Source organism: Sciurus carolinensis, chromosome 2 (genome assembly GCF_902686445.1).
Source record: "Sciurus carolinensis chromosome 2, mSciCar1.2, whole genome shotgun sequence".
Lineage (NCBI taxonomy): Eukaryota > Metazoa > Chordata > Mammalia > Rodentia > Sciuridae > Sciurus > Sciurus carolinensis.
The window spans coordinates 67,210,110-67,484,419 of NC_062214.1; the positions used below are offsets into that span (position 1 = coordinate 67,210,110).

General features: G+C 37.1%; 2 protein-coding genes across 13 annotated transcripts; one reads left to right on the top strand and one right to left on the bottom strand.

Annotated features, from left to right (window-relative positions):
• The first annotated feature begins 7,983 nt into the window (after window positions 1-7,983).
• Window positions 7,984-162,150, top strand: Mef2a (myocyte enhancer factor 2A). 9 transcript variants are annotated; one of them, XM_047542248.1, is made up of 12 exons: window positions 7,984-8,576; window positions 31,650-31,735; window positions 67,093-67,279; window positions 96,579-96,782; window positions 124,137-124,286; window positions 126,418-126,637; window positions 127,491-127,550; window positions 137,870-138,057; window positions 148,642-148,665; window positions 152,187-152,313; window positions 156,314-156,440; window positions 158,112-162,150. In XM_047542248.1, the coding sequence occupies exons 3-12, from the start codon at window positions 67,226-67,228 to the stop codon at window positions 158,464-158,466; spliced, it is 1,509 nt and encodes a 502-aa protein (XP_047398204.1). In that variant the 5' UTR covers window positions 7,984-8,576; window positions 31,650-31,735; window positions 67,093-67,225; the 3' UTR covers window positions 158,467-162,150. The 9 variants fall into 9 exon arrangements, with proteins under 9 accessions (XP_047398204.1, XP_047398212.1, XP_047398203.1 ...); XM_047542256.1 differs by lacking the exons at window positions 31,650-31,735; window positions 148,642-148,665 and adding an exon at window positions 123,940-124,071 and having other exon boundaries at window positions 124,137-124,274; XM_047542247.1 differs by lacking the exon at window positions 31,650-31,735.
• Window positions 162,151-168,324: 6,174 nt separating this feature from the next.
• On the bottom strand, window positions 168,325-176,605 carry Lysmd4 (LysM domain containing 4). Of its 4 annotated transcripts, none has more exons than XM_047541151.1 (3): window positions 176,552-176,605; window positions 175,066-175,352; window positions 168,325-172,965 (listed from the first exon to the last, which is right to left on the bottom strand). In XM_047541151.1, the coding sequence occupies exons 2-3, from the start codon at window positions 175,345-175,347 to the stop codon at window positions 172,435-172,437; spliced, it is 813 nt and encodes a 270-aa protein (XP_047397107.1). In that variant the 5' UTR covers window positions 175,348-175,352; window positions 176,552-176,605; the 3' UTR covers window positions 168,325-172,434. The 4 variants fall into 4 exon arrangements, with proteins under 4 accessions (XP_047397107.1, XP_047397106.1, XP_047397105.1 ...); XM_047541150.1 differs by lacking the exon at window positions 176,552-176,605 and adding an exon at window positions 176,418-176,531; XM_047541149.1 differs by lacking the exon at window positions 176,552-176,605 and adding an exon at window positions 176,362-176,529.
• Between the last annotated feature and the right edge of the window lie 97,705 nt (window positions 176,606-274,310).

The following is a 274,310-nucleotide window of genomic DNA, read 5'->3' on the forward strand; positions in this document are numbered from 1 at the left end:
CTGAATGAATGTTTTAAAACTGCCTAACACTGATGCTTTAAAAATAAATATAGAAAATATGCAATTTCCATCAGGGCGAAAGGTTATACTCAGTTTTCCAGTTTCCCTTCTAGGAGGTGGCTACTGTAGCTACTTATGAAAACTTGCAGAGATTTATCTAGGAGAAGGATTTCTCAACCTCAGCACTATCGACATTTTGCACTGGATAATTCTTTTCTGTCATTCAGGTGGGACACTTTAGGATATTTAGTAGCATCCCTGACCTCTACCCAGTTGGGAGTGAAATGCCTATAGCACCTCACTCCCAAGTTGTTTCCAGATGTTACTAGATGTCTCTCCTATTGAAAACCATTGGTTTAGGGACACACACATACACTCAACTGTCATATACAGAAGTCTCCCATCATCCAAGTTTTTGCCTTTTGTGGTTTTAGTTACCACTGGTCAACAATGGTCTGAAAATATAAATGGAAAATTGGATAATTAAGCAACTCATAAGTTTTAAATTCAGTGCCATTTTGAGAAGCATGATGAAAACTCTTGCAGTCCCACTCTGTCCTGCCCAGGATGTGAATAATTCCTTTGTCCAGCATATCCACACTGTATATGCTACCCACCTTGTTGTCACTTAGTGGATTTCTTGATTATCAGATTGACTGCCATGGTATCATGGTGCTTAGGTTCACATAATTCATACTTTACATAATAATGGCCCAAAGTGTGAGAGTAGTGAATCAAAGAAAGCACAGGACATAAAACATGGAAGGACAGATTGACTCTGAAAGTATGGCAATACTGCAGGGCATATGGAAAAAACAGTATATAAAGGATTAAATACTATTCATGATTTCTGACATCCAATGGGGTCTTAAAATGTATCCTTCCAGGATAAAAGTGGACCACTGTCTAATGGCTGAATGGTATCCTGTTGTATTAAAAATTGTTTTTTCAATCTTACTTTGATAAATATTTGTTTCCTTTTGAAGTATTTTGCTGCTATAAAAAATTATGCAAAGACTATAAGTAAGTATCTCTATAGAGTTAATTTTTAGGTGCAGAATGACTGGGTCAAGGGCATTTTAAAATTATAACAGATATTAACCAATTTGCCTTCCATCAAGCCTTTACCAATTTTTATTCTCTTTAACAATGTACAAGAATACCTGTTTCTAATGCCCTTGCCAACTCAGTGTGTTAAAAAATCCTTTTTATCTTTTTTAGTCTGAAAGTTGAAAAATGGAATCTTTCTATAAGCTCAGGTCTGCCACTGTGTTCAATTCTAGAACAGGTATTCTGAGGAGAAGTTGCTCAAAAATGCACCCTCTTATAGTTCCAAAGATCAGGACAGAGCACTCGGCTGAAGAATTTTGATGAAGTTCTTGAGTTTTAAAATTTTCTGCAGGCTGAATCCAACTTATCCAAGTTGCTGGAAAATGCAAATGATTTTCAAGGAGAGGACTCAGCCCCTTGAAATTGTGTGCTTAATTCACACAACATGCCAGAACATGATTTCCGGGAAGACTTTTTACATTCCTGTAGATCTGTATATGATAAATACTTTGTTATCATTTGCTGTGTGCTGAGAGGTGCTGTCTGTATTCATCTATGTGCTGAATTACAGATAGACATGATCAAATAAAGTCAAGACAAGGATCAAGCCTCATAAAAATCTTGCCTACAGCATGTACCATAAAAAGTCAATCATGCCAAGACTCTGCAGGCCAAGCAAAGTTAAGAGTTGTGCAATTACCCAGCAGAAGTTGAAATTTCTGACAAAAACAGGGACCTCATTGAAAATCTAGGCATAAAATGAAGCCTCTTTTAAAAGGGGGGCATTTTGATACTTTGCTAATGCCAACACTGAAACCATGGTCTTTGATCTCCAATATTTACTTCCTCCTTAGAGTCCAAGATGAAATAGATTTTCCATTCCTGGATTTTCTGGTCATTTGGGCTGTAACTTAAACCAAGTTTTTAACCACAGTAGAGTGTTCCATAGTTTGCCATTGCCTGAGTGAAGACCGTGTTCTGTTCTTTCACTCAGGGAACATTCATTGGAAGCCTACTGTGTGTCAGGTCCCCAGCTAGACTCTAGGGAAGGCATTGTTGCGTGGGAGACATCAAGGCTGCTGATCAGACCTCACATTAGAGAAAATGATCTGAGAAGAAAGACTGGAGCCAGTGAGTGCAGAGGCCCCAGGCCCCAGGCCCACTGGCAGAGGTCCCTGGTATTCAGAAGTGGTCTACCTTTATCTACAAAGGATATAACCCAAGATTCCCAGTGGATGCCTAAGACATGCAATAGTACCCAATCATAAATAAACTAAGTGTTTCCTATCCATACATAACTATGATAAAGTTTAATTTTCAAATTAGGTACATTAAAAAGATCAACAACCATTATATAATAGAACAATTATAACAATATACTTTAATAAAAGTTATGAATGGGATCTCTCATTCTCAATGTATCTTATTGTATTGTATTCATCCTTCTACTTATTGACTGCTGATCAAAAGTTAAAAAAAACAAAACTGTGGATAAAGGAGGGCAACTGTACCTTGAATACTTTCAGGTAAATAAGCATCTTTTAATCCTTCCTCTTTTAATTTTTGGCCTAAGTTGATTTGACTTAGGTTCATGTTATATGCATCCAAAAAAGAAAATGACCTAATGGGTTAATAGATGAATATACCAATCACTTGCCCCTTTTGTATAGGAAGGGATCAGTTACTACCAATCTTCTGGTGATTTAATCTATTGCTTCTTTCTAGTTATCCTACACAGGTAATGAAACTTAACAACCCATGAATGGCATAAAAAAGAATGCCCATCCCTCCAAACTTTGCTTAAGCTAGGCTTGCACTTGTTCTGTTCTTAGGCAGAACAATCTTGGTTCCAACTCAAGAATTTCTTTCTTCCCTCTGCTTGAAACACTCCAAGTTCTTCATCTTGCCAGCTCCTGTGGCCATTCATCTTCAATGCCATTCATTACCTCAGAGAAGCCTTCTATATATCCAAAGCCAAGGTCTCTGCTTGATTTCTCTATCTCACGATCTTATGTTATCTTATCACCATTTGATGTTTTCTTTTTAACATATTTTTTTATTTTCTGTCTACCCCAATGATTACAAGCTCCATGAGAACATAGATCTTCTCTTTATTCCCAATGCTAAGAATATTGCTGGCACATAGTAGGGGCTTAGTAGAAGTTTGTGGAATGCAAATGTTATTTACGTAGGTATGTGTTGCTGATGTAAGCACTTAATGTGAATGTCTCAATCCTCAAAATAACCTTGAGTAAGGGTTCCTATTATCTTACATGTGGGAAATTTAAGTTTGGAGAGATTGAGCAACTTGCCCAATGTTACACACCTGGAAAAGACAGAGGTGTGATTTAAAAAAATGAACCATTTGACTCCAAAATTTGTGGTCTCATCATTTCAGTAACTCCCAAATTTGTTTCAAATCTCAATATTCTAAAACTCTAGCAGATAAAAATCCTAGTTAGATTTTGAGTTCAATTTGGGAATGAGGCCATCAGAAAAAGAACTGACCATTCTCTCAGGGACAATAAGCCTCAGAATGGGTCTAAGAGGACATCTCAATAAACATGGCAGAGACTGGTCATACTTGGGATTCACTTTGAAAGAAATTGAGAGGGGAGTAAAGGGTGCTTGGTAGGATAGATTCATCCTTCAGGAGATATGTTTGTGACAAAAGTACACAGGCAAAGAGCACAGTAGAAAGAGATAATATCATGATGGTTTCATATGCAAGGGGTTGATGTGGGCCATGGGGGGATGTGTGAAGTACAGACCCTCTTTGAATGAATACAGAATCTGAAAAGAAAATAATCTCAAGGTTTGGAATTCCTGTAATCGAAATGTGAATATATTGTTGGTTGTTGGAGAGAATCACAAAGTATGAATAAACTCTGTACAGAAAAAATACAATATAACGAAATGACAACATATAATAGAAATTGAAAGTCTTATTTGAAGTTCGATTGAGTAAAACTTCGAGCTGTCAAAGATTCAATTTCTTGTATATTTAAAGTCTATTCAATCTTTATGTAGACTTTTGCACTTAAGCATATAAACTGAGCCAAGGAAAGCTCTTTCATTTCCTTCTATAAGGACCTGAATTCATCTTTTTCATCATTAGGCACTCAAGAACAAAAACCAAAGTGATATTAAAATAAGAAAAGTGAAAACTTTTAATGCCTGTAAAGGATGTGAAATATCCTTTTATATGTTAGAAGTTATATACGTGTATGTGTCAGTTTCTGATGTTTAGCGATAGCCATATGAAGACTTGAAATCTTACTGCTTTGTGTAGTAACTGAATATAGTTTGTTATTTTCTGTGTTTTTTCCTCCCTCAATTCAGAACATGGATCACCTCAAAATATTTATACTTTTAAACATTTTTACCAATGTTTTTAATGTTGTTCTAATTGAAGTTAAACTTACTATTTAAATTATTATAAAAATGCTTTAGATAACTGGTATACCAATTATATTAACTCTACATGGAGGTTATAAGTAAGGAGTTGAGTAAATTTTAAAATACTTATTACTAAGTATTGCTAATACTTGAAATGATTTTAGGCTTTCTAGGGGTTTAAAAAATGGTAGAGTTCATTAACTTCTTACGTGAAAGTTATCATCTTACATAAGGATAACATGATTATCAAAATAAGGAAATTAAAATGTTATATAATTGTGAACTACAGACCTTATTCCAATTCTCCACTTTTGTCTCCTTTACTAGAATCCAATCCAGAATCATACTTTGCTCTTAGTTGTCAGGTCTCCTTGGTTTCCTCCAATCTGTTGTGACTGCTTCTTTGTCTTGCTCCCTGAGAAATCCTTCTAAAATGCTAAATAGATCAATCTATTCACCTGCTTAATATGTTGATGGCTCTCCACTACTTTCAGAATAAAAGGCAAATGGCCTTGCCCATGACTGACCAACACACTAGGCTCTGTTTCATCTCCTAATCACTCTTCTAATCTTATTTCCCTCCACTTTTTGACACTCCATCCACACTCAGGGTACACTAAGCTAGTGGTGGGTTCTCTCTTTTTTTTTTTTTTTTTTTTTTTGCGGTGCTGGGGATCGAACTCAGGGCCTTGTGCTTGCAAGGCAAGCACTCTACCAGCTGAGCTATCTCCCCAGCCCTGGGTTCTCTCTTGAGCCACGCTCAAGAGGCCCCTATATGCAGCACTCCCTCTGCCAAAAGGCTATTTTAAAATATTTAGCAAACACTTATTTGATTGTACTCCACGCCAGGCTCCATGCTAGACACTGTAAATACAATATGAAGCACATCTCTTTAAGGATCTCTCTCTACAAGGGAGAAGACAGACACACCTAAAGACATGCTTACACCAAAGTACTCTCTTCAAGAAGGCCCTTTGATAAATGTCCTCTAAATGGAAGCTTGCTATAAAGGTGTTTGGCCTGGAGACAAGAGGAAACATGCTGATGTGCACAAAGAAGCTTCTCAGCATTTTGAATGAAGACAGTGAAGTGATGGACAGGAAGAGGTGAGGGAGACAGTGGCTGTGTCAGGGATGCCTGCTTCCTAAGGAGCTTCAGTTTTATTCTTCACACCAAGACCTAATAAGAGGAATCCTTTTGCATCCTACTAGGAGGGTTTTCTAGATGCACTATGAACATTGTCTCCTTTAAAAAGTCTTCCCCAATTCCCTTCCCTCCTTAGATACTAATAATCTGTGCTCTCTGGCACCTGAGGAAGACCCTCTCAAGGTGATTGTCAAGCTGGATTATGTTTTAAACTGTATCTTCCTCCATACCAGCCCCTTTGAAGGAATAAGGGTTGCTCTTCCTCTCCTCTGTATTCCAGTACCTAGTGCAATGTGGAGCTCTTGAGGTTCAGACACCAGAACCAGAGTACCTTTAAGGAGGTCAGACAGAGTGTAGGAAACTAATACGTGCTGCTCCTCAGAATTTCCTTCCAAGTCAATGGCGTACATAAGTGCTCAGCACATGATCAGTGCCAAGCTGAGCACTGGAATTAGCTGGATACAATGGACTTCTGGAACAGGTTTTTGAAATCTGAAAAGAGGATGCAATGACTTCCTAAAATTAGCTACTTTAACTATAAATGACTGTTGATTGGGCTCTGCTAATGTATTTTATACTATAATGTATTTTACAATGTGCTCCAGAACTGTTAAACTTATTCCTCCTTCCCTTCTTCCTCTCCTTCCTTCCTCCCTTTCTTTCTCTTTCCCATTTCCCTGGCAATTCTTAGACAAGGGCTTTATTATGTAGGAGGTGATGGGGAGAGAGGTTCTCCTTACGGCATACAAGCCTTGGCTGGACTCATGGCCGAGTTCCCTGTCGAGATTCTGGGGTGACCAATAGCATTGGCATAGGTAGTGGGTGGGCAGTCTGGGCTAAGTCTTCTGTGTCCCAGGAGGCTGTTTCTGGAAGGGTAGGACCCGGGGTGGAGCAATGAGAGGGTGTAATCTCTTTTGGAACAGTTTGTCCTCATTGCCCTTCTTTTTCTACCAGGGTGAAGGGCAGGCGGGAAAGGAGGGAATTATTCCCCATTGTCTCTCATCCCAGACCCTTGACTTTGAAGGAAAAGTATAACTCTTCCTATTTTCCTGGACCAAAGTTCTAAATGCAGTTGGCTTTGTAGCTTCTGGCAAGTTTAAAAAGCATGCATTTCCACATGACTTGTTGATTTACACCAAATTGTAATGTCTTTTAAAATCCTCCCTGCAATCCCTTTTGCTGGCTCTAGTGAACACCCTTGCAGGGCTCCCAACAGAGCTCCAGGCTTATTTTCCCGTATCTGGCTTGTGCTGCTTTTGTGTTGGGCTCTCCCCAGCACACTGCCTTGTAGTCCTTGAGGGAGGAAGCCAGTGAGCCATCAGCCTCCTTTGGAACTTCCCAGTTCCTCTACCCACAGCCTGTGCACATCTATTCACCCACACCAATCACTTTGTTTTCAAGTGCTGCACCCAGGATTGAATATCTTTCTTCAAATGAAAATAACTATTTGGCTTTGTGTCCATTCCACCAGCACCTTTGGGTGCAAATGCAGGCAAGGGTAGCCCTGAGAAACTCTTCAGAGGTGAGCAGCTTTCAGGGTGAGAGGCTCAACAAAGGCTTCTCTGCTAAAGATCTCTCTCGACAAAGTCAACAATCCCACAAAATGCAACAGCTCCCAAGCACATCTCCTTTGCCCCTCTCAGAAAAATCAGTATGGAGTGGTTAGATGTTCAAGACCTCAGTGACCTCCCCTTAAGTTCAGTGACCCTGCAGTTCACCTTGACTCTTCAGCTTCCCTTTCTTGATCTGTAAAGTGGGAACAGAAACTGAAATCCACTTCATGGGGATGTCGTAAGCACATCAGATATGCATGCAAAATGTTCATTATAGTTTAGCACTAAAGACATATTATTATTAATAGTCAAGATAAACAGGTTGCTTCTCTTTTGGGATGAGGGGAGCTTGGCTAGCCAGCCTCAAAATGTCCTTCGCCTTTAAGGCCCCTGTAAGTTCTATTACTTTGGGGCCCGGGTCCATTGTATTTGCAAAGTAAGAATGACCACGCGGCTGCTCCTGCACAAGCACAGGTGCGGCCCTGACCACAGTGAAGGCGTTGACGCTTGTGTACCGAGCGGATCTAAGAGAAGGCCAAGTGCGCCCTAAGGGCTGGGAGCTGGCCTTGACCCCAGCTCTGGCTGCGAGGTTGGGGGTTGGGGATGCTCTGAGCTGTTCGGAAGAACGTCGCGGGGGGAGTAGACTCGGAGAGAGCGGACCTACACTCCGGACCCGGACCCGCCCCCAGGAGCCCCGCCCCGCCCCCGGCACCCCGGGTTGGCTGGAGCCGCGGGCCAAGCGCGGCGATTCGCCACGCGTCGCGTCATTAGACTCGCTCCGGAGGCTCTTGCTAGCTGTTCAGGGAGGCTGCGGCGGGGGAGGTGGGGGCGGCCGGGCGCGACGCCGCCGGGCCGCCCCGCCCTGGGAGGCGCCCAGGCCCTCATCAAGTGACCAGTATCCCTTCCAGGAGAACACGGTCCTTCTGAGGGAAGCGAGCTCCAGCCCGTATCCCCGGCGCCAAACCGCCGTCATCTCCTTCCTGTGTCGGGTGATCCTTCTCCTCACCCACCCGGAAAAACATAGTCCGCCCCTCACGTCCTTGTGGAATAGCAGTCGTTCCCAAACCGTGTGGCGCTTTTTACCGCACCGCCGTCTTCCCCTTTTACGTACTCTACAACCCACTAAGAGGAGAGATTATCACATAAAAGAAACATTAAGGGAAGAACGAGAGCGAGCCGAAGGCAGTGAGGAAAAGGCCAGGCTGGCGGAGGGACACCGAGCCGGCAGGCGGTGTGCGCACGCGCGCGGCAAGGAACGAGTTCCGGTCTGGCCGAGGCCTGTCTCCTAAAAATAGCCCCGGTGTGGGGATCCGTGCGCCGATGTCCCGGCGAGTCCCGGGCTGAAGGAGGCGGCTCTGGGCGGCGCGGAGTGCCGTGGCGGGTCCGGGCTGCGGCGTGTGCACGCCCGCCAGCTGCGCTGGAGATACGGTGAGGGCCGCGGGCAGCGCAACCGGCAGGGCTGGAGGGGGGCGGTGTCTTGGTGAGGGGGCCAGGTATGTCTGGGGTGGGGGTTCTGGGGTGGGGGGCAGCACCGACGAGGAGCGGCGCCTTAGGGCTCCGGGGACTCCCTAGGACGAGGCTCTGGACAACCGGGAGGGGATCAGGGTCGCGGGTGCGCGGCAGCTGGGCAGGTAGGGTGCTGGGGGGGGAGGCGAGTGGTGTTTGGGTAGGGGTCCGTGAGGAGGGGCGAGGCGCCCGGGGGGGTGGGGTGGGGGCGGGGTGTCCCGAGGGCGGGCCCGGGGCGTCTGACGGGGCGCCGCGGGGCGGGCGCGGGGAGGCTCGGCCGCGCGGGTTCGACGTCTGCAGCTTCCCCGAGCGCGCACCGCCTTTGGGTCCGGGGGGCGGTCGTGAAGATACCCTCCTTGAAAGTTGAAGGAGTTCCTTTGGGGCCTCGGAACCTCTCAGTTCCTTTCTCTTGTTCTCAGAGGTCGAGGATCTCCTTGAAGGGATTGACCCTCTTGGTGCGGGGTGCGTTCTGCCCTGTTGTTGGACTTGGAAGAACTTCCCCCGCTTCTGCTTTGGGAGAACCTTGGTCTAACGGGGAGGAACATTTAGGTCTGAACTGTGCGTGCATGCGTGTGTGTGTGTGTGTGTCAGTGTCGGGGTCGGTATTTGGGGCGCGCCAGGGTTGGGGGCACCTGCGGGTGCGGAGTTTAACAGCGTAGGGAGACGTCTGGGGAACCGAGGGGGCTGCAGAGAACCGCTCGCTGCCCACTGCTGTCCAAGTATTTCCTAGCTCCCAGGGATCGTGGTGTGGGGTAGAAACTTTGCCTTTTGGTTCCGTATCATCTGTCTTTCAACAGTGAGGGTTAAAAATAGAGGATAGTGCAAATAAGTTTGGGAAAGGTGAGCATTTCTGAATTAGAAAAAAGGCTTTTTTCCTCCGTGTAAGTGCAACTATAATATTGTTGCTCAGACCTGAAATAAATTTCTGAGTGGGAACCGAGCCTCCTGTCATGATCCAGTGGGAACTGTGTGTAGACTGAATACATCATAGTTTTAACCTGCATTTTAGTTTACAGTGAGTTTGGGATTCAATGACTGCTTTTAGAAAGACCTGCTGTGATATGTTAACAGTGGTATATGTTTTTTTAAACAAATGTTGTCTAACGTTTTTCAAGTTTTTAGCACAGCATGTTTCCCTTGTGTCTTGTAATATCTGTTAGTATATAAAGCAGAGATTCTGTAAAGCTGTAATTAGGTGTATATTACACAAGAGTACTTTCTCTTTAAGAATCCAGCTGTGTTGTTTTGACAACTGCTAAGTACTCTAGTTGTCAGTTTTAAAATCTTTGTTACCTTGGCAGTACTTGAAAAGTCTGTGGAAAAGGTAAACAAAATAGTTTTCTTAAAACATACAAAAATGACATTTAGGAAGAGTAATGTGAATTTAGGAATTGATTAAAATAACTGTATTGTGCTATTATGGCTTTTGCACGTATGTTTTTTGTTTTGTTGTATATCTTCATTTCTTTTTCTGTAAAAGGCAACTTTTAGGGAGTAGAGTGATTTTACTACTGCAGATGCTTTATAGAGTTTAGAGTTTATATTAAAATTATGTTTATACAAATGTCATGTTTATAGGTTCGTGTCTGTATGTCACATGAAACAGTATTTGTTGTATATGATAATGCATTCATTGACACTGGAATCACCTTAATTTTCCTTAAACATTGTTGCAAAGTGGAGGTAATGGTGTTATAATGTTGAAAGTCTTCTGAAGAGGTACACCTGGCAATGTGAATGTGGACTCTTGATTAATAATTCTGTTTTAAGGGTGCTTCCAAGGGATATTTATTTACTAAAGCAGTCAACGCTTATGACATGTTAGTGAACCTCACGGAACACAATTATTTGCTTACCTATTTAATTCACACTATAGGTTACATGTAAAATTAGTCTTTTTCTTGTTAGAAAAAAGATGTTAAACAACTTTTCCTGTGAGTTTTTTAAAATTAAATTATTGGGGGTTGAAGAAAGGAAATAGTTTGTTGAGTCTCAAAAATAATAATTGTAATGTCACCATGTTGAATTAGTTCCAGAATAATTTTCATCTGCATAGAGGTTTTTTTGTTTGTTTTTGTTTTTGTTTTTTTTCCCCTGGTACTGGGAATTGAACTCAGAGGCCTTTAACCACTGAACCACATCCCTAACCCTTTTTAAATTTTTTGAGATAGGGTCTTGTCAAGTCGTTTAGGGCCTTACACTAACTGCATATCGTATTTCATGTGTCCATATGACTATGTGTGACAAAATTCTTTTGGGGGGAGGGTAAGTGTAATTGGAAATGTCTTAAAATTTTAAGTTGTTTCAAATGGCAGTGCTATATTTTTCAGATCAAGTTCATTATAGCTTTGTATTTTCCATTTATAATGCAGTGCAGTTAATATTGATTTTATTAATATTCAGGTGATAGCAGTTTCGCTCATTAATTATTTGACTACCAAAAAAGAAATATTGAACTATATTCTGAGGGTGGTTAAGTAATTACAAAAATGTCTATTAGAATATGATTTTGAAATTTGATGTAGTCTAGTCAAATTTTCTTGCTGGATTTTGTGTTTTGATTAGGAAGAAGAAACCATAAGCAAATTTGTTAGTGGAAAGTAACATGCTTGTCAGTAAGTTTTGGAAAGCCATTTTTCTTCTCCTTTTTCTGCTTTTAGTCTGGCAAGAGGAATTTAATGTATACAATGATGATGGCTATGGATCTTCCAGTTTCAAATAGTCTGTCTTATATTTAGATCATGTACCCCTTTTTTGGTTTGAAAGATGTACTCATAGTACATCTGAATGTTTCCAAAGTCTAGTGTAAGTTTTCTTTTATCAGTGAAGGGGCAAGGAGAATACAGCTTTGTGGTTTGAAAATGATCACCATTACTTTTTTTCTAGATTAAAAAGAAAATCTGAATGGTCTTGGTAAATTGAGAGGTGAATGCCTTCTCTTTTGTGATGTTTAAATAATAAGAGAAGTACAAATATGGAAATCAAATCAGTTTCAGTTAGATAACCTCATGTAAGAGAATTCTTCAATGTCATGCTGATTTACAAGCCCTCATAAAGGAAGACTGTTTGACTTTGTAGTCAGATCTTGATTCAGATACCAGCTTCACTACTGACAAAGTTATGAAATGTCTTCTGTAAAATGGGAAGACATTACACCACCTGCCCCATGGCGTTAGAATTTATATGAAATGAGTGTAAAAGTTTCTAGTTCCTAGCTCTGCCTGAGGCTCACTGTACAAAAATTCATGTTGCCTGATCTCCCTCCACTTTTCTTTTCTTTGCTTTCATCTCTTCCTTCCTATGAAGATTACACGTTTCCTGCATTCCCTGCCCAGTGTCCAGTATGGATTTGTTTAGTATTTTTGACAAAAGGACTTTATATATCAATACAAGAGAATGCTTATTTATTTCTTTTGGATAAAATATCTCAATGTCTTAAATTTCATGTTAGATAATGCAAAAATTGTTTAGTTTGTTCTATATTAGACTTTTGATCTACAATTGTAGTTTGCTTCTACAACCTCCATAAGCTCCCCCAATTTTTTAAAAAAAATTAGAGTTAAGGGACTGGGGCTCTAGCTCAGTGGCAGAGTGCTTGCCTACCATGTGTGAGGCACTGGGTTCAATCCTTTTTTTTTTTTTTTTGTGGTTCTGGGTATTGAACCCAGGGCCTTGTGTTTGCAGGGCAAGCACTCTGCCAACTGAGCTATCTCCTCAGCCCCCTGGGTTCGATCCTTAGTACTGCATAAAAATAAACAAATAAAATAAAGGTGTGTTATCCATCCACAACTACAAAAAAAGAAAAAAAAAGAAAAGAAATATGACTACCTGCAATATTCTTTGCCAGTCTGTAACCATGTCTTAAAAAAATTAAAAAAATTAAAGTTAAATATAAGTAGTTTGCCTACTTACTCTTTAGAAAATTATGTATCTTAGAAATTGAGAGTTGTCTTCAAAATGTGGTATTTAAAGTTTGAAATTAGAATAATATTTTTATAACCTACCTGGATTAAATACTTAAAAATAACTTTAGTATGTGATCTGTAATTTTTTTATACTTCATTTGGTCTTTGAAACTAAATGTTTTATCTGTGTATAACTTTATCTGGGTACCCTATAATAAATAGAATCTTTGTCCATTTTTTTATAATTAAGATGATACAGCCACTTTTTAATTAGTATTATGTGTAGAATAGGATATATGTTTGCTAAAGGTGTTTTATTATTTATAGATTATAATGATTACTAATTAATATTCACTGAATTTAATGTTATTTAATAATTGTGGTTTAGTAGTTACTCAAGATGAAATCGTAAACACTTGGGTTAAAAAATTAGCTTGGGTGTGAGGTAGACTACTGTATTTGGACATTGATATTTGATGATGGGTAATTTACTTCATCACTTTAATAACTAATGATGCAGAAAGCCAGAGGAATTGTTACCTTGGGTGAGAAACACACATTAATTAATCAAACCTCCAATAAGAGACCTTTTTTATGGGTCTTGAGTTAGTATTTTATTGTCTTACAAAAATAAAAACTACAGATTTAAAAAAAATGCATTATTAACAAAGGTACATGCTTTGAGAAATGTTTTCAATAGTGGGTGGTGAATTTGTAGTGCATGACTTGGACCTTTTTACTGGTTATTTTTGCTAACAGCAGCGTGCATATGCAGGTTGATTTGGATTCATTTGAGATATGATTTGTTTTCCTTGAAACAAAGAGCTGCTTCTTTTTTAACCTGGTAAGATAACATGTAACTTTGGGGCTGGAGTTGTGGCTCAGCCACTGGAGTGCTCGCCTAGCACTGGGTTTGATCCTCAGCACCATGTTAAAAAAATAAAATATGTGTCCAACTACAACTAAAAATATATACACATATATTTTAAAATATTTTTTAAGTTGTAGATGGATATAATACCTTTAATTTATTTATATGTGGTGCTGAGGATCGAACCCAGTGCCTCACATGTGCTAGGTGAGCACTGTACCATTGAGCCACAACCCTAGCCCCCTAAAAAAAAAAAATTAAAAATAAAAACAACATTAAGGTGCATTGAGTGTATTTGCCTATCTCACCTTTTACCTTCACTCACCAGCAGTCCATCTACTATATAAGAGATTGGAATTGTTATTTCTAAAATTGATGTCTACATTTCTTCTTTAAAAAAAACAAAAAACAGGACTGGGGAGATAGCTCAGCTGGTAGAGTGCTTGCCTCGCAAGCACAAGGCCCTGAGTTTGATCCCCAGTACCGCAAAAAAAAAAACCAAAAAACAAAAAACAAACTTTGAAGGCATGTGAGATCAATAGATCCTAAGGGAAGGGATAAGAGATTGACCTCTAAAAATCAAAATGTTAAGTGAAAATACCCACTCTGTTACTCTCAGTTCTTTGTCAAGTTCTTTGAGAATCAATATATAAAATAGTGATAACATTACCTAGTCCATAGAGTTGTTGAGAGAATTAAACAAGATATGTATTATAAACCCAGTGACTGCATATCTTGCAGTGGTTTCCCTACTCTTATTCCCTACTATCACAATTACAGCCATTGTAAATATTAGTTTATAACTCATGTCATAATAAGAATCCATCCTGTCTTTCCTCATTATGTGAATGTAAACTCCATGAAGGCAGAGTCCTTGTCTGTCTTGTTCACAGCTGTATCCCCAAGCATTAGCAGGACACTGTTGAAGACAGTAAATACTTGAATCTTCGCTTTTTTTTTTTTTTTTTTTGCCAATGATTGGAATGCTCTCTTGCTCATATATTTACTGAACTACTTAAACTTTAAGTCCTAGCTCAAATGTCATCCCATATGTGATTCTAGTTTTAGTCTCCTTAGACAAACTTATTCTCTCTTGGGTGCTTCCATACATACATTATTTGCAGAATAAATCCCATTTTAATGTATTTAGGGTATTATAATTGATGTTGCTAGGTTAAGCCCCTGTGCAGGGACTACCTTGCTGTTCCATATACTCAGTACACACCAGCCAATCATAGCGCTTGATACTAAGTGAAATCTCAGTGTTTTAGTCAGCTTTTTTGCTGCTGTGACTAAAGGACCTGGCCAGAATAACTGCAGAAGAGAAAAGATTTATTTGGGGGCTCATGAATTCAGAGGTCTCAATCCATAGACAGTAGACTCCATTCCTCGGGACTCATGGCAAGAGTGTGGCAGAGGGAACCAGCTCACATGATGATCAGCAAGTCTCCACTCTGGAAGTACAAAATGTATACCCCATAGCCACACCCCAATTCCCACCTCCTTCAGCCACACCCTACCACTTAAGTTATCACTCAGTTAATCCTTATCAGGGGATTAAATCACTGATTGGGTTAAGACTCTTAGAACCCAATCATTTCTCTTGTGAACAGTCTTTTATTGTCTCACATTTGAGCTTTTGGGGATACCTCATATCCAAACCATAACCTTCAGTAAATGTTGAAGTGAGTGGAAGTTACCAATCTGTTGAAACAACCAGTCACAGACTAGTTTTCCCAGATCAGACTTGAAAAATTATAAAGATTTTTCTAGATTATAGGTCCTGCCTTCTACATTTTCTATGTATTTTAACACCTTATCAGCATTATAAAGGAAGAAATCTGAGAGCTCTTGAGAATGAGTGGCGTTCCTTGAAATTTCATTTTGCTTTTTTGCTGGTCAGTGAGTAGCCATCCTGTCTGAGGACTGTATTTCCATTTGGAAATGTATATCCCTATTGTCTTCACACACCTGCCCCTAGTCCCTATTCCCTCCCTATAGTTTATCCATCCAATTTGACATGTTATTTCAGAAAGACTACAAGTCAGGGGAAACTTCGCATAATTTCATATAATTTAACAGTATGCATGAAATACGCTACTAATTCAGCTGTATTGCTAATGATGGTTTATTGAAGAACTTCTGTGGCCAGCATTAGGAACCTAACCATCATTTGTAATAGTAGAAAATCATTCTACGTTCAAAGAGTTGACTTACAAATAGACTTCTGGAACATATTCTATTTGTAAGTTTGGGACTACTTCAGCAAATTATTCTGATACTGAAAACCTTTTTGTTGATGCTGTTAAACCTAAGTTGATATGGATTGTGATGGGAAGGGGAGTTAAGGTTGGTTTGTGTTTTTTCCTTTCTGAAATGGCTTAATTTTTTCAAAGTAAAGCCTTAGTATTAGCAGAAGTTTTTTTTTTTTTTTTGAAGAAATTCAAACTTAGGGAAAAGTTACAAGAATAGTATAACAAACTCCTATATACTTGTTATCTAGATTCAGCAATTACTAACATTTACCACATTTGCTTTATCACTTTTTATATTTGCCGAGTGGCCTCAAAGTCTGGAGATAGATAATTTTATTTTGTTTAAAATTTGAAGCTCCCTGATTACATCTTCTGGAGTATGACCAGATGTACATTTATTCATTTAAAATCAGAGACACATTACCTAAGGAGAAATATCACAGAAGAATGTATAGTAATGATTGGAAATGCTGTATTGATGCACTGTTTATGTTGCTAACAAGGAAATTACATATTAAACATATAGTATCATTGACTGTATCATATAATGTCAAATCTACTGTATAGACCTCTTTTGTTCCTCCCCTTTTTTCTTCTTACTGTTGTAATTCTCTTTATTACATTTTATATTCTTATTTTCTTTATTATCTTATGGTATCTCATAAAAACAATGCCAATTATATAATCACAGTATGTGGATTCAAGAAACTTCATATTATTATTTTGTATAGTTTATATTGAAATTCCAGTTGTACCAGTAATGTTCTTTTAGTATTTTTTTCCATTCTAATATTATATTTTGCATTATCATTATCATAGCTCTTCTAGTCTTTAAATCTGAAACAGTTTGTCCAACCTTTTTTGGTCTTTCCTGACATTAAAAGTTTTGAAGAGTACAGGCCCTTTGTTTTGTAGACTTTTCCAGTTTGGATTTGTTCTTTGCTTCTTTATAATCACATTCACGTTATGCCTTTTTGGCAGAAATCCCACATAAGTAATGATATATCCTCAGTACATCACATCAGGAGGCAGTATGATGTCAGTTTAACCATATTGGTGGTGTTTATTTGGTTCAAAATTTTCCTTTCAGTTTTCTCCCTTATAATAGGTATTATCATCCCCTTTGTTGTTTGAGTAATCTGTGGGTGATACTTTGAGACTATGTAAATGTTTTTCTACCAAAAAGTAGTCACATAATGGTTTTAGCCTTCAATGTTGATTCTTGCTTGAATTGGTTATTACAGTGGTTGCAAAATGGTGTTTTTCTGTCATTCCTTCTGTATATTTAGTTGTCATTTTATTATGATGTAAAGAAGACTTCTCAGTTGCTTATTTTGATATTAATATGAATTTATAGATTCTTTTTAATAAGTAGGTTTTTCTCCACTACCTATCAGTATTCATTTTGATGTTCCAAATTAAAGTATGCTGTTGATACTGGAGTTGCATTGTTTTAGGGCCCTTTCAGTGTCTCAAGCTAAGAAATTTTATATTGATTCCTCAGATGATAAGTTGTAATTTATTTTTAAATTTCTAAAACTTGTTAGGAGAAAGTGTTTTCCTTTGAAAGTGTTATTAATCTTAATTAATTACTTTTACCTAATTCTGTTTAATTCTGCAGTCTTTGTATCTTGTTTTCCAAAACATTCAAGTTTCTGGGGATTAGAAATCTTATTTTATAGTTATTTACAGACTTAGTTCCTTAGTGCCTTGAATATGGTTAATAGTATGTTATTTATAATGTATAATTATAATAATGACTTAATGTCATCTTTATTGCTCTTGTACCATAGTTAAGTATTCTTATGTTTGTTACAACATTTTATCTAATTTTGTGGAAACCTCTCTTTAAAATGAATCGGTAGTTCCTATACTGATTTTAATAACTTTGTTATCTTAAAAGAAATTTAAAAACTTTAAAGTTTTTCACTTTTAAAATTTAAATAACCTCATTCCTGAGATTACAGTATGTAATTGAAGAACATCAAAATGTATAATCTTGTCATTGCTGTTTTATAGTGTTTGTTTTTTTGCAAAGAATAAGCTTCCTGGGCATCACTTTAATTATAAAATGAGATGATATCTAGATCCTTCTAAATTTTTTGTTACCTTCTTCATACCTAATTATCATTAATTTTTAAAGTGAAAGTAAAATTGAGTATCACAGTGTATAGTAGAAAGAATATTTGCTTCTGAATCAAAAACGACTGGATTTGAATTGTTTGTAACCATTGTGTTACTTTATTTATTTTGTTTTGCTCTTTATTACCTTATTGATTGGGTTCACTGGGCAGGGGAGTACATGTGAACAAGGCTTGACTTTCAATCAGATTGAGAGTATTGGACGTATATGTTTATAATCCATTTTGATTTGGTTACTTGATTTTGATGTGTGCTTAATGTGCAGCATGCTATAAGGAGAACACAGAAGGGGTAATTAACCCAGTTTCAAGGATCCTGGGAAAATTGATCCCAGAGGAAATGATACCTAAAATGGAAGCCTGCAGAGTGGATAGGATTTAGCCTGGCGAAGAGGGAGAAAAGAGTTTACCAAATCTGTGTTAAGGACAAGAGCTTAGGTTGCTTTGGGGAAACTCAGGAGAAAATGGTTTGACTGAATCAGGACATACAAGAGATGGTAGACACCCAAGAGTAGTGAAAGTTAAGGCTGAAGAGGTGAATGGGGGCCAGATTATGAATAGCCCTTAAGCTGTGTTAAGGAATTTGCACTTTATCCTAGGGAAAATTGAAGCATCTTTAACCTGGGAGAAAATTAGTTGAAAAGATAATGCTGGCTGGACTGAGGTTAGTGGTAGAGTACTTACCTGCTGTGTGTGAGACTCTGGATTCAGTCCTTAGCACCATAGAAAGAAAAGAAATATGCTGTTTGCATTGTGAAGAGGAGAATTATTTGGAGAGAGTTTAGACTGGTAGTCAGGGAGAATGATTAGGAGAGTGTTAAATTATTTGAAAAGGGTTAGTGCCTTGAACTATGTTAGTGAGAAGAGAACTGAAGAGATGGATGGGTTTGAGAGAGAGATAGGAAGAACTAAAGAACTTAATGATGGAGGGCATGTGAGTAATGGTTATAGGATAATGATTAAGTTTATGGCTCATACAGTTGGGGAATGAGCAGGCTATTTACTGAAATAAGAAGCATGGAAGGAGAAGCAGATTTGAGAGATGACATAAAGTTTACTTGGGAGAAGAGAGTGCCCTGGAATGATGGAGTTAAGAGTAGGATATATGAATTTACTAGTAAAAGAACAACAGATCCTGATAATGAAATGGCTTAGGAATTTGGCTATGGAAGTGGCATTTGAAGAAGGGTAGGAGTGAAGATATGAGGTGGTGAGGGAACTGAGAGGACTTATAAAAAAAAAATCTCAAGGACATGTCTGTCCTAAGGCAGGGGATCCTGTTTTAGATGACCTCAAGGTATTCAGTGTTTGGACTTAGAAAATAGAAATGAAAAATTTCAGATATTTTATTCTCAATTAGATTGTCTTAAACTAAAAAGTTAAGTTTGTTAAAAAGAGACAAAAAAAAAAAATCTCAATGTAAGGAATACTTTTTCCCTAAGTAAAACAGGAGACTATTGCCCCACATATTAAAAATGTTCTTTAGTAGTGGCTACAAATGATGAAACATATCAGGCATACAAAAATGAGAGTGAATGATGTTGATGAAAATGAACAGGAAGAATGCAGTGAACATCTTAGTCTCACTGTCCTTTTTCCTTCTTCAAAGTTAATCATATTTTAAGTTTGGATTTACCCTTTCTCATTCATTCATTTTTTTTTTTTTTTTTTTTTTGGGTGCTGGGGATCGAACCCAGGACCCTTGTGCTTACAAGGCAAGCACTCTACCGACTGACCTATCTCCTCAGCCCCTCATTCATTCATTTTTAAATAACATATATTACTGAACAGTGTGTAGTGTTTCACTTATTTTGAAACTATAAAATGGTACTGAACTCTGTAAGACCTTCTGTAATTTATGTCTCAACAAACAATCATACTGTAAATACTTAATCAGTTCTTTTTATTATAATAAGTTGGATATTACCATTGGAACAAAATGATGGGATTATATGTCCTTGATGAAACATTTCAAATTGTCATAATTTACTTTTTGTGTAAACTATACTAATATTATGGGTATCCTGTTTTTAAATAGTCCCCTCAGTAAAAGACAATATTACATTTTTTTTAAATTGTGGAATAATGTTAGACTTAGAGAAAAGTTGGAAAAATAGTGTAGTGTTTGTGTATATTCTTCACCCAGCTTCTTCTAATGTTAGACAGCTTACATAATCATACTGTAATTATCAAAACCAGGAAAATATTGGTATGGTACCATTAGCAAAACTTAAGTCCTTATTTGAATTTCATCAGTTTTTCTCTTAGTAGCATTTTCTGTTCTAGAATCTAATCCATGTTAGAGGTTTTCATTGTGTCCTTTTATTCTCCTCAAATTTATGATCTTACCTTTTTTTTTCCTTGTCTTTTATGACCTTGATGCTTTTGAGGAGTACTAGTCATTATTTTCTAGATTGTCAATTTGGATTTCTCTGATGCTTTTTTTAATAAATTATGCTTTTTTTGCAGTAATTCCACTGAAGGAATTTTATTATATCAGAAGATATGTTTTATGTTAAGGGTGCATGATGTCAGTGTCTTAATTACTGTTACTCTTGATCTTGTTAACTTAATTAAGGTGGTGTCTACTGGTTTCTCCCCTGTAAAGTCCCAGTTTTTTGGTAATTGATAAGTATCTTGGAGGTACTTTAAAGCTATGCTATTTTCCAATTTCTTTAAGGCTGTGCTAATACTCTTCACACTTAGACCCATTCTTTCTAGCATCCATTGGTAGAACTTATCTATAGTATTAGTACTGTAATTATTTACCTAATGGTGGTTTTGTAATTTCCTGTTCCTTTCTTATTTATCAATTGAAATTCTTCTGTAATGAAAAGATATTCCTTCAGATACTTATTTTATTTTTGTAGGTTATAATTTGGTGCTATCATTTATTTTATTGCTCAAATTGTTCTCGTTTGGCCTATAAAAGAGCTCCTTTCTGTTGCTTCTTGGGTCCTTTTGATATGCCTCCATCCTTTTGTAGACATTTTGTTATTTTCTGGTACTACAAGGAATTTCAGGCTTATTGTTTACCTGCTCAAACCCTGGAATCATTCTCTTTTCTAAGGGGCCCTGGCTTCTTTTTGTAGAGGATGGCATTTAGAAACCAATATCTGGATACTAAGAGGGTTCGTAGAATGGAGTCATTGTCCCCCCAGTCATTCATTACAGCAGTTAGAGCTAAGAAATGTATATGTGTGCTTACTGACCCACACATCTAAACTCAGTTCTGTAACATAGCGTATCTGTTACTGAAGATTGCTGTGCTGTACAGAATCCTGCAGCGAAAAACATATAGTTCATAGAATCAATGATGTTAGAGAAATAGCACTCAGAAACTTTGTCAGTGACACATTAAAAGAAAGGATAAGAACCTAATAAACCTCAATAAAAGAGTAGCATGGTTTTAGACATGTTAAATTAAGTAATACATAGGTACGAGGTAAATATGACACTCTACCATGAAAAAGATGTGAAGTTTTTTTGTGAGTGTCCCAAGTATTGTGCCTTGTGAGTTATTGTGAAATGGTGGAATGAGTTATCAGAAATCAGATGAAACATAACACCAGATGTGGATGGATGTGGCTCTTAACACACGTGTAGTGGAATGTGGTAGCTCATCAGAGTCAGTTCCCCTTGGATACTTTGCAATTTATCCTTCATTTTTATGATAATTTTGTATTCCCTCCTCCATTTCTTATCTGAACACAGCTTCTTTAATTTTTCTTTGTATTTTTTCCATTTCTGTTTTTAGCTTTCTGATTCAAGGTTGTATTTTTTTAATTAAATATTTTTAGTTGTAGATGCACACAGTACTTTATTTTTATGCGGTGCTGAGGATCAAACTAAGTGCCTCATGCAAGTGTTCTGCCACTCAGTCACACCCCTAGCCCCTCAAGGTTGGTTTGATATCCTCAAGTGCTTGTTTGCATATATTTAATTCTGTTTGGAGTATTGGCTTATAGTTTTCTCCTGCTTTGAGGTTTTTTTTTTTTTTTTTGTGTGTGTGTGTGTGTGTGTGTGTGTGTGTGTGTGTATGTGAATTCCCCACTTGATGTATGTCAAATTCTGTTTCCTGATTTTCTAGTTTTCACTTTTCTTTGGCTCTGGTTGATGTCTTGAGGGTATTTTTACAGTGTTGCTAGATTAACAGTTTCCTCTTCTACTTTTAGTATAGACAGTCCTCTTCCATGGTTTTTGTCTGTTCTAATGGTTGAGGATGGATTGTGAGAATTCCAATCTTATGATTCTCTCTTGTCTTGTATGACCTTAAATCTTCCCTTTTCTTTTTTCGTTTACCATTCAATTGCCAAAGGATATTTTTCTTTTCCTTTTAACCTTTGGTGTCATATTGTCACGAATTGTGTGTTTCAAAGAGTATCCCTTTATATGGTGCCTAGCATTTTAAATTATGCCTTGTCCTTTAAAAATCACCAGAATTTTGGAATTCTTTCCCTGTAGTCTTTGTTCTGGTCTGCCCATTTTTCCAGCATTTTCAGATTTAGGGTGACTCTAAGAATTTTTATGGTCTTTCAGAATGACTCTTAGACCCCTTTACTAGCCTCTTTGCCACAAAGCCTTATGATAGAGTGAGAGAGGGTGACAGTTTGAGAGAACACTTAAGTGCTGGGGTTAGGTTTTTCTGTTATTGCTCAGAGTGTTTTGCAGTACAGCATTCTTTGTCTTCAAGCAATGCTGAGAGTATGGTTTTGTGCATAATTTCCTTTTCCTTCCTCCCACTCCTCCAAGATTTAGGATTTTTTTTTTTTTTTTTTAGAGTGATTTAGATATGCTATTACTATTGCCCTCACTTTCTGAAATCTCTACTTTCTGGGGAAGGAGGGGTCAGGAAGAATCCATTGACTTAGAGTCTCAGGGCAGTAAAACTTTTAGTTAGATTTAGGCAATCAGCTTCCACTGATGAACTAGAGATTCTGAAAAGTATTTGGGACTTGGAGAAATAAGGTAATTAAATTTAAATGCTCTTCATTTTCATAGCATGCAAATGCTAGTTCTGGGTTATTGTTAGAGTCTTAATGCCTTTTTTCCTGAAAAGTGAGGTTATTAATTTAATAATTTGGGTCTGCTATATAAATTGGAAATGGGTGCTTTTATTAATGTGAAATTTTCTAAAGCGGTAACTTCTAAACTATGAATTGTTTTTTTGTTACCTTCTTTGGAAATCAAATTACATTATCACTTTCCATTCTTCTTTCTGCTCTTTTTTGGTTTTCTCAGTTTTATTTTATGATCTTGACAAGTGTCCATTTCTTTCAAGAAATGATAGGTGTGATGCTGTTTTTTAACTATATTCATTGTGTTTAATGTCTCTAAATCTGTTTATGGTAGCTAAAGTTAGTTTTGTCTTTTATGCTTTTTTTCCTGTTTTTTTTTTAACTTGAGGAATTATGCCTAGAAGTTCTTTATGCTTGGTGTTTAGAATCTAGTTACATAAAATATTCATTACCTTTGAACTTCTCTTTCCCTAGATTTAACAAGGTTTTCTTCACTGTTTCTATGTTGGAGTGGAAATTGACTTGTTTCATAAGTCATTATACATTTCTTTTTGAAAATATATCAACAAAAATTATAGGACATATTGACTTTAAATATCAATTCTTTTGTGATATAAATTAAAACCTTTTGCTTCTAATGGCATGCCTTTGGAATTATCCACATGGCTTTTAAATGGTGTTCAAATTCAGTCAGTTTCTATTTCCATTTGTCTGTCATTGGAGTCTTACTTATGGACTTTCATTTCTTTTGCATAGTTTATACAAGTCTTAAATAATGACAGACTTTTTAGACTTTCATTTTCTCATTTTAATAAACATGATGAATTGGGGAGTTCATGGAAGGAAGAGTTCAGAAGTGAATAGGGATGCTCCTTGGAAGAATTTCATATTTGAGCTCAGATGTCAGATATGGAAAAGATACTACACTAGAACAGTTTGAGAAAAATAGCCAAAATAGGAAAATCAAATGTGTGTATAGGCCATGGTTTGACTAGATTGGATGTTTTTTGGAAATAGAGATTGGTAAAGTGAGCAAGAGAGCTTGAGACCAGATTATAGGTTGTCTTGAATATTGAGCAGTTTGTACTTTGTTCTTCAGGTGAAGAAGAGCCATCGAAAGTTAAGCTGGAAGTGGCCAGCGCTGTCTTTAATATGTCCACATAAGATGATGATGATAATAGTAATAATAATAATAATAATGTATGTCCTTTTTTAAATTAACAGATCTTGGTTCCCTAAAGAATAGTGCCTAGGGCCACTTTTCACTAGCACGTGCTGTTTGTTCTTTAATTTGATTGTTTGAAGGGAATGGATGAGACTATATATGGATAAAGATATTAAGATTGCCCTTTTTTCATTCTTCCTATATCCCAGTTTCTTCTTGATCTCCTTTCACAGACCAGACCAAACACTATTGTCGAAGGTTTTTCTATTTTAAAATCCTATAGTATTTTGTTTTCTGTCTTACTGTATTCATCATGTTTGACCTTTAACTAAAGCAATAGATGTATATTACATACTGCACTTACAAAGTATCTTATTTCTTGGATTTTTTTTTCATGTAGTAAATTTATAGTAATTGAATCAAATTGCTAATTTATAAATGACCCTGAATTTTGCATTTTGTAAAGTTGTTACTGATCTAGGATTTGGACTCAGCTAAGATTGTGAAATGATGACTTTTTATGTCATCTCTGTTGCTCTACTGATATAGATCAGTAGTTTTCAAACACTTTTTTTCCCTAATGTGAGATTCTCTAAGGTGAAATGTTAATGATACACAAGATATATTCCAGTGAACTTTTATAGTAGGGAAGTAAAGCAGTAGAGTAATTTATAGTTACCACAACTGTGCTGGGACATGTTGTAGATGTAACAGGTAGTAAATAATGTATTATTCTGTGGACAAGTACCTATAAATCTCAGTTCTCTTCCACTGAAGAAAGCATATCAAAATGTAAGCAAAGGGGATCCTATGAAGATAATCTTCACAGCCACATCAGCGTGTATAGCAACTCAATTCACAATAACTAAGCCATGGAGCCAAGTGCCCTTCCAACAGGGGAATGGATAAAGAAATATACACAATGGAGTATTACTTAGCCATTAAGAAGAATGACTTTATGATATTTGCAAGTAAATGGATGGGCTGAAGACTATCATGCTCATTGAAATAAGCCAGTTTCTAAAGGCCAAAGGTTGCATGTTTTCGCTGATATGTGGAAGCTAATCTACAATAAGGGGTGAGAGGGGAAGAATAAATATTCAGTAGATTAGACAAAGGGAAATGAAGGGTAGGTAGGGGGAATAGGAATAGGAAAGACAGTGGAATGAATCTGAAATAATTTTTCTGTGTACAGATATGAATTTACCAGTGAATTCCACCATCATGTACACCAACAAGAATAGGGTTCTCATTAGAATAAGATATAGTCCATGCTTGTATAATTATATCAAAATGGATTCTACTGTCATGTGTAACTAAAAAGAACCAATAAAATTAAAAAAAGATAATCTGAAGTCACTTTCTTTTAAGATTCAAATCTGTAACTTTAGAGCTACCTGATTTCTTGAGAACTCCCAAGTTGTTATGAGGTACATCTTTCAGATAGCTTTAAGAACTTTCACAATTGTTATTTTCCACTAGTTAGGTGTTTTGTTGTTTGTTTGTTTTCAGTAGGTAATAGGTAGTTTAGATTTTACTCCTGGTCTGAGATTTCTTCCAGTTGTAAACTTTAGGAAGTTGGTGAATGTTATGAATAGGTAGCCAGACTTTTTCTAGATTCTGGCTAAAAGCCACATTAACATGGAAGTAAGTCTGACAGACTTTGACAGTTTACCATATGATTTAACTTAAGTGATGGGTATTTAGCCCTTGTGTTAAGTCCACAGTGTTACATTTTAAGGTGTACTGATTTTTAAACTGTGTGTTTGGAGTGGGGGTGGAGGGAGTTTGAAACAGTAAATGTCATAGAGTCCTCTAATGTTAGCCCAGAAGATTGTACCTGCAAGGTTGCTTTGAGGGACAGAGCAAATGGAATTTTAGTGCTACATATCTTCCACTTAAAGGATTATAGCATCATCAACATGCAATAAATTTGTGAAAACTTTCAGTATGGTTGCTGATTATAGATTTGGGGTAGGGGTGATAAATTATTTGGGAGAATAAAATAAGTATTAGTAATTTGCCTAAAGTGCCTAGTTAACCTGTGGCATAACACCAGACACAAGTATCACTAGAGGGAGGGTGTTAGGTGCCATAGGAAGGGTTATAATAGAAAATAAAATCCGAATACTTTTGGAAGTTTTAATTTAGATAGAAGCTAGAAATGAACACATCTACAAAAACTTGTGTACCAGTTTTTTATAGTAGGCAAAAAGTGGAAATAATCCAGATGTCCATCAGTTGCTGAAGGAATAAATAAAATGTGTTATTCTCATACAATGGAATATAATGTGACAATGCAAGGAAGTACAGTATGGATACATTTGCAACATGGATGAATCTTGAAAAGCTGATGTTGAGTGAAAGAAGCCAGACACAAAAGACCACTATTGTATAATTCCACTTATATGAAATGCTGGGAATAGACAAATTTATACAGAAGGAAAGTGCCCCACTGCATGGGGCTGGGGAGTGAGGACCAATAGGGTAGAGGTAGGATATGAAGAGTGACTGCTAATGAGTACTTGAGTTTCTTTTTAGGAGTGATGGAAATGTGCTGGAATTAGATGATGAGGATGGTTGCATAGTTTGAGAATATGCAAAAATCACATTTAAGTATATACTTTGGGTGAATTGTGTGGCATATGAATTATATCTTTTACTTTGGTGGGAGCTCTTGGATAGTTTGGGTAGTGTAGATGGAAGTGGAAGGGCATGGGGGAAAATGGGCATTTCTTGGCTTTAGTATATTATCCTATTATGACATAAATGCTATTCTACTGTCTACTAGCTAAGAATATAATAGGTTTTGTTTTAGTGGGGATTTTATAAGGACCCATCTTTTATCTGATCTGCCACCAGACATTATTCTAGTTGGTTGAATTAACCTTGCTGTTCTCTTAACCTTTGTATTTTTTGTTTTAAATTAAAATGTTTTCCTGTTCCCAAGGTTATGCACAATTTTGTTTTGTCCATCTGTCCATCCCGTATCCTGCTCTGCTTTTTGCTCACACCTATTGAAGTTTGTATTGTCTGCCTTTTTTACTTCCTACATTGGAACATTTCCTAATTTGTGTCCAATCACTTGTTTCTTAAATGCTTGCTTCTGTGAAATTTTGCTGACTTAGAGACACTGCTTTTTATGAATTAGTTTATATTTATATCTTTATAAATATCCTTTTAAGATATTAAAAGGATATCTTTTTGGTGTTATATTTTTTATTTCTACTATCAGATATTTAATAATTCTAAATATATTCTAAAACTTGTAATTTGGCTTTTGTTTGTTATATTTGTCTTTCTGATATTGTAAACAAAATGATGACTTTTTATAGGAATACAGTTAAGAAATTGACTTCCAGTGGCATTCTACATCTGTTTATTTGTCCCATTTTCTGTTTACTTATGGGAGCGCCTATACTTCCATAAGTAAGTAGAATGATAACTATGATTAAAAAAACAGTCGCAATGATTAGCAGACACTTAAAGAGTTTTTACCATATGCCAGTCACTATACTAAACACATTACATCCTTATTTAATCCTCACAACTAAACTAATGTGTTATAGAAACTATTACTCTACTACTTTATAGATGAGAAAACAGACTCAAAAGGTAGTGCTGGTTGTTCTTGGTCTTTGTGAGATCAGAAAAACCCTTTAATTAGACACAGTTTTTCAGCAAAATGTTACCACAATTTATTGATGTTTATGTCCATAAGTAATTTACTGTTGACTTGTGTTCCATATGTGTTTATTTTGTGTTTTCTCTGTTCACTTTCTTTCATGGATATTTTGATTATGTTAGTTTGAAGCTGTTATGAATAAAATTCTATGAACATTTGAGTACAAACCTTTGTGTGGACATATATTCTCATTTTTCTTGGATAAATACCAAATAGTAATATTTCTGGGCCAAATGGTATGTGTGTTTTACTTTGAAACAAACAGTATAATTGTTTTCCAAAGTAGTTGTATGATTTTACTGTCCCACCAGCAATGAATGAGAGTTTTGGTTTCTCCATAACTTTGCCAACACTTTGTATTGTCAGCTTTTTCAGTTTAACCATTTTACTGGGCATATAGTTGCATCTTATTGTAGTTTGAATTTGCAGTTCTTTGATGAGTAATGATATTAAACATTTTTCATTTAATTATTTGTACACATGTTGTATACTTTTAATCTTACTTGATAATCTCTGCCTTCTAATTGAGATGTTTAGACCATGTATATTTATAGTAATTATTGATACAGGTGAATTTAAGTACTACCACTATTGTTTTCTGTAGGTTCTACCTATTTTGTGTTTCCTTTTCTTGTTTTTTTATCTTAAAATTTTTGCATTCCACTTTGTTTTTCTTTATGGTTTGTCTTTTTAGTGGTTGCTACAGCCTTTTATAGCATACATCTTGAATTTGTCACGTTTTACACCCCCCACAACTGTCTCCTATCAGTAACATCTTACAGTGACTGGTACATTGGTAACAATTGATTAATATTGTTACTAACTTCTACTTTAGGGCTCAATCTGTATTATACAGTTCTGCTATTTTTTTTTTTCTTTTCTTCCTGAGGAACTTCCATCCATGTTTCCTGTATAGTACAGGCCTGCTGGTGATAGTTTTGTCTCTGCTTTTATCTGTCTGAAATATTCTTATTTCCCCTTCATCTGTAAAGGATATATTTGCTTTTTATAGATTTTAGCTGACAGGTTTTTTTCTTTCTAGCACTTTACCAATGTTACTCCTTTGTTTAAACTTGTTGGCATTACTTTTGACAAGAAGTCTGTGATGATTCTTAACTGTGTTCTAGGTATAATGTATTCTCCCACCACCTGTTAACTGCTTTAAAAATTTTCTCCATACTGATTTCATCAGTTTATTATGTGCCTTGATGTAGTTTCTTTGTGCTCAACCGTTTTTATGTTTTTTGAGTTTCTTGAATATGTGAGTTCAGTTTTCCTCAGATTCAGAAATTCTTTTTTTTTGGGGGGGGGTGGTACAGGGGATCAAACTCAGGGGCACACTACCACTGAGCCACGTCCCAGCCCTATTTTGTTTTTTATTTAGAGACCGGGTCTCACTGAGTTGCTTATTAGCACCTCACTTTTGCTGAGACTGGCTTTGAACTCATGATCCTCCTGCCTTAGCTTCCCGAGGTGCTGGGATTATAGGCATGTGCCTCCATGCCTGGAGGGTCATTATTTCTTCAGATATTATTTTTTGTCTCTCCTTCCTTTTGGGACTACAGTTACACCTTTTTTTTTTTTTTTTTTTTTAATCTGCTCTTGGTAATTTTCAGTTTTTTGCTTTTTCTTCTTCTCTCTCTTTGCTTTCTATTTTAAAATCTTCAATTAGTGATCTTTTTTCCCCCTGTATTGTTTAATACGTTGTTAAATCCATCTAGTTTATTTTAAAATTTGAGATGCTGCCTTTTTCATCTTTAGAAAATTCATTTCACCCTTTTCAAAATCATGTCCATCTTTTTATTCCTGTTTGTTTTTAAATTCTTTAATATACTTGTGATATTTTCAGGTTTCTGTCTTTAAAGACATCAGTTCTCTTCTTTCTGAATTTCTTGTCAGATATTTATCTAGGTCTGAGTTACACATTTCTTCATTATGCTCAGTAAGTTTTGATTAACTTCTAGACATTCACCACATATTGATTTTGTCTTAAGAGATTTTAATTTTGTTTTCACAGACTGTTGAATTTCAAATGTTGAACCATTTGAGACTTGTTTTCAAATGTTGTTCTGTCAGGTCTAGTGTAGCATTTACCATAGGACTAGTAAGTCATCCTACTAAGGAGTGATTTTGCTTCACTTTGCATTCAGTTTCAGTGAGAACTTTCTCCCTACTGGTCAGAACTTCACATCCCCCGTTCTTAATGTGATCTTTGAGAGTATTTGAGCCTGCTGCTCTTTGGTCAGTGTTCTTTGCTTAGTCTTGTAGAGTTTCATTTATTGATGCATAGCTTCACATCCAATGAAAAACTGTAAAGCTGTGTTGTTAGGTATGGTAGCCATTAGGTACATATGACTTAAGTGCTTGAATTACAATAACTCTGGATTTAAATGTTATTTAAGTATAAAGTACAATTTCAGTTTCAGGGACTTAGTATAGGAAAAAGATTTAAAGTATCTCAGTTTTTTTAAACATCAGTTATATCTGAAATGATGTTATTATTAGTATGTTATATTAAAGTTAATTTCACCTGCTGTGTTTTACTTTTAAAATGTGGTTCCTAGAACATTTCAGATTACATTTTAGGCTTACTTTATTTAGTTTTTGGGCAGTTTTACTCCTTTGCAGATTTCAGGAGCACTTTATATCTCCTGAGCTCTAGCTTCTTTGTTATTCTGCCCTACATGTTCCCATTATGTCAGCATCCCCAAATTTTGATCTCTGTCTCTTCTACGCCAGGAACCCTCCATATTCTCCCTGGCTTCTGTTCCCTGTACTGCCATCCTGATTGAGTATCCAAGCATTTGTAGGGGATGCTTTTTATCCCCTCGGGTATTACAGTACTGAGCTGGTTGTGTTCATTGTTTAAAATTATAATTTTATATGTGACTCAGTTTTCTAGTTGAGTTCAGTGAGAGAATATGTCTGGTACCAGTTAGTACATCATGACTGATAAAGTTTTTTTAAGACAGGAGTTAGTTGGATACCCATATGAACTGATCCTCATTTGAATAAAAAAATACTATTGCTGTTAAGCATTTTTTGATTACAAATAAAATTCATTATTGAGCAAATATATTTTTTGAAATATTGTGTATGAATTATTCATGTATTTTACCAGTTTTTTTTATTAATTTGGGTTGAATTTTGGATTGTTTTAATTTGAATTGACTTTTCTACATGTTTTCATCCAGAAACTGGTTTTCTTTGGCATTGCTTTATTTTTAGACAGTGATAATCCGATGAGATTTTGCTAATTACCCACTGTGAGATAGTTTCAAGAGTTTATAGTACCATAGGCTGATGTGGTAATTTTACTTCATTCTTATTAATATGAACAATTGGAAGCTAACTTGTACAACAGTATAAAACATCGAACTATTTTTGCAGTGATAATGCATTCAGAGGTCTCATTTCTTTCAGAGTATCTTCCACTTAAACACATTTTAAGTGACTTTTTGTTTGAGATAGAAAAAAAAAAAAGCCCACCAAATTTTGTTTTTCTTGCTCTTATATACACTTCAACACTCACCATACAGTACTTCCGTCTCTGGTCACCAAAATGTATGTGAAAATTTATTTCCCCCAACACCATGCAAATCTCTAGTGGTAGGCTGTACAACACAGTACAGGTAATATGACATAGAGGATAGGAGTATGGGAACTAAGGAACTAATTTTTGAATATTGCAATACAAATAATATTACTGAACATTTGAGTATTATTTCCCTAAAAATGGATTAGTGACATTAGAAGCAGTCAGTTGACTGACATTTTATTATATTAGCCAAATAATACAAATGACTTTTACCAATTTAACTTTTATCATTCAGCACATATTTGTGGAACTATCTGCCAGGAGTGTTGTTGAGTGCTAGAATTCTGTAATAATAAAGCATTTATTTAATTCTTTTTTAGAGTCAAGAGTAAAACTCCATCTCTCTGTTTTTTTAAGGAATTGCATTTTATAAAAAAGGAACAAAGAAGAATTTTCTGCTAGGATCATATCTAAGAGGACCTTTTGCTGATACTTCATTTCTAGTAAGACAGTTTACCTTTTTCTGTGTTATGAAATAAACACAATGGTTGCTTTTTTAAAAAAAAAATCAGCCTGTTTTAATGGTGAGGTTGAGTGGAGGTCATTTTAGAGGTTATTTTGGGGATTAATATAGATCACTTAAGGAAATTTGTAAAGTCCAGTGGAAATGTATAATATCTTTGCATAGTGACAGTTTCTCTTATGCCTTGTCTGACACAGCTAATCCCAAACTTTTAAAAATATTTTACACTTCCATATTCTATATTAATCTTTATTTGAAAAAACAGTAAGAAAATCTAAAGTAGGTCATCCATATTTACTATGACAATAAATAGAAGGAAGGGAGTATTAGAGAATGAGTTCCATAGTCTAAGTAAAGATTATCAAGTAAAAGACGAAGTGGACAACACAACCTTATCTCAGAAGAGTTGGGAGGAAAGGTTAAAGTTGAAAGCACGTTTTAGGGACTCTTTTGAAAATGTGGACATTTTACATAATTTTGAATTTGTTACCTTAAATCATGACCCATATTTACAAAGCTCTGGAGTAGATTATTTTGGTTAAAAAAGACTATGTTGACCTAGGTTAATGTTCACAATATTTCCATAAGATGGGTTGTTCTCCAGAGTTTTCTGAATGAAATCTCATCTGAATTTGGCCTTTTATTTAAAGTGGAAAAGAAATGAATTATATTACTACTAGATTATTTTAAAATAGGTAATTTCGAAACTTATTAGGGGGATATTCTTCAACGTGTTAAGATACATTAGCATTAACATTCTACAATATTAGGTTTCATTGATAGAACCTAATGATTATGTCAGTAAAAAACTTGGGACAGGTATCATCAGACTTTTTCACTTCAAGATGCTTTCGCTATTTAATGGCCTTGTGTTTTTTCTCAAATAGTTAAATGGTAGAAAGAAACAATAAAATGAGTTATTTAAAATATCATAATCTGATAATATAATCAGTTTCATATGCCTGTATTTTTTTTTTTTTTTTTATAACTTGACTAATGAACAGCCCATTTAAGTTATCCTTTAAATTTAGGAAACTAGGAAAAAAACATTTTTTTTTCCAATTGTAGCAAAGTATTTTTCAATCTAAAACTTGTACAAGTGAGATGGGAATAATGAAGCTTAATTCTCATTTTGAAATATAAATCTTAGTCTTCTGTAAATTTTTTATTTTTTAAAAGATTTTTCTCATCATCATTTATATTTCTCATGTGTTTTGTTCATTAACTCCTTAAAATAGTGATTTTAATTAAAGAACCGTAGGAATTTAGTCAGTCTTATGCCCATAGCTTGAAACTCTACCTTCTCTGAATCCCAGTGATGGCTGTGGCCATAACCTCAGCATTTATATTTTGAGTCACATTTAGATTTTAGGGATTCTCTGTCACTTCCTTTACTAAGCTCTCAGGACATAGACAGTGTCTTATTCTTCATACTTGAATTAATAAGTACTTGCTTAGGAGCTGCTCTAGTATTTCTTGGATGGAAAATGCTCATTACTTTGAAAGAAATTCATATGTTAACTAGAGAGCTGCAGATTAGGGAAGTTCCCTATAATTCTTTACTAATTCGGAGTAGAAAATTGGAGGTTTGTCACAGGGATTGGACAACATTTTTCTTAGTTTTCTTTCCCTCTGTTGTATCTATTATATTTAGATCTATTGGACTATTTCTTTGGACTGTGTTTAAGTTTATAATGCATTTTTAGTTACTTTTTGAATATAGTGTAAGGTAAAGGTTGATTTTTTTTTTTTTTTTTTTTTTTTGAATATGGGTATCAGATGGTTCCAGCACCTTTCTTTAAAGGACTGTACTTTCCTGTTTCCTTTGCCACCTTTTTGAAAATCAATTGGCCATTATATGTGGATCTATTTCTGGACTCTGTTCTTCTGGTAGAATGTAAGAATGTTTCCTTATGATAACCCAACTCTTTCTTGCTTACCGTAGTTTTGTAGTAAATCTTGTTTATTTATTGGTTTTATAGTAAATCTTAAAATTAGGTGATGTAAATAATCCAGCTTTATTCTTCATTTTCAAAGTTGTTTTGTCTGTGATCCTTTACAGTTTTCTTTTATGTAATTTTAGAATTAATTAGCTCGTCAATTTCTATAAAATTGTTCTTCTATAAAGTTCTATAATAGAATTTTGATTGTGAATGCTTTTATACCCTATGGATCAATGTTGTTGAATTGACTTCTTAAGGATATTGAATCTTCCAGTGCAGGAACTTGTTATTTCTTTCATTTGAATCTCCTTTACTTTTTCTTATTAGTATTCTCTGGTTTACAGTGTTAAAGGTCTTAATACCTGTTTCTTTAAATTCATCTCTTGTTTTATATTTTGTTATTATAAATGGTAATTTAAAAATATTAGTTTCTGATCATTTTTTGCTAGTATACAGAAAGATAATTGATTCTTGTTTAGATCTTTGTAATTTGTGATCCTGCTAAATCATTATTAATGCTAGTGGTCTTTTTGTAGATTTCTTCATATATTCTGTGGAGATGATCTCTGCTATGAATAAAGACTATTTCACTTCCTCCTTTTTAATTTATATGTCTTTTGTTTCTTTTGCTTCCTTTATTACGCTGGCTAGTATTCTTGGTGCAGTGTTGAATAGAAGTGGTAAGAGGGCATGTCCTTTCCTTAATCCTGGTTGTATGTGGAAAACTTTATTTTTCTAAAAATTAGTTCTTGCTGAGGTCTTTTTCCTTTTTTGTGAACAGGCATTGGATTTTTGTAAAATATATTTTTTTCTGCATCTATTGAGATGGTCATGTGTTTTATTTATCTGTCTGTTAATGTGGTCCATTACATTGATTGATTGATTTTGGAATGTTGAGCCAACTAATCATTTCTGAGAGAATTACCAATTGTGATGAATTCCCTTGCTAAAATTTGGTTGACTTTTTTTATTTGTGTTTATCAAAGAAATTGACATTAATTTACAGTTTTGTGATGGTTGTGTATAGTTTTTATATTGACATTGTTGATCTTAAGTGATTTGGAAGGACTTTTTTTTTTTTTTTTTTCAGAAATATTCTCAATGGAACTCTGTTTAAGTATTTGGTAGAATTCACCACTGGAGACTTCTGGTCCTGGAGTTTATTTGTTGGGAAGTTTTAAACTATGAGTTCATTTTCCTTAATTGATAGAGACCATTCAGATATATATTATTTTTTCTTGAATAAGCTTTTGTTGTTTGTCTTTTGAGGAATTCGTCCATTTTATGTCAGTTGTTTAATTTATTGGCACAGAGTTGTATATTATAATCCCTGGTCTTTTAATGTTGAAAAGATCTGTGCTTATAACCCCTTTTTCTTTCCTGACATTTAGGAACAAATAAATGCTTTTTCTAAAGGAGGACTTAGTTTTGAATCTTCCTCTCTCTGTATCCTATTTGTTATATGTTCATTTACATGGAGTTAAAAAGAGTTTTAAAATTTTCATTGTGAATTTTTTATTTGTTCTATTTAATTTCCAAATATTTGATTTATTTTCTAGATGTATTTATTTTACAAGTTTCTAATTTAATTCTGTTGTGGCTCAGTAACATACTTTGTATGATATAAATTCTTGTCAACTTGTAATTTATTAGATAGCATAGAACATGGTTTGTTTTAGAGAATGTTTTATGTGCCCTTAAGAATGTATTGAGTGGTGATTTCTAAAAATTTAATTAAGTCAAATTGATAGTATTCTTTTAAAACTTCTACATGTCTTCTGATTTTCTGGTTGTTTCCAGTAATTGCTGAGAAGTGTTGAAATTTTTAACATTAATTAAAGATAAGTCTGTTTCTCTGGTTCATGTATTTTGAAGCTCCATTATTAGGTGCTTGCATATTTAGTGCTTTTATGTTTTGATGAATTGGGTCCTCTATCATGAAATGTCTTTATCTCTAGTATGTTGAGAAATAGTTTCTGAAATAATTTACATAGTTTCTGACAGAAAATCTGCTGATAATTTTTGTTACATAAATGTAAGTTTTCTGTTTTCTCTGGTTGCTCTTAATACTTTTTATATTATTGAGTTTTAGCCATTTGATTTGACATAATGCTGCTTAGATTATTTTTTTGTTTCCATTTTTTAAATTAAATTTGGAAATGTGTTGGCCACTGTTTCTTAAATATTCCACTTACCCTTTGTGTTTGTTTTATTTTCCCTATAATTCCAGATGTTAATACATTTCTTATTGTACATACTGATACTCCATCTTCTCTGCCTCTTCTTTTTTTGTATGCTTTATTTAGATTATTAATAATACTGCCATGACTCCAAGATCGCTGGTGTTTTCTTCTGCAATATATGATCTGTTTAAATCCCATCTGTGGTGTTTTTAAAAAAATTATTACTGAAAATCATTTTTCATCTTTGTAGGTTTTATTTCTTCCATTTCTCTGATGTTCTTTTTTTCTTTTACCTTCTCAATCTTACTAAATTTCTTCATAATTTAAAAAAATTTTTTAGATTTTTTAAAATTTTTTGTGGTGTTAGGGATTGAACCCAGGGCCTTGTGCTTGCAAGGCAAGCACTCTACCAACTGAGCTATCTCCCTAGCCCTAAAATATAGTTTTAGTTGTAGGTAGACACAATACCTTTATTTTTATGTGGTGCTGAGGATCAGACACAGGGCCTCATGAGTGCTAGGCATGCACTGTACCACTGAGCCACACATAATTTTTGTTTTAATGGCCTCATTAACTCCACTAAATTTTTGTTATTTCTGCGTCTTATATTGATTGACTTGTTATTGTGGGTCACATTATTGTGGGTCACATTTTCTTGCTTCTTTTCATTTCCTGTATTTTTTATTTGGATGCTGGACATTGTGGTTTGACATTGTGAAGGATTTGTGTGTGTATGGGGGTGGTGTGTTGAACTTTTGTTTTTGTACAAATATATTATGTGGTATCAGCTGACTCATTTTGAGGTATTTTTTTTAAAGTAATGATTAATTCCACAAAATGATGCCACAAGGATGAACAAAAGGAAAAATGCTTGGAAAAGGGTCCATGTGGACAGTAACACTTGTTATGACAAAAATTGTGCTTTAGGGTATTGGGGAAAGAATTATTCAATAAATGAAACCGGTGATTATCTTTTAATTATCTATTATGATTATCTATTATGGAAATACATGATTTGTGTTCTATACCATATGCAAAAATCAATGAAAGACTGATTTGTACATTTCAACATGAAAGGCAAAACTATAGAATTGTTACAAGTAGTATATGAGAACATGTTCATGATCTTTGCACAAAAATTGTTTTTACATTTTTTTTATTTGTTCCTTTTAGTTATTATACATGCCAGTGGGTTCAATTTTGACCTATTTATACAAATATGTAGTATATCTTATTCTAATTAGGATCCCAGTCTTGTGGATGTACACAATGTGGAGGGTGTTCATATTATGTATGTAGGAAAGTTATGTCAGATCCATTCCACTCTCTTATTCCTGTCTCCCTTCATTCCCCTTTGTCTAATCTACTGAACATCTGCTCTCCCTTCCATCCCCGTTGTGTGTTAGCATTCCCATATCAGAACATTCAGCCTTTTGTTCTTTGGCATTGGCTTATTTCATTTAGTGTAATATTCTCCAACTCCATCCATTTACTGGCAAATGCCATAATTTCATTTTTCTTTATGGCTGAGTAATATTCCATAGTGTATCTATGCCGTATATACCACATTTTCTTTTTTCTTTTTTGGGGAGGGTACCTGGGATTGAATTCAGGGGCACTCAGCCCCTGAGCCACATCCCACCCTATTTTGTATGTTATTTAGAGACAGAATCTCACTGAGTTGCTTAACACCTTGCCATTGCTGAGGCTAGCTTCGAACTTGAGATCCTCCCGTCTCAGCCTCGGAGCTGATGGGATTACTGGCATGCACCACCATGTCGGACTACATACCACGTTTTCTTTATTAATTCATCTGTTGAAGGGCACCTAGGTTGGTTCCATAGTTTATAGCACTGTGAGTTGAGCTTCTGTAAACATTGATGTGGCTGCATTACTGTAGTATGCTGATTTTAAGTCCTTGGGGTATAAACCGAGGAGTGGGATGATAACTGGGTCAAATGGTGGGTCCAAGTTTTCTGAGGAATCTCCATAGAGCTTTTCATTATGGTTGCACCAATTTGCAGTCCCACCAGCAATGTATGAATGTAACCTTTCCCCCATACCATTGCCAACATATATTGTTACTTGTATCCTTGATTGTTGCCATTCTGACTGGAATGGGATGAAATCTCAGTGTAGTTTAATTTGCATTTATCTAATTGCTAGAGATGTTTCTGAGCATTTTTTCATATTGGCTGACTGTATTTCTTATTTTGAGAAGTGTTTGTGAAGTTTCTGTGCCCATTTATTGGTTGGGTTATTTTTATTTATTTATTTATTTTTTTGGTGTTAATCTTTCTGAGTTCTTTGTATATTCTGGGAATTAATACCTTATCTGAGGTGTGGGTGGCAAAGATTTTCTCCCATTCTCTAGGCTCTCTCTCCATGCTCTTGTCTCCTTAAGCATGATATCTTAAGAAATCAAATTATTAATATCAAATACCATAAATTTCTTGCAAAGTCATTATTAAGAATAAGGCAAACCAGAGTAAAGATATTTTCAGTTCATTTAATGGACAAGAAGAATGTATCAAAAGACTCAGGACTTCTAAAAATCTAACAAAAACAAATAATCCAGTAGAAGAGTGAGAGACATGAAAAAAGGTGCTTCATAAAAGAAATCTGAATATTTAAGAGACATGAAAAAAGATGCTTTACTAGTAATCTGAGAAATAAAACTACAGAGAGGCTCCATCAGAAGCCCAGAAGTGGCTAAAATTTAGATGTAATTGGAAGTACAAGTTTCGGAAAGGACATTAAGTTATGGGAACTTGGTAAACACTGTTGGAATGTGTATTATTTTAGCCACTTTAGGTAATAATTTGACATTTACATACCTTCTGACCAGTAATTTCTTTCCGTGGGTGTACATATATTAAGAGATGTGTTAATATTGGTAACAGCACTGTTTTTCTAATAGCATCAAACTCAGTACAGTGTTCATCAGAAGTTGATTGCATAAATAAAATTGTAATATATTCATTTATTAGAATATATTATAGCCACAAAATGGACAAGCTATAACTACATACACAACAGATGAATGCCACAAATGCGTTTCTTAAAGGGTTCAATCCCCAGCACCACAAATAACCAAAACAAAACAAAACAAAAAAACCAAACCCCTGCAAAAAAAAAGAAAAAACAGAAATGCAAGAATTTATGTGTGATTCCACTGATGTAAAGTAAAAATAAAACACAAAAATGTGATAGGCAAAATAAGCTGTAATGTTTACGGATCTGTGCTTTTGTCAAGAAACAAAACACCAAAATGCCAGAGTTACTACTATAATCATCAGGAAAATAGTCATCTCTTGAATGAGGTAGAGGAGGGCTTAATTATTGTGAATAGTACTGGGTGACTCAGGAGCGCTGATCTGAATTGTAGAAAACAGAGTTTGTAATACATCCTTGAACTGTGCACTTTTGCGTTTTGTATCTGTCTTTGTTATAATTCGTGATGAAGAAAATGAAAATGCATCACACTCTTAAATCTGTTTATAGTCATTATATGTTAAGTACTAAATAACCCATTCCAAATTCCATTGCATATCCACCTACATTACTATGCTTCTTTCCATATTTATTTAGATGCCTTTTGATTCCGAGTATAATGGTATACAATATCATGTTTATCTGAACAAATACAGATAAGGTTACACCTAGAGCAACACTTATGTACAGATTTGATTCAAATGATATGAACAAGTTAAAAAGTTCTAATATATTTAACATTTGAGTCACACTGTAGAGAAGTATTTTTAGTAATGATTTGTCTTTATGTAAAATTTATTCGTTTGTAAAATATTTTTTCCAGTAATTATTATGATATCATGAAAAGTATTTGGGATAAGCATACATATGTACATTTTACAAGTAAGGAAATAATTTTAATTTTCTAAGCAGATTGTTGATGGTAGAAGACTTCATTTCCACCTCTTGCCTGAGTGTACTTTATTTCTTTTGTGTGTCTTATGCAAAGGCAGGACCTTGTTCTTTATGTAGGTATAATTAATCTGGAAATGAAAGGCCATGTGTGGATGGGCTTTAGTCTTATCAGTGGCAGTTTACAAAGTTTCCTTTCTAATGACTTTAATAATATTATGTCTCTCTCTAAGGAGCTCAAGGTTCCTGGTGGTTATATTCTCAATTCTTATAATTTCCGGTAGGAATTTGAGCTATATTCTTGCTCTACTTTGTAGAAATGAAATGAGGGCGTAAAAAAAGTGAGTCACTGAAAATCACATGACAGTTCATTGGTTTATCTAGAAATATAAATTTTATAGATAAGTTATTATAATAAAAATTTGGGAACTGGTGATGTGACTTGGTGGTAGAGTCCTTGACTGACTTTTGTGAGACCCTGGGTTTGATCCTCAGCAGTAGATAAAACATTTTTTTTTGAAGTGATATCTTTTTAGTTAGTAGTGTGGTTGGCTTACCATGACTAATAATAATAATTCACATAGTTTTAAAATAATTTTATGTCTCAGATTAAGGAAACAATTGAAAAAAATCTTTGAGCCCAGTGTGGTGGCACATGCCTGTAATCTCAATTACTCCAGCAACTGAGGCAGGAGGATTGCAAATTTGAGGTCAACCTGGGCAACTTAGTGAAACCTTGTTTAAAAATTAAAAATAAAAAGGACTGGTGATTTGGCTCAGTGGAAAAGCACCTGGGTTCAATTCCTAGTACTTTGAACTCCCTTGAAAGGGAGTGATTATTAACATTATAAGAAGTTACTTTCAACTTCCATCAAATACACTTTAATTTCTCTAATGAATTTAAGATGTTTTCTGGCCAATACTTTTGATTAGCACATAATTTTTCAAACTGTATCTGTTATCTATTGTGTAAAACATGGTGTGTATTTCTTTAATGGTAGAATCTAATAATAATAGGCTCTTAACATTTTACCCTTATACCTTTCTAATCAGGATTCAACTTCACATATCTCTAGCCTAAAAACACAATTTTTATGCTAACAAAAATATGTAACCTGTTATTAATCAAATAAATCCAAACTTAAATAGAAAGATACTATATTTCAAACTACTTTTTAGATTTTTAGATGATTTTGCCCCTTCCTCCCAACCTGTTTTTGTTTTGGCATATTGACTGTTTTACCTAAAATGTAATATGTACATTATAAGAAGCAACATTTTTGTGTTTTGATTTCAGGCAAAGGTACTGATAGTCAGAATTTCAGTTGTCCTAACTTTTCTAACATGTAGCTAATTTGGGATTGTCACAGCTAGGTCATAGCTGGTTAGAAGAAGACTTTTTCACTGATTTAGGTGAATGCTGACCTCTGGTAGGGTTTAGGACTTAGATGGTAAGAGGACAAGTTGGATTTCAGTCCCCACTTGCTCCTTCTTGGCCCCATTTCTATGTACAAGGTACCTCCACTGTTGTTTTTTGGGTTTTTTTTGTTTTTGTTTTTGTTTTGTGTGTGTTTTTGTTGTTTGTTTTGTTTTGGTATGAGGAGGGGCTTGAAACCAGGGACACTTACCTACAGAGGTACATCCTCTGTCCTTTTTATTTTTTATTTTGGTACAGGTTCTTGCTGTTGCTTAGGGCCTCACTAAATTGCTGAAGCTAGCTTTGAACTTGGGATCCTCCTGCCTCAGCCTCCTGAGCCACTGGGATTATAGGCATGCACCACCATGCCTGACTCTACCATTGTTTGTACAATCCTGAGTCATAATAATTTCTTATCTTTCTTTGAATAGTTTTCTGGTATTTGAATTGTTTAGCAGGCAGAATATCTACATGAGACCCACTAGAATCACTACTAACTAGAAAATTTTTCTTAACTGTATATTTTTGTATTTTTTTGTATTTATTGAAATAGTAGTTAATATTTTTGGATTTTATATCTTATAATATATAGTAACCCAATTTAAGTAATGAAATTAAATGCTAAATGTTTGTAGGACATGTTCTGCCTCTTTGAAAGTTATATACAACCAAACTACATTTTCAAGTAATGGCCATTATGTTTGAGCTTTATATTCAAAGTATGGTTTATGTTTTTCTTATTGAATCATTTCTGACTGATAGTTGACTTGTTCACTCAAATGTATCATTGTATTTTAAAATGGGTTGTTACACACATTTCATAATATAATTCAGAATAAATGGAATGCTTTAATTATTATTATAATAAATAATAGCTTATGATAGTCCTAAATTAATTTAGAGCTTAAATTTCTGCCTGGATTTAATGGTAAACATTAATGAAAACATCCTATTTTAGAGGAAACAAAAAATATTCTTATTAAAATTAATTGGAGAATAATTTTATAGGGTAAAGAACCTCTGGTAGTAATATAGATTACAGTAGGATAATTAAGTTTGTTGGACAAAGAGTATATAGTATTAGGGAATTTTTCTTTATTTTGTAAGAGAATTAGGGCATCATTTTTGTTTGACACGTAGTGGAGTAGTGTGGTCTTGTATTGAAATTCGGATTGAGTACTTGCCTTGCACTTGTGAGACACTGGGTTTGCTCCTCAGCACCACATAAAATGAATAAATAAAATAAAGGTATTGTGTCCATTAAAAAATTTAAAAAATAAAAAAAATTGGAATTGAACTTATTTGGCATTATTTGATTCTCATTTTTTAAGATCTCTTAGCAGAGTGGTTAACCACTATGGTTTCTTACTTGTTTAGACCACTGCTCTTCCATACTATGAGAAAATACAGATGGACCCCAGTTTGTGATGGTTCAATTTAAAAGCGTTTGACTTTACAGATGGTGTGAAAGCAAACCCATATAACCATTTTATTTCTCACTTTCTGTGCAGTAGTCAGTAAATTGTATAAGATATTCAGCACTTTATTTTAAAATGGGTTTTGGGTTGTGATATTGTCCAGTTGCAGGCTGATGTAAGTGTTCTGAGCACACCTAAGCTAGGTTAGGCCAGGCTGTGCTGTGATGTTTAGTAGGTTAAATGTATTATATACATTTTTGACTTAGAGGTATTTTCAATTTATGATGGATTTATTAGGACTTAATCCTGCTGCAAGTCAAGGAACATCTGTAGAGGACCCCAGTGTATTCATACTTAAATGCAATATAATTTCTAATTGTTCTTTTTTTATATTATGGAAAGTTTTTGAAGTCAAGAATCATATAGGACAATTGTAGTGAATAGTCCAAAAATGGAATTAAGAAAATTGCATTTATAATAGCATGAAAATAATGCAGTACTTAATACATTTAACAAATTAAGTGGAACTCTGGTATACTGCAAACTATAAAACATCATTGAAAGAAATTGAAAACCTAAGTAAACACAAAGATGTACTATATTTATGAGTTGTCAGATTTAATGTTAAGATTGTAGTATTCTCAAATTGATCAACAGTTTTAGCCCAACCCATATAAAAATTCCAGCTGGACTTTTTTTTTTTTTTTTTTTTTTTCCCAGAACTTGACAAGCTGATGCTAAAATTTATATGGAAATTAAAGTTTCTCAGAATAGCCAAAACAATCTTATATAAAGTTGGAAGTTTCCTACTTCCCAATATGAGAACTTACTACAAACTGCAGTAACCAATATAAGGTGGCATTGGCATAAGGATAAACATAGGATAGCTCAGGGAAATAAAATTGAGAATCCAGGTGTTTCTACATTTATGATCAGTTGATTTTTGGTAATGGCGTCAAGGTGATTCATTGGGGAAAAATAGCCCTTTTTAGCAAATTGTACTGGGACACCTAAATATCTACATGCAAAATAATAAAATTGAATTCTTACCTTACTATATAAAAAAATTGGCTCAAAATGGATCAAAGACTTTAAATGTTAGAACTCAAACATGTAGGCTAAATTTTCATGATTTTGAATTTTGCAGTGGTTTCTTAGATTTAATGCTGAGAAAACAAGCAACCAAAGAAGAAATAGATAAATTGGAGTTCATCAAATTTAAAAACTTATTCTTGCAGAGACATTATCAAGAAGTGAATAAAAAAAAAGTGAATAAATTTAAATGGGAGAAAATAATTCACAAATTAGGTATTTGTTTAGTATACAGAATATATAAAGAACTCTTGGAACTCAACAATGAAAAGACAATTTAGTTTTAAAAAGGAGTGAATAGATGGTTCTCCAGAGAAGGTAAACAAATGGCAAATGGGTATATGAAAATATGCTGAATTTTAGTAATCATTAAGGAAATGGAAGTTAAAACCACCAGATACCACTTCTCACTCATTATGATTGCTGTATTAAAAAAGATACTATGCCAGGTGTGGTGGTGCTTGCCAGTAATCTCAGTGGCTTGGGAGACTGAGGTAGGCAGATCTCAAGGTCAAAGCCAGCCTCAGCAAAAGCAAGGCTCTAAGCAACTCATCGACACCCTGTTTGTAAATAAAATACAAAATAGGACTGAGGGTATAACTCAGTGGTTGAGTGCCCCTGAGTTCAATCCTGGGTACACCCCACACCAAGGGGGGGCGGGGGAGAGATACTAGCAGGTGTTAACAAGAATGTGAAGAAATTGGTGCCCTCATACATTACTGATAGGAATGTGAAATGGTTCAGATGCCTTGGAGTTTGGCAGTTCCTCAAAAAGTAAACATAGTTAAAATATGATCCAACAGTTCTAGGACCCAGCCATATGTTTTTAGTTATATATTCAAGAGAATTGAGAATTTATGTCCACACAAAATTTATGCACCATCATTCATAGCTGCGTTCTTCATAATAGTCAAAAAGTGGAAAGAACCCAAATGTCTATTGACAGATGGATGGATAAAATAAAATGTGGTATATCCAAGAAAGGATGAAGTACTGCTCTATGTTGTAACACAGATAGACATTGAAAACATCATGGCATGTGAAGGAAGCCAGCCACCAAAAGCTATGTATTGTTTAATTGTTTGTGTGAAGTGTCTAGAATGGGCAAATTCCAGGGAGACAAAATGAATTAGTACTTAAAGGTTGGTGAGAAGAGAGAGGTGGGTATGATTGCTAATGGTATTGAGTTTATTTTTGGAATGATGAAATGCTCTGAAATTACATAATGGTAATGGTTTTACTACCTTGTGAAAACAATAATAACCCATTGAAAGTTTTAGTGGTATTTGAACTTTAAAAAAGCAAGATTTAATGGTATGGAAGTTATAACAACAAAAAAATAATACGGAAATGAAAATAATGACATTTAACCTAATTTATTATCAAAGCAGGATATTTTCGAGAGTGTTTTCTCGCTTAGTAATTATGCTTACATGATGGACATAACCTGGGGTTTATTCAAATCAGAACGTATATCCTCAGTGCTTATTTATTTATTTTTGGTACTGAGGATTGAACCCAGGGGTGCTTTACTACTGAACCAAATCCCCAGCCCTTTTTTTTTTTTTTTTTTTTGAGACAGGTTTCACTAATTTGCTGAGACTGGTCTCAGACTTGTAATTCTCTTGCCTCAGCCTCCTAAGTCCGTGGGATTATAGGTGTGCACCACCACACCTGTCTCTCCCTGCTGCTGCTTTTTCTTCTTCATTTTTTTCTTTTCTTTTTTAAACTTTATTTATTTATTTATTTGTATGTGGTACTGAGGATTGACCCTAATGCCTCTCATGTGCTAGGATAGGCAAGTGCTCTATGACTGAGCCACAACCCCAGCCCATCTTCCCTGCTTCTTGATATGTCAAAAATATCTTTTCTTTGTGGTAGAAATATGAGGGACACAAAATTCTTCTTGTATTCTTTTTTGTCAAGTGTGGGGAAAATGGAAAAGACCAAGAAAGCCATGTAATTCAGTGAAATGAGATAGAAGGTATTTCTTTATGGAGATGAAGAATGCAAATGTATATAAAGTACAGTGTGTCGATATAATATAGTCAGGACTTTACTCATTTGTATGATTTTGCCACTTTGCTCTTGCAACACAGCCAATTGATGTCTGAATAAATAGGGAGTTTGATCTTTGTAATATGGCAAAACAATGCCTCTGAACATAATCTGTGAAACTTTTAAACATACTCTTGCCCTGGGCATTAGTCTCAATTATGATTTATTTGATAGTTTTCTTGTGGGTCTAGGGCAAGTTCATGCATGCAGAATATATGTTTTAGTTCCACAATTGAATCTGGTATCCTTTTACATCGAGAACTATTGTAATTAAATCAGAATTTTATTGAATTTTATTACTGTTCTGAACAAAAGTAGTAAACAGCAATAGGGATGGGGAAAACCTCAACCTCACTGTACTCTCTTAACAGTTTTTTCACTTAGTTTTTATTTGCCCTGTTGATAGTTCAGCCATTGTATTTCTTCTAATTCTTACAAGAATTGGTATTGAGAGGATTTTTTTTTTTTTAAGTTACCTTGAGGCAAGAGTAGTGGTGATAAATAGAAGCTCAAGTTCTTTTGCAAATGCTTGCAGGGCAGGAAATGGTGTCAGTATTGCTGTGCAGATTAGGAGGGAATGGGAGATAGAGGTTGGAACTCTTTTTAAGATATCTGGTCAATTCCAATGGCTTTTGTATTTTGACAACCCATTTTTGTGGCATCATAAATTGCTTACCAAAATTGAAGCTGGGGAAGAACATAGTATAATGTTGTGGTCCTATTTATGGCTCTTAATGTCTCTTGTGCACATCTTAGTAGGAATTACCTTAATACTTTGCTACTGAAAAGTAGCATAAACTCACAAAAATGGAGTTAGATTGCTCCTTGAAGATTTTTGTAGTGCAGTCTGTTTAGTGCTGGCTCATACCAGTGACATTTTTGACTGATAGCTTTTCTTCAGCCTCTGATTGAATATTCCAGTGGTGTGATACTGTACTGTTAAGAAACAGATATGATGGGTAGAATAAAAATTTCAGCTCTGCCTCCCTGTGTGACTTTGCATGAGAATTAATAATTTTAGTTTTCAGATGCTTCATTCAGAAAATGGAACAAATAGTATCTTAACTCACAGGATTATTTTGACTATTAAACAAAATAACATGTTAAGGTCTGGCACAGCTATTGGTAGATATTTGCCAACTGTTAAATTGCCTTCTCTCTGCATTTCGGTGAAGAATAACTTCTGGGTCCAAAAGTTTGGTTTTTAGAGAGTTTTCAAAGCCTGAATCTTAATGAAAGTCTTGCTTTCATTTATTAAACAGCTGTTTATTGATTGTCTGTTATGTGCTAGGCACTGTAGTAGATGCTAGGATCATAGGAGCAAGTACAGCAGACTTGATCCTCTTCCTCACAGTTTGGCAGAGGAAAAAAAGAAATTAAATATTTAATTATATAAGTAATTAATTACAGTTTTGAGGAAAGCTAAGACAAAAGTATAGTGTTTAAAAAGTGTATAGAAATCCTAACATAGTTTGGAGGTAGAAAACATTTCCCTGAGGAAGTAATGGTAATGCTGAGACATAAAGAATGAATAAGACTATTGGTAAGAAGTACTGGGAATGAGACATAGCAAGAGCTAGCAGGATGGTAGTATGTGCAAAGGCCCTGAAACAGAAAGGAATTAGGAGCTAAGTGTAGAAGGACCTGGGCCTGGAAGTTTGCTTGTCAAGAGGAATAGTGGCAAGGAATGAGGATGGAGCAGAGGAGGGGTAAGATTAGGCACAGCCCCTGGACCACATTAAAGGCTTGGATTTTAAGAATAATGACTAATGACATGATTATATTTGTATTTTAAAAGATTATACTAATGAAAATAAGGAAATTGAATTGGAGGGAAATAAAAATGCCTGCTGAGACCAGTTAGGGGCTTTTGCAAAGCCTAGGGAAAGGTGGCAGTGGCTGTTAGAGAAAAGGAATAGACTGGATATGTTTGGTTTGTAGAATTGTTGAGTCTTGACAAACCTGTGGAAAACCTAAGTTGAATAGATGAGAATATGGTTGAAAACAGAGGACTAATTTTAGGTTAGTGATGTAGATCTGGTGTTCTCTCAGTGTAATGTTGGTGGCCAAGGCCTTAACCCAGGTTCCAGGTATTTGTCTTTTGTAGTCATTTCACAACAATTTGAGTACATATGTTGTAATTTTCATAGTGTTTGCAAATTTATTTTACTGTCACAAAAGCTCTTCAGGAACTTTTAAAAATGTACTGTTTTCATTGTTTTTATATCTTAAGTAATAGTAATAATAACCAACATTAAGCTTACGTGTGCAGGGTATTAGGCTGAATATTCTCTCTTAATCTTTACAAGTTTATGAGCATTGTTATTATTTATTGTTCCAGTATTTTAAAGATTTGCCACTTAAGGTTTAGAGAAGTTGAATAACTTCCTCAGGCTGTACCTGTAGTAAATGGCAGAGCTAAGGTTTAAAATCTGACACACTTGGTGTAGAACTTGTCCTCTTAACCACTAACATATATATGCCTTACCTTTGTGATATTTGAACCAACCAAACAAAACAGAATAACTGATTGAGAGGCCTTTTTTTGAATATTTATGGAAGACTTGTGTGTACTATAATATACCGTGTTTTAATATACTTTCTCATTTACATGACTGGAGAGAAATATGGTATCTGCTTTATTTTGATGAAGAAGAAACAGTGACTGAGAGATTAAATAACTTGGTCAGGATCACTAATAGCTAGTTAGTGACAGATCTAGAATTTAAAGCTGGTTTATTTGACTCCAAGGGAAATATCTTTTCTTTTATTCTATTTAAAAATAAGAACTTTGTTGTCTCAAATAAGAAATTTTGGAAACTTTACTAGATTTAATGATTAACTCATACCAATCTACAGTCTATTTCTTTAAAAAATTTTTTTATTAGAGCTTTATAGTTATATGTACTTATACATGCATGGAAATCTATTTCACTTCATGAAAACCCCCCACACTTTTACTTTCTTTTCTCTTCCCTCTGCCATTCTCCTTCATCTACTCTACTAGACTTCTTTTTGAGCATCTGTTAATTTATTTTTGATTGTTTCTTTCTGTTATCCTCTCCTTCCCTCTACCTTTCCTTTATTTTACTTTAGTTTTCACATATGGGAGAAAACATTCAATCTTTTAGTTTCTGAGTTTGGCTTGTTTCACTTAGCGTGATATATTCTCCCTTTCCATCCATTTACTGGCTAATGCCATAATTTCATTCTTTTTTTTATGGCCAAGTATAACTTCATTGTGTGTGTGTATCATAATTTCTTAATTCATTTGTCTATTGATGGGCATCTGGGTTGATTCCATAATTTAGCTGTTGTGAATTGTGCTACTGTAAACATTGAGGTAGCTGTAAAATCAGCTGATGTACGCTGATTTTAGATCTTTTGGGAAAATACCAAGGAGTGGTATAACTGGGTCATATGGTGGTTCCATTCCTAGTTTTTTGAGGAATCTCCATACTGCTTTCCAGAATGGTTGTATTCGTTTGCAGCGGTCTCACCAACAATGTACAAGTGTTCTTTTCTTCCCACATTTATTGTTGTTCATATTCTTGATTATTGCCATTCAGACTGGAGTGAGATGAAATCTTATGTGTAGTTTTGATTTACATTTCCCTGATTGCTAAAGATGTTAAACATTTTTGCATATTTTTATAGGTCATTTTTGTTTCTGCTTTTTTTTTTTTAAGAGAGAAATACTTTATTTAAAAATTCTTTTTATTTGTTTTTGTGGTGCTAGGAATTGAACCCAGGGCCTTGTGCATGCTAGGCAAGAGTTCTACCACTGAGCTGGGTTCACAGCCTGTGTATCTTCTTTTGAGAAGTTTCTGTTTAGTTCTTCTGCCCACTTATTTACTTATTTATTTATTTGGTGTTAAGTATTTTGAATTCTTTGTATATTCTGAATATTAATCCCCTATTGGAGGAGTAACTGACCAAGATTTTCTTTCATTCTGTAGGCTCTCTCTTCATGCCCTTTAATCATTTCCTTTGGTCTGCAGAAACTTTTAGTTTGATGGTATCCTATTTATTGATTCTTTGTTTTTATTTCTTGTAATTTTGGGGTCTTGTTAAGAAGGCAATGCCAGCACCTATCTGATAGAATGCTGACCCTATGTTTTCTTCTAGCAGTTGTAAATTTTTGGTCTAATTTCTAAGTGTTCGATCCATTTTGATTAGAGTTTTGTGCAGGGTGAGAGATAGGGCTCTAGTTTCATTTTTCTACATATAGCTATCCAGTTTTCCCAGCACCATTTGTTTAAAAGGCTGTCTTTTCTCCAAAATACATTTTTGGCACCTTTGTGAAATATCAGACAGCTATAGATATGTGAATTTGCCTCTGTGTATTCTATTCTGTTCCATTGGTCTTCATGTCTATTTTGATGCCAATACCATGCTGTTTTTAGTATAATTTCAGATCTAGTATTATGATGCCTCCTGCTTTTCTTTTCTTGCTTAATATTGCTTTGGCTAGTCTGGGTATCTTATTCTTCAAATTAATTTAATAATTGCTTTTTAATTCTGTGGAGAATGTCATTTGTATTTTGATGGGGGATTGCATTGAATCTCCTGTCTAGTTCTTAAAAATAAAATCCAGATCTTAATATATAGGTCGAACTTAGAGGACAAACAGCTGAGAAAATTGAAATACTTTAGTAGATAACTTTTGCATATATGTGAAGTAAATATTTCTGTATTAAAATTATTTTTAGAAGAGAGATAAAATAGGAAAATATTTTCTAATATATTTATGTCCATTTCATAATCTCTGAAGATATTAGACACAGTTGCAATATTGACATCTTGTCCAGATTTTTATAATTAGTAGTCAGTTATTAGTATTTGTATAGGATTATATCTTCTTTTTTTTTCGGTGCTGGGGATTGAACCCAGGGCCTTGTGCTTGCAAGGCAAGCACTCTACCAACTGAGCTATATCCCCAGCCCATAGGATTATATCTTGATCTTGCTCAATTCAGTCTTGTTCAATTAGAAAAGAAAGTAACATTTCTTTTCTAATGTTCTTCCTTAGTTTTGAGAAGACAAATGAAAATTAAGGTAATGAGATCAGACAGTGTAATGCATCTTAAGTACTGGTTTCTGTTAGCACCAGAGTTAAAGGCTTTTATCTTACCAGTACTTCCTTACTAAAAAACAGAGAAAATTCAGCTTTTTATTAACAGGTCAACTCCTTCTTCAGAATATGGCTTTTAAATAATCTTTTTCAGTAACTCCTTTGCAGAGAGACTTAATCTGAGGCATGTAGTTTAAAAACAAAAACCAAATGCTGATCTTCTGTCTTCACTTTAACGATGTCAATAGTTGTTGTGAGATATATTTTGAGTGCTGGATGCCAGTAAATTAAACCTATTAGTTGACTTCCTTTTGGTTGAGGGCTGTGACCATAGGGCTTCTTATTTCACTAAGAAAAAGACCGTCTCACTATGCTAGCAGAACCTTTCCAAAACAGATACTGGATTTTGATTGAATGATTAGAAGTGAGAGAATTTTGAAGCAGTTTTGTAAGGTACTTTTGATTTTAGGAAGAAATAAGTAGCAGCAAGATTACTGCAAGTGCAACAAGGTTACTGTTCCACTGTCTCCTCTTTTGTCTTTGTTAAAGTCATTTTATTAGTCATTTTTTTTGGGTATATGATTATGATCTGTGTATATATAGAAATTGTTTTTTGAACTTTAGCTCCTATCACCCAACACTGTTGCTATTGCTGTTCAACAGTTTTTAATTGAGTACTTAAATTGAGTACCTGTAGGATATTAGAAATAGTCAAATTTCTTTAGAACTGCATAGGAAACTGATTTTTAAGGCAGTATATGTGTTCATTATATGGTCTTCGCTTTCTATTTCTAGCTTTATATATCATCTGATATTTCGACCTAGAAGATTCTGATCTTATCAGCACTTTGAGCATATTATTAATGTAGCATTTTTATGGGTAAAAATTATAAGTGACAGATCAGGAAAAGATTATTTATGATTTGATATGAAAATGACCTATCAGAAACATTTTTGAATTAACTTTTTTTTTGTAGTTTTAGGAACAAATTATAATCAACTCTTGAATTGTCTACATACGTGTATCAGGCTGCTTTCTGCTATAGGTAACAAAGAGGCTAATAAAACAGTAAAGATTTTATCATTTCATGTAATGAGAGGTATAGTTAGGATGATTCCGAGATTGGCTAACTCTGGTCACCTCTTCTATCTTTTCTTTGTTACTTTCATGTTCTACTGTTTCATTCTAACTTTCTTTGTTGAGTTGCCCTTTACTGCCAGCATAGTCCTTAAGCAATGTGTGGTTGACCTAGACTGTATATATGCCCATGGGGCATAAAAAAATTATTTATAGGTTTCTTTGCTCTGAATTGCCTCTAAAGATCCTAGTGTATTTTCCATTTCATCTTTTATTATCATAGTTGAAACCAAAGAAATATGAATTTTCTTCTAAGTATTTAACAATGCTCATTTTTAAATTACATGTATAAATTAAATGGAACAAACATTAAGAAAAATATAGACTCTTTTTCCTCTGTCAGAAGCCTCTGAGACAGTGAAGAATCCTGTCACTAAATTCAGTCTACTTGTTCTGGCTTCTTTGGAATCGCAATACGGATTAATCTTTGTTTAACAGGAATTGTAATCTTCAAATGATATGTGTTACATTTTAGAATGCTTTAAATGTTAGAATTATGGAACATTAGAGATAAAATACTAACATTTATGAAGCACTTTATACGTTGTATTCAGTTTAATATGCATCAGTGTATAATGCGAATGATGTATGTTTATTTCCTTATTTTACAATTAGTCATATGAAATCAAATGACATTTCCAAGGTCACAATAGTAAAGCCAGAATAAAACTAATAATGACTTTCCAAACTCACATTTAAATTAAAGTCTGTGTCTTTTGGAATCTGATGCCTGAATTTAAAAAAAAAATTTTTTTGGAAACTTTCCTGTTTTATTTTTTTCAGTTTTAGTTGTAGATGGGCCCAATACCTTTATTTTATTTATTTATTTTTATATGGTGCTGAGGATTTAACCAGTGCCTCACACATGTTAGGCAAGCGCTCTACCACAGAGCCACAACCCCAGCCCTGACCCCTGCTTTTTTTTTTTTTTCCTCCAATTTTTCTACAAATTCTGGACCCCAGCTAATGTAACTCGTGGGGTTTTATGTAAATTCCATATCCTGTTCTTTCATGCCATATGTTCTCTATTCCAATAAACATTAATAAACTTGAAATCAAACAAAAAATAAAACAAAATCCTTCATACTTTATTATATTTGTAAATTTTGTACCTGACCCTGAATGCAGTACTATATTAACATTTATTCACATTAACTCTTGAAAGTACTAAGATTTTTTTTTTAGAAATACATCTTAGTTTTGTTAGTATTTACAATAGCGTCTAATAATTAATATTTCTGTATATAGTGGACTGAACTTTATAAAAGCTCTGAGACTTCTGAATCTCAGATTTCTTGTCTGTAAAATGCGAATTATTTGGATTAGAATCTCTGCTCTTCTTTTCTCTTTTAAAATTCAGTGAGTTTTATTGGGTGTATAAAATAAAACCACACCAAGGTTTTAAGTCTTCTTTCATAGTATTTTTGTTAATATATAGGAAAGTTCATAGTGAAGTTAAGTGAAGAAAAAACAAAGACAATCTCTGTGAACTCAAAGGAGAAAAAAGTAAAATTGCAGCAGAATAAATATAGTATGTTACTTTTGTCTAAGAATAAAGGCTAAATAAGAAACATTTGTGTGTGTGTGAATGCAAACAGAAATGAACCCCAACTTTATTGCAAGTGAATAACCATACCACTTTTAAGAAAGTGGGGTGTAGATGGGGGTGTACAAAGGAACTAATTGATCAAAATAACATTTTTTTTCTTTCTTTCTTGGTACCAGGTGTTCAACCCCTAAGTCACATCCCCAGTACTTTTTATTTTTCATTTTGAGGCATGGTCTCACTAAGTTGCCTAGGACCTCACTAAGTTGTTGAGGCTGGCTGAGGTGATCCTCCTGCCTCAGCCTCCCAAGCTGCTGGGATTATAGGTGTGTGCCACCATGCCTGGCTTCAAGTAACTTAGCATTTTGACTGTATTTCCTGAGTTTGTAGAAAGAACAAACTGCAAATAACATAGAACTTTTTGTATGGTTTATTTTTTGTTTATTTATATACTTTTTGGTAAGAGTGTAAGTGAGGTGATTCTGAAACTGTTTGATAAGTATAATAGGCAGTGCTTCTCAACCAGGGACAATTTTCACCCCCCCCCCCCGGGAATATTTGGCAATATCTGGAAATATTTTTGGTTATCATGACCGGAGGAGGTTGCTACTAGTTTCTCTTGGGTAGGGGTCAGGGTATGCTATAAACATCCTGTAATACACAGGAACCTCCATCACCATTTAACCCAGTGGATAAATGTGTTGGATGAATGCCTTATTCTAGGGACGATTCAGGAAAGTACCAAGTCAACCTAGAACATCTTGCTGGAGCAGAAAGTAAGGAAATATCCAGAAAAATGATGGGTGCATGTTGGAAAAAACCACACAGGACCCAGCTTGGGTGGGGCACTGAGCAAATCAGAGATAATTTGAGCATTAAAATTAGTAAGGAGAGAGTGGATTATAGTCCTTTGAATAAAAGAGGGATTCTCAAATCTATATTGATAACAAATAGCTAAATAGAGGAAAGGGGTGAACTCTTAGAGCTAATAAATGTAGAGGGAGTAATGGGATTGGAAAATTATCATTTTGTAATTATTTTGGTGTAGAATGCTTCAGGGAAAAAAATCACAAAAAGGTTCTAAATCCAAGGGAAAAACCTTTAGAAGTATGTTATTTATATGGTTTAAATCTGTCTTCCCACAGATTGCTTACTATTTGTGAGGGGAAAATGGTTCTATACAGTAGATAAAACAGATGACACCTTGGTCAAATGATGAAAATAAATATCACTAAGAGGTCCATGAACATCAGTTGCCTGTAGATAATATGGTATACTAAGGATATAAGATCACTTATATAGTATTTTGGCTGAAACAGTCCTAAACTGAGAAATGTTCTACAGGAAAAACTGACTTACAATCTTTAAAATGTCAGTGTCATGAAAGGAAAAGGCCAGGGGATAACAGGAGATCACAGATACTGACAATTATATGTAATATGTGATCTTAGATCTTGTTATAAAGGGGGGGAAATACCCTAAAGAATATTATTAGAACAATTAACAAAAATGAAATTATGACTTAGATTTAAAAGTATTGCAGCAGTGTTATATTTTCTGAATTTGATTACTGTGGTTTTGTAAAAGAATATTCTTGTTCTTACCAAATTCACACTTTTAAGTATTAAGGTATAAAAAGCATACTATATGCAACTTACCCTCAAGTGGTTCAGAATAATAAATTTTATCTATATGAAGATATGTAGCACATACACACAGACAGACATCCTTCATGAGGAAGAGGAGAGAAAGAATTAAAAAATACTTATGGCAGAATGTTAAAAATCATTCAATCTGGGTGGTAGTAATGCAGGAATTCTATATACTTTTCTTGGAAGTTTTCAGTATAGTATTATATACTTGCTAAAAACCTGCTTTTTATTTTCTTTTAAGGTGAGTAAATTTCAAATTGTCAAAGCACAGATATTCTCAAACAAGGAAGATCTATATTCCAAAGTGTGGGCAAATAGGAGAAAGCTACAGCTGCAGCTTAAAGGGTTGTGGTGCTCCTGGCATAGCCAATGAGAAGGGAAGGAACCAGGCTATGGAAGTGGTGGTGGGATTCCTTTATATGAGTGGTGTTGGTAATCTTTGACTCCTTCCTTCTCTACCACAGTGTTCTTTTGCTGGTAGCAAGATTAAAGGACTACAGTGGCCAGACTATTGACCAAGGGTATCCCTGGATCTAGGGTCCCTGGCCAAGGTTGGTGCTGGGCACCCAAAACTAACCTGTCTGGGAAAATATGCAGACTGTTAGCTTTTCATCCTCCTTTATGAAAACAGCTCTGTATAACTATTAGCAGACTTTCCTGGGTTTAGTCTTGACTCCTGTTTTTAGTGTTTCTGATTTGGGGGACAGTTTTCTTATATGTAAATGGAAATAATAATGCCTATCTCATAAGGAGATTGTAAGTATTTTAAAAGTAATTATGCAAAGTACATATTGTTGGTATTATACACCAGGGTTCTTGAAATATATCATTTCTCCATTCATTCAGTACTTAAGAGAAAACTTACTGTTTGTCTGAGTCATCTGGTTATGAATTATCTGATGATGGCTGTGAGCCTATGTGAAAACACACTTAAAAAAAAAAAAACTTTCATCAGGACTTTTAAGTTTTTAAAAAAATCAACTGAATGGCAGAAATGAATGGAAATAATACCTATTTCCCATCAGTATTTGAAAATTGTAAAGCACATTTTCACATTTAGGAAAAATGCTTCAGAAGTCATCTTGAGATGAAAGTTTATTGAGCAAAAGCTACTCTTTATAAGAAATTGATTTTCAGAGTGAGGAGGAGAGAGTGAAAATGGAGGGGGAGCTATTCGTAAGCAGTGGAATTCCAAGGGCTAGCAGGGACCAATAATAGAGAAGAATACTTGACAGTTGATGGATGAACCAATAGCTAGCTAGGGTGTTCACAGACTGACAAACTAGGTTGTAAGTTGGGAGGCAGGGAAATGACTGCAGTGTAAAGGGCAGGGGGAGCAGCTTTATATTATATTATAGTGATGATGAATGGTAATGATGATGTGTGCATCTGTAAAAGGGGGGAGATATTTTATTCTGTACTAGTAACCTGTCCACAATTTGTTCTGTACTTTGCTTTTTGTCACTTAAGATCTCTTGGCCATTGTTCCATATCAGTGGAACAATGAGAGCTTCCTCATTCTTTTTTTTGCAACTGTAATTTAGAGTTATGCCATATTATATTTAGCCATTCTTTACTGTTGTCTTTTCCCATTTGTTTTCCCATTTTGAGCACATAATAACTCAACCTGATAGGACATGGAAAAGATTTTATTTACTGTTAAGAGCTCTGTGCTTCCATAGCTTGCTCAATTGTTTTACACCCCCACCCCATATCAAACAAGTATACTCCATGATTCTCTCACAAAAAAAAAATTGATTTTCAGTATTCTAACCCTATTAAGAAGGTTGCCTGAACTGTTTCCTTTTCTGATTAAGTACACATGTGAGATAGAAGTCTTTCATCTGGCTTATATTAAAATTGAAAATTGGAGTGGTCTTACTTCAGTCATGGAATATATACAATCGTGGAAATCAAATAATAACACCATGATAGCATGCATACATAAATTACACTTAATAAATTCCTTCCATTTTTTCTTTATATTTAATTATGTTTTTAAGGCTAATGTCCAATGTGGCAAGTTTGCTAGATTTTCTTTAATAGCAGTAATAGTTTTATACTTAAATACATTTCTCAAAGTAATAAAGGGAATTGATTTAAAGACTGAAATAGGTAAATACTAGTGCACCGAGTGGTATGTAATTTAGGCAGAAATTGAGAGGTTTTTATACAATTGACAAAAGTTCAGGAACAATTACTATGTTGTAGTAGAAAAGTTCATGAGAGTTTTAACTAAGACTGGACAATTCACTTATCCTCCTTAATTTCAATTTTTTTGCTTAGGACTATGAACATGTTATGAAAATATACTTGAAAGGCCTGCTGAAAGATTTTTTTAAAAGATCTTTTACCAAATTGAATAGCAGATGATTTCTAAGGTGGTTTGAAAATTATAGGGTACTTCTTTACACAGCTTGATTGACATTTCATAAAGAAAAGTGTTCCGATTAAAATGGGTCCTGGAACACTTTTGACTTGGCAGCACCCCCCCCCCCCTTTTCTCTTTCTTTTCATTTTAATAAACTACTGTAAACGGGGGAAAAAAAATCACATGGAAACACCTGCTATACTTTTTGGAAAAAATAATTTTTAAAATACATTACTAATTTTATTTCATATTTAGTTTGTTTTTTGTGAATTGGATAACCTTAGATAAATTTAATAACCACCTATTGGAAATTAATTATGAGTTTTCCATTTGATCTTCTCATATCCATCTTGCATGCATGAAGTATCAATGTGTGAAGGAAAATATTGTATGAAATAGGCAACCTTTTATCACATCACAGTTTTTTTCACATCATAAATATTAATAACATACTGTGCTTTGAAATACACTTCTTAGAAGTAATACTGTATCTTTGGACTACTTTCCCTCAAATATTTGCAAATATAAAATGTTTTTTCTTGCCTCCTCTGGTGTACATATAATTTAAATGTTCACATTATAAAACATTTTACTTAAAAATCATTAGTTACCAAAAGTTATCCAACTAGTGTAGTGATATTTTGGGGGCTAGGATCCAAGTTTTCTTAGTCAGATAATGCTTTGAAATTCTAAGCATGTTGTGAAGAAAGAGTAACTGGAAAATTGCACAAGATGCCAAAGTAGAAGAAACATTTCAATAATGTTTACAATTTATTCTTGAATGCTTTCTGGCTTTTTATGACTTTTTCTTCTCAGTTTTAAAAGCAAGTTTAAAGTAAGTAAGTTTTTGTTGTTGGTAATAACCTTTTTTAACCACAACAATGGTATTTTTTTTTAATAAATTTTTTGTTGTAGGTGGACATAATACCTTTATTTTTATGTGGTGCTGAGGATTGAACCCAGGGCCTCACGAATGCAAGGCAAGCATGCTACCACTGAGCCACAACTCTAGCACACAACAATGGTATTGTTATAGAAAAAAATGAAATAGTGAAAAAATTACCCAAAAGTTCATTACTTTCAATAACATGAATATCCATTAGTCTTATATCTATACACAAAATATTTAAAAAATTTTAAAAGCAAAATTGAAATTGTATATTTTCTGCCTATAACAATATGATGTAAATGTTGTAATGGCTATAGTATTTTATTATGTGGACAGGGCATTCTTGTATTCTTGCCTATCCCCCTTCCCCGTGTACTCACTATTTTGATTGCAAAGGGATGAATATCCTTGTACATATATCTTTGTCATTGTCTTCTTACTGCCTTAAAGTAAATTCTTGAAAATAGAATGGAGTTTTCAGGGGAAGTTGAAAGTCAATTTATTTTTTCTTTTTGAAATGTTTAAGTTTTAAATGTTGGCCAAATTGTCAACAAACCTCATGGTTACAGGATTGGTTGAGGACATGTATTTGCAACCGAAATAAATGATTTGTTACCTGATGGTGGTCTTTGTTCATTTTACACTTTTGTCCCGTTAATATTGTCTGTATTCTGAAGACTCCCAGATACATATTTTTAGCCATGAAGTATGAGTCTTATTTTACAGAGTGTCCCATTTGACATTTCCACTTGTCCATGACCGTCTCAAGTAATGTGTCCAAAATTAAATCATCATATTCCTCTCTTTTAAAGAAGTAATGAATCATTACTTGATGTATTTTCTCTGGATAGATACCTGCTTTTTTTTTTTTTTTTTTTTTTTTAACAAAGGTTCAGTTCTTTTATTGTACTTAGTTTTGTATTAGTAACTTTTGAAAATTTTAATGTGTGATTGATTCACCAGAATTATGAAAGTAGGAAGTTCTGATAAGTAAAGTTTACCCTCTGTTTAAAGTCCATGCTCCTAAAATATTTGTTTACTTAATCAACAAGTCAAAACACTAAACAATTGATTTTAAATGATGATGAATAATCCATTGTCAGTATCAGCTGCAGGATTGTTAGGAATCTGAATGCTAGTTTCCATGGTACTGCTTACATTAAGGGAGTTGAGTTCACACTGAAATCCTTTCAGAAATCTAACTTCTGAGTTTTAAAACATACAGAAAATTTCAGCTGAAAATTCAGTTTAAGGTATTTTTTCCCCTGTGTTAATGTTGTCTGAATACAGATATAGGCCTTGGAATTTAATTAGAGAGATTCCTCTCTCTTCCCCTTACTCAGGAAAAGATATACTAATTGCTTGACATTCAAAACACCCATCTGCGTTTTCTGGAAGCAAGTTTTAATAGACTTTCGGTAAAACTCCATTAGCTTTAACTTGTTAAAAAAAAAAATCAGTGCTTATGTGATCTAAATAGTAAGCTAAAATTAATGAAGTTTTACTCCTGCAGTTATTTTGTAGGCATGCACATACTATTTTGTTTTAGTATTAGTATTTTTTGAAATTGTGGTAAAATGTACATAACAGAATTTACCATTTTTAAGTATATGGTGGTGGCATTAAGCACATTCACATTTTTGTATATCCATTACCACCACCCATCTTCAGAACATTTTCATCATCCCATACTGTAACTCTGTACCCACTTAATAATACCCCATTTCTTCCTCCCCTTCAGTGTCTGGTAACTACAATTCTACTCTTTCTATGAATGTGATACTCTAGAATATCTCATATAAATAGAATCATAATAATGCACTGCTAAAAATGTGGGAAAAGAAAAAATTAAGTAGAATCTTAACAATATTTGTTCTTTTGTGACTGACTTATTTCATGTAACCTAAAGTTTTTAAAGTTCCTGTATGTTATGGCATGAGATGGGGTGATGTCCTTTTCTTTTTTCCTTTCTTGGTAGTAGGCGGGCTATTTATTTATTTATTTATTTATTGGTACCAGAGGTGATGTACTACTGAGCTACATCTCCAGCACTTTTAATTTTTTATTTTGAGCCAGGATCTCCCTAAATTGCTGAGGCTTGCCTCAAACTTGCAGCCCTCCTAACCTCTGCCTCCTGAGTTGCTGGGATTACAGTATGTGTTACTGCACCTAGTTGATGTCCTTTTTAAAAAGGTTCTGAAAGTTCAGTTGTAATTATATACCACAGTTTATCCATTTGATTACTGGACATTTGGATTGTTTTCTTCTACCTTTTGATTATTGCGAATAAATTTCCTGGGAGCATTGGTGCATAAATATCTGTTTGAGTCCTTGCTTTTAGTTCTTTTATTTATACATCCAGAACTGGAATTGTTGGATAAAATGGTAATTCTTTGTTTAATTTTTTAAGCAACTACCATACGGTTTTCCACAGCAAAATATATTTCCAAAAGCAGTGCACAAATTTCTAGTTGTTTCATACCCATGCTACTACTTCTTGTTTTCTGTTTTTGTCTCTTCCTCCTCTTTTTCTTTTTAACTAATAATCATCTGAATTGAAGTGACCTAGTATCTCATTATAATTTTTATTTGTATTTGCCTCATGATTAGTGATGTTGGTTGTGAGCATCTTTTCATGTTCTTATTGACCACTTGTTATTTTCTTTGGATAAATGTCTCTTTATGTCCTTTGCCCATCTTTTAATTTTTTTTTTTTGCTATTGAGTTTATGTATTCCAGATGTTATTTCCATATCATATAAGTGATTTGCAGTTCTTTTCTTCCATTTGGTATGTTGCTGTTTTATTCTATTGATAGTATCCTTTGATACATAATAGTTCTTAATTTTTTGACACAATACCTTTATTTTTATTTTATTTATTTTTATGTGGTACTGTTGATTGAACCCAGTGCCTCACATGTGCTGTACCACTGAGCTGCAACCCCAGCCCTAGTTTTTAATTTTGATGAAGTTGAGCTTATTTTTCTTCTGTTGAATGGAAGCTTTTCCTCTGTTTTCTTGTAACAGTTTTATAATATTAGCAAGTAGATTAAGATCTTTGATCCACTTCTAGTTAATTTTTATGTATGATGCTAGTAAGCTTCCAGCTTCTTTCTTTCCATGTGGATTTCTGGTTTTCCCAGGATCATTTATAGAAAAGACTGTTCTTTTCTGTTGTATAGTCCTGTTGAAGCTACTTCAAAGCTAAAAATTTCCCTCATGTATGTGTGGCTTTAATTGTATTTCATTTTTTATATATTTTGATAGAAAGTGTTTTTGATAGCATTCCATTTAAAAATATTTTCTGATTTCCATTGTGATCTCTTTTTGGCATGTGGATTATTGAGAAGTATATTACTTAGTTTTCTCATATATAAGAATTTCCAACTTAAATTTTTATTACTATTTTCTAGCTTAGTTCCTCTGAGATAGGAGATGTCTATCCTTTTAAATTTGTTAAGACTTAATTTATGGACCTCTATGTATTTGCTTTTATAGACATTTTGTAATATAGTTATAAAGTATTTTCTCCAGCTTTTAGGTGTAGTGTTCTGTATGTCAGTGAGGTTGTTATCTGTCAAATCTTTTTGTTTATTTTGATCTGCTTGTTCTCTTATTCTGATTTGCTTATTTCATCAGGTACTGAGAAAACTTTGTTAAAGTCAACTTACTTTAATTGTGGATTAGAGATAATTCTTTTGGGATTGACTTTGTGTACAGGCATACCCTTGTTTCTTAGCTGAAGTTTATTTAGGTAAAGAATACTTTTACACCTGCAAAATTCAGTACAGTATTTTAAACAAACTGATGTATGGGAAAAGTCACAAATTACATCCCAAATGCAGAATGTAGAATGTTAGAATCACATGTAGACTTTTAGAAACAGTGTACTGAGTGCCAAAAAAGGGAATGTGCAAGATGTGCTGGCAATAAGATCATTACCACATTAAAATTTGAACTGTTGTCTGCCATGTGTGTTTGTCTTGAGCATATTTCTAATTGTCTTTCATATTAAGCTATTATTTTTGCTTAAATTTGTGGAATGCACAAAAAGGTTGGAGAAGTGTTAAATTGTGGAAAAAGAGAAATCCAGTGCGAAAGTTACTGCCTGTGAAGTCATGTAGTAAGCATTTTACATCCTAAGCGTGGTAATTTACTACTATAAATAGACATTTTCTGTGTTTTAAACTTTAAAAGAGAAATGAATGGAATTATGAGTTAATGTATAACATTATAATTTTTCCTACTTAAAATATAGTAAATAGTGTTCTGGCTAAGGTTTTTGCACAGAATATCTGATTTTCAGAAACAGATTTCATGTTACATGTGTTATTGGTACACTCAATTTTAGAATTGTATCTTCCTGGTGAGTTGAACTTTTATTGTTGTAAAGCATTCTTCTGTGTCTGTATTCATATACACGCATCTATCTTGTGCATTAAAGTTTAGTATGATAAAGCGTAGTTATACAGCTTTCCTTTGGTTTGTATTTTACCTGGTGTAATTTTCTCCCTACATTTACTTTCAGTCTTTCTGTATTCCTATATCTAAGATAATATCCTCTCTAATTATACCTCAATTGGATTTTTGTTTTTTTAAACAATTCTAAATTATCTTTTAAAAATTGGGTGGTTTAACTTAATTGGGTTTATTATAAATAACCATATATTTGGATTAAATCTTTTATCCTCTTTCCTTTTTATTTGCCTCTCATTCTGTGCCTTCTTTATTGGTTCATCCATTTTTCTCTTTTCTGGATGTTATACTTTCATTGTTCTTGTAGTGGTTCACGTAGAGGTTGCTAACGCATCCTTGACTTATTAGTAAATGAGCATTCTTTCCATTTTCTAATTAATTAAAGATTTTAGAGCCCTTTAACTTCATTTGGTACCCTCCTCAATTTTGTACTATTATTGTTGTGTATTACAAGATTTTAAGCCCTGCAAAGTATTATTATTAGTGTTTTATTTAGTTAACCTTCATTTAGAGTTACTCATTAATATTTGTTTGCTGAATCTCAGTTTTTTATGCATATTTATGCTGTATCTGGTATCTTTTTTCCTTCTAAAGAAACATTGAAGAGGTCCTGTCAGTGTTTCCTGGTGACAAATTCTGTTTCTGTTTGCCTAAAAATGTCTTTGGTTTGCCTTCATTATGAAGGATATTTATTCTCAAATATGGAGTTCTAGTTTGGCATTCTCCCCCTTACCCTCAGCACTTTGAAGATATCATTTCATTGTCTTCTGACTTCATTGTTTATGTGAAGAAGTCAGTTCAGCTGTGAATCTTAATTATTGTTTCTTGAAGTGAATATTTTTAAACAGTTTTCTGGCTGCTTGTTAAGATCCTTCCATCTGTGGGGGAACATACCTCCTCCCATTTCTCTTTTGATATGCCCAAGTGTGTGTATTGCATTTATTTTACTTGAGGGGTCTGTAGAGCTTCTGGAATCTGTGGGTTGAGTTTCATTAGTTTTGAAAATTCTTAGCTATTATGTTTTCAAATATTTCTTTACCACCATATGTTTTTTCCCTCCTTTATGGAACTCCATTTACTTGTATTTTTGGATAATTTCTCAATGTTCTATTTCATATTCTTTTCCGTATTTCTTATTGTCGTGTCTTTTTGTATTTCAGCATCTTCTTTCCTGTTTTCTGGGTTGTTAATTATATTTTCAGCCGCATTTAACCAATTATTAAATCAATCCATAAATTAATTTGTTTTCAATGTTGTATTTTTTGTTGTTTATCCTCTTTTTTATTATTGCCTGTTAAATTTTTTTATATTTGTTGTTAAATTCTTTGAGCATATTAATTAATTACTTAGTTGGTCTATTTCTATGGCCATCCTTAAATCTTGGTTTTCAGTCATATTTTCACTGGATACTTTATTTTTGTGCATCTTATATGAAAAAAGGCAAAATAATTAGAATTTCTGGATGATGTTATCTCTGCTGAGAAGATTCACTTTTGCTACCAGCATGCAGCTAGGCTAATGATCCTCACTAGACCAGATTGCCTCAATCTAACCAGGGATTATGAAGATCTGAAGCTATATTTCCCTTCCTATTTAACCTATTTTGTTTCTGATTTTCCTTTCTGCCTGGGGTATAGTTCTTTGGAGTCTCTCCAGATGGCTGGGGTATTCATTAGTGATATTCCTCTTTTGGCAGGCCCTGTATCTAATTTTTGCACTCTAAGTTCTGTTCTCAGTCTCCCAGCCAGTGGTTTTGGAATCTGCAGGCAAAAAAGTCCAAAGACAGGTTTCACCTGTTTCTTCTATATCTCACCCTTGCAAATTATCACTATCTTGAATGTTCTGCACTGTTTTAAAACAAATTACCTTTGCTTTACTTTTCTAGTTGATCTCAGAAGATTGGTTTGAAACAACCAACTTCACAGTTGTCAACAGCAAAGTGTCCAGATATGTTCTAGAATCCATATTTTTCAAATTATAGAAGATAATACAGTATAAATGTCTTATAGCAGATCTTGCATACTTGAGCAATATCTCTGCAGTGAAATGTATGACTATTAATACAGTGCAAGTTTTTATAGTGAAAATTAGAGTGTGATCTGTTAGGGAATATGATTTGGAGTAAGTGAATGTCTGTTGTTTATAATGCAGTCTGTTGCAGAAACAGATATTCTATAGCACAGCTGCTTGTTTGATTGGGTCCCACCATCTTTCAGTTCCTTTAATGTTTTCTATTCTTTTTTGTCATGGGGCATTTGTGCTTGCTATTTTCTCTGCCTGGTACTTACACCCTCATTTTCACATTTAAGTATGAGGTACATCTTCAGGTAAGCATTTCCTGATCCACAAATCAGGTCAGGTAAACAAATGTTTTAGTTTTGAATTATACAAATTAATTTGATGATTTGAGAGATTTGAGAACTATATCTTTTTTTTTTTCCTTGACGATTTTATTCTCTGTGCCTAGTTTAGAGTTTGGAAGTACATTTATTATAAGTAGGAGGTCATTAATGGGTTATCAGTTGTTTAATAGGTGATCAATTAATGTATGAAGAAGTAAAATGAGGGAATAAATAAATGAAGCAATGGTAATGCTGGTAGTGATAAGTGAAAGACCCATTGCTTCTGAGCAAAAGCCAGATTTAACACTGGACTAGTGCAGTATGGTTGAAATTATAGATATACATGTACAGTATTTTAAAAACTTTGATAAAATTCCCTTGGAAGTTTATTATTTTCAGTGTATAAGCATTTCACATTACTTTACAAATATTTATTTTTATTTTGTAAGTTTTGAAATCACTAGGTTTTTTAAGTGACAAAAACCATCATTGAGAGCATTCCAACCTATATCACTACTACAGAGAAATGGAACACAAAAGCCTGCAGGATTTTTAAAATCTTAAAGATTGACGTATCAAAGAAAAGCTTACTTGGAATTTACCTATGCACACACACACTCATGCTCACCCTCTCGCCGAGGAGAGGTGTTGTAGTTTATTTGGCCAAGAGAAATTGGTGTTGGCTTCTTTAGGGAGGTCGCATTTGAACTAAATCTTTTTTTAAAAATTTATTTATTTTTAAATTATTTTTAATTTTTTACAGACTGCATTTTGATTGATTGTACACAAATGAGGTACATCATTACATTTTTGTGGTTGTACATGCTGTAGATTGATACCATTCATGTAATCATACATGTACATAGGGTAATGATGTCTGTCTCATTCCACCATTTTTCATACCCTATCTCCCCCTTATTTCCTTCTACATAATCTAAAGTTCCTCTATTCTTCTCTCACTCCCCACACCCCCAATCCCCATTATATATTATCATCCACTTATCAGGGAAAACATTCAGCCTTTGGTTTTTTGGGATTGACTCATTTCACTTAGCATGATATTCTCCAATTCCATCCAACTAAATCTTGACTGATAAAGAGGTGTTCATTAAGTGTCTAAAGAAATATTATTTCATTTAAATGTATATCATTATGAAAGTTATAAAGTTGTATTCTAGTGTCTTTGTGGATTGACAGATAGTAATTTGGCTGGAGGCTAGGGTGATTTGCCTGGAGAATTTTTATAAAGGCAGATTGGGACCATCTTATATTAGTTATCCTTTGGCAGGAAGACCATCAGACTTTTATGGATATTCTGTAATGTTTAAGAGGGTAAATCCTGGAACCAGATCACTGAATTCATATCCGAAACTCTGCCCTTTACTGTGTGACTTTGAGCACGTGACTTAATATTTCTTTTTCTCAGTATCCTTATGTATAAAATGAAGATGATAATTATAACTAACTTAGTAGGTCATAGTTACAATTGAACAAGTTGAAACTCATCCATACTTAGAAAAATGTCCACTCATAGAAAACGTGCCCACTTGTAGAAAATGTGCCCACTCTCAGTAAATGTTGCTCTTTTGCTATTATTATAGGCATTGAGAAAACCTCAAACATTATAATTGTATTAGTTTGACCAGAGCCAGAGGCTCAGAGATTCAAGAGATATTTTAGGGCCAGAATCAGTAAGACTTCAACTTAATTAATATTTTTATGTAATCAAATTTCATCTAATAATGTTATGTGCATCATAAAAGCAGATTTGAAATTTGTATAACTTATGATTTACAAATGTATAGAACTTAAGTCTTCTAATTTGTGACTTTATTTATTTATTTATTTTTTAGATCCTGTCAAAAATTTCAGCTATAGCCCTTGGACTAGAAACTGAAATAATAGAAGCTGTGTACGATGCATTAGGGTATCGAAGAAAATTAATTTTCAATTAAATATTTGGAATATAAGAAAAGGTGTCTGAAAATGGGGCGGAAGAAAATACAAATCACACGTATAATGGATGAAAGGAACCGACAGGTAAGTGAAAATTTTAATTTAATTCAACTATGTGATTTGATTAAAATTTTAATTTGTTTAATTGATATATATATACTTATTATATATATATATATATATGTACTTTAAAAGAACACAATAGGATAGAATGGACAAAATTTTCTTAGTATTTTTAGTTCCAGACTAAATGAAATTTTCTAAAATCAAAATGATCTTTTCATACACATTAAAGGAAATCTTTATTACAGAAATTCTATATGTTATAGATAACAGAAGTGCAGAAAGAAAAGTAAAGTCACTTCAATCTCATTACTATCCATTGTATAGATTTTCTTTTTGGTGGGGCGTGGTGCTGGGGATTGAACTCAGGGACACTCAACCACAGAGCCGTATCCCTATCCCTATCCCTATTTTTTTGTATTTTATTTAGAGACAGGGTCTCACTGAGTTGCTTAGTGCTTCGCTGTTGCTAAAGCTGACTTTGAATTCTGTTCTGTCTCAGCCTCCTAAGCCACTGGGATTATAGGTGTGTGCCACCACAGCCAGCTTCATTGTATAGATTTTTTTTTTTTCTTCAGGTACTGGGGATTGAACTCAGGGCCACTTGGCCACTGAGCCCCATCCCCAGCTCTATTTTGTATTATATTTAGAGACAGGGTCTCACTGAGTTGGCTTAGTGCCTTGCTTTTGCTGAGGCTGGCTTTGAACCGGTGATCCTCCTGTCTCACCCTTATGAGCTGCTGGGATTACAGGTGCGAGTCATTGTGTCCAGCCATTGTATAGATTTTTGAAAGATATTTAATCTTTAATACATTGATTGTATGTTTGGTTGATAGTCTTCTAATTATTTTTCAAATTATCACCTGTTTTCATAATTGGGCAATATATAAGATAACTGCAATTGGTCAGTTAATTTTCTGGTTTAACAATAATGAGAATAATTTTACCCTCATTAACCACAAGTATTTCTGAAATATTTATGTGTAATACCTCAGCTTTAATTGATAAATTTATAGTACCAGTGTCAGTAAACTCTTACAAACTCAGAATAATTATAATAATACTGATACATGAAGAAACCAAAATTTGTGTTTACAGCTGATTAGCAAACTGTGGTCCATAGGCTAGCTGCTTATTTTTCTGCATAAAGCTTTATTAGAATACTGCCTTGTCCATTCACTTTTGATTGTCTGTGGCTGCTTTCACATTAACACAGATTTGATTTGTTAGTGTGCATTAATGTAAATAGATGCCTCAGAAATGGTATAGCCCATAGGCCTAAAAAAAATCACTGCTTTCTGACTCTTTAAGAAGTTTGCAAACTCCTTGGTTTATATTACAGAGGAAAAAATAGTTTCATAGAATATTGTAAATTAACCACTATTCAAATCATATTTATGAGGGAGAGGTGTGCTGATTCTGGGAGGGTTATCTATCAGAAATTTCAAGAACAGTTTCTTGAACAGTGTAGATTTATTCTGCAAAGTCATAGTTTACCTGAATATAGATATAATTGAAGTCAAAACTCAACCCAGCAGCTATGGGGGAAGTTGGTGAGAGGGATTAGGGTTGCCCATAGACTAAACTGAAGTGGACCCTTGTTTCATTTCGTGAAGACTGCTTAGAAAAGATGGAAGGCCCACATAGTATGATGCATTAGTGAAGGCTGATAAACTAGGGAAGGTTGATAATTCCATCAGTCCAAAAGAATGATTCCAAGTAAGGCTATAAGTAAACTTCCCTTTATAGATCTGAAGGTTATGATAGGTAGAGGAAGGAGGACCTGCAGTATGAATGTTAAATAGGGTTTATTATAAAATACTGTGTAAGCAGAGAAGTAGCAGAGCTCATAAAGTGCCTGAACTCTCATAGCCATGTTTAAATTGGGCATAGTTACACTGAACCTACCTATGAAACAGACTATATATGTTTAGAGAAAAAGAGGAGCTGGGAATATGTAGGTAACTGTGTAATGGAACTTCCTAGTTGAGGAAATGACACTGTTAAAAAGATGGAACCAGCAGCTATAGCTTAGCAACTAGAGAGTTAGCCAGTTCCTCCTTTGGATTTATTTGTTGTTAGCTTTTTGCTAAACTGCCAGGTGGGACAAAGGCTGTCTGAATTGCTCTCTGAAAATTTCACTAAAGAATGAAGGAAAAAACATAGAAGATGTAATTGGGAAATTTATTTTTCAAATTAGATAAGGCATGAACACAGTTTGTCACAAACTAAAATTGTATCTTAATTTTATTGATTTTTGAATTTATAGATTGAGTTAAAATTTTTCTTGCATAAAGGGGGAAATGATTTCCTACCATTTATTTATCCAAATTCTTATATGTACTATATCCAAGGGACTGTTTTAAGTCCTGGAACTCATCATATGTAGCCTACCTAGGACATTTAAGTATATGGCAAATAGAAGTAAGCTCAAGTACTGGGAATGTTTATGGAAGAAACCACTAACTTCTGATGGGGTAGTTCAGGGAGCAGTTACTGGAGGAGGTAATAACAAATAGAGTTTTGAATTAGAAGTATGAGCTAGCCACCTGAAAATCACACTTTTACATCATTGGAACAGTGCATGAAAATTCTGAAAGGCAATAGTATAATGCCCTTAAGGGGCTGCTGTGCTTTATTTCCACTTGGTAGGTTTTGGGGAAACTTCATATTAAACTCTAACATAGGAAAAGTTCACAGATTTTAAGTGTGTGGTTCAGTGAATTTGGGGAAAAAGAGCTTGGCTGTGTAGCTAATATCCCAGTATACCACCCCAGAAGTACTGTCCTATCCCACAGTCATTGTATCTCCTTGCCCTAAGGAAAGTCACTAATCTGTTTTTGAGTTTATATGAACTTTCTTTTATCCAGTATTATTTTTTTGAAACTCACCAGTATTGGTGCATATATGTGTACATTTTAATTGGTGTATAATTTTCCCTTGTGAATAGAAAATGATGTATACTTTTTCTGTTGTAAATAGACATTTGGATTGTTTCTGTTTTGATATTATTATGAAGAGTGCTGTTTTGAACATTCTTATTTTGTACACATGAATACTTTGGTAGATACCTAAGAGTACAGTTCACTGAGTTATAGGTATACATGTGAACGGCTTTAGTAACCGTTGACAAAAGTTTTCCCAAGTGGTTGTACTTAATTCACACTCTTCTAGCAGAATGTGAGAGTTATATCTGTTCCATATTTTCATCAGTATTGTCCTTTTTATTTTAGCCATTCTGGTAGGTGAGCAATAATAACATTTCTAATCTTAAATTTCCACGATGTCTGATGAAGTTTTTCCCCTTTTCATATTTTTACTGGCTGTCTAAGTACCTTTTTTGGTGTGTTTACCTCTTATCCTACTTTTTTTCTAATGGGTGGCCTTTTTCTTATTAATTAGTATGCTTGCTCTTTATGTACTGAAGAGTGTTTTGTCTGTTATATGCCCTACAAGTGTTTTTTCACACACAATTTTCCTTTTCACTTTAACTTTTATGTTTTATAAATAACATTTTAATGTTGTGCAGTTTGTTTACTTTTTGAGGTGGTGGTGGTGATGTGTGTGTGTGTGTCTTGCTGTGTTGCCCAGACTGGTTTTGAACTTATGGGCTCAAGTGATCCTCTCAGTTAGACCCCCCAAGTAACGGTCATGTACTGGCTCATTTTAGCTTTTTGCACTTTCTTTTATTGCTAATGCTTTTTGTGTCATAATTAAGAAATCTTTACTTACTGCTGGACTGTGAAGATAATTCTTCTATGCTTCTTGAAGTTTTTTTGATTTCCTCTTTTGTTTTAGATGTTATCTATTTGGAATTTACTTTCGAGTATTGTGTGAAGTATAGGGGTCAGGTTTTGTTATTTTTTAAATGAATATTCATTTGACCCAGTCCGGTTTGTTGTCAAAAACATCCTATCCCCACTGCATTTGTCATGAGTCAAATAATAATACATGTGTGGGACTGTTTTTGGACTCTCTGTATTGTTCCATTAATCTGTATGCATAACCTTACTCAATTCTGCACTAATATAATTACTGTAGTTTGATATCTGATAATATAGTTCTCTACCATTATATTTCTGCAGAACTGGCTGACTCTTCTTAACCTTTTCTGTTTATAAATGAAATCATGGCGGTGTTTATCAAAGAACAACCAATCAGAATTCTTACTGGGATTTGATTTTTTTCCACTGAATATATGGATTTAGGGAGAATTGAAATCTTTACAATATTAATCTTATAGTCTTTTTTATTTGGTTTTCTTTAATTCTTTCCCTAATGTTTGACCGTTTTCAGCTTACAGGTCTTACACATATTGTACTATGTTTATTCCTAGGTATTCGATTTGTTAGCATCAATACATTTTTCTCTAAATTATTTTCTTTGTATTTGTTGCTGTGTATTACATATTAAAATATTGTTCTTTTTTACAGTGATCTGGTACCCAACAACCCTTGCTTTAATTTATTTATTGTTTCTAATATTTTATTTGTACATTCATGTACAAGTATTTGTGTAAATATTTTTTCATTTTTCTCTGCTATATACCTAGATGCGGAATTGTTGGATTGTAAGGTAACTCTTAAGTTTGACTAGTTTTGAGGAACTGCCAGACTATTTGCCAGAGTAGCTATACCAGTTTACATTCCACTAACAAAGTATAAGGGTCCCAGTTTTTCCATGTCCTAGCTAATACTTGATACTGTTTGTCTTTTTGATTATTGTAGTTATTCTAACAAGCTGAACCGGTGTCTTGTAATTTTTAGTTTGTGTTTCCTTGATGGCTGATGATGGTCAACATATTTTCATGTGTTTAATTGGACTTTTTTTTTTGCGGTGCTGGAGATTGAACCAGGGCCTGGTACTTGCAAGGCAAGCACTCTACCAACTGAGCTATATCCCCAGCCCTTAATTGGACATTTTTAATCTCTGGAAAAAAGTCTGTTCCAATCCTTTGCCTAATTTTAAATTAATTTCTTGGTTATATCTTCATTTTGAAAGCTATTTTTATTGATTCTAGAATTCTAGATTGGTAGTTATATTCTCTTAGTACTTTGAAGCAGTTGTTTTCTAAGTTCCATGATTCTGTGGAAGGCACTTTTTAATCTCCTTTAAAAACATATAATCTACCCTTTTTAGATTGAACCTAAGAGTGCTTAATCATTGAGCTACACCCCCTAGCCCTTTTTTAAAAAAATGTTCTTTTATTTTGAGACAGAGTCTGACTAAGTCACTAGTGCCTCTCTCAGTTGCTGAGGCTGGCTTTGAATTTGCCATCCTTCTGCCTCAGCCTCCCAAGTCATTGGGATTACAGGTGTGTACTGCTGCCCCTATCAAGACTTCTTTTTCTTTGTTAGCCTATTTCTCCCTGTGATGTGACTACTAGGGATGTGTATCTTCAAATATTGTGCATGCCTTATTTTTTTCCTCCTCACATTTCAATTATGTGGAACCTATTAGACCTTATTCATGTTTCATCTATTTCTTATGCTTTTTGGTAACCTATGTCCTAGTAATCCATATTGTCCTTTTTTAGTAATCTTTCTTCTGCTTTTTAAAATTAGGCTTTAAAACAATCTTATAAGTTCTTAATTTCTGGTATTACCTTTTGAATTCTAGAACTTTTAGACTTTTCTTTCTTTATTTTAGTTTTATTAAAATATTTTTTATTTTTACAGACACATTTTGATTCATTGTACAGAAATGGGGTACAGCATTTCATTTCTATCATATACAATGTATATTCATGCCTTTCATGTAATCATACATATATATAGGGTAATACTATCTGTTTCATTCTACTGTTTTTCCATCCCCACCCCCTCCCACCCCTTTCTCCTCTATATCCTCCAGAGTTCCTTCTTTCTTCTCTTCCCCCCACAACCCCCCATCGTTATATATTGTCTTGCACTTATCAGGGAAAACATTCGACCTTTGGTTTTTTGGGCTTGGCCTATTTGACTTAGCATGATATTTTCCAACTCCCTCCATTTACCAGCAAATGCCATAATTTTATTCTTCTTTATGGCTAATATTCCATTGTGTTTATATACCACAGTTTCTTTATCCATTCATCAATTGAAGGGCATCTAGGTTGGTTCCACAATCTAGCTATTGTGAATTGAGTGCTATGAACATTGATGTGGCTGCATCACTGTAATATGCTGATTTTAAGTCCTTTGGATATAAACCCAGTAGTGGAATAACTGGGTCAAATGGTGGGTCCATTCCAAGCTTTCTGAGGAATCTCCATACTGCTTTCCAGAGTGGCTGTACCAATTTGCAACTCCACCAGCAATGTATGAGTGTGCCTTTTCCCCCACATCCATGCCAACACTTACCGTTGCTTGTGTTCTTGATAATAGCCATTCTAGTTGGAGTTAGATGAAATCTTAGGGTGGTTTTAATTTGCATTTCTCTAATTACTAGGGATGATGAGCACTTTTTTATATATTTGTTGATCACAGAAGAAGTTCTGTGAAGTGTCTGCCCATTTCCTTAGCCCATTTATTGATTGGGTTCTTTGTATTTTGGGTGTATAGTTTTTTAAGTTCTTTATAAACTTTGGAGATGAGTGCTCTGTCTGAAGGGAGTGTGGAAAAGATATTCTCCCACTCTGAAGGCTCTCTTCACAGTTGATTGTTTCCTGTGCTGAGAAAAAACTTTTTAGTTTGAATCTATCCTATTTATTGATTCTTGCTTTTATTTCTTGCACTAAGGGGGTCTTGTTAAGGAAACCTGGTCCTAAGCCAACATGATGGAGATTTGGGCCTACTTTTTCTGTTTGGTGAAGGGTCTCAGGTCTAATTCCTAGATCCTTGATCCATTTTGAGTTGAGTTTTGTACAGGGTGAGAGATAGGGGTTTAGTTTCATTTTACTGCATATGGATTTCCAGTTTTCCCAGCACCATTTGTTGAAGAGCCTATCTTTTCTCCATTATAAGTTTTTGGCACCCTTGTCTAGTATGAGGTTACTGTACTTATGTGGGTATGTCTCCGTGTCTTCTATCCTGTACCATTGATCTATCTGTCTATTTTGATGCCAGTACCATGCTGTTTTTGTTACTATTGCCCTATAGTAGAGTTTAAGGTCTAGTATAGTGATACCTTCTGCATCACTCTTCCTGCCCAGGATTGCTTTGGCTTGTCTGGGTCTTTTGTTCTTCCAGATGAATTTCATGATTGCTTTTTCTGTTTCTGTGAGAAATGTCATAGGGATTTTAATTGGAATTGCATTAAATCTGAATAGCACCTTTGGAAGTATGGCCATTTTGATAATATTAATTCTGCCTATCCAAGAACATGGGAGATCTTTCCATCTTCTAAGGTCTTCCTCAATTTCTTTTTTCAGTATTTTGTAGTTTTCATTTGGTTAGATTGATTCTCAAGTATTTTATTTTATTTTATTTTATTTTATTTTATTGAGGCTATTGGAAATGGGGTTGTTTTCCTCATTTCCCTCTCAGATGTTTCATCGCTTGTGTATAAAAAGGCTTTATATTTATGTGTGTTGATTTTATAGCCTGCTATTTTGCTGAATTCATTGATGAGGTCTAGAAGTTTTCTGGAGGAGTTTTTTGGATCCTCTAAATAGAGAATTATGTTATCAGCAAATAGTTACAGCTTAAGTTCCTCTTTTCCTATTCATATCCCTTTAATTTCTTTGGTCTGTCTAATTGCTCTGGCTAGTATTTCAAGTACAATGTTGAATAAAAGTGGTGAAAGAGGGCATCCCTGTCTTGTTCGTGTTTTTAAAGGGAATGCTTTCAGTTTTTCTCCATTAAGAATGATATTGACGGGCTGGGGAGATAGCTCAGCTGGTAGAGTGCTTGCCTTGCAAGCACAAGGCCCTGAGTTCGATCCCCAGTACTGCAAAAAAAAAAAAAAAAAAAAAAAGATTGATTTCTCTTGTGGGGCTGGGGAGATAGCTCAGTCGGTAGAGTACTTGCCTTGCAAGCACAAGCCCTGGGGGTTCAATCCCCACCACCGCAAAAAAAAAAAAAAGAATGATATTGGCCATGGGCTTAGCATAAATAGCCTTTACAATGTTCAGGTATGTTCCTGCTATCCTTATTTTTTCTAGTGTTTTGAGCATGAAGGGGTATTGTATTTTGTCGAAAGCTTTTTCTGCATCAATTGAAATAACCATATGATTCTTATCCTTAAGTCTGTTGACATGATGGATTACATTTATTGATTTATGGATGTTAAACCATCCTTGCATTCCAGGAATGAACCCCACTTGATCGTGGTGCACGATTTTCTTAATATGTTTTTGGATACGGTTTGCCAGTATTTTGTTAAGGATCTTTGCATCTATATTCATCAAGGATATTGGTCTGAAATTTTTTTTCCTTGATGTGTCTTTGCCTGGTTTAGGTATCAGGGTGATATTGACTTCATAGAATGAGTTTGGGAGGGTTCCCTCCTTTTCTATTTCATGAAATACTTTGAGAAATATTGGAATGAGCTCTTCTTTAAAGGTTTGGTAGAACTTGGCTGAGAATCCATATGGTCTTGGATTTTTCTTGGATGGTAGGCTTTCGATGGCTTCTTCTATTTCATTGCTTGATATTGATCTGTTTAAATTGCATATGTCCTCCTGGTTCAGTTTGGGAGAAGCATATGTCTCTAGAAATTTGTTGATGTCTTTGGTATTTTCTATTTTGTTGGAATATAGATTTTCAAATTAGTTTCTCATTATGTATTTCAGTGGTGTCTGTCATGATATTTCCTTTTTCATCACAAATTTTAGTAATTTGAGTTTTCTCTCTCCTTCTCTTTGTTAATGTGGCTAAGGGTTTGTCTATGTTGTTTACTTTTTCAAAAAACCAAGTTTTTGTTTTGTCAATTTTTTGAATTGTTTCTTTTGTTTCAATTTCGTTGATTTCAGCTCTGATTTTAATTACTTCCTGTCTTTTACTACTTTTGCTATTATTCTCTTCTTCTTTTTCTAGGGCTTTGAGCTGTAATGTTAGGTTATTTAGTTGTTGATTTTTTATTCTTTTCTTGAATGCACTCCATGCAATGAATTTTGCTCTTAATACTGCTTTCATAGTGTCCCAGAGATTTTGATATGTTGTATTGTTATTCTCATTTACCTCTAAGAATTTTTTTTATCTCCTCCCTGATGTTTTCTGTTATCCATGTTTCGTTCAATAGCATATTATTTAGTCTCCACTTGTTGGAGTAATTTCAGCTTTTTATTTTGTCATTGATTTCTAATTTCATTCCATTATTATCTGATAGAACACAAGGCAGTATCAATATTTTTTTGCATTTCCTAAGGGCTGCTTTGTGGCATAACATATGGTCTGTTTTTGAGAAGGTTACATGGGCTGCTGAGAAGAAAGTATTTGCTCGTTGATGGATGGAATATTCTGTATGTGTCTGTTAAGTTTAGGTTATTGATTGTGTTATTGAGTTCTATGGTTTCTTTGTTTAGTTTTTGTTTGGAAGATCTGTCCAGTGGTGTCAGCGGTGTGTTAAAATCACCCAGAATTATTGTGTTGTGGTCCATTTGATTCCTGGATTTGAGAAGGATTTGTTTGATATACATGGAGGCACAGTTGTTTGGGGCATATATATTTATGATCGTTATGTCTTCCTGATTCATGGTTCCCTTAAGCAGTATGAAATGTCCTTCTTTATCCCTTCTGACTAACTTTGACTTGAAATCCACTTTATCTGAAATAAGGATGGAGACCCCAGCTTTTTTACAAAGTCTGTGTGCATGGTAGGTTTTCCCCCATCCTTTCACCTTTAGTCTGTGGATGTCTTTTTCTTTGAGATGAGTCTCTTGAAGGTAGCATATTGTTGGGTCTGTCTTTTTAATCCATTCTGCCAGTCTGTCTTTTGATTGATGAGTTTAGGCCATTAACGTTCAGGTTTATTATTGAGATATGATTTGTATTCCCAGCCATTTGGGCTTATTTTTGGTTTTTAACTTGGCTTGGTTTCTCCTTTGAATGGATTTTCCTTTAAGGTAGTTCCTCCCTTTGCTGACCTACATTGTTGTTTTTCATTTCCTCCTCATGGAATATTTTGTTGAGAATATTCTATAGTGTAGGCTTTCTATTTGTAAATTCTTTTAACTTTTGTTTATCATGGAAGGATTTTATTTCAAGTTCAAATCTGAAGGTTAGTTTTGCTGGGTATAGGATTCTTGGTTGGCAACCATGTTCTTTCAGAGCTTGAAATATGTTGTTCCACGGGCTTCTAGTTTTTAGAGTCTGGGCTGAGAAATCTGCTGATATCCATATAGGTTCCCCCTATATGTAATCCGATGCTTTTCTCTCGCAGCCTTCAAAGTTCTATCTTTATTTTGTATGGTAGGCATCTTCATTATACTGTGCCTTGCTGTGCATCTGTTGTGATTTTGTGCATTTGGTGTTCTGTAAGCCTCTTGTATTTGATTTTTCCATTTCATTCTTCAGGTTTGGGAAATTTTCTGATATTATTTTATTGAATAGGTTGTTCATTCCTTTGGTTTGTATCTCTGTGCCTTCCTCAATCCCGATAATTCTTAAATTTGGTCTTTTCATGATGTCCCATAGTTCTTGGAGATTCTGTTCATGATTTCTTACCATCTTCTCTGTTTGGGCAACTTTGTTTTCAATATCAAATATTTTGTCTTCATTATCTGAGGTTCTGGCTTCCAAGTGGTCTAATCTGTTGGTGATGCTTTCCACTGAGTTTTTTTATTTTATTTTTATTTTTTATTTTCTTTTTTCTATTTTTTTATTGTAAAAAAATGGGATACATGTTGTTTCTCTGTTTATACATGGAGTAAAGGTATACCATTTGTGTAATCATAAATTTACATAGGGTAATGTTGTTTGATTCATTGTTATTTTTTTCCCTTCCCGCCCACCCCTCCCACCCCTCCCACCCCTGCCACCCCTCTTTTCCCTCTATACAGTTCTTCCTTCCTCCATTCTTACCACCCTCCTTAACCCTAACCCTAACCCTAACGCTAACCCCTCCCACCCCCCATTATGTGTCCTCATCTGCTTATCAGCGAGATCATTTGTCCTTTAGTTTTTTGAGATTGGCTTATCTCACTTAGCATGATATTCTCCAATTTCATCCATTTGCCTGCATATGCCATAATTTTATTCTTCTTTTTGGCTGAGTAATATTCCATTGTATATGTATGCCACAGTTTCTTTATCCATTCATCAGTTGAAGAACATCTACGTTGGTTCCACAATCTGGCTATGGTGAATTGAGCAGCAGTGAACATTGATGTGGCTGTATCTCTGTAGTATGCTGATTTTAAGTCCTTTGGGTATATAGGCCAAGGAGTAGGATAGCTGGGTCAAATGGTGGTTCCATTCCAAGCTTTCTGAGGACTCTCCATACTGTTTTCCAGAGTGGCTGCACTAATTTGCAACCCCACAAGCTATGTATGAGTGTACCTTTTTCCCCACATCCTCACCAACAACTATTGTTGCTTGTGTTCTTGATAATCGCCATTCTAATTGGGGTGAGATGGAATCTTAGGGTAGTTTTGATTTGCATTTCTCTTATTACTAGAGATGTTGAACATTTATTCATATATCTGTTGATTGCTTGTACATCTTCTTCTGTGAAGTGTCTGTTCATTTCCTTAGCCCATTTGTTGATTGGATTATTCGTATTTTTGGTGTAGAGTTTTTTGAGTTCTTTTATCTATTCTGGAAATTAGCACTCTATCTGAAGTATGAGTGGCAAAGATATTCTCCCACTCTGTAGGCTCTCTCTTCACATTACTGATAGTTTCCTTTGCTGAGAGAAAGCTTTTTAGTTTGAATCTATCCCAGTTGTTGATTCTTGCTTTTATTTCTTGTGCTATGGGAGTCCTGTTAAGGAAGTCTGATCCTAAGCCAACAAGTTGAAGATTTGGACCTACTTTTTCTTCTATAAGATGCAGGGTCTGTGGTCTGATTCCGAGGTCCTTGATCCATTTTGAGTTGAGTTTTGTGCAGGGTAAGAGATAGGGGTTTAATTTCATTCTATTGCATATGGTTTTCCAGTTTTCCCAGCACCATTTGTTGAAGAGGCTATCTTTTCTCTATTGCATATTTTTGGCACCTTTGTCTAATATGAGAAAATTGTATTTATTTGGGTTTGTGTCCATGTCCTCTATTCTGTACCATTGATCTACTTGTCTATTTTGGTACCAATACCATGCCGTTTTTGTTACTATTGCTTTGTAATAGAGTTGAAGATCTGGTATTGCAATACCCCCTGCTTCGCTCTTCCTACTGAGGATTGCTTTAGCTATTTTGGGTTTCTTATTCTTCCAGATGAATTTCATAATTGCTTGCTCTATTTCTGTAAGGTACATCATTGGGATTTTAATTGGAATTGCATTGAATCTGTATAGTACTTTTGGTAGTATGACCATTTTGACAATATGAATTCTGTCTATTCAAGAACATGGGAGTTCTTTCCATCTTCTAAGGTTTTCTTTAATTTCTTTCTTTAGTGTTCTGTAGTTCTCATTGTAGAGGTCTTTCACCTCTTTTGTGAGATTGATTCCCAAGTATTTTATTTTTTTCGATGCTATTGTGAATGGGGTAATTTTCCTAATTTCTCTTTCTGAAGATTCATCACTTATGTATAAAATTGCATTGGCTTCATGAGCCAATGATCTTGTAACCTGCTACCTTACTGAATTCACTTATGAGTTCTAAAAGTTTTCTGGTGGAATTGCCAGGTTCCTCTAAATATATAATCATGTCATCAGCAAACAGGAATATTTTGAGTTCTTCTTTTCCAATTTGTATCCCTTTAATTTCTTTAGTTTGTCTAATTGCACTGGCTAGAGTTTCAAGTATGATGTTGAATAGAAGTGGTGAAAGAGGGCATCCCTGCCTTGTTACAGTTTTTAGGGGGAATGCTTTCAGTTTTTCACCATTTAGAATGATTTTGGCCATGGGCTTAGCGTAGATGGCCTTTACAATGTTAAGGAATGTTCCCACTACCCCAATTTTTTCTAGTGTTTTGAGCATGAAGGGATGCTGTATTTTATCGAATGCTTTTTCTGCATCTATCAAAATAATCAGGTGATTCTTAACTTTAAGTCTGTTGATATGGTGAATGACATTTATTGATTTCTGGATGTTGAACCAACCTTGCATCCCAGGGATAAAACCCACTTGATTGTGGTGCACTATCTTTTTAATATATTTTTGTATGCGATTTGCTAAAATTTTGTTGAGAATTTTTGCTTCGATGTTCATTAAGGATATTGGTCTGAAATTTTCTTTCCTTGATGTGTCTCTGTCTGGTTTAGGTATCAGGGTGATATTGGCTTCATAGAATGAGTTTGGGAGGGTTCCCTCCTCTTCTATTTCATGGAATAGTTTGAGGAGTATTGGAATGAGCTCTTCTTTAAAGGTTTTGTAGAACTCGGCTGAGAACCCATCTGGTCCCGGACTTTTCTTTGTTGGTAGGCTTTTGATGACCTCTTCTATTTCATTGCTTGAAATTGATTTATTTAAATTGTGTATGTCCTCCTCGTTCAGTTTAGGTAATTCATATGTCTCTAGAAACTTGTTGATGTCTTCGAGGTTTTCTGTTTTGTTGGAGTATAGATTTTCAAAATAGCTTCTAATTATGTTTTGTATTTCACTTGTGTCTGTTGTGATATTTCCTTGTTCACCAAATTTTAGTAATTTGAGTTTTCTCCCTCTTTTTCTTTGTTAGTGTGGCTAAGGGTTTATCAATTTTGTTTATTTTTTCAAAGAACCAACTATTTATTTTGTTAATTTTTCTGATTGTTTCTTTTGTTTCCATTTCGTTGATTTCAGCTCTAACTTTAACTATTTCCTGTCTTCTACTACTTTTGGTGTTGGTTTGCTCTTCTTTTTCTAGGGCTTTGAGCTGTAGTGTTAAGTCGTTTAGTTGTTGATTTCTACTTCTTTTGTTGAATGTGCCCCATGAAATAAATCTTCCTCTAAGTACTGCTTTCATAATGTCCCAGAGATTTTGATATGATGTGTCTTTGTTCTCGTTTAGTTCTAAGAATTTTTTTATTTCCCTCCTGATGTCTTCTGTTATCCATTCATCATATAATAGCGTATTATTTAATCTCCAGGTATTGGAGAAGTTTCTGTTTTTCTGTCATTTATTTGTAATTTCAATCCATTATGATCTGATAGAATACAAGGTAGTATCTCTATCTTCTTGTATTTGCTAACAGTAGCTTTGTGGCATAAAATATGGTCTATTTTAGAGAAGGATCCATGTGCTGCTGAGAAGAAAGTGTATTCGTTCTTTGTTGGATGGTATATTCTATGTATGTTCGTTAAGTCTAAATTGTTGATTGTGTTATTGAGACCTATGGTTTCTTTATTCAATTTTTGTTTGGAGGATCTATCCAGTGGTGAGAGAGGTGTGTTAAAATCACCTAGTATTATTGTGTTTTGGTCTATTTGATTTCTGGAATTAAGAAGGATTGGTTTGATGTACATGGATGAGCCAATGTTCGGGGCATAGATATTTATGATTGTTATGTCTTGCTGATTTAAGCTTCACTTAAGCGGTATGTAATGTCCTTCTTTATCCCTTCTGACTAGTTTTGACTTGAAGTCCACATTATCTGAAATGAGGATGGATACTCCAGCTTTTTTGCTGTGTCCATGTGCATGGTATGTTTTTTCCCATCCTTTCACCTTTAGTCTATGGGTATCTCTTTCTATGAGATGAGTCTCTTACAGGCAGCATATTGTTGGATTTTTTTCTTTTTAATCCAATCTGCCAGTCTATGTCTTTTGATTGATGAGTTCAGGCTATTAACATTCAGGGATATTATTGTGATATGATTTGTATTCCCAGTCATTTGACTCATTTTTGTCTTTTGACATGATTTGGTTTCTCCTTTATTTGGCTATTCCTTTAGGCTAGTTCCTCCCGTTGCTGATTTGCATCATTGTTTTTCATCTCTTCCTCAGGGAATATTTTGCTGAGAATGTTCTCTAATGCTGGCTTTCTTTTTGTAAATTCCTTTAGCTTTTGTTTATCATGGAAGGATCTTATTTCATTGTCAAATCTGAAAGTAAGTTTTGTTGGGTGTAAGATTCTTGGTTGGCATCCGTTTTCTTTCAGGGCTTGGTAAATGTTGTTCCAGGCCCTTCCAGCTTTTAGGGTCTGGATTGAAAAATCTGCTGATATTCTTATTGGTTTCCCCCTGAATTTAATTTATTTCTTTTCTCTTGCGGCCTTTAAAATTCTGCCTTTATTTTGTATGTTAAGTATTTTCATAATAATGTGCCTTGGTGTGGGTCTGTTGTAATTTTGTGTATTTGGAGTCCTATAAACCTCTTGTACTTGGTTTTCCATTTCATTCTTCAGATTTGGGAAATTTTCTGATATTATTTCATTGAATAGATTGTTCATTCCTTTGGTTTGTTTCTCTAAGCCTTCCTTAGTCCCAATAATTCTTAAATTTGGCCTTTTCATGATATCCCATAATTCTTGTAGATTCTGTTCATGATTTCTTACCATCTTCTCTGTTTGGTCAACTTTGTTTTCAAGATTAAATATTTTTTCTTCAGTGTCTGAGGTTCTGTCTTCCAGGTGTTCTCTCCTATTGGTTATGCTTTCTATGGAGTTTTTAACTTGGTTTATTGTTTCCTTCATTTCAAGGATTTCTGTTTGTTTGTTTTTTTTCAGTATCTCTAACACTTTATTGAAATGATCTCTTGCTTCCCATATTTGCTCTTTTAACTGTTGATTCGTGCGATCATTTAATGCCTGCATTTGCTCTTTCATCTCCTCCTTCAATGCCTGCATTTGCTCTTTCATCTCCTCGTTTGCTTCCCTGATTGTTTTAATTATGTACATTCTGAACTCCCTTTCTGACATTTCTTCTGCTGTGCTGTCATTGGGTTTTATTGATGTAGTACCTAGGTTTGTTTGGGACATTTTCTTCCCTTGTTTTCTCATATTGGTCAGATGCCAGTGGGACTCTGAGATATTGCAGATTTCCTCTATTGACTTACAGTGTCCCTCTAGATTTCCAGTATATCACCTCCCCACCTTCAGTAGCCTGAAATCTTGGAGGAACTTGATAATGCAGTGCTTCTGAAGAAAGCTGCTTCTAGCCCGCTACTGGTTCCAGGGCTTGGAGCTGGCTCTGTGCGGAGAGGCTCTCACTGGCGGTCTGCTCCAAGAAGCTGGCCGTGAAAGGCACCTGCCACCGGAAAGAGCAGGGCTACCTGGGGGAGACTAGCTGCCCTGCCCTGCTCCGAGAAGCCACCCCTATCCGGGCCTGCCGCTCGCGCCGAGCTTCACCCGGTGGGGGAGACTCACCCCATGGTTTTATTTTAGTCCGAGTCTCTCAATGCCTCCCCTTCTTGAATCCTGGGTTCTGGAGCGACTGGAGATGCAGTCACCCTCTAGTCCGCCATCTTGGATCGCCTCCATTGATTTTTTTATTTGGTTTATTATTTCTTTCATTTCAAGGATTTCCATTTGTTTTTTCTTTTTTTTTGTTTATTTTTTGAGAATCTCTTATCACTTTGTTGATATGATCTTTTGCTTCCTGCAGTTGCTCTTTCAATTGCTTATTTATATGATCATTCATTGCCTGCATTTGCTTTCTTATCTCATCCTTTGCTTCATCAATCTTCTTAATCATGTATAATCTGAAGTTCTTTTCTGACATTTCTTCTACCATACTGTCAATGGATTCTATTAATATAGAATCTAGATTTGTTTGGATCATTTTCTTCCCTTGTTTTTTCATATTGTTCATGTATGTTCCCCTCTAGCAGTACAGATCTGGGGTATTGCAGTTTCTCCCCATAGGATTACAGTGATGCTGTAGGTTTCCAAAACCTTTGCTTTAAAGGGGAGATCAATATTAGCAGTGCCCAGTTCAGACAGTATGCAGCCCTAGACCAAATAGCCCGTATGAGGACATTAACAATATTGTCATAATAAACAGAATGAGTTCAATTATTATCTTCAGTATAACAGATTTGCAATAAGGTCTGTAGTTTCTAATGGAGGACAAAGAGGATGCAGAGTGGTGTAGGCTGTAGCTGTTAATGGGATAAGAAAAGAATATATAGAAGTTCTAGATAATAGAAAGAGTGAGAGTGGAATCAAAAGAAGTTGGTTGTTAGTATGTGAAAAGGGAGAAAGAGACTCTGAGGGAACAGGTAAACAAGAGGAAAACAGAGCAAGAAAAGTAAAGAAGTAAAAACTTAAAATTTTTCAAGAAGGAGAAAAAAGAAAATCTATACTATAACAGTCATATAGTATTTAAACCTACCAGTCTTCTGTAGCCTGATGTATGAGAGGTACCTGACAGTGAGCTTCAAGTCTCCAGCAGGAGTTTCAGGATGGGATTTGCCTTACCTAAAGATCAGAGCTGCGGCTTCCAGGATTATCCAAGATGGCCGCTCTGGCTTCCAAATGTGTTGGCAAATGGGGAGCTGCAGTTCGGGGTGTGGGCCAGGTAGGCTGGAGGTCTTGGAGGCGGAGTGTGGTTGGTCAGGCAGGGGTCCTGGAGGTGGGGTTTGTTTGGTCTGGTTGTGGGATCCTTGAGGTGGGGTGCAGTCAGTGGGTCTGGAGATCCTGGTGATAGGGCACACACAGTCAGTCTCTCTGGGGTTCCTGGTGGCGGGGAGCAGTCAGTCTGTGTGAGGGCCTCAGAGGCAGGGAGTGATTGGTCGGGCTCAGGGATCCTGGAGATGGGGCTCAGTCAGTCCGGCCAGAGGTCCTATGGGGCCTGGCTGTTGTCTCAAAATGGTGTCAGCTATGTGTAACCAAACCTGCAGGTATTGTGACAGTGAACTTCCAGGTAACAGCAGGCAGCTGACATTCCACTAGCTGTCTGTGGTCAGTTTGCTGATTGCTGTCAGATGATTGGGAGGGGAACCTCAGGCGGTGTGTGATAGATAGGTGAAAGGCAGGTGATGGACAGGCAAGAGGCAGGCAAAATCTAGACTTTTCTTTCGACTTATTGACTCCTCTCCCAGGCACCGGGGATTTGAACCCGGGTTCACGCACATGCTGGGCAAGCACTCTACAGGATGAGCTATTTGCCCACTTTAGATTTTCTTTCTTTGTAGATTTTAGTTCTTTGGTGAAATGTTCCACCTTTTCACATATTTTCTTCATGTATTCCACTACTTTTTTAGAAAATATTAACCATAGATGTTTTCAAGTCTTTGGTAGATTTGTGGGTCTATATATGGTTCCCATTTCTCTTTGCTTTTGATTACATGGTTTTGTCTTTTGATATATCTTGGGTTTGTGTGTCAGATGTATTTCTTCTGTGGAGTGTCTATTTAGTTCCTTAGCCCATTTATAGATTAGGTTATATATATATTTTTGGTGAATTTTTTGAGTTTATAGATACTGGAGATTAATGCTCTATTTGAAGTGTATGTGATAAAGATTTTCTCCCATTCTGTAGAACTTCTCTTTATGTTATTGTTCCTTTACTGAGAATAAGCTTTTTAGTTTGAATCTATCCCATTTATTGATTCTTGATTTTACTTCTTGCTTTTTAGGAGTCTTGTTAAGGAAGTCAGATCTAGCTGACAGGGTAAAGATTTGGGCCCACTTTTTCTTCTAATAGGCACAGGGCCTCTGTTCTAATGCCTAAGTCTTTGATACACTTTGAGTTGAATTTCATGCAGGGTGAGAGATAGAGGTTTAATTTCATTTTGTTACATGTGGATTTTCAGTTTTCTCAGCAACATTTGCCCAAGTGGCCATCTTTTTCTCCAGTGAATGTTTTTGGTACCTTTGTCTAGTATGAGATAACTGTATTTATGTGGATTTTCTCTGTGTCTTCTATTCTGTACTTTTAGGCTTTGTGTCTGTTTTGGTACCAATACCATACTGCTTTTGTTACTATTGCTTTGTAGTGTAGTTTAAAGTTTGGAGTTGTGATGCCTCCTGCTTCACTTTTCTTGCTAAGGATTGCTTTGGCTATTCTGGGTCTCTTATTTTGCCAGATGAATTTCATGATTGCTTTTTCTAGTTCTATGAAGAATGTCATTGGGATTTAAATAGGAGTTGCATTAAATCTGTTTAACACTTTTGGTAGTGTGGCCATTTTGACTATATTAATTCTGCCTAGCCATGAGCATAGGAGATCTTTCCGTCTTCTAAAACCTTCTTCAATTTCTTTCTTTAGCATTCTGTAGTTTTCATTGTAGATGTCTTCCACCTGTTTTAGCATTCTATAGTTTTCATTGTAGAGGTCTTTTACCTCTTTTGTTAGATTGATTCCCAAGTATTTTATTCTTTTGAGACTGTTGTGAATGGGGTAGTTTTCCAATTCATCACTGATATATAAGAACATGTTTGATTTATGGATATTGTTTTTATATACTGGTATTATGAGTTCTAGAATTTATTTGAGTTCTAGAAGTTTTCTGGTGGGAATTTTTTGGATCTTCTAAATATAGAATCATTTCATCAGCAAATAGTGATAGTTTGAGTTCTTCTTTTCCTATTTGTATCCCTTTAATTTCTTTCGCCTGTCTGATTGGTCTGGCTAGAGTTTCAAGGATGATGTTGAATAGAAGTGGTTAAAGCGGGCATCTCTGTCTTGTTCCAGTTTTTAAAGGGAATGTTTTCAATTTTTCTCCATTTAGAATGATGTTGGCCTTCGACTTAGCATAGATAATTTTTACAATGTTGAGGTATGTTCCTACCATCCCTAGTTTTTCTAGTGTTTTGAACATGAAGAGGTGCTGTAGTTTGTCAAATACTTTTTCTGCATCTATTGAGATGATCATATGATTCTTGTTTTTAAGTCTATTGATGTGATGAATTACATTTATTGGTTTCCATACATTGAACCTACCTTATGTCCCTGGGAAGAACCCACTTGATCATGGTGCACTCTGTTTTTAATATGTTTTTGTATGCAGTTTGCTAAAGTTTTATTGAGAATTTTTGCATCTATATTCACCAGAGATATTGATCTGAAGTCTTCTTTGCTTGATGTGTCTGGTTTTGGATTTTCTTGAGGAATTTTGCAATACACATTGTTCCTCTGTCCTCAGGCATGTTTGTCTTAAACCTACTCTGCCCACTTTTAGCTACACCTTTCTTCTGGTTAGTTTTTTGAGAGGTTTAGTTCTCTACATGTATCTTTCAAGTATACTGTATCCTTATGTTTTAGGAATATCTTTTATAAATAGCATCTGGCAGCATTTGTTGTTGTTATTTCAGTCTTGTAATATGTCTTAACTTGCCAGTTTAGTTGATTTTTCTTCTTTGTGATCTTTTATATATTTTATATGTATTTTATATACATCCCAGTTGATCTTCTCAATTTTTTACAAGGTCCAAGTGTAAAAAACAAAAATAAGTTAATCATATCATTCCTCATATCCTCAAAGAACTTGTATTGTAGCTGCACACTGAGTGGTTAGGAAATTGCCATTTTTTTTTATTCCGCCACATGCCCACTTCTGTGCTGAGCTAGTTGGTTTTGTTCTGGAGGACTTCTGCATTAGCACTGCTGCCAGCCCCTTTTGTGAGGTGGCAGATATTGAGTGTCCCAGGAAGTGGAGGTAAGAAATGTGAGTTGAACCCCAACTGCTGTTTCAAAAATATATCTTCTAGTAGCTCCACTGGCTGTTTACTTTTCCAGGCTATCAGCCTCCACCTGCCTCCCTTACTCTCATACATATGCAAGCATAAGATCTGAGGTTTGTCACACCATTTTACCGTAGTCCTTAGGATTCATAATACCTGTAGTTCCCCATAGATTAATTCTGGGGTAAGTAGATCTACATTCTGTGTCAATTTAGCATTTTGTCAGGAACCCAAATGTGCTAATGTTTTAATATTGTTGAAATGAGTCCCTTCTGTTTTATGATCATAATTTCCACTTACATAATTGCAATTCTAAATTTAAAGGATTCTTCATTACCAGTCCTTCACTTTGGTTTGTGTTTTTTTTTGTTTGTTTTGTTGTTGTTTTAATTCTTTTCCTGGCTTATGAATTCAGCAAACTTTTTCACGTCTACTGAGTGTCATGCAGTGTTTTAGTTGCTGAGGATGCAGCATGGAACAACATAGAAAAAACTCCCAGCCTTCTTCACTTTATATATTTAGATGTCTGAATTTGTTTAGCAAGTGTTTGTTGTGGCATGCTCCCCCCTAGGAATGGGTGGTAGGTGCTGTATTCCTTCTGAGTCTTATGTTTGAAAATGTTTATTACCTTTATAATTGAATCATAATCTCAATAATTCTAACACTCTAGAACTTCATTTCTTTTTCCCAGAACATGTTACAGATTTGTCTTCTGGCTTTGAAAGTTGTCAGAATTCTAGCACCAGACTGAAATTTTTTTCCCCCCATTTCTAAAACAGAGTTACTTTACTTGCTTGGGTGTCCATAGTATTATTTCTTTAACCTTGACATTCTGTATCATAGCCACAATTTATCACGAATTTGATTATTATTTATCGTTTTTTTCAAGAGAAGGGTATGATCTTTCAGTAATCACTTTCTAACAATTGTTTTCCAAGTACTCTTTTAGTATCTTCATTATTTGCCAACTATACCCAAAAACTATTCATTTTAGCTTATTTTCTGTTTTCAATTTTGTTATTGTGGCTGTAATCTCTGTTACAACGTGATTTCTTTTTTTCTTTTGTGATTGTTTCCAGAGCTATACCAGCTCATGTTTTAATTCTTCCTGTTATTTCATATCTTTGACAATGATATTAGGTGTAAACTAACAAAAATAACTTTTCTATAAAATTCTCTTCCTCACCATTCTTCCTACCTTCGTTTCTTCTGCCTCCTACTTCTCTCATCCTTCCTAGAACTATTAAATCCCCATTTTTGTGAAGAATTCCATGCAAATTCTCTGAATCTACCTTCATTTGCATGTAAATTTCATCAAATATGGCATATGAAAATTCATGGTTTGGAATTTTGACTTTTTCCTAGAAGAATACTCTTGAGCTATGGTCAGAATCCTTTGATTCCTTTTGTGGCTTGCCTCATTGTATTCCGTTTTCTTTTTGATCGTTCCAAACGTGTTTGTAAAAACAAGTACTTCAACAGATATTGGAATTTTTACTTGTGTTCTATATTTAAAATATTAGGGGTTGGATATATAACTCAGTAGTAGAACATTTCCCATGAACATGTGTGAGGTTATGAGTTCCATCCCAGAACCACAAAACAAAAGCAAAACAACAACTGCAACAATTAAAAAAAAAAAAAAAAGCCCCCCCCCCAAATTAAAGTATCAGGTATAAGCCAATAATTCAAAGATACTTCTTTAAAGGTGATTTGAGTGTGTGACACAATTTCTGTATAAATATATTCCATAAACAGTGTTCATTACCTCCGCCAATTTTCTCATTGAAGTTTAAATAAAAACTTTTCTTAGGCTTTACTTAAATCTTAACAAACTGTATATTTGGTCATGTATGGAGTATTGTGCTTCATGTACTTGAGACAAAAACAAGGTTGGGAATATCAAGATTTTTGCGAAATAAAGAAAATAAAATGATTAAATGCTAAGATGTATAGATATTAAATGCATTTAGTGCTAACAAAAGGAAGAAAACAGACATGCTGCCACAATTAAGTGAAAATGATTAATCTGCTAATACTACCTGTTTGATCTTTGTCATGCTACATAAGAAACAGATTGAAGAAACAGAAACATCTTAAAATTGTACATGTGAAGTGCATTTTCTTTGTTGCTTGTCTTTTGTGTGCACATAGTACATCTGTAAGAGGGTATATGCATTAATTTTCTGCCTTTGAAAAGCAATTGTAGTGGAAATAATTACCCTCTGTACTAGAAATCCTCTCCTTCTTGTAGAGGATTTGCAATGATTATAGCTTTTGTAATGATTGATTTTAACTCTAGACCAACACTGAGACAATGATCATAGGAAGAAAAGCATATGGTAGATTTTGATGGAGAAAGACATTGCTGAACTTTGTTCTACAATTTAAAGATTATTCAAAAATTTATTCTTAAGGACTTTAAAAAAATTATTTTAAAATATTTTTAGAACAGTTGTAGGGTCACAGCAAAATTAAGCAGAAAATACAGAGTACAATATACTTTTTCCTTCCCATCCAGTCTCCCCCACTGCCTACATCCTGCATCAGAAAGGTGCTGTTGTTAAAATGAAGGAACCTGCATTGACACATCATCAGCATTCAAAGTCCATAGGATTCACTTTTGGTGTTGTATAATGAATCTGTGGGTTTTGAAGAATATAATATGGTAGTGTCATGCAGAATAGTTTTACTGCTCTGAAAATCCTGTGTTCTCTGTCTGTTCATCCCTCTTTCATTCCCCCAACTCCTATTCTTTCTGTCTCCATAGTTTTCCAGAATGCCATGCGATTGGAATCATATAGTACATTCTTTTCAGATTGTCGTCTTTCACTTAGTAATCTGAAAGTTTCTACATGATTTCATGGTTTGAGGCTTCATTTCTTTTTAAGCACTGAATAATATTCCATTGTTTAAATGGACCAGTTTATCTACTCACCTACTCAGGGCATCTTGTTTACTTCCAACTTCAGGCAGTTGTGAATAAAGTTGATAATAAGCATGCATGTGCATGTTTGAGTGAACCTAAGTTTTCATCTCCTTTGGGTAAATAGCAAGTACTACAATCATTGGATGATATGGTAAGAGTAGACTTACTTTTGTTTTTGTAAGGAAATGCTGAACTTCTTTCAAAGTGACTAACATTTTGCATTTCCACCAGCAGTGAATGAGAGTTCCTCTTTCCCATAGCCTCAGGAGCATTTGTCGTCAGTGTTTTAGGTTTCTACCATTCTAATAAGTATGTAGTGCTATCTCAGTGTTGTTTTAGTTTACAATTCTCTAAGGACATATGTTGTGGAAAACATGTCTTTTATCTTATTGGTACATTATAGTTATATGTAATAGTTGGCTTCATTTAGACATAATCATGCATGCATGGAGTTTAATTTACTCCATTTCACTCCCTAGTGCCCCTCTTTTTTCCTTCCTCCCTCTCTCTGTTCCTCTTCCACTACTGGGCTCTCTTTTCTTTTCCATGTATCTTCATGTTCTTCCAATATTACACTTCCTTGACTACTGTAGCTTTATAAAAAGTAAGCTTTGCAGTCCTCCCATTTTGCTCTTTTCCTTCTGTGTTCTGTTTTGGAGTTTATAACTTTCAGACATATCTGCACTGAGCCTCCAGCAATTCATCAGTCACAGTTCTTAGTGCCTTTGGGACTTTCTTATAACACCAAACCTACTCTTTTTCTAAATATATATATATTTTTTAGATGTAGATAAACACAGTACTTTTATTTTTGTTTATTTTTTATATGGTGCTCAGGATCAAACCAGCGCCTCATGTACTAGACAAGTGCTCTACCATTGAGCTACAACCCCAGCCCCGCTAAACCTACTCTTAACATGTAATCCAGCAAGTGTATTCCTTGGTATTTAACCAAAAGAGTTGAAAACTTATGTCCACTCAAAACCTGCACATAGATGTTTATATCAACCTTATTTGTAATTCTTAAGAGTTGGAAATCACCAAGGTGTCCTACAGCATGTGAGTGGATAAATACACTGTGGTACATACAGACAGTGGAATTATTCAGGAGTTTTAGGGCAATGAAAATGTTCTGTGTGATACTGTAATTGTATCATACATGTCATACGTTTGTCCAGACTTGGAGAATACACAGCAGCAAGTAAACCCTGACATAAACCATGGGCTTTGCTTGATGATGTTGTATCAATATAGATTCATTAGTTTTAATAAATGTTCTACTCTGCTGAGAGATAATGGGGGGGGGGAGACAATGCCTGTTTAGGGATGGGATTTATAGGAAATTTCTTTAGCTTTCCCTTTATTTTATTGGTAAGTGTAAAACTAATCTAAAAAATAAAAATGCCTTTAAAAATAGGCTAAGTGCTGAAGATAAAAATGAAGCTTTCATTTAGGAAGCTTGGAAGTGCTATATTTTAAGTTTACAGTTTTCAATTTATAGATTTTTGGTGCCATGATTGAAGCATGTGTGTATTTTTGTGCAAATTGGTTGCTGAAGAAGCGTTTTCTGACTTTACTCTAGTTGGAGTAACTTAGAGGAATGGGGAGGAGATTGTTTTATTTTTTCTTCCTCTACTAACCCCTTCAAATTCTGATTGATAATCAACCTTCACCTTCTGATTGATAATTTTAGACATGTTTTTGAATATGGAAAGGATAACAGGGACTGTTTCTTTTTACTGATAGGGAGCTATTACTTTTAAGAATTTTCTTTAATCATGCTTAATGCATATTCTAAAGAGCCCTTTTTAGTCTTAATTTTAACTCTTGTTAATATCTCACTCATTTTGAAAGTAAGAATTGTTCCTGCAGTACATTACATAGTTGATTGTCATTTTCTTCTGCAGTATTAAAAGAATGAATAAACTTTCTAAATTACTATATCTTTGCTAGATTTAAAATTTTCATGTAGCAAGTACATGTAGGTACATCTCAAGTCATAAATGATTCAGATTGCCCTGATTGCACTGTTTGAAGGTAATATATTTTGATAGCGTGTAATTCCACATTCTGAAAACCAATCTAGAATAAAAATTAAAAATTTTGTAATGACAAATGATACATAAGTTAATAAATAGGAAATTTCAAAAGGTATTTGTGAAACACATACACATGTATGTATTTTAAAACATAAAATATATCTGTATAAGAATCTCTTACTCAGAGAAGTAAAAGACAAATTACATAATAGGAAAACAATCAAAAGATAAACCATTTAGGGAAAGCAGATTCCAAATGATAACAGATAATAATAAAAAAATCATCAAATCAGTAGAAATTAGGAAAATGGATATTAAATTAGATTTTAATTTTACACCATATATTAGCAAAGATTAAAAAGAGTAATAACACTTATATGAAAATATTACAAAACTGAGAGAGCATTTGACTTGGAGACTTATCCATGAAGTATGGTTAAATGATTAAAACAAAGGAACGCTGATAACTTCCCATTTTTGCAAAAACACTGACAAAAATCCCTTGAATGTATATACAAATATATGTTTATGATTATATGATAATATATAAAAAAATTCCGTGCTGAAAATATGGGTTAAGGGGTTTGTGTAGCTGCAAGGGAAAGTAGGGATACAAGCAAAAGATGTTAATATATTCCATGTTTGCATTTATAAAAAATCATATATTTGTGTATTTATATAGTAAGGATTTAAAAAAAAATTATAAGAGATTTATTTTTACAAGATGAAGAAAGGAACCATTAAAGAGATTTGATTTGCTGGCATTCCACATAGAGGGAATACAGAAAATAGCTGGTGTCTTAAGGAACACACACACAGCACACATACATCTACATATATATGCACATACTCATGTCAGTGTGGATTAATTGGTATATGGGAGATTGGTGGGGAAAAGTCCAGATATGGAAATGGAGGATAATTTCTTTTGTATACTCAGTGAGTTTGGATGTTACTTTCAGTGCAATGAAAAACCCTAATCTTATACTTACACAATTTGGTCTTTATTTCAGAATATCACTTTGTCAGTTACTTGGCAAATGTAGGATGTTATAGGTACCCCAGGAAATCCAATAAGATCATTATGTAAGCTAGGTAATGAGAAATGATGCAATCTATCTTGGTTAGTAGTGGTAGAGGTAGATAGAAGCAAATAGATTGGAGATATATTTTAGATGTAAAGTTGACAGAATTTGTTAATAGATTGGATAGGGTAGATAATTAAGAGGATCTAAGGTTAATTCTTAAATTCTTGTTTTTGTTCTTTAAATGGATGGTGGTTCCTTGCTGAAATGTAGAAAGTTGGAAAACACTTATTTGTTGCTTTTTAAACCATGAAGCTGGATATAATCACCAGGCAAAAACTGGGAGGATAAAAGGAGAAGGGAGCCCGAGTTGAAAATGTGCAGGCATTTAAATATATGATGGTTGAACAGAAGAGGAGGAGGTAGCAATAAAGGCTGAGAAGAGGCATCCATTGAAGTAGGAGAATGTTGCATCATGAACATCTGGAAAGGAAGTGAAGAGTGAGAATATGCTTAACTCTGTTAAATTCTGCTGAGGTGTAAAGTCAGATAAGAACCAATGTGACTGTTCACTTTGATCACATAAATTACAGGTCACTGAAGATGGTATTAACAAGAGCAGTCTTGGTGGATATGGGGCATGGAAGTCTGATTATAACAAAAGTTGAGAATAAGTGGTAAGAAATCACAGACAACTAAAACAAATGTTAAAACATTTAAACATTTTTACTCTGAGGTAGAGAATAAAAAGATTGATAACTGCAGAAGCAATGTAGAGTGGAAGGAGATGCTGGAGCATGTTTATGTACTTATGGTATTTGATCTAGTAGAGTGCAAAAAAAAATCATGATGGGGATGGTAATGCACAGACATGTCAGTAACTGCAGAGAAGGGAGTGAGGAAGAGTACAGATGAGATAGTTAAACTGATAGATTAGTGATGAAAAGATGAGGTGGTTCTTTTTTTTCTAATGATTTCAGGAAAGATCACGAGAGGAGAGTGAAGTGGGAGAAGGTGGTGCATAGTTGACTTGGAGAATGGGTTCACGAAACAAGTAATGTTAGGAATGTCAGACAACATTGAGTGTTAGTTGAGATTTAATGATCATCAGTTCAGACACACCAGATGTGTGTAAGTGTGGCATGTTCCCAGGAATTGTCAGCTACTTGCTTAAAGATACAGGGATAATTTGGTGTATTTTTAGGAAGTCAGTCTCTGCTTGGTGATTGTGTCAGAAAAGTTTGTTAATGAGAGAAGTATAAGAAATTAGGTGTTTGGAAGGAAGTGAAAGAGAAGAAAATCTAGAAAGAGAAGAAAATACAGGAGAATAAATACAGATTGAGCATTCCTTATCTGAAAATCAGAAGTCCCAAATTTGAAACTTTTTTAGCACTGACATGATACCACAGTGGAAAATTCCTCACCTGGCTATTTAAGATAAGTCACAGTGAAAACAAAGGTCCGCTGAAAGTATTGTAAAAATTAACCTTCACACTGTGAGTATAAGAAACAAATGAATTATATGTCTAGACTGAGATCCCATCTCCCAGATAGAATCTCATTGTGTGTGTACAAAAGTTCCAAAATCTACAAAAAGCCCAAATTCAGAGCACTTTGGTCCCAAGCCATTTTGGATAAGGGCTGTTCAATCTGTAGTAGCAAAGTGGTAAGGTAATTAGAGGACTTGATGAGGTGAAAAAAAATTCTGGAAAAGTAACAGAAAATAGAGCAGGAGTATAGGTGAAGTAGATTTCATGAATTTGGGATTTGGGAAGTAATGTGGATTATTGGTGATGGTGTGACAAGGTGAATGGATGATGAACATGTATTAGAGGTAAAAATCATTGGAGATTGGTAAGTAAAGGTATCTTTAGAACCCAAGATATTTGTGTGGATTTTTTTATGTAGATGCTAAAGTCACCAGGGACAGAAGCAGAGCAGAGCTGGAAAGAAAAGTGAGAGGAGGGGAAGTAATCAGATGATACTGCATAAAGAGTAATGTAAATTTGGTGGTGGTGGGTATTGTTTTGTGCTCACCACAGGGTATTATAATTTCATGGCATAAGCTGAAAAATACCTGAGGTTTTTGAAGGGGAAAGAAGGACAAATAATTTGGAAGAAAGAATAGGGAGGTAAAAGGACTTACCTCCTAGGGACCTTGAATATAAGGGAAGTAATATTTTGAAACAAACTGAAAAAATTTGGGGTATGTGTTTTGAGAGTCTTCAGGCAGCAGATTTCAGTTACAGTAATAAATAGTAAAAGAAGAATTTGAGAACATCAGAGAACTTGCTGATCCTAGACTGAATTTCAGTAGGTACTGTAGAAAGCATGAGTTAGATTAGTGTCTGTATACTTACTTGTTTAGGCATTAAAGTCTAGATGATGCTGGTATACCTGGATGGAGGGATTAGGGTTTTTAGTGGTAATAATTTTAAGATGAGTAATAAGGGACCACTGACCAGCTGTTTCCTTCTCAGTTTCTTTGCCTTCTGTGGTGTAATCATAATTAAACATAAGGGAATATCATCTAGAATGAGAGGAGATTTCCTTTTCCAAGTTCTTGTACATGTAAGATAAATATGTAAGACTAGTTTTTATGGCAGAATGGGGAAGGAGAATGCCCGTGTGGAGTGTGAAAGTAGGAATCTTTTCCATCTTTGAAGTCTGGCTCAGTATTATAAGAAAACTCATTTTCAAATAGTCTATATTTCCAGTAGTACTAATATTTTAATAAAATATACTTTTTTTCTTTAATTGTCTAGGTCACTTTTACAAAGAGAAAGTTTGGGTTGATGAAGAAAGCCTATGAACTTAGTGTGCTCTGTGACTGTGAAATAGCACTCATCATTTTCAACAGCTCTAACAAACTGTTTCAGTATGCCAGCACTGATATGGACAAAGTTCTTCTCAAGTATACAGAATATAACGAGCCTCATGAAAGCAGAACCAACTCGGATATTGTTGAGGTAACACATATATTTAGTAATGTGTGAGTTGCAAATTATTATTGAACCATCCATTTAAAGACATTAACTGTCAGATTGCTTTGTACGTACAAATTATAAATCAGGTAGAGGTATCCTTTCTCTTAATTATTTCTTAGAAGGATTGAAAATGGATATATGAACACTCAGTTGTGCTATATACATAGCCTGTTCATTCAAGCAAAATAAGCTAGGCTGTTTTACCTGGTAAATCTTACATTTAACTAGTATAATGTAACATTTCAACTATGATTACATACTTCATAGGAGTTTTTAAATTACCATTATAAGAAACTTATTCTTGGACAGGATGAAGTTACAATCTTAACTTATCTTAGTCATTTCATTATGTCATGGTAACTTACAACTTTACTAATTAAAAAAAAGAAAATTATGTGAGCAATGTTTATTTCATTAATAGTACCTTTGTTGGGAGGGAGGGAAAATCCTGTCCTTTTTTGTTTATCCATTGCCCTTTTTAGTGTTTCTTATGGTTCTACCAACCTAATTAAGTGAAAAAGAAAAGGAATTCTTTTTAGGATGAATTTTCATCTACTCAGTGATTGTATTTTAAAATACAACCTTCAAAAAGGAGAACCAGTATACTTTCCCCTTTAATTCTTTTCTGCTTCAAATCTTATGAAAGATAACTTTCCCATGTACTGTATTTCTAATAACATTTTAACTTAGCTTCTTGATTACTTTTGTCTTTTTGCTTGTGTGTAGAAGAGTGTTTCATTTTTATTTTTTCAAAAAGGGCTTTTTCATTACTTGAGAGATGCGTTGGGGCTTGGGATGGAACTCAGTGGTAGAGCACTTGCCTAGCATGCACAAGGTCCTGGGTTCAATCCCCAGTTCTGCCAAAAACAAACAAACAAACAAATAAAACACCTTTGGCTTAGTTTTGTAGTATTAGAATTCTTTAAATTAGGCATTTTCTTAGAGTAGTGAAGCCATGTGATGATTCAGAACTAAGAGAACAGATGGAAACTGAATCTAGATTTTATATTTAATAATTGAAATTAAGCTAGAGAAAAGTACTTAAATATTTTGTTGTATAGGAGTCTAATTTATTTGTCTCCACAGATTATGCTACAGTTTGAAAAATGAATTTTAAAATTTCTCTGCCTTAGCAATTCCTTTCTGGAGAGTGAGTGATTTAGTTTGTTATTGAAAAGAAGAATTATTACATTAAAAATCCAACTTTTATTGCTTTTTAGCTATTAATTAGTTGTTTCAAATGAGAAGTAAAAGTATAATGTAAGTACAGCTAGGACTCATCTCTGTTGCTTGATTTACCCACAATTTTATTTGAGTTAGTACTGTGAACCTCCCTGAAATATGTTTTAAAGTTTTTGATTTTGCTTTTGTTGATCACTTTGATTAAATTATATGGTTATATCTTTAGCCATGCCCCTTAATACAATTAGTTTAGTCATTTGTGGATTATTTTGTCATATGAGCATTTATGGCATATCTTATCACTTATTTGCAACATGAATTACATGGTAGACTCCCTGTCGTATTTCATGAGCATGTGTTGTATTTTTATAAGCTAAGGGATCATTTAGGTAAGTTTTGTAGGAGAATTTATAACTGCATTTCCTTAAAATGGAGAGTATCCCTACTGTTTTTAAAATGGCTTCCTATTTTAAGCATCTTAAAAACTTCACAACCTTAAGTAAAATAAAGAAAGAGTTGACTTTGTTGATGTCAACAAGTAGGTATTTTAGCTAGTTTCATTATAAAAGGTGATACCTCCTAACCCTAACTACTTTGCTCTTTCATTGCAGCAGTTGTTCTTGGCCCCTGGAAGTTGAGGGTACTTCGCACAACCTAAAGCTTACTTCTTTAGAAAATGTGAAGAATATAGTCTGGTTTAATCCTCACAGAATTTTAAAACTACCTCAGTCTTCATCTCTGTTGTGGTCAGCACTCAAAGTGTGAGAGAGGAAATCCCAAACATAAAGCAGTTTCCTAAATTACAGTCTGCTTCAGTATGAAAGAAAACTTTTGCAGTTTGATTATCAATTGGAATTTTGGTATTTTCTTTTTAGTTGTATTTTTTAGATACAAACTAACATGACTCTTACCAGAAGTTCTCTATGAAATTCAGAATTTATATAGATATAATGGATAGAATATACTTAGGATTTATAAGCAAATAATTTGTTGTGCTCAGATAAATTACAAGACTTTATTCATATTTCTTATATATTAAAGTCTTACTGAGTCTTTATTATAAAACAGTGGCTATTAAACTTGTAAGATAAGGGGTTGGGGATTTAGCTCTGTGGCAGAGTACTTGCCTAGCATGCACAAGGCCCTGAGGGGGGAAAAACAAAACAAAGCTTGTAAGATAGGCTTTCTTTCACATATGAAGATGATGCAAGTACATACTCACAAGTTTTTATATAAGTGACTAAGTTCTTTTTATCAGTAATAGTAGCTCATACTGATGCATCTACTAGGGACTGTTGTAGACCAAACTAAGTTATCAGGATAACATTATTGACAAATACTTATAAAGAGTTCCAGTGGATCAGATACTTTCTACGTGTTTCTCAAGTATATTTTTAAAATACCATTACAGGTATTTTTTTTCCTTTTTCATATAGTTAACTTTCAAGCAGTTGTAATTGGATGCAACTTTTTTGATATTCATTTATACATTTGACAAAAATATTTGCAGGGCTTCTGAGTGCTGTGGATTCTGCAAGGGAATGTCATTTAGAGATTTCTAATTCAAGCTGAAAGAATATTCTTCCTACCCATGGTTCTGCAGACCCTTGAGATACACTTTTACCAACAGAAGATTTTATATAAATAAACTTAGAGTTGTTTATGTAAATAAACTTACAGTTGTTCATGAGATTATAGACTCCTGAGCCATCACATGTGGCTGAGTAAATCAGCAGTAAACAGAGGCATAAACATTTAAAAAGTGATCTGCTGTAGGGTATTTCCTTATGTAATATAAGTAGTGACACTAAGAAACTTCTTTAACAACTTTCATAAGGCTTCTAATGACTTTACCTATTTCTTGTCATATATATGTTAACTTTTAAAATGGGTAGAATTTTATTTTTCCTGAATTGCCAAAATAATCCTCCCATAGTCTTGATTATATTAAAATGGAGTCTACCATAGATGTATTTCTGTTCTATTGTACCCTACACACAAGCCCTTTGGGGACATACTATGAGCAGAAGAATGGGTGCACTGAGCTATTAATCATACCTGCAGAATTGGTAGCATAAGTATGTACACATATGTCGGTGGAGTTTAGATCAAATATATTTTCTGGGAGCACTGTAAACTTAATAATAGTTGAGCACCCCTAAAGCAAAAGTACAAAGTCTGAAATGCTTCAAAATCTGAAACTTGTTGAATGCGGACATGAGATTCACAAAGTTTCAGATTTCAGATTTTTAGAGTAGGGGCTGTTCAACCAGTAACTTCCATGCAAATATTCAAAAATCTAAAAAGCTCTGAAATCTGAAACACTTCTTGCTTGTCCCAAGCATTTTGAATATGGCTAGTTGATAGCCACTTAAATTGTGATTGTCAACAGTGGTAGACATGGTGTTCATATTTATCTGTATGTCAGTTTCATGTAATTGAATACAAATATCAGAAACCCACCTTCAGAATATTGTTCTTTCTTTGCTTTTCCTTGTTTCATATTACCTGTGTTTTAAAAGGAGTATAACATTTTAATTTCAAAATTAAAAAATATTTTTAGTCTTGAGTTGAGAAATTCTAAAAACTATACAACTTTGTTTTTTCAAATTAATAGCATTGACATTAAATTTATTGGGGCATTTTAAATTAAGATGTTTAATATTTTGAGAATGTATCTGTTTCTTGCATTAAGAAAGTTGAATTACAGATGTCTCTTAACTTCATGATGGAATTATGTCCCAGTAAACCCATAAATTACCTGTGAATTGTGTCAAGCTGCTACTTTCCAACATCCTGAGAATTTTGCACATCTCACCAGCATGAGAAAAGATAAAAATTCAAAATATAGTTTCTATGGAATGCCTATCGCTTTTGCTTCACTGTTGAAAAATTGTAAGTCAGACCAATTAGGGACTGTCTGTATGAAAATGAAAATTTACACATTAGTAAATTAAGGGATTGCCATTAGAATGAACCTTATTAAGACTAAATTTCTTGGAAAAGTATTACTCCTGTATTTAAAATGACATTTATTTGAAAATGTTTACTTGCTACTTTTCCAGGATAAATTTTCTACAGAAAATGAGTTTATGCTTTATGTCCTATATTTCTTCAACAGTTGATGAGTTTATTCATATATTCTAAAAAAGAAGGGGCTGTGGTTATAGCTCAGTGGTAGAGTGCTTGCCTAGCATGTGTGAGGCACTAGATTCAATTCTCAGCATCACATATAAAGACAATAAAGCTTTATCAACAAATAAAAAACCAATAAATATATATATGTATGTATTTTAAAAAATGATGCTTGATATCATTGATATAGCTATGATATTTACATCCCATTGGATACATTTAAAAAAGTAAACATTATTAATATGTCATAGTTTCTGTGGGTCAGAAATCAGGGAGAAGCTTAGCTGTATCCTCTGTCATAAGGCTACAGTGAAAGTATACCATTTATCCCATGTGAAAATGATTCAGAGCTCAGCTGGGGAAGTATACTTCTAAGTTTACATTTTTTTTGTAGGACTCAGTTCTTTAAGGGTTGTTGTACTAAGGGTCTCAGTTCTTTATCAAATTTTGCCCAACGTCTACCCTCACTCAGTTTCTTACCATGTGGGCCTCTCCAACATGGCAGCTTTAGCCATCAAAGCCAGCAATAGAGTTCCAGCAAGCCAAATGTAACATCTTTTATAACAGTTTCTGAAGTGACGTTCTATAATTTTTGCCATATTCTGCTTGATAGAAGCAAGTCCAACCCACACTCAAAGTAAGGGAATTACACTAGGGCATGAATATTGGGAAGTGGGGATTACTGGCAACCATTTCAGAAAGTTGCCTTCTGAACACAGCATAAGGCTAAGTAAACATCTGTTGTTATAACACTATTCAGGGAAATAAGGTCTCCATATATCTTGTCCTGTCATTGAAATAAAGAACAAAGGTGAGCAAAATACTGAAGATTTATGGGTTGTGCTGCTGTTGATTCTAGAGAGACTCTTGTTTAGATAGAGGGAGAATTTTAACAGTAAAAGTACTAGGGAAGACGAAAGATTGATTACTTTCTCAATTCCTTCTTCTCAGTGTGCATGCAATACTTTCTTATATAAAGATGTATCATTTCAATGTAGGCCACAATTGCACATGTTGGCTGAGGAACATTTTCCTGTACTAAACACTTTGCATTGCTCTCAAATTTGCATATATGTATCTAGGCATAATAGTCATGAACATGAAATACTCTTGTATTGAGATAGGCATTAAATGTTCAAATTATTGATAGTTTTATTTTTATCAAAGTGTTTAATAAAATGTCAGCTTTCTATAAACTTAAATACTTGTAATTTGTTTTACACTTTAATAGATTGTTTAAGCCTTAGGAAAATAGCATTCGAATGCTTAAATAATTTTAATTTTTAATTTAACACTGTGAATATGGTTACATTTAACTTTTTAATTTTTTAGCTCATTAGCATCAGTAGTGCAGATTATGTAAAAGTCTTGATTATAACAATATAATTGGTGACTTTGCTAAAATGAAGACAAGAAAACTTTATGGCATTATGTGTGTATTTATAGATAATACTTATCTTTATTACTTATCCAACCATTTCTGGTCTACTAGTAGAATACCTAGATACATACAATAATAATTTAAATATAGTCATTTGATATTATTCTGATTGTGTAGGTCTGAGGGAAAACACAAACTTTATCTCCCTTCTACACTTCTACACTCTACACTCAAAATTTGGTAACCAGATATTTGTGGGGTTTTTCTCCATACACCAAGCAGCTCATCAGTGGACACTAACTGGGTATCCTCTTATAAAGTTCAGTTGTGACGCTCTACCAGGATTTAGTATGAGAGCCCATAGGATTTAGTATGAGAGCTCAAGTCCATACAAACTGGGTTTTCACAACCCCCTTCTTTGTTTTGATGAATTCACTAGATTGGCTCACAGAACTCGGAGAAACACTGACTGACTTTTAACCTATTTATTATGAAGCATTTTATAATATAGATGAACAGGAAATACAGGGTGAGATCAGAAAGGGTCCCTACAGAGGAACTTCTCTCTTTGTGGAACAATAGCATTTATTAAACATTGAGATACACTGCCCTCAAAGTGGATATATTTATGAACCTGAAAGCTCTGTTTCCCTTGTTTCATTAGGTAACAATTCACAAAGAATGTCAATAAAGACATTCATTGTATCTTTTCATGTTATTAAGCATTAATACAAAAATAGATGGCAGACTTTGGTGTGTGGAGCTGGGGATTGAACCCAGAGTGCTTTCCTAGCACTCTACCACTGAGTTACATCCACAACTCTAGGTGGTAGACATCTATTTAGTCCTACAAAAAGTAGCATTTAATGTAAACATACAAAGAAAATGTTACAACCTCTGAATTTTCTTTTCAATAAATTATGATATATTTGTTAATTATTAGTATTAGACATGAGAATATTAGACATTATTTTGTTTCTAAGTTTTTTCTCATTTTGCAAAAATGTTTTTGGTTGGTGGGTTTGTTTTTGGTACTGGGTGTTGAACTCAGGGACACCTTATCACTGAGCTACATCCCTAGCCCTTTTATTTATTATTTTTAGATAGGGTCTAGCTAAGTTGTTTGAGGGACTCACTAAATTGCTGAGGTTGACCTTAAAATTGGAATCCTCCTGTCTCTGCCCCTTGAGTTGCTGGCATTGTAGGCATGTGCTTCCATGCTCAGTTATTTTGTAGAAATAATTGAAGTATTAAATATTATAGCTCATCATATTTTTTTTTTTAAATGACTTGACATTCAGGAACATTCAGTAAATGGCTTATGTGGCAGTTTTTGAAATCATTGTGCTATCATTTAAGGATATAAATATAGAAGCCATGAACATTTATCTCTCTTGCTAATGTCTTGTGAACTTTTACCAAATAGAGATATTTTTTTTTCATCACAGGAATACCATAACACTTTAAAAAAAAATTCCATTTGCAGCATCTCATTTGATCTTCACATCCAAGGTAAGCTCTTTTAGAAGTAGAAATTGGGACTCAAATTAAATGACTTACCCGGAGTCATGTAACAAGTAACTGACAGGACTGACCAAAACCCAGGACTCTGACATTATCCTCTTTCTTTGCTTTCCAGTTTACTGGAGTCAGCGAAGCTCTGAAACATCTCACCATAGATTAGAGTTTATATTTATATATGTGTGTGTGTGTGTGTGTGTGTGTGTGTATCATATATATATAACATTTAGCAACTATGAATGAATGAGTTTTCCTTAATAATGAACAGAAAATTAATGAGGGTAGTTGCAATAAGAACAATAGCATTTATTAAACATTTCATATACTCTACTACTCTTCTAATGAATTAATTTGTATAATATTAGAATCTTTATTATCTGTCCCCATTTCACAGTTTATGAAATTGAGTCACAGATATAAATGAAGCAGGATGATGATGATTTGGATTCTGAAGAAAGTCTGCCTTTTTGAATCTTAATAATCTTTGCCTGCTTTCACATTGCAAAGGAATTTGAAAATAAGATCTTATAGGACAATAGGGAATCAATATAAGATGTACGTACCAAATAAAAAACAAAAACAGATAGTAGTAAAAGTGTGCCAGGAGTATATGATATAAAATGAATGAGTCTCAAAAATGTGGTACCCTGACCAGCAACATCAGTATCACCAGAGAATTGTTGAGAAGTGTAAGTTACTGGGCCCTGTCCAAGACCTCCTGAATAAGAAACTCATTTTGATATGAGGTCTAAGCAGTCTTACATTAACCTGTCCTAAGTGCAGTTATAAACTAAAAACTTCAAGTTAATCACAATCTCTTAGTAATGGTTATTCAGCTTTTTAAATATTTTCTCCCTAAGAATATCCCCTGAAATGATGACAGGTAGGGAGCAAGCATAAATTGTAATTATTTAAACCTTTCAAAAAGGCGTTTATAATAGTATACCAGTTGCCACTAGGGAAAGCATTTCTAATAGGTTACATTTCAGTTCACTTCTACATAGTTATAAGAGCTTCTTTGAATGTAGCTCCTTTCAGGGGTGCTTCTTGAAAGGTGTGGGGACATGGTGAGAGACGGAATCTGGTTCCTGAGGTGAGCAAAAGTGAAAGTTTAATGATTTGTCTCCTGAAATCATCTAGTGTTGACCCAGTAGAACTGGAAGGCATGATTCTGCTTAGGTTTTCTGACAGGTTTATAATACCCTCAGAGAGGCTTTTGGAGCCAATCACTTTTCCCCTATATTATAGATGAGGATTGGAACAGACAGGGAGTGTTTTAAGAGGCTTGCCTAATGTTTTACAGGGCTGCAGAGGAGCGGCAGGGAAAGGGAAAAAATAATGAGGCATCTGAAGACAAGACAAAGCTTTCTTCCACTTCCAGCCCCCTGCCCTGCTCTTTTATTCCTAACAGAGCCTGAAGCAGCAGGATGATGACTCACAGGGTGAGGCACACAATCCTCATGGCCCTCCTCCTCTTCCCACATGTCACTGCACCATCACCTCACACAGCAGTCACCTTAGCTCTTGTAATTTCAGTTTTACTATTGTTATTTTGCTATGTATTTGAATTATTATTATTTTTCATACAATTATTGATTTTCATTTATGTGCTTTTTATAAGAAAGTATGCATCTTCGAGTGTGTTTTTTCTTGTCAAGGTCATATTTTTCTCCATTAGAGACTGATGTTGTTGATAAATAAATGAGTCTGGGGGGAAGGGTGATATATATCACTTTGTAATATAAGTTTCTCTAAGACATTTCTTGTGATTAATGATCAGTAATCAGTATCTGTGCCCTTTCTATGTCCGTATGTATCAGGAATTATTTTAGTACTTATCAGCAGATAGTGTTCTTTTTATTCTGGAAAGCCTTCATTACACTTTTTGACCAAGGAGAAAGGGGAGATAAAGGAGATGGGGAGAGTGGTTAGAGAGAACTTCTTCTAGAGGTGACCCCATCACCAATTCTTTACCAGATATGGTTAGAAGGAAATGGGATAGAGGTAAGGTATTTTAGGTCCAGAGGGCAACCTAAATGGAAATTAGGACAATTTCTGCACTCTGTACTTTATGAAGACAGATCAACTACTGCAATGTTAATAGTGGGATTAGCTAATACCTGAGAAGTAAACCAACTTCTCATGATTTATTTAGGCTCTTGACTTTACCTTGATGGTTTGGCTAGTCAGTGAAGGAATTTCATAAAATAGCTTCCTAGGTTTCATTGTCTTACATTCTCAGGGAAAAAAGCATGTTAGAACTGCATGGCAGTTTTTAAAAGGGGTTGCAGAGAAAGAAAGAGAAGAGAGAAGGAGTGAAAATATTGAATGTAACATATTATCTCTACATATTTTATTTATTGCACTAATATTTATCATGACTATGTACCAGACATTATTAGATCCAGGAAGATAATGGTAAATAACCATCCTGCTGCCTTTTTTTTTTTTTAAACAAGATGATGTGTTGGGTATTTTATTGTTTTACTGCAGAAGTCCTTCAGTATGACTTCCAAGGCCCTTAGATTTGTGATGTTTCCTACCAAGTAGTAATCATTTAGTATATAAATATTATTCTGTTATTAAAGCTAAAAGATTATTTAAAACAAAAGTGCTGGGTATTGAACATTTTTATCAATGTTCTATGTATACTTAATAAAGTGAGAGAGAGAAACTTAACACAGTTTAGATGATATTTCAAGTTCTTTTATAAAGGTATCCAGTGGAGACATGCAATGTTTTGAAATCTGGCATTTTGAATAGGTATCTTAAAATTGAGGTGACAGCCATAGTTTTTAGTATTTATTTTTGATATTATTTTATTTCTGAAAGAGACTACTGAAGGATCTAAAATCTATTGAAAGGAAGGTATCTTCTTTGCTTAGATTAGTCAGAACTCTACTTTTTTGTTTATAGTTATGTAATTAGTGCTATGCCTATGAAAGTTTCAAGTGGTAGTATTTTAAGAAAGTAAGCACATACATGAGGATGTTTCACATTTTTGTTTAGTTGACTCAAACAATTGTTAACTTGTACTTTGATAATTGTGTATCCTAAGGATGTTCTATGAAGAATATTACTATATGTTTAGGAGATAGGCAATTATGTTAATTTAAAAAATGTTCATTGTAGTTCTTATTTTAATTCATTAGCAGTATAACATTAGAAGATAAATCTTTATATATATTTTTAAATGTTAGCAATTTTTAAGACTTGGTAAATAGACTGTATGCTTTAGCTTTCTAGAATAGACCACAACTTAATTAATTATGTGTGTTAGAATTTACCTCTTGTAATTCAGTGGAGAATATTTCTCTGTCATGTTTTGCTGTCATAGAAATTTTCTTTTCCTATAAAAGTTTGTTGTTTTGTGTAATTTGTGGGCTTAAGTTATTTCCAGAATCTATCTTGAAAATCTTTAAAAGGTTGATGTTTTGAAAAAGAAACTTAAGAGATAACAGGTATTATTTGTGCAGGATTTTAAAAAATCAGCTTGCTTTTTATGTTTCTATTCCTATAGGATTATTGCATCAAACATAACTAAAATTTGTTATTGCTATTTTCTACATTTGTATACATGAATTAAGTATTTAAAATTTGTTATTACTTTGAAGTAATAAAAAACCTACCCATGTTATGTTAGTTTAAGGTACTAAAAAGCCATTTTGAAGGATGGTAAAAAATAATGTTTTAGATAAGCTTTTAGGCATTTTGTAAAAGGTGTATGATCATAAGAGCTCTAACTCTTTTTGACATTTTGTTAGTAATTCATTTAATTTCTGTTTTTAGTGCTCCAAATCACATATCTTGACAGTAATGCTTATTTACCAAATGCTTGTTGTACCACTTGCTCATTGTTTAATAGGACAGAGAGCAGTATTAAAGTTCTAAATCTTATGTGTGTTAACAATCAAACAATTGTGTGAAAACATTTTGAAAACTATGCCATATTAGGTTAAAGCAACAGAAGACCTAAGAAACTAGTCTTTAAAATGGGGATGTTGGTTCCATAATCTGGCTATTGTGAGTTGAGCTGCTATAAACATTGATGTGGCTGCGTCACTGTACTATTCTGATTTTAAACCAAGGAGTGGTATAACTGGGTCAAAGGGTGTTTCCATTCCAAGTGTTCTGAGGAATCTCCATAGTACTTTCCATAATGGTTGCACCAGTTTGCAGTCCCACCAGCAATGTATGAGTGTACCCTTTTCCCCACTTCCTTGCCAACATTTATTGTTGCTTGTGGTTTTAATAATTGCCATTCTTACTGAACTGAGATGAAATCTTAGTTTTGATCTGCATTTCTGTAATTCTGTAGAAATGTTGAACATTTTTTCATATATTTGTTGATTGATTGTATTTCTTCTGTGAAGTTTCTGTTCAGTTCCTTAGCCCATTTGATGATTGGGTTTTTGTTTGTTTCTTTTTGGTGTTAAGTATTTTGAGTTCTTTATATATTCTGGAAATTAAGGGTGGGGAGGCTAGGGAAGAATAGAGTTACTTTGGATTAGGTAGAGGGGAGTGTAGAGAGGTAGGAAGGATAGCAGAATGAATCGACATTATTACCTTATGTACATATATGACTACACGACTGGTGTGATTCTATATCATGTACAACCAGAAGAATTATACTCCATTTATGTATGATGTGTCAAAGTGCATTCTACTGTCATGTGTAACTAACAGAAGAACAAATTTTAAAAAAGGGCCTGGGATTAGAAAAAAATAGGGTACTTGTTATATCATGTAACAGAATTCTAGTAGTGTACTGTTTAGGATCTGTTGAAGGCTCTACCCTCCCCATGCATTGATTTGTTCTCATGCCTACTTTTTCATGTTGGCAGAAACACCTTCGGGCCTTATGTCTGCACATACTATCATTGAAAACAGCACTAATAGAACTTTTTGTGATGATAGAAATGTTGTATATCTGAGTTGTCCAATATGGTGACCAGTAGCTATGAGTAGCTGTTGAACCCATGTAGTTAGTGCAACTGAGAAACTGGTTTTTTAAAAAATTTCAATTTAAGTAACCACATGTGGATTGGCTAATTAAGCACTAATCTAAATTATCAGATCAATTGTGTCCCAGAATTTCTAGCAAATATTCTAAAATTAGTTTGTTGTACTGGTTCAGGCTCCATGCCTTCCCACATCCCAGCCCAGAAAAACTAAAGATAGTAGTGGAGAGAATGGAATATGCTGATTGGCTTATTCTTGCCAGATATTTTACTCTAGGACTTTCTGTATCAGTCATCTAGATAGTGTGGTTTTTGCATAAGGAGATATATATATGTATTATATATGTATCTGATATATATATCAGTACAACAGAATGAGCCCATATATATATGATTTATTGATTTTTGAAAAAAAAGCAAATTAATAAGAAAAGGAAAGTGTTTAATACATGGTGCTGGAAAAAATAGGTGTCTGTATGGGGAGGAAAAAAATAGTAGTATGCAAAATTGTGACCTAGAGGGTTTGTATGAGAGATTAATATGAAATAAGAGAGAAATTGGATATAATTAATAGAGCGACTTGAGTACCAATCTGTGGCATTTGACATTTGTGCTATATATATGTATTTGAGCAGCCTTTGGAGGTGTTTAAAAGTTTACGTAGTCAGATTATTATTGCACAAATATTAACCTGGCATCAGATAATCAACATTGTAAAGAAGTTTATAACTTTTAAAAATGTAATTTATCCCATCTTGTAATTATGATAGTTTTTTTTTTTTTTAAGTAATGATGAGACTCAAATGAAGAGGAATGTTATTTCATTTGGTTTGAATGGGGAGGGGAGATTATAAAGTGGGAGTTTAGGTTGTGTTCCAAAGACTATAATGTATTGATACTTCCTTCTTTTTCTTAATTGATCTGTAGAAAATTAGAGTGCATCATTTGTTTAAAAAGAAATTTTTAGTTGACCATAAAGTTAATAGTCCCAAATATTATAGTCTTTGTAATAAAACCTTCAGTAATGCGGCAGTTTAAATTATTTTAAAAATCATTTCATTGTTATTTTCTATGTTCAAATGACTTCAAATGATCAAAACTATTGTGAAAAGAGGTTGGTATATTATAAAAAGTTTAGAAAACTGAGATCTAGTTACAGATTTAGTTACCCACTTCATTTAATTGATAAGGAAGCTGGGTCAAAATTGTCCAGATCATATCAGTACATAATGACAAAACCAACACTTAAATAGTGTGTTCTGAAAGACTATAAATCCTTTGAGGCAAAGACTTGGCAAAAGAATATTATATTTTCAGTGTTCAGTAAAGATCCAACTCACAGCTTAGTGATGACTTGAACTAAAGACAGTGTTGCTTATTTCGTTTTTTAGCCCATTTATGATACTCTTAAATGAAAACTCCATCAAATATTACAAAAACTAATAGGGGCAAAAATATTAGTATGTTTAAGGGGAAAGAAGTCAAGAGTGAAAAATGATGACTCTTTTAACTCATCTTCTTCCTTCACATCTACTCATTGTGTGCATTATTTGCAGCCTTTAGAAAAGTAAACCTATTTTTAAAAAAAGTACAAAGACTTCTGCTTTGTTGTGATTTATGCATTCCTGAAAACTGCACAAACTGCAAAACCCATACTGCTTTGTATTCTGAGAACTAACATAGGTAATAATTGGGGAGATAAGTTGAACTGTTCAGTGAGGCAACTTAGCGTAGTTAGTGACTACCATTGTGAGATTATAAATGCACAAAATTACTTGAATATAAATGCTGGTAAACCTTTCATTGGAATGGAATGGTGGGTCTTAGGATAATACAGATGGAAGTATAGTGGTGAGCTGGTAGAGGCTGCCATTAAAGTGGTCATGAGAAAAGTACAATCTACAAGACTAGGAGTGCTCATCGAAAGCCTTCTTTTAAAATTTTCTGATAATACAGGTTAATACTCCTATAGTCAGTGTAGTAGCCAAGTTGAGTGATTTTTCCTTTCCTGCTAAAGTTGTAATGCTATTCCCACTTTAACTCTCCTTGCCTAGGAAAAATCACCAACAAACCAAAGTGACTTCTTCATTGTACCGTTATCATTCCCTGGTGCCAGTTGCATCTAAGCTAATATGCATTGCAAAATCACATCATAGTAGAGCATGCTGTTTAACTATACAGAGTTTTTTTCCCCTTTTTTTAAAGATAGTATGTCCTAATTTACATTCATCTGAATTAAAGACTGCTATTATAAAGAAGATTATACAGAGTAGGGAAGTCATTTTTCTGAGTTTCTTTTGGTTATAAAGAAAGTTATTGTCAGAAGTTTTATTTTATTGGGTTTTGTTTTTTATGTTTCTGTTCACTGGCAGTCTTAACATACTAGGATATAGTACTTAATAGGTATGAATTCCAGTATGATAATTATTCATGATCACAGTAACTATTTCCAGAGCTTTCAGTAACCTGCATGAAATACTATATAAATCATTGCCCAGATATCCTTCACTATTATTAAGTTGAGTGCATATTTTTTGGAGTATGTAGGCATGACTGAAATTAACCCTCTAATCTACCTTCTATATCAATGAGTTTGTTCTGGACATTTCATATAAGTAGAGTAATATGATATGTGGTCTTCTGTGACTTTTTTACTCAAGGTGATATTTTTAAAGCTCATCTATATTGTAGCATGTCTTAGAACTTTATTCTGTGGCCACATGAAGTCCATTTGCTACTTTGAAGTTTATTCACGATTTTTTGGTGGGGTATTGATGCTGGGGGTCAAACCCAGGGCCTTGAGTCAAGTCTTCTAGGAAAGTGCTCTACCAGTGAGCTATATACCCCTAGACCTGTGAACATTTTTTTGTATGGGCATATGTTTTCATTTTCCTGTGTATCTAGCTAGGAATAGAATCTGCTGGATTGAATGTTAAATTCTTTGTTTGAGCTTGAGGAGCTGTCTCTTTCACATTAACTTAAAAAAAAAAAAGGAAAAACATCAACAAAAAAATAGCTTTGTAGATATCATTAGAAATGCTTAGTTCATTTTTTTCTAAAAATGCTTAGTTTAAGAAAAAATTCAGCTGGGCACGGCGGCACATGTCTGTGATCCTTCCGTCTTGGGAGGCTGAGGCAGAATGATCGCGAGTTCAGAGCTAGCAACAGTGAGATGCTAAGCAACTCAGTGAGACCCTATCTCTAAATGAAATACAATACAGGTCTGGGGATGTTGCTTAGTGGTCGAGTGCCCCTGAGTTCAATCCCTGGTTACCCGCCTCCGCAGCCCTGCCAAAAAAATTTTCAGTATTCTTGGGTCAGGTTATCTAGACCAACTCTCTTGCTGAAGACAACTAAAAACACCAGATGAATTGTAAAAAATTCTTCACAGTGTCAAAGAACTCTTAAGGACTATGCCAGGCCCAAATCTAAGAGAAGATGAAAATACAAAAGTCAAGAATTATTTAAAGCTCTGGCTGCCTTAAGTCATTTGCCCATGTGGATAAAACAGTTGAAAAAACTGAGTTCTGATAGTTTCAGATGGAAAGAGAAAGATAACCTTTCTAGGTTTATGAGTCTAATAATTTGCCCCTGTTATCAAGCCTGATGCCTCAGGAAAACCTAGTGTTTTCTCCTGCTAACAAAGAATTGCAAGAAGAGTTCTTTAGTGCTGAACAGATTGGGCAAAAACAATGAGAAAAGAAAGAAGAGAACTTTTATCTGAGAGGTTGTGAACCAAATAACAGTACTGGGTGAAATTTGAAGCTGAAGTCATATAACACTAGAAGTTCAAGAAAATTAGTGCATCAGGTACCTGAAAGAAGTAAATTTACAGCCTTGTTGAAGAGACACCTTATTTTATGCATCAGATATCTACAAATTCGCTTTCAAAACTACTGAACATCATACAAAGATGATAAAGCACACAAGAAAAGAAGAAACAGTTAAGAAGTTAACAAAAACTGTCACCCAAATATTTCAGATACTATTATTCATAAATTATAGAATTGTGTTTTCTGTGTTCAGGAAATAAAAATAAAAACAAGTTTGAGAATATCAGCAAGAAACAGGTAATTATAAGAAATTTTAAAATATGCTTAAATACCTCTAGACATGAAAAAAAATGCCATAACCAAAAATTAGTTAACAACTCAGTAGACATAGTGGAAGTAGATGTGCCATAGTTGTGGAGAGAATTTGTGAACTGGAAAAAAAAAAAAAGATAAAAGAACTTACCTAGAATTCACCACAAAAAGCTTAAAAAGGTGAAAATACTAAGAAAGCTTCTAAGTAAAGGAGGATCATACTACCAAGTTCTAGTGGCCTACATTTAATTGACATTCCAGAAGTAGGAGGGAACAGAGAAAATGGGAAAGAGACATTATTTGAAGAGATGATGACAAATTTTCTAGGAATGATGAAAATCTACTACCCTTAGAATTAAGAAACCCAACAAATCCCATGCAGAAGAAATCTTTTTTTTTTAAATTTTTTAAATTTTGATTCATTGAACACTAATGGGGTACAACTATCATTTCTCTGGTTGTACATAAAGTAGAGTCATACCATTTGCATACCATACATGTACATAGGGTAATAATGTTTGTCTCATTATATTATCTTTCCTTTCCCCCACCCGCTCCCCACCCCTGATTTCCCTCTACACAATCCATCCTTCCTCCATTCTTCCCTTACATCCTCCCCTTTCCCCCTACCCCGTTATGTATCATCATCCACTTGTCAGAGAACTCATTTAGCCTTTGGTTTTTTTGGAATTGGCTTATTTCACTTAGCATGATATTCTCCAACTCCATCCATTTACCTCAAATGCCATAATTTTATTCTTCTTTATGGCTGAATAATATTCCCTTGTGTATATATACCACGCACACACACACAAAAAAACATTACAAAGACATAGTGAAAATGCAGACAAGAAAAAAAGATTTATCCTCAAAATAGTGCTGATTCTAAATGGCAGTAAATCGAACCTGGATTCAAGTGATAAATGTGCTAGAAGTAATAGAGTAGGAATCCAACTTCAAATTTTATGTTCAGAGAAAATATCTTCAAGAATGAAGACAAACACTTTTATATCAGCTTTGCAATTGAACTATATTATGCTTTGGAAGAAGGGCCAAGACCAAGTCAGGCTGCCCGGGACTATCAAGTGATTACGATACACGTTATTTGGACAGTGACCCATGCCTATTTTATCAGTATTTGAAACTAGTGGGATGCTCTCAGTGAATTTTGTTGGATCAAAAATGCAAATTATTCAGTAAACAAAAAGGGATAGGGAAGAATCAAAAGCCAGGACTTTAGAAGAAATACTTTCATGATTTTTTCAGTACACTGAAAACTAGCATTATCAAAGAATTCGTTTAAGTGTAGATATCTAAAACATTCTCTCTGATGACAAGTTGAGACCAGATTACCTGGTTGCCTAGTATCCAACTCCTGGAAAACCAGGGCCCCAAAACTGTTGAAACTGAAGGAGGTAGTGGAGGAGCTATTACCATACTTCAGGGTCTTTGCAGTCAAACCTAGGATCATAGAACTGAATAAGACCTTAGAATTCAAAGAAGCCAGAGCCTACACAACACATATTTCTCACTGAAGAAGATGTGGAGAGGATCATGGAAGAACTGGGGAAAAACTACAAAGACAGGTTTCTGACCACAAACATGATAAATGTTATCTGTTCTCAGTGGTTGAAGTTGTTCCAGATCATAGTGCTCCTATCTGTTCTCCTTCTGGTTTGTTGATTGTTTGAAGCAGTCTGTTGACTGGGTTTCACTAACATTGTAGTGGAAAGAGCATTAGTTTAAACATCAGAAAATTTGGATTCTAGTTCCAGTTCTGTTACTTCATAGCTATATGATGAGGTAGGATATGGAATGAGTACTTGAATCTCTCTTAACTTGAATATTCTCTTCTATAAAGATAGGAGATGAACTACAGAATCAGAAAGGTGCCCATTTTCTATTCAACAAATATTTTAACAAAAAAAATTTTTTTTGGACACGAGTTAAATCTAGGGCCTCGAACATTGCTAGGCAAACAACTCTACCTCAACACTACATCCCCAGCCTTTTAAAAAAAAATCTTACTTAGATAGGTTTTCTTTAAGTTACCCAGGCTGGCCTTGAACTTGTGATCCTTCGGTCATAGCCTTCTGAGTAGCTGGAATTACAAGTATGCACCATTGTGCTCAGCTTTCACATACTTTTTTCAGCATATATAATTTCATTATTCTGCTATGCCTCAAAATATTTGTTCAGTGGACAGGTGGCCATAAAAATATAATTTTAGCAAAAACAATCAGAAAAAATAGGCTTATTTTCAGAGATAATAATTCGTGTTGTTAGATTTACCACAAAACTCCCAAGTCCAGATGACCTCATAGTAATTACTAGCAGTTTTTAAAGAAGAAGTAATGCCTGTATTTCACAAACTCTTCCAGAGAATAGCAAAAGAAGGATCTCTCCTTTCTTCATTTTATGAAGGTAGCCTAACTTTGGTAGTAGAACCAACTAAGAGAATACTAAAGAAAAAAATCAGAAGTTCATCACGCTGAACATAATGGAAAATTCTTAAGCAAAATATTAGTCCACTTCTTTGTGTTCACATTTTTTTAATGGAGGTATTTTTGTTTTCACAATAACTCATTTTCTCTGCTGCTTGGACACATGACTAGACTCTGTCAGCTTCCTTTATAGTTAAGAGTGACCATGTGACTGAGTTCTAGCTAAGTGAATGTGGGTGGAAATGATTTAGGCTACTTCTAGGCCTGACCTGTGAGCTATTTCCCACATGATCTTCGTACTTTCTCTTTGTTTGACAACCAGGTGTAAAGAATCCAGAAGGGAACTCAAAAGGTCCTGTATGTGACTAGATAGAGTTGGGAGTGTAGCTCAGTGGGAGAGAGTATACTTAGCATGTGTGAAGGCCAGGGTCCAATCCCTTACAGCCTCCTTTCACCCACAAAACAGAAAAAGAATCTGGGGCTCTGAATCTCACATAAATTTCTCTAAGAATAAGAAATGCCCTCATTGGGCTTTGTATAAACAAGAAATAAACTTTCATTGTGTAAAGCCACTGGGATTTATGGAATTTTTTTGTTAAAGCCTCTGTCATTACTTATGCTAATACAGAAATTAAATCCAGGATTATACAGAAGGGATAATAAATGTATCATGACTAATTTGGATTCATGCCAGGAATGTAGCATTATTCCATATTCATGAATTGTGAGTCTTAATATTATATATATCTGTGCTACATAAAGTTATCTGTATAGAGTCAGGGAATTGCCAGTCAGAATTCTAAGACATTAAAAAATCCTACTGATTCTGCAATTCAGCAGGAAAAGAGATGTGAAGATTTGCAGTAAGCATGTTAGAGTAATTTTAAAGCTATAGTAGCTAAGATACTTGACATTAGCACAATTACCAAATGCCAAACATACCAATGAACTAATAGCACAGAACCAGAACCATATAAAATTAATTAATATATGATGATGTGTTACCACAGACCAAAGAAGAAAGAACAAACTCCTGAAACAGTGGCACTAGGACAATTGAATATCTATATGAGAAAACCTATGAGATTGAATATATATCACATCCTATACTAAATTATCTCCAGCTAGTTTACAGACCTAAATGTGAAAGACAAAACATCAGAGCTATTTAGAGGATATGGGAGAATACTTTCATGATTCAGGTGGAGAAAGATTTCTTTTTAAGACATAAAAATCACTATTGTAAGGATAACAAAAAGTAAAAATGGATACGTTTGACTACATTAAAATTAACCTCCCTTCATCCAAAGATTAAAGTTTAAAAATGCCACAAACTGGGAAAATATTTTTATAATACATAAAATTAACTTAGGACCTATACTGACTACATTTAAAAAAAACCAACTCAGAAAACTGGGCAAAGTTCTTGAGCAACTGTTCTACAAAAGAGACTAAGTGGTCAATAGATATGAAATGTGTTGAATTTTGCTAGTAATCAGGGGAATGCAAATTGAGTATTCAGTAAAGGTAGAAATGTACACTCTGCTAGAACTATTTTAGTAACAGTTATCTATTACAGGATTGGTGTATTTTATGAACTAACAATTCCGTTCTTGAGAATTCACTGTAAAGAGTATTGTGTGCATATATGCAATAAACTATCTTCAAGTGTGCACTACAGCATTTTCATAATATTCCAAAGACTGAAGCAACTCCAATGTCTATCAGTAGTAGAATGGATGAAGTTTTATTTCTATATAAAACAATTCTTAGTGAAAATGAATAAGCTACAACTATGCAGCACTATCATGGATGATGTATAATGAAAGACCACACACAATATATTATTCTCTGTGGTTCTGTTTGCATATAGTCAGAATAGGCAAAACTAAATTATAATTTTAGGAATATATATCTATGTGGTAAACCTATAAAGACAATTCAGGAAATTGTCATCACAGAGTTAGTATACCTTTTTCCTATAAGAGGAGAGGAAAGGGTTGATTAGAGGAGATATAGGATTCTGGCTTTGGACTATTTTTTTACCTGATTGAAATGACTTGTTCACTTTATAATTATTTTTTGATTTTTTTGTGTACCTTTCTTTTATGCATGTTTCAAAATTTTTTAAAATTGTTTTTGTGTTTTCAGAATGACTAGAAAGAATAGTATCTACTTCAAAGTGGAAATAATTGTTAAAATGGGGTAAAAGGAGAACTTTTTCTCATTTAAAAAATGTTAGTCTAGTTTGAATTCTTTGGAAGTTAAAACATGTTACTCCTTTATTTACAAGTACTTAACTTTATTATGTGTTGGAGCTACCAATTATCCATTCAGCCATTATTTATGGGCATTTACTGCTCATCTGGCCTCAGAAAAATGAGGTTTAAGATACACAGTAAAATTGTGGATTGATTCATTTGGACTAGGTCCTTGCGCATTTAAAAACCATGCATATACACCTTTTGAGTACTTTTAATTATATAGTAAGTGCTGTAAGTGCTGCAATTCTGTTAGTTTAGAATGGAACTTGACAATTATTCTTATAAAATTTAGAATGTATTAGGGCTGGGGTTATTAACTAATTGGTAGAATGCTTTCCTATCACATTCAAGGCTCTGGGTTCAATCCCTCGACCATAATAAATAAGTTAAATAAACAAATAAATACAATTTAGCATATATTAAGAGTTTTGTCATTCTTTGTACATAGTGGTTAAAACTTCGGTCTTACCAGGTGCAGACTGTGATAAATAAGTATAAATTCTTGCATCAAAAATTTAATATAGACTCAAAATTTCAGAAGTACCATTTCCTTGGTATACTTATGAGTACTTAGAAACTCCTACATGGTTTAAATGTGGTTTAAACATGTTTAAAATGAAAGATATCCTGATTTGTTTACTCCGTAAACAGAGATTAGAGTAATACATGTATTTGTATGTATGTGCATATGTGTGTATAAACAAACACCAAAGATTATGGTAATTCATATTTTTTATACCTTTATCTTTTTATGTGATGCTGAAGATGGAACACAGGGCCTCACACATGCCAGGCAAGTGCTGTATCACTGAGCCACAACCCCAGTCCCAATAACTCATATATTTTTGTGTATATGCATATGTGCACTTATATAAAATACATATATGACTTCCATGGAAAATGAACATATCAAAAATTGTAACTATTTGCTGAATGTTTAACATGAGATTATAAGCTAAAAGAAACCCATTTTAAATGAACTGCTTCTGCCTAATTAATAATTCATCATTATATATGTTTGTTTAAGGTTATTATGTAAAAGAAAAATATGGGTGTACTTAGAAAAGTCTGAACAGCATTATTCTTGTATCCTTGAGTCTCTCTCTTTTCTCCTTTCTACCCTTATTTTATTCTTTCCATCTCAGTTTCACCAAGAGGTTTAGTATGTAGACTGAAAAATGAGAGGGAGACACACAGGGCCAAGCAGTACCATATACACAGAATTCTGCAAATGTTTCCTTGAACTTTGAAGGTAAGGTTGCTTATTCTCTATAAGGGAATAGAGAAACACATGCCTTTAAAGATCTTCATTCTGGCAGGTATCATTCTTTTATCAATAGTCTTTGACCAAAAGTCGTAAATAATTGTCACTTTCAGGTGTCAGACCCTTTTGGGTTCTAGGTTTTGGTGGCCCCGGCCAGACTTTCTGGGGAAATACATGATTTTGATGAGGATACTATTAATTTGTGACCTAAAGAATCACTGACAGTCTTCTTCATTAAGCTTCTTTGATTATAAGTGGTATAAACCAATTTGAAGTAGCTCAAGATAAAGGAGTAATTTATTAAAAGGATACAGGCATATGGCACTCAAAAACAGGAAAGAATATTTGGATTACTGAAGGCTTGACACCAGGAAATTCATCTTTGATGAAATCCATAGTCTTTGCTACCAAGGCTGGTTTGTAAGGTGACTCCTAAAGGCATAACTGATGGTTTTCATGTAAAAATGAATCAAACAGATTAACAATTTAAAAATATTGAAATGAATTTATAGAGACAAATTTGGTCATTTTCCACAGGGTGATTGATAATCCATGGTATTTCACAGGAAACAATTTCTATGGACAAAAACTATTTGCGTGAACTATCCATTTTCTTGCAAGTCAACTAATATCTATCATTAAAGAGTTGTAAAATAGCCTAGTCAAAGTAACAAAGGTAACTGTAATCTGAATAGGGGCAGGGGGAATCTAGATAGAATACTCACTAAATTTCATGTTTTCACTGTTTTTCCTTAAATTGGTATGGAAATTTTAAACTCAAGATCTTCCAATACATTTACTGAACTGTCACTCGGTAGCTAATAAGTATGTATGATAACTGTGTGTTCTTAAAAAAAAAAAAAGTATATTTTAAAAAAGAAATTACTGTTGTTTCAAAAAAATCTCCCAACTTTAGAGGTCTTTGATTTGCAGAGAGAAGATTTTAAGCCTCTTTATGTTGGTAAAACTGGTTTGTTCAATACAAAAAGCAAACAAGAACCCTCTTTTTAAAATTTAATTTGGACCTTTTAGATTTGACTGTCAGATCGAAAATGAACAGGCCACAAAGATTTTTAATTTGTTAATTACTGTGGGACCTGAAAAAATGTTACAGTTGGTTAACAGGTGAATCCGAAGATCAAATATATAAAACCATCAAGAAAACCAAATAAGGGCTGGGGAGATAGTTCAGTTGGTAGAGTGCTTGCCTCTCAAGTGCAAGGCCCTAGGTTCAATCCCCAGTACTGCAAACAAAAACAAAACAAAACAAAAAAGCCAAATTGGCTTCATAGATGCAAAAACTAGCTGTTCCACAGTGGGGAAAAGAAATGCATTGAACCTCTGTGGACAAAAATAATTTGCATATCATAACACAGATTATTTGCATTCTGTCTAAACAAAGTTGTAAAATAGTTTAATGACAAGGCAAGAACTCCATAGAGTCAGATAACTTTGTGCTAGACAATGCATAGTTTTCCATTAAAGATACCTCTTTTTTTATTTTTTATTTTTTTTTCCTTTTTGGTCCATTTGAAAATATTTTACAATTTTTCTTCACATAACTAATGTTGAAAGGTAAATGTTGACTAAGGACGTAAACTTATTTAAATTGGACATTTTGTACCACATTAATGACAGCATGCAGAATGTATCTGAATTGACCTAAATTGCTAAAAGAAAAACCATTAAAATCCCAATTCAATTTAACTTTATTGGTGACAGCTATAAAAAGTTTTTTAGAAGCCCTTAACTGACCCTCCAAAAATAAAATTTGTCTTCTATAGAAAAGGATTGAAGAAAAATTTATGTGCATTAGTTTTTGGATTCCATTTAACCTTGCCAATTAGAACCTTTAAACATATTTGGAACACTGACATTACGAGTATAAAACATTGTGTCAAGTCAGCTTGAATTGATTAATAACAATTGCTCATCAAATGATCACTTTAGCAGTGTGTAATACAGATTTCAGAACAGTTACTAAAGGAAAGCAACTGTGATATATCTACTTAAGTATACACCACTGAAATTTGAAATTATTTGGCACAATGGAGTTTTCCCCTTAAATTTGCCGTAATGACACTGAAATACTATCAGTCACATTTACAAGAAATAGTTTCTTGAAGTTACGTTTACTTTAGGATGGAAGATGATAATTATCAGCAATAGCCAAAGACAGTGCATAGTACTAGTATTCTTAATGAATCTTTTCCCCATTTATAAGCAGATTCCCTGTAGTGGGAACCTTTCAGACTAAGTTTTAATTGAGCAAATGTTTTTATTGTGAGTAACTTAAAGTGTATGCAAAACTGAAGCTGTTCTGTTTCTTGCGTTCTTCGCCTGGCCTTGTTAATAGATTACAGCATTCCACTTGTTAGTACCAGTGACACAGGAGAAACTTTTACTATAATGCTATTTGGTAATGATAAAGAAGACAGAAAAAGTCTTTTTATGGTAGTTAGGTCCTCAAAACAACACTTCATGTTTGGTGATAAGGAGACACAAGTTGGCTGTCAAACAGAGGTACATGAGCTTGTTATCTTCAGAGCTGATAGTGCCTCTTAAATTCCCTGGCTGTGACAGGAACCCATCTGAAGTGAAGGCTTGCAGAGCTGCTGATACCAGAGTACTTTCTTTCCTCATAAGTGGAGTTAGCCTTACTCTTAGAGAATAAAAATTTCACAGTTTTTCTTTTAAAAAACAAATGATGTATTCTTTTTTCTTCTGTAGATTAAAAAATATTTAAAGAGATACATACTCGGTGATTGCTGTTTGTGGAGAGTTCAGTGATAAACATTTCAGTATACCAAGAGGGATGAGACTGAGTTAACTAGTCTTTTGAGATATGTGAAAATTAAGAAACAAATATTCAAAGATTTAGGGCTAGAATAAATCATTCTTTTTATGATAAGATCTATGTATAGGTATTTGCTATGTTTGTTCTGTTTCTAGAGCTGTATAGGTTATAAGTAAGTTCATATGTTATTCATTATTCTAAGTGTTAACATTTTCTCTGCTGATAGCAGCTTGCAGAAATTTGGCAAGTAAAATTTGCTACCAAGGATGGTGCGGGGTAAAATCTCCATCCCTTAGTGTTCTGAACAGCAAAACCTTTTATGGTTAAGTAAACATAAATGTCCTTGTTAATTAGTTAGATTCATAGACCTTAGTGCCATAGGGCAGATATTAGGAAAATAGATGTAGTGTTTACTCTGTGTTCTTGTTTAGTGATTGTGTTTCAATAAGAGCTTCAGGCATTGGGTGGTACATTCCAAGAAATTTGAGAAACTAACGTATCTATAGTAATTATTGCTTATGATTTTCTTTAAGTGTGCAAACATTAAAAAAAATGAATCAAATTTTAAAATAATTTTGCTTTGGAAAAACTAAGAAAAATTCTTAAATCTTTACTGTGTTTACATTCTAGTTTCTTAAGATGAAAAGGAGCAAAATAAACAACTATAATTGCAAGTCAAGTTTTCAAGGATACTAATATGTATTATGAATTAATTTAAAACATATTCTGTCTAATGTGAATAATTTGCTGTGAACTCTTCTAGAACTAGTTTATCAATCAAACTTTACTTCCTAATTAAACTCTTTTAGGTAGGTCTCCTTAGAAAATTTTAACTTCTTAATACTTCTTTGTAGTTGGTTGGAAAATCAACAGTCTCAAAACTATTTAAGTTGTTGAACCCAGTAATTCTACCTTAAACTAGCACCTATGATGATTTTTAAAATTAGACATAATGTAAATGAATATTTCATAGATCTTCAAGTCCTTGATTTTTAATTCTTTTAAATACTAGACAAGTTGTTTCTTGGTGACTTTAAAGAAATAGAAATCAGAACTAACCATCCGATGTACTTGTACCCTGATGTCAAAACAAAACCCAAAAAAATGTCAATGTGATCCAGGGGAAGCTTTAATGACACTCTAGAAAATTCTCAAGTCTCTTCAGTGGATTAAATCAATCCAAGAAGGAACTCTGTAGAAAGAGCTAGTAAAAGAGAAAGGGGATGCATTCCAAATAACCATGGAATACAAATTTTTAAAATATGTGAAGTCACTAGTATATACATTCTTCATACAAAAGAGTCATAACTGGCATATTAGATTTGAGCTTTTATTTTTTATTTTTATTTTTTGGTACTGGTGATTGAACTCAGGGACACTTGACCATTGAGCCACATCCCCAGCCCTAATTTTTGTATTTTTATTTAGAGGTAGGATCTCACTGAGTTGGTTAGTGCCCCGCCATTGCTGAGGCTAGCTTTAAACTCCAAATCCTCCTGTCTCAGCCTCCTGAGCTGCTGGGATTACAGGCATGTGTCACCTCACCTGGCAGATTTGAGCTTTTATATTTCAGGATTATGTGGAAAAATTATAATATTTGAGAACAAATTAGAAATGAAATCATTGAGATTTTGGACTAATTTCTAGTGAATGGGATAAATTCTCATTGGCAGAAAGGAATGTCAGTAGAAAAAGTTGCTGAAATGCCCAGTGCACTATAACTTCTCAAAGCATCATTTTGGTAGATTTCTAATTTATTTCTTGCATAAATTGGCCCTAGCAGCTAAGTGCACAGGCTGTAATCAGAGTCTAGTTGTTAACTGTCAGAACATTATGGAAATTATATTCTATAAGAAATTCTAAAAGGAAGAATACAAACAAGTCAGTATTCCTTTTCTTTTAATGTACAATAGAATTAATTTATGTATGTCTTAGGTTTATCTTACCTGAAGAATTAATACTTTTGTGATCATTTGAAAACTATTTCAGTGGCTCTTAAATAGTTCAATTCATTCAATCTGTGCTCTCTTAATTAATTATACAAAAAAAAAAAACTCATGGAAAGTTAGCATTATTTGTGTGTGAATTTTCCAATTGTATTTCAGACTTTAAGAAAAAAAGGCCTTAATGGTTGTGAGAGCCCTGATGCTGACGATTACTTTGAGCACAGTCCACTCTCGGAGGACAGATTCAGCAAACTAAATGAAGATAGTGATTTTATTTTCAAACGAGGCCCTGTAAGTACTTTCACTTTACCTCTACTTTTTATTTGTTGATCCTTTTTGTTAACTTCATTATTTAGGCTCTGAACAAGAAGGAACACAGAGGGTGCGACAGCCCAGACCCTGATACTTCATATGTGCTAACTCCACATACAGAAGAAAAATATAAAAAAATTAATGAGGAATTTGATAATATGATGCGGAATCATAAAATCGCAGTGAGTACGAAAGTATGGTTTGTGCTTTTATCTTATGCATGAAGAGATTGATCCTACATCTTAGTTATTTTTACAGTGAGTTATGACAGTAGATAGAAAGGGAAAACAAAGCATTTTATTAACTTTTTGGTTCCATAAAACTTTAAAATTGCTGAAATGTTAAAATAGTTTATGTGCAACATCTTAAAAGTAGAAGTGAAAACATTCTAATACAGGGTTTGCTACTTACATGCCTTATATCTTTAGATGGGCACCTAAATGTCCTGAATTCTGCTTTCTTAATCTATAAAGTGAGGGACTTTGCTCATAATTTTAAGATCCCTTCCACTTCTAAAATTTGATGATTTTTAATAAGAAATATATAAGACTTTCTTCTCTTTCCTATGACTTAAAACATATATACATATGTACATATACATATTTGTAAAATATGTGAAATATACATAAAACCTGTGTGCTAAAATAGATCTTGAGAATGCCAGATATTTATAAATTTTTTAAAAAATTGTTTTATATAGTTGTTTTAATATTAGTAGAGCTGAGTTTACTATTTGGCACTTGGTAAATGTCTCAAAAGCACTTGGCATAGATACCTTCAAATTCCTGTCAGTACTGATTCTGGTAATAAGGATGAGAGGCCTGGATTAATTTAAGTTAAGGAAGCAATGTTCTTAAACTGGTTGTAAAACAAATAGTCACTTTAAAATTTTTCTGTGCTTGTGTATCTAACCATAGTGAAACAGTACATTTTGAGCTTATGCTCCTGGACTTAATAGTTCTTCAGAGTTCTTCTCACTGAAAGCTCCATTAGTGAGAGCTACTTAAGATTATTATTCTGGATCTAATTTTCTAATTCGATATATGAGAGTGTAGCCTTCATGAGACAAATGGTTCCATACCTGATATTTATTTCATTGTCAGAAAGAATTCTCTTTAAACAGTGCCCTAAAGTATACCTCATAGATCGTTTCTTCAAAGTAGTCCTATAAGATTAAGCTCATGAAAAATAACTTCAAGGAGGTATTTTGGGGCTAATGCCAGTATTCTTAAAACAACACCAAACAGAGAATCTTCTGATCTCATAGAGAAGATGATATTCTTGCAGTTAACATTAAACTGCAAAAATATTGTACAAAATTGTTTTACTTTTGAAAAATATTACTCATTGTTTTCTATTTGTTGATAAATTATTACAATTTTTCCACCTGAAATTATTGAATAGAGTACATAAGCAACTTATGTTCTTCTAACTTTGAATTAGCAGTGTTACCTTACTTTGCAAATCACTGTTTTAAAATGAAAGGAAAGGAAAAGCACCCCTCCTTCACTTTAAATTATAAAGACGACTTATTTATTGCAGTCAATAGTATATTGCAAATGGTTTGTAGAAGAAATGGAAGAAGAAAATAGAAAATATCCTTATAAAGGGACATGGAATAATTTGGTGGAATGAAAGATGGCTTTTATAATATTGTAATTTAATCGTTGTACAACTTAAGGGAAATACCAAAAATATCATTAGTGTCTTATCAGTAATTAATTTTGTTGCTTAGATTGTTTCTTTGCATTTTCATTACACTCAGATTTCATTGTTATGTATTATAATTATTTGTTTTTTCTTTAATTTTGCCCATTATGAATGACCATCAATCAAATCAGAATGGGGCCTAATTTTAATGTCCCAGAATTAATGTATTAAATTAATAATTATGTGTACACACTTGTTCCCTTTTGATATATTTGGAATCTCTCAATAGGAATATAATGATACTAACCAGTTTTATCAAAGTGCTAATTAGTGCTTTCTTAGTAATAGTGATAAATTTTATAATGTCTGAATACAGCAATAATACTTGAATATCAGGTTTTAACCTGTAATTTTCATCTCTATGAATATTCAAACTATAGAATATATACATTATAGTATGCATTAATATATAAAATATTGAAAATGTTCATGTCAAATGTATTCACATTCAAATATAATTCTAAAGAAAATAACTTTAAATCTGCAAATTAAGAATCTGTTCCCATACTCTACTTGTAATCATTTGAGTTACCCTGTCCAATTAAAGTTCCTAAGTTACTTAATGTAGGTGAAAATGAAACTAACAGTTTTCTCTTTTTTGTTTTCTATTTACAGCCTGGTTTGCCACCTCAGAACTTCTCAATGTCTGTCACAGTCCCTGTGACCAGTCCTAATGCTTTATCATACACTAACCCAGGGAGTTCACTTGTGTCGCCATCTTTGGCAGCCAGCTCATCATTAGCAGATTCAAGCATGCTTTCTCCACCTCCAGCTACATTACATAGAAATGTATCCCCAGGAGCTCCTCAGAGACCACCAAGTACTGGCAATGCAAGTATGTAGTGACACCTGTTCTGCTAGTTCTTTAACAAAGAAGATAAAAAACTAGTTGCTAACATAGGAAGTTTCTTATTTTGCTAGTCTTAATTTTATTGTCTAAATGAGCAGGAGTCACTTGCTACATAATTGAATCCATCTGAAGTATTTTTTTGAACATCTACCATGGGACTAACGACTGTGAGACTATTTTGTGAGGCAAAGTAAAACAACATAGAGAACCTACCATGTACACATGTTCCTTAATCATGAGAATATTTTAACAGGCAGAACATTTAATTAGGATATCATGAGCAAAGATTTAAAGTTGAGTGTGAGCTATCATGCTAGAAATTCACAGAATAAACTTACCTGATGAGAGTTAATGGGGTTTTTTGCAACTTTTCCTGCCTGATTTGTTAAATAAGCAGAAGTTTGCAGTGTATATGCTTCATGAGCCTGTGTGATTCAATGTTTCCTGTCCCTTAAATCCTAGATTTGGTGATATTCCATATGCACTGTCCCTATTCTTATTTATATATAGTATTTGGTATTGATAACACAGAAAGGCAAAACCCATCCAGAGCTTACTAGGTAAATTCCTTTGTGGGGGTACACACACACACACACACACACACACGTGTAGTAATATGTTACAAATGTAGTTTATACTTATACACTGTGTGAGTGTGTACATATGTTCATCAATATATCAAATCACACATTAATACCAACTTCAGACTGGGCTAGTTTTTATTTTGATAAAATAAAAATTGTTTTTTAGAAATGGAGTGAGAGTTAACTTCTGTTTGGTTCATAGTCATATAAGGAGAGCTAATTCATATTCATTCTCTGCCCTTCTTACCTCTTAGGTGGGATGTTGAGCACTACAGACCTCACAGTGCCAAATGGAGCTGGGAGCAGCCCAGTGGGTGAGTGAATTCCTACTGTTTAACTTTGTAGGCATTTGTCTTATTTGAGATGTAAGGAACGTTGTCCCTGAAATTAGACCTCTACCTTCTAAGGGATACTTAGTTAATACATAACATTTTTCCTGAATACACCTGTTTTATTCTTTACAGTTACTCTTCATTCATTATTTATTGAGTGCTTCCTCCATGACAGGGAAAACTAGATTGCCTTACTGTAGTATGTTGATTTTAAGTCCCTTGGGTATAAACTGTAGAGTAGGATAACTGGTCAAATGGTGGTTCCATTCCAAGTTTTCTAAGGAATCTCTGTACTGCTTTCCAGAGTGGTTGCACCAATTTGCAGTCCCACCAGCAATGTATAAGTGAACCTTTTCCCCCACATCCTTGCCAACATTTATCATGCTTATAGTTTTGATAATTACCAGTCTGACTCAAGTGAGATGGAATCTCTGTAGTTTTGATTTGCATTTCTGTAATTGCTAGAGATATTGAACATTTTTTCATATATGTTTTGACCATTCATTCATATTTCTTCTTAAGTGAAGTGCCTCTTTAGTTCTTTAGCCCATTTATTGATTGGTCATTTGTTTTTGTTTTTTTGCTGTTAAGATTTTGAGATTTTTGTAATCTTGAAGATTAATGCTCTATCTGAGGCGCTGATGATAAAGATTTTACTCCCATTCTGTAGGCTTTCTGTTCATATTCTTGATTGTTTCCTTTGCTGTGAAGAAGCTTTTTAGTTTGATACCTTCCCATTTGTTGATTCTTGATTTTAATTCTTGCTGGGCATGGTGGCACATGCCTATAATCCCAGCGGCTTGGGAGGCTAAGGCAAGAGGATCGTGACTGCAAAGCCAGCCTCATCAACTTAGCGAGGCTTTAAGCCACTCACTAAGACCCTCTCTCTAAATAAAATACAAAAACAGGCTGGGGATGTGGCCCAGTGGTTAAGTGCCCCTGGGTTCAATCCAATCCCTAGTCCAAAAAAAATAAAAAGATTTTACTTCTTGTGCTTGAAGAGTCTTATTGAGGAAGTCAGTTCCTGAACCAACATGGTGGAGAGTCAGGCCTACCTTTTCTTCCTTTAGGTGCAAGGTCTCTGGTCTAATGCCTAGGGCCTTGATCCACTTTGTTTTGTTCAGGGGGAGAGCTTAGGGGTTCACTTTCATTCTACTACATAATTGGATTTTGAATGGATAAAGAAAATGTGGTATATATGCACAATGGAATATTACTTAGCCATAAATAAGAATGAAATTATTGCATTTGCCAGTAAATGGATGGAACTGGAGAATATAATGCTAAGTGAAATAAGCCAGTCCCAAAAAACCAAAGACAGAATGTACTCTCCGATATGTGGATGCTAACCCACACAAGGGAGGAGAAGAATAGAAGTTCATTGTATTAGACAAAGGGGAATGAAGGGAAGGGTTGTGGTATAGGAATAGGAAAGATAGTAGAATAAATTGGACATAACTTTCCTGTCCTTATACATGAATACATGACCACTGTAACTTCATATTGTTTACAACCACAATAATGGGATCCTACTTGGAACAAGTTATATTTATTCTTTGTATGTATAATATGTCAAAATACACTCTACTGTCATCTGTATCTAGAAAGAACAAATTAAAAAAGAGAGACTAGATTGCCTTAGTGCAACATCTACATCAAGACAGTTTTTTAAGAAGCTACTTTCTATATCTTCTATCCTCACCAAAGTTAGACTATTAGTGACTTGCTCTTTTCTTACAACAATTCCTTATAAAATGTTTTCAGAGAGATTGGAATGCAACAAAATGGTGGGCCTACTTATAGAGATGGAAGCAGAACTGAGAGATTTGTCTCAAGGATCTGCTTTGATGGTAACATGTAGAAAATTCACCTTTGGCACAATTGCAGCTAAATAGATTTTTTTTTACTTTGGGGTTTCTCCCAAGATGACTAGCAGTTTAAATACACATCATAAATGTGTCTGCCCAACCCTGACATGCTGATAAAATACATTAAGATCTTAATATTATAAAAGTATAGTATATATGCAAAGAAGTTATAAGAATAAGTGTAGCCCTTTGGATTTTTCTTCATACTAAGTCTTCTTAATATGTGATAATCATAATTGCCATTTTTATCTGAAAGCAAGGTAGGAATTTACTCCTTCCTTAGATATTATATGTCTTAGAGACATCTGAAAACAGGTCACTTATAGGAAACAACTATCAAATATTTATTCCACAAGAACATGAAGAGCCTGTACCTTAAGGAAATTAGGTGGATAACTAAATTACTTAAAAAATGAGAAAGAAATAAACACACATTATTGAGTGAGACAAGTTATAAAATGTATAATGACTTTAATGTAGGAATTAATACCTAATTATATCCACACTGTATTAAATTTTCTTAATGGAATTTAAACAGATAAAACCTATCGTAGGGTCTTATCTAACAGATAACAGTTGAATATGAGAACATTCATGAAAGTCTTACCAATTATACATTAAGATTGCAACATGAATTTTTTCCAAAATATTTATAAATAATTTCTTTTGGACACAATTTTAATTGTTTGCATCCCCATACTCTCTTTTGTGTACATTTTCCCTTATGACCCTGCCCCCAGCAAAACTAAGTTCAGTGCCCACCAAAATTTGGGAGAACTTAATATCCTCCTCTTTGCATCTGTAGCTCATATTTGCACCATCCCACTTCTTCATTTAGGTTGTGGTAATATACTGTTAGGAGGCCAAAAAGGCCTGATAAGGCAAATAATCTGTAGAAGAATTAAACAGTATCTCAGGCCTTAATCTACTTGGCACATGATCCAAACTAACTAGGTACACTCAGAAGCATAAAACATAAATGAAAAAAGAACAGTAGAATTACCCTCCTGAATTTGGAGTTATTTGGCACAGACTTTTGAATTTAACATAACATAAAAATGTTTGCTGTTTTCAAGAACATAAAGAAATTGGAGAATTTGGATAGAGAACTGGGAAATTATTTCAAAAATGAAAATTTTAGAACAAAAAGTGCAACATTAAGAACTCAACAGATCAGTCTCATAACATTGAACAAAGCAAATAGTAGAATTAGTAAACTAAAAGGAAAGAAAAAAGGAAAGAATCAGAATTTTGGAGACATGAAAGATGGAAAATTAAGGAGGAGAATAAGACCTAGAATACACAGTGAGAAGGCATAATATGCATTAAGTTGCAGTTCCAGGAGTTAAAAACAGAAAATTGAGCAAAAGTAGTATTTGAAGCTGTAATCACAGAATTATCCAAAACTGACCATAAAAACAAAAAACCCACAGTTTCAGAAAGTTGTACAGAATTGAATACAAGTAATGATATGCTTTTGAGAAATTTCAGAATAGAGGAAATTCTGAAATTCAGAAGAGTGTACCTCAGTGATAGAGTGTTGCTTAGCAAGTATTTTTGAGGTTGCAAGCTCAATCCCCAGTACCGTAAAAAAATAAAGGACAGAAGCCTGGGAAATAGTGAACAATGATCTAGGCCTCTATCTTAGAAAGTTAGAAGAGCTTTCTAACCTAACATAAGTAGAAGCAAATTATAAAAAGCAGATATTGCTGAAATTAAAAATAAATTGAATTAGCAAAACAAAAAATGGTTCTTCAAAAAGTCTAATAAAATTGTTATATTTCAGCAACATTCAATTCAGAATATTTTCTAATTTCCATTATAACTTCTTTGACCTGTGAGTTATTTTGAAGCGTATTTCTTGATTCCAAATGTATGGGTATTTTCTGGTTCTCTTTTGGATGGTTTTGTAGCTGAATTGTTATAAGTTCCCTCCATATGATTAAACTCTGAAATTTCCTAATGCTTTTTTTGTGGTCCAGTGTTTGATAAATTTTGTCTGTGTTCCATACTGGAAAAAAATATTTAGTATAAATATGGGTTTTAAATTCTCCATTTGAACATTTTATACATATTAAATGCATGATAACTTATTTTCAGTCCAGGTTTAGAAACTTGTGGTAGAGCAGTTTTAGATGGTTTCACTTTACCTATAAACTATATATATATATATTTTTTTACACCTGCCCTGTTAAGGGTAAGGAACAGCATCAGTCAAGATGACTGGTGCTTCCCTTGATGCCCCAAGGTACCAAACATCTTAATGTATTTTCCCAAGTATGCCTGAATAAAACATCATTTTTTATTCACATTAATTTGTGAAGTGGCTCTGCATTGTTTTACTAACATAATTTTAAAATAATCAGGTTAGGCAGATGGAGTTTAGTAAAAACAGATGAAACTAGAGCCACAGCATAATGAAAACCATAAAAACTGAATAATAGCCTCATGGGTGTTCAACAAAGTATTTAATGTATTTTGTTTACTTTCCACATGGCTGAAATTTTTCATGTAGATTATATACATGTACACATTAATGTTTGAACTTCAACAGTAGATTGGTTCAAATCTGGGATGGGTCAATGACAAGATTTGTGATTTTGGTGAATTCTAATCTCTTTCAATCTCAATCTACTCAGCTACAAATCTGGATTTATTCTTTCAACAAGGCTTTTTTATGTGACTAAATAAAAAATGAATTATTGATGTAAACTCTAAGAACTGATCTGAGCCAAGTTGTATCTCAATGTTGTATTTGTAAAATGATTCATCTGCCGAAGATACTTTCAAAAAATCTACTAGAAAAATATCAAAATAGATACACCAATCTGTGATAAATATGAATATGGGGTCCCTAATGTTTTTTTTAATATCATTTTTACTAATACCATCAATTTTAAATATATGTTTACAGATGAGTTCTCCATTTGTTTTGTTACGATTTTGATTCGTTGCGTCTTCTGCCTGCTTCCCCAAAGCATGCATGTACTACTAAAAGCAGACTGCCTTGAGCTTTTAAAGCATTGAATAAACTCAGAATAGGAAGACTTCTTTAAGAAACTACAGAAAACCTAATTTATAAAAATTGAAAAATTTTTAAACAATTTGTTATAAAGAGTGTTTAATTTGTGTTAAAATTAGGAACCTTTGTTCATTAAAAATACCATAAAAATAAAAACTACAGAGGGGGGGAATATAGCATGTAAATAAACAAATAGAGGGGTTTTAAATGAAGAATATTTATAAACTAATAAAAAAGGAATCTCATTTTTAAAAAATGATGCATGAGAGCATAAGCACTTCACAAAAGAAGTTCTGTAGGTGTCTAATAAATGTGAGAAGATAACTCAGTAATCATGGAAATGCAAAATTAAAATCATAGAGCACTGCATACCTGCCAGAATGGCTAAAATCAAGTGGATAATACCAAATATTGACAAGGCTATGGAAAAACAAACTTATATATACTGATAATGCAACAGTCAACATTATCTGCTATAGTTGTGAATAGGCTTATTTATTCTCTGATACAACGTTTACTTACCCTTATATAGTGCAGAGAAATGCATGTGTGTACCACACGTGCCAAAAGGGACATAAAGAATGTGTTCAGGAGTCTAGTAGTGTAGCTTTGTGGTAGAACACTTACCTAGCATGCTTAGTACCCTGGGTTTGATCCTCAGCCCTCCCTCTCCAAAAAATGTGCACAGCATTATGTTAGTTAACATCTAGAAATAATCCAATTGCTATCAACAGGATAGGTAGATAAATAATGTATGTTCATATGAAGGAATATAATACTACAATGAAGAAACCATAGCAGTACTCAACAAATGTGGATGAATTTTACCAAATTAATATTAATAAAAGAAATTCTAAATGATTCTCTCTACATAAAGTTTGAAAGGCAAGCAAATAAAACTATAGTGTCAGAGGTATGTATATAAAGATGGTAAATGTATAAAGAAAAACAACTGTTAAATCATGATCGTAATGACTTTAGGTGAGACTGTTGGTAGGGGACCCGGTTATGGAGACTTCGGGGATTCTGGTAATGCTATTTTTCTTGATCTGAGAGGTGGTAACACGGATTTTTTTTATGATAAATCCTTGAGCTGAAGTCTTTTTTTTTGTGCATTTTCTATATATGTTATGGTAACAGTAAAAATACTTTAAAAATAAATATAATACAACTTGATGTAAAAGAGGAACTTCATAGACATCCCCAGAAAGACTGTGCAACCTTGTGAATCTTGGACATTGTACCTGTCCAGTGATGATAAGGCAAGCCTGTTTGAGATGAAAGCCAACATGCTGAGGATGGCAAAGTAGAAAGCTGTCACAAGACTCTTGGTCCTCAGTGTTTAGCTGCTAAAGCAGCTGAGCCTGGAATCACTCTTCACCTAGTCTTATGTGAATACTAACTTTTCCTCATTCTTAAGAGAAAAAGTAAGATAAAATATAAGCAACAGGTAGGAGACTATTTAATAAATGGATAGGCATTCATTTGTGCCTAAATACACAATTAAAAACCCTATTGATATTTTAGAAATTAAAAAACATATTTATTGTTGGTAGTAATCATGAAATTCAGATTTTAAAATGGTGGAAAAAAACAACTATTTTTATTTACTAGTTCCCATCTAGTGCCTCTTTTTATTTTGGCACGCAAAACTGAAGAATGCATGGTGAACTGATGATTTCATATATACTTTTTGGACTTGTAAATTAGTAACAATTTTTTTGGAAAGGCTTTATTCAAGATAATTCAGTAGTCATAAAACGGTTTATACCTTTAAACCCCCTAATCCCACTGCTGGGAATTTCTCCTAAAGGAATAAATCAGAATATCAAAGGTTCATTGCAATCATGTTTATAGTAATGTATAAAGGGAAAAATCAACACATTCAGCAGTTGAAAGTTAAGTAAATTTCACCAAACTGCCTTTTACTTGTGATCTTTTACTTACATGCATGTGGCAAATAAAAAGGAGGGTAAAATCCAAACATTGTAATAATTAGGATGGTGGGAATATAAGTGTTTTTCCCTTTCTTTTTCTATTTTTTTAAACTTCCTTTTATGTTATAGTGATATGGTATCCCCACAGTCATAACATTTTTATTGTAGAACATTGTTTTTTCCCCCATATCAAGGTTTTTAAAAAAAATTTTAATTATTCATTATCTGTGCAAATTAAACCTGGTAGCTTTGTTCATATTGTAAATTGTATAAATCCTCCATAATGTCAGTCTATTTATTTGATTGTGATTTACTAGATATATTTCTCTACTGTAAGTTTGCATTAAATACTGTTTATATTATAGTTCAAAAATCTTTAGGAACTCTTTAATTTGAGGCATGTTTAAATATCAATCATGTATTAAAATGATATACTTTTCCAAAAATATTGAGAAAGAAAAATATATATTGGACTAGAAATAGAAAAGCTCAAGAAGCTCTTAGAATTGAATAAAGGTAAAGTAAGTGTTTGCATGGCAGTGCCAGTTAAAAAGAGGCGATGGTTGAGGGTATTTAAAATGGGTTGAGTTGAGATGATAGTCATTTATCTAGGGAAAAGTGGCCATCTGATGGTTCAGTATAGATTAAAATGTTAGACAAAGTAGAAATTGATATTTCAGAGTCATTCACATTGATTCAGTTCACGTTTCAACCATCATGTTGCATGAGGATGCATGAAATCCCTGAGAAAATAAAGTTGCTTCTTTAGGGCTACTTCCCAGGAGAGGTGGAGAGGGAGATGATAGTATTTGGGAAGTAGGATCCTAGGAGCATTTTATGTTTTCTGTTATAAATTTTTAATGGATAAGATCCTGTTGTCCATCATATGGACTCATCATCAAATTAAATGAATGGGACATCAGTTATTTTAAAATCTACAGTCTTTTTTCAGTTTCAGAAACTTCAAGCAATTCTTTATACAAATGACAGAATTTGAAAACTTTAAAAGTATGTTTTTGCTTATTTTTTGAGTAACCTGATGCATTTTTATCAAATTTTATGGAAGGTTCATCACATATGATAAAATTAAGTTTTGCACCTTTCTGTGTAGTTTTAGAATCCTTTGAAGTTTGCTTGTCAGTTGAATGAACTAAATGGATTCACAGTAAAACATCATTGTCTAGAGCTTATCTTTGAATGAGTAGTATTAAGGACACAGAATATTTTCTACCCACTTGAATGCATTATTTTAAACTGATGTGATTTATATTCTGAAATATGAGACAGATTGATAATTAGATAACCTGCCTAACAGCTGGAGAATCATAATTGAAATTAGATCTGTTAAAAATTCCTGAAGCATAGGTATTGCGGCTTAAGAGTTTTTTTTTTCCACATTTATGTTAGAGTAGTAAATTACCATGATAATTTAAAACACATTTTAACAACAATCACATTAAATTAGGCTTACTCATTTATAGTAGACCTTTTAATTCCTAAATTTGTAAGTTGTTGCAAGATGAGTTATATACTCAAACTATCTACCTCAGAAGTCTATCTCAATAGTATCTTCATTTTTATCATAAAATTGAACTGGAGGTAAGAAGGCATATAACTTAGTATACCACTCTACAAAATAACAAGTTGTACATATGAAATTATCTTAGCTTTAGCCTGGCAAGTTACCAAAACCTTACATCATCCGCAGTCATTATCATGCTGACTTCACACTTGGATCCTTTTCAGTCTTATAACTCAATTCTTATGAGTTAGTGTGATACCATATAAAGAGTATCATAGCCAGGTGTGGTGGCAAGAGGATCCCAAGTGTGAAACCAGTCTGGGCAATTTGGCAAAACCCCTCTCAAAATTCTTAAAATTTGAGGGAAAAAAGGACTGGGTATGAAGCTCAGAGGCAAAAGTCTCCCAAAATGCATTTTAGAATCCACAATGGAAAATAGTATTCATGCTTCTTGATATGTTCATTATGTATTTATATCATATAATATCATTGAGAGGAAATACTGCTTGTATCCTTCATATTTGAATGCAAGTCAAGTAGTCTAAATATAATATTCAAAAAATATTCACGCCATTATATATTAAGAGAAACTGTTAATTCTTTTATTCCTGTGCAATATCAAGTTTCTGTTAAAACTAACTATTTTGAATAAAATTATGAGAAACATTTGTGTTCTCCAGATGTCTGACTTAGCACTTACTTCTGCCCACCCTGTTGCTGAGCTCTACTCTATAGGGGATGGCCCAATGAAGAAGTTGGTTTTTTTTTGTTGTTGCTTTTTGAAGCTTAACAGGATGTAGGAAATTGCTCTGTGGGTTGTGGAAAGGAGATTCAGCCCAGATTTTTTACAAACCCTTTCAAGATAATGGAAACAATCCAGGAAGTAGGCTCATAAGGTTAACTGAAATACCAGTCCTCACAGCAAAATTAAATCAGACATATGAATTAAAACTGGTAGGTCACTTGGTAAAAAGTTTTAGAGAAAGCAAGAGGAATTAGGTGAAAAGGTGGGAAAGGAGTAAATAACATCTAGAACCCTAAAATTCTGAATGACACCTGTTAGAGAGAAGCAACTATTTCTAGGTGCCATATGTAGCCTTTCTTTTCTCTGCCCCCTGGCTTTCAGAATTGAAACATGAAATGAAGTGATTAGGATTCAACAAAGTTGATTGTATCACATTAGCACATTAATTTTTTACTTCTCAAATAAGTAACACTGCTACATAGAGATGGGACTCCAATATCTAGAATGTTCATAAAACCAAGGGTGGTCTCTTACATTTATTTTATGTCTCTGTTGGTGCCCAAAAGTACTGTGTGCATAGAACATATACCACAATGTACTTTATTTCCTTCTTTCACCTAAGAGAGATTGACTTCTATTAGGGAATGTTAAAAGGTAAAAATAAGATGATTAAAATAGATAAACCACAATTGTTTTAGTAAGGACATTAATGGAAGCTGAATAAACAGAACAGGGAAAAGTAGAGCTACAAAAAGAAGTTCTCAGTGGAAGTGAAGCATTCAAGCTGAGTGCTAAGTAAGCTACAGTTAAGGAGTTGCCTGAAACCTAGTTTAGTACCCATAACCTAGTAGTGGTACTTTTGTGTCACAAGAGTGGATACGTGGACTGGTCTTAGGCATTGTTAAAACACTGTCTCCATTATTGTAGTCCCCAGTATGAGATGACCTATTAGAAACGTTTATAGTATTTTAAGTGTGTCTTATAGGTTCAAGCGATAATGCCAGAAAAAATATGGCATTCGTCTTCAGTTTCATGATGTAAGTGTTTGAGACTTTGTTGACTTTGTTTACTTATTTTTAAAATATTATACACGGTTAGTTACCTAGTGAGTTTTATTCAATTCATTTGTAACTCAGACTGGGGAAATTTGCTTTGTGTTTATGACTGAGTATTTTAATATCCCTTTTCATGTTAATAAATTTTCCAGGGAATGGATTTGTAAACTCAAGAGCTTCTCCAAATATGATTGGAAATACTGGTGCAAATAGTTTAGGCAAAGTCATGCCTACAAAGTCTCCCCCTCCACCAGGTGGTGGCAATCTTGGAATGAACAGTCGGAAACCAGATCTTCGAGTTGTCATCCCCCCTTCAAGCAAGGGCATGATGCCTCCACTTGTAAGTTGAACCTCTCTTCAGATTTATTCTTTAGAACACACATTTTATACTTAGTCAGTCTGTGTCTTCCTTTAGAATTCTCTGTACCTCTGTAGAGCCCACAAACCTTTTTTGATATATATTTCTACTCAAAATTATCATTTGAAGAGACACTTCTATTTGAAATGCACAAAAAATAGATTATGGAAAAATAGGAAACAATTTTTTTAGTGTTTATTTGAAATTAAAGCTAAATATGGAGAAGTTATTATGCTTAGTTTTAATTTTACCAGGCCAAAATCTTTGCTTGGAGATCTCATTCCCAAGTTCATAAATTATGACTTATTTCTTCTCTGTACTTTGAATACTTTCAGTAATCTACTATATGCTTTTCTGAGAAAGAAACACTACATTATTTGTTAGAAATTGTACATACCAGAGAGAACTATATTACAGGATAATACATTCATACAAACTTAAATGAACTACTCTCCAAATAATCTTTTTTTGCTTATTCCTTCTCAAATAACCTTTCCATTTAACTCTAAAGAATGCAGCACCCTCCCACAGTGTCTTTAGAACTCAAGAGTTCTAACTTCATTTGCTTTTAATCCCATGTCTGTGTTTGTAAAGAGCAAAAAAATATTTTTTCTCTCTTAACTTCTTGTAGGAAAAAATTAGAATACATATGCAAGGTTTAAAGCCATTTTTTGTTTAGCAACTATTTGAATATTAATAATACTAAGTGATATGCCAAGTGTTCTTGACCAGGTGCAGCTAGTGAAAGTGCCTTTCGTGTTTTTGCTAAGTGAAAATGAAACTATCAGATAGATAATAATTCTAATTGGTTTTTATAGACTATAAAACATCATATGCATTCTCTCATCTGATTCTCAATTAGACTTTATAAATAAGGGGAGATGAGAAAACTGAGCTAAATGTTAAGACCTTTGAGACTTAGTGTCTTTAAGTCTTATACTCTACCCAAGTCAAAAAACAAAGAAGTAGTTTTTCATTTGGAGGTACAGAAAGCTGAAAACTGTATCACTTCCGACTTTATAATGAAAACAACAATAAAAACTTGAATGTACAGCAGATTCAGTTTTCTTTGAACCATTATAGTGCTGAAATTCCAGGGCAGTCAACTGACCTGGGGGCTAGGAAAAGACAGATGCTATGGGGAGAGAGAGGACATTGGAGCACTAGGCAGGTCACAATGACAGGAGTTAAGCTGGGGTGGTTAGTGAATTACTAGAGATCAGGTATGCACTGGTAGGGCTGTTTGAAACATTTCTGGTCCATATTGTATACAGGGTGAGTCTGTCTTCTCTTATTGTCTTTTCCATCATGAACCTCATTGGGTGCTCCACATCAAAGATCAGGAATGTCCTGGAAAAGCCTCCCTTGTAGGAAAGAAGGGAAAGAGTGGCCACTATATTAGGAGCAAAAACATTTGTTTGGATCTTTCTTTCCTTTCTCTTCCGGGGAACAAAAACCTCTATGGGAGGTGAACAACAGTATCACTCTTAGGGCACTGGAGAAATCCCATTGTATCTGGGGTAATAGAAAAGGAAAGCTATCTCAGTCCATGATGGAGGAGCAGGAAGACAGGTTAGGTTGCAGAGAGTGGCTACATGACTGAGAAGGCCACAATCTGTAGCACATCACAGAGGTGAAGGCTTAAAACAGAATGGGACAATCCTTGGAGTAACAAACCGGGTAAACTACTACCCTCCTTCAGAGGGATTTGAACCTGTGGTAGAAACACTTGAAAGTAATGATAGCAACAGTAAAGCTCAAACACTATTCAATTCCTAAGAAAAATTAACTAATACCCTTTTACTATAGGCCCATCAGAAGGAATGGCATTGGTCTATAAGTCAATAGGAATTATCCAAACTGAAATACAAAGAAGACTCAAAACAAAACACAGAACAAAGTATCCTAGAACTGTGGGACTAAACAAATGGTTTAATGTATTTCTAATTGGAATTCCTAAAAAAAAAAAAAAAAAAAAAAAGAACAGTAGAAATAGTAGGGTGAATGCTATCAACACCCATACACATACACACATATATTTAGACTGCTAAAAGCAAAAGGTAAGAAAAATCCAAGACAGCCAGAGAAAAGAGACATTACCTACAGAACAAAGAAAAACTTGACCCAGAATTCTATAGCCAGCAAAATCTTTATAAAACAAGAAGATTAAAATAGACTTTCTTAAACAAAAATCATGAAAATTTATTGCCAGCAGATCTATTCTATAAGAGATGATTAAAATCCTTCTGCAGAAGGAATATTATGTCAGCAAAATCTTGAGTCTACACAAAGAAATGAAGAGCAGTGGAAGTGGAATAAGCATACTTTCCCCTACTTTTTATATAAAATTATTATTTTCAGTTTTAAATTTATAGAAAGATCATAAAGATAGTACAAAACATTTCCTTATACTCTATGCTAAATTTCTTCTAAAATGTTTTATATTACTATGGCACATTTGTTAATATTAATGAACCATTATTGATACAGTATTATTTAATGTTTTTGAGGAGTGTGGGTCACATATTTTGTAAGATGCCTCTCAGTTGAGATTTGTCTGATGTTTTTGTCTCATGATTAGACTGGGATTATTGATTTTGAGGGAAGAATGCCATATAATTAAGGTGCCATTGTCATCACATTGTACCTGGGGTGCATACTATGTACATGACTAATTGCTGCTGTTAGCTTGGTTACCAAGCTAATGGAGTGTTTCACAGTTTTTCTCTTTTACTTCCATGTTCTCCTCTTTCCATACTGTAGTTGTTTGAAAGGAAATCACTATATGCAGCCCAGCTTAAGGAATGGGAATTAAGACTCTTACCTTCTTGAAGAAAGAGTGCCTACATAAATTATTTAGGTTCTTAGGTGCAGCTACCTGTTCTTTCTCATTTGTTTAAATACTTAAATACTTACTTATATAAATATGAGCTCATAAGCATTTGTTTTAAATTTTGGGTTATATAACAAAATACCACTTTTTGTTGTTGTTGTTGTTTTGTTGTTTTGGTTTTTTTTGCCTAAATTGTTCCAGCTTTAGCTTTTGGGAGCCATTCACTTCTTTATTCCTTTGACATACTCTCATCCTTGTGGAGTTTTTTGCTTGTTTTGTTATGGTTTTGATGGGGGATGAAGGGAGGGTACATTTTTGCTTTCAGGCACTACTAGGCTCATCTCATGTATTTCCTATGGTAGTCTTACTATCAGGCATTTCTCCAAGGAACCCTGGTTTATTTTACTGGAGAATATTATTAGAAACCACAGATTTTGAGTGTTTCCTTCTTTTTAATTGCTCCAAAGAAGGCAACTGATTTTATAAAGCAAAGATATTGGCAGTGTATTTTGTGTCTACAGCATATGTAAAAATAAAATATATAACAACAAAGGATGGGAGGGAGGAGTTGGAGACAAACTGTTCTAGGTTCTTTATTCCACACAGAACATACAAAATATTATTTGAAGGTAAACTCTGATTAAATATGTGTATTATAAGCCCTAGAGTATCTATAGAAAAAAAATTTAAAGAAGTATAAATGATAAAAGTAAATAGAGGAGAGAAAGTATAATTATGAAAAATCCTCTGATAGTTTAAGAAAAGAAAATGATAACAGATAGAACAAATTTTTAAAAAGAAAGATGGTAGATTTTAATCCAACCATTAAATGTGGTCGGAATATATCAGTTAAAAGACAGATTGTCAGATTTGTTTAAGAAAAAAAAAAAAGACAAGACCCAACGATATATAAGAAACCCACTTTAAAGACAGAGAAATGAATGGAGAAAAATATACTATGCAGATAACCTAAAGTAAGCTGAAGTAGACATAATGATTTTTGACAGTGTAGATTTACAACAACAAATATTGTCAGGGAAAGGGGTGTTAAAACATTACATAGTTCAACACCGCAGACCTCTGAAATATGTAAAGTGAAAACTGATAGAACTAAAACATGAAATGGAAAAATCCACAATGGTAGTTGTAGTCTTCAAAACTCCTCTTTCAGAATCACTTAACTAACATCACTGAGCATCACTCAACCAGCCTGGCCTAAGACAGTGTTCTATGTTTATAAAATACTCGACAGCAGCAGGACACATACTTTTTTCAAGTATGTATAAAATACTCACCAGGATACATAATCCTATGCCATAAAACCTACCTTAGCAATTTCAAAGAATTGAACTCATATAGATTATATTTTCTGGCTATGATGAACTCAAACAGGAAACCAGTAACAAAAAGGCAATAAGAAAATATCTACATAGTTAAAAATTATACAATATACACCACCTCCCCTGCTGTGCTGGGGATTGAACTCTGGGCCTTTTGCATGGTAGGTAAGTACTTGGCCTCTTTGGAGCTATATCCTTGGCATCAATTAACATACTTTCATGTAACTTGAGGGACACAGAGATAATCTCTGGGGAAATTTATAAATGTATATGCTGAATGAAAATACAGTATGTCAAAATTTTGAGGATTAAGGTAGAGTAGTGCTGGCAGAAAATTTATAGTGTTAAGTGCATATGTTAGAAAAGAAGAAAGGTTCCCAAGTAAGCAATCTAAACTTTTAACTTAACAAACTTGAGAAATAAGAACAGACCTAACCCAAAGGAAACATAAGAAAAGGGAAAAAGTTGAGAGTGGAAATTAATAAAATTTAAGCCAAGAAAACAGAGAAAGTAATCAAATCAAAAATGTTTTTTTCCTCCCCGGAAGTTCAATTGGTAAATCTTTAGCAATGCTAATCAATCAACAAAAAGATCCAGGTTATTAGTGTTGAGAATGAAAAAGGGTACCTCACCCCAAAGATACTAATATATACTAATACTAATAGAATACTACAGACAACTCTTTTTTCTGTTAGATTTGATAGCTTAGATTAAAAGGGCAAATTGCTTGAAAAATACAAACTACCAAGGAATTACTAATTTCAATAATGAAGAAATAAGTTAACCTGAACGCTAAATAAATGGAAAGAAATTGAATTGCTAGTTTTAAAGCCTTACAAAGGAGAAAAATTTCAAACCAAGATGGTTTCATGTGAGCAAATTCTACCACACTTCTAAGGAAGAAATAATATCAATCCCAATTTTTTCTCTTTCAGGAAAAAATGGAGGAGGCGGGAACATTTCCCAACTCATTTTAAAGCCAACATTATCTTAATACAAAACCAGAATTAAGATATTATAAGAAAAGGCATCTACAGACCAGTTACCATCATGAACTCTAGACAGAGATTCTCTAATCACATTTTTTTTTTTTTTTTTTTTTTTTTTTTTTTTTTTGCAGTGCTGGGGATTGAACCCAGGGCCTTGTACTTGCAAGGCAAGCACTCTACCAACTGAGCTATCTCCCCAGCCCGACAGAAATTCTCAACAAGACATAAGTAAATAGATTCAGCAACATATAAAAAGGGTAATATATCAAAATTAAGTGGGTGTCATCCCAGGAATGAAAGGGTGATTATGTATTTGAAAATTCATCAGTATAACTCACCATGTTAACAGGATATGACATTTATTCATGATATTAAATAAAAACAACTCAGAAAACTGGAAGGGATCCTTAACCTAATAAAGAACATCTGCCAAAATCTTTTGCAGTGCTGGGGATTGAACCCAGGGCCTTGTACTTGCGAAGTAAGCACTACCAACTGAGCTATATCCCCAGCCTCACTGCTGAAATCTTAACAGGTAATATTAGTAAGGGAAAAACATTCAGTCTTTTATTAATATTAAGATTAGGAAGTGATTTTTTTTATCACCTCTAAAGGCTTAAGCCAGTACAGTTAAGAAAGAAAAATAAAATGCATGCGTATTAGGAAGGAAGAAATTAAATCATCTCTTTATATAGAAGATACAGTTTTTGATATAGATAAGCATGAAGAACATACAAAAAAACCTCTGAGACCAATCAGTGAGTTCAGCAAGGTCATAGGATATAAAACCAGCTTATAGAATTCTATTATATTCTTAAGCCATCAGTGAAAAATTGAAATTCAAAGTTTACCACCCTACCCCACAAAAGGGAAAGAAATATGTAGATAAAAATATAACAAAATATATGCAGTCTGAAAACTAAAAAAGACACTAACTACCTAAATGAATACATCATACTAATGGATTAGAAAACTCAGTATTGTTAAGATGTCATTTCTTCCCATATTGATCTATTAATTAAACATAATCCCAATCAAAATCACAACATATTTTTTGTACAAGTCAGTGAGCCAGTTCTGAAACATGTATGGAAAGGCAAAGGAACTAAAATAGCCAAAAGTTTTTAAATGAACAGAGTAAGACTCACACTTCCTGTTTTAAGACCATTTGTAAAGCTATAGTAATTCAGACTATGTGGTGTTGGCAAAAAACTGGGTATATAGATCAGTGGACAGCAGAGAGCCCAGAAAATAGACCTGTATGAATATATATTTGGCTATTTTATGACAAAGGTAGCAAGACAGCTCAGTGGAGAAAAGAGTCATTACAACTACTGGTATTGGAATACTTCAATATCTAAATACAAAGAAACAAAAACTTGGTACATGCCTATATAAAAAATAATTCAGAATGGATCACTGACCCAAATTTAATACATGATACTGAAAATTACGGGACAATCCATACAACAGCAAAAGAATGATCCATAATGTAAAAAAATGGGTATATCAGAATTCGTGAGAATTTAAGTTTTGCTCTGTGAATGATATTGTTCAAAAAATAAAAGTACAACCTACAAATTAAGAGAAAATATTTCTAACAGATACTTCAATAGAAGATACATAGGTGGCAAATAAACATATGCTTAATATCATTAGGCATTAGGGAAACAAAAATTAAAACTACTTGTTAGAATGACTAAAATGCTGTTGAAAATGCAGAGTAACAAGAACTCTCATAAATATCTTCTTGGAATGCAAAATGTTAGAACCACTTTGGAAAAGAGTTCGGTAGTTTCTTGTGAAGTTAAATATATATTTGCTATATAATCCATCAATCCCACTCCATAGGTAAATCCAAGTGAACTAAAAACTATGCTTATGTAATAACATGTACTTTTTCATAATTGAGAAAAAGAATAACCCAGATTTCCTTCAACAGATGAATAGACATACACACTGGTTCATCCAAACAAAGGACTACTAAGCAATAAAAAGGAAGACACAACAATAGATAAATCTTAATTGAGTTCTGCTAACTGAAAGAAACCAGATCCAAAAGTGTACCTAAGGTGTGATTCAACTTATATTCATTCCAAAAATTGCAGAACAGCTCAGTGTTTGGGAGTGGTTGAGAGAGGTTGACTACAAAGGAATAGTATGGAAATATCTAAGATGATGGAACTACTCTATATGAGATTGTGTTGTTAGACATGAGTCTGCATTTGTTAAAACTCATAAAACTTCTGTGTTATAAGAGTGATTTTTATCCAATGGAATCAAATAAAACAGGACCAGTGGAATGCAGACTGTGACACATGCAAATAACTATTACAAACGAATGAGAGTATGATAACAAAGGAAATGAGGAAGAAAGGAGCTGGTTTAAATAACTTTGGAAACTGTTTTGACTGGATACTATCAGAATAGAGAACAAAAACATTGTAGTTAATCATAGTAAAAAGTAAATTTGTGACACACCAGTAGTGAATATAGCAGATAAGTAGAATTAGTTTTCTCATGACTGGACAAAATTTACATATAAGCAAGAGGGTAAGGGTTGAGGAAACTAGAAATGAACCCTGTTTCTGGGGTATATTTGGAAGTTTCAGTATGAACTTCCCTTTTTAAACATATATAGATAGATACAAAAATGTGTATGCACACACATTAACACTATATATTTCCTAGCTCTGTCTACTGAAAGGTCCTTAAAATATGGCACCCAGTAACTGAGCATAACTAGCACTCAGATTTTACTTTCTAAACACCATTCTCTCAATCCAGGGAACCAGGACTCCTTGGAGAGGTGGTTGATTGGTAAACCTGGTATGGGATCTACAAGATGAGTATAAGGCACTAAAGAATAAGTGCATGTCAGAAGTTCACAGGAGACACTTTTCCAAAAGAACTTTCAGTGGCCTCAAAACTAGAACACTTTGAGTAACAAAATAACAAATTACAAAATTACCAATCATCTCAGTGTTATAATCCAAGGGATAGCAAATATTGAGTTCATTATTGATATAAGTAAATGATTGAATAAATAGTGAAGTGACAACTCTTCCTTAGGGAGAAACTAGTAAATGTAGAAAGAATGAGAAATATTTGTAAATTAACCTTTAGAACATTGCAGTGCAATGATAATTGTTTCAGGCAAGGCCAATCAATAAGTGCTGCAATTAGTGGGCAGAAGTTAAGATGAAACACAGTCTTTACTTAGCCTCAAAATGTCTCTCCCCAATAAATATTTGCTTCTTACAAAGCAATGTTATAGTGAAGAATCCTGAAAGACACTATCTTCTTAACTAGAAGGTCAAGGCTAACATCACTGGTAATGAGACAAAAAGATATGTGTCTTCCAAAATGGTGTGTTAAGAAGGTCATATATCTCTGTGGGATTCTTCTAAAAGTCTGTGTCTTCCAACAGTGAATAATCACTCATAAGACAAACCATTCAGAGACATTCTATGGGATAACTGAATAGTAGTCTCCAAAAGTTCAGGTCATGAAAAAACAAGGAAATACTGAGGAACTGTTAACAGACCAGAAGGAGACTAAGAATACATGATAACTAAAGGCATGTGAGATCCAAATTCTGATCCTGGGTCAGAAAAAGGACATAGGTAGAAAGAAGGGTGAAATCCAAGTAAAATCTTGAGTCTTTAATTAGTGCCATCTTCTAAAAATTAGTTTCAACAATTGTATCATGTCTCTTTGGAATGTTAACCTTGGAGGATGTTGGGTGAGGTGTGTGAAGGAACTGTCTTTGCTCTCTAAATTTAAAATTATTTCAGAATAAAATATTTAACATACATATACACATAACAAATAAACATATCCAGAAAAGGAGTCACTGAGGGTGAGGAATAATAGCATTTAGGAAAATTGGCCATTTGGCTCACCTTTCAGAAGAAACTGGTTGTGCAGTACCTACTAATTACTATCTGTTAGAAATAAAATATTAAAAAAAGGTTTCACTTAAGGCATAGAAATATGTTTACAAGAATTATTAGTAAATGGCAAAGTTAAAGATGAAACTACATTTAGACATTGAGAAACTGCTTAATGAAATTATTTCTGGTTTTTTTTTCACCCTTCTTATCAGGCATTGAACCCAGAGGTGCTTAACCACTGAGCCACATCTCCAGTTTGTTTTAATTTTTTATTTTGGAGACAGTGTCTTAGGACCTCACTAAGGTGCTGAGGCTGGCTTTGAACTTTTGGTCCTTCTGCCTCAGCCTCCTGAGCGCTGGGATTACAGGCATGCTCCACAACACCTGTTTTAGTATTTTTAAAAAGAAATCATGAAGCATTTCTACAGAAAACTACAAAACTTACCACAAAAACTATTTATACCCTCATCCCTGAAGGTTAAAGTGAAAACTACATATTTAACACACAAACACCCATAGTGGTGTTAGTGTTTTTTTATGTATCTTTTCATTGGAGATACATAATGATTATGTATGACAAAGTAGCTGAAAAACATTTTACTCACATTTGAGATAGTAATTATAGGCCACATGATTGTTTTGCAGAGTAAATAATCATCCTCTTTTTCTATTTCATCCCATTCATTTGCAGAGAAACCTGCTTCAAGATTAGGGCTTCATGCATCTGTAATGTGCAAGGTTTCTTTTTATAGGTTGAGAGAGAATTGGTTGATTAATTCAAGTAAAATAAGAATAAAATAATAAACTGCTTTAAGCATATTAATATTTTATAAATGTTCAGAAGAAAAAGAGCAAATGTTTCATTTCTTTCCTATTCATAGTTTATCTGTTCATTTCTTCTCCAGCCTCATTTATACACACAAGGTTTCTCTCCACTAAAAGTATTTTGTTCACATGTAAACTATTATTTGTAAATGATAAACATATAAATCTGTTAAATTTATTAACAAATGTTTGAGATCCTATTGTTTCATAACACTATGTTGGCTACTGTGGAAGTAAAACAACATAATTTCTGCCTACCAGGGATCACAGAATTTAGCAGGAAATAGATGGACACATTTGACCAGGTGGGATAGTGATAGGAGGATTCAGATGTAAGTATATTCTTAGAGTTCCAAATGTAGACTGTATCACAGCAACTTTTTAAAATGTCACAGGACTGTGGCTATATGTAGAGACCAACATAAGAGCAGACTGAGGTGGCAGTGGGGGTGGGGATGTTTTAAACCTGACCCTAGAGAATTCAAAAGAATACTCTAGTCTTTTGAAAAACCAACTAAAGTATAGAGATAACAAGTAATTTATATTTCTATTTGGTGTGTATTATAATCATCTCTGTAGAATTCCAAACAACTTCTAGTGTCCATGTTTTTCTAAAAGAATACTTTGTTGTGAGTACCAATGGTCTTAGTAACTCTCTTATCCCTCTTATGTGCTGAGTACAGTCGGAGGAAGAGGAATTGGAGTTGGTGAGTGTGGGTTTCTGCTTGAAGGGAATTGAAAAAGATGTAGAAACTACTAATTCTCTTAAATGTTTTTTTTATCTAACCAATGTTCCTTTGTTACACAGATATTTTTCTTTTATTAAATACTCTTCAAACACTTTGAGTCACAAAAGCAATCTGCTAGTACCATAGATTCTTGTTTTTTTGTTTATAATTGTAAATGTTGACACATTTTATTGGTTGGAGGGAACATGGACTAGAGAGCCTTTAAAAAACAGTAGCTGTCGGTGAGCACAGGACAGTGTTAAACATTTTTAAAGGAAAGCTACAAAATGCCTTATATAGCTCTCCAAATTAGTAAAATATTTTTAGAAAATGACTTCACCCTCAAAGTTCCTCAGATTGTAACACACAGTCTTGTGTTATTTCTCTTTCTTTCAAAAAGATTACATCATTTTCGGTGAGGTCACCTTTTTCAGAGTTGGAATTATTTCATCCTGTGTGAGAGGATCTGAACCACAAGGGGGTTCCCTGTTTACTAAAAGGAATGTCTGTAATTGAACTTACACAAATTTACTTTTCTATCAGAAGATATTCTGTTCTTAAAAGCAGCAGCTATTATTACCTTGTGTTTTGTCCCACTGAAAAACAAACATTATCTGTTGGCTTTTCCCCTAGAAAATAAACTTAAATAAAAATAACTTGCAGTTAATCTGTTTCTTCTTTGGGAACTAAATCCCAAACTGCACAGAAGTAATCATATGCATTCAAAGTCAGCTGCTGATTAGATGTCTCCAATTTAAGGGAAATAAAGACTTGAAAGTGTTCAATTTTTAGCATGGATAGGGGTTAAGAGTGCATGAGAGCATGGGGTAAAGGCATCATTTGGTTTTGTTTGCATTTTATTATTACATGTTTATGCATGCTCGTGTGTTTTGCAGTTTGTTTCTTTTTAAATAAGGATGTCTGTGCTCTGTCCTTCAGATGAGATTGCTCTTTATTTAGCTTTGTGAACACTCACGGTATTGGATGATTTTTGTGTCCATTAACTGAAATATACAAGTTAGTTGTAAATGTGATGTTAGGTTATATCATGAATATCTTTTGGTGAAATACTTATTGATTTAATACTTATTAGCAAGTAAAGGTTATAATTCAAACAAATAATTCTTTCATTAGACCTGTTTATACTTACAATGACAAATGCTTCCATGAATTATCTAGCACTATGTTGCCCTCTAGTGGTTGTGAAGGTCACTTAGTACTCAGAACCCAATCCCGTGAGATAAAGAGCTTTGATGGATAGGAACAATATATTGCAATGTCATTGTTATCCCTTGCCTTTGAGATCATGCCAGGAGATTACCATAGAGATGAAACCAGTAGAGTGATGAGAGAGCCCATACCAAACCCCTCATACTGTATTCTTCAATCTCATTTGACCTACAGACCAAATATTAAAGAACAAATTTAAGTCCAAAGTAGATCCCTGTCTCAAAAGCTGTAATGCCAACTTGATGCTAAGACTAAGATATATTCCCAATTGTCATACATTAATCTTCCACTTTCCTTAAGTGCACATATAATTACAGAATCTCAGAGATCAACTTCTGAGGGCTTTATAATATAGAAATCATAAAATGTAAGAAACAAAGGCATGACAAAAACATGTCAATAGCCATTCATATTCTTTAAAATGTAATTAAGCAAATTCAGACTCTTAAAACAGTGCGAAGTATAGAGTTTTATACATCAAAATCAAGACAGAAACACAATTTGTTTTAGAATTCAAAAAGTTGTTCAAATTGTTTTGCACTCTCTATTATTATTGTGAGTGACTTTGACTCAAAGTGAGGAAGGACAGGTGTCCAGATCCCCTAGGGCCTGTACTAAGGATTTTATCTGGTGAGAACCAGGCTACAGAGGTCCTTTAAAAGCCTTTCAATTCTAGAACAGCTTTACCTCATGACAGCCCTAGTAGCATAGCTAGATAGAGGAAATAAATATATTTGTTCTTTGTATTAACACTGTGTAGAAAGTTGATTAAGGGGGTTTCTGGGATAATTTAAAGATACTGTCTTACATGTCTATAGTACTTCAGTTCCCAAAGCACTTCTAACATTGCTTCATTTGATTCTGACAATAGCACTGCAAGGCATGTTGGACAAATATTGTTTTATTGTGACAAAGTTAGAGGTTCAAAGAGTTAAGTGATTTACCCTGTCTTGGGATGTGGTAAATCTAGGACCAACACTCAGTCAGTACATCCACTAAGTCTAACTTAAGTTAGGATAAAAAATTGGAACTAAAAAGAGATTAACTGAGATCTAGAGCTTTATCAAATGATCATTTTTCACATACCTAGATCAAGCCAAAGGGCTGCAACTCATGTGCCTTTCTGAAAATAGTGAGAGAAAACCACATCATATTCTGATCCTTTAGACTCTAAAGATACTAAATTATACTTTTGCTATTATGACTTAGACCCTAAATAACAAGTACCAGATTATAACATCATCTGTAAAAAACATAAGTTGGAGTTGTGCTTTGGCCTCTTGCATAGTATTAGCGTGCAGTTTATTCTGTTCCTCTGATCCTTGATTTCAGAAAAAAATGTTACTTTAAGTCACTGTGGGGAGAAACTGATACTTTCATACTCCTACACATAGAAGACAATAACAATCTTAAACTAACTTGATTATTTAATAGTTGACTTTTTTTTAATTATTCTTTTTAGTTGTAGGTGGACACCTTTATTTTTATTTATTTATTTTTATGTGGTGCTGAGGATGGAAACCAGTGCCTCAAATGCACTAGGTGAGCGCTCTACCGCTGAGCCCTTTATTCCCAATGTAGATATGATACTATGTAGAAGCAGTCAGCAATCATTTAATACTGCTCCATTCACAACCCTTTTAGCAGTTCTTTAAAAACTCTCTACTCAGAGCTTCTCTTTTTAGAAAACTGAAGAGATAAATATCTGAATCTGCTGTTAAAAGAAATAGGCCATCTGCAGGATCAGTAGGAAGGAAAGTTGGCACTTAGAAAGCCATGTCTCCAAACCATATATCAAATAAAAATCCTGCAAAGAAAAGTATTTTTGATCCCTATACTCGTGAACTTAAAATTCTTTCATATACAAATGACTTTTGCTATCAGCAGCTTAAAATCAACACATAATTCACTTTGGGTAACCTGACAGTATCTGTAATGACATCAAGCCCTCATTATGCTAACACATTAATGTGTTATCACCCATAAGGTAAGTTTCTATTTTAAGGATATGCCTCTGACATTAATAAACTGCTAAAATAAAAAAGAGAGAGAAGGTGAATAATTAATGTAAACATAGGTCCCTTAAAATTAAATATATAGTTACTCCCATTAGTACCTTTACAGTTTTCATATCAATTACTGCTTCAGAAAATGACATTCAGATAAAACTGTGAACAGTGTCACATTTAAATTGAAAGTTATTTTTAAAATAATAAGTATGAACATAAGTACCACATAATAACACCTTTCTTTTTTCTCATCTCTTACAGAATACCCAGAGGATAAGCAGTTCTCAAGCCACTCAATCTCTTGCTACCCCAGTAGTGTCTGTGACAACCCCAAGCTTGCCTCCACAGGGACTTGTGTACTCAGCAATGCCGACAGCCTACAACACTGGTGAGCTCTTTGTGCCTTTTCTTTGGTTTTATTTCTCTCTGTTTTGTTATCAATGTGTGCTTTTTATGATTTTTTAAAAAGTATATTTGTTTTAAAATTATCCCTGTTTTTTTAGATTCAGATTTGGATATATTAAAAAAAAATGCGAGCCTTGAAAAAGTCACAGAAAATGCATTGATTGTAGAATGTTTTGAATAAGTTATTTTATTTCACCAGTGAGAAATTTTACTTGCCCCTGACAAAGAAACAAAGAGCTGTTATGCATCCAGCCAAGGAGCGTGTAATAGCCACCTGTTGCCCGTGTATTTTTTATGTAGTTTCTCGTTACAGCTTCCAGGCTTTTGAAATAAGATGCTTGCTTTCATACTGTTAACCTGCTTTGGGAAAGACCACGAATTCCTTTGGGGATGTGGCTTAACTGTGGCCTACAAGCTACATTTTCCTCCCTGTAACCACTAGTTTGGTCTGTGTCATTTGTGCCCAAGGGGAAAAACAGCCACTGAGAGGAGCTTTTCACTCCTTTGTGTTTATTTACACATTTCATCTTAGAATACCCTAATTTGGGGGTCTGTTAGGAAAGTGTAAGAATACCACAGTGATGAGAAGGGTGCTGTTAGCCAAGCAGGCTGTATGGAGAACCATGGTCCACAGCAGGTTTCATTTAGATTTGCTGTTTTAAGGAGAGGAAAAAAGTGCTTGTAGTTTTACTTTATCCCTGGCTGAGCCAAACACCTGTTACTTGAAAGGAAGAAGGAAGGAAGGCAGTAAATTAGACCTTGCCCGTTATCCAGAAACTGCAATGCAGGAAAGTTATTCTTTTATGGTTTTCATAAATAGACTGTGGTAGAGATCATCTAATTTTAGACTTCAGGATAAAACACTTTGCTGCTCTGCCTTCATCCCACTGTCTAGAGCTACCCGAGGGAGGCAGAACAAAGATACATTTAATTGCTGCTTTAATTTAAAGTACTAGTTCTATTAAAATAGACAAACAATTTTTAAAGGTTTTTGTTAAAAAGCCTTGTAGAAGTGTCCATTACCTTTGAACAATCAGAATGGAGGGGGAAAAAAAAAAGCCCAAATCTATCAACTACAAACTAGGGTCTATAAATTATAGCAAATTATTTGTGTCTTGCACAGGACAGGTTCCAGACTAAAGCCAGGGATTAAGAATTCATAGAAATTATGTTTTAGTACATTAATTACCTGCTTATATGAGAGATGTCACGTGACAGATGCTATTTTTCTCTCAAGTTTATTCTAGATAAGAAAAGGGGACAACCTAAGTTGGTAACCATGGAGGGGAAGTCCCAAGTTGTTGTGGTTTCTAGTTAATACTATGAGGTTGAAAGATACCGGAAGAGAGGAGCATAAGAGACCAGATGCTCAGGGAAGTGTTAGCTGAGATGAAACTTGGACTGGGCATCAAAGTTACATTGCAGTTTACTGAGCATTTCATTACAAATTTTTCAATGTACTTAGAAATTCTACTATACTTAATTTTTAGAAATGGCAATAAGTTAGAAAGAATATATATACATATGTATTTTACATATAATCAATATTCTTTTTTTTTAAAGCAATCAGAGGTGAAAACTTTTATTATTACATTTAGTCCTTGTTTTAACCTTGCTATTATGGGTCTGACCCAACCTGGCCAAAGGCAGTTTCTGGTATTGTTAAATGTAATTGCCTCTAATGAAACCATTATTAATATTCAAGCTTTAGGGAGGGGTTTCAGAGTCAGAAGAAATGTCCAAAGGTAGGTTAACAATAATAACCAAAATACAGAAAGAGAAGCCACACACATGAATTTTCATACATCAGTGAATGCATCTGTTTCAAGTATATCCACATACATACACATACACTATAAAGTCTCACAGGAATTACCAAAACATAAAAATGGAGTCAGTTCCCTTAAAACCATCTGTCACTCAGCTTTAATCTCATTCCATCTTTTGACTGACTTTATATTTACTCTCAGAATACTTATTCTAACATTACCATATTGCCTTTAACTTACATATCTACTTGCCTTTTCTAAATACTTATCCATATTTTATCTTGTTTATTCTATCTTGTACCTTTTTGTGTAGATTTACTATCAAACACAAGTCATATAGTAGGTTAAGGGCTAAATAAATGAGCAACTTTTTGAAATAAATGCAGAAAAGTTGTATGCAAAGCAGTTGTATAGAGACATCCTCATGCCCATCAGTAATATCACTCCTAGCTTCAGGACTTATTCATGTAAACATTCTGTGGGTATTTATTGTTTGCTCTGTAGCATGTACTTTGCCAGGTACTGAAAATCCAGAGTCTATTATGGAATTTAGGGTCTGTCAGCATAAAAAGACACAAGGCAAGCAGCTCTAAGAAAGATCTGTTCCAGTTGTGTCAGGGGCCACCTTTCAGCTAGAACCTGAAAACGTGTGCAGGACTCAGCCAGGCAGCTCAGGGAGAATGATCTGAGGAGAGGGAGCACAGAGTTGACTGACAGGATGGAGACTGGAGAGGTAAGTAGGGATTTGTTGACTGTGTTGTGGGGTTCAGACATTGTCTTAAAAGTGTTGGGAAGGGACTGGGGTGTGGCTCAGTGGTAGAGAACTTGCCTCACATGTGTGAGGCACTGGGTTTGAATCTCAGCACTGCTTATTAATAAACGAATAATAAAGGTCCATCAACAACTAAAAAAAGATTTTTAAAAAGAGTGTTGGAAATCATAAAATTTTTTAAAGTAAAGGCATGTCGTGATCATATTTGCTGTTTTAAAAAGATCACTTCGGCTGCAATGTCCATAGGGGCAAAATGAATGCCAGGAAACCACATAAGAGACTAGTAGAGTGACCCAGGAAATGGTTACTGGGACTTGCACTAGAGTGGTGACAGTAGAGACAATGAAATCTGAACAGGCCTAGATACAGTAGATAGAATTGACCAGACTTAGTGGTTGATGTTGGGATTCAGAGAGAAGAGAAGCAGCAAGGATAACACCCATAAATTTCTGGCACAAACCTCTTAAGTGTATGTTCCTGCCATTTAACAAGGGATGGAGCATTTAAGGAAGAGAAGGGTTTAGAGGAAAATTTGAGCCATGTCAAGTTGAGGTGTTTGAAGAAGTATCCAAGAAGACTTGTCAAGTGAGTCATTGGAAGGGCTGACAGTTCAGGAGAACTGTGGACTGGAGGGAACCTGGGGGAGGAATCAGTGTACTAAGCTCCCCTTCCCCCAGCCTCTATGGGGATAACTGAGACAGTCTGAGAGCACATAGAACAAGTATGGTCCTACCATAAACCTGAGCACCTCAGCTCAGTTCCTTTCTTAAAAATGTTAATTCACTAGAAAGACCAACTTCTTTAAACATCTCTCGAGACATGAGAAAGAAGTTAAAAGTAGAAATGTTTGCCACCTCTCTTTAGAACTAAATGGAAAAAACAAGTGTTTATAATGAATTGAAATAACTACATGTGAGTAATAACTAATGCCCTAAGTTTTGTGTTTTTTTTTGGGGGGGGGGTTTATTGATGGACCTTTATTTTACTCATTTATTTATATGTGGTGCTGAGGATTGAAACCAGTGCCTCACCACTGAGCCACAACCCTAGCCCCTGTCCTAAATTTTGGTCATAGTAATTATAATGGAAGTATTTATATAAAATGAGCTATAATAAATACTCTTGTGACAAGGAAAGTTTTTTTCATGAACTTGAGATGATTTTGCATGCAGTGAGGGAACTGTGACATTCCTGATACTTTAAGCAAATGCAGTAATTATATGATGATGCATTTAATGTCTGGGGCACTAACTTGACACCCATAAGCAGGGATTCTGTGTTTTTCCTGTCCTTTGCCCTTCAATCAAGACTTGCTGATCCAGATTCACTCTGGGAGAGCTCAGTGTATCTCTTTGTTCCAAAGGGTAGTGGCAGGTATATTTATTTAAAATAACCATGATATGGGAATAGCCCAGCATAGCAAATCTTGTCTTCCCTTGTAGATTACTCACTGACCAGCGCAGACCTGTCAGCCCTGCAAGGCTTCAACTCCCCAGGAATGCTGTCTCTGGGGCAGGTGTCAGCCTGGCAGCAGCACCATCTAGGACAAGCAGCCCTCAGCTCTCTTGTGTGAGTACTGGAAATTTTCCCTGATATTATTCTTGGCCTGCACACACCTTTTGTGTCAGGTAAAATTTTTTACTCTGTGGATTCTCATGTGAATAATCCTACAGTGGTTCTTTTTTTAGGTGGACACAGGTGTTGGGAGAAAATATTTTCTTAAATACTCCAGATAATTGTTTGGATATGAAGCAAAGAACAGGCATTCCTTGAAGGAAGCAAGGCTTTTCTTTTCAGACATACTGAGATAAACGCCAGTATCCAAGGGGGTTTCAAGGCATAGATGCCACCACATGTACCCCTTTCTTCCTGCTGATTGATGAGTAAGCTGCCTACTCCATCCTGCTTTCCAACATCTACCTCTGATTCCACTGCTTAAGGAAGGCAGCTTGAAGGCATTTGAGCTCACCTACCTCTCCCTTCCCTTTTGCTTTGATGACTATCTAAAGAAGAGGATGATGAGCTGTGTCTTTTTCTTTCTCCCTGGATCTTGGGGGGAAGGAAAACAGGGTTGGGTAGCCCATATGCATCAGGCTTCATAGGATTTATGTGTGATTGATCCCAGCCCAAATACATGCCCTACTTCATTCACAAAGAGAACATTCCTTATGAACTGAGTGTGAGGATATAAGCAAAGAAGGTTTACTCTTCGGCACCCAGAAGAGATGAGACTCCTTGAGTAGCAGGGAGAAGGAATAGGGCTTAGTAGAGTTAGGATGACACTAAGCCCATTAAGCAGGTGGAGGAGAACAGCAGACCCTGCTGGCTACCTCACACTTGGTTAGAGCAGTAGGGAATAACCTACCCTTCTGACCTCCTTTCAGAAAGTACCCAGAGGACCTGAGCCCAGGAAACCCATTCCTCCTGAATTCTGAAAGAACTCCACATACATATTGTTATCAGTAATCTTCTTGAGGATTAAGTCATGGGAAAAGGAGAAGAGTATCTCAGGGAATTTTTTTTTCCTTCCTTCACAACTGGCCCTTAGACCTGACCTAAATGAAAACTCTAAAAATAGCCCTGAAGCTGAGGTACACGCCTGTAGTCCTAGCTATACAGGAAGCTGAGGCAGGAGGATTACTTGAGTCCAGGGGTTTGGGTCCAGCTTGGACACCATAGGAAGACCTCATATCAATAAAAAAAAAAAAAGGCCAGGAAAGCAAATATGAGGAAAAGTCTGTACCCACTCCCCCATATCAATCTGATTAAGTTCATCAGCTTTTCTAAGACCATTTTCTCATCTGGAAAATAAAGATGATATGATTTACTCAGAGTTGTGGAATAGATGAGATGTTCTGCCTATCACAGGACCAGAGTAGAGAAGGTACTAAGGAAAGATGAAGCACTGAACAGAATTTAGTTTGCCATGTTCCTCTGTCTTTTTGGACCACACACATTAGACACTGAAATTGTTTTGCAGACTTCAGCTGCAAGAATACAGTGGTGGATAGTAGAAGTAAAAAACATTAAGAAGCCAGCTGTACTACTTCTTTCTTCCTGGAAAGATGTGATTTCCTTTTGTACTATGTACTAAAGGAGATGACCAAAACCAGCCTTGGGGAATTCTGACAGGATTTCAGACCTTGGGTTCGTTTCAGTGAAGCAGTGTCTGTAGTACCATCTTGTGAGTTACGCAGATGTACCCAAAAACCATCTCACCTCTTTCTTTCTTTCCCTCAGCGCTGGAGGGCAGTTATCTCAGGGTTCAAATTTATCCATTAACACCAACCAAAACATCAACATTAAATCAGAACCGATTTCACCTCCCCGGGACCGAATGACCCCATCAGGCTTCCAGCAGCAGCAGCCACCACAGCAGCAGCCGCCACAACCCCCACAGCCCCAGCCCCGGCAGGAAATGGGGCGCTCCCCTGTGGACAGTCTGAGCAGCTCCAGCAGCTCCTATGATGGCAGTGACCGGGAGGATCCACGGGGTGACTTCCATTCTCCAATTGTTCTTGGCCGACCTCCAAACACTGAGGACAGAGAAAGCCCTTCTGTAAAGCGCATGAGAATGGACGCTTGGGTGACCTAAGGCTTCCAGGCTCATGCTTATACTTTATGTTACTGCAGTGAACTGCCCTACATATCTAAATCGGTAAATAAGGACATGAGTTAAATATATTTATATGTACATACATACATATATATTCCTTTGCATATATATGTATGTGGGTGTGAGTGTGTGTATGTGTGGGTGTGTGTTGCATACACAGAATCAGGCACTTAACCTGCAAACTCCTTGTAGGTCTGCAGATGTGTGTCCCATGGCAGACAAAGCACCCTATATAGGCACAGACCAGTCTGGCACTTCCTTGGACTACTTGTTTCATAAGATAACCAGTTTTTGCAAAGAAACGTGTACCCATATATAATTCTCCCACACTAGCTTGCAGAAACCTAGAGGGCCCCCTACTTGTTTTATTTAACTGTGTGGTGACTGTAGTTATTTCAGAAAAAAATTGCTTTGTAGAACAGAGCAGTAGAAAAGCAGGAACCAAGAAAGCAATACTGTACATAAAATGTCATTTATATTAATTACCCAACCTGGCATGGGTCTCTATTGCAAAGGGGTGCATGGGAAAGGGCTGTTGATATTAAAAAACAAACAAAAAAAAAACAAAAAAGCCCCACACATAACTGTTTTGCACGTGCAAAAATGTATCGGGTCAAAGAAGTGATCTTTAGCTAATAAAAAAGAGAAGGTAGAAAATACGCATGAGATATTCAGAAAATACTAGCCTAGAAATATAGAACATTAACAAAATAAAATTAATATATTAAGTTATAATTGGAATACATCAGAAGTTTCTTTTTACATTCATATCTTAAACTGATTTTAGCTCATGTATATTTTATATGAAAGAAACACCCTTATGAATTGATGACTATATATAAAATTATATTCACTACTTTTGAACACATTCTGCTATGAATTATTTATATAAGCCAAAGCTGTATGTTGTAACTTTCATTTTTGTTTCTTGTTTTTGTTTGTTTTTAGAAAATAGCTTTATCTTGTTTTAACTTTTTAGTTTTATTTTAAGAGGGGAAAAAAAAAAACAAAAATATCTTGCAAGCAGAACCTTGGAAAAAAAAAGCCATGAACACTTATTATCTATATGTAAATTAAAAGTTGAGCCAAACTCTTTGTGTATATAGCATCTTAAATATATTATCACATTTGATGTAAGTACCTATGTATTGTATGGTCACCAGATTAAAAAGTATATTTTTGTGGATTGCCGCCGATTTGGGGGGGAAAGGCGAAGTCCTTATTAAGTAGAGTATTCACTGTTTAATATTTACTATTTTGTTAAATATACTGTACTTTGGATTTTAATTATTAGCCCAGTTTTTTCAGAGGATTGTATAAAGGGGTTTCTCCCCTCACTGGTGGTGAATGTGTGATGTTACATTGTAATCTTTGTGCTGTATGGGGTGAGCATCATTATATATTTTATATGTGTATATAAATAGCAAAGTGGCAAAAAATTGGTGTTAAGTTCATCCTGCATAAATATAAAATGTGTTGTAACAGATTTTATAAGGCATTATTTAAAACTTGCCTTTTGTGAGGAAAAAAAGTACAGTAGAAAAAGATGACCTAATTTAATATTAGAGAATATGGCAAAATAGTAGAGGAGCACAGAGGTTTTATAAGTGGTAAATGATTAGGGAAAAATATTTGTGGGGAAAGGATCTTTTTTCCTTGACCCTCTAAAAATACAATGATGCAGCTGGTTACAAAATATACTACCATTATCAACTGTTCTGTGCATTGAAATGACACTGGTGTGGGGGGAGCAGTTCTCTTATGGTGCAGATCCTTGGCATGACTCTTGCTGTCCTGACTGAAATCAGTGCCACCCTCAGCTTGAGTTTTCAACAAGGCCTTATTCTTACAAGAAGACAACTCATTTGTGATAGCAAGTTCATCCGTTTACTGGGCTCGTGCCATGAACAAAATTCAAAGTCCTGTATATCTTTTATCATAAATTTTTAGATACTCCTTGTCCTGAGAAACTCAAAAGAAGGGTTTAAAAGTAACTGCTATTTTATATTTTAAACTTAATATTGAGCAGCTACCTACAATTTTTACTTATATTTTGTCCCCCCCCCCCCATTAAGTTCCTTTTGACATTTCCCACATCTGCTATTTGTGACAAATCATCAGCCAGATTTCCTGACTGACACATAGCTATTAGGTACAGGATAAGTCTGTGGCATTTTCATTCACAGGCCAAGGAATGGAGATTCTATTTTAATGGCAGTTTGGGTAGTAAGTTTTGGTAGAAGCCAAAAGGGAGGATGATGTGCTGTCTTCTCTTTTCATTTTAGTATAGGCATTTGGCTCTTATTCAGAAAGGATTACTTTTTCTTTTAAAGTGTACTTAATTTACTGAACTACATACAGGCACATTTCTTCATGAGGTTATACCTGATGGAAACAAGACAGTCTCCCAACACTGAATTTCCAAGATAATCCTTACCACTTTGTAAACCATTTATAGCTTTGAAAGTGTTAAGTGATCCTTTTGTTATTATTTATGCATGTTCATGAACTTCTGCTGTATATTGGAATAGGAGTTAACACATTCACATTTACTGTCTATTTTCTTGTGTGCCTTATGAGATGGCTTTTCTGACTGTATCTCAATAGTCTTTCTTTCTATGCAGGTTTATAATCAGTACAACTACTGTTTTCTAAAATAATATTACACAAGGCTCGGAGTTTGTATTTAAATTACATTGACCAAGTAACAATGTATTCTCTTTTCAGGAACTGAATATTTGACTGTTAACATTTTTCCCATATGCCCAGTGTAATTTGGAGCATATGGACTTAACAGACATGCCTCACCCAGACACCCATGTGTGAACACATCACATCCACATCTCTTGGCAGAAAACAACTAGAGTGGGGAAAATACTAATGGTGTTGTTTTGAAACCAACTTTTCTTACCCTTTTAGACTCATGTGTTTTGTATAAGACACTGTCACAGGAAGATTTTATCCCTTCAGAAAACGTATTTTATTACTAAAAAACAAAAACAAAAAAAGCTTAAATTGCACTGGTTAAAGGAAGTTCTCAACAGCTGTACTTCCTTCAGTACTCAACTGGTACTGCACTGAGAGTGAAAGTCACCATTGTATTTACACAGATGGTCCCAATCAAAACTCCATCTTTTGAGCCCTAATTATGTCCATTGTGTTATAGACTAAATCAGGGGTTTGTTCTAAAAGAACAATACATATTTTGTCATTTCCTTTTAACTGTAAGGACAATTAATTATGCATTAACATAATTTCTGTATTAACCATCATGCGCACAAGAAATACATAGTAAATAAAGAACCTGAAAACTCCTGGCATTGGATCATAAAAAGCTAGATGATTAGAATGTGAAAAAGATTTTACAAATGTAAAACTTTTATTTCTCTGTAGAAACTCTTCACTTTGCTGTGCAAGAAGACACTGCTTTGCTATATTTAAAATGGCTTTTTTAAAAGAGATTTATGTATTTGGTAAATGTTTGTAGTCAACAGTTCACACAAGAAGCTGTACACGGTTTGATCATGTAAAACCGTTTGGCGGCACAAGCTGGACTTTGTTGCCATCCTTGAGATGAACCTTTTAAGAAAAATAAGTTAATCTCAATTTTCCCTGAATGTGTTGTTTTTCTTCATTATACAATAAATATTATAGTGAACTTTTTATCAAATGGTTAAGACATTGATAGAGGTTGTTGTAAACTATTTGTCTCCTGCACTCACTCCAGTAAATACAGACTGGCTCTTACTGTACATCTAGACTTTGTCATGTTTGCCTGGGGAACACTAAGGCACTGACTTTGCCACCAGGCATCCCCTTCCCCCAAAGCTCCTTTATTTTCCATTGCTTTCACAAGGGCCTTTTTCACCTGCAGGTCCCCTTTCCTTAGGTTGAGACACGGTCAGGCAAACTGTCCCAGGCCCCACCAGTTTCACACAATCATTGTCTAGGCAGCCCTAGGCAGCCCTCGAGGCTTAGGAAGCAGCCAGCCAGCTGGTCCCTCGTTAGTGTTAGCTTGGCTGTTCTGGTATGGCTGTTCATTGATGCAAACCGATGAAATCCATTCCAGCTCCAATAACTATTCACAGAAAGTACCCCAAGTGTGTTGAGAGAAGGGATATTAACACTTCTTAGACCCCATTTATCTTTAAATGTTGGGGTGAGTGGGTTGAGATGATTTGTCCAAAATGCATACACAATACTGACTGAGAGGCATCAGAAGTCAGGTTTACTTTGGAGTTTCATTTTTTAAAGTGTTAGCTGTATATTTCAGTATGCTGCTAGGTATTCGTCATTAGTCATCTTTCTTGGTCGTGATTCAGCTAGAAAATGGAAAACTTATCTAAATTTGCAGTAGAAAACATGTTTTGCCTTCTAAGCTGGCTTCTTATAGCTAAGCAGATTCTTGGTGTTGAATTAAGTTAAAAGCTAAATTTTTGTGCTGGTTTTCTTTGCTGGCTACAGTGGAGTTCTTATTAGCAGGTTTTGAAAGCTGGTTGAGTCCTATGACTAAAAATACTCTAATCACAGCTGCAGAAAATCAATTCACTGTGAGCTCCTAGTCAGCTCTCATGGGGTCCTTGCTCTAGGCTGTCTCTTGTTTTCAGGCTGATTCTGTGTCTAAGTGGCACCATCCAAGAAAGTCATTTTCAGTTGCAGCCCTGCACCAGCTGGAGGGCAATAGCCTGCCCCTGTCTCCCTTGTCCAGTGGCTCTCAAGGTTCCGGAGTACCACTTACTTAGTTATGAACTTGTCTGATGTCTTCTCATGATCAGATAATGTGCTTTTGGGCAAGAATACAACAGAAATGATAGAATATTGATATGTCTTATTACAGGCAATGATGATCTCCATTTTGTGGGTAGGTGTTTTCTACCAGGTTTCTCCACTGTGAAGTCACTATATTTCTCTTTGTTATTGCTAAGTACCTCAGAGATACTTTGAGACTCCAAGTTTCTCCTCAGATTTTCACCCACTTCAGCATCTTGTCTGCACTGTCATTACTATGGTGGTTGTCCATTTTCTTCTACATTTATTAATTGGGATTCTTTTAAGGAACAGCTATCCTTTTTCCCTGCTTATGTAATTGATTAGATCACACAGACTCATGGATATCTGTTTTATTCTATGGGTTATAATCTAGTACTATCATTTTTTTGTTTCTTAAATTGCTCCAACTTTGGCCATTCTTAGCTCCATTAGGTAACTCCTGTGTTCTTTGGACATCCCTGCCCCTGCCTTTGGCACCACAAGATGTTCCACACTCATCTTGTATTTTCTCTCTCCCAGTGCTGGGTCAACCACTTCTTCGAGGACTTCTGGTTCCTTTTATTAAAGAATGGTATTTAGAAACCAAGATCTGGGTACTAAATGCTCATTGTAGGGTGTTCCTGCTTTTAAGCCCTTTCTGCAAACACCGCCCGGAAATGAAGGTGGATGCTCACTCAGAGAGAGAGACATCTGTATTTCACAAGTCTCTTCAGATTCCTATTCACTACAGGATAGTGTTCCTCTTCCTTAGCTTATTTATAATGTCTTTTCTTGTGGTAAGAAACCCAGTTCTAGTTAACTACAGTCTTTTTATTTATTTGTTGAGTGTTAATATACACATGAAGTTGTTTTAGAATTGCCAACACCTACTTGTGTGAGGAACATGCTTTTACTAACTACACAACATGTTGGTGTTTTGTTTCCTTTTGGTCTTAACATTATCCAGGCAAGAGAATGTTCTCCATAGTTACCTTCAGTTCCCAATTCCCTTCAGTGTGGTGGTTATTTGTAATACAGGTAAGCTCATCTGTTGGTGTTTTTATTTTATTTTGGGTACCTTCTTATCATTTGGTTTCAGCTATTTGGGGGTGGAGGTATATGAATGATATCTGAAACATTACATTTCTAGGAGACTGTACAGAGCTTCTCAAAAGAAATGTCACTCTTCTCACCCCTGTTCCCTTTGATTCTCATCCCCCACTTCTCCCACCAACCCCATATTGATTATCAATCTACTAGTTTCTGATAAAATCCTTCCTGTTTGTCTTTTGCACAAAGCTTTGCTGTTTTCACTTGACGTATCTGGAAATAACTTTGTAAAGCAATCAGTTTATAGAAATCTTTGCCATTCTTTTTTATAGCTGCATAGTACTCTATGATGCAGACATGCTTGGTTTACTAAACCATAAACAGGCACTTAAATTGTTTCCAGTACGTCAATGAATAGCCTTGTGCATATACATTTTTGGATGTTAGAGATTTATCTTCAGAGTAGATTCCTAATTGGAATGACTGAGTGCACATGTGGTTTTGTATGGTACTGCCAAAGTAGCCTCTGGAGGAGTTGTACCAGTTTGCATTTTTCTCCAGCAGTGTGTGAGAATGCGTTTTTCTGCAACCTCACCAACACAATGAGTTGATACATTTTTAAAATTTTTATCAGCTTGATATATGCGAAATTGTATCTCAGTGTTTTAATTGCCTTTCTCTATTATGAGTGATTTTTGAAATTCTTTCCACATGTCCAAGGGCCATTTAAATCTCTTCCTGTTTGTGAATTGTCTCTTCATGTCTTTTTCCCACTTATCTAACTGGTCTTCATCCATCATTTTTTAAGAGTTCTTTTTATTTCAAGGATATTAGTCCTTTTATTTCCTTCCAGTTGATTGGTTATCTTTTGATTTGAGGGGGTATTTTGTTTTGCAAAATTTTGTTTTTATGTAGTCATAGTTTTTGATACTGTGAAACTTGGGCATTTTTAATCAATTAAGATAAATGTGCTTTTTGTTTCCATGTGAAAAAGTAACACGAGTAATAGGTATAAAATAAACATCACAATCACGATAGAAACATTTTAATAGTGGCATAAATTTACATATAGTTAAAACTGTTCTTAGTTTTAATTAACTCCTTTTCTAAGTGAGTGTTTTGTGTTCTTTTTCATTATACATGACAGTAGAATGTATTTTGACATACATGGGGTACAAGTTCCCATTCTGCAGAATTACATTGGTCATATATTCATATGTGAACATAGGAAAGTTTTGTCTGATTCATTCTTTCCTATTCCCATTCCCCCTCCCTTCCCTTCATTCCCCAAAGTACTTCTGTTCTTCCCTACCACCTCCCCACTTATTGTAAATTAGCATCTGCATATCAGAAAACACTCAACCTTTGTTTTGGGGGGATTGGCTTATTTCAACTTAGCATGATAGTCTCCAGATCCATCCATTTACTGGTATATACCATCGTTTCATCTTTATGGCTGAGTAATATTCCATCGTGTATATATACCACATTTTCCTTATTTAGTCATCTGTTGAAGGGCACCTAGTCTAATTCCATAGCTTAGGGATTGTGAATTGAGCTGCCATAAACATTGATGTGGCTGTGTCACTATAGTATGCTGATTTTAAGTCCTTTGGGTATATGCCGATGAGTGGGATAACTGGGTCAAATGATAGTTCCATTCCAGGTTTTCTGTGGAATCTCCATACTGCTTTCCAGAGTGGATGCAACAATTTGCAGCAATGTATAAGTGTACCTTTTCCCATACATCCTCACCAGCAGTTATTTGTAGTCATATTTTAAAATCTTTTATTGCCTGTGGCGTTTGAGTGATAAATCCTTTCCCTACACCAAAGTCAGAGAGGACTTCACCTGTGTTTTCTTGTACTTACAAGGTTTCCTCTTGTGTGGTTAGATCTCTAATCCATTTAGGATTTTATCTGTACATATAGATGTAGTTTGATTTTTTTAAAAATTTACATATGGTTGTCTAGATGTCCTCATACTGTTTGTTTATATTTAAAAGTTCGTGTTTACCCCACTGATTTGAGAATACTACCTGTATCTTAGACTAAGTCTCCACATACATTTGGATCTAGTGTTAAAATTTATTTTTATTCCACTCTGGCCACAGATTTGAAATAGTTCTCAACACTGCCCAGAAATGCTACTAAAACTCCCTATATGTTAAGCTTTCTAAGGATGTAACTATTTTATGCTATGTCCTCTCCATTCAAAACTCCATGACTATTTCCTCTTCTTCCCAACTGATTTCTTTCTCTCATACTGAGATAAGTTTCCATCTAATGAGCTCTCACCATGAAATGTGAGCATGTGCCCGCATGCTCTGCCTTCCTCCAGTCTGGCACTATAGCTGGACTATATGTGCCTTTATCTAAAGCCAAGCCTTCCATGTTTTATACTGGAGTCCATAATGTCTCCTCTTCTCAAGGTATTCATTTAAGCAACTGTCCCTTCTCTCTGACAGCAACATTTTCTCCCTCTCTTCCACATCTAGCACACCTTTCTATTACTCATTTCTAAAACAAAACAACCTTGCAACTACTACCCTGTGACCATCTGTAACACTAGGGCTCAGATCTAAGGATCATCACATCCCCTCCAGTTTGTTTCAGGATGCTGTATTATTTTTGATGTGTAATAAAATGAAAAAGATTGGGGAGTCACCAACCTACAGAGATACCAAGAATGAGAAGGTCTGAGAACTTCAGTGGAAGAGGGGGGAAGACCAGATGTGGTCTGACAACACATGTTCCATAAAAGCTGGAGAACTTAGGGAGGAGGAGGGATCTCAAAGTAGTCCACTTCCTGGACTACTGGCCCATTGACTGTCCTTCCTTTCCAGCTACTTGGCTGAGTACTACTCAGCAAAAATGGAATTGTGGGGAAATGCTATCTTAATAGCTTGGGACAAGGTTCTGGACAACACTGAATTCTGTGAGGAGGTGATTTGGCATTATTTGATGGACAGGGGAGCTGCTGAAAGTGTGAGTGATATAGTTGGTGAACCCTGTACCTAAGAATAGTAATCTTACAGTTTGGAAGAGGCTTGCTTGTAGCAGGGGAGACTTTAAGAGGCAATTGTGTCAGTTTGTACCCATGGGACTTTATAGAGATGACAGTGATGACATGAAGAGGCTGACACTTCTCCATTGAAAGATTTACTTCTCTTGCTCCCTTTATTCCTAATTCTTCTGTTGGGTTAAGTTTCTTGCATCTGTGGGTTTACGTAGTTACATTTAATTTGGAAAAATTCCAGTCATGTCTTGTTTCCCAATTATTCCTCTCCAGTTGTACATATTCTGGGTCATTTGATTCCTCAAAGTTCACTGAGGTTTTATTCATTTTCTTATTCAGTCTTTCTGTTTAATTTTGGGTAGTTTCCATTGCTGGTTTTTTTTTTTTTTTTTTTTTTTTTCAATGTCTAATCTACCACTAATCCCATTAAATATATCTTATGGGTATTTTTAATCTCTGGAACTTATTTGGATCTTATAACTTTCATTTCTTCCATCAGTATGTTCATATATTCTCAAACACATAGTGTTTATATATAATAGGTGTTTGAATATAATAGATGTTTATATATAATAGATGTTTGTTATTCATGTCACTGAATCTATTTGGTGATCCTCCACCCTACCCAGTTGTCATTTCTTATTTTTCAACATGACTGGTAACTTTTGGTTGGATGCTAGATGTGATGAATTTTATGGTTTTGGTGCTAGGTTTTGTTATCTTCCTTTAAATAATTTTGTGCTGTTCTGAGTCATAGTTACTTAGAATCACATTGATCCTTTCGAGGGTCACTTTTAATCTGCCACCTTTAAAATCCCATTGGAACAATCATCTCTTGAAGTTTCCCTTCCTCCAAACAAACCTCTCCAAAACTGAGATTACTGTTAAGTGCTCATCAACCCTACTGCGCAGACTTCCAGTAGTGTCCCATTCATCAAATGCCAAAATCATCTAATCACGAAATTCAGTTTCCCAGAACCTGGCCCCAAACTATTCCTATTGCATTTCCCTGCAATTCCATTTATGTTTTTTTTTTTTTTTTCCCTCAATACAAGGCTACTCATGGTTCCTATCTGCATATTCCCTATGTTTCTTTCCCCTAGGTTTCTTTCCTCTAGGCTGACACTGAGGAGCATTTTTTGAAAAGTCATCCACTACAGTATCCCTTTAAATCTTTTTGGACGTCAACTAAGAAAATGTCAGCCTCTCTAGAAAACTTTTCTTGCTCTATCAACCACTGATCATCATACCTGTTTCCCCTCTCATGAGCCCAGAGTTTTTTACTTTATCACCTCACTATTCTTCCATAGGTCCTGTCTTTCTCATTAGATTATAAGCATCTTGAGGGCAAAGGCCATGTCTTGCAATTACATCACCTCTTGGCATAACAGGTATTCTGGAAGTTAGTGAATGAATGAAGTGTGGAATGTCTGTGTATAAATGTCAGTGTATGGATAAATTGATGGGTGGTGGAACAGAAGGAAGGATAGATGAGGACAGTGCATGTCTCTTATTCAGGGCAGTGAAATGGTGATTTAAAATAACCAAATGCCTTCCGAAGATCTGGGAAAGTCTCCTGTGGGTTATGAGGACTCCACTGCTGGCACCACCACTGACACTGTTGAGGCAATCTCGTCGTAAGGCCCCTGCAGTTTTGAACCAGGATAGGAAGGGGCATGGGTCATAGGTTGAAGCTATACATCACCATCATGATGGTCCTTCTGGGAGCAGCGGGTCCTACTTGGTTGTAGCAGAGATAAGGAGACTGGCCTCACCTCTCCTTAGCAGCTCCACTGTACCCAGATGGCTCTGACAAAACAAGCAAAAATGGATGCTGTCCACACACGACCCCACCCACATGCCCCTACTCAGCGGGTGAGGTCAGTTGGCCCTCCTCTTTGAACATAAGCTTGGGGGAACCCTGTCCCAGGGCATTAAGCACTGGAAGGAAAGTGGCTAAGGGAGGATCCAGTGCTAACACAAATGAAGTTTATTTCATACAGTCAAGTGAGAAACTTGGCTTTCTGGTTCAAGAGCTAAATTCGGTTGATTTTACACCAGCAAGAAACTTGATAAATGCTGATTCTATAGGTTTTGGAATTCAGGCAATGGATCAGACTTTTGTCACTATACAGTGTCCCAGGTGGACTAGTAGAAATTGTCTTAATTATTCTCTCAGCCACTTTATCCTGAAGTCCTGCTTTGGGAGGCTACAGCGCAGAGCAGCCAGAGGCTGGAGTGGTCCCCATGTTCTAAGCATAGCTCAGGCCATCAGCACCTTCTCCTAGGCCCACAGAAGAAAGTCAGGAGGTGGAAGGGCAGCAATGCCCAGACCAAGGGGATTAACAGCACAGTCTTCTGACCCTGTCAGCCTGGACTAAACTCTCAGCAGCCCCACTTACCAGCTGTGCTTTTAGCTTAATTTTTCCATTTGTAACATGGGGATAAGTGCCTACCTTATGAACAGGTTGTGAGGACAAGATGAGGTCGTGTGTAAAGCTCTTAGAGCGTTAGACAGCATCTATGATGATGTTTTTGCTTCCAGGGCTACAGCCAGTCTTTCCCAAAGACAAATCTTCATGACTCTTTGGGCCTTGGCTACAGCACAGCTCAGCTGTCAGCCCCTGCCCGTCCCAAGTGGCTCTTCTCTCAATTCCATGACCCTCCCTTCCTGCCTCCCCATCTGGAGTCCAGAAGACCTTGCACAACGAAGCCTGCTGCTATGTCCTGAAGAAACCTGAACAGTTTGCCTGACGAGGGAGATTCCTTAGGCTCCAACATTCAACATTGTTGTTCAAACAAGAAGATAAATTATTTCTTTAAAACATTAACTTCCCAAAGACACTGAAAATGTAGTAAATTGTGTAGAAAATGGAATTGTGGTTCTTACCTATACCTAACAAAACAATTCTGAAGCTTATACAGGTCAACCGGCCAAAGTGTATTGGTTACCACTTTCTGTCCTGCACCTGTCTGTGTAACCATGGACACAGCAGCAGGCACATACCTCTCCCTGGACCTTCCCAACACTGTCCCACATCTTTCAACTCTAAATTTGCAATCCCCAAATTTAAAAAAAGGGGGAATCATATTTCCTTCACAGAAGAAATTATTTTATTCCATTTGAGAAAAGCAAAGGACACAGGTACTAATTCTTTGCCTGACAAGAGTGATTTTCCCATGGGACTGAGCCCCTCCTGGTCAAGTTAATGGTGACAAATGTTAGAGAATATATGTCTTTCATCAAGCATTTATATGAACAAATGTTCCTGCACAAAGCCTCACAATTTTGTTCTGAAGATTATTTTGGTCTCTTAAGAAAACATTTAATTTTGAAGGTACTTTAAATTTACTAATTGAACCCTGGGAAAATTGTTTTTTCACACAAACTAAGAAGAAAGAAATTGGAAGCCTATATAATGGGTTATCTTCTGCCACCCCTCTCCTCTTACATGCGAGATCTCCTAAACTTATCTCTAGGCCTAAGGTATCAAGTGCCATGACTAGCCCTGAAGCTCAGTATTGGTGCAGTTTTCCTCTCTGTCCACAGACCCCTCAGAGGCTGAGCCACCAGCCAACTTGGCCCCCTCCCTACTGTGACACAGCAGACTGACTCCCAGGCAGCAGCAGGCTCTCACCACCCATCCCTGCTGCCTTGTCAGGGAAGAGATGAGCAAACCTGAGGTCCCTTCCTCCCTCAGGTATCAGGTGGTCCTTGGCTTGACACTGGTGGACCAAGCTGGTTTGGGTGGTGAGGCCTAGTTGGGGGAAGTAAACTCACTTAAGGCATGCCCTTGAAGGGATACTGGGACCCTGTCCCTTCCTCTCTGCTTCCCAGCTATCATGAACTAAAGTTTTCTACCAAGCAAGGGTAGATTAACCAGACTGAAACCTCTGAAACCATGAGCCAAAACAAACCATTCCTCCTTAGAAGACGTTAATCTTAGGTATTCTGTTACAGCAAAGGAAACCTTACTAACACACACCTACAGCCCTGCCATCAAGTGTCTGGTCTTTTAACATTGTGAGCAAATGGAACATAGAAGGTTACACTAGGGCCATCACCCAAAGAAAAAGGACTGAGCTGCCTTCTCATGCTGTGGCTCTAGGGTTCCAAAGAAGGGAGTCAGGGAAAGAGCAGGAATACCATGTTTCAGGTGTGCACAGAGGCTTAGCAGTGCTAGCCTGGTGACGGCTCAGCCTCAGAAACACACATGCTTGAATTCTGGTGACTAGCATGCTACCTTCTTGCCATGGGTTAGCCAGCAAGAGCTCCTTCCAAGAATGCTGACTGGAGACCCCAGGAAGCCATCACCAGAGGGCTGCTCATCATTGTGAAACTGGGCAATGGCTCTCATGTGTTTGGCTTAAGACATGCCTGACAGACCAAAGAGTTCTAGAAGTATGAAAAACAGAACTGTTGTTTACCCAATAGCATGGCATTTTGGACTCAGGATTTTTTTCAGTTCTACAAGTGGCACTGCTAACTGATGAGGCAAACATGAAACACAGCTTGTTATAATTGTTCATTATCATTCTCTAACACAGGGTGACATGCTGATACTCTTCCAGAGCACCTTTGCCAGGGAAACATGGAACAAACTTAGAGCCAGTCCTACTCCACCTTTATAGCAGGTGGGGACATTAAAATAGGCAGGAGATCCAAATTGCAGGGCACCCACCTTATGGGTCCTTTGGTCAGGCCATTCCTCCCACTCTGAGCATATCCAACATAGGAACCCATGCAGAACTATGGTGAAGGCATTCACAGCTAGTTCACTAAATGTCTTCAAGAAGTGGCCATCAGTCACATGTAAATGTCTCTTACACACCTCTCTGGATAAGGAGGCCAAGGGCAGTGGTGTTTGGGATCCTGCAATCTTGGGTTAGGTGAGGCCATTGCTCAGTGCAATAGAGAACACTGTGGTGACTTCTGAAATGCATCCATGTATCCCAGGAACCAAAACGTAGCACCCCTAGGATGCAGCCAATGACAGCTAATACACATCAAGTCCAACTGTTAAAACTGGGCAGATTATCCATAAACAACAGCTTCCTTCCTTCCTGAGTGCTGACTGGACAGGCTGGCTGAAGAGGTGATAGTTGCCTTTGGAATTGCAAATCTGGGGCTTAATCTGGAACCACTCTCAATGCCATTGAGCCATTGCGAACAGCAGTTGTGTTCAGGTTATTAGGGATGTCCCCAGTAGCTTGTATTTTAAAATAGACCAAATAAAACACTGGCAGCACAATCCCAATTAGAAGCATGATGAAAACAGCATTCCACCATTGAATCCCACAGTCCGCTCCATCTGTCAGTGTCTTCGGAGGAGCTGGGAGCAGTGGCTGATCAGAGGTCTCTATGCAGCAGCTCTCACTTAGGAAGATCTCTGACTGTGCTGCCCGCTCAATATTCTGATCAATTCCCTTAAAGAAATCTGTCAGTTGGCTGACCTGGGCATTGGCACCTGTGGTGGCTCTGTGTACATCTGGCAATTCCACAAAGGTCACTGTGGTCTCTGTGGATGGTTCTGGAAGACGTTTCAGTTCTTTGTGGGTCTCTGTAAGGATCCCATGGTTTTTCACTGGAATCTTAATAGATTTCAAAGCATATAAATCTTGTTCTCTGATGAAGTTGTTGACTTTCTTGATATCTGCAACCTGGGGATGCCATGAAGACACACATCATAAAATCTATGAATCTCCTTAAAACTAATATCCAACCAGTGGCCCTTCACCTTTTGGGTTGTTGAGCCAAGTCCACCCAGTTAAGCTGAAGAAGGCTGGAAAACTACACTGCATGCTGAACTAGTTTAGGCTGAGTAACGGGTTGTTGGAATTTTGTTTGTTTTCTGGTTTTTATTCAGCCTTCATGAATAGCTCAGTAATCAAATATGCCTATAGATTTACAAGTCTAAACAATTTTAAGACCAGTTTTGGAAACTGTTTAAAGTGTGATTAAACAAAATGCTTTCAGGTGAAAGAAACACAATCATGACACGAAAATGAACGCTGTAGTTTTTTGTATTTCCTTTAACTTTTGAGGCAACAGTGCCCCCGTCTGCCTGACTTCCCTCTCACACCAGAAGCCAATTAAGTTGCTGCCAGATATTAGCAAACCAAAGCCTCTGCCAGACACATTCAGAATCTTACCTATAATACTTTTTAGCAGATGTGCCCTCAAGGACTTTCCCATATTTTCTTTCCCACAAGTACTACAGGGCATATGAACTTATTTTTCAAATAATAAAATTATAGGTCATATAAACTTATTTTTCAAGTACATTTTGAAGAGATCACAATACTCATCATTTGAAACATAAGAAATCAATCAAGTTGGAAGTTATGGACTGAGATTTTTCTGTTTCAAACTTAGGCAAAAAGAATACGGCTGAGTTTTATCAAGTAATACCAAGTTCACAATAAACTCCTCTTATAATTAAATCTTAAAATTTAAGAAGGGAGGGAATGTAAATAAAAAAGCAAATTCCCCCGTGAGTTAATGTTTGAAAAATTTCCAAAAGCATTCCAAATGGACTCTAAAGTTTTGACTCAGAAGTCCACTTAACCTAGAATGTAAATACAGTCCCCCAGACCTATAGACAGAACCTTATTCAAAATCAGTCATATCAGTGACCGACATTTTTTAGCAAAAGGTTTTAGCATTTCATTGAATGGGATGGGGAAATTTTTTTATCCTGGAACTAATGAATGTAGGAAATGCTGGAGGCTTTTTGGTCTTTGTTTTCTATTAAACTAACAGCAAATTTATTTACTTCAAATAGGAAAACTGATTAGTTACTGGAGGCATTATACATTATTTATGGATTTACTGGACATCACCATTCCAACAGGCCTATCTAGGTCTTTGTAGGGTAGGATTCATTTTTCAGTCTGTGTTCTATAAACCATTTATTATGCCTACAGAAGCTGAATATGAGTCAAATAAATGTCAGTATTATTGAAAGATGCTATGTGTCTCTGGAGACCAGCCTATAGTACTTTGGGACAGACCCAAACAGCACACACAATCTTTTTAATCATGTGAACCATGTTGGATAAATGACACTTTAAGAGGGAAAGTTTTGTTTTTTTCTTTACTAAATAGCTTATATAACCTTAAGAGAGGGCCACAGAAATCTGTAGTACAGTGGTAGCAAAATGAAACAAACAGTTTCAATCTAGGAGAAAATGCCACAATTCTATAAATACTTTCCTACTTACTTTGCCATTGTTAATCACTCTGAGTGCTAAAAACATAATTAAAGAGAAAAACAGCGTTATACAGATACATAGCATAGAGACTAGATCATGCAGTTCTAAAAGAGAGAAGGGAAAACTTTACTAGTCAAATAAGCTACACCAAGAAAAAAAATCAAAATAGGAAGAAAAGCAAGCATACTAAAGAAATCTTGGATAACTTCTGCCTGGCATCTCCAGCACCCTAAGGTCTTAAATAAGATGTGCTCAAAGAAAAAATAAAAGGTCTCAAATTTAATGTGCAGGAACAGGGCAGAGTCAAAGTACTCAGAGAGGCAAATACACCATGGCCTGAGGTTCCTAACTAACCTCACTTTTTCTGAGCCCAGGATGCAGAACTAAAGATACTTCTACCTACCTTTCAACTCTGGCTAAACTGGGAGCAGTCCTTGGCTGCTACAATAAGCCTCTGGCCATTTGTTAGAGGTCAGGAAGGGCAACAAGTGAGCTCCTCTATGTTCCTCTAAACACAAGGGGACAGAGCACTTGGGGGTATCTTACTTTGCAGCCATACTGAAGAGCCAGCTTGTTGAGGTTGTCCTCCTGGGCCAGCTCCCGCTGGAGCAGCACCACTTCACCTGCTCCTGGCTTGTGAGGGTGGTAAACACTATTCTTCTGGCGCTCCTTGCCCCGGGTCCGTAGAACCACATGTTGAGACTCTTCCTCAGAAGAGTCCCCGGAGTCCCCACTGCTGTTCTTGAACACATATATGTGGCTGCTTGGAGTTGAACAGAGAACAGCTGGGCCTTGGAAGGTCTTGGTTAACACTCCCTTCTGCCTCATTTTAACTGAAAACCAAATCCCAGGGTTAATCCCATGTAAGGTGTATTTATTCTTCCCTGGCTTCATTAAAGAGAAGTGTCTCAATAGCAATTATCCCTTTCCCTGATTAGTGCAAATACCAAAAAATACCATCATTACAAAGCAAGAATGTCTTCATGCTAGCTGAGATGGAAGGAGATGGGTAGAATAAAAACACTTTTCCTAATTGCATAGGTTTTGTGCAGAAAACCAGAGTCCCCAACTTCTGCCCTTATTCCTCACTGATAACTCCCCCAAAACCCCATATACATAAACAACTTCTATTTTTGGTCTCACAGTGATAAAGTGGTTGGGATCCTTGTTGTTCTCAGTTTCCTTGCACTAAGAATCTTAAATTCAGAACCTTGGTACAAAGAATTTTTATTCAATACTTTACACATTCCAAGGTCTCTTTACTATGACCAATACAGCTAAAGTGCTCTCATTTTGATATTGGTTCACTTATCTAATATGTGGGGCAAGTTATGGGAAAGGTCGGTCAAACTGAGAAATTTATACCGTATTTATTACCTCCCCTCATCTGTTTGTATTTTCACCTTGGGTCAAGTACCAAAGTCATAATACTCCCTTTTCCCTCTTCAAATGGTTCTAATGAAATTCCAGAAATCACATCTCAAACACAAAGGCATTGGCATGAGGCCCTAATAAGTCGTAGGGATGTGGCTCATTCACGGACTGCCCGGGCCCGGAGCGACACCCTCCGGGTCTAGGCCCTCCGGGAGGTACCGCCCCAACTTGAAGCCCAGGCCACCGAAGGAAAAAGGAGGCCACCTTCTCCTTGGAGCACACGAGCTACAAAAGGGCTCCCCCACCTCTCATGTCTCAGCTTCCCTTAGAGCCCTTTCCGTGAAAGGAGGGGACAGAGGAAAAAACAAACAAACAAAAAACCCTACACACACAAAAGGGAACGCCCCGATTCTGGCTTTTAAGACGGGACCCCAACATTCTACAAAAGCAAAACCTCCAACCTCTGACCTCCAACTCGCGCAACCTGAGCCCAGCCCTCTACTATCACAGTTGTCGCCCTCCACCTGTCGGAGGTTCCCCCCAGTAAACCAGGGACTGGCAGCCCGCCCCGGAGCAGACGAGATAGGCCAGGCCACCGCGCCGCCATGAGCCCGAGAAGACTTCATGCAAGACCGCGGCCCCCTCCAGGAATTGGTACCTTAGCTCTCAACTCCGTCGCGACCCTCCGCCGCCGCCGCCGCCGCGCCCGTCGATTGGCTGCGAGAATCGTCTTCCGGGGGCGTGGCCGGAGGAACAGCCAATGAAACTAGTGGTGGGCGGTCACGGGAAGGAGCCCCGCGGTGCTGAGAGGTCCGCGCGGGACATGGTCCGGGGGCGGAGTTAAGGGCGGTGCCCGGTCCGGGGGCGGGGCTCGAAGCTTCTGACTTGACCTTCAGTCCACCTGCACGCCAGTCACAGCTGCGCCCAAGGATTCCCACGGCTGTTCCAGTTGTAAAATATTTTTAACGCCCCCCTTGCGATGGTGACAGCTTTATGCTGAGCCTCAGCTGTCTCACTGGTAAGGAGAGACTTTGACTCGCTTGCGTGTAGTGATCTGTAGCCTGGGGCTGATCCCCTGTAGAGTGGATGTCCCCTCTAGAGACCTCTTGCAGAAAAGAGGCCCCTTTGGCTCAAGTGGGTAAGAGATCTTTCTTCCGCAGCCATATCTGCAATCTTGAGCTTTTAGGACCAGGACGAGAAAGGGCTTTGCCCCGCCTTGTCCCTGAGAATTAAAAAGTCCAGGAATGTGAAACATTGATTCTTACAACACAGATCAAAATAATAATCACCACCACCACCGTTATTATCAGGTGTTTGCGGTGGAGGACTTAAGCTTAAAAGTGATGGAAGAACCCTCACACGCTGAGCCCGATATGTTGGAACTTCTACTCAAAAAAGGAAACCAAAATAAAAAACAAAAACAGGGAGAAATACATGCAACAAACATGACCAAAGACTAAAAGAATGAAAAGGAATTTGAAGGGCTTTTTCTGGTCTTAGGTAAACAAAGTGGGAGTTCATCTGTGACTCTTATCAAAGCCATATTGAGAGGGGGCTTTCTTTGTCTGTTTCTAGCACACTAAGAATGAAGGAATTTCTTAACCTTCCCTGTTTTTCAGAAGCATAGGCCTTGTTCCAGACAATGAGATGGAAAAAGAGAATGTTGAATGGAATTTCTGAGAGGGGGACATCTGGAAAAACTCTTTAAAATGTGTGTTCCTTCTTAACCTTGCCTCTTGTCCAGAATGAAGATGTGATAGCTAGACCACCTGCAAGCCTTAATGGAATGAGATAGTACTGGAGATGGAGTCCAGGTGCTAAGGATAGTAGAGCAAAATGATGGAAGGTGTGTAAAAGACAAGTGCTTTCCATGTTTAAACTGTTGTTAAGGTCTTTGTTAGTAGCTACGGAAAAAAATTCCTAAGTTACATGCTTAGGAACAGAAATTAAGTAAGTTACTCACCCAAGATGCCATAACTAATGGAGTACAAGAGACAGGATACAACCCCAGACACCAGTGACTCTTTTGCATCCTGGACTTATGAAAGTATCTCAGTAGGACTCATTTTGCTTTTCCTACTGCCCCAACCCAATTCAAGAACTCTACTAATGTGATCAACAGGTCCCTCAGAAACACCCTCATTTTCTTCCCAGGCCATTGACTCATTGACAGGGCTAGTTTAGGACACAGTTCCTCAGGCCAGGATGGACCAGTGAGAAGTATGTGAGTGTTATGCCTTGTCCACTGAGGTGTGTTGGAGTCACATCCACCAAGGATAGCCCCACTGCTCTGGCCCTAGAAAGTTGGGACCAAACCTCCACAAGCAGATGTGCCTACTCAGATCCTCCCAAACTCTTACCAAATCTTCTGCTGTGATCAAGGGAAGGGTTTGTCAGGTGAGCCCATTTACCTGCAGCCATATTTATGCAAGACTCAGTCATCCCCAGAGCCAGAGTGTGGTGAGGTGCCAGAAAACAGAAGCCTGCTGAACAGGGCAAGCTGTCAAAGGCAGATGTCAGCTAGAGTCATGGCCCTCCAGACCTACAGGAGAGTCTACATGGGAAACCCAGAATCTTACCTCACATCCTGTGCTCCCTTCAGGGAACCTGTACTGACCCTTCCTGGACTGACTTTCTCCTACCCTCTCCCTTTCCTGCTCAGAGCCTGAGGCTGTTCTGTCTTCACCTGTGTGGGGAACTCAGTTTCCCAGAGTCACACCCACCATCCTTTTGTGTCTGCAGTATGATGTTTAAAGATTTTGTGGATGCATTTTAATAACTCCATGTAAGGAGCAAAATTTAATGTGTGACATTTTGTGTGCTGTGTAACTTGCAAAAAGTAATTTGAGTGATGTGTTCTGTGATGATGTAATGATGTAATGTTACCTCAAGAAAAGACTGACATTGCCCAAAGCTGAAGACATATGCAACTGACCCCGAGTAAGATAACTGACTTCCCCTGACCAAGACCAGCTGGCAGGATCTGCTAAAAAGGATTTATAAAGACTCATGTTGAGCCTAGCCCCAGTCTCCGTTTTACACCAGTGATGCCAGTGCTGCACCCAGCCTGGAGGAGACTCACTGACTTGCTTGTTGCTTGCTGGAACATCCGTCGTCCTGACCATGACCAAGGCGTTCCTGTGGAGGTGACCTCGGAGCTGCCTCATCTTCCATGACAGCGGAGCTGCCCGTGTGCATCCCGCCTAAGACGTCTCCACCCGGCATGCAGGTGGTGACCTCACCGCCCTCCTTCGCCTTCCAACCATCCTGGCTGATCAGGACTCCTGCCGGAGGGAGTTCCCCAGCGAGATCTCCTGAGCTGTCTTCTTTTTTTTTTTTTTTTTCCACTTGTTGTAGTCCCATCTTGTACTCTTTTTTTTTTTATTGTAAACAAATGGAATACATGTTGTTTCTCTGTTTGTACATGGCGTAAAGGCATACCATTTGTGTAATAATAAATTTACATAGGATAATGTTGTTTGATTCATTCTGTTATTTTTTCCCTTCCCTCCCACCCCTCCCACTCCTCTTTTCCCTCTATACAGTCCTTCCTTCCTCCATTCTTGCCCCCCTCCCTAACCCTAGCTCTAATCCTAACACTAACCCCTCCCACCCCCCATTATGTGTCATCATCCACTTATTAGCAATATCATTTGTCCTTTGGTTTTTTGAGATTGGCTTATCTCACTTAGCATGATATTCTCCAATTTCATCCATTTGCCTGCAAATGCCATAATTTTATCATTCTTTATGGCTGAGTAATATTCCATGTATATATATACCACAGTTTCTTTATCCATTCATCAATTGAAGGACATCTAGGTTGGTTCCACAATCTGGCTATTGTGAACTGAGCAGCTATGAACATTGATGTGGCTGTATCTCTGTAATATGCTGATTTTTAAGTCCTTTGGGTATAGGCCAAGGAGTGGGATAGCTGGGTCAAATGGTGGTTCCATTCCAAGTTTTCTAAGGAGTCTCCACACTGCTTTCCAGAGTGGCTGCACTAGTTTGCAGCCCCACCAGCAATGTATGAGTGTACCTTTCTCCCCACATCCTCGCCAACACCTGTTGTTGCTTGTATTCTTGATAATCGCCATTCTAAATGGGGTGAGATGGAATCTTAGGGTGGTTTTGATTTGCATTTCTCTTATTACTAGAGATGTTGAACATTTTCCATATGTTCGTTGATTGCTTGTAGATCTTCTGTGAAGTATCTATTCATTTCCTTAGCCCATTTGTCAATTGGATTATTTGCATTCTTGGTGTAGAGTTTTTTGAGTTCTTTATAGATTTTGGAGATTAGTGCTCTATCTGAAGTATGATTGGCAAAGATTTTCTCCCACTCTGTAGGCTCTTTCTTCACATTGCTGATAGCTTCCTTTGCTGAGAGAAAGCTTTTTAGTTTGAATCTATCCCAGTTATTGATTCTTGCTTTTATTTCTTGTGTGATGGGAGTCCTGTTGAGGAAGTCTGGTCCTAAGCCGACATGTTGAAGTTCTGGACCTACTTTTCTTCTATAAGATGCAAGGTCTCTGGTCTGATTCCGAGGTCCTTAATAGGGATAGTGGGAATATTCCTTAACATTGTAAAGGCCATCTATGCTAAGCCCATGGCTAATATCATTCTAAATGGTGAAAAACTGAAAGCATTCCCCCTAAACACTGGAACAAGGCAGGGATGCCCACTTTCACCACTTCTTTTCTTTTTATTATTGTATACAAATGGGATACATGTTGTTTCTCTATTTGTACATGGAGTCAAGGCATACCATTTGTGTAATCATACGTTTACATAGGGCAATGATGTTTGATTCATTTTTTTCCCTTCCCCCCACCCCTCCCACCCCTCTTTTCCCTCTATACAGTCCTTCTTTCCTTCATTCTTACCACACTCCTTATCCCTAACCCTAAACCTAACCCTAAACCTAATGCTAACCCTTCCCAACCCCAATATATGTCCTCATCCGCTTATCAGCGAGATCATTCGTCTTTTAGTTTTTTGAGATTGGCTTATCTCACTTAGCATGATATTCTCCAATTTCATCCATTTGCCTGCAAATGCCATAATTTTATCATTCTTCATTGCGGAGTAATATTCCATTGTATATATATGCCACGGTTTCTTTATCCATTCATCAACTGATGGGCATCTAGGTTGGTTCCACAATCTGGCTATGGTGAATTGAGCAGCAATGAACATTGATGTGGCTGTATCTCTGTAGTATGCTGATTTTAAATCCTTTGGGTATAGGCCAAGGAGTGGGATAACTGGGTCAAATGGCGTTTCCATTCCGAGCTTACTGAGGAATCTCCACACTGCTTTCCAGAGTGGCTGCACTAATTTGCAACCCCACCAGCAATGTATGAGTGTTCCTTTTTCACCACATCCTCGCCAACACCTATTGTTGCTTGTGTTCTTGATAATCGCCATTCTAATTGGGGTGAGATGAAATCTTAGGGTAGTTTTGATTTGCATTTCCCTTATTACTAGGGATGTTGAACATTTTTTCATATATCTGTTGATTGCTTGTACATCTTCTGTGAAGTGTCTGTTCATTTCCTTAGCCCATTTGTTGATTGGATTATTTGCATTCTTCGTGTAGAATTTTTTGAGTTCTTTATAGATTCTGGAAATTAGCGCTCTATCTGAAGTATGGTTGGCAAAGATATTCTCCCACTCTGTAGGCTCTCTCTTCACATTTCTGATAGTTTCCTTTGCTGAGAGAAAGCTTTTTAGTTTGAATCTATCCCAGTTGTTGATTCTTACTTTTATTTCTTGTGCTATGGGTGTCCTGTTAAGGAAGTCTGATCCTAAGCCAACAAGTTGAAGATTTGGACCTACTTTTTCTTCTATAAGATGCAGAGTCTCTGGTCTGATTCCGAGGTCCTTGATCCATTTTGAGTTGAGTTTTCTGTAGGGTGAGAGATAGGGGTTTAATTTCATTCTGTTGCATATGGTTTTCCAGTTTTCCCAGCACCATTTGTTGAACAGGCTATCTTTTCTCCATTGCATATTTTGGACCCTTTGTCTAGTATGAGAAAATTGTATTTATTTGGGTTTGTGTCCATGTCCTCTATTCTGTACCATTGATCTACCTGTCTATTTTGGTACCAATACCATGCCATTTTTGTTACTATTGCTTTGTAGTAGAGTTGAAGATCTGGTATTGCAATACCCCCTGCTTCGTTCTTGCTACTTAGGATTGCTTTAGCTATTCTAGGTTTTTTATTCTTCCAGATGAATTTCATAATTGCTTGCTCTATTTCTGCAAGGTACATCATTGGGATTTTAATTGGAATTGCATTGAATCTGTATAGCACTTTAGGTAGTATGGCCATTTTGACAATATTAATTCTGCCTATCCAGGAACATGGGAGATCTTTCCATCTTCTAAGGTTTTCTTTAATTTCTTTCTTTAGTGTTCTGTAGTTCTCATTGTAGAGGTCTTTCACCTCTTTTGTGAGATTGATTCCCAAGTATTTTATTTTTTTCGATGCTATTGTGAATGGGGTAGTTTTCCTAAATTCTCTTTCTGAGGATTCATCACTTATGTACAAAAATGCATTGGATTTATGTGCATTGATCTTGTAACCTGCTACTTTACTGAATTCACTTATGAGATCTAAAAGTTTTCTGGTGGAATTTCCAGGTTCCTCTAAATATATAATCATGTCGTCAGCGAACAGGGATAGTTTGAGTTCTTCTTTTCCTATTCGTATCCCTTTAATTTCTTTGGTTTGTCTAATTGCTCTGGCTAGAGTCTCAAGGACAATGTTGAATAGAAGTGGTGAAAGACGGCATCCCTGCCTTGTTCCAGTTTTTAGGGGGAACGCTTTCAGTTTTTCACCATTTAGAATGATATTGGCCATGGGCTTAGCGTAGAATGCCTTTATAATGTTAAGGAATGTTCCCACTATCTCTATTTTTTCTAGTGTTTTGAGCATGAAGGGGTGCTATATTTTATCGAATGCTTTTTCTGCATCTATTGAAATAATCGTGTGATTCTTAACTTTAAGTCTGTTGATATGGTGAATGACATTTATTGATTTCCGAATGTTGAACCAACCTTGCATCCCTGGGATAAAACCCACTTGTTCGTGGTGCACTATCTTTTTAATATATATTTGTATGCGATTTGCTAAAATTTTGTTGAGAATTTTTGCGTCGATGTTCATTAAGGATATTGGTCTGAAATTTTCTTTCCTCGATGTGTCTCTGTCTGGTTTAGGTATCAGGGTAATATTGGCTTCATAGAACGAGTTTGGGAGGGTTCCCTCCTCTTCTATTTCATGGAATAGTTTGAGGAGTATTGGAATGAGCTCTTCTTTAAAGGTTTTGTAGAACTCGGCTGAGAACCCATCTGGTCCCAGACTTTTCTTTGTTGGTAGGCTTTTGATGACCTCTTCTATTTCATTGCTTGAAATTGGTTTATTTAAGTTGTGTATGTCCTCCCCGTTCAGTTTGGGTAATTCATATGTCTCTAGAAATTTGTTGATGTCTTCGAGGTTTTCTGTTTTGTTGGAGTATAGATTTTGAAAATAGCTTCTAATTATGTTTTGTATTTCAGTCGTGTCTGTTGTGATGTTTCCTTGTTCATTCCGAATTTTAGTAATTTGAGTTTTCTCCCTCTTTCTCTTTGTTAGTGTGGCTAAGGGTTTATCAATTTTGTTTATTTTTTCAAAGAACCAACTGTTTATTTTGTTAATTTATCTGATTGTTTCTTTTGTTTCAATTTCGTTGATTTCGGCTCTGATTTTAACTGTTTCCTGTCTTCTACTATTTTTGGTATTGGTCTGCTCTTCTTTTTCTAGGGCTTTGAGCTGTAGTGTTAAGACGTTTATTTGTTGATTTCTACTTCTTTTTTTGAATGCGCCCCATGAAATAAATATTCCTCTAAGTACTGCTTTCATAGTGTCCCAGAGATTTGATATGATGTGTCTTTGTTCTCGTTTACTTCTAAGAATTTTTTTATTTCCCTCCTGATGTCTTCTGTTATCCAATCATCATATAATAGAGTATTATTTAATCTCCAGGTATTGGAGAAGTTTCTGTTTTTTATTCTGTCATTTATTTCTGATTTCAATCCATTATGATCTGATAGAGTACAAGGTAGTATGTCTATCTTCTTGTATTTGCTAACAGTAGCTTTGTGGCATAAAATATGGTCTATTTTAGAGAAGGATCCATGTGCTGCTGAGAAGAAAGTGTATTCGTTCTTTTTTGGATGGTATATTCTATGTTTGTTCGTTAAGTCTAAATTGTTGATTGTGTTATTGAGATCTATGGTTTCTTTATTCAATTTTTGTTTGGACGATCTATCCAGTGGTGAGAGAGGTGTGTTAAAATCGCCTAGTATTATTGTGTTGTGGTCTATTTGATTTCTGGAATTAAGAAGGATTTGTTTGACGTACGTGGATGAGCCAATGTTCGGGGCATAGATATTTATGATTGTTATGTCTTGCTGATTTATGCTTCCCTTAAGCAGCATGTAATGTCCTTCTTTATCCCTTCTGACTAGTTTTGGCTTGAAGTTCACATCATCTGAAATGAGAATGGATACTCCAGCTTTTTTGCTGTGTCCGTGTGCATGGTATGTTTTTTCCCATCCTTTCACCTTTAGTCTATGGGATCTCTTTCTATAAGATGAGTCTCTTGCAGGCAGCATATTGTTGGATTTTTCTTTTTAATCCAATCTGCCAGTCTATGTCTTTTGATTGATGAGTTCAGGCCATTAACATTCAGGGTTATTATTGTGATATGATTTGTATTCACAGTCATTTGACTCATTTTTGTTTTTTGACATGATTTGGTTTCTCCTTTATTTGGCTATTCCTTTAGGCTAGTGCCTCCTGTTGCTGATTTGCATCGTTGTTTTTTATCTCTTCCTCGTGGAATATTTTGCTGAGAATGTTCTGTAATGCTGGCTTTCTTTTTGTAAATTCCTTTAGCTTTTGTTTATCATGGAAGGATCTTATTTCATCGTCAAATTTGAAGGTAAGTTTTGCTGGGTATAAGATTCTTGGTTGGCATTCATTTTCTTTCAGGGCTTGGTAAATGTTGTTCCAGGCCCTTCTAGCTTTTAGGGTCTGGATTGAAAAATCTGCTGATATTCTTATTGGTTTCCCTCTGAATGTAATTTGATTCTTTTCTCTTGCGGCCTTTAAAATTTTGTCTTTATTTTGTATGTTAGGTATCTTCATAATAATGTGCCTTGGTGTGGGTCTGTTGTAATTTTGTATATTTGGAGTTCTATAAGCCTCTTGTACTTGGTTTTCCATTTCATTCTTCAGATTTGGGAAATTTTCTGATATTATTTCATTGAATAGATTGTTCATTCCTTTGGTTTGTTTCTCTAAGCCTTCCTCAATCCCAATAATTCTTAAATTTGGCCTTTTCATGATATCCCATAATTCTTTTTTTTTTTTTTTTTTTTTTTTTTTTTTTTTTTTTTTAGTTTTTTTTTTTTTTTTTTTTTTTTTTTTTTTACGTTTACATAGGGTAATGATGTTTATTATATTTTTCCCCTCCCCCCCACCCCTCCCACCCCTCCCACCCCTCCCACCCCTCTTTTCCCTCTACACAGTCCTTCTTTCCTTCATTCTTACTGCTCTCCTTAGCCTAACTCTAAACCTAACCCTAAACCTAATGCTAGCCCATCCCACCCCCCATTATATGTCCTCATCCGCTTATCAGCGAGATCATTCGTCCTTTAGTTTTTTGAGATTGGCTTATCTCACTTAGCATGATATTCTCCAATTTCGACCATTTGCCTACAAATGCCATAATTTTATCATTCTTCATTGCGGAGTAATATTCCATTGTATAAATATGCCACAGTTTCTTTATCCATTCATCAACTGAAGGGCATCTAGGTTGGTTCCACAATCTGGCTATGGTGAATTGAGCAGCAATGAACATTGATGTGGCTGTATCTCTGTAGTATGCTGATTTTAAGTCCTTTGGGTATAGGCCAAGGAGTGGGATAGCTGGGTCAAATGGTGTTTCCATTCCAAGCTTTCTGAGGAATCTCCACACTGCTTTCCAGAGTGGTTGCACTAATTTGCAACCCCACCAGCAATGTATGAGTGTTCCTTTTTCACCACATCCTCGCCAACACCTATTGTTGCTTGTATTCTTGATAATCGCCATTCTAATTGGGGTGAGATGAAATCTTAGGGTGGTTTTGATTTGCATTTCCCTTATTACTAGGGATGTTGAACATTTTTTCATATATCTGGTGATTACTTGTACATCTTCTTCTGTGAAGTGTCTGTTCATTTCCTTAGCCCATTTGTTGATTGGATTATTTGTATTCTTCGTGTAGAGTTTTTTGAGTTCTTTATAGATTCTGGAAATTAGCGCTCTATCTGAGGTATGGTTGGCAAAGATATTCTCCCACTCTGTAGGCTCTCTCTTCACAATTCTGATAGTTTCCTTTGCTGAGAGAAAGCTTTTTAGTTTGAATCTATCCCAGTTGTTTATTCTTGCTTTTATTTCTTGTGCTATGGGAGTCCTGTTAAGGAAATCTGATCCTGAGCCAACAAGTTGAAGATTTGGACCTACTTTTTCTTCTATAAGATGCAGGGTCTCTGGTCTGATTCCGAGGTCCTTGATCCATTTTGAGTTGAGTTTTGTGTAGGGTGAGAGATAGGGGTTTAGTTTCATTCTATTGCATATAGTTTTCCAGTTTTCCCAGCACCATTTGTTGAAGAGGCTATCTTTTCTCCATTGCATATTGTTGGAACCTTTGTCTAGTATGAGAAAATTGTATTTATTTGGGTTTGTGTCCATGTCCTCTATTCTGTACCATTGATCTACCTGTCTATTTGGTACCAATACCATGCCGTTTTTGTTACTATTGCTTTGTAGTAGAGTTGAAGATCTGGTATTGCAATACCCCCTGCTTCGCTCTTGCTACTGAGGATTGCTTTAGCTATTCTAGGTTTTTTATTCTTCCAGATGAATTTCATAATTGCTTGCTCTATTTCTGCGAGGTACATCATTGGGATTTTAATTGGAATTGCATTGAATCTGTATAGAACTTTAGGTAGTATAGCCATTTGACGATATTAATTCTGCCTATCCAGGAACATGGGAGATCTTTCCATCTTCTAAGGTTTTCTTGAATTTCTTTCTTTAGTGTTCTGTAGTTCTCATTGTAGAGGTCTTTCACCTCTTTTGTGAGATTGATTCCCAAGTATTTTATTTTTTTTCGATGCTATTGTGAATGGAGTAGTTTTCCTAATTTCTCTTTCTGAAGATTCATCACTTATGTATAAAAATGCATTGGATTTATGAGCATTGATCTTGTAACCTGCTACTTTACTGAATTCACTTATGAGTTCTAAAAGTTTTCTGGTGGAATTTCCAGGTTCCTCTAAATATATAATCATGTCATCAGCGAACAGGGATAGTTTGAGTTCTTCTTTTCCTATTCGTATCCCTTTAATTTCTTTGGTTTGTCTGATTGCTCTGGCTAGAGTCTCAAGGACGATGTTGAATAGAAGCGGTGAAAGAGGGCATCCCTGCCTTGTTCCAGTTTTTAGGGGGAACGCTTTCAGTTTTTCACCATTTAGAATGATATTAGCCATGGGCTTAGCGTAGATGGCCTTTATAATGTTTAGGAATGTTCCCATTACCCCAATTTTTTCTAGTGTTTTGAGCATGAAGGGGTGCTGTATTTTATCAAATGCTTTTTCTGCATCTATTGAAATAATCATGTGATTCTTAACTTTAAGTCTGTTGATATGGTGAATGACATTTATTGATTTCCGAATGTTGAACCAACCTTGCATCCCTGGGATAAAACCCACTTGATCGTGGTGCACTATCTTTTTAATATATATTTGTATGCGATTTGCTAAAATTTTGTTGAGAATTTTTGCATCGATGTTCATTAAGGATATTGGTCTGAAATTTTCTTTCCTTGATGTGTCTCTGTCTGGTTTAGGTATCAGGGTGATATTGGCTTCATAGAACGAGTTTGGTAGGGTTCCCTCCTCTTCTATTTCATGGAATAGTTTGAGGAGTATTGGAATGAGCTCTTCTTTAAAGGTTTTATAGAACTCGGCTGAGAACCCATCTGGTCCTGGACTTTTCTTTGTTGGTAGGCTTTTGATGACCTCTTCTATTTCATTGCTGGAAATTGGTTTATTTAAGTTGTGTATGTCCTCCTCGTTCAGTTTAGGTAGTTCATATGTCTCTAGAAATTTGTTGATGTCTTCAAGGTTTTCTGTTTTGTTGGAGTATAGATTTTCGAAATAGCTTCTAATTATGTTTTGTATTTCACTCGTGTCTGTTGTGATGTTTCCTTGTTCATTCCGAATTTTAGTAATTTGAGTTTTCTCCCTCTTTCTCTTTGTTAGTGTGGCTAAGGGTTTATCAATTTTATTTATTTTTTCAAAGAACCAACTATTTATTTTATTAATTTTTCCGATTGTTTCTTTTGTTTCGATTTTGTTGATTTCGGCTCTGATTTTAACTATTTCCTGTCTTCTACTACTTTTGGTATTGGTCTGCTCTTCTTTTTCTAGTGCTTTGAGCTGTAGTGTTAACTCGTTTATTTGTTGATTTCTACTTCTTTTTTTTGAATGCACCCCATGAAATAAATCTTCCTCTAAGTACTGCTTTCCTAGTGTCCCAGAGATTTTGATATGATGTGTCTTGTTCTCGTTTACTTCTAAGAATTTTTTTATTTCCCTCCTGATGTCTTCTGTTATCCATTCATCATATAATAGTGTATTATTTAGTCTCCAGGTATTGGAGAAGTTTCTGTTTTTTATTCTGTCATTTATTTCTAGTTTCAATCCATTATGATCTGATAGAGTACAAGGTAGTATCTCTATCTTCTTGTATTTACTAACAGTAGCTTTGTGGCATAAAATATGGTCTATTTTAGAGAAGGATCCATGTGCTGCTGAGAAGAAAGTGTATTCATTCTTTGTTGGATGGTATATTCTATATATGTCCGTTAAGTCTAAGTTGCTGATTGTGTTGTTGAGATCTATAGTTTCTTTATTCAATTTTTGTTTGGACGATCTATCCAGTGGTGAGAGAGGTGTGTTAAAATCGCCTAGTATTATTGTGTTGTGGTCTATTTGATTTCTGGAATTGAGAAGGATTTGTTTGACGTACGTGGATGAGCCAATGTTCGGGGCATAGATATTTATGATTGTTATGTCTTGCTGATTTATGCTTCCCTTAAGCAGCATGTAATGTCCTTCTTTATCCCTTCTGACTAGTTTTGGTTTGAAGTCCACATTATCTGAGATGAGGATGGATACTCCAGCTTTTTTGCTGTGTCCGTGTGCATGGTATGTTTTTCCCCATCCTTTCACCTTTAGTCTATGGGTGTCTCTTTCTATGAGATGTGTCTCTTGCAGGCAGCATATTGTTGGATTTTTCTTTTTAATCCAATCTGCCAGTCTGTGTCTTTTGATTGATGAATTCAGGCCATTAACATTCAGGGTTATTATTGTGATATGATTTGTATTCCCAGTCAATTGACTCATATTTGTTTTTGACATGATTTGGTTTCTCCTTTTTTTGGCTATTCCTTTAGGCTAGCGCCTCCTGTTGCTGATTTGCATCGTTGTTTTTCATCTCTTCCTCATGGAATATTTTGCTGAGAATGTTCTGTAATGCTGGCTTTCTTTTTGTAAATTCCTTTAGCTTTTGTTTATCATGGAAGGATCTTATTTCATCGTCAAATTTGAAGGTAAGTTTTGCTGGGTATAAGATTCTTGGTTGGCATCCATTTTCTTTCAGGGCTTGGTATATGTTGTTCCAGGCCCTTCTAGCTTTTAGGGTCTGGATTGAAAAATCTGCTGATATTCTTATTGGTTTCCCTCTGAATGTAATTTGATTCTTTTCTCTCGCGGCCTTTAAAATTCTGTCTTTATTTTGTATGTTAGGTATTTTCATAATAATGTGCCTTGGTGTGGGTCTGTTGTAATTTTGTATGTTTGGAGTTCTATAAGCCTCTTGTACTTGGTTTTCCATTTCGTTCTTCAGATTTGGGAAATTTTCTGTTATTATTTCATTGAATAGATTGTTCATTCCTTTGGTTTGTTTCTCTAAGCCTTCCTCAATCCCAATAATTCTCAAATTTGGCCTTTTCATGATATCCCATAGTTCTTGGAGATTCTGTTCATGATTTCTTACCATCTTCTCTGTTTGTTCCACTTTGTTTTCAAGGTTAAATATTTTGTCTTCAATGTCTGAGGTTCTGTCTTCCAGGTGTTCTATCCTATTGGTTATGCTTTCTATGGAGTTTTTAACTTGGTTTATTGTTTCCTTCATTTCAAGGATTTCAGTTTGGTTTTTTTTTCAGTATCTCTAACTCTTTATTGAAATGATCTCTTGCTTCCCGTATTTGGTCTTTTAACTGTTGATTGGTGCGATCATTTAATGCCTGCATTTGCTCTTTCATCTCCTCATTAGCTTCCCTGATCGTTTTAATTACGTACATTCTGAACTCCCTTTCTGACATTTCTTCTGCTGTGCTGTCATTGGGTTTTATTGATGTAGTATCTAGGTTTGTTTGGGACATTTTCTTCCCTTGTTTTCTCATAATGGTCAGTTGTCAGTGGGACCCTGAGATATTGCAGTTTTCCACTATTGGCTTATAGTGTCCCAGTAGATTTCCAGTGTATCACCTCCCAGCCTTCAGTAGCCTGATGTCTTGGAGGAATCTGATAAAGCAGCTCATTCGAAGAATACTGCCCCTAGCCCTCTACTGGTTCCACGTTTTGGAACTGGCTCTGTGCGGAAATGCTCTCACTGTGGGCCTGCACCGTGCAGCTGGCCGTGTGGGAAGAGCCCACTGCCGGAGTGTGGAAGACTACCTTGGGAAGACTCAAGCTGCCCTGCCCGGCTCTGCTAAGCCACCTCTATCTGGGCCTGCCACCCGGGCTGAGCTTTACCCAGTGGGCAGACTCACCCGTGGCTCCACTTCAGTCCGAGTCTCTCAATGCCTCCCCTTCTTAACTCCTGGGTTCTGGAGCGACCGGGGGTGCAGTCTCCCTCTAGGCCGCCATCTTGGATCGCCCCGTGAAGAGAGCCTGCAGCCGGAGTGGGCAGAGCCGCCTGAAGAGGTCTCCGGCTGCCCTGACCTTATCCCTGAGGCTGACTGCAGATCGAGCCTCTCCGCTGGTTCTTTGCAGGAGTACACTGCACTGCAGGGGCTCCGGGACTCGGAGCGTGCTCTGTTCAGACAGGCTCTCACTAGCGGGCCAGTTCCGTTCGGAGAACCTGGAGAAGCTGGCTGTGTGGGCGGGGCCCACCGCCGGAGTGCGCAGGACTGCCTGTGGATGGCTCTAGCTGCCCTGCCCGGCTCCGATAAGCCACCTCTATCTGGGCCTGCCACCCGGGCCGAGCTTTACCCAGTGGGCAGACTCACCCGTGGCTCCACTTCAGTCCGAGTCTCTCAATGCCTCCCCTTCTTAACTCCTGGGTTCTGGAGCGACCGGGGGTGCAGTCTCCCTCTAGGCCGCCATCTTGGATCGCCCTCCCATAATTCTTATAGATTCTGTTCATGATTTCTTACCATCTTCTCTGTTTGGCCAACTTTGTTTTCAAGATTAAATATTTTGTCTTCAATGTCTGAGGTTCTGTCTTCCAGGTGTTCTACCCTATTGGTTATGCTTTCTATGGAGTTTTTAACTTGGTTTATTGTTTCCTTCATTTCAAGTATTTCAGTTTGTTTTTTTTTTTTTTCAGTATCTCTAACTCTTTATTGAAATGATCTCTTGCTTCCCGTATTTGCTCTTTTAACTGTTGATTGATGCGATCATTTAATGCCTGCATTTGCTCTTTCATCTCCTCCTTCAATGCCTGCATTTGCTCTTTCATCTCCTCATTTGCTTCTCTGATTGTTTTAATTATGTACATTCTGAACTCCCTTTCTGACATTTCTTCTGCTGTGCTGTCATTGGGTTTTATTGATGTAGTATCTAGGTTTGTTTGGGACATTTCTCATATTGGTCAGATGTCAGTGGGAATCTGAGATATTGCAGATTTCCTCTATTGGCTTATAGTGTCCCGGTAGATTTCCAGTGTATCACCTCCCAGCCTTCAGTAGCCTGAAGTCTTGGAGGAACTTGATAATGCAGTGCTTCCAAAGAAAGCTGCCCCTAGCCCCTACTGGTTCCAGGGCTTGGAGCTGGCTCTGTGTGGAAAGGCTCTCACTGGGGGCCTGCACCATGCAGCTGGCCGTGTGGGGGAAGCCCACCACCAGAGTGTGGAAGGCTACCTTGGCAAGACTCTAGCTGCCCTACCCTGCTATGATAACCCCACCCCTATCTGTGCCTGGTGCCCAGGCCAAGTTTCGCCCAGTAGGGAGACTCACCCCATGACTATATTTTTGTCCAAGTCTCTCGATGATTCCCCTTCTTGAGTCCTGGGGTCTGGAGCGACTGGAGATGCAGTCTCCCTCTAGGTCGCCATCTTGGATTGCCCCGTGGAAAGAGCCTGCGGCCGGAGTGGGCAGAGCCGCCTGAAGAAGTCTGTGGCTGCCCTGCCCTGATCCCAGAGGCTGCTTGCGGATCGAAGCTCTCCCTTGGCTCGGGGACTTGTGGCTGTCTCTATGTAGAAATGCTCTCACTGGGCGGTCTGTTCCAAGAAGCTAGCCTTGAAAGGCACCTCCCACCGCAGGGGTCCAGGCTGCTTGGGGAGGTCGCTGGCTGCCCTGTCCTGGTCCCTGAAGCTGCTTGCGGGCCAGAGTATGCCGCGCTGGCTCCGGGACTTGGAGCTTGTTTTGATCAGAAAGGCTCTCAGTAGGGGGCCTGCTCCAAGAACCTGGAGAAGCTGGCTGTGTGGGAGGGGCCCAGCGCCGGAGTGCGCAGGGCTGCCTGTGGAAGACTCTAGCTCAAGCCACCTCTATCTGGGCCTGCCACCCGGGCCAAACTTTACCCAGTGGGCAGACTCACCCGTGGCTCTATTTTGGTCCGAGTCTCTCAATGCCTCCCCTTCTTAACTCCTGGGTTCTGGAGTGACTGGGGATGCAGTCCCCCTCTAGTCCGCCATCTTGGATCGCACCCCATGGAAACAGCCTCTCACCACTTCTTTTCAATATTGTCCTTGAAACTCTAGCCAGACCAAAGAAATTAAAGGGATATGTATAGGAAAAGAAGAACTCAAACTATCCCTATTTGCTGATGATATGATTATATACTTAGAGGAACCAGGAAATTCCACCAGAAAACTTTTAGATCTCATAAGTGAATTCAGTAAAGTAGCGGGATATAAGATCAATGCACATAAATCTAAGGCATTTTTATACATAAGTGATGAATCTTCAGAAAGAGAAATTAGGAAAACTACCCCATTCACAATAGCATTGAAAAAATAAAATACTTGGGAATCAATCTCACAAAAGAGGTGAAAGACCTCCACAATGAGAACTACAGAACACTAAAGAAAGAAATTAAAGAAAACCTTAGAAGATGGAAAGATCTCCCATGTTCTTGGATAGGCAGAATTAATATTGTCAAAATGGCCATACTACCTAAAGTGCTATACAGATTCAATGCAATTCCAATTAAAATTCCAATGATGTACCTTATAGAAATAGAGCAAGCAATTATGAAATTCATCTGGAAGAATAAAAAACCCAGAATAGCTAAAGCAATCCTCAGTAGCAAGAGCGAAGCAGGGGGTATTGCAATACCAGATCTTCAACTCTACTACAAAGCAATAGTAACAAAAACGGCATGGTATTGGTACCAAAATAGAAAGGTGGATCAATGGTACAGAATAGAGGACATGGACACAAACCCAAATAAATACAATTTTCTCATACTAGACAAAGGGGCGAAAAATATGCAATGGAGAAAAGATAGCCTCTTCAACAAATGGTGCTGGGAGAATTAGAAATCCATATGCAACAGAATGAAACTAAACCCATATCTCTCACCATGCACGAAACTGAGCTGTCTTCTTGATTAACCTCTGGGAGTCGCCGCCCTTTGACTCAAGTCATGTCACATAAGAGTGGACCTTAGGAATGGATCTCAGTAAGGAGTGAGTCTTGCTTATTCGGGGCTTACAGTAATTTAGTGATTAAGTAATGTGTGATGTTTGTGTGAGTTAAGATAACTATTAATACTTGAGTGATTAGCATCAAATAAAAGCCAATTGCTTTTGGACCAAATTTGTTCTCATTAACTCCTCCTTGCTGCTTGTGACACTCCAGTTGTTCTTCTGAGGAGCAAAACTTCAGCCCCATATGTCTCCCTCACCTCATGTTTTCCAATCTCTCTGTAGAAAGCAGGATGTGTCATGGGTTGTTCCATGATAAATAGATCAGTAGTTTTCAGATTGTATCTAACCTGAGTTACTCCATTTTACAAAAGTAGTTTGCCATGAGTTACTCAACTTTGAGTAAAACTGCTGAAGTAAAATGACTCTGTATATTACTTGTGCAACTGAAGAACCACTGTCTGCCTAGGACAAATGTAAGGTACAAACTGATAATTAATCCTATGAACAAAAATGTCCACCTGTTGTCACAGGAATGCAGGGAGCTGAAACTCCAAACCTGGGTTCTTGTGTTCCGATGAAAGAAAATTTCAAGTCAGACACAACATGCTGTGCAAGAGAACTTTGTTATAAGTGAAAGTGAGGTGAAAGTAAAGTAAAAGCAAAGTGAGGCTCAATCAGAGAGCATGCTCAAGAGAGAATGGGCCATCTCTAAGCAGAGAATGACAAAGGAGACAATACTATCTCCAAATTTATTACTGTTTGATGTCTGCCAGGAGAACTGGTGACCAGCTTCTGTACTCTTTGCCAATCTGGTGTTCAACTTCTCCTTTACTTCAGGCAGTGGAGTTTTTGACCTTAGTTGGTCCTCTCCAAAACTGTCATGGTGGCCCTCCTATTTAGGAGGGCTTCATCTACAAGTTAATGGCATGTTAATGTGGGCACTGGGGTCAATAGCTGGTCAGAAGTTACTTTAGTGTGCCTGAGCTACTAAAGGAATCTTCCTTCCCAGACAAATGGAGATACCTATAGCCCTAATTCCTAGCTTCACATCAACATCAATGGACCCCATCAAGAGTTAGTCCCATTAATTCTTTTCTTTAGATATATTTTCCCATTAGCTCCTTTGCTTTTGTTTATTTTCTACAAATTAACTACCATCCTTTGCTTTCTTGTCCACTTTCAAATAGTTTAAAGAAGACCACTCTAAAGTAATTTAAAGAACACTTGTAACCTTACTTGCCATTTTTAACACAAAAAGACCAGGCAGGATGCAGACCTCGCACATCATCTCAGCTCTTTATTCAGGGGGATGAAGTGGTACCCATGGGCTCATTCCTGGTGGAAAATGAGCCACTGAACAAAGAAAGGGACTGGGTTTATATAGTTTATTTTGAGGGGTGGTCTAGTGAACATGTCAGTTTTGCTTAGTCAGGAATATGGGACTTTCGGTCAAGGTCTGTGGACAGTGCCTAAAAAGGATTTTGCTTTGGAGGAGATAACACCTCCTAGAGACTGTTTTCTTCTGAGGATGATAAAACATCCTCTTTGCCTGCAACCAGCATCTGGAAAGCATTTGTCTTGGGAGATGAAATGACCTTCATGTTTACTCCCTTTTCTTGTCCCCAGGTTTCACTATTTTGGAAATAGTGAAACTATTTTTATTCTCCATATCCACTATTCCAGACTGAAAGGAAAGGGGAAATCGGACAACAACTCTGGCTTCTTTGAGCTGGGAAGGGTCGAAGTGGGGGAAAGGGCTTCCTTTCAGAGTTGTGGAAGTGAACATGGGGCATGTAGAGCGGGATGTGTGAAGGAAGTCCTGAGGTCATCCGAGCCATGTTAACTCTCTTTATGCTGCTCCAGGAGTTCAGGCGGTGATCAGTGGGAGGAGGGATGTTCTGGGATGTTTTCTGGTAGTTGAGGCTGAGCTGACCACTTTAAAAAAAAAAAAACAAACCGTAAAACTAAAAATAGGGAGAAGAAAAAAATTATGGTAATATGTGAAGATTAACTAGTTTGTTAGGGGAAAAAATTGTAGCATACAGAATAAAGACTAATTAGCTTACTGATGCTAAAGGTATAATTCTAGTGTGGAAGGCTAACTAATGTGTCAGTGTTAAAACGATTCTAGAATGTAACATAATTGAGGGCTTTGTTAATTTTAGTTGAGGTTTGATAAGGTGTGGGGTGCTACTCCCATTAGTTTAGGGGCTCAGTCCCTTTGAAGCATAGTAAGCATGATTAATCTTTCCTGATGGTTTAGTTGTTTCCATCCTGCTCGACAAATTACATAAAACAAGACCAGAGACACAATTAATAGCATTGTTAAGGCTAGTAACCCAAGTATATGTGTGGAAAAGTACTCAAAAGGGTAAAGGGGAAGATATTTCTTCAGCTAAACTGTTCCAAATTTCTTCATTATCAAAAGTAGGTGGTTGGGTACTAGCCATGACCAGAACCTGAGATTGTAATTTCAGTACATCCAAAGAGGCATTATGAAAAGGATCAAGTTCCACTAATATTGGAATGACATTGGAGTCTCTGAGTCCCCTGTAAATCTTGTTCTTGCTCTCCCAGCTATAAAACAATCTTTTAATTGCTGAACCTCACTCGGAATTTTCGGGTCAATATGTATCTCAGCCAAGATAACAATGCCAGCTATTAGCTACTAGATGAAATGTTTAGTATTTTCACAGGGAGACAGGAAGCTATTGGTCTTTATAACAATTTGTCCTGGAGTCTACCATGTAATCTGATTGACACATTGTTGTAGTGTACAGTTCTTACATTTAACATAATACATGTTTTGTGGTGCATTATATTGTACTTGAATAGTTTCAGACAATAAAACATAGGGATTCAATTCACATGGTGCCAGGAAGAATTCTTTAATCTCAGTGGATGTTTTTAGCCTTATTAATAAGGGAATAAGTTGGGGGCTCTTCTAGTCTAGTGTGTGCTGTTTTGGAATGGTAGGCTTTGGTTGTGGAGTTAAATGTTAGTCTGAGGAGTAAGGAAAACTAAGGTACAGAAGCTAGTTTAATTTTGTAGGCAGGGATAAATATGAGCCTCACAAAAAACAAACCTCAGAAGTTTGTGGGTATCAGAGCTGTGGACTGACACAAGTGTATATCTTAAGTTTTATTTAAAAGAGCTGTTGTTTTTCTTCTATATGCCCAGATGTGGCTGTTTTGGTTTTAACTGTTTTGCTAGGTGTTCAAGATCAGGCTGGTCAAATTGACCTGTTCCTGTCTATTGTTAAGTGTCAGCTGAGTTCCCACAGGGGTCACTCATGGGGAACTTGAGAGCAGCTTCTTAGCTCTTTTAGTGCCATCTGCTAGGTAGGGTCTCCTTGATGAGGTGGTTTCCTTTGGAAGTTTCAGGGATGCCTCCCTTTTCCAATGACCCTTGTCTTTGCCGCAGGTGCACTGATTGACTTTCCATTCTCCAGTGGTCTCAGTAATCTCCCTGATTGGCAGGTCGTGTGACCCAGAGTTGTAAAACTCCTTAGAGAAGTTCTCTTGTTCCCTGGGTTCAGGCTAACTCTGAGGGCAAAAGCCAAATATTGGTTTCCTTGGCCCCTTTATTTTTAATCTTAACCTTTAGGTCTTGATCTTAAACATCTAGCAAGCCAGTCTCACCAGTCCTAAAGTAAGAGTGCTGGGCTTTAGGGCTGGGGAGATAGCTCAGTCGGAAGGCCCTGGGTTTGATCCCCAGCACCGCGGAAAAAAAAAAAAAAAAAAAAAAAAAAAGAGTGCTGGGCTTTAACTTTAATGTCCATAAAATCACTGTCATTTACTCCTTATATTTAATTGGGGTCTGTATTAGCACTATAAGTTAGCTTTATATCCTATCCATCTTGTGGGTGATGACTTATTATCTCAAATTAGCCTAGGTTGTGTGTTCTTGAAGTAGCATCTCTGCAAAATATTAACAAGCAACATTTATAGAGTTTACAAGGAAAATACAAGATAAAGAGAGTAAAAACATGTTCAGTTTGCATAATAACTATTCTGAATTTTGGTAGCATTATACATTATATCCCTGTTTGAGTTCACAATAATCTTTACAACAAACATCAAACTTTTGAACACAATTTTAGATGAGTTAAAGTCTGACTTATTTTGGAGCCATTCTAACATGATAAGGTGGGAGGCAGAGCCTTACCTTAGATAAGGTGGGGTTCTTGGCAAATTTTAGGTAAAGTATTCTAGTTCTAAAGCTGATCTTTGCCCCTTTCTTAAATGTCATTTTACAAAGTTTTTATATATTATTTCTGGAGTCTATATGAACATTAGTTTATATAACATTATATTTAAAACATGAATTAAAGAAATGCTGAGAGAGATTTTAACTTTGCTTTTGTGTGGAAAAGTGGCAAAACACCTTCATGTTTCATAACATTAACCTTTAAATATATCAGGCTCTCATTTTTTTTAATACATTTAAAATTTTTACCTCAGTGTGCAAAGTAATATAAAATTTTACATATACCTTATTGATAACAGGTCCTGTTATAGAATGTTGAATGATATAAGTAAATCTCCAATAAAATTTACTATTTTTGTAAGTTTAAAATTACCATTACAGACAAGTTTAGTTTGGAAAGCAGCAGCTTGGTAAAAATATTCTTTTAAATTTTCTGCTTAAAAAGACTTGTATACCTGGAAAATATGCACACATTTAGTATATGAAGAAGAGTGACAGCTCTACAATTACTTTGATATTTTATATTAACAAAATTTAGCTTTTAAAGGAAAATTTAGACTCTGAAATGTAGTGTAATACTCAAAACAGTTGTTGTTTAACCAGAGTTGAATAATACCCTAATTTCTTTAAGACTAGTTGCTTTAAAGAATAAAACTTAACAGACATAATGTTAAGAGTAAATTAGTGTTTTAAAGAAATCCTTGTCAGCTTAACATATAGATTAAACCTTCGTTTCATATCAGTACATTAGTATTTGACCTTAGGAAAAACCTTAAGTAGCCTTAACTGATTGTCTCACATACATATAACCAACTTAGTTACACACAAACTTGTTGAAATTTGCCCTTTACTTACAGACTTTCTTAGCACTTGGACCCTCATGTATTTTGTCACACAAAGACTTTCTTACCCAGAAACATTTTCTTTTTCCTTCTACCAAATGTATTTCCATACATAGAACCTTCTATTTTCCTTTTTTTCTAACTATTGACCTCATTTTTGTTCACATTCTGAAACAACCCTTATGAAATTTCTGAATTTAGATAAATTACTCCATTTTAGTAAGATGAAGTACTTTGTTATTTACAATACTCTAATTGAAACACAGTTGAAACTTTTGGACTCTCTGTACATATAATTACACCAGTTTGTTTATCAATTTATGAAAATACAAACAATGTTCCAGCATATCATCCCATGGAACTTAAGAAGTTAGGAGTACTTGATGTTAACCATTAGCATTTTAACTTTGTAAATTAATCAGATGTCTCTAGCAAACACTGTCATGATTAATCCCAAACATGTTAAATCCAATTTGCTTATTTTTCCTGTAAGAACCAAGATGTCAGACAAGTGTATTGAATAGTATTTGTCATCTCTTCCTTGTTGAAGAAAAGTCCTAGAAACAATGAATATTAGACATTTTATAGATGTGAACATTTATTGGTTTGATCACCTAGAGAGACTTGTGAGTTAAGTAATTTTAAAGATATTTTACTTTTATTTGTTTACCCAATTTAAATTGAACCTTTTAAATCACATGAATTAAAGGTATTTGGATTCATATTTTTGAATTTTAATTCATGAGCACTCATCCTATATCAATTTTAATATGTATATGATAAATGGACACACAAACATATATAGACAGACAACATGACATACACATAACACAAAAGCAAAGGCCTTATAGCTTTTGTAGATGAATCTCCATTACAATGTTATAGATACTTAAAAAACTCCATAGTTGAATAAAAATAGGACTGATCAGAAAAACATTAACCTAGGTATTCAGGATCAAGACTGTGAGCTCAAAAAATAGGGAATTTATGAAAAAACGAGAGTCCTAGAAAAAATGACATGGCTGTTAGTTTTTCTGTAAAGCAGTATGGGGGGGGGGCGGGGAGAAGAGAGAAAAGGTCTTAAAACCATTTTCTGTGTTGCAGTCCAGGATTTTAAAATGGACACTTCTTTTTTCTTCAGTCTCAGGTTGGTCCCTCACTGGACCCGCTGACTCTGCAGTTTATATTCCAATGCAGGCTCCAGCAGGGCCAGGCCAGAGAAGTTGCTGCCTAGGGCTTTTTAACCCTTTTTTTCACAGTTGGTAATCAGGTCAGGTTAGGATGTAGAAAATTATGAAACATCATTATATTCTTTACTGAGACATGCCATTGGCTGTGAGAGGAAGGACATTTACCAGTTAGCTGTGCCATTAAAATCTCTTCGGTGGGGTGGGGCGGGGAGTGGCTATTTGCCTGCTTCTTGATCCTTCACCATCCCTGTAACTTGGGGCTCCTCAGATGTATTAGGGAACTTGGGAAGGTGGCTGCACTGAGGGGAGGGGCATTTATCCCTGGATGATTGCTTTATCTTTTCCCAATTTACTTGGGTGTGGGAATTTTTTGACATTCCCTCAAGAAGGCAACTGAATTTATGCTGTAACTTGATAATCTCAGGGTCCTGAGGTTGATACCTCCAATCAGGTTCAACTGAGGGCACAGCAGTGTCTGCTGTCTGGTAGATTTTGGAGTTTTGACCGTGTAAGAGATCTGCAAGATCTCTAGCAGTCTGCAGATATGGGCACGTTCACCATTGGTCAGTATATAATATATGTTTGCCCAAGTGAGGTGATATACCTCAGTCAGATGGGCAAATTCCTTGCTATATTTGGCAGGGTTTTTAGAAAATGAGTCTAATTTGTCCTCTATTTGAGACATATCTGTCCTGGAGAAGGAGATATGAACTCGGAGGGTCCCTTTAGTTCCTGCCACTTGCCGGAGAGAAGAGGGATCATATGCCTTGCTGGAAGCATCTTTTGATCCTGTATTGGGACGGGATGGCAAAAGGAAGGGAGAGTGTGGAGTTAGTGAAGAAGGGTATGATAGGGGAGCTGTAGGACTTTGGGGAGGAGGATATGATGTCACAGAGATGATAATGGGGCTTTGGGGAAGAGAGCTGGAAGGGAGAGGGAGTCCTCAGGGGAGGCTGTGGGGACCTGGGGCCTGTAAGGATGAGGATCATATGCTAGCTCCAGGCCTGTGAATGAGGAAACGGATTGTAAATTTGTCACTAGTAACTGTAAGGTAGTACAAGGCTGATATGGGAGAGGGGGGTTAAGCGGAGGAGGGTAAAAGTCTGTAGGTATGGGAGTTCCAAGTACTTGCCATTTTGGATTAAATATTTTTCTGAAGCTTGTAGAACCTCTTTATGGAGAGTCCCGTATTTGGGCCACGTATACTGGCTATCCAATTGGTATCGTGGCCAGATTTGAGTACTGAGCTTAATGAGGCGTTTCATTTGGAGGTCAGTATGGGAATAGAGGGTTTTTAAATTGGTGGAGAGACAGACAGTCCAAGGGGTGTCTCTGGGAATTGATTGGGTAGTTCCCATCTTTGGAGAGATTCGACAGAAGTGATAACAGAGAGCAAAGCATCCCCTGCACTCTTTATGTCATCTGCTGTGCCAGTCCTAGACTGGACTTCCCCACAAGGGATTGGGGAAACGTCTTTCCCTCAATCCCAGTGGTAAGGGACAGGGTCCCTGGATGCCTGCCAGTGGAGTCTCTGTCCAGCAGAGAATAAATGAGTGAGGGACAGGGTTCCTGGTGATAAATGGGCTCTTACTTCTCCGAAGGCAGAGGATGTAGAAGTGAAATGGCAAGTAGATAGGTCCCAGATGCGTGAGGTTTGCTGAGTGTGCAAGGGAAGAAAGATCAGGGAAGGAGTAGAAGTAGGCCTCCTTTAACACTAACAAAGGGTATGATATAAGTCCCTTTACTCTTCACGTGGCATAAAGCTCCAAAATTTAGTAGGTGGTTGATGTCTGGTACCCCTGAGGGCTGTCAGGTCTCAAACTCAATGCCTTCCTGCAAAGCTAGGGAGTTTCCTGAGCCAGATGCCTTCAGTTGCGTTTGAGCCTTCCTCCTTTCTCATACACCAAACTTCTCCCACACAGCAGTTGACATCTGGTACCCTTAAGGGCTGCCGGAGTTAGATTTCAGATCCAAAACCTTCATACAGTACCAGAGAGTTGCCCTGGCCAGCTGGACTCAGTTGTCTTGGGCCCTCTGTGTATCTCTCCCACCAAATGTCTCCCGCATGAAGTGGACAGCAAAGGGCGTGAGAAGCCTACGTCAACAGGATAGGGAACACAGTCAGTTTGGAGATTCAGCTGTAGCTCCTGTGAGCAGTGGCCAGGGGTCCTCCCAGCTTTCAGAGAGCCTTGGAGGTGCCAGCAGATCATGGTCAGTCTCCAGGCCTCATCAGCTGTTTAACTGATTGCGGGAGGAGGGAAGGGGTTGCAGGGAAGTAGGGAATGTTACCTTACTGTCGTCTCCCGGTCAGGGAACCCAAATGTTAGCACAAAAAGACTGGGCAGGATGCAGACCTCACGCATCATCTCAGCTCTTTATTCAAGGGGATGAAGTGGTACCCATGGGCCCATTCCTGGTGGAAAATGAGCCACTGAACAAAGAAAGGGACTGGGTTTATATAGGTTATTTTGAGGGGTGGTCTAGTGAACATGTCAGTTTTGCTTAGTCAGGAGTATGGGACTTTCGGTCAAGGTCTGTGGACAGTGCCTAAAAAGGATTTTGCTTTGGAGGAGAAAACACCTCCTAGAGACTGTTTTCTTCTGAGGATGATAAAACATCCTCTTTGCCTGCAACCAGCATCTGGAAAGCATTTGTCTTGGGAGATGAAATGCATGGCCTTCATTTTTACTCCCTTTTCTTGTCCCCTGGCTTTACTATTTTGGGAATTTTTATTCTCCATATCCATTAGCCATGCACTTCAGTATTCATTGCTAGCACTACCTAACACTGTGAACTCACCAAATTAATCAGAAGTGCATGAATTCCTAGGTCTTTTAACCCTATATCAGAGAAACCAGGCCTCTGAGCTTATGGAACATACCAGACCACCAAATGAAGACCCCCTCACCTGAGACCCATAAAAAGGAGAAGTACTTCAGGACTGGACAAGTTGGCACCTAGTCACACATAATGAGCCTTGTCTAGGAAAATTGCCACAGTGATTAATTTCTGATTCTTTGTCCTAAGACTTCAGTACAGTGTGGTTTCTCTTGCATGTGACAACCATGCATAGCCCATTCCAAGCTAACCTCTGAAGCTGACACTGAAAACTGCCATCCCTCTGGACCCTGTCCTATTATAAGTTCTGCATTTTGACACCTCTGTGCCCCCAACAAGTTTCTTAGGCTGTTTCCTCCTCTTATCTGACCACAAACACTGACTCTTTGCTTTCGTATCTGCTCTCTGTCTTTGCTCTCCGTTCTGTCTCCTGAGGTCTTATGGCTGCCTAAGCCCTTTCTTAGTCTTTCTGTTTTATTTATTTATACACACACACACACACACACACACACACACACACAAGCAGTGTGTGTGTGTGTGTGATGTATGGTTTGTGTGTTATATATTTTAATAGTTTAGATTGGAATAGAAGAACTTGTGATTGCCCTGCTTAAGACTATCAGGTGACTCGTGAGTAGTCAGTTAATTGCATCTGCTGAAAGTGGTGTAGCTCGTGAATTTACTGTTATTCAATAAATTCTGACATTGTAGAAAGACAAATATGTGTTTGGTCTATGTTAACAACATAGCTTACTCATGACTTTGGCTTTATTTAGTGCCAAATTTTAAGCACAGCTCTGGCTTTCTTAAGAAGTATGCCCAGGTTTGGAGGGTCTAACTCAACACCTCTACAGTTCCTATATCCTCCCTAATTTCCTGGATGGGGCAAGGAACATCCATCCAGTTATACAACAATCAGGGAATCTAAGGAAGGTTCAAATTTTCAAGTTTTCAAGCCTAAAAACTTCAAACTCTATTAAATTGTCATTGAAGAGTTGTAATCTTATAAAGTCAAATACACTAAGAATCCCACTCCTGGGTACTTACCCAAGAGAAATGAAAACACGGGTTCCCACAAAGACCTGCCAGTATGAGAATGTATAAATGTGAGATGGAGAAGTAAATTATGTCATGTTCATACAATGGGATACTAGTTAGGAATAAAAAGGAATTATTGACACATGCAGCACTGTGAATGGATCACAACAACATGTTGCTAAGTTGAGGAAGCTAGGTAGCAAGTGATACATATGGTGTGTTTTCATTTATATGATATCCTGTAATTTGCATAACCATAGACACAAATTAGATAAAGTCACTGAGTGTCAGAGGTTGAGACAGGGTCAGGTGAGGGATTAGGACTTTTCTACAAAGGGGCTCAAGAAACTTTTTGGAGTGATGGAAATGATCTAATTAATCTCAGACACCCAAAAGTACCAAATGGCACAGAGTGAATTTTGACTATATGTAAATTAGACCTTAATAAACCTGAGTTTAAAAAGGGGTGAGGTTCCTCAAAAAATTAAACATAGACTTAGAATATGATCTATCAACCCACTTCTGAGTATATCCTCAAAAGATATCAGGGTCTCAGGTAGATCCTTGTACCCCAATCTTCATAACAGCATTACTTACAATAGCCAGAAAGTATAAGCAGCCCATGTGTCCATCAGGAGGTAAAGGGATATACAGTGTGGTATATGCCTACAATGAAATATTAGATTAAAAAGGAAGGAAATTCTGACACATGCTACAATATGGATGGTCCCTGAGGACACAATGCTGAATGAAAAAAAAAAAAAAAGCCAGTCACAGAGCTTCAAAATTGATATCTTGCTAATTACCTGAGGTTCTTAGAACTGATGATCATTTTCTAGAGACAAAAAAAAGGATGAATGGTGGTGGATGTGGTCCCTCTAGATTTCAGGTGTTGCTAATGTGCTGATATTAAAAGTGGGGCCACAGCAAAGTGCTTAGACCACGAGGATTGTTATCACATGAAGAGACCTTAAGCCACGTGAAAGCCCTTATGAAAGAGATGTTGTGCAGCGTTCAGCAGGCTTACTCTTCCACTGCCCACTGCTTAAGGACACAGCATTTGGCCTCTCCTGGGGAAGTTAGCAACAGGCACCATCTTGGAAGCAGAGAAACCAGCCCACCTCGCTAGATACTGAACCTGCTGGCCGCCCCCATCTTGGACTTACCCGTCTCCAGCACTGTGAGAAAGCAAATCTGTTCTTTACAGGTTACCTAGTCTCAGGTATTCTGTTATAACAGTACAAACAGACTGATATAGGTAGTTATCTGGGGTTGGTGGGTGATGGAAGAGAAGGAGTTATTGTTTAATGGGCACAGGATGTCAATTTGGGAAGATGAGAAAGTTCTGGTGATGGTTGCATAGCAATGCAAACGCATTGAACACCAAGAAGCATAAGCTCGAAAATGATTAATATGGTAAATTTTATATGTATTTTACCACAATCTTTCAAAAGGTGGAATGGGGGAGACGTTTACAACAGAATTCTCCTAAAAGGCTCTTCATGTGTTAGTTAGTCGAGTCCTGTGAGTAAGGTGGGACATGACCACATGGTGAAATTTGAAGGCTGAGGGGGACAGCCACCCCTCTCAGGATCTTGATGGCCCAGCAAGGCAGCCACCTACAAGGTCATGGAGACCTTGGAGTATGAGATTGAGATTGAGATTGAGAGACATGCTGTAAGTACAAACTGTGTGCTGGATTTTGAAGACTTTGAACAAAAGAAAGACTATGAAATACCTCATGATTTGAATATAGGAACATGCTAAGCTAGTAATATTTTAGAACATAAAGGTAAGAAAAATCTTAAAATTAATTTCACCTGTTTCTTAACATCTTTAGTGTGTCCTAGAAAATATAAACTTCCATCCTTGGTTTGCCTTATGTTTCTACAGGTCAGTGCTGAGGCCAGTGTATAAAATCCCACTGTGCAGAGGCTCCTTTGTAGGCCTCATTTTTTTTAAAGGGTCTTGGTTAATATTGCAGATATCCTGACCCATACCTGGCCAGGAGGTTGGCAGGGACTGGGACTGGGGTAACTGGTAAGGGGATAGAGGGATGTCATGATGGTGCCAAAGGTATCCCTTTGGCATGTCCACCCCTCCCTTTCTGTGTACCCCAGCCAGGGTTCTTGCACTGCAACTCAGTGTTCAGCCCCTCCCTGCCCACATCCTCCCACAGTGGTAGGGGAGGGAGCAGCAGGGCTGGTGGGCAGGTGGGGAGTCTCTCTAAGCCAGTTGGAGATCAGGGTAGTACAGGTGCAAGCTGCATGCAGTGGTATTTCAGAGACAGATTGTGAAAGGGTCGTGCAGTTTGAGGGGCCAGTACAACAGTTGGAACCTGTGTGAAGCCAGGCAGTGTCTGTTCTGGACAGAGAGGGAGTTGAGGGCCACAGCTGTGCAGGGAGTGAAGGAGGAGCCCAGGCTCCTCGCCCAAGCATCCTGCAGGGAAGTCTCCTCAGGGGACTCTTTGGGGCCACCAGGACTGCTTTCCAGAGGGACCCTTTGGTGGAAGTTCTGGGTTTGGAAGTTGAGAGGCCAGGGTTCAAGCCCGTAGAATTGCAGTGAAGTGCTTTCCCTGGGTACCCTCCCCCACAGGATATAGAGGCTTTGATTGCACACAGGAGCAGGTTTAAGGTTCTCAATTAAACTGTTTTTGCCCTAAAACAGACATCAAATGGGTGTGTCCCACGTCCACATAGTACAAGCTCAATACAAGATGGCAAACAGCTGGTTATCCCATGTCTAGAACTCAGACGGGACTCAACATAAGGTTGACTTATTTTGAATATGTATTTGGCCAATGAATGACAGAAGAGCAAATGGTCACTCCTCACAGAGCAGAGGCTCACCATTGACCGAGGGTCTGCTACATCTCTAAGCCTTTCAGCGTTGCCTCCAGCTCACATCCTTTTGGAGCAGTCAGACTGGAGCCAAGAAACCACTGGAGCATTCACAGTGGAGGGACCTGAGTGCAGGAATTGGAGTCCCAGGTGATAGAGAAGTCAAATAGGGGGCATTGGGACAACACAGAGATTAGCAACTGCTCTGGCCAAAGTCCTACCACTTGGGGGACAGAAGGTAGGGCTGTATCATGGGAGTCCAGTCATCTGTTCAGTGGGAGTCGGAAACTTAGAGGAGATGAAAATGCTGTGGAAGCTACTCTGTGACACAAGAAGAGGGAGCCGCTCCTGTGCTCTGCAAACCTGAATGCCAGCACCTCCCTTGGCAGGGCCCAGCAGGAAGCCAGCAGATCCAGGTAGAACCTGGGAAGTACAGCCCAGGGTCAGCACTGCAATTCAAAGCCAAGTAAGGGAGTGGCCCAGATGACTCATGGCACACAGGCCTGGGGCCAGTACTACCTCTAGCTGTCCCAGTACCTTTGGAAGTTACCACTTTGAGAGACTTGAACAGCCTGCCTTTTCTGGGGTGAATTGTGCCCTCCACCCAGGTTCTCATGTAGAAGTCCCAACTTCAGAATGTGACTCTCTTTGGAGATCTGTAGGCATATATTTTAAGATCTTTAAAGAGGTGATTAAGTAAAAAGATACCTTTTGGGTGAGTACTAATCTAATCTTACTGGTATCCATACATAAAGAAAAAATGAGAAAGAGGAATACAGAAGAAAGTTCATGTGAGGACAGAGAAAATGAACTTCAGCAAAAAAATGAGAGCTAGGTGCAGTGGTGCATGCCTGTAATCCCAGTGGCTCAGGAGGCTGAGGTGGGAGGATCAGGAGTTCAAAGCCAGTCTTAGCAACTAAGCAAGGCCCTAAGCAACTTAGGTAGATGCTGTCTGTAAATAAAATACAAAAAAGGACTGAAGATGTGGTTCAGTGGTTAAGAACCCCTGGGTTCAATCCCCAGTACCCCCCCAAAATTAAAAAGAACCTGCCAAGGAGAGAGGCCTCAGGCCTTGATCTTGGATTTCCAGCCTCCAGAACTGTGAGACAGTAAATTCCTGTGTTTAAAACACCTATGGTGGGGTGATTTAATTATGGCAGCCCCCAAAACACTTATATACTGTTCAATACTCAGTGTTGCTTACAGGATCAGAATCCAGCACACATCCATCCCCATGAATACAGGGAGTCTCCTGAAAGCAGCAGGAAAAGGCCCCCACACAACCAAAGGCACCCCTTCTACCTCCCCCAGATTCGCCCCTGCTAGCCAGGATGGCAAATGTGACAGAGGGCACACACCTGGGTTTCTCCCTCCCACCTCCCCCGCCCCCGTCACTCTCTCACACATACATGTTGCTTTGCCTGAAGGCCCCCTAAGATGGTCTATCTTCTTCAGATTTTATGATCCTTGCCACCATTGGCGTAGCAACTAATTTTAGCACTGGCTGGCTGGTTTTACCAGGACTGCTTAGGTATGGTGGCAAACACAGAAGTTACCAGGCAATGCAAAGCTCAGACCCTTCCATGAGTGCTGGTGACACAGTCTCTTACCCAGCTATTCCTGAAGGGTAGCCTCCCAGGAACTAGCACAAGGACTCTCCCAATTGCTTGGACATGGCTTGAGAATCCTGGGTTTATATTTGAGAGACTATGGCTTTCTCTGAAATTGGAAATCATCTCTTTAATCTGTGTGAATATAATGTAATTCATAAATTACTCCATTCACATTTACTTTGTATTCGGCCTTATGAGATTAGTTCACAGGCCACATAATTCCCCTTTAATGATCACTTTTTCCCACAGATGCACTTTTAAGTAGAACTTCATGTTGTGATTAATCATGGGGGAAGAGGAAGCCGGTTCCCATCCTGGTCCTTGAATCAGGTGAATTAGTGCTAAGTGGGACTGAAGGAAGCGGGTGGTGGAGACTCCAGAGCCACCACCCCATGGGATTCCAATCTTGTTCTGTGGGTGGAATATGGAAGGACACTGGTGAGTGATATTTGTCTGGAGTCCTTTTAGGGAAACATTCGGAACCCTGATTAATGTTTCTAGGCTTCATTTAGATATACCAATAGCCACAGCTTTGTTTCCTTTGTGTATGAATGGCCCACAGTGTGGGCATCCAGTTGTGGGGTTGGAAAGCTGAGGTGCCCTTTGGAATTCAGGGGAGAGAAAACCATCCCTCTTCATTTTTCTCTTTCCAGCGTTTACAAAAGAGAAATTCGCAATATATTCAACGTATAAGCATATTACATCAGAAATAGGGGAATAGGTTCCTAACTTCTTGAACAAACTTGAGTACAAGTGCCCTGCTCAGGTAGTATGCTTGTGTTCTGGCTGCTGTCAGCCAGGATGTTGAAGGAGTTCGTCTCTGGCTTTCTTCTTTGTTGCCATCATTGCTCTAGGACCAGAGCATGAGACAGAACAGATTCTACCCTAATGCATGCCCTGGGAACCATCCAGATTCTGTCAGCAGGAGGTCTGACACCTCAGATTACTGACACTATGAAACCAGAGAGAGCAGGGTCTAATCTCCACTGGTTTAAAAAGCGAATCTATTCTGAAAAGGGGGTTGTGGGGGAACATTCTAAAGGAAAGATGTGAAGATAGTGATATTTGGGATTTCTAAAGGATTGGCCCGGTCACATTGCTCCATAAGCAGTAGTTTTTCCTAATAACTCAGTCACATCACGTGATAGCAGGGTATTTTCCATTTCCTCCCTGTTCCTCTCAATTCCTCTGCACTCCTGGGAACCCAGGGCCTCACACATGTTAGGCAAGAGATCTACTGCCCCAGCAGTGGTTCTTAGCTGGGATGACTTAAATACCCTGAGTAATATTTGGGTGTGTCTGGAGGCGCAGACGGAAGGGTGTGCATGCGTGCACTACTGTATCTATGGATGTTGCTAAACATCTTACATTGTGCAAGATATCTGCCCTCTGACCCCACTCACATATTATCCAGCTCAAAAAGCATTGTGCCAAGACTGAGAAACCTTCCTGACAATTAAACACTGTGTACTTGAGTCATCCAAGTGAACCTTTTGTCTTTTATCCTTAAGCATAAACTGGTACTCATCAATTAGCACACATTTGAGGAAAACCTCTAGTATAAATGGTAGTGATCAAAACACATGGAGAAAAAGCAACTTGAGGGAAACAGATTATACAGAATATGAGAAGGGGAAAGAGAAGACAAACTTAAATCCATGAAACAAGAACAGGATGCTATTCAAAAGAGATAGTTAAAAAAAAATCTTAAAAGTTAAAAATATGATAGAAATTAAGAACATTGAACAGCTTAGAGTACAAACTATAAAGTTGAGAAAGTCTTACAGAAAGTGAAGCAAAAATCAGATGAAAGAGATAATATAAGAAATTAGGGGGCAAATCCAGGGAGTCTAACATAAAATCATAGGATTCTCATGAAGAGAAAATAGGCAAAGTGGGGAATGATAACATAGGAAAAAAGTGTTTGAAGAAAATTCCCACAACTACAGAATAAGAGTACTCATTTTGGAGTGGCAAAATGGATCCATGCACATTGTGAAGAAATTCTCAAATACTGGTGATGAAGAGACTGTCTTACAAACTTCAAGAGAGCAGTGAAAAAGCCCAGTTACACTAAAAGAATTGGGACTAAGAATGGCTTCAGATTTCTCCTGACTTCACTGGAAGCCAGAAGGTAATTTTGGAACAATCCCTCCAAATTCAGGAGAAGAATGTTCGCAATCTAGAAATTTTAGATCCAGAAAAACACTATCAACAAAGTGAGACTATGAACTAAAGACGTGTTTGGATAAGCAGAATCCCCCAGAATTTACCTCCCATATACCTTTTCTTAGGATTCTGTGGTAGTTTTCTGCCACTGTGACAAAATACTTAAGCAAATCAACTTATAAGGGAAAAAGATTTTCTTATGGCTCATGGTTTCAGAGGTTTCAGTACATGCTTGTGTGCCCCTGTTGCTTTGGGCCTGTGTTCAAGGCAGAACAACATGGTGAGGAATGCGTGGTGGAGCAAAGCTGCTTACCACCTGGTGACCTGGAAATGGGAGGAAAGAGAGGCAGGGGCTGAGGTCTCTCAATTCCCTCTGAGTAAACATCTCCAGTGACCTAACTTTCTTCCACTCAACCCTGCCTCCTAATGATTCCACCATCTCCCAAAAGCACCACAGGCTGGGGACCAAGCCTTTAACACAAGGGAAACATATAAGAACCAAATCATAATATTCGGTACTGAAGGATATGCTCCTCCCAGACAAGGTAAAACAAAAGCAGTGAAAAGCATCCAGGAGACAGTGCATTGCCGGAGAAAAGGTGATGTTGAAGGACATGCACAAGGCAGAGTGGAGGCAGCCAGTCCAGAGTGAAGCAAGGCAGATGTGTCTGAATGCATTGCGAGCAACTGACTGAGAGTCTAGAATTAAGTTATAAAAACATAAACAACTATATAAAAGTTTTGTCAATCTGTTATGACTCCATAACAAACAAAAACTAGTGCTGAATATAAAATTAGAATGTTATATGAGTGGGTTGGGAAGGGGTACTGCTCAGTTATAGTGCCAGTGGGTGGATGAGGAGGGATGTCGATGGGAATGTTAGGCATGCAAGTGACATTATCAGGAATGAATGAAGCCCAGGGGGTGGATTTCTGCCAGGGAAAGTCCACCCTCATGAGGGGAGCTTGGTTTAGTTTCTGATGCTGTCAACCTGAAAACACAGTGCGATTCTCCAAGGATAATGAATTCATTCACCAGCAGCATAGCAATGGCAAAACATGTGGTACAGTAAATCATATGCATATTTGAGGAGGTTGTTTTTAAAGGCAAGATGAAGTTTTTAAAGGCAAGAGGAAGTTTTTAAAGGCAAGATGAGGAAGTTTTTAAAGGCAAGATGAGGAAGATCACCTAAGTTATTTTGAAACAATAATTCTTGACTGGAAGGATCATTAACAAGGGTGGCAGCAGGCTGAGTTTGAACAGACAGTTGCTGGACAGGTGTCCTTGAGGCGGTATTGTTTGCACAAGGTTACAATGGCGATTGTGCAAGGTGGCAGCTGTGGCAGAATCTCTTGCGATAGTTTTGTGTGGGGAAAGCATGCGTGAGATGTATGGAACTTCCCAGTGCTATCGATGTTTTGATGAGGGCTTCACACAAGTGACTCCATTTTGATTCTGACAGCACTAAGACAGAATTCTTTAAATTCTCTTACCCAGTAGTGCACATATTAACACATTCAAAGTTAATAAACCTAGACCCACCCAGAGATACTGTTAGAGCACAGGACTGTGACTGCCTGAGACAGGGGACAATACTTTCATTCATGTGGTTCTTTTCTTTAAAAGTTTTTGTGTTTGAGCTGGGCACAGTGGCACATGCCTATAATCCCAGTGGCTCAGGAAGCTGAGGCAGGAGGATCTTGAGTTCAAAGCCAACCTTTAGCAACTTGGAGAGACCCTTTCACCACAACAAACAAACAAACAAATAAACAAACAAGACTGGGCCTTCTGCAAATATTGGATCCCCCCTCCCCCCGCAACCCCAGGGCTGCTTCTCAATCTTGAGACAACCTGCATTCTCCCTTGAATGTGTATCTACCTTCCTAAATAAACCTCTGTCTATGCCTTAAAAAAATAAAGGGGGGTTGGGGAGGTGGCTCAGTGGTTAAGGGCCCCTGGTTCAATCCCCAGTACTAAAAAGAAGAAAGTTTTCATATTTGATCTTCCTGATAATTGAGGGAGACTGGCTAGGATTTCTTCTCATTTTTTCGATAAGGGAAGCCAGAAGGAGAATGATGCATTAGGATGAGGTTTAGGATCAGACAGGCTGGGGATCCTGGTGGCTGCCTACTCCCTGTATGACCTCTGCAAAGTTCTCAGCTTCTCTAAGCCTCAGTTTTGTTTCCCTCCTCTATCAAATGTCACTTCATAGACTAGTTGCCAGAATCACATGAAACAAAGTATATAAAGCCCAAAGCCTAGTAAGCCATAATGTGGATTTTCTCTTCTAGTGTGAATCTTTTTTTTTTTTTTTTTTTTTTTTTTTTTAACCCAGGAGTGCTTAACCACCAGGCCACATCCCAGCCCCTTTCATTTTTAATTTTGAGACAGGGCCTCACTAACTTGCTGGCCTCAAACTTGTGATCTTCCTGCCTCAGGCTTCTGAAGCACTGGGATTACAGAGGTGGGACATCACACCTGGCTCTAGAGTGAATCTTTGAAGAAAGTTTGTACTTGCAAAATAATCTGTCCCTGCTTTCTTTCTTTTCTTTTCTTTTTTTTTTTTTAAAACATTTTCAGTGGTACTGGGGATTGATCCAGGGGTCTTTATCCCTGAGCTACATCTCCAGTCCTGTTTAATTTGAGACATGGCCCTGCTAAATTGCCCAGGCTGGACTTGATCTTTCAATTCTTCTGCCTCAGCCTCCCAAGTCACTGAGCGTACACCACTGTGCAGCTTCAGTTCTCAGTTTTAAAAAAAATGTTTTGAAGTTTTTTATTTTAAATGGTTTATTTAGGCTCTGGATACAACAGTCTTCAAATAGACACCAAACCATGCCCTCAAGCACCTCATGTTCTGCTGTTGGGGAGATAGGGCTAAAATCAAAAAGAGCAAAAGATATTGCAGTTCAGATGGTAAGAAGTGATTCAGAAAAACACCACTAGGAGAGAGAATGGCAAATTTGGCAGGGGTGGTGATTGCTGTTTAGAACGGGGGCATGACAGAAGGATCTGTTCAGGAGACACCAGAATAAAAACTAGTAAATATATTATGCCCAGAGTGACAGATGCCAGGGAGGGAAATGAAGGGAAAAGGGAGGAAGACCACTGTTTCCACAGAGGATCAGGAAGTCCTTCCTGAGGAGGAGGCATTTGGACAAAGCACTGCAGGAGCTGGCAGGGTGAAGTGCATAGATGTCTGCGGGAGAATGTCCCCACAGAGGGAGAAAGGGCCCAGTCTGGACGGTGGGTGGATGGGTCAGGAGCCGCAGCAGTGAGTCAGACAGAAGCCACTGGAAGACTGTACGTGTAACTCCCTTGTGTATAAAGGGACACACATTAGAGGGAATTTTTTTCCCTGTTTTGCTTTTTTCACAGCACTCCTACAGAGCAGTTCCTTGGCCTCATTCATTTTTATAGCTGCCAAATTGTGGCAAATGCTAAGGTGCCACAAGGGCCCCTCCTGTCAGAGCAGAGGCTTGTCACCCCAGACCTCACTGGGCGCCACCTTGCCCTCGGCTGCCCATTCTGCCCAGGGGCCGTCTGCTGTGAATGACTGCTCAGTGAGGGGTACAAAGACAGGGGTCCCCTTGCCTCTGCTGGGGACACCTCTGAGGACCTTTCTAGCTCTGATTCTTCCTGCAGGCTGAGGTCTTCGATGCCCAATCCTGTCTCCCACCCCCATAAGTACTCCCCAGTAAATATCTAGCCCAAAAGTCTGTACCCATGTCTGTCTCCTAGAGCCCACCCTGTGACCGTGGATGCCAGGGGTCTCTAGGAAACTGACTCTGAAATGCCATTTTAGAGTTGGATCCCTGCTGCCCAGCAATGAAAAGGCCACCCCTGGCAGGAAGGAGATGGAGCACCAATGTCCTTGGGTGTCAGTGTGGTACAGGGTAACTCTCATAGGTCTTAGCTCAGCCTGGTCTTATTTCTCATAGTTCTGGAGACTGAAAGTCCAAGATCAAGGTGCTGGATGATCCAGTGTTCAGTGGGGCTAGCTTCCTGGTGAGGGCTTCCAAATGGTCACCTTCTCACATGGTAGAGAGCAACTCTCACATGTTCCTTCTTATAAGGGCATTAATTAATTCCATGCATGAGATCCCACCCAGGGACCTCATCATCTGCTGCCATTACACTGGTAATCAGGGCACAGAAATAAGCATTTCAGAAGGATCTGGATTCAGTGGTGGGCATACCACTCCTTGGTATGCACCCTGAAGAATTAGTCATCTTACTACAGTGATATGTGAATATCTGTGTTTATAGCAGCACAATTCACAATAGCCAACCTATGGAACCAGCCTAGGTGTCCGTCAATGGATGAATGGATAAAGAAAATGTGGTCTGTATACATAATGGAGTTTTATTCAGCCATAAAGAAAAAAATGAAATTTTGGCATTTGCAGGAAAAAGGATGGAACAAGAGACCATCATGTTAAGTGACAGATCAAACTCAAAAGGCTCAGGGTTGTATGTTTTCTCTCATATGTGGAAGCCAGAGAAGAAAAAGGAACACAAAGGTGGGGAAGGATCAAAGGGAGATCAGTACAGGAAAGGGACCAAGGGATGGCAGGCAGGGAGGGAGAGGGGAAGGGCTGGGGAGTGATATTGGCCACGTTATATCATTATATTGTGTGCACGTATGAATAGGTAACAACAAATTTCACCAATAAGTACAACTATAATGCACAATAAAATGTGGAAAAAATAGAAGGAATAAAATAACATGAAGCATTAAAATTCCGTGGCGGGTAAAATGTTTCAGGATTTTGGGAGTTTCAGAGAAAGAAGTAATTGTTAGGATTGTGAAATGGAGCGGCTGTGGTGACAGCCAACGACGTATTGAGAAAAGAATCACAGGCAGAGGATGACCAGGCCACGTGTGGAAGCCAGGGTTTCGTTGGCAGCACAGAATAATCTCATCTTGTGCAGCAGAGCAGGAAACGCAGTAGCAGGATCTGGACTTAGTTACAGGGAAGCAGAGCAGAATACTCAGCCCTAGTGAGCTGCCTGTACCAAGCTCAGGGCACCCGTGGTGGGGTAGAGAGATCTGGGTGGATGCACTTGGAAGTCTTGAAACTTCAGACTCCACTGAACCTCTGGGTCTGCAAAAGGCTAGCATTCCCTCCCCGCTGCCGCCCTGCTTGTGGACGTTTGGAGAAGCTTCTGCCTGGAGATTCAGGATGCTCCTCCCTCACCTCCCTGACGCTCTGTCTCCTTCTCCTTGGGCCAGCCAACTAGCAAACTAGGGTTGTGCTTCAACAAAACCAACGGGGGAAGCACTGGTGACCTGGGTCATGAGAGGGGACGAGTGCTGCTGTTTGATAACAAGGGCAGGGAATGCGCATTTGGCCCCAGGTGATCCACAAGGGTGTCCTTGGTACTTTTCTGCCCAGTTTTGAAAGTGAAGAGACAGGTGTAGCATGTTGGCCCAAGGAGGACCTGGGAACCAGGGCTAAGACCCTTCTGGGAGCTGCTCTGGAGAGGAGTTGGTAGAGGCTGAGGAGGAACCTGGACAGGGTCATAGAGCAGGGGAATGCTATGCACGCTTGGGGAGTTTGTGCCTGACTGTGGGGTTATGGTTCCTCCCACTCTCCTCTCTCCTGGGAGTTTCTCCAGGGAAAGAGACCAACCAGAATCTTGAAGGAGCTGTTCTCAGGTGACGTAAACTCAGCACATGGATGAAGTGGACTCAGGTGGCACGAGGGGTGGACAGCAGTGACTGCCTAGGTGTTCTGCTCAGAATCCCCCAGGGGCCAGGACTGTCGTCACTGCTGCTCAGAGCTGTCTCTCTCCGGGAACTCCTGTCAGCTGCAGGGCTGCTTCATCCCGGTGGCATCCGAGCCAATGACTGGCTAATGTGGATGGGCCAAGGCCTGGCGCGTGTGCTCTGCAAGCCTGCCAGCGGGAGCCCCCGTTCTCCATTGGTTGGCAGAGGCCTCTATGACAAGAGAACCTGTAGGAGCCTTTCCTGGAAGCCCTCCTGTTCCCCATCTCCAGGGGAGTCGAACTGGAGACAATATTATTCACAGTATCAATGAACCGTAATTCATCCAACCACTTCCCCGTCAGCAGCATTTACTTTCTTATTTTCCAGTATCGACCTTGCTACAGTTAATATCCATGCAAATACAGCCTACGTACAGGAGAATTCTTTCCATACTGAGTTAGATTCCCACGAAAGAGATTGCTGGTCTAAATAATACATATTTTTAATGTTAATCGGTGTTGCCAGGTTGCTTTCCAAAAATAAGATAACAATTCTCACTTCAGAAACAGTGTGTTAGAGAACCCCTTTCCCTGGATCTTTGCCCACAATATATATTAACACTTCGTATTTTTAGTCAGTTTGATGGATATAGGGTGATATGCTGTTCAATTTGCATTTTTCTAACTATTAACAAGTTGGAGTATTCTTTCATATTTGTCCTTTGGATTTGCTCCTCTGTGAATTACTGTGTTAATTAGACTGGTTACAGTGGTATATAGCAGGAAGACCAAAAATAACAAAGGCTTAAATTGGATAGAAGTTTATTTCTGTCTTCTGTAAAAGAATCCTTGAGGCATGCAGTGCAAAATTGTTATTGAGTCTTTGCAAACTTGCCAGAGTCTTAGATGTCTTCCAGTGTGCCATTTCACTCTCCGTAGGGAATAGATGTGTTACTCAGCCCCATGTTCCAAGATGGCTGCTAGAGTTCCAGGCATCACATCCTCATTTGGAGAAGCAGGCATAAGGGAGAACATACTCCCTTTCTTTAAGGACACTTCTGGGACATAATATACCATATTTTTGCTAACATGTGATTGGTCAGAAATGAATTAATGACTATATGTAGCTGTAAGGGAGTCTAGGAAACAGTCTTTTTTAGGGTTATTTAAATGGCTACCCTGAATAAAAGAAAGATTCTATTACTGAGAAGAATGAAGGTATGGGGGATGCAGTAATTGGAGTAAACTGCTAGAAATCTCTACTGCAATTGCTTTCCTTTAGTGAAATATTTCCATTTGTCTAGTTGCTCTTTTTGGCATCAATACTGTATAGGTTGAACCATGTGAAATTGTTATCTTGCTATTGAGGCAAACAAAAACTGCTACTTTATTTGGTTCAGTCTAGTAGATATGTACTCTTCAAATTTGTTTCTCATTAGCATGGCGAATCTTTTTCCAAAGTTATATGTATATCAAATTTGTTTATGGTCCCTTTTGCCATTAAGAAATTTTAAATTTTCACATGATCAGTTGTGCCTGTTTTTTTTTTTTTTATAGCTTCTGAATTGCCTCTTCCAGCAGAGAAGTCTTCATATGGATATAATCTCCCATATTCTAAGATATGAATTGTGTTTACTTTTTACATTTAAATATCTCATTTTACATTTTTGGTCTTTTTAGATATATATGACAGTAGAGTGTATTTTGACATATATACATGAAGTCCCATTCTTGCAGTTGTGCATGATGTGGAGTTTCACTGGTTGTGTATTCATATATGAACATAGGAAAGTTATGTTCAATTCATCCTCCTGTCTTTCCTGTTCCCATCCCCCTGCCTTCCCTTCATTCCCCTTTATCTAATCCAATGAACTTCTGTTCTTCCCCCCACTCCTTATTGTTTGTCAGCAGGTGCATATCAGAGAGAATATTCAGCCTTTGTTTTTTGGGATTAGCTTATTTTGCTTAATATGATAGTCTGCAGTTCCATCCATGTACCAGCAAATGCCATAATTTCATTCTTCTTTAAGGCTGAGTAATATTCCATTGTGTATGTATACCACATTTTCTTTATCCATTCATCCATTGATGGCACCTAGGCTGGTTCCATAGTTTAGCCATTGTGAATTGAGCTACTATAAACATTGATGTGGCTGCATCACTGTGGTATTCAGATTTTAACTCTTTTGGGTAAAAACCAAGGAGTGGGGCAATTTGGTCAACTGGTGGTTCCATTCCAAGCTTACAGAGGAATCTCCATACTGCTTTTCAGAGTGGTTGCACCAATTTGCAGTCCTACCAACAATGTATGAGTGAAACTTTTCCCCCACATCCTCACCTCACCTGTTGCTTGAATTCTTGGTAATTGCCCCTCTGACTGGAGCAAGATGGAATCTCAGTGGTTTCAATTTGCATTTCTCTAACTGCTAGAGAAGTTGAACATTTTTTCCATGTATTTGTTGACTCTTCACATTTCTTCTTCTGTGAAGCAACTGTTCAGTTCCTTTGCCCATTTATTGATTGGGTATTTGCTTTTTGGTGTTCAGTTTTTTGAGTTCTTTATGAATCCTGTAGATTAATGCTCTATCTAAGGTGCAGGTGTCGAAGATTTCTCCCACTCTGTAGGCACTCTGTTCGTGTTCTTGATTGTTTCCTCTGTTGTGAAACAACTTTTTAGCTTGATATCATTCCATTTATTGATTCTTGATTTTACTTCTTGTGCTTTAGGAATCTTTTTGAGGAAATTGGTTCCTAAACTGACGTGATGGAAGAAAGATGGGCCTATATTTTCTTCTAGTAGGTTCAGGGTCTCTGGTCTAATGCCTACATGTTTTATCCACTCTGAGTTCAATTTTGTGCAGGGTAAGAGATAGGTGTTCAATTACATTCTACTAAATTTTTTTTAATCTTTTAATTCTTTACAGACTGCATTTTGACTCATTGTACACAAATGGGGTACATCATTTCGTTTCTATGGTTGTACATGACATAGATTCATACCATTCATGTAATCATACATGTACATAGGATAATGATGTCTGTTTCATTCTACCAGTTTTTATACCCCCTCCTTCTCATTTCCTTCTACATAATTTAAAGTTTCCCCTTTCTTCTCTCCTTCCCCACCCCCCACCACCATTATATATCATTCTCCACTTATCAGGGAAAACACTTGGCCTTTGGTTTTTTGGGATTGGCTTATTTCACTTAGCATGATATTCTTCAATTCCATCCATTTATTTGCAAATGCCATAATATTATTATTCTTTATGGCTCAATAATATTCCATTGTGTATATATACACCATAGTTTCTTTATCCATTCATCAACTGAAGAGCATCTAGGTTGGGTCCATAATCTAGCTATTGTGAACTGAGCTGCTATAAACATTGATGTGACTGTGTTACTGTAGTATGCTGATTTTAAGCCCTTTGGGTATAAACCGAGGAGTGGGATAATTGGGTCAAAAGGTGGGTTCATTCCAAGTTTTCTGAGGATCGTCCACACTGCTTTCCAGAGTGGCTGCACCAATTTGCAACTCCACCAGCAATGTAAAAGTGTGCCTTTTTCCCCACATCCACGCCAACATCTATTGTTTGTGTGGGAATCAACCTAATGAAAGAGGTGAAAGACCTCTACAATGAGAACTACAGAACACTACAGAAAGAAATTGAAGATGACTTTAGAAGATGGAAAGATCTCCCATGTTTTTGGAGAGGCAGAATTAATATTGTCAAAATGGCCATACTACTAAAAGTGCTATACAGATTTAATGTAATTCCTATTAAAATTCCAATAGGAAATAGAAAAAGTAGTCATGAAATTCATTTGGAAAAACAAGAAGTCCAGAATAGCCAAAGCAATCTTGTGTGACACAGGAGGCATCACAATACCAGACCTTAAATTATACTACGGAGCCATAGTAACAAAAAAGGCATGGTATTGGCACAAAAGCAGACACAAAGACCAATGCAACAGAATAGAAGACACAGAGAAAACCCTCACATAATTATCTTTCATTGTTCTTAATTGTGTAAAATAGAGCCACCAAAATAGTTGATAGTCTTCCAACTGGATGACCAGTTGTGCCAGATCCATGCATTAAATGGCTCACCCTTTTCCTGCCGAGCTAAAATACCATCTTTGGTGAATGTTAAATTCCCATTTATAATAGGATATATAGGGTAATGTGAACTTTTTAGGGTAATGTGAACTTTTAACTTTAATGATTTGAAACTAGTGAGTTTCCCATCCTACTTCCCCTGCCCTTTCCCATGGTAGCTGGTTTGTGGTTTGTGATGCCCTAAAGGAGGTGAGACTCAAAACAAGTGTCTGTCTTCCAAAATTCCACATTTGCCTTGCAGCATAACCTGACCCAAGCCTCTGCTGTGTTTCTCCATCAGTTTGGGTGCCCATCAGTGGGCAATTCACATACTCTACCTGTCTTGCCCTACCTGTCTTGCAAGGCACCCCATCGACCACCACCACCCAGGCTCTTTGCTGGGCTCCAATGTTACAGCACGGAGGTCAGGCCTTGTTCACCCAACTGTCCAAACTAATGTACACTGGTATTGCTAAAGTGTGGACACCAACATTTATTGTGCTCACTGTGTGCTGTTGTAAGTCCTCGATGTGTACCAACTTTACCATCCTCATAGCAATCCTATGACATGGGCACTCTTGTGATCGCCATCTGTAAGACTTGTGGGCATGGAATTCTTGCCTGAGATCATCCAGAGGCAGAACTGGACATATGAACCAGGTAGTTAACTTCCAAGCTGTGCTCACCTGGCTCATCATAGTGTGGGGACAGATGGACAGCACAGGCATGTTAGCCTCTAGTGGTTCAAGCAGTACTGGGGTGCAGGCTGAGCTTGGCTCAAGCTTCCTTGTGGGAAAAGATGAGGCAAAAAAGTCACAAGGTCCTAAAGGAGACCCTGATCTGGCTCCTCATGTCTGTTGTATGGAAGACAAGAGGAATAGAGGGAGCCTGCCTCCATGGTCAAGCTCAGCTCAGGCCTGCCTTACTTATGGCAGGACATTGTGACTCCAATGTCCTGTTTCTCTGTGGAGACATTGATCTGCCATCTCCTTCCCCAGTGAGGTCGTGTCCTATGGGGAGGCAGTTCTCTGTGTGTCTCTCCAGATTTTGCATATCTTGTAAACAGGCACCGACATGAAAGGTAGTTCCAATCTGGACTATCTTTTTGGCATAGTATACTTGTTGGTAAAGTGAACAGTCTTGGAGGGTAGATAAAATGTCTCCCTCTGTAGAGCAGGGTATATTTATTTGCTGTTCAGTACAACAAAGATGATGTTTCCCTTTGGGGGAAAGTTTGGGCATGATTGCTTAAAGCTCCTTATGAAAGAATAATGATTCCTAAGCTCAGGACTCCTCAACTGTGAGGCATGACCTCAGACTCTTATCCCTTAGCAGTGCTTTATCCCACATGGGTGGGGTCCTTGTACCTGTCTTAGCATCACCCCCATGGGATTTGGAGGGTATAGTGAGTTGAACTGTGTATTCCTAATAGATATGGTCCTAACTCCTGGTACCTGTAGTTGAAAATAAGGTCTTTGTATATGTAATCAAGTTAAAATGAGGTCATACTGCATTAAGGTGTGCCCCAAATCAAACAATGGGATTCTTAGAAGAAGAAACATGGAGAAAATGTGTGGGGAGAAAGCCACGTGAAGATGTGCAGAGATTGGAATGACTTAACTATCAACCAATGAATGCCAAGTATTGCTACCATCAGAAGCCAGGAGAGAGCCATCAACAGATTAGATTTTCCCTTGGAGACTTCAGATGAGCCAGTGCTGCTGACAACTAGAGTCCAGATTTCTGGCCTTTGGAACTGTGAGAGAATAAATTTCTGTTGTGTTAAAGCAACTAAGTTTGTGATAAATCATTATAGTAGCCCTGGGAAATGAATAAAGGGGGGAGGCAAGGGAAATGACGTGCAGTTCATGACACCTCTGGGTTGTGAGTGATGAAATCTTTTTTCTCTGTCTCGGGAGACTCATGTCTTCTGCCAGCATCTGTGTAATTGCGGCAGGCCAACTGAGGAACATGCAAGACGGGCACGATCTCAGACCCTTTGCAGTCCCCACGGTGACTGGTGATGATGGTGGGATGATGACAGACATGGAGCTGCCCAAAGAACAGACGAGGCTCCCCTGGGTTACAGGACAGGCAAGGACTCTCTGGGGTCTGGCCCTGAGAGACCGGCAGGGGAGGAAGGGCCACTGTCCTACCTGTGACCAGTGTTAGTGTTCAGAGGCTGGGCAGTGAGAGGGGAGATCAAGACAGGTCACAGAATGATGCTTTGGTTGTTGCTGACCTTCCTCTAGCAGGGAGGAGGAAGGGATGTTAGGGCGACAGGGCAGCATCCCTCAGCCCAGGTGACAGGCAGTGGAGCTGTGGCTGCTGCATCAGAGTCCTGTGTCCCTAGAGCAAATACCTGAGATAACAAATGTAAGAAGAGAAAAGGGTTATTTTGGCTCTGGGTTGGAGGTTTCAGTGCCCAAGTGTTTGGCCCTGTTGCTCAAGGTAAAGAGGCAGTGAGGCAGCACATTACATGGGGAGCACATGGCAGAGTAAAATGCTTGCTTCACAGCTGGGAAGCAAAAAAGGAAGAAGAAGGCTCTGGGGTCCATTATCCCTTTCAGGCACAGGCCCCACAGGTCCCAAAGACTTTCCCCCTAGGTTCACCTCTTAAAATGCCCACCACCTCCCAATAACAGCACCCTAGAAAACAGGCCTTCAACACGCGGCCTTGGGGAGACATTCAAGATCCAAGTTACAGCAGTGGTGAAAGAGCCCAGGGTATGCCCCATGTAAGCCGAGGCCACACAACTGGGGTTCTTCAGCTCCCACCAAATCCAGCCTGGGTGATGCTTTGGTGAACAGAATTAAAAGCTACCCAATTCTTTATGACTGTTGGCATGAAAGAAAACCCCAGGTTGTCATGTGTCATTGTCATGTGTCAGCTTTCTTTTGCTGTGACCAAGTATCCAAGGAAAAGCAGTTTAAAAGGAGGAAAGGTTTATTTTGGCTCATGGCTTCAGAGGTTTCAGTCCATGGTTGCTTGGCCCCATTGCTTTGGGCCTTAGCAAGGCAAAACATCACAGTGGGAGAATGTGGCAGGGCAGAGCTACTCAACTCGTGGTGGCCAAGCGACTTTCATAATAAAGCCCCTCCCCAAATCCATGAAGTTATGAATCCATCTGTGGATTAAACCATTTATGGGGTCAGAGCCCTGGTGATCCAAACACTTCCCTGAAGGCCCACCTCTGAATGCTCACACTGGGAACCAAGCCTTTAGCACATAAATTTTGAAGCGCATTTCAGATCCTAAACCATAAGACCATGAAGCAAGGAAAGCTGTCCAATCTTCTGACATGCTCCTGTGCCACCCTGTTTCAACAAACCTTGTGCCCATCATTTTAAATTTCTTTTATAATTTGGTTGTCAATAGGGAATGCATGCATGTACTTCTAAAATGATATAAAAAGCAATACATGAACAATCTTGTTCCAGTCTGATCCTGCTTCTGCTTTCTCCTCTACTCCAGTAGTTAACCCCTGCATTAGTCTGGGCCCTCCAGAGAGATAATTATATAGAATTGGCTCATGTGTTCCTGAGGGCTAGCAAGTTCAAGTTGTGCAGGGCAGACTGCATCCCGGGGAGAGTGGATGCTGGAGCTGAAGTCCAGGGCAGTCTGGAGTCAGAATCCTCTCTTCCTCAGGGGATCTCAGTCTGCTCTAAGGCCTTCAGCTGATTGGATGAGGTCAACCATGCTGTGGAGGGCGATTTGCTTTACTCAAAGTTCACCGATTTAAATACCGTTCTTATTTGAAAATTACAGGCACATTGAGACTGGGTTTAACCAAATACCTTGATACTGTGGCCTAGTCAAATTGGCATATGAAATTAACCATCGCAACAATTCATTGATTTTTGGCATGACCATCTTTATTTCTTTATGAAAATACAAATGCATACTTGATCCTCTCCCTCTTTCTTATAAAAGTTGTAGCACACTCTATAGTTTTGCACCATGTATTTTCACTTAAAAATAATATACATGTGATCTCTTCTTACCTGCTTGTTGGTTTTCTTTCTTCCTTTTTTTAATGGCTGTGTGGTATGGAAGTGTCCATCCTCTATTAAGGGACACTAAATAGTATGGCCTTGTTTTTGCCAGTGCTCATGTTCACTTGTGGGATGAGGGTCTGAGTTTATCTTACAAATGGTGATCTTGTGGTTTCAGTTCAGAAGGATGCTTAGTAGTTGTGCCATTTGTTAAACCTCCTAGCTGAAAGTACAATGTTTTCCAAGATTTAATCCTTTATCAAGGAGGAGGGCACCCAGTGAGGGTTTTTAGCACACTAGAAATGCCTAAACTGTCATTTGGAAAAGTAGGACCTAGAACTTTCCTCAGGATAATTCATTTGGCACAGAGGATCTTAAGGTAAAGAGGCAACACTTTTTAACGGATATGAGAGCAGTTACATGCTGAGTGAGCTTCTCTGCACATGGAAATGAATGAACCCCAAGGGGCCGAGGTTTGTTTTGGGAAAGCAGAAAGCAGAGGGAAGATCAACCAGATCAGTTGGAAGGGTAGTGGCAGCTGTGAAGCCTTGTCAGAGTCTCCCCTGGGCAGGTAATCGAGTATTTCCAGGGCTCTTCAGCAAAGAAACAAGCTCTTGATGCCTGCTGGGGCCAAGGATAATGTGGTATAAGAGAGTAGTAGTCCCCTGTTATCCATGGTTTCTATGGTCTCTTTTCTTCAGTTTCAATTACTCACAACCAACAGTGGTACAAAAATATTAAATGGAAAATTCTAGAATAAACCATGAGTTTTAAGTTGTACGCCATTCCGTTCTGAGTAGCACAATTAAATTTTGTGCCATTCTGCCTGGGATGCCAATCATCCCTTTGACCAGAATATCCACCCTGTGTCACCACTGTATGTAAGGTAATTTATTATGTGTAACATAATGCACCAATGATGACTTAGTGAATCATGATTATTACTAATATGTCAAAGCTCCATCTTAACTCAGGCATGCAAAAGGGCTTTTATGGGGAAGGAAGGCTACAAGCTGAGCAGAGTCTTTATCATCCTGGCCTGTATTTTCTTACCTCTTTTGCCAGAATATCCTTGAGATGACCACTGAAATTTCATTTCCTAAGCCAGTTTCTATGTTTCTTTAGATAAACACATTATTATCATGCACATTAAACATTATTCCATTTTTAAAGAACAAGATTAGCAAGTCTTTGGCCCACACTTTGATGTTATCTGAAGATCATCAGATGTCCTGGGCTCTGGAAGACTAAAAAATGATTATTGGTTGTTGTTGGTGGGGGGGGGGTGTGTGTCTTGGGACCAATGTATATCTAGTTTCTTTGCTGCAATAGTTGACACCAAAGTTAATGTCAGTCATTCAAAAGTGTTTTTCAACCACCTTTACAACACTGGGCAAAGGGAAAGACAATGACTTTATAGCAGAAATTTTTAAAGTAGAGCTAATCTAAAAGAAAGTGGTATAAAAAAACACAATGGCATTGCCACTGTCACTGTTACACTTTCAGTGGCTCACAAGGAAGCCATTACTGGGGTTAACGGGGACCACCTACTAGGAGAAGGCCAGACACATCACCCAAACTACACCTGTCTGGAGCATCTGCAAAAGACGAGCTCTGCCCTTCCATTTCAAAATTTCCAAACAACAGGGTGTGACTTTGCCCAGCAGTGTGCACACTGAGCCATGGCTCCTTCATCTCAGCAGAGGAGGGGTTCTCCTCTTATGGCTTTTTGAGGCTTCTAAAAGATTTCTAAAGCCACAGATGAGAGGCTGGAGTGGGCTCTGCAGGCAGAGTTGCCTGGGCTCGGGCTCCAGCTTTGCCACTTCCCGCTGTGTGTTCCCCAGCCAGTCACCAACTTCCCCAGGCTCCGGTTTCCTCATCTGTGAAACAGAGGGCTGTTGAGGGGATTAAATAGGTCATCGTGGTGCGCCATATGCAGTGAGTCTTCTGTGTTGGATTCTGTAATTTGCTCGTGTTGTTTCCATGGGTGGGGGGGCGCAAAAAGAACAAAGCAGTAAGCACATGGTAGGGAGGAGGTGCAGGAGGGGTTTTGTGGGTGTAATAGACAAGAGAGTTCAATGGTAAGCTTCTGGAATATGGGGGTGGCTTCAAGGGATGTCTCTTGGATCAGCGTCCCTAGTGCTGCAAAGCCCTTGGAGCTCCACCCAGGACCACGAGAGTTTGCACCATAAAACCAAGAGACTGGCAAGTACCCTAATTATAGCAGCAAGTCATTTCTCTGCTGCTTAAGGTATTAATCATGTCCTATGTCTTTGGCCAGCTTGGTCCTAGACACCCCCCACCACTAAGCTAGCATCCCAACTGTCCCCTTTCCTTCCCAGAACTCCCTAATTTATACCCCAATTAATTATTTTTTGTAGATACTACCCTCTTCAAGCAATGTGGTTGGGGCAAGAAAAAGGCCCTCAGCCTGTAGGGACCACAGTGAGCATAAAGGGAGTCCATCTGTGACCTTGGATTAGGTAACAAAATGTTGAATATGACACCAAAAGCACAAGCAATCAAAAATGGAAGAATTGGACTTTATCAAAATTAAAAATTTTGTGCATTAAGTAACACTATAAGAAAGTGAAAATGATAACCCCACACACTGGATGAAAATGTTTACAAGGCATATCTGATAAGTGTCTAGCATCCATGACATACAGAAAATTCACACGGCTCAATAGTAAAAGGATAAATAACTCAAATAAAAATGGAGAAAGGATTTGAGTAGACATTTCTCCAGAGAGGACCTGGAAATTACTTTTTAAAAAACCATAAAAAGATGCTCAATATCACTAGTCACTAGGGAAATGCAAATCAAAACCACAATAAGATACCATTTCATATCCACTAGGATGGCTATAATAAAAAATACCAAAAATAACAAGTGTTGACAAGGATGTGGAGAAATTGGAACTCTCAGACGTTGTTGGTAGGAATGTGAAATGGTACAGCAGATGTGAAACACAGTTTGGCAGTTCCTCAAAAAGTTAGACATATAGTTTCCATATGCCATGGCAATTCCACTCCTAGGTATCCATCCAAGGGAATTGAAAACATATGTTCACACGAGAACGTGTACATGAATCTACACAGCAGCATTATTCATAAGTCAAAACATAGCAACAACTCAGATGTCCATCAACTGATGAATGTATAAGCAAGATGTGATCAAGTCACAGAATAGAATATGATTTAGCCATAAAGACATGAAGTACTGATATGTTAAAATCCGAATGAATCCTGAAAACATTAATGAAATGTTATTGAAAGAGAAGTCAAAGAAAACAATGCAAAAGACAAGAAGGTGGTGGATGATTCCATTTATAGTGTTCAGAATGGACATATCCATAGAGGCATCAAGTAGATGAGTGGTTGGCAGAGTCTGGAAGGAGTGTGGAAAGGGAAATGACTTCTTATAGTGAGAGCATTTTGTGGGGGAGGTGATGAAACTGTTCTGGATTTAGACAGTGGTGATGGTTACGCAACTTAGTGAATATATTCAAAACCAATGGATTTTATTTATCCTTTGAAACGGTGAGTTTTATGATATGTGAATGATATCTCAAATACCTGGAATCCCATCTAGGATCCACACTGCATTCACTTGTCATGTCTCTTTAGTTTCCTTTAATTTAAAACCGCCCTTCCTCTCCCTCTCTCCCTCCTTTGTGACATTGACATTTTTGAAGAGTCTAGGCAGATGTTTTGTGAACTGCTCCATAATCTAGATTTGGCTCATTTCTTGCTGTTTAGATTCAGGCTGAGCAGTTTCGGGAGAAGAATATACAAATTTTTGTAGTGACCTGGTAGCCAGTGATCTTGATGAATTCTTTGTAATTTTAACGTTTTTACCTGTTTTGTTATAACTATTTTTTTGTGCCGCTGGGGATTAAACCCGGGACCTTACTAGGTCCTAGACAAGTACACTACCACTGAGAAACTTCCCTGATTTTTTAAATTTTGAGACGGGGTCTGGCTATGTTGCCCAGTCTGACCTGGAACTTGTGATCCTCCTGTGTCAGCCTCCCTAGTAGCTGGAATTATGTAATACACCAGATCTGACTTGTTTTTGTTAATTTTCTTTTATGAATGCAATTATGTTATCATTAAGTGACAGTTTTACATCTTCCTTATTTGCTTCCTTATTCCATGAGCCCAAACCTCCTAACAGTGACCCTAGGTAGCCATTAGTCTGTTTTCTGTCTCTCTAATTTCATTATTTCAAGAACATTGGGCTGGGGGTGTAACTCAGTGATAGAACACTTGCTTAGCATATGCAAGATCCTGGTTCAATCCTCAGCACTGCCCCAAAAAAGTTATATATGGAATCATATTTATCATTATATATGGAATCAAATTTATTGTTTCTTTAAAGGTTTTCTTCTTCTTCCTTTTTAATTGGCAAAGAACCTTTATTTTATTTATTCATATGTGGTGCTGAGAATTCAACCCTTGCCTTACACATGTTAGGCAAGTGCTCTGCCACTGAGCCACAACCCCAGCCCAAATTTATTATTTTATTCATCACATTACTGTGAGACCTATCCAAGTTGTTGTGTGTCAAGATCTATATGATTTTTAGAATCAAAATGCTTAGATTCACTTGAGAAATGATATCTTCCAATACTGAGTATTCTGGGCTCAGGGTATAGTTCAGTGGTAGTGTGTGTGCTTAGCATATACAAAGTCCGGGGTTCAATTTCCAACACACATATAAAAACAGAATTTTAATCTGTGAACATAACTTTAAATTTATATCTTTAAGTTTTTCTTTAAATGTTAATAAGCATGTAATATTCTTCATTAATGAGCTATATAACTGATTTTACTCCCTCTTTTCCTATACTTGGAAAGATTTTGTGTAGGATTAGTGTTATTTCTTAAGTGTTTGGAAGAATTCGTTGGCAAAACTGCACAAATTCTTTGTGGATAGATTTTTTAAATTCTTTTTTATTTTTAAATTTTAAAATTTTTTTGGTTGTTGATGGACCTTGATTTTACTCATTTATTTATATGCAGTGCTGAGGATTGAACCCAGTGCCTCACACATGCTAGGCAAATGCTCTGCCACTGAGCAACAGCCTCAGCCCCTGTGGGTAGATTTTTAATTAGAATAGCCTTTTCACTGGTGATAAGTTTTCTCAGTGCTGTGTGTCTTTAAGTACCTTTAGTTCTTAAGTTTTGGAAGGATATTTTCATTAGGCATAAAATTCTAGGTTGGCAGCTATTTCAAGATGCCATTCCTTTGTTTTCTGGCTTCCATTATTTCCATTTTAAAGTCTGTTATCATTCTTGGTGTTGCTCATTTGAAGATTTTTTTTTTCTGAAATTTTTGGTTTTCATCAGCTCACTGTGATGTGCCTAAATAAGGTGATTATATATTTTTTTCAGTTTTAGTTTTCTTTTTTAAACAGGAGAGTCATGTTTATCTTAAGTGCAATACATATTTTTTTAGTTATACATGACAGTAGAATGTATTTTGACATACATACATTTTTGTGGTTGTACATGATGTGGAGTTACACTGGAGTTACGTGTATTCATATATGAATGTAGGAAAGTTATGTCTGATTCATTCTACAGTCTTTCCCTTTCCCGTCTCTCCTCCCTCCCCCCAACTCCCTCCCTGTCCAATCTGGTGAACCTCTACACTCCCCCATCCTGCCTATTGTGAGTCAGCATGCTCATATCAGAGAGAACATTCAGCCTTTGTTTTTTTGGGATTGACTTTTCTCACTTAGCTTGATAGTCTCCAGTTCCATCCACTTACTGGCAAATGCCATCATTTCATTCTTCTTTAAGGTTGAGTAATATTCCATTCTGTATATATACTACATTTTCTTTTCTTTTTTTTTTTTTTTTTACTTCTTTAAGTTGTTTATCTTAAGTACTTTGTCATAGCTCCAAAAACCTGACTAATACGCAGGGATTAAATTTTTAAACCTTTATTTGTATTCAACTTCTTGACTCACTATTATCTTATTTTAATTTTTAAAATTTGTTTTAATTAGTTATACATGACAGTAGAATGCATTTCGATACATTATATATAATGGAGTATAATTTCTTATTCTTCTGGTTATATATGATGTAGAATCTCACTGGTCGTATAGTTGCATATGTACATAAGGTGTTATATTTATTCTTCTTGGGGATTATAGTGCTGCTCAAATCTGTGGCTTGATATCTTATCAATTTCTGAAAATTCTTTTTTTCTCCATAGTACTTCTGCCCCACTCCCTTTCCTCCACCCCTTCTGTGACTCCTAATTACAAATATGCCAGCTGTTTTCCCTATATCCTAGATACCTCCTACATTCCTTTCTCTATTTCAACCTTTTGTCTTCCTATCCCTTAGCATATATATTTTCTTTGCTCTTCCTCCCAGTTCACTAATTTTTTCTTCAGTTGACTTCAAATTCCTGTTAAACCCATCTATTGAGTTCATAATTTTAATTATTTTTCTAAGTAGCAGAATTTCTAGTTTGAAGTTCTCTGTACTTTATCATTCTGTTCTGAAATTTTGTTGTACTTCTTGAACCAATTAACCATAGCCATAATGAAGTTTGCTTCTGTGAACTTCAAATTCCAGATGTTCCCTATGTCTATTTCTACTATTTATCAATGATCCTGAGTTTTACCAGTGAGTTATCCTTTGTTATGCTTGACTATTTTTGATCTAATGCTAGACATCGTATATTAAGAAACGTAAGCGGTTGAAGTTCTGGATTATTATATCACAATTTAAGAGGATTATGGAGCTAGACTAGAGGCACTAGCTTTCTCCTGTCATCTTAAGGCAATCAGGTTGACATTATTTTGGAAGTGGGTTTCAATTCTTGAGGATCGTTTTCCTTTAGTGTCATATGGTGAAAATGGTTTCACATTCTGGACTGACTTCTCTGGGGTCCCCTCTGTCCCCCATACCTTCTCACTGGCTTTTCCACTTTCCAGTGATGTCAGAATTTCCTGCTCATCTGATCCATTACTGCATGGAACCTACCTCAGGGCAGTTTGTTTCTTCATGTTTTGTGACTTGGCTTAAATCTTTCCAAGAGAATCTATATTTGCTTTTGTTAGATACCAGGAAGCACTACCAATTTCAAACCAAAATTTCTACTTGCAGGGGGAAGTTCTGCAATTTAACTGGGGGCAGGGGTAGTTTCCCCCTTCCCACTGAATACAGGCGGGTGGCTAAGAATTTCTTTATCCTTCCTGAGATCAAATCCAGGGCCTCATGCATGCTAGGTGAGGCAATACCTTTGAGTTACATCCCAGATCTACAGATTCCTTAAGGGAAACGTTTTACTTTCCTTCTCTGTTTACCACTGAAGGTACTGACCTTTGTTTGGGATCCCTAGGTTTATGCACAGAGGCCTCTGAGCAGAACTCTTCCCTAAAGCAAACCCCATTCTCTTTTTCTTTTTAAATTTGTTGGTTCTTTAGTTATCCATGACAAGAGAATCCATTTTGATATAATTATACAAGCATGGAATATATTATTCTGCTTAAGACCCCATTCTATAGATGTACATAATGGTGGGATTCTGTATTGTTTTCATATATGCACATGGGGAAATTATATCAGATTCATTCAACTATCTTTCCTTTTTCTATCCCCCTCTCTTCTCTCCATTCCCCATGGTCTAATCTATTAAAATTCTATTCTTCTCCTTCACCTCCCCGCTTATTGTGGGTTAGTTTCCACATATTAGAGGAAACATTTGACCTTCGACTTTGGGGGACTGGTTTATTTCACTTAGCATGACAGTCTCCAGGTCCATTTATTTGCTGGTAATTATAATAAAGTCCTTCTTCACAGCTGAGTAATACTCTATTGTGTATGTATACCACATTTTCTTCATCCTTTCATCTGTTGAAGGGCACCTCAGTTGTTTCCATAGCTTAGCTAATGTGAATTGAGCTGCTATAAATGGCATCACTGTAGTATGCTGATTTTAAATCCTCCAAAGCAAACTCCCTTCTTACTTCTTTATCTTTTGTGCCCAGCAGAGCTCAGTGAATCTGTGGCTCTAGGCTATTAGGAATCAGCAAATATCTTCAAGAAAAAAGTCAGCACCTTCCTATAGAATTTTGATTTTAAGGTGATTTCTGCCTTCTGTTTTCCTAATTGTTTGACTGTCTGAGAATAACTTTAATTGTGTGTACACACATTTATTTAAATGTATCTAAAATTACTTTATTTAACATTTTTATGTATAATGATCTGGGAGGGGATTTTTGAGCAGATGTATTCTGCCATTTTGCCACATGAACTGCACTGTTAACTTACTCATTAGTTATGATTAATAAAGTAAAATTCAAAACAATGCTGATAGAAATTTCTCTTGCTTCCCTCTGTTTTATCCAGGAGTTAGCATTTTGGGGGGGAACACTGAGAGCAGTCAGTAAACCTGGGTTTGCCCCCCAACTCTGCCCCTAAGAGTTGCATCACTCCCTGTAAGCCTCTGAAGTTCTCCATCCTTAGCTGTTTCTTTTGTGAAATGGGGAGTATCAGTCACTAGTTTTAGGGAGCTTTGAGGAATAAATCAGATTACTGAATTGTGAACTCCTCAAATCTATCAGTGCTGAGTCCTATGTGTGAAGCAATTTTCTAAGTGCTAGAGATACAACAGTGAACAAAACAGACACAAATTGTGTGGAACTGCGCATGTGCACGTGTTTGGTAGCAGATAATAGGATAAAAAGTAAAATATGCAATATTTTAGGCAGCAAGTGCCACATCAAACAATAAGGCAGATGAAGCAAAGGAGATAGGAATGGGTGTGCAAGTGCGCATGGGGTCTTCTCTGTATCCTTAACAAGCAGCGCATGACCTGGCACAGAATAGCAGCTCAATACAGGTTTGATGAATGAATTAACATAAGACATCTATTAAAATGTGTGGCTAATCGCAGAATGAATGACTTTTAGGATGGGTTGCTACTGGAAACTATGTCCGTGTCCAGTGGATGGGGGCAGATTCCAGGGCACCCTTAGAGATTCACAAAATGTTTGGCTCAGGAATTATCCAGATGAAAACTGGAATAGAAATCCAACTCTCCTTCCATTCCACCCATGCAAGTATGTTGAAGAACCCCACTCAGCTTTCTTCCCCAGGTGGTATTGTCCTGCTTGGGCCACCTGCAGGAGGGACAGAGCTGACACCTTCTTGGCTGGGCACTCTCTTCCCCTTGGGATAGGTGGGAATCCTCAAGTCCAGGGTGAGCTCCGCAGACGACTTGTTGGGGCCCCAGGTATACAGAGTGGGCAGGAGCAGGCTGCGCAGCAGGGCGGAGTGTGCAAGTGAGAGAGCCCGGCCGGCAGGGGGCACTGTGGCGTCGTCGTTCGTCTAGCAGGCTGAGCGCTACTCGCCCCAGATCACTGCGGAATGATGAGTGTCAGAACTTGGTTTTAAACTCACGTCTTTTTGACATCACTGGTGATTTCCCCACTGTCCATGGCTCAGATTCCTCGAATGCAGGATGAATCTTCTAACTCAGCCCAGAAGGCCCACCATTCTGACACAGCCCTTCCTTGGCACCGAGGGAAGAAAAACTCATTCAAAAGGCTCCCCCAGGGTTTCTGGATTTACTTGCACTCCTCTTGGGGGTCCCAGCTTTAACCTGAGGATGTTAAAGAACACCCTTAGGGCCTCCAATGACATGGATATCCACAAGGCCCAGGCTGGTCAGAGCCGAGGTGGCCGTGTTTGAAGGCTCCCGGTTGAAGCTGGAGCTGCAGAGGAAGTAAAGGCTGCCAGCTCCAAACATCTCCCTACAGGGTCTGAAGTCCCCCACTGTGGAAGACAGAGTAATGACCCCCAAAGATGTATTCCCTGGAACCTGATGAAATGTTACCTTACAGGGCAAAGGGGAATTATAGTTGCAGATAGAATTAAGATTACTAATCATATTGGAATAATATTATCCTGAATAATTCAGGTGGGCCAAATGGAATCACAAGTGTCCTTATAAATGGGGGGGTGGGTAGAGATAGATATGGAGCACAGGACAAGGAGGTCTCAGCCCAGTTTTGCTGACTTCAAAGATAGAAGAATGGCCCATGAGCCAAGGAATCAGCACAGCCTCTAGAAGCTAGGAGAGGCCAGGGAAGGGAGGCTGCCCAGAGCCTCCAGAAAGGAATGCAGTCCTGCGGCACCTACTGGAGACCCACTTTGGTCTTCTGACCTCTAGAACTGTAAGCTCATACGGTTGCATTGTTTTAAACCACCAAGTTTTGGGTAAATTATTATAGCCGCCCTAGGAAAGTAATAGACCATCTTGGGCCTTGTGTACAGAGGTCTCGGCTAAAGTGCTTTGAGGCCTGTGCATGGCCTATCTGCCCTTTAGAATTTTGATGTTACTAATTAGTTTTGGGGAAGGATTATCCTGATGGGCCAAATGTTCTTGAGCGTCGTAAAAGCGGAAGAGAAAGGCAGGCGAGAGAGAGAGAAGGCTGGTTAGTGGTGCTGGCTGTGGGGTTTGTCACAGAGGAACATTCTTCCCTTGCAGAAGTCCCTTAGGGGTTCCCAAGAAAAGGGGCCTTCTGATCCAGGGCCTGCTCATATTCACTGTTGCCTGGGTGTCAAAGTGGGTGAGAGGAGGTGACAGGCCCCAGGGGTGGTGGCTAGAGCAGAAGCAGGCAGGCCTGGGAAAATGAACCAGCAGGTACTTGAAAACCATGGTCCCCTGAGCTGCCTGGGAGCAGTGGAGTGTGTGTGGAGGGAGGTGGGATGAGGTTGGCAAGGTTGGATGAACTGGACAGAAAAAGAGCAGCAGCAACTCTGAGAGTCACGGTTGCTGCTGGGCTACTGTGTTGGGGAACAGCTTCCATACCAATGGGAGTCTGGGTGGACCAGCCTGATAACACAGGGTCCAAAAGTCACACCAAGCTGTGCCCTTCTGAGCAAGACTCCATCTACATCTTCTCTCTCTTGTTCTTTGTCAATCTAGTTAAAGGTTTGTCAGTTTTGTTGATCTTCATATAGAATTATTGTTAGCCAGGTGCAGTGGCACACACCTGTAACCCCAGCAATTTGGAAGGATTAGGCAGGAGGATTGTAAATTTGAGGCCAGCTTCAGCAACTTAGTTAAGGCCCTGAGCAGCATAGTGAGCCCCTGTCTCAAAATAAAAAGGGCTGGGGATGTAGTTCAGTGGTCAGGCACCCCTAGGTTTAATCTCCAGTATCCACCCCCACAAAAAAAATCAGTGCTTGGTTTCATTCATTCTATTTTTTCCTATTGTCTATTTTACTGTCACTCCAATCCTTATGCTACTTTTGGGTTTAGTTTGCGGTCTTCTAGTTCCTTAAGATGTAAGTTGTGCTATTGATTTAAGATTTTTCTTATTATCTGTTTTATTTAAATTCATTTTTAGCTGATACATAAAAGCATAAAAATTGTACATATTTATGGGATGCTAAATGATGCTTTCATATACATATATATTATAATGTTTAAACCTATATCCTCATTTTCTTATTTATTTATGCTGAAAACATTCAAAATTTCTTTGAATGTTTCTTGTAGCTTTTCGAAATGTACAGTACATTATTATTACTTGTTGTCATCCACTGTGCAGTATCACTCCAGAACTTCTTGTTCCTTGTCGTTTAGTACCCATTGATCAAACTTTCCCTTTCCTTCCCTTTCTCTCACTCTTCCAGCCACTGGTAACCACTCTTCTACCCCCGTTTCTATATGATCAACTTTTTAAGATTGCACATATAGGTGAGATCATTTGGTACTTGTTTTTTTGTGCCTGGCTTATTTTACTAAACATAATGATTTCCAGTTCCATCCATGTCACAAATTACATTTCGTTCTCTTATGGCTGAGTAGTCTTCAGTGATTTATATGCACAGCATTTTCTCTGTCCACTCATCAGCTGATAGACAGTTAGGTTGTTTCCATTTCTTGGCTATTGCAAAAAGTGCTGCAATGGATGTGGGTGTGCCGATGTTTCTTTGACATATTGATTTCATTTCCTTTGGATGTACACCCAGTAGTGGGATTGCTAGATCATAAGGTAGTTCTACTTTAGAAATTTTGAGGAATCTTTACACTATTTTCCATAATGGCTCTAATTTACATACCCACTAACAGTGTGCAAGTGTTCATTCTGTCCACATTCTCACCAGCACTTGTTATCTTTTGTCTTTTTTTTTTTTTTTAAATAATCATTTTTACTGGAGCAATATGATCTCTCATTGAGTTTTAATATTCATCTCCCTGATGATTAGTGATGTTGGGTATTTTTTTTACATATTTGTATGTCATCTTTTGAGAAATGTCTATTTCGGTATACTGCCCAATTTTAATGATTTTCTTTTCTTTTTCTTTCTTTCTTTTTTTTTTTTTTTTTTTTTTTTTTTTTTTTTTTGCTATTGAGGTTTTTAAAAGGTCCTTGTATATTGTGGCTATTAACCCATTATCAGATGTATAGTTTGAAAAATTTTTTTCCCATTCTGCAGATTCCTTTTACTTTGTTGGGTGTTACCTTTGCTGTACAAAAAAGTTTGAAGTAATCCCATTTGTCTATATTTGCTTTTGATTCCTATACTTTTGGGGTATTGTCTAAAAATAATCCTTGCCTATCCAATGTCCTGCAGTGTTTCCCTTAACGTTTCTTCTAGCAGTTTCATAGTTTTGGGTCTTACACTTGAAAAGATTGTCCTTTCTCCAGTGAATGTTCTCAGGATGTGGGTTGAAATATCAGCTGGATGTAAACTTTTAGGCTTTCTGTTCATTTCCATTAGTCTGTGTGTCTGTCTTTATGCCAGACCAACCATGCTGGTTTGATGGCTGCAAGTTTGTAGGATATTTGGAAGTCAGGTAGGACAGTGCTTCCTGTTTTGTTCTTTTTGCTCATGATTGCTCTAGCTATTTGAGGGTTTTCATAGTTCCAACCAGATTTTACGATCGTGTTTCTATTTCTGTGAAGAATTTCATTGGTATTTTGATGGGAGTTGCATTAAATCTGTTGATCACTTTGGGTAATGTGGACATTTTAGCCATGTTGAATTTTTTAGTTCATGAACACAGGTGTTTGTTATGTTAAGGTACGTTTCCTCTACACTCATCTTGTTCAGAGATTTTAACATGAACAGATGTTGAATTTTATCAAAATCCTTTTTTGATGAGGTGAACACATGCTTTTGTCCTTCCTTCTGTTGACATGGTGTATCACATTTATTGATTTGAGTATGTCAAACCCATCCTTACTTCCCGGGCATGAATCCCACTTGATCATGGTGAATAATCTTTTTAACGTGCTGTTAGATCATTTTGCTAGTATTCTGTTGAGGATTTTCACATCCATATTCATCAAGAACATTGGCTTATAGTTTTATTTTTTTCTTTGTGTCCTTGTCTGGTGTTGGTATCTAGGAAATGCTTGTCTCCTAGATATTTCAACTGTAGTTTCTCTTTGAGCACTGCTTTGGCTGCACCCATAAGGCTTTTTTTGTTTGTTTCACTTTCACATGTATTTAAGCATTTTATAATTTTCTTTGTGATTTCTTTTTTAACTCATGTGTTTAAAATTGTTATTTGTACATATTTGTGAATTTTCCAATTTTCCTTTTGTTATTGATGTCTTAAGTTCATTCTGTTGTAGTTGAAGGAGATACTTTGTATGATATTGATCTTTTAAAATTTGAGACTTGTTTTGTGACCTATTATAGGATTTATAATGAAAAACATTCTGTGTGCACTTGGGAAGAATTTGTCTTCTTTGGTTGGGCAGAAGAGTCTGCACTGTTAGGTCTAGTTGGCTTGTGGTGCCGTCAAGTACTCCATTTCCGTCCCTCTGTCTGTCAGTTCTATCTATTGTCAAAAATGAGGTGCTGAAGTCTCCAAGTGGTACTGTAGAAATTGGCTATTTTTCCCATTGGTTCTTCCCATTTTTCCTTAAAATATTTTAAGAGTCCCGTAGTAGGTGCATAAATATTTACAATTGTTATATACTCTTATTGTATTGAACCTTTTATTATTTCATAATTCCCTTTGTCTCTTGTAATTTCAGACAATTTAACTGGACTATTGGGAAGTCTGAATGTATGATAAAATATACATATGGAAATGATTTTGCTTTTTTTGTTACTGCTTTCACCTGTGCCCTGTTGAAACCCCTTCCCCTGCATAGGAATGCCATTAAAATAACCTGGCTTCATTTACCCACTTGCAGCTACTTTGGATAGGCAGAAGCTCCTTGCTGGTCAGAGGGAATTTTCTTAACACAGTGGTTCTGCAAGTATTGTGCCCAGACCAGAAGTACAGCATCACCTGGATACATGTTAGAAGTGCAATCTTAACTCCACTCCAGAAACCTTGCAATTGGTTTTTAACAGGCACTCCAGGGGATTCTGATATATGCTAAACTTTGAGAATTAGTGATAATCCAGCCATAGGGATATTAATATTATTTTAATAAGCATATTTAAAACATTTTAATTCTGAAAATGGTTCTTTCAAAAAAATGAACCTATAATTTTTCATGTATCTCAAAATTTGCTGTTCTTATTCCTTCATGTCTTTACTAATTTTAAACAAACTTATTTCTAGATTCTGCTTTGCTGGTTCCAGTATCTTTATATTCCTGCTGCTTGTTGACTTGGTATAGCCTGTTTTGCAATTTGGGTTTATGGACTGGTCTTGATGGGGAATTCATCTATGGGAATCTTATGTACCTTACATGAGAGAGGGGCCCTCCACGGTGTTTGGCTTTTTTTTTTTTTTTCCCAGCCAGGTGCTCTGGGGTTGTTTTTCCTATACAAGTTCTAACTTGGAGTTTTCTGGACCATGCATGTCATATACAACCAAATGTGATCTCATGTGTATAGGCCTGTGATGACAGATTCTCATTTTTCCCATTCTGAGCTCAGGCCATGCCCCAAATCCCTGACATAACTACTAGTAGGTGAATTTTCTTCTGTTTGACCATTTTACTAAGGGTGGATCCAGCACTTCAAAGGCCCTGGATTTGTGAGGCTTTTATTTTTTTTGGTGGGGTCTGCAAGGTCTAATACCTTCTCTTGTGGTTCCCCCTAGTACTAAAACCCTGGATTCTGAAAGAATACCAGTCCTTCCAGAACAGCTCAGGTAAAGAGGGGTTGTGAGGAGCTCATATACTCGTAGATCTTATTGTTGGTTCCATTTTCATCTTTTGACCCTTTTACATCCTATAAGACCAACTATGTATTTCAAGCCTTGTGTGTTCCATTTTATCCAGCATTTCTGGGCATATTGCAGTAGGTGTGGTTTCAGGTTGCCCAGCTTGTCATATTTCTGTAAATAAAAGTCCCTTGAGAGTTCATCTTAAAATTCTCTCTCCTCCCCTCCACTCAGTGCAGGATAATGCTGACATTTTGTAGATAGAGTGGGGATGAGGTGGTTTCACATCTTTCCCTCAGTGCCTCTTCCTGGCAATTGCTATTTTGATGTTGGGATTGGAGCAGTGCTAGCCCGACCTCACAGTTCATGGTAAGCTCACCTTCTCTAGTTCTCTGGTTTGAAACTGTTGGCCCAACTCACTGTCCCAGGCTCTACATAGCTAATAGTGACCTGCAGCCCCAGTTTTGGTGAGATTCGGCTACCTCCTCCACTCCTCCCAGATGGGAGCCTCAAACTACGTTCTAGTGTGCAAGCCTACTGCTCCATGTCTTGTTCTCATAGGCCATGGTCTCTTCTGCCTTCCACAGCCTTCAAAACTGAACAAACAACACATTTGTCTTCTCTCTCTCGAGCCAACGACTCAAAGAGGTGCCTCCTCCGCCTGTCACTCTTCCTCCCTCCCTTAAACCATCTCTTGCCATTTGTGTTTCCTGATGTAGGAACACCTGATGATATCTATTTTATAGCAAACTGCTGCTTAGAATTCTTCCAAACATAGTTATGCTACTTCAGGGCCTATGAGAAGAGGAAAGAGACATTTGCTCTTGGCCTTGACACATTCAAGAACCGGGTTATCCAACTGGAGAAAGGAAAGGTTTCCAGGTAGACTCACAAAAGGCTAAAGAAAGCTCAAGTCAAGAGTCCCTTGTCTTTTCTGGAGTCTAGTGGGGGCTTCCTATTCTCACATCTCCCCTCTCATCTCTGTTCTAGCTCTCCCTGAGGCAGATGCAGCAGAGAGAGAAGCCACAGGCCTCCAGGTGAGGTTTTGGGAATAGGTGGGGAGACAGTGAGTGATGATAGACAGCCTGGAGACTCCAGAGTTAGTACAGAAAAATTGGCCCAAACGTAATTCCCATTCCCTAGTAATAAATGTGTGCAAGGCCCAGCATCCTAGAAGTTGTCTGCTCATGAAGTACCTCTTCTGCCTCTGATGACAGCTGTGAAAGTTTCATTTGCTGGACGTCAGAAGTATTCACATGGCCCTGGGCCAGCTGGTGTGGTGGAGTCAGCAATAACCATTTGACAATATCTATATATTTGTGCACACACACAGCCGGAGGACAAAAGCCTGAACTTAAACATAAGGCCTCTGCTGCAGGTCCTGTGAATTGGCCTTGAGCCTGGAAAATAGTCAATTGGTGACACTGTGATGCTTCACTGAGGCTCTGCTGGGGGACTGATCAGACTCTAATTGAGTTTCTGGCTCCTGACTGCCCTGGGGCCAGGCCCTAGGAATGTCCTTGTTGAACTGTAATAGCTGCCTGGATCCTCCTCTTCCTTCCCCTTTCTCTTTTCTTCCCTGCCTCCTCCTCCCTGTCTGAGGAGCAAGACACCCACCTCTACCCCTATACCACGGGGTCCTCAATGTCAAAGAGACACAGGAGGTTCTGGTCTTAGCCATTTCCCAAGGCAAATCACCTCACTTTGGAATGGAGGTTCTTCATCTTCTCACATCCCCGTCTGTCATCCAGGGCTGCTGTGAGCATTAGCTGGAAGACCTGGGGGCGGGTGAGGATTTGAAAGCTTCCTGGGATGGCTTGTGCAGGGCAAGAGTTCATCTCCCTTCTGGTTCCCATCTTCCCTATCAAATTGCCAAAACTACTGCACTGCCCTTCAGGTCAGCTGACCCACCATCCCTTCCCCACCTACCCACCCCCAGATGCCAAGTCTGCAGTGGGGAAACCACTCCAGGTACATGGAGAAGTTTGGGGAATGAGAAGGAGAATTCTACCCACAAGGGCTGGGAAAAAATGAGACAGTATGTGAAGGTCAAGATGCTTGGGAAAATGCTGCTATTATGCTTTGGATATAGTTTGAGTGTCTCTCCCAAAAGTTCATGTGCTAGGAGCTTGATCCCCAATGTGGTAGCGTTGAGAGCTGGTGGAACCTTTTAAGAAGCAGGCACAGTAAGAGAGAGGTATCAGCCTGAGCCTCTCCCCCTCAGTCTGCCTTCCTGTCTGGCCATGTGACATCTCTCTCACATGTGCTCCTGTCATTGTGGTGCCACCTACCATCTACCACGAGGTGATGTAGTGAAGGTGGGCCTCCCTAGAACTGGTGCTATGCTGCTTGGATTTTCAGTCTTCCAAACTTGAGGTAAATAAACCCCTTTTCTTTATAAGCACACAGTCTTGGGTATTTCTTTATAGAAATGAAAAATGAATTAATACGGTCACTTTTAGGAGACAGTCCTTAAAAATAATGGGTTTTCCTTGCTAATTTTAGACTAAGCTACACTGGCCTCTCTGAGCTTTGTGTTAGCCACAGGAAGTGAAGGTCAAGATGCTCCATGTGCTGCTGGTTAACATGTAGCTGGGCACAGCTATTTTGGAGGCTGACTGTACCCTGCTGACATCTGGTATTTGTGTATCTCAAGTCCTAGACATTTTGCTCCTGGGCATAGTTTCCAAATATTTGCACACAAAGAGACAGGAAAGAGGCGATTTACCACAATATTGTTTGGGGACAGTGGAGAGTTAGAGGTAACCCTGGCGGGCATCTATCACAGGGAAATGGGTGAGTAAAATGACAGATGTTCACATGAGTGGACCACACCTGCAGCATGGCCACAGCCTTTAAACTGCTGCTGTGCTAGAAAGGCAAGAAGCAGGACACAATCTATAATACCACGGCCATTTATGTGACCTGGAAATACATGCCCACAAACCAACCTTTTAGGTTTCTCTAGCTCACAGAGAAACAGAAGGGCAAACAGCCCTCAGAAGGGTGGAATGTTCAGGGTGGGGATAAGGGGGAGCAATGAAGAATGGCAGTGGGACCAGGACAGTGTACCATGAACTAAGCCACTGGTTAACCCTTGGCCCCTGAAGGAAAAGGAACAATTAAATAACAAAATAAGTAAATGTCAGCAATAGAGAAGGGATAGAAAGTGTTTATAACCAGAGCAAGGGCAAAACTATAATCACAGGGCCAGTCCCTCCCTCTGTCCCACACATGCAACAGTCCCAGCATTGGCTAGCACAAGAGCAGACTCCTCCCCTCGCATGAGACTTATTGTGTCCTGCACCATTAAACTGTGGCCCGAACTCATCTAGTTTCTATAGGATACAGCTCAGACCTTGAGCTGCTCCAAGGGCTCCAATGTCCTCCTTCATTCCAAATGAACTCTATAAGGAATGAAGATTCAGCATTTCCATCAATCTTCCAATGTAAAGATACTAAGCTAAAATCTCCAGCACCTGACATGGTGCCTAATGGATAGATTATCCTCAAATTATGAATGAATGAATGTGTAGGTGAATGGTCATATCTGCTTAGATTTTGGTTGGTCCAGAAAAGAATCAGTCAAATGATCTCTACGATGTGCTGAACAGTATGCAGAAACCAGAATAAGGCTCTATCTGGCTGGGCATGGTGGCACATGCCTATAATCCCAGTGGCCTGGGAGGCTGAGGCAGGAGGATCTCGAGTTCAAAGCCAACCTCAGCAGAAGTGAGGTGCTAAGCAACTCAGTGAGACCCTGTCTCTAAATAAAATACAAAAATAGGGCTGGGGATGTGGTTCAGTGGTCAAATACCCCTGAGTTCAATCCCTGGTACCAAAAGAAGAAAAAGACTCAATCTGTTCCAGAAGTGCTTGTGGTCTAGTTGAGATTGCAAGGTGTGTGTGTTTGAGTCCTCAAACTTGGCTTGACTATCTAGCATCTCTATACCCTTTTGGGGTAAAGAAATGAATACAATGGTTCCTTCCCTTAGAGCTCATGGCCTGAGACTCTCAGATATGCATCTGAGACAGATAACTGGCAGTACAAGGGAACATTAATGTGACTGTGGTATACCCAGAGTATAGGTAATGTAACAAGAATGGGGTAGACCTAGTGTGTGCTAAACACAGAATTATGGGCTGGGAAGGACAAGTCCCTTTGGGCCATTTTAATCAGATGTGAAGGTATTCGAAAAGATGTCTAGAAATTAAAATCCCCCTAGAAATTAAAAGAAGTAGCCAATTTATTTTTTTCTTGTTTTTCCTTTCCTTTTTCCCTTCCCACTCTTTTTCCTCCATGGGTGATGGAGGCAGAGACAGGGTTGTATGGTCACTAAATTCATTTTACTTTCCTCTCTGGAGAAACTTGGAAGACTTTCTCAGCACTACCTGCAATTAAGCTGAAGCAATGTGTCTGCATTCTGGCCAATGGGGTGTGAGAGGAAGGAGGTGTACAACTGCCAAGCCAGCCACGCCCCTCACACCAACGAGCCATCCATCATCTGTTCCCCCTCTTCCCTTTTAATGGTTGACCTCAGTGGCCACATGTTTGAAGGGACAATGTCACAGATGCAAGGAACTTGAGCCTTAAGCCACACTTGGAGAAGAATGGCCCAGGAAAATCAGCCAGACAACCCTGGATGTGAGGTAAGTCACTGAAATTTGGGGTTTATTTGTTTCTGGAGCAAAGCCTATTCTATCCTGACAAATGTACTAAATACACTGCTTTCTAAAGTTTCTATTTTAAGGAACTATAGTTCTTTTAAAAAAAGAACTATAGTTCTTTTTTTAAATGCTTCTTTTTTAAAATTTATTTGCTCTAATTAGTTGTACATGACAGTAAAATGCATTTATACATTTTGATAAATCATACATAATGGAGTATTTCTCATTTTTCTGATTATACATATTGCAGGATCACATTGGTCAAGCAGTCATATATGTACACGAAGTAATAACGTCTGTTTCACTCTACTATCCTTCCTACCTCCACACCCCCGCCCCTCCCTTCACTCCCCTCTACCTAATATAAAGTAACTCTATTCTTCCCTATCTGCCCCCTCCCTTATTGTGAATTAGCATTCACATATCAGAGAAAACATTTGGCCTTTGGTTTTTTGGGATTGGCTTATTTCACTTAGCATGATATTCTCCATCCATTTGCCAGCAAATGCCATGATTTCATTCTTCTTTAAGCTGAGTAATATTCCATCGTGTATATATATATATATATATATATCACAATTTTCTTTATCCATTTATCTACTGAAGGGCACTGAGGTTGGTTCCGTAGTCTAGCTATCAGAATTGGGCTGCTATAAACATTGATGTGGCTGCATCAGTTTGCTTCTTAACAGCTTCCTTGAGATATAACTTGTAAACATCCTAATTACCTATCTTAAATGTATAGTTTGATTTTTTTTTAGCATGTTCAGAGTGGTACAACTATCACCATAAACAATTTTATAGCATTTTCATTATCCCCCAAAGGAAACCTCATACTATGAATATGGGTTCATCACTCCCATCCTGTATGTACCCAGTTCTCTGCCCCACTATTAGGCAACTACTAATCTTTCTGTTTAGAGATTTGTCTATTCAGAATATTTCATATAAATGGAAGCCCAAAATGTGTGTTCTTCTGTGACTGGCTTTTTTCACTCTTGGTCTAAAGCTCCAAGGTTCATTCATGTTATTTTCCTCCCTTTACTTTTTTCTTTTCTTTTTATTATTATAAAAATCCTAGTGGATGTGAGATGGTTACATTATTGTGATATGATTTGTATTTCCCTAATGGGACTAATGATGTCTTGTTTTTATTTTATTTTTTTGGTGTGCTCATGTTTATATTTTCTTTGGAGAAATGTCTACTTTAAACATCTACCCACTTTATAAAACAGGGTTGTCTTTTTATTGTTTGATTGTAAGAGATCTTTATATATTCTGAATACTAGATTATTTTCAGATACCTTGCAAACATTTCCTCTCTACTTTAACTTTCTTGGTAGGGTCTGTTGAAGTGTGAAAGCTTTACATTTTGATGAAGTCTAGTACATTTAGTTTTTCTTTGGTTGTTTGTGCTTTTGGTGTCATAAAGAAATCATTTCTTAATTCAAGGTGATGAAAAAAATTTTTTTGAGGAGTTTTATTATTTTAGTTCTTACATTTAGGTCTTTGTTCAATTTTAAGCTGATTTTTGTATTTTCTCTGGAGTATGCGTCTAATTGATGTCCAGTTCGGTCTCAGCACAATTTGTTGAAAAGAATATTCTTTGCCCATTTAATTGTTTTGTCACTCTTGTAAAAAGTCAACTGACCATAAATGTTTGAGTTCACTTCTGGAATCTGTTTTATTCCGTTCATCTCTGTGTGCACCCTAAGTCAGTTCCATACTGTCTTGCTTAGCAAGAGGTAATTCTGTAGAAATTGGGACATGTTTTTGTTTTAAATTCCGAAGTGTTTTTGCTATTGTGGGTCACTTATATTCCATATGAATTTTAAGATAAGCTTTTACATTTCTGCAAAAAATAAAGGCAGTTAGGATTCGATATCTGTGTATGTGTGCGTGCGCGCACGCATGCGTGCCTGAGATGGAATTCAGGAACTCATGTATGCTAGGAAAGCTCTCTACCACTGAGCAACACCTCCACCCCGGTTTAGGATTTTGTTAGGAATTATATTGAATCTGTAAATCAATTAGGGAAATATTTCCATTTTAACAATAGTAATCTTCCAAATCCATGAATAAGCATTGTCTTTTTGTCTATTTTGTATTATTTAATTTCTTTAAACAGCATTTTATGGTTTTAGTGTACAAGTCTTATGCTTCTTTGGTTAAAGTTTTGAAAAACATTTTTTAATTGTACATGGGCACAATACCTTTATTTTATTTATTTTTATGAGGTGCTGAAGATCAAACCCATTGCCTCACATGTACTAGGTAAGTGCACTACCACTGAGTTACAACCCCAACTCCATTCTTTAGTTATATTTATTCCTAAGTATCTTGTTATTTTGATGCTGCTACAAATGGAATAATTTTCCTAATTTCACTTTCAGTTTGTTCATTGCTAATCAAAATATAATTGATTATTATGAATTGATCCTGTGTTTTGAAACTTTGTTAGCTCTAATAATTTTTGGTGGATTCCTTCAGATTTTCTAGACAAAAGGTCAAGTTATCTGTAAATAGAGATTGTGTTATTTTATTCCTTTCCAAACTGAATACCTTTTTGTTTCCTTAAATAATTGCCCTGCCTAGAAACCTCTAGTAAAATGTTGAAGTAGTGAGAATACACATTATTGTCTGGCTCCTAATTTTTAAGCATTGGGTCTTTTATCATTTAAGCATGATATTAGCTGTGGGTTTTTCATAGAGGTCTTTTATCAGCTTGAGAAAGTCACTTCTACCTTTTTTTTAAAAAATAAATTTTATTTAACGTATTTAAAGACCCAATGCTTAAAATAAAGACATGTACAATAAAACAGTTATGATAGTGGAACAAGTTAACATATTCATCATCTCACATAGGGACCTATTTTTCTTCCTTGTGGCAAGAGCAGCTATAATCTAATATAGCAAAAATCCTGCCTTACTAACTATAGTCCTCGTGGCGTATATCAAATCTTTTGTTTTGGTTAGCATGTATATTTGTTATTTTGTGTCCTTTGACCTACATCTTCCCATTTCTCCCCATCCCCACCTTGACCCTGGTAGCCACTATTTTATTCTCTTTATATTTAACTTTTTAAGATTCCACATCTAAGTGTGACCAGGCAGTACTTCTCTCTGTTTAGTTTATTTCACTTGGTATCATGTCCTCCAGGCCCATCTACTTTATGGCAAATGGCAAGATCTCCTTTTATTTAAGGCACAACGATCATGTCTGCCTCACAGTCTTTGTGTTCATGGATGGACACCTGGGTTGCTTTCATGTCTTGGCTGCCGTGAACAATGCTGCAGTGAACGTCTTCATGAGGTGGTGGTTTTATTTCCTTTAGGTACGCTCCCAGAAGAGGAAGCCTGGGTCACAGTAGTTTTATCTGAATTTTCTTTAGGAACTTCATACTATTTTCCATAAAGGCTGCACATTCCCACCAACAGTGTCCCAGGTTCCTTTTGTGTGTGTGTGTCCTTGCTACCACTTAATATCACTTGTCTTTTTGATAGCTAACTATTCTAATGGACATTGGGTGGAATCTCATAGTGGTTTTAGTTTACGTTTCCCTGATAATTAGTGGTCTTAAGCACCTTTTCATGTACTTGTTGTTAATTTTAATGTCCTATTTATTTTGGTAGAAAAGATAGAACCCAGGATACTTAAGCAGTGAGCTGTATCTCTAACCCTTTTTAAATTTTGAAACAGAGTCTTGCTAAGTTTCTGAGACTGGCTTTGAACTTATGATCTTCCTGCTTCAGATGTGTTCCCCTATGCCCAGCTTAATGTTCTCTTTAGATAAATGTCTATTTAAGTCCTTTGCCTATGTAAAAAAAAAAAAAAGTCTTCTTGCTATTGAGTTGTGTGAATTCTTATGAAATTCAGATATTAACCTATTATCTGATATGTTTTGCAAATATTTTTTCCCATTCTGTAGGTTCCCTTTTCAGTTTTTGGTTCTCCCCTGCCCCAACCCTGGGAAAAAGCTTTTTAGTTTTGTATAGTCCCATTTATTAATTTGTTTCCTTTGGTAGCCTGAGCTTTCGGTGTGAAATCAAGAAATATTTGCAAATGTCAAGGTCAAGGAGCTTACCCCCTGTTTTCTTCTAGGAATCTTATAGTTTTAGATCTTCTATGTAGGTCTTTAATCCATTTTGTGCTGACTTTTGTGTATGGTGTAAGGTAAGGGTTCAGATTCACTCTTTTGCATGTGGGAATTCAGTTTTCCCTATACCATTTATTAAAGGAACTATCCTTTTCTATTGTCTTTTGATGTCCTTGTTGAAAATGTATGTTTGATTTATTTCTGGGCTCTGTAGTGTTTCACTGGTCTATTTTTATGCCAGTACCATACTGTTTTGATTACTATGGCTTTGCAATATAATTTTAAATTAGGACGTACAATGCCTCCAACTTCTTTTTTTTTAGTTTGCTTTTCTCTCAGAATTGCTTTGGCTATTTGGGGGTCTTCTGTAGCTGTACATGAATTTTAAGAATATTTTTTCTATTTCTGTGAAGAATGCTACTGGAATTTTGAGATGGATCGCATCAAATCTACCTAGGCTTTAGCTAGTATGAACTTTTAAATAGCATTCTTCCAGTCCATGAGCATGGAATACCTTTCCATTTGTTTATGTCCTTCTCAATTTCTTTTATCTTGTATATCACTGCATTTCCTTAGTGATTACTTTTCAGTTATGTTTCCAGCACTTTTTATTTTTTTATTTATTTTTTTTTTTTATTTTTTATTGTGAACAAATGGGATACATGTTCTTTCACTGTTTGTACATAGAGTAAAGGCATACCATTTGTGTAATCATACGTTTACATAGGGTGATGTTGGTTGATTCATTCTGTTATTTTTTTCCCCTTCCCCCCACCCCTCCCATCCCTCTTTTCCCTCTATACAGTCCTTCCTTCCCCCATTCTTGCCCCCCTCCCTAACCCTCACTCTAACCCTAAAACTAACCCCTCCCACACCCCATTATGTATCATCATCCACTTATCAGCGAGATCATTCTTCCTTTGGTTTTTTGAGATTGGCTTATCTCACTTAGCATGATATTCTCCAATTTCGTCCATTTGCTTGCAAATGCCATAATTTATCATTCTTTATGGCTGAGTAATATTCCATTGTATATATATGCCACAGTTTCTTTATCCATTCATCAACTGAAGGGCATCTAGGTTGGTTCCACAATCTGGCTATGGTGAATTGAGCAGCAATGAACATTGATGTGGCTGTATCTCTGTAGTATGCTGATTTTAAGTCCTTTGGGTATAGGCCAAGGAGTGGGATAGCTGGGTCAAATGGTAGTTCCATTCCAAGTTTTTTAAGGAATCTCCATACTGCCTTCCAGAGTGGTTGCACTAATTTGCAACCCCACCAGCAATGTATGAGTGTACCTTTTTCCCCACATCCTCGCCAACACCTGTTGTTGCTTGTGTTCTTGATAATCGCCATTCTGATTGGGGTGAGATGGAATCTTAGGGTGGTTTTGATTTGCATTTCTTTTATTACTAGAGATGTTGAACATTTTTCCATATGTTTGTTGATTGTTTGTAGGTCTTCTTCTGTGAAGTGTCTGTTCATTTCCTTAGACCATTTGTCGATTGGATTATTTGTAGTCTTGGTGTTGAGTTTTTTGAGTTCTTTATAGATTCTGGAGATTAGTGCTCTATCTGAAGTATGATTGGCAAAGATTTTCTCCCACTCTGTAGGCTCTTTCTTCACATTGCTGATAGTTTCCTTTGCTGAGAGAAAGCTTTTTAGTTTGAATCTATCCCAGTTGTTGATTCTTACTTTTATTTCTTGTGCTATGGGAGTCCTGTTGAGAAAGTCTGGTCCTAAGCCGACATGTTGAAGATCTGGACCTACATTTTCTTCTATAAGATGCAGGGTCTCTGGTCTGATTCCGAGGTCCTTAATCCATTTTGAGTTTAGTTTTGTGCACGGTGAGAGATATGGGTTTATTTTCATTTTGTTGCATATGGATTTCCAATTTTCCCAGCACCATTTGTTGAAGAGGCTATCTTTTCTCCATTGCATATTTTTGGCCCCTTTGTCTAGTATGAGGAAATTATATTTGTTTGGGTTTGTGTCCGTGTCTTCTATTCTGTACCATTGATCTACCTGTCTATTTTGGTACCAATACCATGCCGTTTTTGTTACTATTGCTTTGTAGTAAAGTTGAAGTTCAGGTATTGCAATACCCCCTGCTTCATTTTTCCTGCGAAGGATTGCTTTAGCAATTCTGGGTTTCTTATTCTTCCAGATGAATTTCATAATTGCTTGCTCTATTTCTGCAAGGTACATCATTGGGATTTTAATTGGAATTGCATTGAATCTGTATAGCACTTTTGGTAGTATGGCCATTTTGACAATATTAATTCTGCCTATCCAGGAACATGGGAGATCTTTCCATCTTCTAAGGTGTTCTTTAATTTCTTTCTTTAGTGTTCTGTAGTTCTCATTGTAGAGGTCTTTCACCTCTTTTGTGAGATTGATTCCCAAGTATTTTATTTTTTTTGAGGCTATTGTGAATGGAGTAGTTTTCCTAACTTCTCTTTCTGAAGATTCATCACTTATGTATAAAAATGCATTGGATTTATGAGCATTGATCTTGTATCCTGCTACTTTACTGAATTCACTTATGAGTTCTAAGAGTTTTCTGGTGGAATTTCCTGGTTCCTCTAAGTATATAATCATATCATCAGCAAATAGGGATAGTTTGAGTTCTTCTTTTCCAATTCGTATCCCTTTAATTTCTTTGGTCTGTCTAATTGCTCTGGCTAGAGTTTCAAGGACGATATTGAATAGGAGTGGTGAGAGAGGGCATCCCTGCCTTGTTCCAGATTTTAGGGGAATGCTTTCAGTTTTTCACCATTAAGAATAATATTAGCCATGGGCTTAGCATAGATGGCCTTTACAATGTTAAGGAACGTTCCCACTATCCCTATTTTTTCTAGTGTTTTGAGCATGAAGGGGTGCTGTATTTTATCAAATGCTTTTTCTGCATCTATTGAAATAATCATGTGGTTCTTGACTTTAAGTCTGTTGATATGGTGAATTACATTTATTGATTTCCTGATGTTGAACCAACCTTGCATCCCTGGGATGAAACCCACTTGATCATGATGCACTATCTTTTTAATACATTTTTGTATGCGATTTGCTAAAATTTTGTTGAGAATTTTTGCGTCGATGTTCATTAAGGAAATTGGTCTGAAATTTTCTTTCCTCGATGTGTCTCTGTCTGGTTTAGGTATCAGGGTGATATTGGCTTCGTAGAATGAGTTTGGGAGGGTTCCCTCCTCTTCTATTTCATGGAATACTTTGAAAAGTATTGGAATGAGCTCTTCTTTAAAGGTTTTGTAGAACTCGGCTGAGAAACCATCAGGTCCTGGACTTTTCTTTGTTGGTAGGCTTTTGATGACTTCATCTATTTCATTACTTGAAATTGGTCTATTTAAATTGTGCATGTCCTCCTCGTTTAGTTTAGGCAATTCAAAGGTCTCTAGAAACTTGTTGATATCTTCGAAATTTTCTATTTTGTTGGAATATAGATTTTCAAAATAGCTTCTAATTATGTTTTGTATTTCAGTCGTGTCTGTTGTGATACTTCCTTGTTCATTCCGAATTTTGGTGATTTGGGTTTTCTCTCGTCTTCTCTTTGTTAGTGTGGCTAAAGGTTTATCAATTTTGTTTATTTTTTCGAAGAACCAACTATTTATTTTGTCAATTTTTTGTATTGTTTCTTTCGTTTCAATTTCGTTGATTTCAGCTCTGAGTTTAACTATTTCCTGTCTTCTACTACTTCTGGTGTTGGTCTGTTCTTCTTTTTCTAGGGCTTTGAGCTGTAGTGTTAGTTCATTTATTTTTTGAGTTTTACTTCTTTTATTAAATGCGCTCCATGAAATAAATCTTCCTCTAAGTACGGCTTTCATAGTGTCCCAGAGATTTTGATACGATGTTTCTTTGTTCTCGTTTACCTCTAAGAATTTTTTAATTTCCTTCCTAATATCTTCTGTTATCCATTCCTCATATAATAGCATATTGTTTAATCTCCAGGTGTTGGAGTAATTTCTGTTTTTTGCTCTTTCATTTATTTCTAGTTTCAATCCATTATGGTCTGATAAATACAAGGAAGTGTCTCTATCTTCTTGTATTTGCTAACATTAGCTTTGTGGCATAATATATGGTCTATTTTAGAGAAGGATCCATGTGCTGCTGAGAAGAAAGTGTATTCACTCTTCGTTGGATGGTATATTCTATAAATGTCTGTTAAGTCTAAATTATTGATTGTGTTATTGAGATCTAAGGTTTCTTTATTCAATTTTTGTTTGGAAGATCTGTCCAGTGGAGAGAGAGGTGTGTTAAAATCACCTAGTATTATTGTATTGTGGTCTATTTGGTTTCTGAGATTGAGAAGGATTTGTTTGACATACATGGGTGAGCCACTGTTTGGGGCATAGATATTTATGATTGTTATGTCTTGCTGATTTATGCTTCCCTTAAGCAGTATGAAATGTCCTTCTTTATCCCTTCTGATTAACTTTGGCTTGAAGTCCACTTTATCTGAAATGAGGATGGATACCCCAGCTTTTTTGCTGGGTCCATGTGCATGGTAAGTTTTTTCCCATCCTTTCACCTTTAGTCTTTGGGTATCTCTTTCTAAGAGATGAGTCTCTTGCAGGCAACATATTGTTGGATCTTTCTTTTTTATCCAATCTGCCAGTCTATGTCTTTTGATTGATGAATTCAGGCCGTTAATATTCAGGGTAATTATTGAGATATGATTTGTATTCCCGGTCATTTGACTCATTTTATTCATTTATTTGCTTATTTTTGACACGACTTGGTTCCTCTTTATTTGAGAGTTCCTTTAGGATATCTCCTCCCTTTGCTGATTTGCTTCTTTGTTTTTCATTTCTTCTTCATGGAATATTTTGCTGAGAATGTTCTGTAATGCTGGCTTTCTTTTTGTATATTCTTTTAGCTTTTGTTTATCATGGAAGGATTTTATTTCGTTGTCAAATCTGAAGGTAAGTTTTGCTGGGTATAAGATTCTTGGTTGGCATCCATTTTCTTTTAGGGCTTGAAAAATGTTATTCCAGGCCCTTCTAGCTTTTAGGGTCTGGATTGAAAAATCTGCTGATATCCGTATTGGCTTCCCCCTGAATGTAATTTGGTTCTTTTCTCTCACAGCCTTTAAGATTCTGTCTTTATTTTGTATGTTAGGTATTTTCATTATAATGTGCCTTGGTGTGGGTCTGTTGTAATTTTGTGTATTTGGAGTCCTGTAAGCCTCTTGAACTTGATTTTCCATTTCGTTCTTCAGATTTGGGAAATTTTCTGTAATTATCTCATTGAATAGGTTGTTCATTCCTTTGGTTTGTTTCTCTAAGCCTTCCTCAATCCCAATAATTCTCAAATTTGGCCTTTTCATGATATCCCATAGTTCTTGGAGATTCTGTTCATGATTTCTTACCATCTTCTCTGTTTGTTCGACTTTGTTTTCGAGGTTAAATATTTTGTCTTCAATATCTGAGGTTCTGTCTTCCAGGTGTTCTATCCTATTGGTTGTGCTTTCTATGGAGTTCTTAATTTGGTTTATTGTTTCCTTCATTTCAAGGATTTCTGTTTGGTTTTTTTTCAATATCTCTAACTCTTTATTGAAATGGTCTTTTGCTTCCTGTATTTGCTCTTTTAACTGTCTATTGGTGCGTTCATTCAATGCCTGCATTTGCTCTTTCATTTCATCGTTTGCTTCCCTTATCATGTTGATTATGTACATTCTGAACTCCCTTTCTGACATTTCTTCTGCCATGCTGTCATTGGATTTTATTGATATAACATCCAGATTTGTTTGAGGCATTTTCTTCCCTTGTTTTCTCATATTGTTCAGGTATCAGTGGACTGCAGAGATGTTGCAGATTTCCTCTATTGACTTATAATGTCCCTGAAGATTGCTAGTGTATCCCCTCTTATCCTTCAGTAGCCTGAAGTCTTAGAGGAAGTTGATACTTCGGTGTTCCCCTAGGTAGCTGCCTCTCTAGGGGTGGTGGTCTTCAGGTGGGGTATATTCCCTGCTAGAGGGCAGAGGTGCCTCTACTTGTTGACCAATGGTCATCCAAAGGGGAGCTAGACTGCGGGCTAAGGCAATGCCTGTTTGGGCCTGTGTCTCTGGTTTTACTGTCTTTGTGGGAAAACCTCACTCTGCGGGGAAGACCCACCCGGTGGGGAGGTCTCACTAGTCCGTTCCCCTCCTAGAGGTTCTCCTCAGTCCACAACTACCGCCTGTGCAGGGCAGCCTTCCCAAGCAGCGTTTCCAGGGGCCTGGACCTACCTCCTGGGCTTGGGAGCCCTGCCCTTCGCAGACGAGTCTCCTTTGGTGGCCCCTCCTCAGAGAAGCTGCCCACAGTCCTGGAACCTTCGCTCCACCCCTCAGCTGGTCTCTGTGTAGCTCTTTCAAGAAAAGGTGCTTAGATCCCCGGCTCAGACCGTGCTTTGCACCTAATCACTTGGCTATGCGACCCCTCCTCTGAAGAGTCACTTGGAGCCTCGTACATATGCTCCAAGCCCCAGTGACCCGTCACTCGTCTCTTCCTCCAGGCAGGTGTTCTGTGTGGGCGCTTGGAGACCAAGCCACTCACTGCGCACCTCCACCTCCTCAGGACAGCCCCCTCCCCGTTGTTCAGGCAGTTGCTGAATCCAAATAGTTCGCCACCCAACTCTTTCTCTGGCAGCCCCCGGAGCCCTGGCAGATTGGTCCAAAAAACCAAAAAACCAAGCGGTGTGCTGCTCGGCCTCCTCTGCAATGTCTCCCACTTTCCGAGCTCACTGTTCCAATGAGGGTAGATGTGTCTTGCTGCCTGGGCAGGGCAGCCTTCCCAGGGGCCCAGACCTACCTCCTGGGCCTGGGAGCCTCACCCTTCGTAGACGAGTCTCCTTAGGTTGTCCCTTCTCAGAGACGCTGCCTGAAGTCCTGGAACCTTCACTTCGCCCCTCAGTTTGTCTCTGTGTAGTTCATTCAAGAAAAGGTGCCTAGGTCCCTGGACCGGACCTTGCTATGCACCTAATCGCCTGGCTATGCGACCCGCCCTCTGAGCAGTCACTTGGAGCCTCGTACATATGTTCCAAGCCCCAGTGACCCGTCGCTCGTCTCTTCCTCCAGGTGTGGGCGCTTGGAGACCAAGGCACTCACTGCGTACCTCCACCTCCTCTGGGCAGCCCCCTCCCCGTTGCTCAGGCGGTTGCTGGATCCAAACAACTCGCCGCCCCACTCTTTCTCTGGCAGCCGCTGGAGCCCTGGCAGATCGCTTCAAAACCAAGCAGTGTGTCGCACAACCTCCCTTGCAAAGATCCCCGCTTTCCGAGTTCACTGCTCCAGCAGGGGAGGTGTGACTTGCCGCCTGGGCAGGGGCAGCCTTTGCAGGCAACGTTCCCAGGGGCCCGGACCTCCCTCCTGGGCTTGAGAGCCTCACCCTTCGCAGACGAGTCTCCTTAGGTTAGAGAATCTGCCCGCGGTCCTGGAAACTTCAATCCGCCATTTTTCGCTCCGCTTCGCTGTCCGTTTTTACCGCTCCGGCGGGGGAGGGGCGACCCGCCGAGTCACTGTACTTCACAAAGTTCTCTGCGTTCCAGGGCTACTGCCCCTTCGGGGACGCCTCCCCTATGGGAGAAACTCCCCGGGCGGCTTTGAGTTGGTCCCAAGTCACTATCTCCTCTTTTGAATCTTGAGTCCTGGAGCAACATGAAATGCAGCCGCCCTCTAGTCCGCCATCTTGAACCTCCTCCAGCACTTTTTAAATGCCCCTTTCTTTGGGATCAGCTATTGGTGGCAAGGAGTTTTGGTCTTATGCTTGTTTTCCAAACAATGGGGAGACATAGCTAAGAGGAGAATCCCTCTTGATGTTGGCTTGATGTGGTCTATAAGCAACTTCATTTGCACTAGGTTCCAAGGCACAGATGCTCAGAGTAGCTGTGGTATGGGGTCCAGGGATCAGGGTCTTGCAACTGATTGTGACATTAGGATCTTGGAGTACCGATGCACTTTTTGAAGCAAGGTCAACTGCAGATTACCCACAGAGCCAGATTTTGTGATTCTGAAGTACCCCTACCCTGAAAGCTTGAGCCCAAATGACTGGGTTGTAGTTGTGACTCTTACCTTTGATGACAGGGCATAGTACTGGCCTAACTTGAGGAAGAAGGGGTGCTCTGGGGGTTAGGCCTGGGGAATAGGGTAGAGCTACAATTCAGGAACCAGAGCCAATGCAGCACAATTACAAAGCTTGGAGATAAGACACAGCGTAGTGGTGATTCTGGACTCCAAGATGGTGGGACTCAGCAGTGAGAGTAGATGCAATGGCAGCAAGGACCCCAGATTGGCAGAGTATAACTGCCACTTGAGGCCTGGAGAGGGGAGGAGGGATCAGCTCCTCATGACTCCATTCCCCAAAGAGGGGGTATCTCAGCAGCACAGACTTTAGGGTGCTAGTTCAGTTCCAGAGAATGAGGGTGCTTTTGATATTTGTGTGTGTGTGTGTGTGTGTGTGTGTGTGTGTGTGTGTGTCTGTGTGTGTGTGTGTGTCTGTGTGTCTGTGTTGTGTGTGGGGGGGGTCTCAGTTTGGCAAATGCTTTGTTTCTCTGGTACATAGGATACCATGTCAACTGCTTGGTTTGGCCAAGGCACTGATTCCCCAGGAAATTACGTACCACTTTAGTTTAGGCCTATGGGTTGTGGTTGCTTTGGTGTCCAAAGATTCCTTGGGAGGCAGGGTGCCAGTGCCACTTTAACTCAGGCACAGTGGGGCATGATCGTTCTGGGCATCCAAAGTTCTATTTCTCTACAAGCAGTGTACCACTTTAGCTCAGGCTCTACGAGGATTAGGTAAAGTGGCTTTGCAGCAGTGTGGCCCCATGGGGTAGGGTGTAGCAGCTGCTTGGCTTAGGTATGGTGGGCTATCAGGAAGGGATGACTCAGCCATGACAGAGCCTCAGGGATGAAAGAGTGCCATGGCCACTCATCCCTGGAGCAGGGCCCATGCCAACAGTGGTTCTGGTTACAAGATGGCATAGTCAGTAACTGCAAGGGCCATCGGGTGTGGGACACAATATTGGCTCCTTCTCAGAAGGAAGGGCAGGTAGCTTCCTCAGCTGTAGCTTCCTCAGTATGGATTCCAGGTAGCTTCCTACAGCTGTGAGAACTGTAGGAATCTCCAGTGATGAGGACTGTAGGTATTCAAGTTGTCGGGGCAGCTGGGTTCTCTTACTTACCTTTTCCAGCAGAGAAGTCCCTTCTGGTTCTGAACTGGTACAATCTTGGGAATGGGATGATGAGGGGAGGTATTTCCTTTTGTTTTCTGTGTGCCATTGATAGGATTTGGATCTTAAGTGTTCCCCAAAGACCCATGTGTTAAAGGCTTGGTCCCCAGTGTGTAGTGTTATTGAGAGATGGTGAAACATTTAGGAGGTGGGGCCTAACGGGATAAAGTTAGGTCACTGTGGAGCACGACCTTGAAGGGGACACTGAGACCTTGGTCTCTTTCTCTGTCCCTCCTTCCCTCACTCTCTCTCCTTTTGGTTCCTGGCTGTCATGAGATAAGTGGCCTTGCTTCACCACATGCTCTCTACCATGATGTTCTACTTCACCACAAACCCAAAAGCAATGTCTGAAACCATGAGTCAAAATAAATCTTTTCCAGACTAGGAAAAGCAGTGTCTAAAATTTTGTCAAAATAAGTCCATTCTAGACTAGGAATGGAGCCACCATATGACCAGCTATATTCACCACCCCTTGGTATTCTAAAGAATTAGAGTGCTCATAGAATAGTGATACATGCATACCCACATTTATAGCAACACAATTTATAATAGCCAAACTATGGAACCAACCTAGGTGTCCATCAATGGATGAATGGGTAAATAAAATGTGGTTTGTATGCACAATGGAGTTTTTTTTTTTATTGTAAACTAATGGGATACATGTTGTTTCTCTGTTTGTACATGGAGTAAAGGCATACCATTTGTGTAATCATAAATTTACATAGGGTAATGTTGGTTGATTCATTCTGTTATTTTTCCCTTCCCCCCACCCCTCCCATCTCTCTTTTCCCTCTATACAGTCCTTCCTTCCCCCATTCTTGCCCCCCTCCCTAACCCTAACTCTAACCCTAACACTAACCCCTCCCACCCCCCATTATGTGTCATCATCCACTTATTAGCGATATCATTCTTCCTTTGGTTTTTTTGAGATTGGCTTATCTCACTTAGCATGATATTCTCCAATTTCATCCATTTGCCTGCAAATGCCATAATTTTATCATTCTTTATGGCTGAGTAATATTCCATTGTATATATATGCCACAGTTTCTTTATCCATTCATCAACTGAAGGGCATCTAGGTTGGTTCCACAATTTGGCTATGGTGAATTGAGCAGCAATGAACATTGATGTGGCTGTATCTCTGTAGTATGCTGATTGTAAGTCCTTTGGGTATAGGCCAAGGAGTGGGATAGCTGGGTCAAATGGTCGTTCCATTCCAAGTTTTCTAAGGAATCTCCATACTGCTTTCCAGAGTGGTTGCACTAATTTGCAACCCCACCAGCAATGTATGAGTGTACCTTTTTCCCCACATCCTCACCTGTTGTTGCTTGTATTCTTGATAATCGCCATTAAATGTAATTCACCATATCAACAGACTTAAAGTCAAGAATCATATGATTATTTCAATAGATGCAGAAAAAGCATTTGATAAAATACAGTACCCCTTCATGCTCAAAACACTAGAAAAAATAGGGATAGTGGGAATGTTCCTTAACATTGTAAAGGCCATCTACGCTAAGCCCATGGCTAATATCATTCTAATTGGTGAAAAACTGAAAGCGTTCCCCCTAAAGTCTGGAACAAGGCAGGGATGCCCTCTTTCACCACTCCTATTCAATATCGTCCTTGAAACTCTAGCCAGAGCAATTAGACAGACCAAAGAAATTAAAGGGATACGAATAGGAAAAGAAGAACTCAAACTATCCCTATTTGCTGATGATATGATTATATACTTAGAGGAACCAGGAAATTCCACCAGAAAACTTGTAGAACTCATAAGTGAATTTAGTAAAGTAGCGGGATATAAGATCAATGCTCTTAAATCTAAGGCATTTTTATACATAAGTGATGAATCTTCAGAAAGAGAAATTAGGAAAACTACCCCATTCACAATAGCATCGAAAAAAATAAAATACTTGGGAATCAATCTCACAAAAGAGGTGAAAGACCTCTACAATGAGAACTACAGAACACTAAAGAAAGAAATTAAAGAACACCTTAGAAGATGGAAAGATCTCCCATGTTGCTGGATAGGCAGAATTAATATTGTCAAAATGGCCATACTACCAAAAGTGCTATACAGATTCAATGCAATTCCAATTAAAATCCCAATGACGCACCTTACAGAAATAGAACAAGCAATCATGAAATTCATCTGGAAGAATAAGAAACCCAGAATAGCTAAAGCAATCCTTCGCAGGAAAAATGAAGCAGGGGGTATTGCAATACCAGAACTTCAACTGTACTACAAAGCAATAGTAACAAAAACGGCATGGTAGTGGTACCAAAATGGACAGGTAGATCAATGGTACAGAATAGAGGACACGGACACAAACCCAAATAAATATAATTTCCTCATACTAGACAAAGGGGCCAAAAATATGCAATGGAGAAAAGATAGCCTCTTCAACAAATGGTGCTGGGAGAATTGGAAATCCATATGCAACAGAATGAAACTAAACCCGTATCTCTCACCTTGCACGAAACTAAACTCAAAATGGATTAAGGACCTCGGAATCAGACCAGAGACCTTGCATCTTATAGAAGAAAAAGTAGGTCCAGATCTTCAACATAAAAGCAAGAATCAACAACTGGGATAGATTCAAACTAAAAAGCTTTCCCTCAGCAAAGGAAACTATCAGCAATGCAAAGAAAGAGCCTACAGAGTGGGAGAAAATCTTTGCCAATCACAATGGAGTTTTATTCAGTCATAAAGAAAATTTCCATTTACATAAAAATAGCTGAAGCTTGAGATTATTATGTTAAGTGAAATAAGCCAAACTCAGAAGGGTCATATGTTTTCTCTCATATGTGGAAGCTAGGGAGGAAAAAGGAAAAGAAAGGTAGGGGTGATCTCATGAAAATAACAGAGCAGTAGAATAAGGTAAAGGAACCAGGGGGAGGGTTGAGGGAAGGGAAAAGGGAAATACCGGAGAATGATATTGGCCAAATTATATTTTATGCGTAAAATGTGTAGCAACAAATCCTGCCATTATATACAACTACAATTCACCAATAAAAATGTGGGAAAATGGATCAAAATATTACCTGCAAAAAACAAATTTAAAAGTCTTGACAAAATAAACCTTTTCCTCCTTACAAGTTGATTTTTTAAAAAAAATATTGTCATAGTGATGGAAAACTAACACAGCCACCTTGGGTTTCTGTGTTTTACAGGATATCTGCTACTCTTTTGTTGTACTCCAATGATATTTTGGTTATTTTCATTCGAATGTAGTTATTAGTTGTTTGACTATCTTTCTGGGATGGGGAGTTCAAAGGGCTTCTAGTCAGCTACCATGCTGATATCACTCTAGAAGTTGCTACTTACTCCTAGTTTGCTGAGTGTTTTTATCATGTAGTAATTTTTCAAGTACTTTTTCTGAATCTTTTAAGATGTTCATTTGTTTTTTCTTTTTAATATTCTATTCTGTCATTTTTATTAACATCTAGTAATGTATTACTATTATCCTGTTAATATATGCTAAACAATGATCCATCAAAGGGATTCAAGTCCAAATCTCTAGCCCTTATGAAAATGTTAATTTGCATCATAAAAAGAAATTTAAAGATGTTATTAGGTTAAGATCTTGAACTGGTAAGATTTTTCTGCATTATCTGGATGGGGCCAATCTAATCTTGCAAGTTCTTTTAGAAGAGGTGTAGGAAGATCAGAATCAGAAAAGGTGATTTGATGAAAGAAAAAGATTTAAAGATTCTCATCAACTTGTGTTGTTTCTAAGGCACTAAATTTATGTTAATTTGTTATAGCAACAATAGAAAACTAATATAATTACATTTATTTTTAATATATTGAACCAACCTTACATTCCAGGATAAGTCACACTTGGTTTTGATATATAATCCTTTTAATATACTGATAGATTCTGTTTGGCATTTGTTTTGAGGACTTTTGCATCCATATTCCCTCTCTTTCTATTTTTTAGAAGGATTTTTGAGGATTAGTGTTAGTTATTAAATATAGACTAGAAATTACCTGTGAAGCCATATATTTCTGGTCTTTATTATAAATTATTTTTGCTTGTTTTTTTTGTTTTGTTTACTGACTCAATCTCATTATAGATTTTCAGGTCTACTCTTCTTGAATCAGTTTTGTTAGTTTTCATCTTTTCTGAAAATTTGTCCATTTCATGTAGGTTACTTGACTTTTTGGCATTCAGTTGTTCATAATATTCTCTTGTAATGCTTTTTATTTTGGGTAAGATTGGCAATAATGTCATTTTTTTTTCATTCTTCATTTTAATAATTTGAGTCTTTTCCCCCTAATGAATATAGCTAATAAGTAGTCCCTTTCAAATAATTTTCAACTTCTTTGATTTTTCTCTTGTTTTTCTATTCTCTTTTGTTTACTTCCTCTCTCATTTTCATTATTCCCCTTCCTTATGCTTGATTTCAGTGTAGTCTGTACTTCATTTCTAGTCTCTTAATGTTAAAGGTTAGGCTATCTTCATTTTTGAGGTAGTCCTTCATAGCTGTGAGCTTCTTTCTGGGCACCAATTTAACTGCATTAAGTTTTGGAATGTTATATTTTCATTTATCTCAAAGTATGCTCTAATTTCCCTTGCAATTATTTTGATTCATTGTTGTTTAATTTCCATACATTTGTGAATTCCACAAATTCCTCCCTGTTACTAATTTCTAATTTTATTTTATTACAGAATCCTTTTACATTTATTGAAGCTTGTTTTATGACCTACCATATAGTTTATCCTGGATAATGTTCCATATGAAATTGAGAAGATTGTATATTCAGCTGTTGTTGGGTGGAGTATTCTGTAGTTATCTATAAGGTTTAGCTGTTTTTTAATATTGTTCAACTCTACTATTTTATGACCGATTTTCTGTCTAGTTGTTCTACCCATTAGTGAAAGTAAGAAATTGAAGTCTCCAACTATTATTGTTAAAATCTCTGTTTTTCTCTTCTCTTTGGCCTGCTCTTGCTTAATGTATGTTAGGGCTCTGTTTTTAGGTTTATATATTTATATTTGTGTTAGTTATTTTTCTGTCACCATAATAAATACCCAAGATAATCAACTTATAAAGAGAAAAGGTTTACTTTGAGCTCAATTTTAAAGACCCCAGCCCATCATCAGGTACACCCATTGCTTTCAGGCCTTCAGTGGGGGAGCCCATCAGCAATGGGAGGGAGCAGAAAACTGCTTACCTCATGGACAAGAAATAAAAATGAGGAGGGATTCAGAGTCCCACTACTCCCTTCAAGGGCTTGCCTTCAATGACCTAAAGACCTCCCACTAAGCCCCACCTCTTAAAGATTCTACTTCTTAAAGCTGCTGCCTCTCAATAGCACCACTCTGGAGACTAAGTCTTTAACACTTGGGCCTTTGGGGGAACATTTAAGATACAAACTATAGCAGAATTATATGTTCTGATAGGTTGTCCCTTTTATCATAGTAATATTTCTTCCTTGTCTCTACTAACAATTTCTATACTAAAGTCAATTTCGTCTGACAGTATGGCCACTCCAACTCTTTTGGTTACTGTTGCATGGCAGGTCTTTTGCTCTCCTTTTCCTTTCAACCCATTTGTGTCTTTGACTCTAAAGTGAATCTTTTTATAAACAGCTTCTAGTCAGAACACACACATAATATGTATAGTTTTGCAGTAGGAAGACTGAACACAGGGCCAAGCAAGAGCTCTACTAGTGAGCTTCATCCCCTGCCTAGATCATATTTTTAAAAATTTGTAGTGACAATTTATGCTTTTTAATTGGACAGTTTAATACTAATACATTAATAATTAATTTGATGTGATTACTGATAGGGTAGAAACTGCCCATTCTGCTATTTGTTTTCTGTAAGTCTTAATATTTCCTCTAGTACTGCCTTTTGTATTAAGATACTTAAGGTATATAATATTATACATTTAAGACATTTTTTGTGTTAAGATATTTTCTAGTGTATCATTTTAGTCCTCTTGTTATTGCTTTATATACTTTTGAGTTATCTTCTTAGTAGTTGCCATGGAAGTTACCATTAATATCTTGATTTTTAACTAATTTATAACTTAATTTTAATAATATCCCAAAACTTTGCTCCTATGTAGTTCTGTTCTCTCCTCACTACTTTATACTTTCTTAAAAAATAGCAACCATTTATTTTATCAACTACTCTTCATTAAATATTAATCTTTTTTTCTGGTACTGGGGATTAAACTCAAAGGTGCTTTGCCACTAAGATATATCCCCAGTCCTTTTTAGGTTTCTCTAAATTTCTGAGGATGGCCTTGAATTTACAATCCTCCTCCTTTGGCCTCCAGAGTAGCTGGGATTACAGGTGTACTTCACCACATCCAGAGATGGTTAATTCTTTTTTTTTTTTTTTTTTTTTTTTTTTTTTGGGTGGGATACTGGGTATTGAACCCAGGGGCACTCAACCACTGAGCCACATCCCCAGCCCTGTTTTGTATTTTATTTAGAGACAGGGTCTCACTGAGTTGCTTAGCGCCTTGCTTTTGCTGAGGTTGGTTTTGAACTTGTGATCCTCCTGCCTCAGCCTCCGGGGCTGCTGGAATTACAGGTGTGTGCCACTGCAGTCAGCTCTCCACAGTTTTAGACATCCTTTCATTTCATCCTGTAGACCTGTAAGAGTTTCACTTGTGCAAACTCTCCCGTCTTCCAGGTTGCCTTACCTTTCTCCCCTCAGTCCGAAGACACTGTAAAGGCTTCTATTTCCCAAGTTATGGGAAAATGACTCATTTGTAGGCAAAACAACTTTAAAAACATTGTATTTCCCATCTTATCTCTAGGAGACTGAAGCAGTAACCTCTAGAATGTCTGTTTGACTCTAGTCAATCGCACATAGTTCACAACCACTAAATAAAGCTGTTGCCCCCCTGAGCAGACATTGGGTTCCAGTAGGGAGGTCATAAAACATAAGGTAGACTTAGTAATGAGTTTCTGGTAGGAGCAGACCACCAGGGCTGACCATTAACACAACATTATCCAGGCCATTGTTAAAGGACTGATCAATTGTGAATTAGAGTTTTGAGCCATGTATAACATTTGTGGCATGGTGTCACCATTAATCATGTTCTGGAATGCTGAGAAAAGACTGAAGTGAGCTAAAGATTGAAGGTTTAAAGTTTCTTGAAACCAAACTCATTTAATGATATTCATGAGTGGATGACGTATCGTGGTAACCAGTCTTTGGGATTAGTCCAATTCCATTGGTGATCCCAGGGGTTACATAGCTGCCCAGATGCTGAGCTTTTTGGAAAACAGTCGTTAGTATTCAGCATGAGTCTGGGGAGCAATCATATAGCACATCATGTATTTTCAAAACTCCAAATGGTGACCAAATGAGAAGGAGAGGTTTAAGATTTCCATATAAAATTAAAAAGTTGTATTAGGCTGAGGAGAGAGGCCAGATTTTTCTGCAGTCTAGGACTTTCACAGAGTCCCATAGAACTAGAATCTGACCTAAGCATGAGAATCAACTTTGAAGTGACAAGATAAAAAACAAGCTTGGAGTTGTAGAAGCTTCTCACTTGTAGATGCTATACTATTAGTACAGTTACTATTATTATCATGAACAACAATAATATTGACTTACCATCTCTTTGGACCTACTGTGTATCATGCACTGTTCTAGGTGTTTTATAGACATCAACATACATAGTTTAGTTTTCCAGAGCAATCTTTCATGGTAGATTGTATTATGCCTATTTTAAGATGAAATAACTATATACCGCATGAACTTGTAGCATTGAACACACACAAATTCTACAATGGGGGTGTACGTGAAGCAAGTTCTTGCTACCTCTTCACTGCTCCCATAAATCCACTCAGTGAGACTAGTTCTTCCCTTGGTCTGGATGAAAACCTCAGCCCCATGAATTTTCTGGTTTCTCCTAGGTAATAAAAATAGTTCTGCAGTTACTTTCTCAAGTATATCTAAGTTACAAAATATAGTCCCAATTCAGTAATAAAAATATCTGGTTCCATGTCATATAATCCAGCTCTGAATTTGATTTAATGTTGAGTCTGCTCTTCCTCCTCTGGCTTGGGCAGGAAACCTATTCATGGGACAGGGTACATAATAATCTTCTTAGAGCTGTCCCCACCTGGGCACTCTTGTTTCAGGAACTTGCGGAAAGTAGAGAGGAAAGGGGACCAGGAAACTACTACTTGGCAAGTACAGTTGTTCCCCCATGTTCATGGGTCTGTCCAACATGGATTCAAACTATTTGGGAAAAAATTGCATCCATACAGAAAATGCAGACTTCTCTCTTGTCATTGTTCCCCCAACAATGCAGCCTTACAACTGTTTATATAGCATTTACTTTTTGTTAGGTATAAGTAATCTAGAGATGATTTAAAGTATTTGAGAGGATATATGTAGGTTCTGTATAAATACAATGCCATTTTATATGAGGGATTTGAGTAGCCTCAGATTTTGGTATTTGTGGGATTCCTGGTACCAGTCCCTATGGACACTAAGGGATCACTGCAGTGATGTGGTGTTATAGAATATAAGCATTCTTTAGCTCTTGTAGGTGCTTAAGGGTGACTTTTCTTCTAGGGCATTTTCATAGTTGTTTGGAGGTACAGGTCCATCATCCCTTTGTCTGCTGGGATCTTTTACCTATAAGGCCAGTATGGGAGAAATGCTTACCTCCCCTTGTTGCTCCTTCTTCATTTTTTGAGATTCTGGCTTATCACAGCTGGTGGGCCCTTATTGTGTCCCTTCAGCACACAGACCTCTTGGATAGAGCCCCAGGTCACTCTTTCACATGGTTCCCCACGTTCTCTGTCTTGATACACTTTGGAGGTGCAGGATGATTCTTGTGCTGTGACCTCTCTTTTGCTCTGTGGTCAGAGTAACTCAGCTGCCTGCTATGGACTAACCGAATGGTGTCTCCCCTAAATTCATTATGTCAAAGCCTTAACCCCCAGTGTAAATGATTTTGCAAACAGGGCCCATAACGACGTAATTAAAGTTAAATGAGATCATCAGGTTGGGTATTAAGGATTTGTGTCCTTATGAAAATTGACGACAGAGAGCTCTCTTTTTCCATGTATACTCAGAGGAAAGGTTGTGTGAGGACAGAAGAGCCTCATGCAAACCAGGAAGAGGATCTTCACCAGAAATCAAATCCTCTTGGACTTGATCTGGGCCTTCCAGCCTCCAGAACTGTGAGAAATGCATTTATATTATTTAACTCACTCTGTCTGTGGTTTTTTGTTGTGGTACCTTAAGCAGACCAAGACAGGGCCTATCTCTTACTTTTCAGATTTCTCAGACCAGGCACCAGTCCACAGTGCTGTTCGAACTTCTAGGTACATGTATTCAGTTCTTTGAGAGGTCCCTGTGCTGCCCTTCTTCTGAGGCCATTGGCAGGGCTGGTGTTGGTGTTGACACATGAACAGCTCTCTCAAAAGAAACCCTTCTCTAATCATCAAGCACAAAGTCTGTTAAATCCATAAAGTGGGTAAAGGGGTTTGGCTCGACAAAGTTGGTTTGACAGTTCTGGTCAGGTGCTCTCTCAGGCTTGTGGTATCTATTGCTGATGTCAACTCAAACTTATGTTTTCACATCATTTAATGCATAGCTTGTAGGAAGCCAGAGCCATGTCTGGAATCCAGGTCTCCCTAACTAAGATTTGTGGTCTCTCCTCAACTCTATTGCATGAATACTCTGCAATATAAGGATTCCAGACCATAAGTTCATGAAGGCAAGACAGTGCCTATTGAATTTACCACTGTGTACCTTGATGCCCAGTGTGCTCAGCACGTGGACCATGCTATTGTGCCCTTGGAAATTGGCACATGGATGGAAGCTCGTACAGTACCTGGCATTTAACAAGGGTACAATAGTACATATTAAAAATGTTGAGTAGGACTGAGAGGCTGGCTTTCCAGTTCCAGAGTGAGGGATCAGGAAGCATAGAAAGATGTTGTGACCTTCTATCAGGCCAAAAAGGTCTACTCAGTGAGGGAAAACTTCATGCTACACAGCTGGGAAATGTCACCACCTCACCGTTTCCCATGGGGGTAGGCAAGGCCTATTTCTACCCATGTCTGGCTTCTACCTCCTCTCTGCTTGCTTCCAGGCACATGTGGCCATCTTCTTCTTTCCTCTGGAGCTTTAATCTTGCCTGACCCTCAAAAGTGGCAATCACCAGAAATGGAGCCACACCACTGAACAAACCAGAGCCAGCTGGAAAGGGTCAGTATCTCAGCTGTCCCAGAGGAGAAGAGAGCGGTCTTGGGCCTCCATGTCAGAGAGGGGTGCTGCCCATGCTTTGGTAGGTCACCCTTGGCCCTTGGCCTAAGTAATAGGAAAAAAATATCAGAGTGGCATGGTTAGACCAAGGGGCTGAGGGTCACTGCTGCTTTAGTTTCATCCCTAATGTGCTGTGTGACCTTGGGAAAAAAACTTTCCTCTCTAAACAAGCTGGGTGGGGGAGTCTGATGGCTAATGCTTTGCATATATATGTTTCAAGGAATAATGAGACAGTCTCAATGAAGCATATTTTGTCATTGGGGGTCAAACAGTATAAGCAATTTATTTCGAGAGAATGGCTTAACCAGCTCATTCAGCTTAACTGGAGAAACACCCCCTAGCTAAACTGGCATTGTCTCTGCAAAGTTGAATTCAGTGTCCTTCTCTGCCTGGAGCCCAGTTAGCCCCCTCCAAACAGAAGACAAGATGCTGTTTTGACATTCAAGTTCCCACTCGTCTGTCCACGATTGTCTCTTAAACTTATTCATTCATCTAGAAATCCTATGGGGCCCTCCATCTTCACTGGGCCTAGTGGTAGGCCCTGGTAGGGGGCAATATTGGAAACATACTGGTTTCTGCATGTCTATCATCCCTGTAATACTGCACCCCATGTACCAGCAACTTCCACTCATTTCTGTTCCCTCATGCAGTCTGTTCTTTCTGCCTAGAATGGCCTTTTCTCTCCTCTGCCTGCCAATACTTACTTCTCCTTCAAGTTCTTCTCTGTGAGGTTTTCATGGGCTCCATTATGTACAGTGATTGGCTCTTTGCTCCCTGACCCTGCAAGATGTGAGGACAGAGAATGGAGCCCAGTTTCAGCATTCTGAGTGTTGAAGGTGCCCATTCCCTACTCTGTAGAGTGATTGATTGTCCTGGATTACTCTGAGAGAGCTCAGTTTCTTAGTCGAACAGGATCTCATTTTTTGGTGGTTTCATCCATATATCAGCTTCAGGACCCAAATATAGCAAACTGTGTTCCATCAGGCCTCTGAGGGGCAGTTGTAGTTCTGATGAGGTAATATTTTTTAAAAGAAAAAGTAGTATGTGTTTAGCTTTACAGAAAGATGGGGTCTAAGATATATAGAGAGAAGGTACAAAAGACCCTAGGAAGCTTGCATGATAATGCGATAAGAAGAATAAATACTTTGGTATTTATTAGTGTTTTCTCTCTCAAAGGAGAACCAGGAAATTGGGCTCATTTTCCAACTTGAGGAAATATAAGCCATGGACCTGCAGAGAGTGGGTGGCTGAATTGGGGCTGGCCACTGACTGCCTGCTTGGACATAGTGTAATGATCCATCAGCCATGGAACACAACTATCCCAGCAAAAAGACTTACAGTGTCAGTCTGTGAATCCTGTCTTGAATCTTCCCAAGAGTACTAACCACTTTCCTCTTTACCTCCTGTTTTAAAATAGAGAGTATTAATAGAACATTTTAGGTACCACAGGACCAATAGGTCAGGAGATGATGGCCACTGCAAAGACAATTTGTTACTCACAGATCCTAGAAGGAAGGGGCATGCATCAGGGCTATGTGCAGAAGCACCAGGGTCATTTAGGAGGCAGAAAAATGTGAACAAGAACTTCTATTGTGATTTTCATGGGAAAGATCAGGTGAGGTAGGGCACATGGAATAAGATTTGATTTATTTGAATAATATCATCAAGCTCTGGGGTAAATGGGCTTTCCTTGTTGTCTAGTACCTCACCCTAGGGTGATTAGGGCAAGTGGAGAGTGATCTTGCAGAATGAAGGGGATTATTTGGGGACATAGACTCTGAATTTATTTGTTTGCATCAAGAATTCAGAGTAAGACCTCTGTGAATTGGCTGGGGGCAGCCCCTGTATGCTCAGCAAAGACCCAGATTCAAGGCATCAGGAAACAGAAAATAAAAGACACTTGACATACTTCCTTACACCTAGGCATAGAAATCTGTACCTTAGGTCTGGCTTTTAGTTTCTGGTGGGCCTGGAGTCCTGTCTGGATAGGCAACTTCCTCATGCAATTTCCTAGCAGTTCCAGGGGGCCCTGAATGGGGGTTCCAGGGTTAAGCACATATCCTGTCCAGCACCTGCCAGAGCATGGCACACAGGAGACTGCACTGTAGAAAGATTGGCCCTGGTGCAGTTAGGAACCATCAGGAGGCACATGTGAGGCAGGGATGTGAATGGTGGCAGAAGACCAAGGACTCTGTGAAGGATCAGCATAGTGTCCAAGAGCTTAGGTGGGAAGTTTCCCTGTGCCTGGGATTATTATGCCTTACTAAACATTAACTTATATGGAGGTGAAAATGGATTGTATGAGATTGTTTTGGGCCATGGTAGCTTAAAGTGTTGCACCTTAAGAGGATCCAGGTTGGAGTTACCTGAAAGTTCTTGCTGGAAGCAGTGATATCACATGACTGGAATGACCCCACAGGAGAAGTTGGGCATGGGGGTGTCCAAACAGACCGTAAAAAAAAGGAAATGAAGAAAAACACGTCCCCATCTGCAAAGCGATCAGGCTTACTTTATAAAAATCATCTTTAATGCTGTCACATCTCAAGTAAAGATCTAGATGAAGCTTCAGCCTTTGGAATATGCAAGGATGAGCTGTTACTCCTGCATTCTGAGGAGCCAACCATGGTGTCAATGGCCCTCAAAGTTTAAGTTCAAATACTTCCTGGAATGTCACTGGAAATCTGGTGCACTGCTGAAGGAACAGAGTAAAGGAGTCAGGGAAGGTCTGAAATGTTTCCTGCCCCATGACAGCCACAGCAGGAGTGACTAGTAACCCACCTGGCAGCAACAAGGTGAAGGCTCTATATCTCCCTGAGCAGGAGAGCTCAGGTTGCCATGGGTGAAAGATGCCAGGCAGCCAGTCCTTGGAGAGGTGGTTCTCTTGCTCAACCATCCAGTCCTGTACAATGGGTTTATGCCTACAAGGAAGGCTATTTGCTACCCAGAAGAAACTCATAGCCTAAGGGGTACATTAGTCCATTTTCCATTGCTGTAACAAGATTCCTAGGTGTAGGTGCTTATGAAGAAAAGAGGTTTACTTAGATCCTGGTTTTGGAAGTTTAAGGGCATGGTACCATGTTGGTTTCGCTCTGGTGAGGGCCTCCTGGCTATGTCATTTGGCTTCATGGCAGGAACACGTAGGAAAGGAAGAGATCACATTGTAAAACAAGAAGCCAGAGAGCAGGGAGGGGCCTCTCTTGCTCTTACAATAGCCTTCTTTTTTGAGAACTAACTGGGGTCTCATGAGACGTACATTAATCCCTTCTGAGATTGGTGCCCTCCCGCTAGGCTCCACCTCTTCAAGATCCAACACCTCCCAATATTACCACACTGGAGACCAAGGTTCCAACTCACGAAACCTTGAGGAACACACTCAAACCATATTCAAACCATAACAGGGGATATAGGCTAACGACCAAGAATTAAATGTAGTGTGAGTTGTGTCAGAATGGTGGATATGCAGACAGCTGTGGGGTCATCAGAAGTGGGCAGAGAAAGGAAAGTCAGGTCAGAATAAGTCAAGTGGAAAGGCCAGCGGTATCAGTTCAGAGTCTATAAAAGATTATATGGCAAATATCTTAGGCTTTACAATCTCTGTCTAGTTACTCAACCACTTTTATAATGCAAAAGCAACTACAGGCATAAACTTATGAGAATGACTTGTGTGAATAAAACTTTATTGTAACAGTAGGCAGTGGGAAAGATTTGCTGGTGAGCCATAATTGGAAACCCCTGGCTTAGAGTTGGTGATCCACAGGCAGATAGGAGCAGGATACAGAAGAGGAACGGGGCTGGAGTGAAAACATGCACCCTGGAGGGTGCGCTGGGCTCTGTCCTGATGACTCTGGGAGCCAGGGATGGGCTTTGAGCAGGGAAGCAGTTCAGGTAGTCCCTGGTTAGATAGTGGTCTGAAAGAAGTCACTCTGGTTTTGGGTAGCAACCAGTAGCAAGGCTAGCCAGGAGGCTACTGCAATGAGCCTTAGCCAAAAGAAAAAGGGACAGGCTGGAGAGAATTTAAAAGACAGAATGACAATTTGTGAGGATGTCCTGTCCATGGACTGATGCTCAGGTTTCTCACTATAGTAAAAGTTGGTGGATCATTGAAATGAATAGACCTGAGGAGGAGTTTGGGGTTGAGAAATAACCCCTGTCAATTGTGGGAGGAGGAAGGTAAGCTTCCCGTGGTAGATTCTACAGAACAGGAATAGGCAAATTAACTGGAAGTCGGGGGCACCGCTCTTAATACCTTAAAGACCTTCCTCCATTTCCCTCTGGTGTCTGCTGCCAGACTACAATTCCCTTGGGGTATCGTCTTTTCTCTGCTTCTAAGATTTCCTCTTCATCTTTGATTTTAGAAATTTCACATGATGTGTAATGTAAGGATTTATTTCTAGTAGATTTATTTCTAATGTAAGGATTTATTTATAGTAGCCCCCTGTTAATGGTTTGGCTTTCCAAGTTTTGTTATCTGAGATCGTTTGTGATCTGAAATTATTAAATGGGAAATTCTATAAATAATTCATAAGTTTTAAATTAACTGTGACTCTGAGTAATGTGAAGAAAACATATGCCACCATGTTCCATCCTGCCAAGGATGTAAATCATTCCTTTGTCCAGTGTAGTGTGTCCATGCTGTATATGCTGCCCATCCATCAGTCACTTAGTAGCAATCTACATGACAGAATGCATTCTGTTATTGATTCTACATCATGGTATTTTGGTGTTTGTGTTCAAGTAACTCTTATTTTACTTAATAATGGCACCAAATTGAAAGAGTAGTGATGTTGACATTTTGGATATGTTAAAGAGAAGTTTTAAAGTGCTTCCTTAAAGTCAAAAGGTGAAAAGTTCTCTGTAAGGAAAAAAGTACTATTCTGAGGTTGGTAAGATCTATGGTATATTATTATAATAGTTCTGTTTTATTATTATTGTTAACCTCACTGTGCCTAATTTATAAATTAAACCTTATCCTAGGTATGTATGTATAGGGAAAAAACACAGCATATATAGTACATGGTACTATCATTGGCTTCAGGCATCTACTGAGGGTCTTAGAATGTATCCCTAAAAGGAGTACTATTCAATTGATAGTCCCCTTTGATTTAAAGACTTATGTCTTTGATTCTTGAACATCCTCAGACACTGTCTCTTTAAATATGACTCCTGTCATCTCTTTAAATATTGTCTCTGGAGCAGCTATTGGACAAAAGTCAATACCTTTCAAACTGTCTTTGCTCTTTCTTATCTTCGCTTTCATTTTTTAAAAATTACATTGTCTCTCTATACTGTCTTATAAATAAATTCTTCACCTTTATCTTTTGGATTCCCTGATTTACCCAGTGTTTTGCATTTTAATGACTTTATCAATTTTGAGTTTTCTAGTTGGTATTTTTTCCTATTTGATTTTTTTCATGATTTCCTGTTATTTTAAAATGCATGTTACCTTTTAATTTATCCCTTTAAACATCCTAAAATAGCAATGTAAAAGTTCAGTTCACAGATGCAACTGGTGGTGTGCAGATAGATAATGTCTGTCCACTGCGACCAATCAGCTTGTTCTGGAGAAAGAAAACTATCTAGGACTGTTCAGTGTGGTTAAACTGTCAATATACTTGGAGAGCAAGGGCAATGTCACTATGCAGTGTTAGAGGCACAGAGTTCATTTGAGGGTACTCAGGAGTGAGGCATTCAATCTTTGAGAGTTTGGCTTTGCTGAGTACAACAGATCAGAAAGACAGCAGATCTGATTTCTCCTTGGGCAGAGGTTTGTTTATCCTGAACTCAGAGCCAACAGCCCTATTAGTTTTGAACTGACTTAAATATTTTTCCACATTTGGGCAGAACCATTTATTTGCCAGGAGAAGGGTACAATAACATATTGTTATGACTCTCCCAGGCTAGGGAGCTGTGCATTATTCATCCTTCATCTCTCCACCCTACATCTACTATACCACTCAATAAAGTTTATTGATTTATATTATAAAATGAATGGCTAATATGTGAGTCATGATACAACTAAATCTTATTTATCATAAGCTTATATATTCAGATGGGTACTGTGGCTCTTTTGGGAGCATCTACACTAACTGAGCATGTGACTATTACTCCAAAGGGTGCAAGGACCCTGTTGAATTGCTCCAGGGCCATTATATAAGCCATAGTCAATTGGCCCGTGTTAGCACTTGGTCATACTTCCTATGTATGCATTGTGTCTGTACATGGAAGAACATATAGAATAAAAATGCAATATTGTAATATGTGGATATATTATGTTTATTTAGTAAAAGAGAGTATTACAAAGACCATTAACACATTAAGCCACCCCACAGCAACACCCACCATACTCTTCCTTTTACTAAATCCCAATTGAATAAAATGATGTTTGGCTTCCACTGAGCTTTCGAAATCTGTCAGTATTTGATAGGTCAACAGTTAAAATCGTATGTTGACTTTGCAATATACTATTTTAACGATGTGTTAATACATAGCGATCCTTGGACAGGACT

What these genes read in the sequence shown, in the direction of transcription:
- Mef2a (XM_047542256.1), top strand. Translation starts at nt 67,226, where the DNA reads ATGGGGCGGAAGAAAATACAAATCACACGTATAATGGATGAAAGGAAC. An exon ending in TGGATGAAAGGAACCGACAG is followed by an intron (nt 67,280 to 96,578) that starts GTAAGTGAAAAT and finishes TTAATTGTCTAG; the next exon opens with GTCACTTTTACAAAGAGAAA. An exon ending in CCAACTCGGATATTGTTGAG is followed by an intron (nt 96,783 to 123,939) that starts GTAACACATATA and finishes ATTGTATTTCAG; the next exon opens with ACTTTAAGAAAAAAAGGCCT.
- Lysmd4 (XM_047541149.1), bottom strand. Translation starts at nt 176,500, where the DNA reads ATGGCGGCGCGGTGGCCTGGCCTATCTCGTCTGCTCCGGGGCGGGCTG. An exon ending in TCAGGTTGCGCGAGTTGGAG is followed by an intron (nt 175,353 to 176,361) that starts GTCAGAGGTTGG and finishes TTTGGTTTTCAG; the next exon opens with TTAAAATGAGGCAGAAGGGA. An exon ending in CTCTTCAGTATGGCTGCAAA is followed by an intron (nt 172,966 to 175,065) that starts GTAAGATACCCC and finishes TGGCATCCCCAG; the next exon opens with GTTGCAGATATCAAGAAAGT.